This window comes from Rhinolophus sinicus, linkage group LG13, assembly GCF_036562045.2.
Source record: "Rhinolophus sinicus isolate RSC01 linkage group LG13, ASM3656204v1, whole genome shotgun sequence".
In the NCBI taxonomy this organism is placed as follows: Eukaryota; Metazoa; Chordata; class Mammalia; order Chiroptera; family Rhinolophidae; genus Rhinolophus; species Rhinolophus sinicus.
Genome location: NC_133762.1, coordinates 20,014,577 through 20,224,010, shown reverse-complemented (window position 1 = coordinate 20,224,010; position 209,434 = coordinate 20,014,577). Strand labels below are relative to the sequence as shown.

General features: G+C 48.5%; 2 protein-coding genes and 1 long non-coding RNA gene across 4 annotated transcripts; 2 read left to right on the top strand and 1 right to left on the bottom strand.

Annotated features, from left to right (window-relative positions):
- The first annotated feature begins 13,752 nt into the window (after positions 1 to 13,752).
- On the top strand, positions 13,753 to 62,419 carry VAPB (VAMP associated protein B and C). Of its 2 annotated transcripts, none has more exons than XM_074318129.1 (6): positions 13,753 to 14,087; positions 39,644 to 39,796; positions 52,893 to 52,996; positions 56,285 to 56,365; positions 58,237 to 58,413; positions 60,980 to 62,419. In XM_074318129.1, the coding sequence occupies exons 1-6, from the start codon at positions 14,030 to 14,032 to the stop codon at positions 61,136 to 61,138; spliced, it is 732 nt and encodes a 243-aa protein (XP_074174230.1). In that variant the 5' UTR covers positions 13,753 to 14,029; the 3' UTR covers positions 61,139 to 62,419. The 2 variants fall into 2 exon arrangements, 1 of the variants encoding a protein (XP_074174230.1); XR_012491415.1 differs by having other exon boundaries at positions 13,785 to 14,087; positions 58,237 to 60,072.
- Positions 62,420 to 74,164: 11,745 nt separating this feature from the next.
- On the bottom strand, positions 74,165 to 119,193 carry APCDD1L (APC down-regulated 1 like). The gene is given in 6 exon segments (XM_019748558.2): positions 74,165 to 75,365; positions 79,908 to 80,460; positions 83,413 to 83,551; positions 118,845 to 119,046; positions 119,048 to 119,148; positions 119,151 to 119,193. Coding segments are annotated over 6 exon segments (1,809 nt in total). The 3' UTR covers positions 74,165 to 74,594.
- On the top strand, positions 108,813 to 170,123 carry LOC141568216 (uncharacterized). The gene is made up of 3 exons (XR_012491264.1): positions 108,813 to 108,924; positions 167,277 to 167,462; positions 169,721 to 170,123. It is a non-coding gene; the product is annotated as an uncharacterized LOC141568216 (long non-coding RNA).
- Positions 170,124 to 209,434: the final 39,311 nt, after the last annotated feature.

The window sequence follows — 209,434 nt, the reverse complement described above, 5'->3', positions numbered from 1 at the left end:
TATAAATTTATAAAACTTTTCCTTAATATGGCTCCTGTATGTGATGTCAGAGTGAGCGGTTATTCACTGTGGGGAAGAATGATCGGCAGCTAGCTAGTCAGAGTAACTGATTGGTGGCTCTATTTTTAAACCATTTGTTGTGTTGTGTGGACAGAGCTGTAGTGCCCTGGAAGAGATGTCTTCTTTTTTAACTCTCATCCAGCTCAGTCATTTTTTCACTCCTGTCACTTTATGAGTCCCTCACATAATTGTCAGTCATGCCTCTGACCTTCTTAAGCGTCGACGTCTTGCCTTCTCTGTGATCGAAGCAGACTTCTTGCCGTATTTCTCTTATTCTTCTCATTTTGCAGTGGGTTCTCCTTTAACAACGCAGGGCACCAGCCACCTGCTTAGTGCATGGGACATTTCCTCGTGCTGCCTTCGTGGTGACAGAAGTAGGTTTTGCCGACCATGTCCACAAAGGGAGGTGTGAGTGAACACAATGAGCTATGTCAGAAAACGCAAAGGCTGATTTGAGGTAAGGAACTCCAGTATCTCCAGAGAGGGAGCGGGGGCACTAGCTCACCATGGCAACGTGACTGAGTGACAGATGGTTTTTTACCATTGGTGACGAGGTAGTTTAAGTGTCCGAACTTCACTTCCTCCGTCACAGAGCATTTGTTAAAGGATGTAACAATCTGAGTCCACAGTCTTGGAGAGAAACAGCTATGGAGTATGCAGGTGAGCCTAGATATTTAAAAAAAAAAAAAAAAAAAAAAAGCTAAGCCTTTGTACCAGCAATTCTTATTTCTCCTAAGAATGTCCTGCCTTTTCAAGACCTGATGCAAGGAGCAAGATATCTGTGCCTTTTTCTAATAGCGTCTATTATGAAAAAACATACAATTCAGTTGCTTCCAGTTTAGGCCGCTTTGTCGCACTATAAACAGCCCAGATTTATAACCGTGGCTTCGCTGCATGACACGTCTACCTGTGATGAAATATTGTAATGACGGTTTGCCAAGCTTCTGTGGAGGTTTGGAAACTTTATTTTTGCAGTCTTAACCTTGGGCTGGACCTAAGTCTATAGATAAACCATATGATGTCTGTATTGTTTGTAGATGCTGACAGAAGACTAGATCTTTGATTTTTGTTGTAAGATTTTTCTTTCTTTTTTTTTTTAACTTACGCTGATAGTCGTTTGCAAATGGTGGTTGATTTGACATTCTTTTAAACTATATTGTTTCAGCTTGAATATTCTATAATCTTTTATAGAGTATCACATGCTAAATCACTACAAAATTTGTTGTAAGAAGGATGTAAACATTTTGTTAATAAAATGCTATGTTTATAAATACATGTATTGGCCTTTCAAATGGTTTGTCTTTGTGATAGTACATCACATGTTTTTCGTAACCAGATATTATGAAATCATTCTTAAATGACTTTTAAAACCCGAGATACCCAGACTCCAATAGCTCCGGCAAGGCGTAGGTCTGTGTTGATCAGGCCTCCCAGCTTCCTGTACTTTACCTTCTACACCCTTCATCTTTCTGAGTCCTTCCATAGGTGCCATGGGGCATGGTGTTGGAGGCAGGCCTGCCACGCCTCCAGGAGCATCAGAGGGAGTTCTGCTTCCCTCGGGTAAGGAGCAGTGAGCACCTTGGTTTGTGGGAGAAAAGCTTTACACCATCATCCGTTATTGGGGTTTCATCAAAGATGTCAGCATTTCCATCCCGCTGTTGCCTTTACCCCTGAAATCCCTCAGTGCCATTCATTGCCTGCAACAGTCCATCACACCCATTTTCTCTGTGGTATCCCTCGTAGGGAGGAGAACGTCTGTCTCTATCCTGTGGTTGTCCTGAGAGGACCGACATGTTCAAATGAGGGAACCAGAGAGGGCTCGAGACAGACAGACTTGGGTCTGAGTCTCAGCTTTGCCCCTTTCGAGGCTGTGTGGTTCTAGACGAAGTCCTGAGCTCTCTGAGTTTCCTTACTTTCATCTGTAAAGTGGGAAGAAAGTCAGAGGCTACCACACGTGGCTGTGTAGTTTGGCCGGATCCCTGTATAACTGGCGTTCAGCAAGGCATTGATAAAGAGTAAGCGCTCACATGTAATTTGTGTTTTAAAAGCCATGTAATCCTTACCTGATTCAGTTAAAATAACCGTTTGTCATTAATTTGGCATTTCATTTATTTTTGCATTTTTTGGAAGTATAACGTACAGAAAAATGCCATGAATCTTGTGTGCACTTCAATGAATGTTCACAGAGGAGACATACCCATGTAACCTCCCTCAGTTCAAAAAATGTCACACATCCCAGAAGCCCCAGCATGTGCCTCCTCCCTGTCACATGCTTTCTCAGGATGGTGCGAACATCCCAGGTTAGTTTTGCCTGCTCTTGAACTTGACATACACACACCCTGTGGAATTAGGTCATGTCTCTCACTCATCACGGCGTGTAGTATTCGCATTCACTCTCACCGCTATACAGTGTTCCATTGTGGGAACAGACTACCCTTTATCCATTCTGAGTTGCTAGGCATTGGTGGTCTCCCGAGTTTTGCTGTCATGAATGGAACACAACGAAGATGCTTACACACGTCTTTGGCACCCATATAGCGATTTCTATTGGACATACAGCTGAGAGGAACGACTTGGGCTTGGGAGCTCTCTATTTGTGGGTTGGTTGGTTGGTTTTTTGCTTTTACACATAACAGTTTTCTAAAGTGGCGTCTCAAGTTCACTGCCACCTGCAGTGTACGAGACCTCGAATTGTTCAGCATCCTTGCCAACATGTATACTCCTTTTTGGCCACCCTGGCAGGTGTCCAGTGATATCTTCCAGTGGGATTTGCATTTTCCTATTTGATGTATGTTTTGCAGGGCTTTTTAATGGGGCCTGAAAGGGAATATATTTCTTAGCTCATCTCTGGTGTTACAGACATTACGCATACCCACAGCTGGAGCTGTGTGGGTGGGGAGATGGAAGGAGGCGGTGGTGCAGAACCATGGACCCAGGGTCCACTCCCAGCCTTCCATCTGCTCTTGATTGGGTAAACCAGAAAAGTCTATAAACAAAGTTGAAAGGTGAACCAAAAACGGGGGCTCGGGAGAGGGAGGATGTTTGCTACATAGATAACAGAATGAATTCCTATCTATAGTCTACTAAGAATGTCTGCAAAGCGAAAAGAACAACCCTCAAAAGGGGAAATAAAAGTACTCATTACATGAAAAGGCCATTCCCGAAAGAGAAAATAGAGATAGTGCATTAACAAATAAGAGAGGCTACAGTACGCTAACGTGCATCCAAACAACAGTGAACGCATCTTTGGCCCGTTGGTGGGCGTAAAGGGAGAAGAACTCGTATCTAAAAGCTCTTTGCTGAGAGTGGAGCACATCCAGCCTTTTGGAGAGGACCCGTCCCCGTGGTCCACAGGTAACCCCCCCCCGCCCCCCCGCCAGAGCTACTGTAGAACTCCTATCTGGGCAAGGATAGTCATTGCAGCCTCGTTAGAACTTCTGGAAAAGGAACATAAACGGTCACATACATATTACATGGAAAGGTGTGCCCAACATATAGCTGAATGAAAGAAGAAGGGAACTCTTCAGTATCTATACACAGTGTGACTCCATTTATATAAAACAAATGCACAGACACGTATTTATGTGTTCATGCTTTTAAATCTGGAAATCTGTACTCCAAGCTGTTAGCAATAGTTATCTCTGAGGAAAGAGGCTTGGATGACAGAACCATCACCTTTTTTCACTTTCTATTTTGTATGTACTATTTATATTTTTAACCCCATATATGTGTGGATTTTTTCTTATTAAAAAAAGAAAAATCAGAAACTCCTACACCCTAATCCTATCTTCAGATCCTTAATGGAAACTGGCTCAATAAATAATACTGGTTGCATTTGTCTTATTTTTCCTTTTTAACACACACACACACACACACACACACACACACACACACACCTTCAATTTGGTCAGTAAAAAGCTTAGAGCCAGATTTGGAGCAAGTGTATAGAACTTCACAGTACACGTTTATTTTATTTTGACAGTAGATATATATGTTTTCCAGGTGCCCTTTCAAATCCTCTTAGAGGGGTGAGGGAGTATATATAAATATATGTTATGAAAAAGAATATTAGTTTATAGCGTCTCAAAATAGTACTACTTATTGTAGAAGCCAGTCTCATTTATAGATACCACGAAAAAGAGAATGACTCCACAAAAGGGAAGGAACAAATTAGCACAAACAGGGATGTTTTAAATGCATACACAAAACAATGTTGCTTTATTTTTCCACCAGCAACTGGCTGCTTGCCTTAGAGCAGATAAGAACTAAATCATGGACCCAGGTTTCTAAGCAACCTTAATGTTGATGGCAGATTTTTTTTTTTCCATTAGGACTTATGAACGCGATTTCCATTAAGATGGTAAATTATGAAATAAAATGCAAAGCCTTTTAAAATGTTCAGTTGTTTTGCTTACAGTAATACTAGGTAAAAGCATGATTCGCCACTGAAAATGTTGGATGGGAAGTCAAGCCTCATCAGCCGTCTAGAATTTACCTTCCAGGAGCATTAAATCATCCGTGCTCTTGATACCTTTTCTGAGCACCACTGCTGGAGCTCGTGAGACAGAAGACAGTTAAAAAGACTACACCTGATGCCTTGTCAAAATGCATCACTTTGTTCATTATGATTTTAATTCAGATCTCTGGTCATTAGTTTTTTATTTTATTTTCTGCACAACCTTCCAGCATCTTCCAGGAAACAATGGAGGAATGCAGAGACCACCTTTTAGGAAAGTTGCATAAAGTTGATAGAACCTCGGATAACACTGTTCGAGAGGATGTAAACAGGGCAAGAGGCTCAGAATTCTCTCTGTTCATACTCAGTGCGGAGTATGACCTTCAGTAAAAGTACATGGGAAGAGAATGGGAAGGCTGCAAAGGCTCAACTCTAGAGAAAGGGCGTTTTCAGAAGAAAAGTGCGGCTGTGAACGTAAATGTGAGGGTAGCGCTGAGGTGAGGGCCCAGGGCGCACTGACTGGTATACCATCATCAACATTAGAATTTCAAGCAGGTGCTGTGGGGTCAGCTCATGTCTTCTTGATATGTAAATGAGAACACATCACAGTTTTTTGTTGTTGTTTTGTTTTTAATGAAAAAACAAAAAACCAAACAGATACTGCAGCAATGACATGGGGGCTCTTTGACCAATTTAGTGATACACGGTCTGCACTAGTCAGTTATGAATATCCGAGCCCTCCACTCATAAAATATCCCACCAAGAATGCTTGAATTTATTTTTATCTTTCATACTTCCAAGGTGATAACCCCATGTTAGAGAAGCAGGTTCCCTGTGGGGTTTCTTTCCCGCTTCTTAAATTACTTTTCCCCAAACAAATCTCCTGAATGTAATAGGAGATGGGAGCATGGGTGGCGAGTGGCAGTTATTATAAATGGCCTGTTAACGACCTTGTGGGTGCTGAAAGGACAACAAGTTTTGAAGCCTCTTAGAGTGGGTAAATGGAGCTGATTATTATGGATATCAGATTACCCCCCCCCTCCAAAACCAGCTCAGCCACCTTGGGGTGGGGGGTAGATGGGAGAAAGATTTCACCAACCTGGAAAGGCTCATAAATGAAATGCAGGTTTAGGTGACCCAGAAATCTTCAAGAGTACATTTCAAGAAGAGAACTAACGCGTTTACTTGGGGTAGTCTCAGAAATGAACAACCCAGAGCTCATTTTTCAAAAGGGGGCTCCCAGGCCAGCCAGAAGACGTGGAGTATTTGGCAGACTCAGTGACTGTGCTTCAACTTTGGCTCCTCTGTGACGGGGGTGGCAGGTGGGTGCTGTGATTTTATTTGCTACATGATAATGTTGCAGACTCCATGGGCTACTACAAATAGCAAATGATGACACTTAGTCAAGCTGTATTAATCAATATTGTTGATCACGCCAATAATAGACATCAAATTCCATTATTAGCCCTAGCATCTAACTGTCTGTGACAAAACCTCACACACTGAGGGCCTGCTTTTTTTCACCTGCATCCATTAGGGGCTTCTTTATTCTTTCTATATTACAGCATAAAAATATAAAAGTTTGTCTTTATTTTCCAGAATGTTGTCGTTTAAAAAAAAAATGACACCCACATATGCCTGTGCGTACACACACAAACACAAAATGAAGAGAAGACAAATTACTTAAATTGCAAAGTAAAATGAGAAAAAGACAGAAGATTCCTTGTAGCCCCAGCAACCGGAGAATAACACAGGATCAGAGGGGGTTGAACAGGAGAAATTCAAGGCTAAGAGCCGGGACCAAAGCGAAGATGGAGATGGACAGGACAGCTGAAGAGGCAGAGTGCCTGGAAACAGTGCAGATGGGCCCAGCAGCTGACAGCCACCAAGAGACAAATGTCATCCTGTCCCCTCCCAGGTACCAGCTATCGCAGGCTGATCCATCACCATTTATCATTCGCGCCGTCCAATGCTAAAACACTCCTGCCACTGCAAAGCCCTGCGTCTCAGACATGAAGGAAGGAAGGAATGAAACACCCGGACCCCTCTCATACACCATGCATTATCACAACACAGATAAATTAGGACCCCAGTGGGGAATTAACCTGAGAGATAAAGGCAGGGGGGATGGTTTCGTTTGTGATAACCCTCCCCTAGGAGGAAGCAACAGCATTTATTTTCTCCATGTCCCTTTTCCTGATTGCTACACATTAAGAATCACTTGTTTTTATTCAATAACATTTAAAAACCAGGGAAGAAGGCTGATGGACCAGTTTTTCATGCCTCGTTTCCTGGATGTGTTGTATTTGGGGTGAGGGACATTTCACTCTGTAAGGAGCTCGTTTCCTTCTCAGGTACTGAAGGCAAACATAAGGGCTCCCACGCTCACACACCCTTCCCCCTCCCAGATGCAATACAAGGGATCTGGGAAGCTCTGAAGCGCTGCCCTCATACTAGCTAATATTTTACCGAGTGAGGGTTTACCCTGCTAGGCACACAGTGCCAAGAATATAACTTGCAGTCATTCATTGAATCCTCCCCTAACCTAAGAGGTATGAACCTTTCGTTTTCCCCATCTTACAGATGAGAAAACCGAGACACAGGCAGTGAGGAGGAGAAAAGCAGCCCCTGGCAGCCAGGAGCTGAGTTGGCCTGCTCCTCACCACTGGCCTTGTCAGTCTCTCTCGTGTTAAACACACAGGACACCTACGGTACTCGGGGCCACTCTGTGACTGGTGGGTCAAGACAAAAATAAGTCCCCTCTGTCATCATTCTGAGCCCAGACCAAACAAGATCAGGGTCCAAAGCCCCCGGATTGACCAGATGCCCCCTCTCCCAGCTAATCTGAGCGAGGGTTAGCTTTACTGCTTCACCAGGTAAAGCTGCGGGCTGCCTGTAGCCAGCCCTCCCTAGCTACCCACCCAACCTTAGAATTATCCCAGGCCTGGCAGCATCTAACCCAGAGCAAAGCCCCACCTCCTTAAGCCCTCCCCGAATCACTACCCCAGGTGTACTTGTCCCCTCCCCTCTCCCTCCTCACTGCTGCGCTGAGAAATAACCCCAACGCGTTCAACTACAGCTGTGGCCCTGGGGCTTGGGCTGGAGGCCTTTGCCAACAGTTCAGTAATTTGCCAAGGTCACAGGCCGGGTAAATCACAGCTACCAGGGCAGGCAGGGTGTGACCCAGGCTGCACCAGAAAGGATCCGGCTGGGCCTACTGCAACCACGCCTTGGGTGAGAACTCGGCGTTTGCTTTGCACAGTGTAATCGCTTGTTTTTGTTTTCCACCAGTTAGAAAAGCAAAGTCGGGACAGTCATTTGAGACTCTGTGGCCCTAAGTATTCCTGGTTGTGGGGCGCAGGAAAATGGAAACGGAGAAACAAACTAAACTATCACCACCTGGTCACCTCTCTCTCTGTCTCTCTCTCTCTCTCTCTCTCCCTCCCTCCCTCCCTCCCTCCCTCCCTCCCTCTCCCTCCCTCACTCCCTCTCTCTTTCACAGCCTCTGAGCTCCCCAGGTCAGGCGTTCAGGGGTCCTCCTTTTCTTCTGATGTTGACAACCAGCTGCTGGGCACGATTTATCTTCTCCGAGGGACTCTGCGCTGGCCAATGGGTCAGAAAGACAGCAGAGGTGAGAGGACTGCATTCACAGAGCAAGCACAGTTGTTCCTTTCCCTCCCTTCCTTCCTTCCTTCCTTCCTTCCTTCCTTCCTTCCTTCCTTCCTTCCTTCCTTCCCTCCCTCCCTCCCTCCCTCCTTCCTTCCTTCTTTCCATTAGGTCAGTAAAATAGCAAAGTTTCCTGTTCATGCCCTCCCTCCCTGGTTGCATAATCTATTTTGTTCTTTAATTTTACCTACTATGTCATTGAATTGCGGTGGTTTGGGGAGACGCTGACAAAGCTGATGGGGAGGCATCTGACACCCCCAGCCCACAGCCACTCCCTGGTGGGGCCACTGGAGACTGTCTTGCTTTGCTTTGTCTCCTGGCTGGACAGGGACAGAGGGGGCTGTGTGTCTTTTGTATCTTTGTCTCCAGAGCTCAGCCAGTTGGACCCTCATGGAGGCCGCACAGTGGAAAATCCCTAGGGCCTGGGGAAGAGATGTGTGTAGATTTTACATACACAAATGGCTGCCTCCCTTGCCCCCCTTCCCCCAACACACTGCAGATGATCTGTGGGGACCTTCCACACGCCCCACAGTAAGACTTGCCTCATCAAACATTTAGCATGTAGCTCTCTGCCTCACACTGCCGTGGGGGGCTGATAAGGTAAATATGCCGGCCTTACCCCTAAGGAGCATGCAATCTAATTATCTTCCAGAGATCCTTTGGGGATCTGCTTAATAAATCAATACCAATGATTTGTAATTAGAATATCAATTATTTGTATGCAAATGTGGCCTTCTGGGTGCTTGGGGACAAGTCCTAAGGATTGAAAGGCTCTCTCCCCCACGCCCCACCCCTCAAATTCTTAATTACATTATTTCCTTAATTCATCAAACATTTATTGAACACCTTTGACGTGCCAGGCACGGAAATGGGAACCAAGAATCCACATCCAGGCTGATTCTGAGCTGCTAGGTCTGCGTGGTGTTTAATAAATTCTGTACATGAGGTAGTCCTGAAATTTCAATGCCTGGGGACCCTGCATCTTCATTCATTCATTCATCTGCTCATTCATTCGTTCATTCCTTCAGTCACTCCTCTATTGGTTGTTGTGTGTCCAGTCCTTGCTAGGTGCTGGAGGTAGGGTGTTAAATCAGGAATGGACCACTCACGAAGCTTGCTTCCTGTCACGGAGACAGACGACAGATAAGTAAACCAATAAGTAACTCCACTTTGGCGAAAGTGCTGGAAAGGAAATTGTGACTGCCGTGGAAGCTGGGGTTGGAGAGTGGCAGGAGGGAAGCCTTCCGGAACAGTGTCCAGTCCAGCGCACAGCTACCCGCAGTCACCTCTTCACAGAACTCCCTTCCCGAGGTTTGTTTTCACCTGTGTAGATGTACCTCGTGTGCCCCCACCACCGAGAAGCGGGCTCCACACGTCCCCAACACCTAGCACAGTGCCTGACACACAGCAGGCGTTTAAGAAGTTGTCCAGTGATGGTGATAGTGTAGAGATACCCAAGGGGAGGTCACTGCAGGAGAGGGAACAGTGAGTGCAAAGGGCCTGTGGCAGGGCCACTGGGATTCTCCAGGGTGTCCCTCCCTCCCTCACCACTGCCCCCACGTCTGAGGAAATGTGCTCCTCTCCTGGCCCTGTGGTCTATTTCATCCAAGTCCTCATCCTCCATCGCTAGTTTCTCACTTCTCTTGGGCAAGTATCTAGACTTCCTTGTGCCTCATTGCCTCATCTGTTATCAGCTCATTGTGGTGAGAATGTGCGAGCCATGCACATGAGGCTTTCAGAAGATTGCCTGCCCGGCACTGGCACTTGGTCAGTGGTGGCTCAGTTGTTTCCAGCCCAGCCTCTGGTCCGCTTCCCAAGAACCTCTGTGAAAAATACATTGGTAAATGCCATGTGGTGTCCTGGACTGGATCCTGGAACAGGAAAAGGACATTACTGGAAAAACTGGTGACATCCAGAACAGTCTGGAGCTTTTTTAAAAATACTGTTCCAGTGTAGCTACCACAGTTGTGTAAAATAACATTGGGGAAACTGTGTGAGGAGGTAGTGGGAAATTTGTACAACCTTTGCAATGTCTCTGTAAACCTCAAATTGTTGCAAAATGAAGAGGTTATTTAAAAAAATACATTTGAAATTTTAATTTAAAAACAAAACAAGAAACAATAGAAGAATTAGAGAAAAAACCCAATACATTGGGTCATGATATTCCTCAGTATAAAGACATTGGGATAGCCAACAATAGCTAAGGTTAATACCCAGACTCTATTGTGTAACAGAAGATTCTACATCCCTGGCCCTTGCTGGCTGCACGTCTCAGTTCCTAGGTCTCTTGTAAAGTGGGGCTATGTGATCGGTCTTGACGTTGAGAGGGATTGAATAAGTTGACATAAATTTGTATGGTATTTGGCCCACAGGTACACATTCAGTACGATAGAAGTACAGGTCGGAGAGAGAAAACTGAAGATGGCTTTGAAGATGGAGGAAGGGGCCAGGAATCAAGGGATGTGGCCAACCTCCAGAAACTGGAAAGGGCACGGAGCCGCTACATGGAACACAGACGGACGTCTGCCTCATAAGACCCAATTGCGGACTTCTAACCTCCAGAACTATAATAAATTTGTGTTTGAAGCCACAATTTTATGGTAATTTGTTACAGCACCATAGGAAACTGACACATATGCTAATATACTGCCTGATACAGAGCAAGAGTGAAAGAAATTTGAGAAACTATTATCACTCCTTGTCTTTCCCCAAATAGGCCTTGGCAGGGCACGTGCCCCAGGACCTTTGCGTATGCTACTCCTCCACTTGGAGAACCCTTCCTTCTCTTTTCTGTCTGGCAAGATCTTACTATTTTTCCAAGACTACTCTCTAATACCCTCTGAGCTTTTGTGCTTTCTCCCAGCCCCCCAGCGTAAAGTTCGTTGTCTCTTCATAGGTTTCTCCTCATCTATTTTAGTGTTTATCACAGATTGCAATTATCTTGGTGATTTTTTTCAACTCTGCTCACTAGACAGTGAGGTCCTTTGTCCTCAGGCTAAATCCATCTACTGCAGGATGCTCACATAGTAGATTCTGAGGAAATGCTGTTTGGATGAGTGAATGAATGAAAGAGGGAATGAGTGAGTGAGTGAGGCCATGAAGGACAGCCAGGGATGGCGGCATTTCCAAAGGAGGAAATGGGGTGAGACGATGACACCGATTCAACAAAGCCATCTATTTCCTCACTGTGGCTCAGCATTGTGCATTCTGGTTATCACAGAGTTTGAGGGCCAGAGAGCAATGTCATAGTTTGAACTACAGAGAACATCAATGTAGGAGGTTGAAAATCAAATAAAAACATTTTAAAATAAACCTTTAAATTAGAATAGTTTGGGAGTTACAGAAAAGTTGCAAACACAGTAAAGTGAGTATCTGTGTACCCAGCTGCCAGTTTCCCCTACTGTTAATGTCTCATGTTAGTACATTTGTCACAACCAATGAACCACTGTTCATATATTAACATGCTACTTTTAACTAAAGTCCGTATTTTATACAGATTTTCTTGGTTTTCCTCTGATACCCTTTTTTTTTGGTTCCAAGACCCCCCCATGACACCACATGGCATTTAGTCATCATGTCTCTTAGGCTCCTCTGGGCTGTGACAGTTTCTCAGGCTTTCCTCCTTTTTGATGACTTTGGCAGTTGGAGGAGTATTGCTCAGGTGTTTTGTAGGATGTCCTTCAGTTTTTTTTCCCTGATGTTTTTCTTATAATGAGACTGGTACTGTGGGCTTTTATTCGGGGGGGGAACCACAGAGGTGAATTTCCCTTCTTATCATGTCACAGCAAGGTCCGTGCCACAACATGGCTGAGGTACTGTTTGCCAGGTCTCTCCTTCTAAAGTTGCTGTTTTCTTACTTTCCAATGGAAGTAGAGGCCCAAGAGAGAGAGACAACAGTTTAGTAATTGTTTTAGACTGTATTCTTTGGAAGAAAGTAGCTAAGCGTGGCCCTCACTTAAGGGGGAGGGAGTTCTGTACCTCCTCCTTGAGGGAGAATAGCTAACACAAATTATTTGGAATTCTTCTGTCTTTTCTAGTCTTTGTATTTATCCAATCATTTATTTAGATCAGTATGGACTCATGGATATTTATTTTCTATTGTGGGCTATAATCCAATACTATGCTGTTTACTGTTGTTGCTTAAATCGTTCCAACAAACCCTCACTGAAACAGAATTTACAGATGTACTTCAGGCATAAGCAAAGGGATCCTAGCTGTAAGTTCTGAGCTGCAAGAAGGAAAAGAAATTGGTAACTGGGTGTTTGACTCTAAACTAATGTCGACTGTCTAAAACAATTTAGTAATGACTCATGGGGTGAAAAAATGAAAAATTAAACTTAAAATATACTACAATTAAAGTACATAATTGAGAGGATGGGTGATTAAAGTACTCCAAAGTCCTTATATTTCAAGGCAGCAAATGAAAGATTTTAAAAATTAGACGTTATAAATACTCATGTTATAATTTCCAGGGTAATCATTAAAACAACAGAAACAGAATGAAAAGGAAGAGAAATGGAAGAGAAAAAAATAATCAGCCCTAAAGAAGCAAGAAAAGAGTGGAAAAAGAAAAACAAAAATAGGCATGACAAGTAGCACAAAGTGAGATGGTAGAAATAAATCCAGATATATCAGTAAATATAATAAGTGTAAATGGACCAAATGATCTAGTTAAAAGACAAAGATTATCTTAAAACAACCACATTTGTTATTATGAAAAATTTCAAGGAGGATACAGAAAAGTGGGAAGAACAGTACAAAGAACACCCATATGCCTGCCATGTAGAGTCGACATTAACTATTAGGAGATTAAAAACACGTGTTTTATGTAGTAAACATTATATAATGAAATAAAATTTAAATGGCAGTAATGATGCAGTTTTCACTTTTGAGGCTAAGCTGATCTGGGTTCCCAGGAATTTTTCATCATGTAACTTATTTGTGGGTTATTTATTCAAAGCCTGTCTCTCCAATAGGCTCTAGTGAGAGGGTAGGAACCAGGTCCACTTTTCTGATGACTGAATTTCTAAATATTTGTTTTCTCTAGTGGTAAAGGATTCAGCACAGTGCTTGTTACATAGCAAACATGTAATGTAGCTTAGCTTTTGCTTTAGCCCGTTGCTGCTGTTATTGAAAGTGTTCAGCAGAGTGGCACAAAATAAGCAAGCAATAATTGCTAGCTATTTATATTTATTGCTTACCATACGTCACAGTGCCTAGCACACATCATTCACCCATAAACATGTTTATAACGATAATAGTACTTTCATTATTATTCAAAGTCCCTAAGTGCCTGGCACTACAAAAGCAAGGGAAAATGGAAGTTTATTTTCATTAATTATTGAATAAAGTACTTAACACAACTGCTGGTCCCCATTGGCCCTGAAAAAACAATCTGTAGGGACTGTCATTTCTGGGCGTCCCGGACCCGCCCCTCCTCCGGACCTGCGCGACGCCCCGCCCCCTGCGGCCTGGCAGCCCCGCCCCCGAGGCCAGCGCCGCGCCTGCGCGCTGCTCCGGGAGCGGTTCCTGGCGCGTATCTTCCCGCCGCCGGATCGCTCGCAGGGTCGAGCCATCCAGCCTGCTGCGTGCGTGCGTGCGTGCGTGCGTCGCTGCGTGCGTGCGTGCGTGCCGTGCGCTCGCCGGGCACCGCGGCCTCGCCCTCGCCCTCCGCCCCTGCGCCTGCACCGCGTAGGCCAACCCCCCCGCGCGCGCCCGCAACGACCCCCGCCCGCGCCCCGGCCGGCCCCCCCTTTCCAAATTTAAAGGGGGCGCAGCATTAACGCCTCCCGCCTCCGGTGACCTCCCAGGGGTCTCCCCGCCAGAGGTGTCCGGCCGCTGAGGAACATGGCGAAGGTGGAGCAGGTCCTGAGCCTCGAGCCGCAGCACGAGCTCAAATTCCGAGGTAAGCCGGAGGGCCGCCATCTTCGGCCGCGGGCCAGGCCCGGCCGCCCCGCGTCCCCGCCCGCGCTCGGGAGGGCCGGTCCGGCGCGGCGGTGACGTCGGCCCCCGCCAGCCCCGCGGCCCGCACCCCGCCCGACGGCGCTCCCGGCCCGCGCGCCCCCAGAGCCGGGGACGGCTGCCTGCCTCCCAGGGCCCCGGCGTCCGTGTGCGGGAGGCCGTGCCCCCTCCGCCTCCCCAGGGCCTCCCGTACGCGCGTCGCCCTCGTGCCGCTCGGCGCAGTTTCCGTTTTAACTGTCCAGTTACTGTCTGGAGGGTCGGAGGCCGCCCTTGACTGGAGGCATCGGCGGCAGCCTTTGCCAGAAGGTTCTTCTCTCCACAAGGTCGACGTCTTCAGGTCTGAGGGCAGCTGTCGCGTCCTCAGAGGGGCTCCCTGACCAGCCACGTCCCGGGACACTCGCATCAGTCCCCTGACAGCGCGTTCCGTGGTCCGCACGGCGCTGGCCCCTAAGGCCCGTCCCCCTTGTGCTGTTTTCTGCACCAGAAGGGAAGCCCCGTGAGGACAGGCGCGTCCTCTGCTGGATGGGCCGCGCGGAGCGGGGTCTAAGCGACGTCTGCGAACAGAGAGAATGAATGACAGACGCGCCTGGAGGGACGGGATGGAGCGCGGACCACCTTCCTGCCGGCCTCCTCGCGTCTGTGCAGCGCGGGGCTGCCGGGGCGGGGGCTCCCTTTTCTCCCCAGAGCTGCCTGGAGCTGAAGCCGAGGAAGCCCAGTGCGGCGCGTGCGACATACAGGCGGCCACCAGGGCCCTTCGGAATGGGAACCTTCACACTTTGGTTGTGTCTTTGCCCCGCCCCCCAGCCTTTACAGTTTTCAGGGTACTTCCCTCTCCCCTTCACCAACATGTAGGCGCCAGGGGCCTGTAGGGACCTCGTGTGACGGACCCTCTGCTTCTTGTCCCATGTGCTGAGTAACTGCGTAGTCGTGAGCGAGGCCCGGGAGAGGCAGTGAACGCACAAGCCAGACAAGCCCTTGCTCTGCGTAGAGCGTACTTTCCAACGCGGGGAGACAAGACAACAAACAGTGTTTCAGGTGGTGGCAAGTGCTGGGGAGGAAATCAGACAGGCTGACCTGATGAGCGTACACTTGAGGTTGGACGGCCAGGTCACCACCGTGTCGCCAGCACTTGCCCGTAGTAGGTGCTCAGTAAACATCGGTGGAGTGAGTGCTGGCCAGCGGCACCCCAGCCTGCACGTACTGCCAGGCAGGAGAGGAGGGGATCTTGCCCAGAGTTACCTGTTGGCAGTTGGCGCATTTGAACCCAGACTTCAGAGCTCACACTCCGGGGAAACACTCCAGAACTATGGCTGTCACTTTGCCTCCCAGGTTGACAATTTGAAATGACTCCGAATGTATAAAGAACCAAAGGTTTTCCAATGAAAATGATAGTAAAAGAAAAACAGAAAAACACCGCCCAAACCTAACATGGACCGCACTTTAGCTTAAGTGACTCTCACTGCCTCCTAGAGGGGAAAGGTTGGGAAAGGAACCTCGCCGGAGTGAGTGTGGAGGGCGATGGTTTCCACTCGAGCTCTCTGAAGTCTCCTACCACGGAAGCCTGGGGTGCGGGAAGTGGCACATTCGTTCATTTAGTTCACAGACGTTTTCTGAGGCCTGTGTCAGATACCAGGGAAGATGGGTCCCGTTCTCCCTCAGTTCCCTCCAGTCTAGGTAAGGGAGCAGACAGCACAACCAGTCAGGACAGCAATGACAAGGCAATCCAGAGTGTTCCGAGAGCAATAAGGTCAGCTCCCAAAAGAAGTGTCTTTGGACTGAGTTTAAAGGTTGAATGGAAGCAGGCTTAAAGGAATGGGTGGGGAGCGTGTCAGGCAGAGGATTGCATGTAAAGGCTGAGACGACGGGACTCCTTTGGGAAGCCACTCGTACTTGAAATGACGGGTAAAGAGCATTTGTTGGGGTCACAGGGCAAAGTAGAGATAAGGCTGGCTAGTAGACGGGTCAGATCTAAGGCCTTATGTGCACAGATGCCAGTGTCCAAGGTCATACTGTGCTGCTCCTCCTCAGCCAGTCCTTTGATTCCTTCACCCTCAAGGCCCCCACCCCCAGTATTGACCTTGGGACTGGCCACTTCCCTCTCCAAAGCTTAGGACCAGCTCGCTGGTGATGGGGATGGCCCTCATATCTGCCTTGCTCTCTGTAGGAAGTTTTATCTTTTAGAAGGAGTGGTGGCTTTTCAGCTGCTTTGTAAAATGTACAATATTATACTGAGATTGGTGGTTGTATTTAGACAATTGGTTTCATCATTGCAACTTTTTTACTTGGAAATTGTGGCAGAAAAGTGCTTTCTCTGGCTCTGGGTTGGCCAAAGTAATGATGGCCAAAGTCACTGGATATTTTTGCTAGGGCAGTGGTCCAGAAGTCGCGGTGTCAAACTGGTGAAGACGGTTGGCTCCTGACTTCAGAAGAGGCATCTGCAGTCACGTGTAAACCACTTTATGAGATTTGTTTGTTTGTTTTAAACTGAACACCAAGACAATGAAATGAGGATAGAAGCTCCGTACCCTGCTTGCTGGGTAGAGATCGTTCACTTCAGGATGAGACTGAGCACATTCAACGTGTCTCCCAAGTTACTCAGGGTGATGACTGGCTTCCGCTGGTTCACTTAGATGAATCAACACATAAGCCAACTTTGCGTGAGAAAGTAATAATTAAAATGCCTCTCATCCAAAATAAAAAGTTAGTCATCCTCTCAGTGCAGCCTGAGATGATAAGGGATTGTGTGTGTTGGGTTCTTTTTCACCTTGGGCGTTTTGTGTGGTTATGTTGGAGTTAAGGATATTACAGGAGAAAAGAGAACACAGACTTTATGACCTCAGTCAGTCTTCTAGAAAGTGCCATGCTGCGTTGTGTCCTGTATCAGAAGGAGAAAGACTGCTGGCCTCCTGAAAGACGCGTGACACCATGACATTAGCCATGGAGAAATAGTAGAACCTCTTTTGGACTCGGGGGACCTTTCTGAAAGAGTTAAGCGTTTGGTAAACCTGTGTGCTTTGCATTGTCACTCTTTCTGTTAATCTCAGTTCTTCCAAGACCTAATCCTTTTCTTTCCATTTCCTCACTCTGAGGTCCCACTTGTTGCCCAGCCCAAAGAGAACTTTCTGAATAAGTCACTTTCAGGGCATTTTGTAATCTCTTCTTTTTTTCCCTCTCTCCTCTCCCTCCCCTTCCATCAGATTCCATCCACAGTAAATAGTATGTCATCTGTTTTCTTGGTCATTGTCCAAGACTCTTAATCCTTCACATCCTAGCACATCCCTCCCCCCTTCACACCCCAATGATAATGTCACTGTCAGAATGGTCTGTTAGCCATCTTTATGAGCTGATTAGTTAAGGTTTAAACCCACTGTGGACCCATTTGCCTTTGCTTTATTCTGAGACTAAACCAGTGGCCTTCAACACATCTCAGATCGTTGAGCTGTTGGTCACTAGGGCTGTTAGGTGGGATAGCGCCAATGGATTGGTGTGATTACCACTTGGGAGCAAATAGGAATGTCGGCACACTGTAGGTGGTAGATAGGTTTGTATAGGAAAAGCATGCTTGGAATCATTAGTTCACCCCTTAAATTGACGTGTAATTTAATATTGTTTAGGAATCTAGAAAATATAAAATCCTGAAGATACAGTCCATTCAATGCAGTGATTGTCATTCAGAAGCAAGTGCAGCATTTTCATTCTTTAGTGTAGCACCGATTCCTTAACACGCTGCGTACGGCGGGGTTTAAATCACTCGTGAAGATTCTCGTGATCCGTACGCAACGTGTTAACATTTCATGACCACGTTGAGCAGACTATTTTACAGCACAACAAAATGTCAGCAGTATGCTTAAGATTCTTTACGGTAGCGGTTTAAATCCATCCCGAATAGATTATCTTCATTTATTTAATTATCAGCCAGCTTGCTCATCAAAAGCAAGCGGCACTAAACTTACTAAGCTTTAGTCAAACTTAAATCTTCATAGATTGTACTATTTACTTCTGAGTTTCTGTTCCTGGTTGAAAAATGTGAACTAGAAGTTAACATTTTTTTATCCACTTACTTCTTTTCTCCACAGTTAACTCTTTCGGGAAAAAAAGGCTAGTTCTTGGCAGTGTGCTTATGTTTGGAAACTGGTGACAGTTCCTTGATCTGTGTGGTTGTAACATGCGTCACAGTTATCTTCATAATTACCTGGTAACTCTGCATCCAGTGTGGATTTATTAAAATAATTAGTATCAATTGATGCTTATTAAAGAGGTGAACTCTTAAATATTATTAACACTGTCTTTTATTTATTAAAATTATATAGCATCTTTCCCTTCCAATGCTGAAGGCACAATACTGAAAACTTTGACCCTGCAGTGTTACCAGTGAGTAGCTGAAAACTCAGGGAGGAGTCAAGGGAGTAAACTGCATTGATTACCACTCAAATATTACCCGAAGGCTCAAGTTTTAGGCCCTGAAACTTGTATTTTTACATAAGGAATTATCTCCAAGATTGCCTCACCTGTCCCCCATTTGTATTTGAAACATTTGCCATCTGAAGGGTGAGCATGCTTTGGAGCAGATGAGCACAGCTTTCAGCAAGATGGCAAGAACGAGGAACGCAAAAAGTGCTGAGCTCCATTAGTCAAGGCGAGGTTGCCATTGAGTGTCTTTAATAAAATAAAATAAGGGGCTTCTGCATAGTTACTTTGCACTGGGGATTGTGTTAAAAACAAAGTTGCACGATGGTTTCCAGGCTTGCTTCCTCATTTTCTGTCACTTTAGGCCCCTTTCAGGCTGTCATCAGCATAGCATATCCAGAATTGCTTGGTCCTTGCTCAGTCAGTCTGTGAATTCTTTGAAGTTTTCACTTAACAGAACTTAGCTGTTGGCTTAATAAAAACAAGAGTTATTTAAAGAGCTTTGTTGTGGAAACAAAGTTACTGAACTTGATAGTCATTTTAAGATTATTTTAAAAAACTAACAATCTGGCAAAATAGTATCTCTAGAATATCTATTTGTCAAAATATTAAATGTGTTGTTTTAACAGAAGCTGTTGATGTCTAGAAACAATGCCTTAATGTGCTTTAGGGTCCCTCCCCCTTGCATGGAAAAAAAATCATTGAGAAAAGGGCATAGTCCCGTGGGTGAAATCTTGAAGTGCTTTCTTTTAATAACGTTTGAGCATTAATTGCACAAAACCGTGAGGCTACAGGATGCCATCCTAGAGTTTTCCTTCATCCTTTCAGAGGAGTTAGTGTCAGTTTTTGACTAGCAGGTTAGTATTTCTCTTCATCTGTGTCAAGCGATGTGTTCAGTCAGGCTTTTGGTGTGTGTGTGTGTGTGTGCGTGCACGCCCATGGAGGCACCTACAGAATTGCTGGTGGGCGGACATTCTTACTGATGCCAGCAACGTGTCTGAATTAGTACGCAGTGGCATTTCAGTAGGCTCCTCAACTTATGATGGGGTTACATCCCGATGAAACCCAGGGTGAGCTGAAACTACCCTCAGTTGAAAACGACGCATTCACTGTACCGAACCTACTGCACATCGTCGCGCAGCCCCGCCCCGCCCGCCTTACTCGTGCTCCAACCCTGCTGTTGGCCCGCGGGGCAAATCACCTCGCTGCGGCTGCCCAGCCCCAGCATCACAGGGGCATCGTACTGCATATCGCTAGCCTGGCAAACCATCCCCATTCAAAGTACAGTCTCTGCTGAATGTGTATCGCACGCCATCGCAAAGTCCAACCATTGTAAAGCAAAGACTGTCGGTAAAGGTGTTTGGAGAGAGCTAGATTGAGACTGTTGTTTGTGCCTTTTTTTCCCAAGTCAAGTTGTTGTCCTTTCAATCGTAGTTGTGGAGGGTACAGTTCAGCTCCAGGTCCAGTTGCCGTTGCTAGTTGCTAGTTGCAGGGGGCAGAACCCACCATCCCTTGTGGGACTGGAGAAGTTGAACTGGCAACCTTGTGGTTGAGAGCCCACTGGCCCATGTGGGAATCGAACCGGCAGCCTTCGGAGTTAGGAGCATGGAGCTCTAACCGCCTGAGCCACCGGGCCGGCCCTGTTTGTGCCTTTTGATTGCGCTTGAAAACTGCAATGGACCCCATATCGTTTACCTAGATTTGAATTGCTTGTGATGTGGCTTGGAACCTTCATGACTCTTACGTTCCTTGGGTTATCTTTAAAGGATGGCGGGGGCGCAGAGAACGGAGAGGAATAGAAAACTGAACCTAGGGGGCTAGGAGCAGAGGGCATATTTGTAGGGAGCGAATGTGCTCCCCCAGACCTGCAGCCGGTTGGGTCTGGACTTGAAGCAGTGGCCATAGTGGAGCTGACACTTCTTTTGCGTTATAAGGGAAAGAAAAGGTACCAAGAACGAACATTTCAGCGGATAAAAGGCTTAATTTCCAGATGGTAGCCCCTTATCTTATAGGGGCTGTGGTGCATGCTTCGTGTTCTTTATGATTTAATCTGTGTTACAATCCTGGGAGGTGAGTTACTCTGTGGTCAGGTCACTTGCCCCTGGATGAGGCCACAAATGGTAAATGGTGGTGGCAGGACTTTACCCAGGTTTGTCTAGGACGAGTGTAACACTGTCAGCTCTTTAGAATGAGCTCATACAGGGGCTCGTTCTTGGGGGAGGGAGACAGAATTTACAACCATTAAGGAAGTGTTAGTAGCTGTCAGGATAATTTCTTAAGGATATTAATTAATTAAGAATTATACTTTGTGGACTATTTTAGGAGGAATTTCTTACCATACTTTTAAAAGTTCATATTGATGACTCCAAATTCCTTCTTGACTTACCTTGTGAATATTCACTTTTTATATCAGATTTTGTTGGTGTTTATGATTCTGTTTATTTAGAAAACATTAACTTTTCCAGTAATTTGCAGTTCTGCCCTTGAGTCTTTGGAAAGTAGAATGAAACTCACCATGTGTGGTAGAGATTTCACAGGTTTGCAGATTTGTAAGGTGGGAATTAGAGAACTTTGAAAGGGTGCTTATTAAGCTAGGAGTGTCTAGAGTAAATGGCCTGTACAGCTGCCACCTTAAACTTCACAAGTGAGTGGCCTGACGGGCTACTGCCTTAGGCAGAGGAATAAAGGTGAGTTAATATGTAACTAGAGATTTCTCAAGTGCTGAGAAAGAGCAACTCAAGGTGAGTAACAAAGGTGCTGCTTTATTCTTTATGAGCTGTACTTTGGGAAGTCATAGATCGTTCTCCCAAATGGTGACACCCAAGCATATGGATCAGATTGGAGAGGGTTTGCGGACATGCGTGGGTACAATAACTGTGCATAAGTGATTGTCCAGTTGGGAATATTTGGAGTTTCGACCTTTTCCAGAACTCCTTTGAGATTTCCTTTGTGGACAGGTGACCACATCTTGTCTGGGGGAGTGGAACGTGATTGGGGTACAGGGTGGTTTGGTCACCCCGTCCTGAACGCACTGGCTTGGGGACTAGGGAGGAGTCCTGGCCCTTAAAGTTTTCTGCCTCTAGGAGGTGTGGGGAGAGGAGAATACGGAGACGGGACAGTTATGAGCTGTCCCTCATGGGGAGCTTAGAAAAAGCTGTGTTAATGTGCTTCGTGGTTTGGATCTTGCAGGGAAGGTGACATTTGAGATTTGTGACTTGGCAAGCTTCTACTTGCCAAATGCACCAGGCATTTTTCTGTAAGTGCTCATTTAATTCTTGCAACACGCCTAGGAAGTGGATACAGTTATAATCCTCAGGTTCAGAAGCCAAGTTATGAATCTGAATTAGAGGTGGAGCTAGGATTTGAACCCAGACCTGTCTGACTGCAAAGCCCGTGTTCTTTATCAGCACGTTGGCTGTACTTCTTCCCTTAAAAGGTGAGTGGGAGTGTGGCTGACAGGGAAGGCCCTCGAATGTCTTACTTATTGTGTTGTTAGGAAGGTGAAAGGACTGGAAATAGGACCATGGGAATGGAGAAGGAAGATTGAAAGAGAAACAGAAGAGAAAGGAAAGGTGCTTAATTGTAATTGTAATCTGGTAGTGGCTTCCTTGGCACTGCTCACATGAAGTACAGAGTTGTTCTGGAACATTTCAGTGACTGACTGATTCAAACAATTTTTTTCTACCAATTTTGTTTTCCCCCCAAGAACTTGTGTCCTAACTTGATCACTTCTGATAGTGTCATTTCTTTGTGTTGAAAATGATGTGCTGATATTAACCCGACACCTTCTTCCTACCACCCCACTCCCTACTTGAAGTCCCTTATTTCCTTGATGTCTGCCTCCCAAATGATCTGGGACAGTTGAGTACTGTTTTAACCTTAGTGACACTCAACATTTATAGTATAGTAGGTAAAAGGGAAGGGAAGGGCTGGTAATACCTAAGGACTCAGTGTTATCAGTATCTTGTTTTAGAAAGGAGAGAACCTAGGCCTGGGGCTTGGCAAATGTGTCATTTGCACCCAGGTCTTTCAGTCTCTGAGCTCCTGTGCTTTGCACTAGGAAGGGGCTTAGGCTCCTCCCCCTGCTGTTGCTCAGAGGCGCTCAGCTGACCTCCCCAGCTTTGATCTCCTCTTCTGCTGGACGAGGACCCCCGGACTCCACCCCTCTTGGTGTTCCTGCCAGTTCTAGCTTTGAGAAGGCGAGATGAAAGTTTATTCTAGCCAAAGAAGAAAGACGGAAAGCCCCTTGAGGGCAGAAGCTGGGGCTTGCGTTTCCCATAGTACAGTGCTTTGCACTCGTGGGCTCCTGAATATTTTTTTTTTTTAAGATTTTACTGGGGAAGGGAAACAGGACTTTATTGGGGAACAGTGTGTACTTCCAGGCCTTTTTTCCAAGTCAAGTTGTTGTCCTTTCAATCTTAGTTGTGGAGGGCGCAGCTCAGCTCCAGGTCTAGTTGCCGTTGCTAGTTGCAGGGGGTGCTGCCCACCATCCCTTGCGGGAGTCGAGGAGTTGAACTGGCAACCTTGTGGTTGAGAGCCCACTGGTCCACATGGGAATCGAACCGGCAGCCTTCGGAGTTAGGAGCATGGAGCTCTAACTACCTGAGCCTCCGGGCCGGCCCGGCTCCTGAATATTTAATTAACGAAACCTCTTTTTCCTGTTTGGAAGGTCACCATGAACCTTTCCTGAGTATTCTTGGAGACATTCTCATCCAGCATTTTCCTGCACCTCCTCCAATTGTACAGTTTGTATGTCACTTGTGTGCTTAGTGTGTGTCTTACTCTTAGTGCTTCGTTTACTCATTGCTCTGTCTTCCTGCTAGAAGACAAACTGACAGACTGTGTTTCTTTGGTTTTTCCCAGTAGCGACTAATACAATATATTCTTTTCTTATCATTTGCTTCTCATAGTCCCCCAAAGAAAGGGATGTAAGCCTGGACCTGGTTCTCTTGTTAGTGTTTAGTCTGACCATTTGAAATAGAAGCATGCACAGGAATAAAAAGAGGGATTTGCTGAAAAACCGAAGGTTTGTCCTTGTGGAGGCTGATTTGAATTCTCATTCTGTTGGTTGAATTGATTTGTTGGCATATAAATGTATCCTGATGGACTGCTCTGAAAATCTAAATTCGTGCTTTTTGACCTTTTTAAAGTCAGACACTGCTTTACTAATTGGATGAAGGAAAGCCATGAATGACTCCGTGGAGAATGTGCAGACGCCCTCATTCAAAACTTCTCGTGTAATTTAGGAACGGGAGGCGCACGGCTGACTGGGGCGCCTGGTTGGCCTCTCGTTTGCTCCAAGAACGGCAGAGGGGGGAGAGTCACGAGAGGCCGTTTGGAGAAGTCCCCACCCAACTGGGCTAGTTCATTTGGGTCTTTCAATTTTATGTTGTTGTTATTTTCTAAATGAATGCCTCTGTTGCCTTTCCCCTCAAAGCAAGATTATGCCTTTGTTTTTTCTTTGTGTACCTAACATGAGCACAGTGCTTGGGTACTAGTCACTTTCAGTAAACGTTTGAGTGTTGTCTGTTCCACCTTTGAAAAAGATTAACTGCCTTCTCAGTCGTGTTTGCTATCTGCACTCTCCTCCCTGCACCTTCCTTCTTGTCCTGGCAAGTTTCTGGAAGTAGTAGTCTCAATCTCCACGTTCTCACCACCACCCACTCCTCAAGTCACTGCCCAGGAGCCTAATTGTTGCTTCATTGCTACTTCTGTTGCTGCAGTTTTCTTCTCGCCTTCTGTGTGTTCTAGAGCATTGGACACCTGTTGCCGTCCTGCTTTTCACTCCCGTAGTCACTCCCTTTTGGCTTTCTTCCACCCGTTTGCCACTTTTGCCCACTCCTCTGGCGTCCTCTTGGTAACGCTGAGGGTACAGCTTCTCCTTCTCCCCCTCTTCGTGCTCCTTTCCTCTCTCTCTCTTAGTTTCCTTCCCTCCCTCCCTGTTCCTTCTTCCCCTTTGGGGAGCTCTTCTGCCAGTGCCCTTGGCTTCTAACATCACTTATAGGTGGTCGCAGGCCTGCCGCCAGCCCACATACGGGGCCACAGGTCCCTCAAGTGCAGCGTGCCCCACACTGTACTCCTTACCACTCCCTTTGCCTTTTTTCTCCAACCTCCTCTTGCTGACGCATCTCATTGAAGGGTACCCACATCCACACAATTGACCGACTCGGAGAGCCCAGGACACAAATCTGTCCCTTCTTCCTGATCGCCTCTGGCTGCTTCATTCCCCCGCTGGAGGACTGTAATAGCCCCTTAATGGATCTTCCTGTCTGAATCCTCTCTTCTCCATACTCATGGCACGTTCAGATATGCAAATCTGAGCTTATCTCTTGCTTGCTTAAAATCATTAAATGTCTCCCCGATGCCAAAAGAATAGTTTAAACTCTTTACCAAGATCTAGAAAAGCGCTTGTGCCTGTCGCCCTTGCTCTCCAGCATCACCTGTCCTCGCGCTTGTGCTCCGTCATTTCCGTCTGCCTGGTCCTGGGGCTGGTGCATGGTTGTTTCCGCCACGCAGGATGAGTTCATTCCTCCTCCTGTGCAGCTGCCCCCTCCCACTGCCCGGCAAGGCTCAGCACAGCTTCCCTTCTTGAAGGTCACTTCCCGACCCTCCGCTCACACTGCCTCCCCTGTGCCCCCGCACTCAGCACAATGAGTATTTGGTCACTGCACTTCCTGCGCCATTAATCAGCAAGACCTTTGCCTTTTCTGAATTGTGTCTCTTCTCCCCGGGTCTCAGTGCCAAGCACAGTGCATGGCACGTGGCAGGTTCTTCGGGGGGTAAGGTTGTCTGGGTGTGAGCACACGGAGAAAGAAGGGGAGAGCTTTTTTATTGGTAAGGAATGGTGCTGCCTGTCAATGAGGCCTGCATTTCACTCAGGACTGTTTAAAGACTTTTCTGCCGAGCGCTGGGCACTTTTCTCTTCTGCAAACATGTTCCTACCCCTCCTCACTCCTATTTCCGACTCAGAACCACCTTCTCACCCCGTTCTTCACCCGTCCTTTCCATCCTTAAGGAATCTGGCGCCATTAGCCAGCCTCTCTGTTCCTGGTGTCTCACATTTCTCTTCCACTTTAGTCCTTCCCGGTGCCCATAAACATGCTTAAGTTTTCCCTTCCTGAAAAGAAAAGAAATCATTCCCCCAGATTTCCCCCCGCCACTTAAGTGAACGCCCAGTCTCCCATCGCAAGTAAATTTGTAGTCGCAATGAATCTCCATTACTGATTTGCATCTTCACTCCCCTATCAATTCTGAGACTTTGTCCTTCCACTGAAACCCTTCTCAGTTCACCAGATTTCTCTCTGCAACATTTGTCTTGACTTTTCTGGTGAACTGCTCTCTTTATCATCCCTTTTACTGGATGTTGTCATTTCCCAGGCTTCTATCCTCAGTCTGCTCCTTATAACTTTCTCTGGATGTTATCGCACTGATAATGCCTTCTGTTCTCTCTCCTACACAGAAAGCTTCCAAATCTGTGTCCCCACGCGGATCTCTTGATCTCTAGGCTGATGGTTTACTGGACACCCCTGCCTACCTGGTCGTCACCAAACTACCTCAGACTCAGCGTGGGTCATACTGCAGTCAGGATTTAGTTTCTCCTTCCTGTTGAATGGTTTCCGTATCTTGGGACTGGCCCTTGCACCCAGTTAGATAAGCCAGAAATCCTAAAGTCAGCTTTTACTCCCCCTTCTTCCACGCCTCGTATCTAGTCGGTCTGTTTAATCAGCAGCAGCTCCTGGTCCCTCTGGCTTCTTTGCATCCCCACTGTTACACCTGATAATAGGCTCTCTCCTTAAATAATCCTCAGGATTATTACCCTGTGTCCCAACTTTCTGTCTCTTACTTTTCTCCCTACTTCCCTCACCCTTCAAACTATCCTGTATACAATTTTCAGAGGTATTTTTCTAAAATTGAAATTTGATTATGTCATTTACTTTAAAATATTCATTGGCTTCCTAGATCTTACACGTAGGTTATTTGTCAAAATTCTTATGCCAGCATCAAAGCCTTTGAAAATTGAGCCATACTATTTTTTTTAAAACAATCTCAGCTTGTATTTTCTATTTTAAATAACTATAATATTTACAAGCTGTTTAGAATAACAAACAGACACACACACACTTACCCACACACCGTGAGTACACATGGTTTTATCTCGGGTTTATACTGAATGCTGGTGGAGGCAGTGAGTACTTTGTAGCTCCCGTGGTCAGAAAAGGGAAGCCGTTTCCTTCCTCATGCCATCCCTAGGGTCATTTCCAATACTCTTCCTCCCATTTCCTCATGCACAGCTCTTTGCCAGACTTGTATACTAGTCAGTTTTTACAGTTTATTTTACTTAAGCTATCAGCTTTTATGAAGCACAAGCAGACATGATTCCCCGCCCCCCGACCCCCAATACTCAGCTCCATTTGCTCTCCCCGTGTGGCATCACCCGTGAAGGCCCTCAGCGCTTGGCTCACACCACCCTGGGGCTTTCCTGTAGCTCAGAGGGAATGCATGTGCCTGCCCTCAGTGTTCAGCTCTGCACCTTCTGCACCTCCTGCGTCGGCATAAAACCTCAGAGATTAACTTCGTACCGCAGTCGAGGCAGCAGGTAGTATCCGCCTGGCAGTTCAGGGCGTGAACGCGGCCCAGCCTGCTCGGATGTGAATCCCGGGCCTGCCACCTAAAGGTCACCTGACCTGGGGTAAAGTATTGAGCCGCTGTGCCTCACATTCTTCCCCATGGGGTATGTTAGGAGACTCAAATAAGTTAAATGTAAAGTGTTTACAGTAGGACTGGCGCTGTTAAATGTTAACTAAGGTCACTATCGATTGGTAATTTTCTTACAAAATATTCCGGAGTCTCGATCCCAGAGATCCTTATTCCTTAGCTGTGGATGGGTCCCGGAATGGCCCTCCACGGCTATCTACGCTCTCCCTGGGGTTCTGCGCGGGAGCAGCAGTGTCATCTCTTCAGCTTGAGGGCCTAGCACAGTACTGGGAACATTCATTCATCCTTACTTACTGATGCCTACTATGTGCTAAGTATTGTTCTGGATACTTGAGAGACCGGAATGGAAAAGGCTGACAAAACCTTCGCTTTCTGGAGCTCTTTAGTGGGGAAAATGGGCACTAACTAAAAAATACATATAATACGTGCTGGGTAATTGGTAGGTCCTAGTGGGGTGGAGGATGCTGGATAAAGGGGTTTGGGAGTGGCTTGTGTTTTCAAGTGGGTGATTGGGAAAGGCGTGTCCCTGAGAAGGTGCTATGTGAACTGAGACCCCTATAAAATGAGTGTGTGAGCCACGTCCACATTGGGGGAACAGCATTGCAGGCAGAGGGAAAGGCAAGTGCAAGGCCCCATGGGGGACCTGCAGTGGCCTGATGGGGTGGCTCAGGGAGGAAGGAGAACTGTCCCTGCCAGGCAGGCCAGAGGCGAGCGTTGGACTTGGTTGTGACACGGGAGGCCAGGGAGGACTCTGAGCAAGACCGTGGCTGGTGTGGGCAGCCTGTGGGTGCTGGTGTGCGTGGAAGCCGGAAGGCGACTCCGACAGTCCAGGCCGAGAGTAGGAGACTCTGGCATGCACCGGGGTGGTGGCGGTGGAGAGAATGTGGGAAGAAGTGCTCAGATTCCAGATCTGTTTTGACGGTGGAACTGGCAGAACATGCCGAGGGGTTAGTGTGGGGTGGGAGAGGAAACCAAGGTAACTGCTTTTGGCTCAAGCCTCTGATGAATGAAGGGTGATTTCTTTTCCTGAGATGGGAATGGGAAGCAGTGGGCTTGGGGAGGGCGGTGGCGCTCCAGTGCCCTTTGGACAAGATATAAGCTTGAGCCGCTTAGTACACCAGCAAGTGGAGATTGGGACAGGGTCAGGCTGCAGATACAAATTTGGCAATCAGCTTACTGCTAGAACACAGTCGAGGAAGGAATCGTTTGTTCTGATGGAGAGATTAGGTAAGCCTTTTCAAAGAGAAGGTACTTGAGCAAAACTGTAAAGAATGAGTATGATTTCGGAAGGCAGAGAATAGGGAAAATAGAAGATATTTTTCATCCAAGTCTCACAGTCTTTTCCCTTGGCCTTTTGTTTAATTTTTTAAGAAGCTGCTGACCTGGTTAATAATCTCTTTTCAACGGTGTAGCCACTTCGGTCGTCTATTGAGAAGGAAACCAGAACAGATTACATACTAACTGATAAACTACACTCTGCTGTTTCTCATTGTTCACAAATTGAAAATTCAAGTTGGACCATAGAGGTGCAGAATGCAAAATGTGTTTTGCTTCACTCTGTGTGTCTGCTGTGAATTGGGATGTGTTGGTTTTGGTGCGGAGGCTTTTGCATGCTGTCTGTCATCTCCACTGAGGACAGAACATCTTCAGGAAGTTTTTACTGATACAGACTTGATGTGCTTGACGGGACTATTCTTCATAACTCAGTCAAATTAAAACCACAGCTACAACCTTGAGAAATTGGGACCCGTTGCTCTCTTATCACCCATATCCCTCACTTGGGCATAATGTCTGTCTTGACTCCTGCTTTGTGTGAAAAAAATGAGTCATGTTTTGCCACTCTCCTCTTTTGATAGAATTATTTGGAGCAGAATATTGCTTGTCTTTTTTGTTTATCTTCATGATCACTTTTATCGCACATTTTGGTCTTCTAAATAGAGAAAAATGACTAGATATTTGTTAGTGGGATAAAGATTGTGCATTGAAAAAATTCAGTTTATTAAATAGTCTAAGGTCCTTTTAGAATTGATACATAAAATTCATACCAGTCAGGTGTGCTGTTACATTAAAATAATCTTCAACTGTGGACTATAATCTGTCTTGTTACTGGCTACAGCTCTTATATAACATCTTTAACCATTTTTCTATTTAGAAAAAAAATGTGTTGCGTTAAAGAAAAGTAATCATACATAGTATTTGTCTCTAGGTTGGTAAAGGCTTCTAGTCTTCAAAGTTCTTGTAATAGATTTTGTCAAAATTTTAGGTTTAGGTCTTTGTCTTGAATTAATGAGACCATCGCTACTCTGTACTCAAGGTAGGTATATTGGTTTTCAACAACTCCATAATTCAGGATTCCACGATGTTTATATGTACAAGGCATTCTGGGCAGGAAGAAAATTCTCTCAAAAGAACATTGTCTGGATCTTACATAAACTACAGGTAACTTTCCTTATGTGAAACAAAATTTAAATACAGAAAAACAGATAATAAACACGCATATACAGAATAACTAAATGTTAATAATTTGTTATCCTTGTTTTAAATCTTTCTTTAATAAATAAACTTCACTAAAAATTTAAAGGTGTCTGCCCTCCATATCCGCTCATTCATGCTTCTCTCTCTTCTTGACTCTCCAGAGGAATTTAGGCTGAGCTAGTTCCATTTTTTTCTGTATTTCTTGATGCAGTGTCATGGCGTGTGTGTCACTTAACATGTTTTTGAGACCCACCTCTTGGTGAAATACGGCTCTACTTCATTATTTTTAATTGTTGTATATTATTCCTTCATAAGAATTTAGCACATTTATTATGAAGAGCTCTTGATTCATTCCGAATAATAATTGCTTATCTGTTAACATAAGCTACAAGTATCTTTCAGTTTCCTTGGCTGTTCTTGGCTGTTTTGCCGTCTCGTTTTATGTCTTTTTCAGGTAGTTTTCCTGAGTTTGATCTTAGGCCTTCCGTAGTGCTTTTGTCTGTTGGGTTCTTGCACTACAATAGAATGCCTTGCGGTCTAGTTTTCCCACGCATGGAGTTGGTGGCTGACTGAGTTTCATCTCTTTCTGCTCCAGAGGAGCTAGGAAACTAGTGATTTGAATAAGCAGCCTGGAAGGTTGGTATAGTCTGTTTCAATCAAGCTGGCTTCTCGTGTGCCTTTGATGGCATCATTAATGAGTGTTCTTGGCGTTGATTTCTCTTGCTGTAATAATGGGTGTGATGCTTCTCAGCTGCTGGTGTTTCCTGATGATATCAGGGAGGTTACTTTATTAATTTAGAACACGTCGACTTCTAAGATTTCTTCAGGAAAGTTATGTGTCTATGTGTAGGGATCTTTAGGTGTGATTATTTCAAAATAAGAGCCACACAATTAGGCTTTCTGCTGAAATATTGGAATCCAATGTCTGCCATTAAAAACACATTGGTTACAAAGCTTTATTTTGTTTCTCAAGCATCGATTTAATGTGTGAGCTAACAATTCCATCAAGAAAATAGATTTTTTAAAAAACTTCTCCCAGTGTCCTTACCCTGGAATTCATGGTTATTTAAGAGTTCACTGTCTTTGAATATGTTACTATGATATATATTTCTTTTCATTTTTTTAGAGGGAGCAACTTTAAACAAAATTATCAAACGATAATGATGATAAAAGCATTACTGACACAAGTGAACGGTTTTAATACCTTCAACCTGTATATGAGCAGCACAGATTTATCATGACTTTAGATGCAGGTGGCATCTGTCTCTAGGACACGTGCCGAGTCTGGATTGAGTTGCTTCTCGGGAAGTTGGGTGTTCATTCATGCTGCACACACTTGATTGAGTCCTTTTGTTTCATGTGTTGCACCGTTCTAGGCTCAGGGCATCCAGCTATGAACAAATGGGACGGGAACAGTCTCCTCTCCAGTGGAGGTTTACTCTCGATGGGCAACAGTCAGGAAAGGGACAAATGAAATATCAGTTGGTGGTAAATCCTGTGCTGAAGATGAACAGGGTGGTACTGCTGAGGAGGGAGCACAGGAGTCTCATGGTCATTCACCCAGAGCCTGGCTGGTATGACAGTGGCCGTTCATTCATTCAGCCGCCCAGGCATCCATCCCGCAGATTCCTGAGCCCTGCTCGATGTTTGGAAGTGTTCTGGGCGCTGATCAGCAGCAGTGAATCAGAGGGACAGAAAAGCCTCTGTGTTCATGGAGTTTTCATTCTGGAAGGGAAGACTTACATAAACGAGAAGAAATAAGTAATGTGAGGCTTGGTGCATTGCAGATGGAGGGCAGGAAGCAGTAGGATACTTTTAATGAAAACAGCCTACCAAAGGATAAATTTTAAAGACATCTGTAAGATACCCAACAGATTTTACTTTATACTGTCCATTTCCCCCATTTTAATATACTTTTCCCATGCACAGAGTCTATTGTATTGAAACCTGAACATAATTTTATTGTCTTAACAAAATCCATCATCAGTCCTAGGCTTTTGGAGACAGATTATTACCTTCCCAGAAGGTAATCTTTTCAGAGTTGAAGTGAAATATGGTAACTTGTTTTTTGGAAGGGTGGAAGAAAGGAGAGATATTGTACCTAAATTGTGTTTGCAAGAGTATAAAATACAGCTCTTTTTTATGCAGAGTGAAGAAAAAAAAAAACTGTTGTGGAGCTAATAACTTTAAGTTTATATCTGGAAAGCTGAGACCTGATAGATTATATATCAAACTGGTATATAACTTATTCGGTAACACATATAGTTTGAGTTTCAAAGTATTGTAGTTAGATCAGGAGACATATTACAAAGAAAGGATATGTATTTCTAACACCAGAATTTCATGAACTCCAGAAAAGGGAGGAAAAGCAGTCTCTTTGCAAAACAAGGCATCTTTATTCATTTTATATATTTTTTATTTATTCATTTATGTACATATAAAATATATATATATTTAAAAATCTCAATAATAGTTAATATCAGAAATGTTGTGGGGTGCTACCAAAGGTGAGTTAATATAAAGGCCAGCTACTCTTTTTATTCCTTTTAAAAAACAAACAAACAAAAAGCTTCATTTTTAGGGCAGTTTTAGGTTCACAGGGAGATTGAGCAGAAAGGACAAAGAGCTCCCATATACCTCTGGCCCCACATGTGCACCGCCCCCTCCATGGGCCACAGTGGTCCATAGTCAGCACCAGACCGATGCAGTCGTTACAATTGATGACCCTACACCCACACATCATGCTAACCCCAAATTCCTCGTCTACTTGACGGTTTGATCTCCATGCTGTACATTTTATGGGTTTTGACAAATGTATAATGAATGACACGCACCCACCATTAGAGTGTCACGCAGAGTAGTTTCACTGCCCATCTTTGTATCCCTCCCTCGCCCCCCCAGCCCCTGACAACCACTGATCTTTGCCTTTTCCAGAATGTTGCATAATTGGGATAATGCAGGATACAGCCTTTTCAGATTGGCTTCTTTACTTAGTAATATGCATTTAAGATTCCTCCATGTCTGAATTTTGATGGCATGATAACTCATTTCAGTACTGAATGTTACTCCATTGTCTGGATGGATCACAGTTTAACCACTCACCTACTGAAGGACATTTCATTTGCTTCCAAGTTTTGGCAGTATAATTAAAGCTGCTGTAAACATGTATGTGCAGGTTCTGTGTGGACCTGAGTTTTCGGGTCCTCTGGGTAAATACCACGGAGTGCAGTTTCGGGATTGTATGGTAAGAGAATGTTTATTTTTTTAAGAAACAGACAAACTGTTTTCCTAAGTGTCCATACCATTTTGCATTCCTAACAGCAATGAATGAGAGCTCCTGTTGCTCCACGGTCTTGTCAGCATTTAATGTTCAGTGCTTTAGATTTTGGCTGTTTTAAAAAGCATGTATTGGTAACTCATTGTTTCATTGTTCTAATTTGCAATTTCCTAATGACATACAGAGCTGTGACAATTAAGTTCGCGAACTCATCCTAGAAAAAGTGCTACATACCTCACTGCTGAATATCATTATGGTCACCTTCCAAGTACTCCCCTTGGGAAGTTATGCACTGACGCCAGCACCTAGTCCACCCTTCAAAGCCACTTTGGAACTCTTTTTCTAGAATGGCCATCAGAACTGTCATCATATTACTCTTAATGTCCTGAATGTCATCCAAATGTCTTCCTTTCAATATTTCCTTTATCTTCCGGTAAAGACAGAAGTCATTGGGGGCCAGATCAGGTGAGTAGGGAGGGTGTTCCAATACAGTTATTTGTTTACTGGCTAAAAACTCCCTCACAGACAGTGTTGTATGAGCTGGTGCATTGTCATGATGCCAGAGCCATGAATTGTTGGTGAAAAGTTCAGGTTGTCGAACTTTTTCACGCAATCTTTTTAGCACTTCCAAATGTAACCTTGGTTAACAATCCAGTTGGTACAAATTCATAATGAATAATCCCTCTGATATCAAAAAAGGTTAGCAACATTGTTGCAACAAGTTCTTAGTTGTAACTTAGTTGTCAGAACTTGTATTGAACAAACATCTTTCATTTGTCTGTTTTTTCCATCTATATGGTTTATTGTATTTTCCATCTCTGTATCTTTGGTGAGGTGTTCGTTCAGATCTTTTGCCCATTTTTTAATCAGGAGGTTTGTTTTCTTATTGTTGAGTTTTAAGAGTTCTTTGTATATTTTAGATGACAGTCCTTTATCAAACACGTTTTTTTTCCAACTGTGTCTTTGGAAATACTTCTCCCAGTCTGTGGCTTTCTTCTTTCTCTTGACATTATCCATTGCAGAGCAGATGTTTTTAATTTTAATGAAGTCCAGCTTATCAATTATTTCTTTCATGGTGGTGTGTCTGAAAAGTCATCGCCAAACCCAAGGTTATCTAGATTTTCTTCTATGTTATCTGCTAGAAGTTTTATGGTTTTGTGTTATATATATATATATGTCTTTATTTTCTAGTTGAATTGAATTATTGAAAATAAAAGGACATATTTACCCCTTAAAAAATTCTGTCCTGCTATTTACAGGTGGGGTGATAGTGATATGCTTGAGGCCGCACAGGTAAGGAAGGCCGAAACTGGGTTTTGAGTTCACGTGGAGTCTTCGCCGTTGGCATCTTAACTCAAGAACTTTGAACTTCGTTTTTTCCTGCGTAGGTCTCTGAATGATTACAGAGAAGTACTTAAACCATGCATAGATCTGTAAAATGTTTAAAGATTTGATGTAATACTTTTTCCACAAGCTCTCATACATGTTTCCTGATTGATAAGCTTATCCAGCCGTTTTTGATGACATTTTCAATACCTGGAACCTGAACTCTTACTGTTGAGAACTTTCCTAGATTTCGACCTTCTTTCCATGACCTTTAAACCAGCACTTTGTAATTCTAAGGCTCCATTTTTGTATGAAAGACTGAAAAATCAACCATTCCTCCTTTCACTTTTAATGCTAATCATATTTCTGCTGGCATTGTATTATTTGCTTTCTGAGGTCAATTCTAGATCTTCTAATGGTCTTAAAATACACACTTTAAAATAACAATAAGCCAAAGCTGGGTGTAGGAAATACTGTAAGTCGATAGGTCCTGGGACTTGAAGGGAAAAGATGTGTGACGAAACCAGTTTTACCGTAGGCTGATTGATACAAACAAGAGTTAAGTTCTCAGGGCATCTCATCAAAGTTATAAGGAAACAATGTCATTCGAGGACCTGCTGTAGTTTATACTGTGCTTAGGTAGCTTTATCTAAATACCTTTAGAGCATGTCAAGGAATTCATATTCAAGTTAGTTAATGCTCTTCATGAGCATCTGTCAAACTCACAAGAATTTTCCCAGGGGAGTGTACATGATAAAGGGCATAACGAACAGTATTCAAATTGTTAAAAAGGCGGAAAATTACAAATTTAAAGAGTATTCCTAATTTCTTCCAAAATCATGTTGCTTAATTTTTTTGACCTCCCCGTTTACATTTTAGATGCTTTGTTCCTAGTTTTGTATAAACTTTATCTTGAAATAAGGAACAGAAGATGAGAAAGAAAAATGATTAATGAAGAGTGTGTAACCAAATTGTTTTTTCCATCTCTTAAAAGAAAAAAAAGTCTCACTTTTGAAAGAGATTTCACTTGTAAAATGGACTCTGTACTTTATAAGCAATGTTTAAATTCATTGGTGATAAATATGCATGTTGGTATAGTAAAATCCCATTTTTTACATAATGTTTTAATGGAAATGGCAGTTTTATGAAATGAAAGTGACTAGTAAAAATCTGAATGATGCTCATAAGCCCTTACATCATTTTTATTGAGGTTTTTTTGTGTATTCTAATTCATTAATAGAGGGGAAAAGGAGAACACTAACATGGTTTATTTCCTATAATTACTCAAATCGAATAGAATTTATTTTCAATAAAATTCTTAGAGTAAATTGCTGGGGGTAGGGAGAGAAGGCCTGTTTGTACAAAATGTCTTGATTTCTACTTATGAGACTTTGCTATTTTACCACTGACATCATTTATTAGCATATATGTTCAGTATATTTCCCTCCAGATTTTTATAAATTAAAACCTATGTAAGCCCAAGAAATCCTTACTACTCAAAAGTCCAGGATTGAGTGTTGAGAAATGTGGGATATTTATTTTATCCTGCTTATTACTACAAATATTGTCTTTTAGTAATTTAGACTACCTGTTACATGATTCATACAGGTTGAAACAACATTTAGATTGCTGTGTAATAGATTAACTAGGGGAATTTCCAAAAACAACTTAGTGTTTACCGTTAAATTTGGTTTATTTTTTTGTAGAATACCGAGAAGAAAAGGTTAGTGCAAGGGATAAACAAATACAACAGGTCCTCAAATAATGCCTTTTTTGTTCAAGTAGTTTTGCTGTAATGTTGATGAGATGACATAGGAACTGAACTTGTTTGTATCAGTTAGCCTGTGGCAAAATTGGTTTCTTTATATGTCGTTTTGCTTCAAGATGCAGGACCTATTCACATGTTAAATGAGGACTTAGCTGAACTTTAAAAATTTAGGGTCCCCCAACTACATGAGGCAGGGTGGGGGGGACAAGACACTAGAAATTGAGTTGAAAACAAGTAAAGTAAGTACTTTTAATTCCATCACAGTGATCTTGCCAGCATTCCTATTTTCTGCTATTAGTAGTATACTTCAAGCCACCTTAGAAAAATCAATCTCTCTCTCTCTCTCGCTCTCTCTCTCTCTCGCTCTCGCTCTCGCTCTCGCTCTCTCTCGCTCGCTCTCTCGCTCTCTCTCTTGCTCTCTCTCGCTCTGTCTCTGTCTCCCAACTAAAGACACTCACGAAAGAGGACTTCCAGAACTGCTTCAGAAAGTGGCAAGAATGATGGGATAAGTGTGTTCAAAGCAAGGGGGAGCATTCTGAGGGGGGTTAATGGCAATGTTATTTACTGTAATACATTTCTTTATTTAAACATTCACCGTAGTGTTTGCTCACACCGTGTATGCTTCTGTGGAGTTGTGATTGGTGATGTTTCTGTGAGGGCCGGCGAGTGGATGCACGTGGGGCCTGTGCCCGTGACGTGTGCGCCGAATGTGCATGTGCGTGTGTGTGTTTGCCCCAGACTAGAGTTGTGTTTGGTGGTTCTTTGACCATGGCCGGAGTGATCTCCACCCTAAGCAAGCAGAGACTTCATGGGAGATCAGACTTTCCCCATCTTCGTTATGCATCAGACTGCTGCACTGGAGCGTGGAAAGGGAGCGGCGCAGAGAGCTGCTGCCTCCATCCTCCCCCAAACCCGGCCTCAGCTCCAAGTGTCCTGTTTCTCCCTAATGCCACACACTTGATACAGGGATGGAGCCTTGTCAGCATCTGGCTTCCCTTCCCTGGAGCAGAAAATCCTCTTGGGCCACAGCGCCCCTGCCCTCTGGCATAAGTGTGTAGTTCTCAGTGAGGAGATGCTTTAGAGGATAGAGACGGGCCTGTTTGTGCTGGAGTCAGTAGGTGGCATGCACTGCCAAGGACCGCGTGTCCCGCGGCCGGCTGCAGCTGCCAGCCTGACCCCCAGAGCGCCAAAGGCAGCACTTACTGGAAAGGGAGGCAGGTGGAGAATGACCTTTGGCTTTTCATTCCCGAAGGTGTCATGAACAGCTTTCATGTAAGTCACCCCCAAACCCTCGATGATCTGGGAGTATAGTCGGTTTTGTGTTAATGCGACATGTGCATTCCTAAAAAGCACCATCCTACACAAAACAGCACAATAAAAACCACAGGACTTACGAGGGGAAACGAAGTTAGGTGCACAGCACTCAAAAGCTTTGTTGGACACACACACACAAAGATAGGCAACTAATAAAACAGTAGCAGTTTTACACACATTAAATAGGTAGGACAGACATAAATACTGCAGCTAAATGTAGCACTTTAGCTTGGAAAAGACCTGACGTTTGCCTCTAAAGTGGGCGTCCGGGAGAGTTGCAGTTTGTGAGTTACCCTGAAGGGAAGGAAGGAGGGTTACGTGAAATCCACGGGAAAGTTGTAAGAGCAGGCGAGATGAGCATGGCTCCTAACCCGCAAGGCGGACTGAGGTAGCTGTAGGTGGTTGAGGTGTGTTGTAGGTGTGTGTTTTGTGTATTTCTGTGCGGCACGCTTCAGCAGGATGCAGTTTTCTGTGTTCACCTAGCATTTCTTGCAGACAAAATCACGCATAAGCAAATGTGAAATTCGTTTTGTGCTCAGATTGTCCCCCTAATATGCACATCAATCACATGGGAACAAATTTACAGTTTCAAAATAAGCTTTGTAGTAGAACTGGCTGTAGTTTATTTGATTTTGGAGTTGACTTTCTTTTCCTTTTTTCCTTTCCACCATTATTGATTTCTTAATTTATGTTTAAGTTAAACCCATATCAGATGGATTGTTCATACCCAGAGCACCTCTAGAGGACAGAAAGCAGCCTGAGATTTTCCTTTCGCTGGTGGTAATCTATGAGGTAGTTTCCTCCTTAGTGAATGAATCAGTCAGTCTCTCTCCCTCTCCGTCTTTCCCTGCTCCCCTCTGAGACCTTTTCTAGATGCCAGGCATAGTGCTGGAGATACAGAAGCTGGAAGGTGTCCTCCCTGTCCTCAGGAGCTTGGAGTCTCGTGGAAAAGTTTTCAAGTCATAGAGTAGAATGTCTTTGTTGGTTGGGTCTTAGGGAACGGATGAAGCAACATTATGTGTTTCTTAGTATGTGAACATGCGTGCACAGACATGTACACCTCCCCACCCTGTGTCCTGCTTCCTTGTAAAAGTAAAGATAGGAGTCAGGAGCTTGCTTGGAGGAAACACAAAGATAGTGATTTACATGGTGCAAAGATGTAAATTTGAAAAAGATCTAAGAGATCTTGCTAGTTCAACCCTCCCACCTGACTCCTTAATAAACCCAGTAGTCAGGTGTCCTTGGTAGATTGGTAATGGAAAAACAAGTTTCCAGTAATGTGAATAGTATGGTCCCATTTTTGTGACGCCCCCTCCCTGTACATGTTATGTACGAACTGTTTGTATAAGCATAGATGATGTGGAAAGCTGTCCCATATTGTTACCGCAGGGGACAAGGGAAAGCTTATTAACTTCCTCTTTATACATCTTTTATTGTTGGCTTATTTTAAGAGGCATGCTTTACTTTTTTAATTAAAAAATCTAATAAAATAGAAAATGAATAAATAACAATAATAAACTATACCCTCAGGGCACCGAGCTTTGTTTCCGTCTTCCCAGCAGCCTGGGTAGTTAAAGCTGAGTGTGACGTTTCAGGTGTGGGCTACCCAGCAGGGCTATGAACTTGCGGGAACCTAGGATGAGACCGACTTCTCTGGCAGCAGCACTTTTCTGTGTTTCTGGGCCACGAAGACCTCAGTCTTTCTTATTTCTTACATGTGCCACTGTCGGCACACTCTGCCGTTGATAATCGTGTTGGGCCCATGTCTCGTCCTTCACGTCCCCCCGTTAGATTGAGTCTTGTTACTGTGAAATCAGCATTTAGCGGGGGTTAAGAACTGGCCTTCGATTCAGGCTGTCGGTTACAGAGCCTAACTACCACTAACTAGTATGAAAACTCAGACAAGTAACGTGTCTGCCTGAGCTCAGTTTTCTCACCTGTGAAACAGCGCTAATCACAAAATTGTGAGGTTTCCATGAGATACTGGTGTTAGAACACTTCCTAGGTGCCTGGTGGCATGGTGAGAACATGGGGAATTTTACTGTTGCTGTTAGTGCATTAACCTCAGCTCTTCTCTCTTTTATTCATGATAGTGAGATAGTGGTGGATCTTGAATCTTCCTTGAAGCATATTCCATCTCCCTCCCGACCCCCAGACCACAAGTCAGCCTTCTCTACTTGCCTCACGAGATCCCCAATCAGTCTCCGTCCTCCCACAGGTCCCTTCACGGACGTTGTCACCACCAACCTGAAGCTTGGCAACCCGACAGACCGCAACGTGTGCTTTAAAGTGAAGACCACGGCACCGCGTAGGTACTGCGTGAGGCCCAACAGCGGGGTCATCGATGCAGGGGCTGCCATCAATGTCTCCGGTAAGTGCTGAGAAGAGGGGCTGAGAGCTGGGGCTCGGGGGCTGAGAGCTGGGGCTCGGGGGCTGAGAGCTGGGGCTCGGGGGCTGGGAGCAGGGCAGGAAGGCCCCGAGCCGGGGGGGCGGGGGGGGTTTGTCCTAAAGCCTGTGCTTGCAGGGTAGCCAGAGAAGCTGTAGACCTCCCCCCAGCCCTCCACGCTCAGTGGGCCCACGCACCTGCTGGTTTTCTAGAAGTAATACCTCTTTGCTTTCACGCTTACAGCCTTTGTGCATCAGTGTTTAGAGCAAAATGAAAGTGGTAACTTCAGACTGTACTTGAGAATGAGTCTGGTTTTCACTCCCTTGAAGTTAAATCTGCCCTTTGGCAATAAATAAAAAAGGGCTAAACAAACTTAATTTTACTTTGTGGGAGAAAGCTAAATGGAGTTATTTTCTTATTTAAGCTAATGATTTCTGACATTAAGCTCATGTCATTTCCAGTGATTGGTAACTGACTTTACTGATTGTGAAAAGCTAAGGGAGATGAGGGCTGAGGAAATTGGAATATATTCAAGGGTGTAAGTTTTTGCCTGTCTGATGGGTTTTCCCCCTTCTGTCTGAGAGTGCATATATTTTCCAGAGTCCAACTTTTGCAAAGATGCTGGTAAAGTACCCAAATTGAGAATGGGATTTCAGAATTAAGGTGGTGTAAGTGGTGGGTGTGAGTTTAAAAGTATTTTAGAAATGGAACAAACTTGTAGCTCATTACAACTTCTGGATTCAAGAATGCCTTTGTGTTTGTGGAGGAGCTCTGGGGGCGTGGGTGTTTATCCTGTAAGTATCAGGAGAGTGTCACAGAGGGTTCTGCATCATTAGAAGCTACTACTCATTTGAAATGAGTACCTGGCTGGCTTTTTCCATCACAGATTTTGATTGCTATACATTTGGCTATTCACTTGATACCTAAAAGAAAATGATTCACTTCTTTGGAAAGATATAAGGTGTTTCATTATCTGATCATTTCTGCAAACTCTTATTCCCTACATCCACTGGTCTCTCTCATTATGGCGCGCCTACACCTGCTAGCCCTCTGTGCACTTGTCTCTGAGGCTGTAAGACCCAGTCTGGATTCTTGAATTGGCTTATTATCCAGGAGAAGTCAGGAGGGTAGAAACCAACGTTTACTGGGGGTCTCCTGGGTGCTGGGCCTGCACACGTGTTAGCTTATGTAATTTCTGTGGTGTGCCCGGTGAGGAGTGTATCGTTAGGAGGAGACCAGTGGCCGTAGGCTCCCAAAGCTAGCAAGTGACAGAGCCAAGCTGTGGCTTCTTCTTCCTGGCTCTGCAGCCAGACTCTGAACTGCAGCAGCCTGGAGAACGGAAGGGACCCGGTGTTTCTGTATCCCTTGGGTGCACAGGGTTTAAAAACACATGGGTTTCCCTTTTTCCATTGAAATCAAGGGCAGCTGAAACCTTTTATTCTCTTTGATTGATTTTTTCCCTCTCGATTTCCTTGTCCATATCAAATTTGAGCAAGGTTGTCAGTAAATGAGAATTACCAATTTTCACAGTAAATGTGGGAGCAGCCGCATGGTTTTCTGACTAAAATAGATTCAACAGGCAGTTGTACAGTGTAGATGTGCTTTCTGTTCTGATATTAGATGTGTGTGTGTGTCTGTCTGTCTGTCTGTCTGTGTCTACCTCTTTTAGAAAGATTCATCCCTGTCTATCATAGAAATATTTTCTAAAGTAAAAACTATCCCTGGGCATTTGTTTTGATTGATGATTACCACTTAAGGGAGACCACGTGTTGTGGCTGTGGCCTCCTTTCCCAGGTAAGAAGGTAAGGCACGGAGTGTGGGCGTGGTCTTCCGTGTCCCCTGGTGATCAGGGCGGCGCTGGCCTTGGAGCCAGGTGTCTTCCCTCCAGCCTGCGTTGGCAGTGTTGGGCTGGCCCACGTACAGACAGAGGCAGAGCATGAAGTACCAGGGCTCTCAACGGGGCGTGTACTTGGGGGGAGAGCAATCAGAGAGTGAAATGTCCCTGTGTCTTCAGACCGTCCTCCTAGATGAGAGATCATGTTTGCACATCAAAAAGGGCTGCTTTGTTTTCCGTTGGCGTGTGTTTATCTCAGTGCTTGAGGTGTACCCCGGTGAAGCCACATATCATTGCCTTTCCAGCACTGCCTCCCCGGTTGGCAAAGGAGGCTGGCACCCGTTTGTTGCAGTTTTATGTGCTGAGGGGCCGTGGTAACATTTATAGACATTCGTATCAGCTCAGAAGCACTGCGCTTGTCCAAGGGTGCTCTTAAAATGCAGCTGCATCATGACATCTCGGTGAGTCCATAGCATTCTCAGGGTCCTTTGGGCGAGAATATGCTCAGGAAGAGGAGGACACCAGCAGATTGGCATTGCGGGTTGTCCGCAGGCCAGCCTGCCTTCTCCCCAGGTGTGCGCGTGGCCAGCGGGTCTCATCCGCTGTCTTCAAAGACCGCTAGGTTTGGGGTCTGGAAACCTGAACAGGAAGAAAGCTCAGCCCTGCCATTTCACTTGTTGGCTGGTCTGTGGCCAACCCAGTAACCTCTCTAGGTTCTGGTTTTCTCATTTGTAAAATGGAGAGAATTGTCTCTACATCACAAAGTGTTTACTGATGCTGGTGCAACGGAAAACATGTTACAAGACAGGGATTGCATTCTTCGTCCACTAGCTTTGACGTAAACTGGCTGGTTTTTGTTGAAGGTGGACTATACGTATTTGAATTGCCTTTTTAGAAAGAAACTGCTTTCATATAGTTCATTAATTTATCGACTTTTTCTAATTTTAAGAAGAAATTTGTGCTTTTTCTTCTTTCTATAACATGCATTTGTTTTATAGTGAAAAGCAGCTGGTAAATTGTGAGATATAATCTATAAAAATGTGGCCGTTGAATCTAAAAATACTGCTAACGTTGCCCTGCCTACCACACAGAATGTCACCTGAAAAGGACATGACGAGTACATGATTTCTCTCCCATTTCGGAAACCCCTTGGGATGTGCCAGCTATTAGGGAAGGTTATAAATCATTCTCTGACCGGGGGTGGGGGGTGGGAGGGTGGGCAGGGAGAGAAGGGGTGCGGAGGATGGTGCCCACCCATGGAGCCGGCCAGAGGGACTGAGGTTTTGAAGGCTCACAACATGTGGGAGCAAGACTTTCCAGCTGTCACGTGTCTTTCAGACACACCCTGTGAAGCTCTTCTCAGCTTTTAGATTAACCTTATATTCGAGGGACCTGACGTGATTTGTCGAAAGTCCAGACTCTGACCTTTCATGTTATTTTCTTCAGAAGATGGCAAACCACATATCGGGTCCCTAAAAAAACCCAACAACTCCATTTTATAAACTTAGGTGGTAAAAGTAACAGTTGGAAACTGGCATAACTAAACTTCTTGTGTCAGTAAGTGAAAATGTGGGGACTTACCAAAAGGATGTTTTGGGATCTGGTCACTCGGTCAGTGATTTGAGTTCTTTCTCGTCCTTGTCCTTTCCGTAGGTGCTCATCTTACCTGCTGCTCACGGGCGTCCCCTCTGGGTCCTGGCTGTGAGTCAGGCAGTGCAGTAGGTGAGGGACACCGGGCGCATTGCGTTCTGTGTGCGTTAAAGGGCCCACAGTGCCATGCTTCTGGCCCCTTGCTCCCTGATCCACAACATCTGCTAGAAATGGTTTTGAATCATTCAAGTCTGGACCTCAGCAAAATAGGCACACTTAAATGGAGACTGGAGAAGAGGAGATTGGATTTTTTCCCCCCTGAGATTTTAAATGCAAGGAAAATAGAACTTTTTGAATTAATGAATTGTTTGAAGCAGTGGGGGGTCTCCCCATTTGTTCTAGCTTTACAAAATTAAATCTGTTTTCTGAACTGTCTGGTGGGAAAATATTTTTAAGGTAGATAATTTCTGAAAATGTCTTTGTGGTTAGCTGTTAGTGGTTGTGGATTTTTTTCAATACTGCAGTTTAGTAATGAGGGAGTTTTCCATTAATATTCCAAACCATGTTTGCCAGCGGATACAGCAGGTGAAGTGGTAAAATTATGGGCCCATCAAAAATACTTACGCTTCCTGTAATATGATATTAAGTTTAATATTTTTATAACCTTCACTGAATTCTAATTTCACTAAAGTAGCAAGCACGCTTCCATTTGCAGTTCAATTATGCACATTGGTTGCCTGTGTACCAAGCAAATTAGAAATGCAAAACATCTGTGTGTTGGGGGCATTGGAAAGCGTTATTAAAGATACCAATATATAGGTACAGATAACTTTACTAAGTACCCGGGGAACTGGAAAAGGATTAGAGACACACACACACCAGTCTTCTAGTGTCTGAGTCTGTATTTTAAATTAAAATTCAAAGAATTAAGGAGCAGTATTTATTCCTGACATACAGCCCTTTTCAGCACTTATTTCAATCACATTTAAAGCATAAATTTCTTCCAGTAAAATCCTGAGGAGAGACAATGAATATAGGCAACTCTTGGTGGATGGAAACATTGGTCAATTAATGTAATTGGTCAATTAATGTAGTATTGCAATTGATAATTAATCGTTTTAAGATTTTGCTGACTCAGTTGAATGGAGCTGCTTGCTTGCCCTGGGCCAGCCCACCTTGGGCTGCAGCTTTTAGGAGACTTGCACCAGAGTGTAAGTGCACTGCCCTTGGAGGAGGAAGCTGGGCGTTCGTGTGCCTGGCAGGTGCTGGTGTGTAGAGCTCGATGTGGGGCGTTCGGGCATCTTCACAGCAACGAGCTTCGTTTGATCATTTGCTTAGGAACTGAAGTCTCTGATAAGTGAAACCTTTTCATAAATGTTTTCCACGAACCAGGTTTATTACTCTCAGGTAAGAACAACTCACATTCATACTTAAAAGATGTCTTTAATCTTTTTCACCACATGAGATGCTGTTTTTGTGTTTTTTTTTTTAAAAAGGAAATTACCAGCAAAAATTCAGCTTAAGGGTGCTTTTAAAGATTTCTTAAAAGTTTTCTGTAATATTTAAATTTAAGAAGAATTGTGTGTTTCACTTTTTATGAGTATGACACCATTTATTTATTCTTTACGTTTTCAAAGCTCAACAGGACTAATCAAGTCATTCAGTGCCCTCCACGCAGCTAAAGGTAACTTCCAGTCCACAGTGTGACTCAGGAGGGAAAGCTGAGCAGGACTGTGAGGCGTCCCACGTAATGTTCTTTTCACACTTACACGCTTGAGCCCCCGTCTTGGTTCTCCTGTTTACTCTTACTTTAGAGTCACTGTTAATCAGTCACAGACCAGAAGAAGGGAAAGGGCTGTGAGAGGCGGCCACAGTGCGGGACTGGGCAGAACACCGCAGAGAACAAGCAGGGAGAATTGGAAATCACACGAGGACCTAGAGTTACTTAAGCCTCAGGGCAGACCTTTCTCCAGATCCCGGAGACCTGGCGTGGAGGTCTTACTAAGATGGCGTAGAATGAGTGTTCATGCAGCACGAGTGATCAGGAAAGACTGCGTTGTATCTCAGGAGGAAGTGTGAGGGGAGGCAGGACATATGTTGGAGTTCCGGGAAAAGATGTCGATTTTAAGAGATATTTATGAAAAAGAGTGAGTGAGCTTTGTCCTTTGGCCGGTGCCTGTACATGGCGCACTTCATCTTCCAGCGACAATGGGGTGTGTTTGTACCAGTCTCTGTACAAACAAATTAACTAGACTATGAGGAGTTTATTATCTAAGAGGGGCTGTACGGAACTGGAAAACCCTGTAGAGAACACAAAGACAACTCAGTGTGAACTCATTTGTAACTAGATAGAATTACCTACCTACCTACCAGGCTCACACACAGTCCCACTTGTGGGTCGCTGAGTAGGCAGAGGTCCAGGGAAGCGGTGCAGCCAACAGTTTGGAATCCTGAAGGAGAGCATACATTTACTCATGATGAGGGCGCACAGTCTAATCAAAATGTGGAGCTGCTTTGCTGTAGGTGAGAATTACGTTACCTCGTTCTGGTAACACGAGTTATCTTAAGCTGATCATGAGCTCTGGGTTGTCTTTGATGAGTGTAAAACAGTGGAGCATGGTTTCATTATTACACCGTAAGTGCAGTTCTGTAGAGGAGAGTGTTTTGACATACAGGCTGTATGAAGGGAAAGAGAGAATGAGGCCAGCGGTGACGAGAGGGTAGGTTAGAAACCCTGTCTGAAGCCATGGGGAGGACAGTGAGTGGCTCTGGGAAGTAGGAGAGGAGAGGGCCTTGGCGGTTTAGGATTCAAGAGGGTTTCCTCTCTCTCTGCTCCCCCGAACCCCGAGGAGCTTTCTAGAGGGAGCGTAATGCAGGAGCGCTTTTGGCTGTTGGAAGAGAAAGAAGAAGGTGCACATCCATCAATCAATGAAAACCTGCAGATTAGTGCCCAGAATGAGAGCTAGTAGAACCTGAAGGCCTGGCCTCGGTCTGTTGGGTAGAGGACGCACCATGTAGGAAGGCGCTTAGGCGTCTTAGTATCAAGCAACAGCCCCTGGTAGAATAGGTCCCGCAATAAGAATGAGGGTGTGAAACAGCGTCCCAGTGGGAGCTGCAGTCTCCAGGTGCGGTCTCTGCATCAGCTTCTGCTGGGGACGTGTTAGAAATCCATGTTCTTAACCCCAGCCCAGACTCTGTGGGTGTCGTCCTGCCACCTGATTCTGATGCACGCTGACGCTTGAAGCCCCCTCCTTACAGAGTCAGAGTACTGGGTTAAAGCTTGAGAGGTGTGGTGTATTGAGATGAGAGTAGGGCAGGGGGACCCAAAGGGACATGCCAGGGGGGGTCACCTTGGTAAGAGGAGACTTCGGTAATGACAAGAGAACACCCCCTGGGTGTGGCGGTGTAGCCGGCAAGTGTCACACTGTAGGACAAGCCAGGGGGCCTGCTGTGGGGTCACACCAGGACGTCTGAGGAGAGCCAGGCTGTGAAGAGTGGAACTGGGAAGCGCATCGTTTGGGAGGAGGTTTTTGATCTGAAGAACCTCATGCTGGTGAGTAGGTGTTTAGGGGGATATTAAATGTGTAGGGGTCCTAGGGCCTATGCAGGGTAACTGGGTTGGGGAAGAAAGTGGAAAGATCTCGTTTGAGAATCTAGATGTCAGTAGAGGCCTGAGCTGAGGTCGTGGTCATGGAAAATGAGGAGAGAGACGTTGGAAAGATAAGATTCTGAGATTAAAAAAAGTAATAAAGCGTGTGCTGTGGTGCTTGTTAGACTTTTATTCATTAGCTCTGTTACCATTATGATGCAGATGAAAATGATCTGTGACTTGCTTGGGTTCTCATCGGAAGCTTTTATGCTGCATTTAATCAAGTCGTCATTTTGCGTGTGTGTGTGTGTGTGTGTGTGTGTGTGTGTGTGTGTATGTGAGAGAGAGAGAGAGAGAGAGGAGAGAGAGGTAGCATATATTCTGCATTTCTTCTCTTTTGAAGAAAGTCTGGTCTTACTGATCCAGTGTTTTATGACCCCAAAGGCCATTTCTTAACAGGATCCCACTTTGCGATCCAATACAGCGGCCTTTGTATCACTAAGCGTTAAGTTGGTGAGTGGTGACCGGGGCTCCAGGCCGTCTCCTGGTTACAGGCTTCTTTTTAATGTAGTATCAGCAGATACATTTTAAAAGTAGGATGGATGGTTCATTTAAGAGAGTTTTATCATCAGTGTCTCTGGTATTCAAGTGAAATAAATTAAGTTAATGGGGAAGCTCTTTTATAGCCTGTCATGGAAAAAGTACATAATTTTTGTCACAATTTGCATGTGTGGAGCTGAAAGAACAAACGATTAACAACATTTATTCTGTCATGTTCTCATAAAGTTCCAGCTAATAGGGTATAGCAAATTGAATTTGACATGAAATGATCGTAGCTGAGAAATACAAACTTTTTTTTTTTTTTTAAGATTTTTATTGGGGAAGGGGAACAGGACTTTATTGGGGAACAGTGTGTACTTCCAGGCCTTTTTCCCAAGTCAAGTTGTTGTCCTTTCAGGATTAGTTGTGGAGGGCGCAGCTCAGCTCCAGGTCCAGTTGCTGTTTTCTAGTTGTAGGGGGTGCAGCCCACCATCCCTTGTGGGAGTCGAACCGGCAAACTTGTGGTTGAGAGGACGCGCTCCAACCAACCGAGCCATCGGGAGCTCAGCGGCAGCTCAGCTCAAGGTGCCGTGTTCAATCTTAGTTACAGGGGGCGGAGCCCACCGTCCCTTGCGGGACTCGAGGAATTGAACTGGCAACCTTGTGGTTGAGAGCCCACTGGCCCATGTGGGAATCGAACCAGCAGCCTTTGGAATTAGGAGACCAGAGCTCCAACCGCCTGAGCCACCGGGCCGGCCGAAATACAAAATGTTGACGTGAGCCGGGGGCCCTGTGGAACAGGAGGCACGAGAGGGTTTGGGAGCTTCGCAGGGTCCCAGTGGCCGCTTGACGTCCTCACTCTCGCTCGCTGATTTGGGAGCCCAGAAGGAAAGGAGCCCAGCTGGGAGGTGGCAGCACCTTCTTTCCCAATTGCTGCTCAATGCGGAAGGAGAGTTGTTGGGGGGTTGGCGAGTGTCCCCCTAGCCCCCTGAGCTTCTGGAAGTCCCCGCAGGCCATGACTGACACTCACAGTTCTGTGTTCAGCTCTCGCCAGCCTCACCTGTGCATTGGGCGCCTTGCTTAGGTTTCACGAGTGCGTCCCTTTGCAGTAGAATATTTGACCTGCCCCTGGCTGTCTCTAGTGCTCCCTGAAGGTGACTGGTTTCCACCGTCGCCCACTTCTTTGTGCGCTGACGTGCCTGTCTTCCTCGAAGGTCTAAATGTAAGGTCACCTTTTCTCAGTTCTTCCACGTCCACGCTGTGGTGACTTGGCAGGCAGGGTGGTCTGGGCCGGAGTTGTGCTGAGCACGTCTGTAAGGTCCAGGGCTGTCGTCGACCTCCGACAGTTCCCCCACAGAGGCGAAGCAAGCAGTTACAAGGTAGGCTGGTTAGAAGGGCGCAGGGAGCCCCAGTCCTCTTCCTGGAAGGGACATACGTGCTTCCGATTCCACGGGAGGCCCCGATGCACACCAGAACCCGAGGCGTGGTTTGTGTGAAACTGCTTTTTCTCTTAAACTGCAGTTTCTCATAAGCAGGGCACTGCACAAAGCTGCCAGTGCCTTCGCTTGAATTACGTATCCGGATCGTCTTCCTCCCGCACGGGCGTGCCAGGCAGCTTGGTGGAGCATCACACACCCCGACCTGTGGTCTCAGGAGCCTTACACTCTTACGATTGAAGACCCAAAGAACACTTTTGTTTGTGGGTTGTATCAATATTTTATCATATTGCAAATTAAACTGAGCAATTCAGAAAGTATTCATTTTATAATCACATTAATAAGTCAATTACATGCTAGCAGGAACATTTTTTAATGAAAAATAACTTTTCAAAAAAATGTAGTGAGATGTGTTGTTTGACATGTTTTGCAAATCTCTCTGATGTGTGGCTAGCTGGAAGATGGGCTGGATTCTCCTGTCTGCCTTTGCACTTAGTCTGCTATCAGGCGTTGTTTTGGTGAATCTGTGTAAAGGAAAACCACCTTTACCACAGGCCACGTATTTGGAGAAGGAGAGAGTGTTTTTCGTAGCCTTTTCAGATAGTTATGGACAGTATTCTTTGATACTACACCAAAACTCGACAGGTGGCACTGCCTGAAAGTTTAGTGTGATGCGGACTCTGGAACCATGTCAATGAACTGCTTGAACTTTGTTTCACTAAAATGCGTTGGTGTCTCTTGCACTTTGAATGGATTTTGTAATATTTTGTTAGCTGCGTTATACAGGTCTCCCAAATGTTGACATACTTCATTACACAATATCAAAAATTCACATTTGTTACAATTTCCATTGCTCTCATTGGAAAAGTCTTTAAGTGTTTGGGAAACTGTGAAGCTCTTGGTGGCAGATATGTGTTTTCCAAGAGTCTAATTTTTGCTTGAAAGCCCGGATTTAATCATCGGCCAAGGAACAAGCTGTGGTCCTTGAATTGATAGACATTTCGTTCATTTTTTAAGAAAACAGCTGCCACATACCTGGGTCTGAACAACCACAGTTTTTCTGTTGGTGGCTCTTGCAAGTCAGTGGTGTTCCGTGACGAAGTGTCAAGTGCAGCTTGTAAGACAAACAATTGCACAGGTGCTTTTCCTAAGACAGTAGAAGTGCTTTATGTGTACTTCCCGTTTCACTCTGTGGAGTGTTGTCACATGTTGAAATTCAGTAAAATAATTGATTTTATTGCTTCATCTAGGATATTCCTAAGTGAAACCAACCTTTTTTAAAAAACTGAGTGTGTGGCAAAGACACGAGCACTGCAGTGCCCCTGCCCGGGCCGTGCTCGCCGGGAGCAGTTTGACCCACAGCCCGACGCCAGCGTCACTGAGTGCCAACACAGCAGAAGAGGCGTGGAGAGTCTTGGCGTTGTCGGGACCGCAGTTTTGACTTAATGGACCACCTGATGGGGGTCCCTCGGGGTTTGCGGATGACGCTTTGAGAACCTGCGGTGTGGACTTCTGAGTCTGGAAGCAAAACCAGTATGGAGTGCAGACTGGCTCCATTTGAATGTGCCGGCCATGGGGCCTTAGGGGGACCAGTAGCCTTTCGAAGCCTGGTCTTCTCATCTGGAGAAGGAAGACGTGGGCTTCTTTGATGGATTGGTGTGGGGACTAACTGGGAGAACTAATGACGTGTGCCTTCTGTGGTGCCTAGCGCATAGTAGGTGCTGGGGAGGGCCATTTTCCTTTCCTCCTGGAGATGCAGGCTCTAGCCAGGCAGACGTGTCTTGCTGCCCTTTCTCACTTGCACTGCCTTGCGGAGGGGAGAAGAGTGGGAAGGGGGCAGCAGAGCTTCCTGGGCTGTTTGTGTGGGGAGATCTTAGGTTCTCTACACCCATCAACTCTCTGTCTGACCCAGTGTGGTTTGAGCTAAAGAGCCAACTTCGCTGGCAATGAGTAGTACCTTCTTGTTGCTCTCGTTTCCTGCACATCAGGGCCCTTCACAGATAATCCTGGTTCTGCCTCAGCTCTCAGGGCCTTTCACAGCTTGGAAGAGTCTCAAGGATGAGGTCATTTTTGCTACTCGAGCTGTGCCCTCCGTGAAGACTTATTGGCTCCTTAGTTCATGGCGTGTTACCTTCCTCACTGCAACACTGTGGGAGTTAGCTTTCAGAAGAAGAGTTCATGGTTTTGATCTGCTGCTGAGGCCATGTGTCCAGTCCAGGTGTGTCATGTTCCAGGTCTGTCTGTGGGAGTGCCCTTGCCAACTCTGGTGCCAGAGGAAGAGTTATCTGCATTCCGGGTCCAGAGCTGCCAGCAAGGCCTTTGCACCTGCAAAAATAAATTCCAAGTGGAGTGGCCCTGTGTTTTCAATGGACCTTGTCTTCTCTCTGCGGACGTTCACAGTGGATTTTGGGTACTTAGCCCAAACATCCCAATTTTAGTAATCTTTATTGGTAGCTAGACTCGGTGTCGTGTGTATACAAGCCCCGAGTCTTAAAAAGGTTTCATTAATTAATTTATGTCCTGAAGAAGCCTCCCAGCAGGGACCCCTGTAGCTCAGAGCATTCAGATGGGTGATGTGGGCAGCTGAGCTGCCTGGTGATGGCAGACACTGGAGCATTGAAATCTGAGGTGCTGTTAGATTTTAATAGACTTCCTCTGTCCCCAAGATTGAAAGGAGCCCTGCACCCCTAGATGGATGGGGGATATTTGTATTTTTACTCTCCATCATGTGTGGTTCTAGAAGAGATGTGACGGTGGGCCTGGGACGTGAGATGTGAACCCATTTCCTGTGGGAGTGACTGGTGGGGCAGGAGGGCCGCTGGGCCGCGCGTGGCTCTTTCTCTCTCTTTCTCTTCCTAACATTGTGACCCTGAGCAAGTCACTTCACTTTGTTGAGCTCCGGAGTCTTCCTTTGTAAACTACGGCTTAGGATACCTGCCCGTCCGCCTGCTGTGGGGGAATGGGTTGTGCGGCTGCAGGGGAGGGCCTGGGAAGCCCGGATGGGGGTCAGAGGCAGGTGTGGGAGCCTGGCAGGTGCAGGAGGGCAGCCTGACACTGTCAGGGCCCCGTGTGAGCCCTCGGGGCTGTGAGCAGGGCTCCTCGGCAGACCGCGCGTTGGAGCGCTGCTCCTGCTCCGGGCTGTGACCGCGAGCACGGCAGTTAACCTTTCTGTGCTTCCGTTTTTTCATCTGGAAATGGCATCCAAAGTGCACCTGCAACAGTTCCTACCCCTTAAATGGGATTAAATGGGATCATGACAGGCCTCTGGTTTCTGGTACATGGGAAACGCTCAGTCCACGTTAGCTCTTTTCACAGTCAGGACCACAGGAGGCTTTTCCCACACGCAAAAATGTTAGGTCTCAGGGAACTTAACTAGGTAGATGGCTGGTGTAGCCAAAGCCTGTAGCAAATACTGGATTTTAAAGCAGCCGTCGTTTAACGGGTGGGTCCCTAAGAAGCCCGTTAGAACAGGAAGGCACCTCACTCAGTGCGGTGGGTGTGACTCATCCAAGGGGGGCCTTTATGTGAGGTTTCTCTGGGTTCTTCAGGAGAAAAGGGGGGTGTAAGCTGGTGGCGTTTTCTCCATGCTGTGAGTGTGCTGATTGTGAAAACTTGATAACATTTCATGGGCAAAATTGTATTTTAAGCCTTACCTTGATTTGGGAAATGGGACAGAGAAACAAAAACAGTTCCTTACATGCCTCAGATTATTCTCCTTTAGTCCCTGAAGAGATCGTTGGGATGTTTTCTTGAGTAAAACAGGCATATGGTGTTTGCCTGGTTTACCTGTTCTATAAGGTCCGTGAGAGACATCTGTGATCCGAGGACTGGGGCTCAGAAGACCTGGGTCCCCGCTCTGCCACTCCCTGCTGTGTGACCTTGGGCAAGTCCCCTCGCTTTTCTGGCCCTCAGGTTTGAGACCTGAAAAGTGGAGAAGTTGCTGGTATCTTGCCCTGCTCACTTCCCCCAGGGCGTCATGAGTCTTAGATGAGAGAACCCTGGTAAACTGCTTTACAACCAAACTACAAGTGTTAATATATGGCTGCTGGTAACCAAGCTCTGACCCTCCTAATGAAATATTTTCTTTCTCAGTGATGTTACAGCCTTTCGATTATGATCCCAATGAGAAAAGTAAACACAAGTTTATGGTTCAGTCTATGTTTGCTCCAAGTGACACTTCTGATATGGAAGCAGTAGTAAGTACTGAATGCTTCTTATTTTTTTTTGCGTAATTAAGAAAAATGTTAGGTACAGAATTGTGGGTGCATGCATTTCAAAATGTTTCAGAATTGTTTTCAAAGGGGAATGGTGTTTTCAAGGAGATTTGTGCTTTGACTGCTTTTATGGTTTTCTAAAACTTTGATTTTAACATTTTATGTAACTTTCCAGAATACTGTTCTTTTCTGACTTTCATATCTTAATTTGCTTCAGCCGTTGCTTGTTCTAATGGGTTGTGTCTTGAATGGTTTGAGGATTGTCTCCCTGTATCGCCCATCATGTGCTCCTGTTCATTATGGGGAATGTTTCTTACCATGTTTCCCACCCCCCAGAATCCGAGGCATGTGAGAGTGGAATACTAAATGGCCTTCACCCTTAAGAGTTTTTTGGGGTTTTTTGGCTTGGTTCTGATAAGCATGGTTCTTTTTCTTTCTTTTTTTCCTTTAGATTTCTTCATTTTTTCCCCTGCTTAAATACATGTTTAACTCTGTCTCCAATTTTGGCAAAAATAAGATGACTTTATTTTCATAAAATAAATAAGTGATATTATATTATTGATTTTTCTGGCAAAAGATGATGATGGAAATTCCAAAGTTAACTTGTTAACACATCTGAATATATTAGGGGACATTCTGGGGCTGAGTGAGAATCACAGTATATAGATCAACAGTCCAGGCCGCAGTGCCAGCGGGGCGATCGCCTGCTCCTCCCAGTTTGGGAAAGAAGGGCAGGAACGCCTCTGCCTGTTCATTGCTTGCCAGCCGCCAGCCCAGACTAGGAGACCGAAGTCGTCCAAGGAAAGCCTGCGAGTCTGAGTTGGCCTGACTCACACCGCACTGCAGTTTTTCTCTTTCAGAGTTTATATGAAGGGCTGTTCCCCGCACAGCCCACCTTTGTGTCCCTGTGTCACCACACAGCCTTTTCTTTTAGTCTTGGAAAAGTATAACTGACCATTTTCATGGGTGTTGAACTTCTGGGCAGGAAATGAAGGGTAAGCCAGATATTTTTGGGGTTTGAGAGAGATCAGTGATAATAGGCCACCTTCTTTTTCCTAAGAACAATTATTGAGGCATCCACTGCTTTCGCTTTTATTTCCTAGAACATGATGTGTCATTTCATGTTGATTTGTATGAAAACAAAACGTATGGCAAATACAGAATGTGAACCCCCGAGAAAGTGCCCTGTCTGGCTTTGCTGCATGGCTCGCTGAAGAGAGCAGGGGCTTGGGTGTCTGGGGTGCAGCTGAGGCCTCCGCCTCCTCGTAACTGGCCTTGCGCAGTTTTCCTTAACTCTGCAGGGTTTGGTCACCGGTACAACGGGGGTGAAAACCTGGTGCACACGGCTGTGGAGGGATTCGGGGTGTAGCACACCTGGCCCAGGGTCGGGCCCGGCTTCACCTGCGCTGGTGATAGGCCAGGTGCTCTGCACAGTGACGCCGGCTCCTGCCGCCTGGTGTGATCGTTTTTATAACAGTTGAAGAATCTTTTTATATGAATTGTACATTGTAGGATTTTTGGAAATGTAAAAATGAGCAAGAATTAAAAAGTTACCTGTAATATCTTTATACTTGACCTAACCACTGTCAATGAATGAGAGCCTTGTGCTTTTTATTTTAAAATATTTTTTTATTTTGATATACAGAAAGTTGAAAAAATGGTAGTACAGAGACTACGCACATTACCTTTACCTAGATTTACCGTTTACCATTTAGCCACATTTGCTCTAGCTCTGTCACAGACTTTGTTTTTTCTGAATTACTTGACTTGAGACGCAGACTTCATGACACTCCACCCCTAAATGCTTCCAAACAAGGACAGTCTTTTACACAGCTGAGTAAATTACCATTAATTTAATAATACTAGCTAATAGAGAAAACCATTGACAGCATTGTTTCAGAAATGACCTTTAGTTCTTATTTATTCTGGTAGAATATCCTCGACCTTTCTTGTTTTTCTTGACTGAATTTTTTAGAGTCTAGGTCAGTTGACTTGTAGAATGCCCCCCATTCTGGATTTGTCCAATTATTTCCTCATGATTAATTAAATTCAGGTTAAATGTTTTTTGGCAAGAATATTGCATAGGTGGTGTCACGTATGCATCATGTCGGAAGACATTTAATGCTGGCTGGTCCTCTGTTGGTGACACTAAGTTTGATTACTTGGTTAAGATGGTGACCGCCAACTCTCCAGTGTCAAAGCACATTTGCCCTTTGTGGTTAAGAGGTAATCTGTGACACTGAAGAAATCGGTGCTTGGCGACCATGGGCATATCCTGTCCACCAGCCGTCTGTCACCAGTGGTTTTACTCAGCGCTGAGCCTTGCCTGATGCTGTGCTGACACATGCACGCAGGTGTGCACGTGGGTACACACACGCGTGCGCGCGAGAGTGCGTGCAGAGGGACAGACTTAACATAGTATTTGCAGCTTCTTCACTGAATATTCTGTGGATTCTCCCTGTGTAATTCAACGCTCCTCAGGATGATTTGAATGGCGTGCTATTCCATTGGCGGGGTCTGCCAGCGTTTCTCTGGCGGTCAGTCCCCTGCTGTTCGACGTATTTGTTGTTTCCCAATTTTGGCTCTTGGTACGCGTGTTGCTCTAGCTGCCTCCTGCATGGTCCTGGGGCAAGGGTGGGGGAGTTGGTTCCTTTTCTGTGTTGTAACCTTCCTCCTGTGCCGGCCTGCAGTTCTCAGAACACCCTGAACGCCCGTCCTCCACTGCCAAAAGGAGGAGTAAACCAGGAGCGCATCCTCCCAGGACATGGATTTAGACAGGAAGATGTCCGCATCAGCTGGCCGGAGGGCTGGGTCGGCCGCAGGGAGGGGCGCCCCACTGCTGTGCTGCGTTGTCTTGGCAGCATGTCTCCCAGCCGCTCCCAGAGCGTGTGCGCTCGCTCCCGGAGGGGTGTGAAGGGGAGCCAGTTACCGCTGGCCGTCCGGACATAGTGTGGAAAGTTCCCCTTTGTTCAGTGGTGCTCCTCTCTGTTCCGGGTGCTCCCGCAGACCAACGACAGCAGGAGCTTTGGGTCTTGACAGAGTCAGGTGCAAGACCCGGATTTGCTAAGTGTGCGAAATAGTCAGCAGAGCGAGTGTGTTTAATCTTGTCATGTTGAAAATATGGAAATCTCAGCAGACATCAGTTCTTTATTTGATATACATCAGGGCTTTCTCATTAAGAGTGTTTTTCTGAAATTGTCAGTTTTAGGAAGAAAATGATTCTTCCAGCAGCTTTATAATATCCTGATTATTAAATTTAAATTGTTTTAGTGGAAGGAGGCAAAACCGGAAGACCTTATGGATTCAAAACTTAGATGTGTGTTTGAATTGCCTGCAGAAAATGATAAACCAGTAAGTATGTTTCTAGTTACCAATAATTGAATGTTACAAGCTGATACTTATTTGCATACCATCTCTTATAAAACCAAGACTGAAGTTGGCAAATTATTTTCCTTCTTCTGACGTATGAAGAAAAAAATAAGCGGAAGTCAACAAATAAGTGTGCCCTCCTGAGTCAGCCTTTGAAAGACATGGAAGGACAACTAACTACACAGGTTCTCCCCCTGCAAAGTATACCCTGTGGGCTGTGGAAATATCGTAAATCCCGAAGAGCGTCTTTGACTTGGCAAACTTATAGGTCACTGTTAAATGGGGTTAAGACTAAATGAGGGAACAATTTGCCGTTTATCATGGTGCTTGATACACAGGTGGTAAGCTCTTAGGTTTTGTTTCATAAAGTGCGTTCTGGAGGTTTTCCAGTCCTCTCTTTCTCGCAGCACCACCTTCCCCCAAATCCCACCTCCTCCTGTCAAACCTGCTTTTAGAGGAGGATTTCTCCCCCTCAGCACCTTAACGTTTAGGGTTTGGGCCGGATACTGTGCCCTGGGGGCTGTCCTGGGCCTTGTAGGATGCCTGGCCTCCACACCCCCCTGGTGTGACACGCAGAAGTGTCTCCACACACAGCCAGATGTGCCGGGGGGGGGGGGGGTGGCCCCATTGGGAATCGCCTCCTGTGCTGAGGGGCTGAGGGCAAGGAGCGACTCTCTCCAAGCTGCCTGCTCACTTTTCTCGGTGTGTAAAACCAGGGCTAAGCTTGTCATGGCCTCACTTGTGACCAGTTGAAGACAGAAGACTGTATCTGGAATGCTAATATAGACCTCCCTTCAACCTAGTCGGAAAAACTTAAATGGTATTAAAAGCGCAGTTTGAAATACAGGCAGAATAGTAACTGCCCTGGCTGTTACTAGCTGGGTTAGGACGTAGGGATGCTCTGAGCGAGTGTCAGCACCGTCCATATGACCTGTAGGAACGCCGCTGATCTGCGGCACAACTGCTGCTTAGTGTCCTTTCTGCTCGGGAATTGAGCGCTGTCGTCATTCTGTTCCTTTGCGTTGTACACTGTGTCCTGGGAAGGTCAGTTTTGAAGGTTGTGAGACCTGTATTCTGGTCCTAGCTCTGATACATTAGCTCTGTAGATTGGATCCTTGCCTCTCAGGTCTCACTTGTCTTATCTGGAAAACAAGGGGTAGAGCTACGTAGGTGGATAGAGGTAGACGGGTAGTTCTGTGTGCTGCATGGAACTCCCAGGGCAGTGGTCCCCAGTTAGTTTACTCCCCCAGCACACCTGAGCACCTCCACGTCCTATGCCTCACCCCCCACTGGCTCACCTCCAGTCAGTCTCAAGAGGGTATCACAGCACAGTCTTGGCAGGGAAAATGGGGTGCAGCTTCCTTAGACTGAAACGTTGCAGACACTGAGCTTGTCTCACCTTCATCCCAGCTTCCAGATTCTAAGTTGGTGAAATAAATCGCTCTCTGTGTCCTCCCTGGCTTCCTACCCCCGCCCAGCCAGTCCTGGGGATGTTCAGGTCTTTGTGGTGACAGTAATTTGTGGCTAATAATTCCTGAGCTTGCACAATTACAGTATGCTAATTTTTGCATGGCAGGAATTGGATAGTACAATATGCACAGGCCTCTTTCTTTGAAGTATTAGTCTCAGCCAAACTTCATTATTTGCCCTTATCCATAATTTCTGGGGCCCAATTGCTTTAGATTATTAAGATACTAGATAAAGTGATCCATTTTTAAAATAAATGTGACATATTACAGTGTGGATGAAGCACTACCACGTGTGGTGTTTGCTGAGAACTACTTTACTTTGCATAAAAAAAGTCCTTTATTACATACTTGGTGACACTTGGGCTTTCATTTATTTCTGAACAGCATGATGTAGAAATAAATAAAATTATATCCACAACTGCATCAAAGACAGAAACACCTACGGTGTCTAAATCTCTGAGTTCTTCTTTGGATGACACTGAAGTGAAGAAGGTGATGGAAGAATGTAGGAGGCTGCAAGGTGAGCTGCAGAGGCTCCGGGAGGAGAACAAGCACTTCAAGGTAATGACATTCCATTTCCTGATCATCTACAGAAAACAGCGCCTTTTCCCTGGGCTCTTGGGTGGGGGAATTGACAAACCCCTGAATTTGTAGAGTTGTTTTGTATTTGCACATTTTTCTTCCGGGGAGAAATTCCAGTTTTCATCAGGTTCTCAAAAGGGTCCTTGCACCGCCCCCCCACCCCCCACTCGAGAATCTGTGTCCCTTGAGCAGAAGTGTCATAGCTATTTAAACTCTTGTCCCCTCCAGGGAAAAACAACCACCACCCATTCTCCATTAGTGTAAATGGAAAATAAATTTTGAGACTAAAAGTAAAGCAGCAGTGGTTATCTGGAATTCACATTTTCCAACCCCACGTTATCCCCACTGGATGAGAATCTTTTTTTTTAAGAGGGTAAATACTGACCTATACTCTATTTTAACACAGGTATAATTCTGAGTTTTGAAGATTCTAAATAAGTCTGGGCAAAAGGCTCTCATCAGACTGTGAACATGGTAATGAGATTGGAGATGGGAAGTTGTCAGAGTAGATAGGTGCAGATCACAGGAGCAGCCCGTGTCCAGCTCTGTGGATGAGGCAGCGATTGGTGTTGGAGGGTCAATTTGCACTGGGTGATGAAGGGAGGCAGGGTGCACTTCTTTGGGCCCTGGAGGCCTGTGGTGGTATGGAAGTGACTGGTCCAACTTGAAGTAGCTCTGACTCTGTCAGTTAACTGCATCTCCCGGACCTCCGTGGCAGAGACCTGCCTCCGAGCCGCCTCCCAGCTTTCACAGTATGTCTGTTTCAGGCACGGCACTGAAGAGAACGTTTCTGATCGTCTGATCTTAGGAACTTTGGTAGCAGCTTAAACTCTGAGGCTGATCTGTTCTCTTCATCTTGATGGTGCCACCCAACCATGTAATAGGTTTTCGCTCTTTAACTACCGTAGCGCCAGGTACATGTAACAAATTCATTTCCGTTGACTTGCCCTTCTCTTTGTTCTGACAGTGTGGTCGGTACAGGAGAATGACAGTGTCCGGGCACCGTCTGCTTTACAGGAGTTCTGATTTGCCTCATTCAGTACCTTGTTTTAGTATAGAGTAAATTAAGAGGCTGACACTTCACTTTTGGGCTAAAAATCAGAGGTACGCCGAAAGCTTCTTCTTGAGAGTATTTCTCTTCAGAAATAGAGTTCTGTGCCGTTTAAAGTGATAAATAGGTAGAAATAGCTTTTATATAAGCCCAATAAAATAAATGCTGTATTTTGCTGTGCCCATTTTTTTTTAAGTTAATCGAATAACACTAGTCATTTATCACTGTGCAGCGATATTGGCCATGCCCCATGAGCAGAATATCTTTAAAATGTTATCAGACCAATCTTGACACTAGAAGATTCTTTATCCTGCCAAACACTGATTTCTTGTTTTGTGTTGTTTCATTCTTTTATCTGGCCAACAAATTTCTGGTGGCCCTACCATGTCCGCAGCACTGTGGGCACAGACACGAGCAGTCCTGCCCTCGAGAGCTCCCATTCCAGGGGTACCAGGGAGACAGACACAAACACTGACGTGACCTGACAGCCGGTGTGATGAGCGGTCCCACAGAGGGGGCCACAAGTGCGTGGAGACTCAGCTTGGTGGGCTGCCTGCCTGTGGTCTCCAGGACCTATTAGGCACTTGGTGGGTGTGAAGCAATTGAAGGGAAAGAAAGGAAAGTGCAGCTGGTGTGTGGGGTCTAGGGCTGAGCACACAGGTAATTAGCCAGTGCCCAGCTGCTCCAGGCGTCAGGGCCAGAATAGAAAGGCCTTGCCGCCTGCCCTGTTTGGGAATGTAGACTTGGCCTTGCGGGCGGTGACGGAAGAAAAACTTCCTGTTCCTTACACACCTGTGTGGTGGGGGGAAATGTGGCCAAGTATCTTTACATATATGAAAACGAATGTTGCTTTGTTGGGAAATCCATGCAATAAGTAGAAAATATTTGAGATGCATATATCAAGTCAAGTCACATTGCAGTATTCCAAATATCATGCTATTTGAACATTATCCAGTGGTCTACATGTGACTCAACAAATACCGACTATGTACAGAGTTCTACATTTGAAAGCTTCCAGGTCCCCCACTTTGTCGTTTCTTTTGATTTTTATATTCCTGCCTTGGGATGCCTGTCATTTCAGAAATGCATGACTTGATTCCGGAAGCCTGTTGAGCAGAGGGAGGAAGGACAGGGGGTCAGGGTGGATGGAAGAGAAGAGGAGCAGCTGGGAGGCTGGGCCAGGAAGGTGGGTGGGCCAGGCTCCACCCTCTAGGGCACTTTGCATAAATCGTGGGGAACTGAGGAATGCCTGCTTAGGATTGTGGTGTAAAAGGTAACTAGCAGCTTCGTGGAGAACGGATGGAAGACAAGAGGAGCTTCTGGCAGCATTTCTTAGTGGCCCCAAGCCAGTCCCCTTGTCAATGGGCTTCAAAATGGGGAGGTTGGACCATATCGTGGGATCCGAGTTCAGGGGTGCAGGCCACCTTGCTGAGCTGTAAGTGACGCCGCTCCTGGTGCCTTGGATTGGCTCTGAAACATGTGTTTCCCCCGCAGGAAGAAGACGGACTCCGGATGAGGAAGGCGGCACAGAGCAACAGCCCTGGCCCTGCGCTGGCCGTGGCTGGCAAGGAGGAGGGCCTGAGCAGCCGGCTCCTGGCGCTGGTGGTCCTGTTCTTCATCGTCGGGGTGGTCATAGGGAAGATCGCTTTGTAGAGGCCGCGAAGATGTGGGCCAACCGGTCGGGGGACGGCCCGTCGTGGCGTGGGATTTAAGTTTATCATAACCGTGTACACAAAGAAATTAATGTATGATGACATCTCACAGGTCTTGCCTTTAAATTACCCTCCCTGCGCGCGCGAGTGGTACGCGCACACGAATAGAACATAATATAACGATCTCTTAGAGAGTTACAAATGAGTAGTCAGTGATTGGGGGAGAAGAATGATCTTTGCTAATGAAAGGGGAACCATGATTAAGTGACAATGGCATGTTGTAAATGTCATTTTAAACATTTGTAGCCTCGGTACATGTTGCTGGATTACCTCTCTTAAAACACGACACTCTTCCTTGCCTGTTGGTGCTGGCCCTCGGCGCTGGGGAGTGCCATCACCTCCACGTAGTGACCCCCAAGCTGCTCACTCACTCCCCAGGCTGCTTTCCACGTTCTGCCCAGGCCATCAGTTCCTTGGTACTGATGAGCGGAGTCAGAAGCAGAAGAGAATGCTGTGGCAGCGTCAGATGTGCTGGTCAAGAGGGGGAGGCATATGTTGACTGATTGACCCGACACTTTGGAAATAAAAGTCAATGCTTTGTTCTCTTAAAGGGACCAAGCTAAATTACTATTGGTTCATGTAGTGAGGCTGAACTGTTATTCAGAGATGTTTAATGCATATTTAACTTATTTAATGTATTTCATCTCATGTTTTCTTACTGTCACGAGATTATAATTAATGCTGTGGCCTAAAAATCACCTGTGCTACCTGAGGCCGGTGGGCGAGGCTGACATGGCTGCTGGAGGGCCGCAGGCTCCTCTGTCCAGAGGTTCTGGGCTCTGCATACACGTGGAGGTTTATTGGAATGTTGGAGAACAGCTGCCAGGAAGCATTTTTCTGTGTAAATAAATAACAGCTACCATAGGGAGGGACATTTTTAGTAGCAACAGTCAACTCTGTATTACCCTTTGTATTTCTTTACTGCCCGCCCCCAGCCACCACTCACACTTCCAGCGTATTTGCCCTGAGTCTGGTCCTGACCTTTCCCGTGTGGCCCTAGCTTGGGGTCGGGGCGAGTGAGTTAGGTGGCAGAGTGGTCAGAGAGGGAACCAGCCGGGTGGGGGTGGGGAGGGGATGCAAGAGACTCCTCACATAATCTATCCAGTCGTAATTGAGAGTTTGACTGTGAATTAATTTTATGATGTAAAAGGCCAATCCAATTATGTTTGACTATGTAGCATCTTAAAAAGAAAAAGATTAAAATAAAGCCCCCTAATTAAGAGGTTTTTTTTGTCATTTTCTCACATTTGCTAAATGGGGGAATTGTTATTTTTATCATTGTCATTATTATTTTGTCATTGGAAGGTTGATTTTAAAATGCGCCCTACAAATGAGAAAATATGTATGTTTAATTATTTAAATAATATGAATATTTTTTGAGGAGGAGGGGGTCGGCTTCCACTGAGAGTAAATAAAACTGCTGAAAATCTTAAGCAGCTGGTCACCCACCCCTGCCCTTCCCTGAAAGGAAAGCTTCCCTCTGGGCCCAGGTGCCGCGCAGAAAGGACGAGAGACAGGCGTGCGGAGCACGCCGCAGTGTGCGTGGGGTAAGGAAATGCCCCACAAAGATGACCGTTCTTAGAGGTCGTACACCCGAGTCACGTTGGCCTGAGCTGCTGGCTCTGGTGATGGGGCAGGACTTAGAGCTCCAGCTGGTGTCAGGAGTAACTTCCCGTCTTTGGGAAAAGATGTCTGCGTCTGGGTACTTGGCAGTAAATATCGAGCAGACTGAGTTCTCACCACATACCTACTGCTCACATTTCTCAGAGCATGCAGACATGGGAGGCTGCCCGGTTGTAAATTCGTCTCTAGTATTTTTTCCAGGTGGATCCAGGTCCTTATGGAAGGGAGTGAAAACACTGAGCTGTGAGGCACGTGTCTTCTGTCGTTCGATTTCTGTCAGTGGACCACCGTTCTCCCAGTGTAGGAACTGCAGTAAATGAATGTTTATGGAGCTTCCACTACCTTGGCCTTGAGAGGACCGCGGTTAGGAGGGCCGGACACTTAGAGGCCGTGGCTGTGTGTTCCCATAAAGCCTCCTACCAGCCAGTGGTTTGGGCCTGTGCGTCTGGAGTGTGCTGGTTCCTGCCCTGGGGGTGACTGAGGGCTTAACAAGCGCGCCTGGGAAACCTCTGCTTTGCGTCTTGGAGCGTAATTTACTGTTTGTGTACATTCTCAGAGGATGTGGGCATTTTGTTTGTAGCTCAAAATCAAAAGTCTGAATCCTAAGCTGTCTCTTTCTACCCAAACATCCTGTAAAATCTCTGTCCCTTTTGGAGGTTAGGACTTGGCGATCACGTTAGTTTGTGGGGCTTTTTGACTGAGTGGAAGAAGGGAACTCCCCAGGGAAAGAAGGAGGGTGATGGCGGGAAGATGGGCTACTCTGGAAGCCATCCTGGTCCATAGAGAATGTGTCAGAAGAGACAGTGTGTGGCGCCAGGGCTGAGGTTCAGGGGCCACTTTAAGAGCCAAGATCTGGAACATGGAGAAGCATGCACGTTTTGGAGGGTCTTTTCTGGAAGGACTGAAAAGGAAAAAATGAGTAAGACAGAGGAGATTGTGCGATCCTGTCACATGGCTGTTCTGTCCTGAGAGGGAGCGTGAGATAACTGGAATAACCTGGCACAGAATGGGTGAGGCAGAAGCTGGTTAGGGTGCCAGCCAGGAAGTGAGCCTGGGCGGCCGCAGTCGGGCTGCCCTCGTGCCCTCACCTCTGGGAGCAGTGCCCTTGTTTTAGAAATAACCGCCACTGACCTCGCAAATACTAGGAAATGTAAGCAATAAGAGTCCTGTAAATGTTTATTGATTGAATATTTAAATTGATAATTGCAGCTTTCTCGGCATGATACAAAGTATGTCTTAATGACAGCAGGCTATCTTCTTTGTAGGTGTGAGGACCCAGCGGTAATGTTTTTTCCTCCTCCTGGTTTGCATGTTTTTCCTCTCTTAGTTTCCTAAACTGCTGGCACCAGCAGTAATAAATACTGATAAAATCAAAATTGATTTTTACCAGTAGACAGTTTATGCCGAGAGAGATGGCTCATATGTACGTAACAGAAGGGGGAAAAAAATAAAGAACCTCCAGTGATTCGTGGAAACCTAAACGCTTTCAAACAAATCCCAGGAAGAGAACTGCTATTGAAAGATAGCAGTGCTGGACTCGGAGCTGTGTTGAGTCAGATATAACTGAATGCCGTCATCATGCCGAGCTTACATAGCCTTTCAAATTAATTTGAAAACAAGCCGTGTGTGTGTGTGTGTGTGTGTGTGTGTGAGATATGTACCAGTGTGTGTCATATGTACCATATATAAGTAGCTTCACATTCTTCAAATGGTGCCTGTATTTTTTGCACACAAATCTTTATATTTGCAAACTTAGAATTCATGCCAAGATACAATGCCATTTGTCGTTTTCAGTTCCTTCTCTAAAGAATTGGCCCATTTGCAAGTTTTTGGTTCTGGTTTGTTTGTGAAATTCTTGGTTTAGAAAAAAAGGAGAGATGGGACTCAGGCTGCATTGTCACCTTGAACACTCAAATAACTAATAAAGTTGGAGACCTCTCAGGTTAAGAGGCCACTGCTTCCCCTGCTGGTGAAGGCAGTTGAAGTTGACGGAAGGGCCTGTGTTGGGGTGTTGGGTCCCAGAGCAGCCTCCCCGCCCCTTCCTGTTGAGCCCACCTGGCTAGAGGGGGAGGAGAAAGAACCAAGTAAAACTGGGTAATGAATCTAAAGTTATCTCTGAAGGGTCCCATCTCAAGTAAGCCTGGGCCATGTTTGCTGTGGCTGGAAGTGGGCGCTTTCAAAGCTCAGTAGAAAATGGAGTTGGACTTAGAAAGCCCCCTGATGAGTAGATGGGTCACTCTGGTTCATGGTAGGCCCATCTGATCAGGCCCTCGGGGACCCCATGTGAAGTGGGGTCACGCAGGTTTGCGGGCCAGGTTGCATTTGGCGGTGCCTTTTTTAAAAAAACCTTCCTCAGACCGAGCTGCTCTGATAGGAGCCTTTTAGAGAAAGTGGCAGTTGCCGCTGTCCCCTGTGCATTTCCAGTGCATTCGCTCATGAACTTAATCTTCACGAATGCGGCTGAGGACTGGGGGCTGTCTTGTGCACATGAAGCAATGAAGCCTCCAGGAGGTTAAATTGGGCAACTTTTTAGAACCTCTCATTTGGAATGAAACCTGTCCCTGCGAAGGCTGCCGCCCGGGCCAGAGTCATGAACTGTGCCCCTGTTTCAGCTGCAAAAACCGCCCAAAGGTGACAGTGAACTACTAATCTCCGTCGCTCTGATCAGTGCACCTTTGTTTGCTGCCTGCGTACCTTATGCTGGTATTTTAAAGATGACGTGGCTAGACTCAGGATGCTCGTTCAGATGCTTTTTCCTTTCGAAACAATACACTTCATACAGGGAAGAAACATGCGTGTGCGTTTTTCCCGTTGCCGGCAGAGCTCTGCCTGCTGCACCTGGGGAGTGAATTCAGGGGCTTTAGGTAGCAGATTACCGGTCTGTCTCAGCAAGGTGGGGGTGAGAAAGCTCGCTATGGAGGCCTCACGGAACTTGTAAATGAAATGTGAGCCAAGGGCGCTTCATTAGAACGGATTTCACAGCAGTGGCCTGCTGAGGTTTAAAAACAGGCTGACTGGCCTCAGACCTCTCCCCCAATTAGGTTGCATTTCTCCGGGAAATGATTGAAGGGAGGAAGTAATCGCAGACCCTGGAGCATCCACCGGGCAGACTTGGGAGGCTGTGAAAATGGATCTCCAGTGCGATTCACAAACCCTCTCACTCCATCCAAATCCCATCAGCCACTCACAGCACACGAGGCTCGGCGCCAAGAATGTCACTGGGGTGCACGAGGCCGCCCACCCCCATCCGTGTCCAGGAACCCGGACCTGCGTCCGAGGCGTGTGCTTAGCTCGACACCACTAGCAAATAAGGCTTCGTTTTCATTTGTTTTCATTACAGAGGGATTGTGAAAAACTTAGAAGACAGGAATGCACAGGAACAGTTGTGTATCATAATTAAAAGTGAAACTGGGAGGTGGGTGAGAGGTTGTCCCGATTAATATAATTACTTCAGATTTTGTTCTTAACAGAGTTAATTCATTAGGAAACGTCGGCATCAGATCTGTAGAAGAGGAAGAAAAAGCGAGCAACAAAAACACAGCTATTATCTAACTTGCCATAAATATTTGCAATTATGATACCTTGGAACGCTGCCACGATATGGATTGCTTTGATTAAAAGATGTCAGTTGAATAAAACAGTGCCGTGGGATAATAGTTTTCTGCTGCTAGATAAATGCTAATGTTTGTTTTTAAACCGGGAAACATTGATCCTCTGACAATGCCCTATTACAATTACTTTATTATACCACAGGCTTGATGTATATTTAATCATTTGGCTAATGGATGTGGGTGCAGGCGTCGTGCTTGCTCACTGTCCGCTGCACCCCCACTAGCATTCTGATCAGGGCCAGAGCACGCCCCGGCTCAGAGCTTGGTTTTGCTGGAACGCAAGACCGGGTCTGGCTGAAACAAAACAGGTCACTTTTTTTTGCTTTTCCCTTCAGTACATACCAACTAGGGGAGACAAATCAGATACCATAACACCATTTCATTAAGGCTTTGTGCTAACAAGTCCGCACCGCTTTCTGTGATTGAAGCAGATGATAAATCATGCTTGTTTCTCACGTTGGCTTGAGGGTTTTCCATGTAATACCAAGAGGTCTGGTCCTTTTCGTGAACTGTTTGCCTACGTTCCCGTCTTTTGGATGTTAGAAGTAAACTAAACTGTTATCCTCCTCGGGCAGCATTTATTTAAAAATGTTTTTCTTCCACTGACTTACTTGGATTCAAAGGTCGGAATTTATTGCCTGTGATTTTGAGACCACGTGTACAGCACGGATTCTTGCTTTTCATTCACTCATTTAGCCAACATTTATCAGTTCACTCTTTCTGTGTTAGATTCTGTATGAGATGCTGAGAAATGAATCCACGGGAGTGATTGTGTTTCTGTGGTTTTCATTCGTAAGCAGTAAGGTGATTCAAGCTTATGCGTAGAGAGGAAAATGCAAAATACATTTGGCTCTCATATCTGTCGCTAGCGTTTCCTTGTTAAAGACAATTTATAAACTGCTGCCATTTGGTACTTCCTGTAAGAAACTCAAAATGATCTATTTAAATGTTCCCTTTACCGCCTCCTCTCTCCTCTTGGAGTAAAGAAGTGGTTTCAGTAACGAATGCTGTTCCTGCTTTACACCTATCTGTCTTTCTGTCTTGGAGAAGATCGCTGCAGCGTGTTTTTATTCTGACTTCGATGTGCCTTAACATTTGGGGAATTGAGTATTTGAAGAGAGATCTTAGAGCGCTTCAGTTGGCATCATTTTTCTTTGATGTATTTTAAGTTGCATTTCCTGCTTTGACATGGAGTTCATTTAAAAGTTGGTGGAGGAAAGGACTCCTTGCCATCCTGCATTCTGGTTATCGGATATGTAATCAGTTCGTGGTTTTATGGCTGACTACATTTCCCAGAGGGAAGGAGATGTTATTTCTGCAGTGTCCAGATCGAAAGCGCCATTCACAGCTTGTTCTCACACATTCCGTGTGGGCTGATGAAACCTGCCCTCCCGAGGCATCAGCTTTGGTTCTGGCAGTCTCCATATTTTGTTCAATCAAGTCTGTGCTCTGAATGTATTTAAAGGACGCTTCGGTGTAAAATTATTTTGAATGGATGGCTTAAGAGCATTTAGATACGCTTCTTAGGAACATAAAATTGCTTTAAATGAAAAATCATAGACATTTTGTGCCAGAAAACAGACTTAAGGGATGACGAGGTCAACTTCCTCATTTGACTGATGGGAAACTTTTGCCCAGGGAGCTTCAGCATGGGGGCCAGGCCTGCATTCCTTGTTTTCCTGTTGAGGGAGGAATACGTCATTGTTTTACAGATTACTCACTGGTGTCAGTTGCTTCTAAGTCTGCAAGGCGGGATGGCTCCTGTCTCCAGCAGTGCTTGACTGTTCTCCATCTTACCACGTTGTCTTGTTAAAACATTAATGAAAAAAACGTTAGTTTCGTTTGGCAAAGTACCACATGCAAGCGGTAAGGCTTCATACAAAACCAAAGGGTAGACGGCACAAAGTCAGCTTTCTACCAAACCCCTTCCCTTCTCCAGACAGGCCTGATTTCCCCATTTCTTGTCTGACTCTTTCTACAGATCCTGTATGCACGTGTTCTGTGTGTGTTCAGCCCTTGTGTTTTCTTACACACAAGCTGCAATACACACTTATCCTCCCTGTTGTGTTTGTTGCATTTTGACTTGGTGATGTATCTTGGAGATCATTTCGTGTCCACATATCTTCTTAATGGCTCTGTAGTTTTCCTCTGTGTGATGTGCCCGTAATTTCCTGAACCAGCCCTCTACTGAGCTGCATTTAAGTAGTTTCTAGTCTTGTTGCTACAAACACAGCTGCAGCAAACAGCCCTGTCAGTGAGCGCAGGACAGCTCATAGGAGAGGAATGGGTGAGTCAAAGGGTGCCTGCATCTAATGTGTCAGAGGACTTCCACGTCACCTCAGGAGGACGCTCCAGCTCGCGGTCCCAGCACTGCCTCCTTCTAGCCCGCCACCTGGCCTACCTTTCGAATCTTTGCTCACCTGAAAAGCGCTCATGCTTTCTTAGTTTTCATCCGTCTTTCTTTGCACAAGGTCGAGCAGCTTTTCATATGTGTAAAGCCAACTGAACACTTGTGAAGATGGGGAGCGAAGTGAGAACGGAAGTCAAGGCTCCCCACGCCAAAGGCTGATAACAGCAAAAACCGAGATTCTAAGGCCATACACAACGAACGTGAATGTGGGGATCTGTGTTATTTTACTAATAGGAAAATTGCAGCAAAGGGTACAGGAATGGACTGGCTGGGGGAAATAACCCTTTGTGACCAAATTATAGTTCTTTTGTTGTTCTGTAAGTTTTTTTTTGTTGTCGTTCCATGAGAGGGACTGAAAGTGGTCGTGGTCTTTAAAAGGTGGTCATTGTTTTCACTGTGGATAGTATATAGTTGTTCTGTCACCTGCATTATCTCCTACCTACTAGACACTGGACTAGGCTGGTGTCTAGCACATTGGAGGCTTTCGTCCAGTGCCTGGTGACCCTTGAATGTCCTTGTGTGTTTATGAGTGAAGCACTAAAAAGCTGATGGGCAGCTGCATCTGTGTAGAGGGTTCATTGAAGGGTGGGTTTCTATGAAAGCTAACTGGGTCTGGCCCTAACGGGCACCTACTTAGGAATGTTCTAGCTGTCAGTATCTGTAGTTGGTTTAGCTTAGGCTCATTTCTCTGGAGAGGAATCTTGACCACCATCTCTCGAGGACAAAGACGCGGTGCAACCTCACTGTGGAATGTGTAGTTTTATTTACTCCCTCTGTTTTTAGCTTGCTACCTTGCCCTGACAGTTCCCAAGTCCAGAGATTCCCCTGGTTAAATGTCCAGTTTCTTATAGGGATTAGGGACAGGGTCTGGGGGTAAAAGTCCTATAGACTTTCAACTAGTTCCCCTGTTTTCAGCGCCTCTGCTGTCTTGCCTTTCAAGGGCCTTGGGCCACCAATACGTAAGCCTTGTGGCACGAATGGACTTGCTTCTGATCTCTGCCTCTGGACAAGCGCTTTTTTCCTGCTTTCTGTGATCTGCCAATGATACGTTGCTCATCAGTTTTCCAGATTCCAGAGTTTTGCTGACATCTCTGGTTGGCTATGCTCTCTTCTCCTTTTGTGTTCATCCATGTGTTTTTGTGCCTTTTTATTTTTTGCCCATGATTTATTGGGGCTTCAGAGGTAGTGAAGTAGAGGTAAAAGTGTACATTCCACTGGCCACTTTAGCCAGAAGTGTAGAAGCCTTCCTTCCAAGGCACCCAGTTTAAAACGTGGCACATGTTGGGTGCTCAATAAATACATGTAGGTCTTATTAAACTGACATGGTTGATTTTTAACAGAAGTAATGACCACCTAAATCTTTTGTAATTGCTTTCTCTGGAGGGATTTAAAAAATACCAAATGTAGGAATAAGACTAGTAGGTTATTAATTAATGGCCCCTAGGAAATAAATATAACATCACTAGAAAAAAGACCCATCCTCACTGAGAGTTTCCTTGTGTAAAGTCATTCCTCTTAGAACACATCACGGATCCTCCTTGAACCGCTGTCCCGTTATGCTCTTTCCAGGTGTTGGGGCTGGATGGCTCCAGGAAGCACCAGGTTTCAGCTCATATTACTGGTGAGGAATGTGAAGCCAGGGGCTCCACAGCCAAGGGGGAGTCTTAGGTGCCTGGATGGGATGGAGGGCCTCCCAGTCTCCCTGACCTCATAGGTTTGAGAAATCTGTTGTGGACTCCTGGGGATCCCCGAGTCAGGCCCCGTGGCCCTCTGTTCTAGGACAGCGATTGTCCCCAGTCCCTTTCCTAGAGAGAGCCTGGCTAGCGGAACACAGGTATCCTCAGGTTCACAGTGCCAGGTTCTGTTCTGCCCATCTTATTAAAAAAATAGCAGTAACGTCAACATTCTAAGCCAGTACTTAGAGTATGTGGTTGCCATCTTGATGCTCGAGTTCAGGGCCTCCAACCAGTGCTCAGAGTGTTTATTCATTTGACCGGTCTTTACTGAGCTCCTACTGTGTTCCTTGCACACACTGGGGGGCACAGTGGGGAGCAAGACAGACATGGGCAGCTGTCGAGGAACTCCTATTCCTGGAGGAGAGAGGCGATGAGAAGTAAGGAAATGAACAGATAGGGGCATTGCGATGCTGACAAATGCTGTGGCAGAAATAAAAAGGGTGCCTCGGTGGGAAGTGGCCCAGTGGGAGTGAAGTGGGCAGCACCTTCCAGGCAGAGGGCACACCCCATGCAAAGACTCAGAAGGGCCAGGTTCAAGGCGATTTCAGAACAGCTGGGAGGCCCTCTGGCTGGGGTGGAGGATGGAGGTAGGGAGGGGGTAGGAGGAGGGTTAGTCCTCCAGAATAGCAGCAGGTAATTTACTCCCATCCTCACGTCCACCTTATGGGGGTTGTGTGTGTGTGAGAGGGAACCAGCTTTCAGTCCCTGAAGGCCATCGAGCGGATTGGAGGGTGCACGCTGCTGCCCAAGTCCCCCCTGGAAGTGGGAACGGCCAGAAGAGAGCCCGTGCCACAGCCCTAATTTGATCCCCCCTCTGTCCGGAAGCTGCAGCCCCCCTTCCCCTGCAGCCTCCCTCCATCCTGAGTCACGGGCCCCAGGAGGCCAGGATGAGTGCATCACTGTCGTCACTGTCGCTGTGGCTGTGAGCGGCTCCTCAGGCCAGCAGCACCACCGGGAGATTAAACACATTCGCTTAGAAAAAGCAAAGAAATAACTTCTTTTGATAACCAGCATCTGTTAGTTAATGGGCCTCTGAGAGCTGTATACAATTTAAACTTTTTATTAAAAAAAAAAAAAAAAAGCTCATTCACTCTCCTGGGAGCTTGCGCTGTGAAATTATAAACTGCATGGCTTTTTTCCCTTTTAAACGTGACTGAACATACAATGGAGAACATTAATTTTGTTTTGTTTTGTTTTGAGCGAGAACTGTGGGTTTTACTTTCCCCTCTTTTGATTAAAGCTATCTCGGCTTTTATGTGGAGGGGCCAGCCTAACAGCAGGGAGCAAAGAAAGGGGCCAGAAGGCGGGTCTGCCAGCCTCTCACCTGTCTCCTCGGCCCCCAAACTGACTCCTTCTTGTTTCAGCCCAGCGTTTGGGAAATGGGGCCCATTGTCCTTTCTCCAGCAGTGATATTTTCTAGGGGCACCAAATGCTTCAGAGCCAAGAGGCCGGAGGGGAGGGACCTCAGTTTAGTCAGTGAGCCAGGGGCCTTCTCTCCCTCAACATAGTCTCCTAATTAGAGGTGGCTCCTGCCACGGCCCACAGAGCAGCCCTGAACTGCTTTCCCCAAGTCCAGCCAAGGAATCCACCCCTGCCAGGCACCTCAGCCCCCTAACAGCCACCCCGAGACGAAGCTCGCTCTCAGACTCAGCTGGTGACCCTGGACGAGCCCCCTCGCTGCTCTGAGCCTTACTCTCGTGCACAAAGGAGTCACCGCCCCATCCACACTGCTGCCCCCACTGTGAGGGACGCTGTACCTGACATGGCAGGGACCTCTTTACAGGTTGTGGGCGAGGATTAAGGGGGACCTCTCAACCATCATTCCTGAGGTTGTGCCGTGTGCCTGCTGGAAAAGACCACTGTGACTGAGTCAGTCCTTCCCTTTTACATGCGTAGCAGAGAATAAATGTGAAGGAATCATTTCAGACAGTGACCAGGAAGCATTATAAAACACACAAAACGGAGTGGTGGGATGGATAGAAGGATAAGGGGAAAAGAAACTGCTTTTTTGGTATGCTTGATGGATGGTGGGTGTCACCTGAGGCGGTGATATGTGGTCTGAGACTTGAATAAAAAGCCACGTTTCTCCGGATCTGGGGGAAGAGATGTGAGGCAGAGGGGATGGCAGTGCAAAGGCCCTGAGGCCGGAAACAGCTTTTGCTGTGATTGAGAACAGAAGGCGGGACATGGGGAGGTCTGGCCGGACCTTACAGACAAAGGTGGACAAGGTGCTGGGATTTTATTCTGAGGCCCCTGGAGAGTTCTGAGCAGAGCAGGACCGTAGTGTGAACTGAAGTGCAGAACAGAGAGACGTTTGTTTACCTCCACGGGCTTGTTTACCTCCACAGGTTTTATTCTTTCACACATTCTCTGGAAGACACTTCCTTTCTTTAGACTTTAATAACCAGCAAGAACATTTTCAGGCTGTTTAATTTTATTCAAAGATTCAAATTTGATGGTAAATGATGGCATGGTTGCCTCAAGCCTCCGATATGAGACTTGCTCAGTCCTGGACACATTATGGCCACCCCCCGTGATCCCCACCAGGAGCCCCACCCCTACCCCCACCCCCACCCCGATGCAGTCTGAGACCGTAAATAATTATTTCTTGTACTTTGGTAAATATGCCAGGAACACTCGTAGCTTCTCTGAGACCTATAGACAATATTAACTTGGTGGATTGTGGGCTTTTTTTCTTTTCTTTTTTTGAGAAGAATGGGTAGATAAGTTAGAGCAATTTCAGCGGGCTGATTGAACCCCACACGAGCTGACGGAGAACAAGGGCTTCCTTCTAAAAGCGTCATTAGCCTCACAGACAATTGTTGTTCAAGATCTGTGATGAAAGCCAGAGATAGGACGCAGGCAGGGACGGAGGGGCTCTGTCCACACACAGTCCCGGACACCCGGAGCCCACCAGGATGCTGGCTCGTTTTGCAATGTGCAGATGAGGCCCTGGGAACACGGGCAGGGACCCTGGAGAGGCACAGCCTGTCCCCACCTTGGTGACAGCATCCTCTGAGCCCAAGCAGACATCAGCACATCAGCATCATGGCGAGAAGGCTGCCTCCCCCTCCAGATGTCGCCATGTAGCCCAGTGACCCCGACCTCTCCCTCGGGTGGTCCCAAAGACGCTTTCGGAGGTTTTTCTCCCTCCTTGTCAGTCAAACACAGGGAATCTTGAAAACAGAGGACACCTGTGCAGGGCTAATTACAGAGCACATTGGTGTTACAGCTATCATTAGTATTAATTACTTTCCAAAGGCTGGAAATACCGCTTTCCCCTGAAGACCTGCCCCCAGCAGCCAGCCCAGCGCGTAGTGTTTGCTGGGGGCCAGGGAAGCCACGCTTCTCGGCTCAGATGGAGCCGCTACGTGAGCGCGGGCCAGGAGGGCTGGATTCATGCACGCAGTGAGGACAGCTTGAGGCCTGACTCCCAGAAGCACAGGCGGATGCCAGCAGTCAGAGCTCAGGAAAGCCGACTCGCCCCTGAGGAGACAAGCCCTCTGCCAGAGAGCTGAGAACTGAAAGCCCCGAGCGATGTCTTTAATTCATGGCTCCGGTTTGAGTGCACAAGTTCCCCAGTTCGAGTTAATGATCTTTGAACACAACCCGCAGACGGGCAGACCGCTGGCAGCGTTTCCATGCAGAACCTCATCCCCATCGCACAAAACCCCAAAGGTACAGAGAGGGAAGGGGTGCCGGTGAGCAGGGCGACCAGGTGTTGTCTACACCCCAGTGCCGGTCCCCAAACTGCCCATGAAAATTGGGAGCGAGCGTGTGAAAGTGGACATTGCCGCGGCGCCCAGGCTCATGCTCAGGACGCGGTTGCCAGCCGTGGTTTAGACCGTTGAAGCACCAGGACGCAGGCTGAGCTGACAGTGACAGGGCAGCCGTCTGTGACAGAGGAGAGGGAAAGGGCTGGCCTTCCTCACGGACAAGTGGGAAAGTATGTGCTGGGAGGGAGTCCCTGGGGTCAGACGGTGTCCCAAGGAACTGTCTGGAAGTGGAAGGCCAACTTCATAGCCACTCAAGGAAGGCCAGCCCGAGAACTATGATCAGAAAGGGGAGAGGGGCCCCTCGAGGACACCGTGCCCCACCACCGAGGGGCTGCTGCAGCAGAGGCCGGTGCTGTGGCGGCCTGGAGAAGTCCTGGGCCACCCTGTCACAAAGCACCAGGGGCGCTTGGTAGGACGTAGGACGCTTCTCCGGGGTGTCCGGACTTGACCCGTCGGTGGGCCTTTGTCCGATGAAGAGCAGGCTTTGCCCAAGGGGGTCTTGCTCCATCTTGAAAAGCTCGTACTCTACGTGGGGGAGCCTGATACCCAGGGGCAGGCACCCATTGGTGGCTGTGACATCCCGCTCGGTTCCCAGGGACCAGGGCCCCGGGCCCCCGCAGCTGTTCGGCTCGGAGAAGTTGAGCATGGCCGTGGTGACCTGGTCCATGGGAGTCACGCGGGCCCTCGTGACCTGGAACACCAGCTCGGTGCCGCCAAGGACCTTGGTGGACGGCGTGCCCCTGGTGTAGCGGCCGGCTGCATAGACAGTGAAGGTGGGCTGCCGGCAGGCAGGGTCGGAGAAGTGGTGGTAGTACCCTTCCCAGGAGCGGTTGTGCCCGTGGAAAGTGAAGAGCCTGGTGAGGAAAAGCACGGCCGGGCGCAGCTCGCACCCGGGGCTGACCCACCGGCCGCCCAGGCGCAGGGGCAGGGCTGCCTGACCGGGCAGCACAGGTGGGTGATGCTCGTCCGAGCGGGCAATGAGGCCGCAGGCTGGGCAGGGGTGCGCGTGGTGCTGGCAAGACACAAACAGAAGAGTGGTAACTGTCCCAGGTGGAGAAGTCGGGGTGCAGCCTGCAGTGGGGTGTCGTGTGGCTCTGCCCATCTGGCACTCCCTTCACTCCCCGCCTCCGGCCCCCATGGCTGCTCTGCTCTTCCTGGACCTCAGCAATCTCCTCCCTCCTCTGGGCCTTTGCACCTGCTGTCCCTTCTCCTTGGAACGTCGCCCGATTGGTGACGTCTCCTGACCACCCCACACACAGCAGTCCTCAGGCTCTAGTGCTCAGAGACATGTCATTTCCTTCTTCCCACCCGGGCCCTCTCCACGGGGGGGGAACAAATCAGCTGAATGATGAAGGAATGAATGGACGAATCAGAAATGAGTGGAGGTGCCTTATGTTCTGGGCTTTGAGAGAGTCGTCCTTTCCCACACCCAGCCTGCTTGGTCCTGAAAGTCGGCCACTACGTTTTATGACGTTTCCTTGCCTGTTGTTACGCCCTCTGCCCCCTCGCTCTCTTGGGTGGGTGCTCCCTCGCTCTTTAAGCTCTTCTCATGCAGCTGTTACACGTTAGAGCTGCAGGAGCTGAAATTCAGTGGGCCCGGCGGCCTGCCAGGGTTCTCCAGCCTGGGAGTGGTAGAGCCCAGCGGGACCCCTGCCTGTGTGACCCCTCCCCCATTCTGTGAAGAAAGCCTCGCTCCGCTCAGAGCGGTCTGCGGTCTCCACTGTGGGGCAGAGGGAGGCCTTTTATCTTCAGAAATTTCACCGTGGAAGGTGAGCATTGTTCGTTCCACTCCCTTTGGTGAGTGAATGTGACAACAAGGGAGAAGAGACACGAGAGTATCTCGCCCTCGGACCCTCACCGCTTAGTCTGTGCTTCGGAGATGGCTGACGTGTCGCTAAGAGACACGGCACAAAGATGTCCCTTCCGGTGGGATTTATAAGAGGGAGAACTGGCCACCCCCAGGTTGTCACGTGCAGCCACAGCCCTCAACGGCCCAGGCTGTGAATTTGTTTCCTCTCTCTTTGGTCTTATTTGTGGTTGTCCCTGCCTTATAAAAGTCACATGAGCTGGGTTTACAGTAAAACATGTCAAAAGGAAACAGATGCTAAACCAAATTGTGTGGGAGTAGTCAGTCTGCATTTTGGAGTGAACAAGCTCAGTAGAGGCCAAAAAGGAACCAGATACAGACATCTTCCTGGGTTTTTTTTTTTTTTTAAGTGAGCTGCTCCCAGAATTTAGTCCACAGTGTCATTCTGAAAGGTGAATGTCCTTGGAGCAGACACTTGTCAGAGCAAGGCTGATGTGGGAACTAGCAACTGACCCCTGCTTTTGCCATTCCAGAAGGAAGCTTAGGGCCGGGGCGCATGCAGAACAAGACAGGCCAGGAGAAGGGGCATCTTGAGGACCCACCTGGGAAATCAGCTCCTATACTTTTTCTTACAAACAGCAAAAGATTTCCAGATTGTTCCTGGATGACTCCCATGCCAAAAAGTGGCGTTTGGGCGTCCTACTTTAGCCACATTGGATGATTGAGAAAAAAAAAATTTTTTTTCTTTTTCAGATTGCCACATTATAAGCATTTATTATTTATTTCTATGATGAACCTGAACTTACCTTGATTTCCATAATAGAGAAAAGTATATTATTTTTGGTTTGGGGGAGTTTGACCCAGAGGACTCGAAGGCACTTTGAAATACTAGTTCATGGCGGCAGAAATGTTTGTGGTGGGAAGACGCGAGCAGGCTGGGTAGTTAGCTGGCTCACCCGTAATTGGGATACCGGCTGGTAAGAGACTACTCTAACTTAGCCATTTTAACCCACATTCCGACTGCTGTCACAGTAACGTGTATGGAAGGACATAATGCATGACATCAAAATAATCCCAGAGCTGCCCTTCCCCCCAAAACAGAGATATCTTCTGCAGACAGGGCACGGGGAATGTTAGTTGGTGATTGGGGGCAAGTGGTTTTCTGCATCGCAGAAACAAATGGAGAACTAGCAAGCTTTTAAGCTGAGAGAAAGGGGAAGAAAACGCGTTTCCTTCTCTGATGTTTTTTGAAAGGGGGTGAAAGAAGGGACCTGTCTCTTATCAAAAATCTTCCAGGCGTCATTCTGCTCAGGTCCAGAGTTGCATGTGTTAATAAACAAGGCCTCCAGCTAGCAGAACTCACGCTTGTGTGGCAGCCAAACTCTTACTGGTTTAAGCCTGTTGTATAAAGTTATTTCTCAAACATCACAACACAGTTTCTAATTAACCCCCAGAGGTGACACCAGGCTTAGATGAATTTGGTCCAGTGCTGGCTCTGATTGATTAGGATTCTCTATCCAGGCTGAATTTGGGGATCAAATTGGTTTTAAATTAACTTCCAAAAATGTTCATGTTTACCATCTGGTTTGGGTCGTGGGCAAGGCTTGGGCCCCGAGAGCATAAGGTAATGACTAATTCGTTACTTGGGGGTTTAGCTGCAGCGTTTCCTTCTTTGAAATTCTCTTCCTTTTTTGTCCGGGGAGGGAACTTCTAATGTAATGTCGGTACATCTGGCACCGCTCATCTGTGCACACGCTCGTGTGTTCTGCTTCTCAATCACACTGCACGTGACATTGGCCCCACTGGCTGGTCAGGCGGCAGGAGTCCAAGGCTCAGAGCCTGGGGGGGACAGGAACACGTCCTTGGTGCCATGGGGTCCGTCCTCTCTGCGTTCAGAATCATGTTCCCTTCTAATGAGGTGGTGGGCGCTGGTAATCACCCCACCGCCAGCACCGTCTCCTCTCGAAGGAGGAGCAGCGTCAGCCCAATCCAGAACATTGACTGCCCAAAAGAGAATACTTTTGAGGTCACGGAAAGAGCTCAGGTTGGTTTGCTGATCAGGAGAGCTCCTCGTTATGTGGCGTCTCTGCTCCCCAGATCCCGTGGTGCGAGGAGGGTGGGCGCCTCCCCAGCCCCCCACCTTGGGGTGATTTGACGAGCGGCTGCTCCCACGGGTGACAAGTTGCCCCCTCTGGTTTAGTTCCTTGAGTGTCTAGTACACAGTAGGCACTTCATACATGCTGATGCTCAAAGAGCACTTGACAGGGACTCGTGAACTCATCGTCCTTCCGTCCGTCCAATCATCTCACTTTCGAAGAATAGTCCTTGGGTGCCAAGTACAGACATTCTTTACCTGAAGTGCCAACCTTGACTCCTTTTTACCAGCCCCCTAACGTTTCTGCTCATTGTGAATGTAGACAGTGAACCCCTGTAGCTCTCGGAACTCTGACTTGGTTGCCTCTCTCGTATGGACAGGGTGGCAGATACTGGAAACTTTCTTTATGCTCATTACTACTTCGAAATTAAGGGAGATTAACGAAGTCATATGCATAGTAGTCCTTTGTCACAAATTCATGCTTTCAGAGTTAAGTAACTACTTTAATCGCATTGGTTTCTGTTGAAATCCGATGTATTTTATTTTACGCTTTTACAAACATGTGTCTGAAGCGGGGGGTCCTTAGCCATCCCCAGCCACACAGGAGAGGTCACAAGGCTCCGTCCGTGCTGCTCAGGCTCTGTGCTGGGTGCCCAGAGCACGTCCTGGTTCAAAGGATGTTCAGTTTCTTTCTGCCTGTGTGCTCGTCGGGCAAGGAGGGGCTACTGGATCTGCCCCACAGAGAGACAGACAGTTGTGATGGCTTCATTTAAAACCTACGTTAATTGGGTTAAGTGCAATTCCCTTTGGAGTCCAGGGGGCACATCGCAAAGAAAGGACGCTCCCTTTAGACTGCAGTTTCCTCCATGGAACACCTGGGAGCCTATCAGAGACACACAACCCCAGGCCCCACCACAGACCCATGGAACCCGACTCTACATTCTAACCAGGTGCCCAGGTGATGGCATCTTGAGAACAGTCAGAATCTGAGCAGCCCTGCTCTGCCTGCCATGACTACGAAGGGGCACGCCCAGTCCTTCTGGCTCCAGAAGACAATGAGGACTGGGCCCCACGAGGAACTTTGCAGGGCAGCCTTCCGAGGGCTGTGTGGCCGCCCAGCAGGGCCCTGCAGGAAGGCTGCCCTCTCCCTGGTTCACTCACCAACATTTATCGGCCCCAACCAAGTGCCAGCCCCTGGGTTAGGTGTGGGCACACAGAGGGGCAGGGCACCGTTCTGGTGGAGGGCCTAGTTCTAGAGGCAGAAGAAGGCAATAAACAAGGAAACAAACAATATAACTCAGGGTGTGCTGAGTGTGGATCGGGGAGGACATTGGAGCTGAGGACTGAGGGAGGGGCAAACTGCCCAGGTCCACATGCCCAGCAGGGACAGAAAGGGACCGCGAAGAGGATGTCAGGAAGATCAGACCTGGGAAGGCTGAACAGTGGCTCCTTCTGGAAAAAGCCAGCCCTGTAAAGACCCGAGAAAAGATGGCTCACGCAGAAGGAACAACATGTGCAAATGTCCTGTGGCCAGCAGACCAGAGTGGGGGAGCAGAGAGGGCCCTAGGCGGGGAGCAGATCATGTAGGGCCTGCTGGGCCAGGGCTCAGAGTTCATCCCCCTCCCACCCCTCCCCCACGGCCCCACACTCACCAGGGCGCTCTGCAGCGGGCGCTGGTAGCCAGTGGGCCGGTAGTGGCGCCTCTCCGCCCGGTCGGTGTGGATGTCTCCCAGGTACAGCTCCTCCACCAGCCGGGGCCCGGTGGGCGGCTGCGGCTGCAGGTGGCTCTGCACACGGACCAGGCTGAGCTCGTGCATGGTGAAGCCCAGGGCCGCCGTGCAGTCCCGCTCGGCCCGGGCGCTCAGCAGCTCATATAGCGCCCCGGGCAGCCAGGCCCGGGCTGGGGGCAGTTGCTGGGCGCAGTCCCGGCCGGCCTGGGTCCGACTGAGGCGCCCGGCCACATCTAGCAGGGCTCGGCGACTGTGGAAGACGATGCCAACCTTGTGCAGGTGGTAGTCGGCCTCGGTGGCGCCCCGGGTGACCCAGGAGGCCCGGCGCAGGCGGACCTTGCCCTTGATGAGCAGGGAGTGGGCGGGCTCCCGGCAGAGGGCGTCCCTGTAGTAGAACTGATAGGCTCGGAACAGGCGGTTGGGGAAGAAGGTGTAGGAGCGGACGAGGAACTCGGGGCCCGGGCGCACCTCGCAGCTGTCGGCGGGAGACACGGTGCACAGAGCGGTGACAACCTGCACGTGCGCCCCTCTCCTGTGGGCTGGGCTCCCGCTCCCACAGCCCCCATGGCAGGCCTCAGCTACGGGCGGGGCCCCTACGGCCTGTTTCCCCAACTGATTGCAGTTAGCTCCACTTTGGGGGCTGGGGGCCTTCCACGCAGTGCCGTGGGGCCTCCACAAAAGCCTTCTCGTTCCCTTCCTTTCAATCCTAGTTGCCTTCTTCAGCCGACACCCTCCCTTGTGGTCCCTGTGGAACTTTTGGGTCCCTGTGGGTCGATGGAATTGCACAGGCTTTGCAGCCAGAGGACCTGGGTTCCATCCCATTTGTGTCCCTCACTAGGAATCTGAGCCTGGATTGAGTGCCCAGCTCTTTCCTCTGTGACATGGAGATGGCAGACCCGCAGTTGGGTTTCCAGGACGCGTCCAGCACAGAGGTGGTGCCTAGAAGGTGCTTAGGAAACAGGCTCCCCTCCACCACTCGGGGACCCCTGTGCCGTGAGCTCCAGAGGCAGCGTCCTGCCCATTCTCTCCCTGTTGGATTGTTGGCACCTGGCCCAGAGCCCAGGACACTGGACCCTCCCTGGGTCCTGGCTGAGTGAACCGTGGGTGACCATAGATGATGGACGCTCACATTCTGTGTCCCCTGTGCTCGCTGACTTCCCTGACCAAGGTCACCCACATCTGTGATAAGCTTGCAGCTCTAAACCAGGGGTCAGCAGACTCTGTCTGGAAAGCGTCAGATCATAAATATTTTTGCTTTTGTGGGCCGGGTGGTCTCTTGCAACGACTCAAGGGTGGTTGTAGAGCTAAAGCACCCAAGAGGCCATATGCAAATGGGGGACATAGTTGTGTGCCAATAAAACTTTATTTACAAAAACAGGCATGCACTGGCCCTGGCCCCCAGGCCCTATTCTGCTGGTGATGAAAACGAGCACAGAGTGGGCTTGGATGACTCCCAGAGAAGCTGAATGACTCCTAGAGCCACCGTCACACCTGGGCTGAGGCAGGTGAGCTTCCAGAACTCTCCCACAGAGGGCTCAGATGGGGTGCACGGTGGGTGAATTCCGGGGGAAAGACCAGGCAGATACCGCCTATGCAGTGTCGCTGGCCAGATGCCACCTGTACTGTTACTTTCTCCAGATTTTTCATACCAGGGCTGCTGGAGCAGAGGAAGCCCAGTCTTACCCAGCACGAAAACAGCCTCCTTTCTTTTCTTGCAATCTTTCCGATTATGTTAAGGAGAAAGTGTCCATTGGAGCAGACGCATCTTTAACACCAACTTCCCTTTTTTCCCAGACAGAACAGACTCCGAGCCTTAGGCAGGCAACGAATCTAGTGAGAATTTAATTATGTTTTGTTTTCATTGACTTTCTTTTTATGGTTACCTCCCATTTATGGCAAGTGGCTCTGCTTTCCATATCCAGGGAGACATTACGCTTCTTTTAAAAATAATTATAGTATACTGTAAATGTGAGCAGTTTACTGTATAGCAAGTAGACCTCAACAAAGCTGTAATAAATGAGTATGTTCAAGTCAACAAAAGCAAGTTGGTTTAAAGAAAAATCATAAGGAAATACCAGTACAGGGAGTGGTTAAAAACGGAGAGGGGAGACACACGCCGAGCAGGGCCTCAGCCCTCTCTCTCATCACGCCAGTCTCTGACAAGGCTGGGGAGGGGGACCTTTACCTAAGGGGCCACAGGAGGTTGCACTGGACATTCCTAGACTCTGGATCCTTCTCTGCACTCCTCTCGGGAAGCAGAAAAGCCTGTCTGGAAAGTACAGAGGGGAACTTTCTAGGAAGAAGGTTCTAGAAGCATCTAGAAGCAACTATTCCAGATGCGGTTGTCTTGGAGCAGGAGTAACCTGCAGCCAGTTCCCACCCTTCCTGAGCCCCAGTTCTGTCTCAGAGTGACCCTGGCCAGTGGTGCCTGGATCCCACCTGGACCATGGGGTCGGGTCGGGGGAGAGCCTGGGGATGCATCCAAAGGGTTTGCAGAGCTCAAGTCCCCTCCCTCCACCCAGAGCGCTAGCAGATGTTTGGCATCTGGTTTCTCCCTGACCTCAGAAGGTGCATGGAGGACATGGAGAGTCCAGCCAGTCCCTGACCCCAGATGGGACTGGCCTGAAGGGGGTGGCGGGGGAGCAAGCTATGTGCCCGCTGTGGAGGAGCCACTGCCGCCCTCCTCCCACGCCTGCCCCCAGAGGGAGGACGCAGCTGGCTGCTGTAGAGTTTGTGCCCCACGAATGAGGGCAGAGCACAAAGCAACAGGGCCTGAAGTGTCCGATGAGACTGTGAGGTTAGAAAAAGATTTAGATGGGCAAGCAGGACATCTGGGCCCTCTCTGGCCCCCCACTTCCTATGTTAGGACCTTTGCCCCAGCTGCTCCTTCTGTCTGACCCTTCCCCTGGCTCTCTGGATAGCTCACTCCTCTTCTTTCAGCTCTCAACTAAATGTTACCACCTCCGAGAAGCCTTCCCTGACCACTCTCAAAAAAACCTCCCGGGCCACTCACTGTCACATCTTCGGTCTTATTTCCTTCATTGCAAAGCTTAGCAGCATCTCAAGTTTGTGTTACTTATTTCTGTGTTCACATGTTTAGAGCTTGTCCCCACTGCAACACCCTGTACTAGTTCGTAGTAGGTACTCAGTAAGTATTTGAAGAGAAGGTGATCAATGTGTTGAACAAATGAGTTTCATCCAGTTGCTGCTTGTGGCTGGGGCATGATGTCCAATATAGGGCTGGCCTCCCAGGCTGGCTCTGTGGTGGGAGGGGGAGAGGCAAGCAAAGCCACGTGTGTGGCAGGTTGCAGGCCTCTGGGACAATTGGATGAATTGTGCCCATTTCACAGATATGGACACTGAGGCTCAGAGAGGGTGAAGTCTCCCAGCTCAGAGACCTGAGGTCAAGGTCACCCTGGGGTCTTACCCAGTGGAGATCCAGGGTCCCTCGAGGCGTGGAGGCAGCAGTGCAGTGACAGGCACTCTGTTGGGCAGGGGCTGCTGGCAGTGAGGTTCCCAGCGCAGGCGGCCACCCCCTGCTGTCCCAACCACCTCTGCAGTGCGGGCTGCAAAGCAGACAGACCCAGATTAGCGATCCCAGCACAGCCCAGGGACTCCACCTGCCCCTCCAGCCTCCCACCGCAACCTCCACCTTGGCCCCTCCCCCTCAGGTCCCTGAGACAGTGATGGGGCACCAAATTGGGGTGCCTAGACTCAGCCTCTTGATTCATCTGTATGTGCCCATGTAACGGCCATGGAATCCAAGCCTCCCATAGGGAGACCGTCCCAATTCTGAAAGTTATGGGGCCAAGCCAGACTCCAGCACCCAGACGCTCCTCAGACTTGCCTGTGGTAGCTGAGGGGCCTGCACGCCTGGCAAGGGGCACTCTAGACTCAGAGTGAGGAGCTAGGGGTAGTGGGACTGCCACCCCCTCCACCGAGGAACCCAGGTTCCGCTTGACCTCTGCCAAATAGAGCAGACCTGCCCCTGCCCCTCAGGGCCACTTGCTTCATGGTCCCTCTTTGGTGCCAGGCCCGTGTGTTGTCCATCTCCACTTTCGTGGGACCCAGGCCAGTGCCGTGCACATAGTGGGTGCTCAGTAAGTGTGTGGTGGGTCCCAGGGCTGAGGCACGAGGCCCACAGTAGGGCCGCAGAGGAATCCCAGCTCTCAGGAAGGACGGCCGCGAGCAGCAGGGGCGGGGCCCCAAGTGACCCCCACATGTGCTCATCTCGTGGAGACAAGCCAGGCCCGGCCATGGGACTGTTCACAGTCTCTTCTAGGAGCTGCTCAGAGGTGAGAGCACCAGGGCCTTGAGCCGCTAAAGAGCAGCAGTTCCGCCAGAAACCGTCATCTCCACTCGGAGGCCAGGACCTGACACAACACAGATGGCGGGGTGTTGTGGAAAGCTTGGTGGTGAGCAGCGTCCAAATATTACAGCACCGGGCTGTGCTCACGGGCGGCCGGCCCCAACGGCTGGCCCAGCTCCTGCCACGAGGCTTTCCAACAGCACTTCATCCCACTGAGCCTGTGGCCAAAGTGGGTCAGGGGCGCCGGCCTGGCTGGGGTGTCGGCCAGCCCGGGGGGGTGGGGTGGGGGGGGGTGTAGGGAGGCGGGGCAGGCCCTGCTGGTCCAGGAGGCCCCGGAGGCTGCTGGGCTGAGTGGAGAAGGGAATGTATGACCTGTCCTGCACGGTCACGTCTCCCCGTGGGGTTCTGGAAAGGCAGCGTGGCCAAGGTCCGGGGAGACCTGGGCTCCCCACACTGCCCCTTTGCAGGGCACGTGGCCCTCCTGGCGGGCTCTCAGGAAAATGAGGCAGAGTGCATTCCTCACTTCCCTGGAGGTCTGGGGGTCCCTGCTGTTTTCCTGGTTTACCCTATCCTGATTTATTGGTTTTAATCAGCCAAATAGGAGAAATGAAAACAAAGAGCCAATGAGCCAGGGCTGTGGTGTCCCCACACGGCTCCCCGAGGGCTCAGGGCCACTGTGCATGGGGAAGACATACCAAGGGGAGTCTTGAAAGACAGAAGTCTGTGGTGATTCCATATTAGCTTGGGCACCTCGAATTTCATGGGGACCAGAGCCAGGACGTGGTGGGTGGGCGGGCATCAAAGTTGGGCCAAACGCCCAGCATAGCCCCGTCAGGAGTCCTGAGCCAGACGCACACACATCAGCGTCCCCAGCTCACACCTTCCTGTGCTCCTGCAATCAATTCCCGCTGGAGCACTGGGGCCCCTGGATTCAACTCTGCACCTAATGTGACCAGTGTCAGCGAAGCCTGTCTGAGAGTCTTGATTTGGAGAATGATGGAAGCAAGGGGACAAAAGGATCCGGAAGGGTCAGCATTGTTTGCCTGGGAGGAAAATGAGGCTTGTGTCTCAGAGCGGAATAGTGAACGGGCCCTGAAAATTACATTGGCATTGTTTCCACAAAGCTGGGTTTCTTGAGGAAATGTTTTTTGTTCAGAAGAAAACAAGCCTTTTCCCCCTTGTAATCTCTCTGACAGCACCGGGAAGAGATGGCCGCGACGTTATATTTTGTCATGAATCCTCAGACAGTATGTTTCCCCTGAGTGTGTTTTAGTTTGTCTTGTTTTTCTGTGAGAGATTAGGATTTAATTAAGTCAGGAGACTACGAGATATGGTGAAATCTCACTGTATTCAGAACATGCACACACAGAATAAAAAATGCAACTGGAGACCTTCTTTGTGAAAATGCTGGAGCGAGCCTCACGTCGCCTCTCAACCGTTCATGAATCGTCTGCCTCAAGGTTGCAGAAATTAAATCACCCAACTATAAAGGAATACATGAAATTTCCTCAGCTGCAGCTTTTTGCAGGGAGTCTAGATTTTCTTGTCTTCTCTTTTTCTCCTTTTTATTTTCGCTCCCCTAGAAAAGTCTTAACTAAAGAAACAGCAGCTGGAAGCAGATGGTGCTGGGGCCAGTTGCACAACTTTTCACGGGGATCTGATAGACTTAGTTAAACGCATGGGCCAAATTGATTTTTATCAACCATGGATTTTTAATTAACAGTGGTGTCCACTTACCGCCATCCATTATTTACTGTTTACCTACTAATTAAAAATTATGCTGCTTTTGCACTCATAAGAGCAGGGACATTTGAAATTAGATAGCATCGTTCAAATTACCTGCAGAATTAAATCCCGAGTGCCCAATTGCTCAGACTAGGCGACTGGGGTTTAAAATGTGATACTCTCCAGCCTGATATGTTACTGTGTCAGGATGCCAGGAACGGGCTACGTGGTATGGAACCTGCGTGGGGCTGTAAGGGGAAGGGGCACTTGCTAAGCCTCTACTGAGTGAAGGCACTTGGCTGAGATTGTCTCTGATTACCTGCTCTGTCTGCATCATCGTGGCGAGGGAGGGGGTCCTCCCAGCAGCCCAGGGGAGGTGGCTGGTCAGCACAGCCATGTGTGCTTCCACATACCTGCCATGCCCACAGACCGACAGGTGTAATCTGCACAACCACCTCTGACGGAGGTTCTGCCAATGCCCCCATTTTGCAGATGAGGAAACTGAGGTTCAGAGAGGGTAGAGGGCCTTGGCCGGTGCTGCTCATCCAATTAAAAAATAAATTTTGGTGAAATACACCTAACATAAAATTCACCCATGTTACCATTTTAAAGTATACAAGTAACACTCAGTGGCATTTAGGACACTTACCAGGTGGTGTATCCACCACCAGCGTCTTGTTCCAGAATATTTCCATCACCCCAAAAAGAAACCCCATAGTCATTAGCAGTTGCTCACCTTCTCTCTCTCTCTCAGACCCTAGCAACAACTAATCTGCTTTCTGTCTGTATGGATTTGCCTCTTCTGGACACTTCCTAGAAATGGAAGCATAAGCTGCGTGCCCTTTTCTGATCTGCTCTTCACAGCACTTCTATCAGATGGATGTGGTTATTCTCATTTCACAGATGAAAGATGGAGGCTCAGAGAGGTTTCACACCCAGGTCCACAGTCCGTGTTTTCTTCAAAGATCATGAGAAGAAGGGCAGGTAGGTGTGACTCTGATGGAGGAAGACACAGAAGGCGTGGGTTGCAGAGCAGAGCAGAGAAATGGCAGGTCTTCGGATACTTTTCTTTTGGGGGCAAAAAGCAAAAGGAAAGCACTTTTTCTCCCTCTCCTAATTGGCTTATTCCGAGGTTCCGGGAGGCGTGCCAGGTGATTTTAGGTGCAGCGGTAAGTGTTTCTGATTCCAATGGTGACTCACTGATTTTAGCGGGTGTTAAAACGCAGCCACAGCTACAGAAGTAGCAAACTTGTACTCTCGCAGCCCATTTGTTGAGGACAGACTGAGTTTTCAGAGGGGGTCGGTCTGAACTTGATTTTGAAATATGAAGTTACACTTTAAGTAAATAATATTTAGCAAGTAACCGTGTGAGTGGCTCGTGGGTGTGGTCAGTGGCCGGAGGGCACACTCAAAGTGAAGAGAGACTGGCAGGATGGGCATTCATCACCCACCTCAAGGCTGCATGGCCGGGGCTGTGACGTCACCACACGCCGGGGGACTGAAAACAACAGAAGTTTCTTCTCTCACAGTCTGGAGAGACCAGAAGTCTGAAATCACGGGTTGGGCCAGGCCGGGCTCTGTCCGGAGGCTCTGGGGGAGGCTCCTTCCTGCTTCTGGGGGCCACGGTCGTCCCTTGGCTTGTAGCTGCGTCACCCCAATCTCTGCCTGTTCCTGTTCTCTTGGAGAGGCTGGCATTAATCAAATAGTTCCGCCACAGATTATAATTTCAAAGCATCCTAAATGTCTCAGAGGAAACACACATGATGGTCAAAAACTTCCTGTGGTTTCCCAAGGTGCTGGGAGTAGCAGCCATGCTTTTCCTTGTGGTCTACGAGGCCCTTCCAGATCGGTGGTCTGCCTGTCTTTCCAGCATCATCCATCAGATCCCGCCATCCTTCTTTCTCTACACTGTGTTCCCAGAGATGGACAGGCCAGCTCTTTCCTGCCTCGAGGCTGGTGTACAGGCTGTTCTTCCCTCCGCTTTGTGCTCGGCTGTCCCTCTGTGTCCTGGTCTTAGCAGACGTGGCATTTCCTGAAAGGCTGGTATCGAATGCTGCCCTCTGCTCAACTCCATCCCTTCTCTCCTGTGTGGCACACATCACACCTGGCAGTCACTCACCTGCTTTCTGTTTTTTATTTACTTTCACTTTTTGACTTTTCAATGTGAAATACTTTCAGAGTTACAAACGTGTTGCAGAAGCAGTGGGATGGGTTCTCCTATAGCTTTCCTCCAGTTTCCCCAAAGGCTACCATCTTGCATAGACGTGGTTCAATGATCAAAACCAGGAAATGAACACGGACACGGTGCTATTAACCAATCCACACACTTCGGGCAAGTTTCACCAATTACCCCAGTGGTGTCTCCTTTCTGGTCTAGGGTCCAACCCAGGATTGGCCATCGCCCATTGGTCTCCTTTACTCCGAGCCACTCCTTTGGGCTTTGTCTTTCATGACCTTGACACTTTGAAGAGTACTGCCCCGTTGTTTTGGAGTGTGTGCCTGAATTTGGCATTGCGATTAAAGTCACTTTGTGAAGTTTGGGAAGAAGGCCGTAGACGCGATGTGCCCCTCTCAGCGTGTCATCTCAGGAGGCACGTGATTTCAATGTGTCCCAATACTGGTGACGTTCACTTTGATCACTTGCTCAAGGGAGGTTCTGTTCCGCGTCTCCACTGTTAAGTGAACACTTTTCTCTTTATAACTAATAGTTATCTTATGGGGATATGCTTAGAGATAATGCAGGCATCTTGTTTTTCGTTATACGCCCCGCCCCCAACACTAATTTTAGCATCTGTTGATGACCATTGATGATTCTTGCCTACAAAAATTGTTACTGTCATGTTTTCCAAATGTCCATTCTTTAGCTCCATCGTTCCTTCTGAATTTATCAGTTGCAATTGTGCTGTAAGGAAACTCTGTCCCTTCTTCCCATTCATCTGTTTATTCAACCATTATTTGCATTAGTATAAACTTGTGTTTATTTTACTTTATAGGTTACAGTCCATTGATGCCACTATTTATTTTGTTGCTCAAATTGTCCCCAAATTGGACCTTGGGGGCTCCTTCAGCTTGTGTCCTTCTCTGTACATGCGCTTGTCTGTTTCTTTTCTTTTGTTGTTTTTTTTTGAGCACTTTCTCATGTTCTGGTGCCAGAAGATCTTCCAGGCTCATTTTGTACTTTCTCTGCCCCAGCCCTGGAATCAGCCATTTCTCCTCGGAGTCCTGGTTCCTTTCATTGGGGAATGGTGGTTAGAAGCCAAGATCTGAATGCCAGGTGTGCTCATTGCTGCTGAGGTGTCACTCTGGGATCTTCAACTTTCTCCTCTCCTTTCTTTCTTTTTTTCCCTTCCTTCCTTCCTTCCTTCCTTCCTTCCTTCCTTCCTTCCTTCCTTCCTTCCTTCCTTCCTTCCCTCCCTTCTCCTTCTCCTTCCTCCCTTCCTGTCCCCCACTCTCCCCGTTAGTCTGAGAGCGCCACGAGGACAGGCTCTGCTCTGTCTTGTTCACCGCCAGTTCCACAGCAGCTAGCACAGTGCCTGATGGAAGCTCAATAAATGTGTTGTGCTAAGACACGGACAACTTAGAACAAGGCCTTCACGTAGTGAGTGCTCCTAAATGCTTGTTATAATTCCCTCTTGCAGTTGAATGAATGAGTGAATGAATGACTTGTGCTTTACAAGACCAAGCACGGGAATTCCTTGTGGACATTCCTCCCACGTCTTGGGATTTCCCCTCCTAAAAATCAGCTGGTGGTTTCCACTGTGTGTGTGGTTTGAAATGGAAGGGGAGAAAGAGAAGGTTTGCAGCTGTTGGGATCACCAAGAATCTGGCTGACGGTGAAAGGGTGGTCAGTAAGGGAGTTCCTAGCAGGCTGAGGCCCAAGCTGATCCAAGCAGGTAGAGAGGAAAGAGACGTTGCTGAAGGGAGATTGAAGTGTGAGCCTCAAATCCTGCTGAGAGTTTCGAGCATGAAAGAGTTTAGGTCCAGAATAAGAGACTGATGCCGGTGCTTTGATTTAAAGCCTCTGCTCCCTGGGAACCTGCCCTAGCCAAACCAGAATGCTGGTGTGGTCTTATGCCCCCGGGAAGGCTCCACACAGCTCCACGGCACTGTTCAGTAGAGGCAACATGTGTCACAAACATAAGCCATGTATGTGAGTTTGCACTTTCTAGTAGCCACATTCGAAAAGCTAAAAAGTAACAGGTGAAATGAATTTTAATGATATTTTATCCAGACCCCAATATTATATTTCAACATATAATAAATAAGAAAACCATGAATGAGCTACTTTATATATTTTTTTCCATACAAGTCTTTGAAACCGGTGTGTATTTATACCTACAGCCCAAGTCAATTTAGGCCGGCCACATGTCAGGGGCCCAGGGACCACAAGGGGCTGGTGGCCGCCATCCTGGGCAGCACAGCTGTGGCTCAAGGATGGAGTGTGTGTGTCACATTTTGCAGTATCAGAGCTTTTCAAGCTGGTTTCTGAAGACCACCGGCAGGTTTTTTTCTGGGAGAGAAGGGGCGACCCAGGGAGCAGCGTTCTAGTCTCCGACTCCCAGCTTCAGCCTAGGCAGCCCCCACCCTTTACTCTGGTTTCTTTACTGGGAATCTAATTAAGATCAGCTTTGGAAAAAGTGTTCTCTTGCTTAAAAAACAAAAAAGTCTGAAACCCTCTGGTTTATTTCAAAATCCTACGTTGAGGTAATTCACCTAGAATGTTTGGACTTGGATCCCTACACACATTTTAAATAAAATCCCCACCCCCAAAATAACCTCTGGTGATTAGAGGCGGCCGCCTTTTACAAACTGAGCTGTGTGGACACACTGGCTCCTTCGCCGACAAGCTTCAGAAACTGGCTGTAGCAATGGCAGCCATCACCACGCGACTCCCACTGAAGGAGGGCTTTTCAGTAAGTCACTGCACACGAGGCACTGAGGGTTCCCATCTCCACTCCCCTGAGAAGGTTACAGCGTGGTGTGCTCTGACGTTACTCAAATCACGGAACGACGAGGACCGACTTTGAATGTCAGGGAGCCTGACCTTCCCCTCCGGTGTGGATGGCGACTCTTCACATTCCACGTACCCTTCATTTGGCCCCCACTGCATCTCATCGTCCAGCTGATCCCAGGGTCTTCTTCGCATGCAAGGCCCGGGGTGGGGTTGGGGTGGGGGAATGGGTCTTGCATTCTTGGGAAATTCGGAAATGGTGTGCTCCAGATAAAGGACACTCCAATCCCGGTCCCCAAAGTATCTCAGGACTTTGAAACGTGCCCTCCGTTGCCTGGTGAACTCGTAGAGTTGAAAGCTGCGCTCTAGAGAGACTGGCTGCCTGGAAAGGCCGTGATTCTGAGCCGTGAGAAGAAGGAGCACATCAGATACAGACGTCGGCAGCGCGGAAGGCGAGGGAAGCGACACGGTGTGGTGTGTCACTGCTCCCCCAGTTCTCCAGGACAAGTCCCAGGCCGGGCTGGACTAAGGGGTTGCTTGTTGCCACTTGAAGAAGGCGATTGTTTTACATTTGCATTTCCAAAATGGGAACCATGCCGACGTCTCCCCATGGGGAGCCGTGCTGAGCATTTCCTGCTGAAGGAAGAGAAAGCATCCTGCTCACGGAATGGGGGGCTTGGGGACACAGTCTGGCCCACCAGGCCTGGCTCATCAGCCAGTTCTTTTTGTTTGTTTGTTTAGGAATGTTCCAGCACAAGAACTGTTCAATCACAACTCTCCCTTGGCCCCATGGTGATGCTAATAATGCCTCGCTCTGGCTGGGGCTTCCACCCAGATGAGAGCTGGGACATTGCAGCCAAAGCCCAGCTGTGTTCCCATAGCCAAGGCATCAGGGTGATCGATGGGAGATTTTCCCTTTTCACCCAGATGTTCTGAAGGCTTGGCGACAAGGCCTCATTCGCTCGACTTCAGTGCCTGTGTTCCCACCTCTGCACATTGGCTCTTCGATAGTCCAAATTCCTACCAAATTTGGTCAGTGCTCTCCCCTGATACCTGTCCTGTGCTTTGCGGAGCGGGGCGCGGGGAGTCAGGGCCTGGATGCACAGAGCGTGGGCGCCCCCGCGGCTTCTTAACACGCCTGCGTCTCCCGGAGGTGCAGTTACAAGGCAGTGTTTGCTGAGCAGGACATGTGTCTTGAAGTCTCCCATTGGATTGAATCCTATCCGCTCTCTTGGCAGCAGACTGAAGCTTTCATTGTTCTATAGAACAGGAATTTGGCAAGATAATCATACGGTTTTGACACACTCAATAAGAAAGAAGACGTTTGTGTAATCGCGGAGATGACTCCCGGAAAAGGTTTCAGGAGAAGGGATCCTCAGGAGCTTAACTCCTCACGGGCCCTTGGGAGCTGGCTCTTCACCAGGTCTTGCCCGGAAGGGCCAAGAACCTTCTCGTCTCAAAGAAATATTTAGGTTCCGAGGAGAGAAGGATGGAGGCTGGTGGTCGCCGTTGAGTGTCTTTGGATCCGAGAATTGCCCAGAGATGTGGGGCCTCACGGAGAACAGCGTTGGGGGACGTGACCACTTACGGGGCTGTTCTTGGGAGTTTCCACAAGGGGGCCCTCTTGAGCTTTGGTTGGGGCGGTTGGGCACCCGGGTGAAACCCGGCACCGCCTCCTTCAGCCCCAGCCTCTAGCCCAGGGCCTCCAGGCTCCCTCGGTCCACCCTGACTTTGGTGAATAGAGAGCGCATGGAAGACCGGTTCTGGAGCCCACGATCTCCTCCACGTGGGAGAGTTTCCTTTCCACTCGCACAGAGAATGTGTTTGGGGACTGACGGGCGAGGGTAATGGGGTCACCTAGCCCTGGCTTCTTTTAAAGAAGTTTGCAACACACAACAAAAACTCCAATTGGAACCACAAGAAAGGGCATCTGGGAAGCTTCAGAAACAACGAGACAAAACGTCTTGGCTCCTCGGACCTGTCCCCAAAGACGCATATAGGGGGGCCTTTGGGTCAGCCACTACAGGAAACATGGAGATTTTAAATGCAAGAAAATTATTGTCATTTAACAAATCAATTTTTCTTACATTGTGTTGAGATTAAGTTCGTGGTCTCTCTCATACATTCAAAATAAGGAATTTCCCTAGAGTGCAATTTTGCGGGGGAAACCTACATCATGTTTCGAAAAAAACCCATTTTGTTAGGAGTTACCAGATTTTATTTTAAGAGAAATGGTAATATTTAATTATAGCATTATTCTGCCGTCTAGAAAATTAATGTGCTTTCAGAGTTTCAGGAGAGAGGCCGCCGTAAGTCCGAACCCTATTTTTGAATTACCATACAAATAGAATCCCAAAGACGCAAATATTGGCTTAAGTGTTGCAGGCAAGGTACAGGAAAATGCGTTGGCTTCCTAAATGTGAAACCAACAGGCCTGTGATTCTAGGCGTCTCTGACCACCCTGGGCCCTGCAGTCTGGTCCCAAGGACACGGTCTGGGGGGCAGCCGCAAGGCAGACTGGACAAGCACTGGTTAGCATCCCAATAATAAGCCGCCAAGTGTGAAAGCTGTAGAGACTGCAAAGCCCCCGTTGCCTTGCCTGCTGGGTCCTCCTAACAAGCCTGTGGAGAAGGTGTTGGTATCGTCCCCGTGTTACAGACAAGGAAACAGCCTCAGCGAAGGGGAATCTGAGCGTGTCCAGCTCCAGTCACACACAGCAGTAGGTGGAAAGGCCCCAACCCCAAACCCGATCTGTGACCTGTAAACTTGACTCCTTCCACCTGCGCACACAACCCTGGGCTTTGCTGCACATTCACAGAGCACCTACTGTGTGCCTGGCCTCGGGGTGGTGGCGTCTCCTCTACCAGGGTTCGGGGGCTGACGTTCCAAGCCAGGGCAATAGAACCTTGCAGAAGTTCTGCCTGGTGCCGGTCCAGTTTGCTGAAGGGACAGGCAAGGTGGGGCCTCGCCGCCTGTGTGTTTCTTGAGTGTCTTGCAGGACGAGGAGCTGCTTGACAGGTGAGAGTGTGATGGGTGCTCAGCAGCGAAGGTAGAGGGAGGTGTGAAGCAGCAGACTCGGCTAAGGGAGGCATAATTAGGCCCTGGCTGAGGGGTTGTCATGGAAGAGCTGGAGAGGCAGGGAACAGCGGGGGCCACACAGGTCTGGAGTGTTCTTCAAGCACAGGGAGCCATGCGGGGACGGGGTGAGAGCAGGTGGGCATGTTGGGAGGCAGTGCTTTCCAAAGGGCACTGCAATGGGTGGCACTGCCGTGATCCCAGGGCCACATGAAGACAGTTGAGTTTACATTTGGTTAGTTACGTATCTATTCTGACTCCATTCAATAACGGACGCGTCAAGCCTGGGATTCTGTTAGCTAGCACGAGGCGAGTGCATACAGGGATCGCTTAGTTTTACATAAGTGAAAATGAGTTAGTGGATTTGGAGAGAAACATTGACCCAAGGACAGTGGCAATCAGATGTAGCCAAATGGTCGTGGTGGCATGTGGTGACAGGTAGTTGGGGACCCCAAGGCTCTAAGGCTCTGTTGGCTTGTGCTTAGGATGATCTAGTGGCGGGGGGGAGGTGGCTGGGGGAAAAGGGGGCTCGGGGCCACCTGTGGGAGACCACCTCAAAGCCCATGCTGAGGTGAGCCCGGGGCAGTGGGTTGTTGAGGGGCCGTGGCAGGAGATGGGAAAGCCAGCCTGTCACTGCTGAGATGGGGGTGAAGGCAGAGAGGAGGGTGGTGTGGATGTGCGTGTTCTCAGCCCGGACACGGAGGGGATGGTGGGACGGCTCCTGAGATGAAGAACTGGGAAGAGTTCCATTTTTGGGGTGCGCTGTTTGAGGAGCTAAGGGGGCAACCAGGAGGAGCCAGCGTGAGGACCTGGCTGGGACCACACATCTGTTTAGGATGCACAGCTGGGGCGAGGACAGAGGGTGGAAGTCAGCTAGGGAGAACCCTCCGGAAACCAGCCTCGGGGAAAGGCCAGCGCAGAGGCCGGGGTGCGGGTGGGGGGGCACTCAGAGGGGAGCAGAGTGCTGAGAGCAGGTCGCTTAGAAGTAAGTTTGCAGATAAAATATAGATGCCCACTTAAGTTTGATGTCCCGATACACAGTGAAAAACGTTTTAGCATCAGTGTGTCACAATATTGCACGGGTAAATATAGGGGTTTGGAGAAGGGAGACAAAACCAAAGGAATAGAGAGATTGTGTTTTATGGCTTAATTATTATTTTTTTGTGTAAGTTCTTTTATGCCATAGACAGGGGGGAAAGAAAATGAATCAGTAGATACAGAAAAGCATGAAGGTAGATATAAAAGCGTACCCACAATTGCGTCCCCCAGAGTGAATTGCCACCAACATGCAGGTACACGTTACACTTTAGATCCTAGAGTCTGGGATGCCGAGGGGAATGAGCATCCATCCCCTTTGAATGTCCATCCACAACACCGCCTGGCCCAGGGCGGGCACACACTACATTTTTTTTGAATTAATGTATAAATTCTTCTGGACTTTTTTTTCTTTTTATATACACATACATGCATTTACCACCACCACCACCACCCCCTTTTTTTTTTTTTTACAAACCTGGGGTCATCCTACATATATTATTTGAAATCTATGTTTTTAACGTAACAATAGCTTTTGGAAATCTTTGAGGAAGGTTGGCTTTCGGGAACTGGAGGGACTAATGTATATTCCCAGTTTCCAGGGGAGGGACAGAGGAAATAATCAAGTGGCACATGCAGGAGATGCAGTAACCAGGGGGGCAGGTGCCCGAATCAAGAAGAGACCAATAAAAACAGGCTACACTCTTCAAACAAAAGCAATACGTGGCTTGCAGTAGAATTTTCAAGATGTATTAAAAAGGTATAAAATGAAAAGCGAAAGTTGCTTCCTACCCTGAAACCCTGGTTGCTCCCCCCAAAGTGAATCATTTTACCAGTTTCTTGTGCACCCTCCCAGAAAATAGTTTCATGCAGATCTCTGCATATAAATGCATATGGTTTTTATTTGGCTATTAAAATTTTTTTATGAATGCAATCTTTCTCTACACATCGTTCTGCATTTTGCTTTTTACACGTAAATTATCAGAGATAGCTTTCCATCTTAGACTTATCTCTCCGTGGAAAAGACAAAATAGTATTCCATATAGATGAATATAGATGAAGCTTCTGGTTTCATCTATAGATGAATCTTGATTTAGTTAAAATCCTCTGTAGATGGACATTTTTTCCCCCTGTTATTTCAAACAACAATATGTTGGGCATCCTTTTAATGTATCTTGGTGTAAATTTTGTGTGTGTCCTTTGAAGAAATTCCTAACAAAGACATTATATGTACATTTGACATGTTGACAGATTTGACCACATTGTCCTCCAAACTGCTGTTTCAATTTACCCTCCATCAGTGGTGTATGAGAGTACCAGTGTCCTTACACCTTTGGCCACACTGGATATTATCAAATTTTTCACTTTTTGCAAATCTCACATATGAACAATGGAAGAGAAATAACAAGTTAATGAAAGTTAGTGGCTAGTCACATATTTCTGTGCCTATAAATAAACAAGGGGCACAGTTAATAAGCAGATTCTCCACTGATTTGGATTCATACTCTTCTGATTATTTTCACTGCCACCACTGTGGGTCATTTCTCACCTGAAAGAATGACAGTGGCCCCTCACTGCCTCCCAAGCATCCACTCTGCTCCTATATTAATTCTCTATGGAACAGCAAGTGTGACCTTTGAAAAATGTAAATCAACATCCTGGTTCTGCAGTATGGTTCTCTGAATATTCTGAGGGACACCCTCACTGCACACAATTAGATTTGATGTAAAGTATACTTTTTCAGAAAGTAGGGAAGCTTCTGAGTTCCCTGGCCCAAAAAGTGAGAGGAAGTGGGACCTGTAGACACCCTCCTGAGGGCAAATGTCAATGTCAGCATTGCCTGTGGTAAGAAGCTGGTGGAGAACCAAGGGATAGGATGGTCCCAGGTTGCTGGCCAACCTTGAATCCTGGTAGAAGCAAATATGAATGCTCTCTTTACAAAAGCACGATCATTTTATGGTTCCAAGATTTTCCAAACCTGAGTTCCCAATTAAAGATCACCAAATACACAAGTAAACAACCCACTATAGAGTAAGAGTTAGCAGAAAGAAAAAATTTATATTCCAAGAGCATCAGATATTGGAATTACTATCACAGAATAAATAAAAGTATGTATGAAATGTTTAATGAAATAAAATATGGAATTTAAAAACATGACCAACAAACATGAGCCTATAAAAATGACTAAGCATATTTGAAAAAGAATCAGATAGAACTTAAAAATATATATAATTGTTGATATAAAAACTTACTGGCTGGATCACAGGGCAGATTAGATACAGTTGAAAAGGGGATTGGTGAACTGGAAAATAGGTGTAAAGAAATCACCCAGAATTCAGGACAGAAAGAGAGGGGGCTGAAAACTAAGAACAGGGGGTTAAGAGACATAGGAACCATAATGATAAAGTCTCCCAGAAGGAGAGAAAAGAAAGAGTTGAGGAGAAGCAATAGGTGAAGAAAAAATGTCTGATAATTTTCTAGAAGTGATAAAAGACCAAATCACTGGTACCAGGAAGGGCAGTGAGTACCAAGCAGGGTTGATAAAAATAAATCAACACTTGAACTTGCATAACACCAAAGATAAAAATAAGAGAAAAGAACTGTCACCTAGATTTTTGTGCCGAGTCAAATAACCTTCAAGAACAAAGATAAAACAAAGACATTTTCAGATAGACAACACTGAGAGTGTTTAACACTAGATTAAGTGACTTTCTACACAAAGGACTTTTTGAAGAAGGAAGGTCTGATTTTTAGGAAGCTATAATGAGCAAAGATTTTGAAAATGGTGTAAATCAAAGAATAAAATGATAATCTCTAACTTTGTGGGGTAAAAAAAAAGAAATAATTAAAGTACTGGAAAACAGTAGCATGTAATTTGGCAGAGGAATAATTAGATTAGTATTCTAAACTCTTCATTATCAGGAAAAGCGTTGAGATATGAAGATGTGATAATTTCAGAGCTAGCTACTAAAATAATAGAGGTATTGTATAACTTCTAAACCAGAAGAGAGGGGATAGAAGTAATAGGAATAAACACAACCCAACTAATCCCTTAAATATATAGATAGATAGATAGATAGATAGATAGATAGATAGATAGATACATATAAAAAAAGAAAAGGAGGAAAAAGCATAAAAAGCACAATTGTAGAAAATGAAGGATGATTAAAACAAATGTGATTTACTTGCCAGTTATAACACACATTGTCAAATTGAATTTTTTAAACTGCTGCTATATGTTATTTACATATTTGAAGCATAAGGACACAGAAAGTTTGAAAGTAAAGGGATTGAAAAACATTTAACAAATAATAAAGAAAAGGAAACTAATATCAGATAAAACAGGATATACTGTTTAAAGCATTATTAAGGATAGAGGTCACTCTATAAAAGATCCAATCTGTCAGGAATAAGTGACCATAAAATAGCATCAAAATATACAAAGCAAAAATTGTTATAGATATAGGGAGATATTTGACAAATCCATTATCATAATGAGAGATTTTAGCACAACTCTTTCAATTACTTATATAGGTCAAGCAGACAAAATATCAGCAATGATGCAGAAGATTTTAAAACACGGTAAGCCAATGTAATTCATTTCATATATGTGTGTGCACATGTGCATACGCGGTCGGACAATTAAGTGCGCGAACTTGTTGCAACGGTGTTGCTAACCTTTTTTTGATATCAGAGGGATTATCCATTATGAATTTGTGCCAACTGGATAAACAGTTAACCAAATTTACTATTTGGAAGTGCTGAAAAGGCTGCGTGAAAAAGTTAGACAACCTGAACTTATCGCCAACAATTCATGGCTCTGGCATCACGACAATGCACCAGCTGACACAGCACTGTCTGTGACGGAGTGTTTAGCCAGTAAACAAATAACTGGATTGGAACACCCTCCCTACTCAGCTGATCTGGCCCCCAATGACTTCTTTCTTTACCCAAAGATAAAGGAAATATTGAAAGGAAGACATTCGGATGACATTCAGGACATCAGGGGTAGTAAGACCACAGCTCTGATGGCCATTCCAGAAAAGAGTTCCAAAATGGCTTTGAAGGGTGGACTAGGCGCTGGCGCCGGTGCATAGCTTCCCAAGGGGAGGACTTCGAAGGTGACCGTACTGATATTCAGCAATGAGGTGTGTAGCACTTTTTCTAGGATGAGTTCGGGAATTTAATTGTCTGGCCTCAGAAGTATGTGTGTTATGTAAATATATCTACAAAGACAAATATACACATTACATGTATTATATATTGCATATATTATATATTACATATATATTGCATATATTATGTGTGTGTGTATATATATGTGTATATATGTGTGTGTGTATATATATGTATGTATTATATATATGTATGTAATATATATATATATATATATATATATATATATAAAATACTGTGCCCAGTAATTAGAGAATTCACATTCTTTCCAAGCACACACACAGCATATACAAAAGCCAACCCTATACTAGGCCAACATATAAGTATCAACAAATTCAAAGAATTGGTATCATCCAGGCCACATTTTTTACCACAATGCAACTGAATTACAAGTCATAAATAAAAACAAACAAAAAAAAATTCTATGCATTTGGAAATTGAAAAAACTTCTAAAATACTCAGGCATCAATGAAGAAATCAAAATAAAAGTTTAAAAACTATAGAACTTAGCGCTAAGCAAAAAGTGAAAATGCATTTATTAATCGACGTGCTTGAATCTTCTACAACAGATTCCTCTTGCATGTTTTGTGTTGTGTAGTTTCTTTGCCTCTTCACAGGACACACTTTGTATTTTCCTTTTCTAAGGCAGAAGTAGAAAGCCCATTTATTCTTTCTCTTGCCTTTGTTGACTGAAGATCATTTTGGTTACTGACAATTAGAGGAGGTTTTTTTTCCAGCTCCACAACTTATTGTTATACTGTCATCCATTCTGGAGGTTGTTGTCACATTTTGGAAAACCTCTGTCAACTGTCTCTCACATATGAGTGGTGAGACGTCAGGTAGCGTCCCAGGGACTAGCTCTGCCTCTGTACATTTGATGCCCTGTCTCTCCTCTACCCACATGGTTTTGGTGACTGGTGCCAGAGGACAAATTCAAATGCACTTTCATGTCATGACAGTGGGGAGGTAGGTAGTTCCGTGAGAGGCAAGAGCGTTCCTGGGAGCCAGTCCCACAACAGCTCAGGGAGCAATAACATAAGTACACATGGAAGTGGCTGCAAAACACACAAACAGATCTTCCTACTTAAGCTGGATACCTCAAATGCCTGTGGTCACTTCAACACTTGACAGCAAGAAGCAATGTGATGGACGGAAGTCAGAGTGGAAAGAGCCAGAGAAAGTGTGGAGGAGACTGGCCCCTGACTGACTAATGGTAGAATATGTTACCATTACGAATATTTTTGATGTCTACAAAAATTGATGTCCATATGAGCACATTGTTAGGGACCCTGCCCCCCTCCAGCTTTTGAGAGAAACTTCATGAGAGATAGACCCAAAAGCTTTTCTTTTTTTTTTTCTTAAAGTTTATTGGGGTGACAATTGTTAGTAAAATTACACAGATTTCAGGTGTACAATTCTGTATTACATCATCTATAAATCCCATTGTGTGTTCACCACCCGGAGTCAGTTCTCCTTCCATCACCATATAGTTGATCCCCTTTATCCTCATCCCAAAAGCTTTTCGAGGACAGTGTAAGGGAGGAAAATTAAAGACGGCAGGAGAAAGGAAAAGTTACAGGACAGTCTCACATATGTACATGGTTGCAAAGGCCCTAAATAAAATATTAGCGAGTAGAGTACAGTAGTTTATAAAAAAGATCATGCAGTGTGTCCATTTTGGGTCTATCCCAATAATGCAAGAGTGTTTAATATTAGAAAAATCTATAAACGTCATCCATTCACAGATTAAAACAGAAAAACATACAATCAACTCATAGATGCAGGAAAAGCAGTTGATAAAATTCCATACCCATTCACCATTTTAAATAAATTGTGTCAAAAGACAAATAGTTTGAAATATCGTTATGCTAAATAAGGGCGTTACCAAAACCCCTACATTCAATAATGATGCTTCCTGGTGAAAAACTGAACCTTTGAGATGAAGAATAAGGTGGCATCCACCATCGCAAAATGAAGGCCGATTATTTCCAACATTTACTGAAGGTCCGAACAGTAAGATACGAAAAAGAAATAAAAGGAATAAGAATTAGAAAAGACATAAAGTTGTAACTATTTGTAGATGATATGATTATCGATGTGCCAAACTCCAAATCTACAGAAAATTTATTAGAAACAATGAGTGTTTAGCAAGATGGCTGGATAAAAGAAACCAATGTACAAAAATCAATTACATTCTGTAACAGCAACAGATGGAGGGGGAGATACCATTTACAATAGTAGTAAAAAGTATAAGGTACGTAGGAATAAACCTAATAAAAGTAAGCAAGACATAGTTGGAGAAAATTATCAAAATGTATTGAATGACATTAAAGAAGGTATAAATAAATGAAGTGATATATCCATGGACAGGAAGTATCAAGAGATGGCAGTTCTCTAAAAACATCCACAGGCAATGTATTCCAGTCAAAATCCCAGCAGGTTATTTCATTTGACTTTTCTTAGGATCTTGACAAGATGGTTATAAAATTTATATGTAAGAGCAAAGGTGTCAGAATTGAAGGAAAAATAAGGTGTGGAGGGTGGGCTGTATCAGAGATCAAGATTCATTGAGAACGAGAGTAGTTGTAAGACTGCGTATTCATTCTGTGAAGAGATAACTAATTGACCAAAGGAATGGATAGCAGCTCAGGTACTGACTCATCGAGTGCATAAGCTTGATTGCGTCAGGCCTGATGATTGGTTGGGAAGAGATGGCTGTTCAATAAACAGCCAGGACCGTTGGCTGTCCACCTAGAACAGGAAAAGAAACCGGACCCCTTCCTCACACCGCACCCCCAAATCAATTTTCAATTGATAAAAGACTTCAACGTAAACGGCAAAATGCTAAAGCGTTTAGAAGAAAATGTAGACTATCTTTATGATCTCAAGAGAGCGAGAGAAAAAAAGGGAAACAAAATGCAAAAAGTGTTAGCATGGGAGGACAGGCTGATAAATATGGATACAGGAAAACGAGGAACTTCCGTGACTCAAAAGACGCCATAAAGAGAATGAAAAGGACAGCCACAGACCAGAAGATACCCACCGCCCGTGTAACCAGTAAGGGATTAATACACAGAGTGTGTAAAGTCCTACAAATCTTAAGGAAAAGACCAACAAAGCAGTAGAGAAATGAGCACAGGACGCAAGCCAGAATTTCCCAGAAGAGTGACAGAACGGTAAATGATGCTATGTAGAGATACTCAAACCCATGAGTAGTCACGGCCATGCAAATTAAAGCCCAATGAGGTAACATTTTTATACTCATTTGATTATCAAAAACTATGAATTCCCAAAATAGCAAATATAGGGGAAGGTTAGTGGGAACCCTGTTGGTGGGAGCATAAACTGGGATAACCACTTGTTAGAACAGTTCTTGTAAATTAACTTTATGAAAGTTTACAACATGAGACCAGTGGCTGACGAACATTTTCTGTGACTCACAGAAATGCACCTTGACATCAACATCTGATATGCAAACCTGCACGTGAATGCACACACCCCTGCATACACATGCGTATAATGGAAACAGAAGCTTCCGGAAGTAATCCTGGCTCTCACTAGGAGATACACACCCTGCAGCAGTCTCTTCTTGTTCACTGTTTGGGCTCCGCAAACATGATCTCCTGACCCATGAATAGATCACGGCTCAGATTTTCTACCTCTCGCACACGAGTACCCGGTGACAGTTAACAAGGATGTTGGTAACAGCCTTGCTTGTAATAGCAGAGCTGGAAACAGATGGAATGATCACAGACTGAAGAACAGAAAAAGAACCTGCCGCAGCTTCATGTGTTGGAATATCACACAGCAGTGAAAATTGACGAACTGCAGCCACAGCCAACAACCTGCACACACCTTAGAGACACAGCACGGAGCGACCAGAGTCAGTGCAGGAGAAAAGCTAAGAGTATGCAACACCTTGTATCTAGTTCAAGAACAAGCACAGCTAAAACATACACCCCGGGCACACATACTCTGGAACAAAGCAAGGAAAGGATCAACACAGCAATATGGGGGGTGGATGAAGATGCTGGCAGTGTTCTTGTCCTTGTGTGTGAGGGATGGGTTCACAGGTGTCCATTTTACGTTACGTTTCAAAGTACACATAGTTTTGTAGTTATCAAATGCGATGTAACAAAAGTGTACGTTTGACCAAGTCACTCCTGTTTAGAACCCTTCCTGCTTCAAAGTCCGACAAAATCCAGTCTTGGCCTGTGAGTCCTCTCACCATTTTCTTCAGCACTCTGCATACCACACACACTGACGTGCTGTCAGTTCTTGTATCGTACCCAGTACTGTGGACTGAATGGATGGGTGTATCCCCCAAATCCACAGGTCCAAGCCCTACTCCCCAGTGTGATGGCATTTGGAGGGGGTGTCTTTAGGCCATATTAAGGTTAGATGAGGTCATGCGGGTGGGGCCCCCTGATGGGATTAGTGCCCTTATAAGAAGAGGAAGAGACTTGAGCCCTCTCTCTCGGCAATGTGAGGACCCAGCAGGAGGGAAAACCAAGAAGCAGGCCCTCACCAGACCTAGAATTTGGTGGCATCTTGATCTCGGGCCTCCCCAGCTCCACAACTGTTTCTTGTTGAAGCCGCCCAGTCTGTGATATTTTGTTATGGCTGAAATGACTGACACCCAGGTTGTACTCACCCCAGGGCCTTTGCCCTTGCAGTTCCCTGTTCTAGGACCTTCTGGCTCATTCTCATTCTTCTGCTCAAGTGTCACCTCTTCAGTGAGAACTTCCCCATGACCCTGTCTCAAGCTGGGCCCTCCAGTGCCCCCTAGAGCCTGCTGTCCCCCTCCACTGCCTCCATAGGGAGCAATGGGGCTTCTGGTCCTGCTCCTTCCCCCGCCCCCACCCCCAGCACTGACGACAGTTAGTACAGGTCAGCTCATTCATCACAGGCTTCTTCCCCTGACTGAGCGAGGGGAGGGCTGGGACAGCTCTGTCTCACTCAGCTTGTCTCTGCCAAGCCTGATGCGTACCTGCCAGGATCACACAAGAATCCTTGGCCACCAGGACCAGCTACATGATTTGCAGCGCCCAGTACACATTGAAAAAGCAGAGCCCTTGTTTGGAGAGTATTTAGAATTTCAAGATGGTGGCAGCAGAGCACTAAACCCAGGGCAGGGTTCTCCTGAGGGTGGCCCCGTGTGACTGCCTAGGCCACGCACCCACAAAGCCTGCCCCCCTGTAGCTACATCTGTGAAAGAACTGAAATCTTATCAGGACATCACAGGGCCTAGGAGGGACAGTGTGTCACCTAACCATGAACATGCGTTGACTTCCTTGCTGGGGGCTTGCTTCTCCCCTGCACACACTTGGTCTCACTCTCCCTTGCACCCGAGGCCCCTAGAAGGCAGGGGCCACGACCATGGTGCCCTGTGGCTGGAGCCCAGGCTGGACCAGACGAACCTGGGTTGGATTCCAGGTGTGCGGCGTGGAGTGAGATGCTGGTGCTGTACTCCATGAGCCTCAGTTTCCTCATCTGTACAATGGGGGAAGGGGTAGCACAAGTGAAGTGCTTCTTCGCGTGGCGCCTGCCATGTAGGAGAAGCCCAGTCTGCGTGTGTGTGTGATTTCTGTCGCAACACGGAACAAGGACTGTGTGGGCTCCTAGCCAGAGGTCCCAACCCACTCCTACGTCCTCAGCTGCTGACAGGGCCATCAGCTGAGCAGGAGTGTCACCTCCCTGCCCCGGGCCAGGACCCCCAGCAATGAGGTTACTCACTGCCTGTGTGACCAGGGGTCCCTGGCGCCCCGCCCCAAACCTCTGTTTCCTCACCCTCAGCCTGGAGCTGACACGGCCACATCACGTTTCCAGTGCTGGCAGTGAGGACAAGTGACAGAGGGTGGCACGAGGCCTGGCACACTGTGGACGGCAGCCATGCCTGCTCTTGATGACTGCCTGTATGAGCAGAAATGCCAGGGGCGTTTCTGTTCAGTCCCGCTTCCCCCAAGGTTAACGAGTTCAGGTTGGTTTTCTGAATCCTGAAAAGAAATGGTAGTGTTTGCAGTCATCGCTTTATTGAGCGCTGCACTGTGCCAAGCCCTGGGTCAGACATGGGGAGACGTGGAGTGGAACAGGACACGTCATGGCGCCAGAGGGGGTCCCAGCCCTGCCCGGGAGCCGAACCCCAGAACCCCAGATAAATCGTCACTGTGTGGTGTCTAGAGAGGCGTGTGCCCCAGGGGTGGGGCATGCCCCAGTTTACCACCCACAGAGCAGCCCCCCTCAGAGCCAGGCAGGAACAGGACAAAGAAACATTTCCGCTGAGACAGGCTGGCCATAGGAGGAGGGGGGGCGTCAGCAGGGCTGTCCAGCTGGGCACAGAGGGAGCCCTTTGAAAGGGTTGCAGGCTCTTAGGGGGGTACAGGAGGCCTGCCATGCGGTGGAGGACTCAGCAGTGCCTTTTCGAGGGCTGGATGTGGGAAATGTGCCAGGCAGTCTGGAAGGGGCCAGTGGCAGTGAGATGGCATGCTAATAATCCCTCTGAAATCGCTTTGTCCCTCCCCTGCCACCCGTGCAACTGGCTGATCCCGGGCTGGGGGGGGGGGGAAGCTGGGCTTGAGTGGAGGCTGCAGGGGGCAGGGGAGGAGCGAGCGGGCCGCACACATGGGTGGGCATGTCCACCACTCGGTGCCACACTCGGGTCCACCTTGACAGCCCACATCACAGAGGAGGAAACTGAGCCACTTGTGTCTTACTCTGGGAGATTCCTGGGGTGGCCATAACAAGGCCCCACAGGCTGGGGAGACTTAAGCAACAGAAACGGATTGTCTCACACGGCGGCTGGGAGCCCCAGATCCAGGGGCTGGCGGGGCTGCTTCCTTCGGAGGCTTCTCTCCTTGGCTTGTGCACATGGCCGTCTCCTTCCTGTCATCACATCAGCTCCCCTCTGAGGGGTCTGAGTCCATGTTTCCCCTTTGGATGAGGACACCAGTCCTATTGGATGAGGACCCACCTAAATGACCTCATTTTAACTCGATCCCTTAAGTAAGGACGCAAGCTGCAAATAAGGTAACCTTTCGAGGTGCTGGGGGTTACGACTTCAACCTACAGACTTTTGGGGGGACGGCACAATTCAACACCTAACACCCCAGCTGACCCTGCTGGAGGGACGCAGGGTCCTCTGCAGCCTCTAATAATATATTCTATTATGAAAGGACGCAGTGCAGAGAAGCAAATCCCCTGTAGTGCCCTCCCCAACCTCCCTCTCCCCTTCCCAGCAGCAACCGTTATTATTAGTTTGTGTATCTTTCCAGACCTCTTTCTACGAAGGAATATACATAAATATGTGTTGTGGGTGGAGGGAGGCTGTTTTTAAAATAAAATTTAAAATCCTGTTACGGTGAAAAACCTGGCTAATGAAAATTATGTTTCAAAATAGACTGAGGCGTTCTTTGTGCTAAATATGGTGTTCTTTGTCTCATTTGCAGTGGAAAAGTCCCTTGTTTCAAAAAAAAAAAAAAACATTATTAAGAGGCCTTACAATACAAACCACATTTTCCAATTCAATAGCGTACAAGGTCAGCCAAGCAAAGACAACGTCGACTAGCTTCAGAAGTGTCTTGCTCAATAATGAAATGTGTTCAGAGGGGCGGCATTGTAATCAGAGCCTGGTACAAGCCCGTTGTGGTGATGCTGAAATTTCAGCTCCGAAATGAACCCCTTCAGTAATTGGGAACCTATTAAAGGAGGCTTAAGTGCAATTTCAGATGTCACATTTCCTGATTAACAAGGATATCATTTCTCGCAGGGGAAAAATAAAAAAAAAATAAAAAGAGGATTCTGTGTATATCCTTGGATTTCCTGCATTGGCCCTCGTGCTGAAGGAAAAGGCCACATACCACTGGTCTAGGTGAAAGCTGCTAAGGACTCACTGGACCAGGAAGAGGGTCTTCCGGGGCCAACAGGGCTGGAGACGGAGTTTTAGGGGAATCGACCTTTGCTGGCCACCCACATTCCAGCCGGACCCAGAGACCAGCCGGACCCATGCATCCTGTCCCTCACACTCTGGTCTCCACCTGAATGTCAGCCTTCCTGATGGCAGGTCCTAAGCTAGAGCTGTTTGTAGAACATGCCTCGTCCTCCTTTGGGCCAAAGCCCCTGTGTGGGGACAGAGTCCCAGAGAGCAGTTCCCAGGCTCTCGGCCTCACGTGGAAAGGTGCTGGCTCGGGTAGTAGATGGCCATCAGCTGTGACTAGTTGGCCATCAGCTGTTACCGGTTAACCATTAGCCACTAACATAACTGTTGTAGCTACGCGGGGGTTGGTTGGTTGGCAGAGAAGTGGACAGCGGGTTGTGGATCGTGTGGCTCCTGCTTCCTGTGTCTCCAACCCAGCCGCCAGTGAGAATATAGCGGTATGACTCCCTTATCTATGGCTCCGTGGGTGTTCCTTTTTGGCCTCAGCATATCCTGAGTTCGTGTGCGGGGAGTGGGACCAGAGTCCCTGCATGACACCCTGCCTTTGGAGGCTGCCCCCGGAGGCTGCTGTCACCTCCTGCTGGATGCCACCCGCAGCCACCGGCTGCTGCTCTTGCCCATGGGCACCACTCTCATGTCCCTAACCCCTCCCTGGGAGTCTCATCTCCAACACGTGTCCATCTGGGTGGCTGGTCCCCCACCTGGGCTTTAGAGCCCTCAAGCTCCTCATTTCCTTTACCTGCTCGACTACTTAGGACACAGTGTGGGGGGTGGCCCACCTTTCTGGAGTGTCCACCATCTGCATTAGGATTTTGTGGCTGCTGGTCACACATCTGTGCAGCCACCTCTGAGGTCTGTGCCGGAGGGGCCGTGGCTGTAGTTGCAGACAGTAGCCTCTGTGAGTAACAACATAACTACAAACATCTCTGCTCTCAGGTATCTTAAGCCCAACCCAGCCAAGCACAACTCTTGATTTCCTCTACCTCCAACCCAGTCCCTTCATATGGGTTACAGCTGGCCCGTAAGGCCAGGTAGAAAGTTAGAAAGCAAGTTAGAAAAAGGCAACTCTGTGGGTGGGCACAGCCCCCACTGGGGCCCTTGGCTGAGTTGTGGAGCAGACAGCACCTCTCGTCACGGCGGTTCAACCACCACAGTCCCATCATCCCCCTAATACCAGATATCTGGGAGTCGTCTCTTTACCCCCTGTTGTGGGCTGAATTGTGTCCCCCAAAAGATACATTCAAGTCCTAAAATTCCTGGTACCTGTGAAGCTGATCTTGGAAATAGGACAAATTGGCTTGCTCACCATTCTGACCTGTGCCAGCCATTCTGATGCACCTTCAGTTTCTTCAACGGGCCCAAGTGACTTCTGTGTTAGGGCCACACTTCCATGTCACCTCCTTGGAGAGGAGCACCTTCCAAGGGCACCTCATCTGGCAGCCCCCTATCCCCCCCGCTAGCACACTACTCCCTTTCTTCATTTCATAGCTATTGTCATCGGTCATTTCCTCATTTATTTGTTTTCTTATTTATTGTCAGTGCTCCCCCCTCCCCTCACCCCACTAGAGTGCAAGCCCCACCAGGCCCACTACGTTCACTGTTGTGTCCTCAGGGTATAGAAGAGTGCCTGGCACATAGTAGGCGCCCGCTGAATGCCCACTGAAGAACTGAATACTTGAGTGAAGAAACATTCCTGCCATTGAGTTGAAGTTACATGAAGTTACCTGAAAACATAGTAAGTACACGCTTATTCATTTAAGCTTTTCCTAAACTAGAATTGGGAGTAGAGAGAGAATGAAGTATGTCTTTGTACTTAAATTAAGCAGGATAAAAAAAGAAAAGAACTTCCTGAGCAAATTATGTAAACAGGGACTATGTTTCACCCTCTTAATAATGAACTCCAGAGGCTCTGGCCTCAGACACCCTGAGAAGCTCTCTGGCAATGAATATGCAAATTCCAAGTGATTCTCTGTCCTCATTGAAGCGCTTATAGGATTCTGGAGAACCGGGGTCCTAACCTCTCTTCCCCAGCACCCGTCAGCAGCAATAATGAATGCCCTGGCTGGAAATGGACTTAGCTCTTTACATGTAACCTGGAACTCTAACTTCCCGGAAGTCGGGCTGCCCCTAGCCACCGTCACTGACAGAAATGCATGTGTCTCTGAATTGCCCCATGCAGGCATGTATAGTCCCTGAAAGCTTGGGGTGGGGTTTACCAGGAAAAGGCCTAGTCACTCAATCACGAGGCTATTACCTTCTCTAAGATTTCAATGGTAGCTTTAAATGGAATCTCTGCAAAAGGCCAGTGAAAATGCAAAAGCATTGTAAGGCCATAGAAGAAAAAGAAGTCCAAACATCGATCGTTATGAAAGCCCAGGCACTCTCACTCACCGGCAAGTTGGTTTTCATTTCAGTAACTGTGGGTTGCTGTTAGGAAATTGTAGCCCATCAGAATTTGGTTAAAGCTTATGGGCCAAACGGTAGACTTAAGTTTCAAACTATCTAGAAACCACACCCAACCACCAAAAACACATGTTAAAACAACTCTAATTGTATATTTCAAAGAACAAGTAATTTTGTTTTGCTGCGGTCAGTGGTAATTCCAAGCTAAATACATTCATGTCTTGCTCTCTGTTTTTACGCATATTTTTGGGAAAGAGTGGGGTTGGGTGTGAGCTATTGCTTTTCTTCCTCTTTTCTGCATAATTTAATATTGAGGCATGTGGAGGGCAGCTCAGATTTTGTAATGCACATTGAACTCTGGGGTTAGCTAACAGTGGGGACTAAAGCATGTACACTATTCAGCTAACTACTCAGAAAGCAGGGTCTCAAAAACGGACGTTGTAGGCATGTTGGTTAGGTGCTTTGGTTGCAAGCAACAGAAACCACGTCGGACTCATGGAAGCTAAAAAGGGATTCCGTGAAAGGGCAAGGGTGCTCACTGAACTAAGGGGCGCTCTGGGAATCCAGTTTGTGGGAACTACTCTGCAATTTTTCCAGCCCTCCCCACCCCCCATCCGTGGTCATGATGCATTTTAGCTTTTGGTGATTGCACGAGATTCCAGATCCAGATCCTATTTGCTCAGCTTGATAAGCCCCAAGGTGGAGGAGAGGACCCTTGATTGACGAGTCCTCCAGGATTAGAGTCAGTGAGGGAAATTTTGCTGCTAGCAGGAGAAGGAGACATGGAACCTAGGCAGGCAAACCAGCACTTGTCTACTGCAGCTTTGCTTCAAGCAGAAGAGGGGGCCAGAGAATCCTCAGGGCACAGGCTCCACTGCTCATGGGACCGACAAGTAGCACAATAGATGTCGCTGGCATTGGTAAAGGACCCCACCTTCCCTGGATCCTCTCTGTGGTGAGCAGTGTGTCCCCCGGCCCTTGGGCTGACCATGCAGAGAGACGGTTAGTGCCTCAGGGCCACCAGGGACGCATGAGTTCTGGGCTTACTGAGTTCAGTATCTCGCATGTTCTGGATGACTCCTGAGCAACCAGGAGCCCATCGGGCTGTGGTCTTGTCAGACCTCTGCCCCTTTCCCAGCATCCTAGCCCAGTGGCCTCCATTTCCTCAGGTGTCAAATGGCAATAGCAGCAGTACCCCAATCACAAGGCAGGTGTGAAGAAATAATGTAATGCCCCGATGTGCTTAACAAGAGCAGGTTCTCAGTGGACATGAGCTATTGACGATACGGATCCATCCGTAGCTGTGGTCTGGCCTCAGTCACCCTATTAGGACTCCAGTTCCCCATTCTGAAGCCCCGTCCACTTGACTGGAGACAGGGCACCTTTGGCATCTCCTCCTTGCAGCAGGGAGGGCACAGGATGCTGTCTAAATGTCTGGATGGTATGGTGGGGACCCTGCTGTGCCCCAGATCAACACCCAGGAACACTACCCTGCCTAAGAGCATCTCTGCTGCCCAGGACCTCTGGTGCCATTTGGGGTGATCCCTCTTCTGACACCAGGACCCAAACCCATAGCCAGGTCAGGTTTCACAAGCCCCAGCCTCCATTCACTTCTATAACCAGCCTCTCCTGCTGAGGCTCTAGTAAACCTTGGGGGTTGCAAGTCTGGGAGATTGCAAACCCAATCCCTCCCCTTGGGACCCCCAGCCCCAGATGGAACTGATTCTATAGGAAATACAGAAGAAAACATATAAAGATAAAGAGAGAAATCACCGATAATCCCACCTCCCAGAGACAACCACTCATTTCTTATGTTTTCTTCTAGTTTTCTCATTTTAAATAAGAATGCCCCCCAATGAAAACATAATTAAGATCAAACATATATATATACTGTGTTTCTAACATTATGTCAAAAATATCATCTCATATCATTCAACATTTTTTTGATACATAATTTTTTGTGGGTGCATAATTCCTTCAAAATTTATTTAAATCATTGCCTAATGTTGGGTATTTAGATTTTGGCCTCCTTGCCTCCCTCCCTCCACGGGTCCCTGGATACGGCTTGGCCCTGTCCCATCACCTCCCAACTGTAGGCTGATCACATAACTTCTTGAATCTCCACTTCCCAGAAACACCCACCAAAGCGGGCCCTTCGATACACCACCAGGCGGAGGCAACCCAAACCCCCTCATGCCTTTGGAAGCAGAAACTTGGGCTTCCAACTCCTTTCTCTTCCTCTGTGCCCCCGTTCTCCTCTGACCCTGTCTAGCTGCCATTTCTGACCCTTCCTCCCCAGCTGTGCTCCCAATGTCCCAGAATGCTTTGCAGCCTCCCTTAAGAAGCAGCATAGCTTGGTCCTGAGTTGAAACCTGCAGGGAGTGTCCTGTCACCTTAATAACGATGTGACATCTACAAAGCCCCTGCTCTGTTCCTGGCACTGCGCTAAGCTTTTCACACGGGCAGTCTCACCTAGTCCTCACAGCAAGCCCGTGGAATAGACATTATTTGGCAAAGGAGGAAACTGAGGCACAGAGGAATTCAGTCATTAGAAGTCAGTGGAGCAGCTGGAATTCGAATGTGGGAAATTGAATTCCAGAGCCCAGCCCACGCTGCAGTCTTTGCAGATGGACACTTCGCTCTTCAGCAGCTCTCAGATTCGCATTTAATTGGGGATTTAAAATGCTGTTCTCATTAGCATGCCTGTGGTCTCTGCTCTGTGATCTTCTGCTCTGGGTCTCCTTACGTAAACTGTCAGCCCACATGCCTCAGCGTGTGCGTATCTCCCGGTGCCCAGACTTTGCTCTAAACCCTGGTCCTTTCAAACAGGCCGCAGGCCAAAGAGGCCCTTGCCTGAACTTTGAGCTGAAGTTTCGCACGGCCAGTTGAGGCATGAAGCTCCGTGGCCCACAAATCGCAGCCCCTGGGCTACATGGGCTTGAGTGCACGCTGTTGCTTCTGTCCTCTGTGAAATGAGGCCGTGCTTAGGGAGGTGACAAGAACCTAGTGAGGTCATGTGTGTAACACGCTTAGCAAGGGCTTGAGCTGTGTCTCTGTCTCCAAGGAAAGTCAGTCTCTCTCTCTCTCTCTCTCACCCCCTCCTACACGGGGTCACTTATGGTGAGACAACCTAGCCATCTAGTCTCTCCTCTGGGGAAAAAGGCCCCTCGCTTGTGTCTCACTGCACATGCTTCAATGGAGGAAACGTGAGAGGCAAGGAACAGTACATTATCTTTCAGGAAGGCTGGGTGAACAAGCAGCAAACTAGGAAAAACTGCCACATAGACGGGAGACAGCTACTTTTCTCTATATGAAGAGCACTAACAAATCAATAGGAGAAAAGATTTTTTGAAAACAAGTCCAATAGAACAATGTGCAAAGGGAAAGACCAGACAGCTCATAGGAAAACCAATACGAGGGGTCCCCCAAAATGCCAATAGCCATTCCTCTTTGCTCACAATTAAAGGAATGTTAGTCTCAACAACCAAGCATCACGACTGGCAAGATTTGTAAGGAATGATAATGATAAGTAAGGATTGGACGAGGATGAGGGAAGCCAGCGCTCGCACAGGCTAACTGTGGGGAGTCGGCTGGTGAACCCCCCTGGAAGGAAGGCTAGTGAAAGAACTTAACACTCACATTTTGCCACAGCAATTCCGCTATTAGGAATTTACACCCTAATTTACAGGTGAAGGGGAGCCTGGGGGCAGGGAACAGTGTTCTAAGCCAAAGGAACAGCATGTGTGTGTCAGGAGGCTGTGGTGGAAAGGAGGGTGGCTTGATGAGCAGGCCCATAGACTTCAGTGTGACTGGGACATGGTGGCTGGTGGCCACTGTCTTCTCTGAGGAGGAAGAGCGTGTGTCTGTGGGGATGAGGGTCTGGCTGGGACAAGTCCCATAGGTCGTGAGTGACTCTAGATGGTGGATTTTCTTCCAGTCTACATCTTGACAGATGCATTTTAAATCTCAAAAATGCCCCCTGAAAGTGGTGGATAGCCTCACTTTGATTTGGGTGTTGATGGTGGGGAGACGAAATGAGGACAAAGGAGCCGGCGCTGTGGTGACCTAGCGGAGGGGGCTGGGGAGGGGCCGTGCGTCCGCCCTGCTCCTCCGCCCAGGGTGCGGGAAGATGGGGATCGTAGCAGGACCTGCTCAAGTGCTGAGCTGGTGCCATGCTGAGCCCGGCCTGTCGGACATCATGGATGCCACTAGGCACTGAATTTGGGGGGGACTAAAATGATAGTTGAAAGGATGTATCTTGGCACTCGGAGTTGGTGGAGCTCCTACTAAGAATCAGAGACTTGCAGGGCTAGAAGCAAATCCAGGCAACTCCCAGCTACCCACCACATCATCCAGTCGATTCTTGGATGCCTCCAGTGATGGGGGATTCACTACTTGTCCCCTGCTGAATACCCTTCAGGGGGCCCTCCATTGCCCTTGACACAAAGTCACACTCCTTCCTGAGGCCACTGTGGCCTTCCTGATTGAGCTCCTGCCACCCTCTGACCTCTTCCCGCTTTGTCCTCCCCTTTTTCTCGCCGCCCCACTGGCTTTCTCTCTGGCCTCTGAACTCATCACTGTTTTCTGTCGCATCCAGGCATTGGCACATGCTACTCCCTCTCCGTGGATAGTCCTCTTCTTTTTCCTTTTCCAAGTATCAGCTTGCATGGCACCTTTTTAGGGAGGCCTCCCTTAACCTCCCAACCCATGCTAATGCCCCTGGACCTACTGCATATCGCACCCGTTACACTTGTCCTTCATCGCTCGTTTAATTGTCCTATTTGACCTTGACTTCCAGGAGGGCAGGGAGCTGCCTTATCCATTCCTCTGTCATCAATATCTTGTTCCGGTAAGTGGCACATACATAGCAAGGCACCCAGTACACGTTCGGTGAGTTGAAACTCAGTTGAGGCCCCCTCTCTGCCAGACAATTCTTCCTCTTCCCAACCTCCTTCGGCCCCTGTCGTGAGTGCTGTCCTCATTCTCATTTCATAGACAAGGACACCGATGATGACAGCAGCCACAGCGGGGCCCAGGGAGGATGACAGGAGACTGTGTATGAGACGTAGCCTGGCTCACTGCACAGGAACAACGATTAATTTAGTCACTGCTGTTGTATCATGACAATAGTCATAGTACTCTTGAGGACACAGAACACCGGGGGGGAAGGAAACGCAGCAGCCACCCGCAGGAGACACACACCCATGGCTTGCCCAAACTCAAGCGGAGTGGGTGGCTGGCTGAGAGCAGGGCACTGCCTCTTTCTTCTCCAGGCCTGGAGAGTTTAAGTCAAGGTCTGGGACTTTGCGGTAACAGCGCGGAGGGTTCACTGGGCTCTTGATGTCACATACTGACTACGCGGGATCTCACTTAACCCGTTAGCACCCCTTGAGGCCACAGCTATTACCATTCCCAGCTCACTGATGGGGACATAGGCTGAACGGGTCCAGGTGACAGAACGGGAAGGTGACAAAGCTAGGGTGGGACCCAGGTCTGTCCAGTTCCTAAGATGTTGCTCTCCAGCTCTCTGCAGTCCAGAAAACATGTGTTAGATCCAGCCAAGCCCAGCCGACCTCGGGGCGCACAGAGGGCGCCCCCGGCTGTCTCAGCGCGCACTGGACCACTGGGTGCCCCTTCAGCTGGAAGGTCTGACATTCCCCGGGACATAGTGTTTCCTCCCACTTCTGTTGAGCATTTCGCTTCCGAGGTCTCAGACAGTTTCCGGCATCAAAGTCTTTTGAAAACTCTCTGAATATCCAAGGAAGACTGGAAGCTGGCTTTGCACAAAGCTTCCTGAAACCCATCTGGTTTAAGGAGCGACCACACCAACCTCCTGGCCACAACTCATGGCCTCCCCCTGCACCGACCTCAGAATTTAGTTTCTTCCCGAGAGTCCCCCTAGCTAAGCTTAGTTGCCCTCAAGTTCAAATTGATTTCAGTGGCCTCCCTTCCTCTGCAGTAGGCCATCGATCTTCATTTTCCAGACTGATTTTGGTGGTGAAGCATCATATCTTGGAAGTTTTATCAGAGGCTCATTCTGGCTTAAAAGCTTTCGTTAACATAGTTAACTTCCCATACGTCGCACAAATATTTCTTCATGAGTAGCTTCTAACTGGTTCGCCATCCAGATGGTTTTGAAATCAAGAAAGCTGCTGTATTTGCCTTGAGCTGGTAATTTCAAATTTGGAGATTACAGCCTCAGTCGGAAGATAAGTGAAACAGCTGGCCACGATGAGCCGTCTGCGAGGACAGACGCGGTTTCTGTTGGTAATTTCCTTTGTTTTAAATAACTAATGCAATTACCCATCTCTATTCACATTTGATTTTCGGACCAGTGTACTTAATTTTCTCCCCAGTTTTTATTCTCAGTTTCGAAGCAGAGCCCCACATCAACAACTCATTTATTATGGAGTAGCCTGTGATTTCGTTCTGGTTAATCTCAATGATAACTTGCCATCGCAAAGTATATGGTTAGAGATAAAAGCAGGACTGAAATAAGACCCCCAAAAATGAGGGGAAAAAAGGAGCTGTGGTTTCTCATTTTCCCCCTCAAGCATAACTTGTTGAGTAAGGAGATTTTTAAAAGCCAGAAATTGCTGTGGAGCGAACCAGAGCTGGGAGCTGGAGAACCGGCCCAGGACACATCTGGCATTCCAGGGATCTGAGGAAGGTTGGCTGCTGTGGTGACTAACCACGCTCAGCCACAGCCCAGTTCTGTCATCCAACAAGAGGACGTTCGCAGAGACAAGAGGGAGGGAGAGCAAATAGGGAAAATCAACGTCCAAATTAGAAACTACCTAAGCTGCTTTGTTTTTCTTGAGACCCCACTGTGCCTTTGCTTTCCTGATTGCTCAGAGCAAGAATAATAAAATCCATCCGACCCTGTGACTTGGACAGATTCATCAGAAAAGCTACCACTTGAGTTTGATGTATCCACACCAGTGGTTCTGAACGAGGGGCCGTGTTGCCCCCAGGGCACATTTGGCACATTTGTCCAGAGACCTTTCTGGTTGTCATAACTGAGGAGGTGTTGACCTTGACATGGAGTAGATAGAAGGCCAGGGATGCTGTAAACATCCTACAGTGCACGGGACGCCCGCACAACAGAAAGATCTGGAAACAAAGTCAATGGTGCTGAGGTTGAGAAAGCCTGGTGTGTGTGTGTGTGTATGTACTCAGTGTGAATTCACGTGGTGGGGACATTGGTGTGCCCTTCACAAAGTTTCTGGAAACTAGAGACATGAAGTTCAGGCATGCCTCGGCTCAGGTACCCAAATTATGTAAGTTTCTGAGGATTAACTGGGATGCTTCCTTTCACTAAAAGCAAAAGGATCTTGTTGCCTAGTGGTGCAGCCAGTGGTGAAAAGGACTTTCGAAAAAAGTGTCCAGTGGAAAAGGGTCCCTGGCCTAGGACAGCAAATGGCAAAGGCAGCGGGAACAGGTCACCATCCTCTCTAGCATCTGTGTCTGCCTCGGGGGCCAGCTGGTGGGCTCCCCCACGTGCCTCAGGCCCATGCCATGCTCCTGGCTTCTCTCCTGTGAAATCGGTCGGACTTGCCGTGGCGAAAGGTCGCCAAGGAGCGAAGCAGCCGGAGTCCCCCAGAGCAATCTGCGATGTAAACGTCCAATGATTTTATTGGCATGACGAGAAGCCCAGGGTCTGCCAAGGACAATAGTCCTGCGCTGCGACCAAGACTGCAGGTCTCTGGGGTAATCTGTCCTACTGCTCTGGACTGCTCCATTGCCATGGGATGGAACAGCTTGGGGAGGAGGTGGAGGAGAGCGGAAAGGTGCACCGTTCCTGCCTCGCCCCTTCCCACCTCAGGTCCTAAAGGGCGGCTGTACATTCTCCTCTCCGCCATCCCCTTAGCGCCCCCTTCCACTCCTACTTTCCCTGCCCTCCCCACCCAACCAACAGGGCTGTGTTGGCCCATGTTTGCATTGATGGAGGACTCCTCTGCCATGGGTAGCCATGTGACCTCTCACCGCCAGTCCTGTGGTGAATGTACCCTTTTGATGGATGATCTGCAACTCTTCAAACTGTTAACCCCCCCCTTGACCTTCCTTCAGACCCCTTTCATCTGTTCTCCAAATACCATGTTTACAAATTTGGGGTTCGGAAGAAGACTGTGATTGAGGAGCTCCTGGAGGCAGCCCTGACTCTGCTCTTTGCCTGTAAATGGGGTAGAGAATGCCCGGTGAGAGCTGCACAGCACGTCTTACTGTAGACTGATGGCCCTGGCACTTGGCTGCCATTGGCCGTATACTTCTTTGGTGCCAGGCAGCATGCTAAGCGCTCCCTCTGAACACCTTCTTGTGCTCCTCACACTAATTCTAGACAGACGTGAGGGGTTTGTGAGCCCATTTGACAGATGAGAAAGTAGAGGCTAAGAGCTGATGGCTGTGCCTGCCCCAGGCCACACAGGTTGATACGAAGCTAACCTGGGCTTCTGAGCCAGGTGGTCTGACGCTAGGTCAAGAACTCTTAACCTTCCACAACGTGAGGGTGCTTGGGGTGAGTCTGGGGCTGGGCACACCTCCACGATGGTGGTGGTTATTGTCATTTTTGCCAGTGGTGGCACACTGTGATCAGTTGGCATTTGTAGAGTTTTGCGCATTCCCACCCTCTAAGAAGAGCCAATGGGACAGCAGTTAGTCCTGGAAAAGGCACTGTCTCCTCTACCTGGGGTCCTGGGGTCCCTGGGCCAGCCCCCAACCCCTCCAACCCTCATCCCCCACCCTCCTGTCAGGCTTGCTGGGCAGCTGCCTGGGCTCAGCATCACTGCAGCCTCCCCTAAATTCTGCCTCAGCTCTGCTGCAGGACACACGGCCGGAGCACCCACAGGTACAGGATTCGGTGGGTAAGGCCAGACCCTGCAGCCCTGGTCTGAGTGGCTATGGAGGTCTCAATGGGCCTGGGATCCTCCTCAGGTTGGAGGTCCCTGTGCCCCTGGAGCCCGTCTCCAGGCGCTACTTTCAGCGCCTGGAGGTCAGGCCCCAGGCACACGCAGAGCGGAGGGGTGCGCACTTGGCACCGTGACGCGGGTCCCTCGCGCAGGGCCCAGGAGGAGCCTGGCGGTGCGGCAGGTGCCGGCCAGGTGAGGCTGGAGAAGGGCGCTCAGGACGCAGCATCACCAACCCGGTGCACAGGGCCCGTGCAGCAGTGCCCAAGGACCCTCGGGGGACGTCAGATGGCGAGCTCCCTCCTTCCGACCTCAGGCATCAAGCCGGTGGGGGAACGGTGTCACCTACCTCCCAAAAGTACCAGGACGCAAGCGTAGGGGAGCATGGCTGCGGGCATCCCGTCGGGGCTGGCAGGACGGCCCCGGGAAGCCTCCACGGTGCGTGGAGGGGAGGAGCAGGCGCCGGGCTCTCGGGCAGCAGCGGACGCTGGCGGCCCGGCTGGGGTCCTGCGTAGAAGTTGCAAGGGTCCTGCGCCCCCCTTGGTGGTCACACGCGCTCACCCTCCCGGCTGTTGATAGTTGTAAGTTGAGCTGCGCACTCATAGGTCCAACTTGCCAGAAGAGGTGGAGACAGCCCCCGGCGTTGCGCGCACGCTAGCGCGGTGCGCCCAGCCCTCTGGCGCAGCTCCTTCTGCCATTCAGACCCCCTAGGCGACCCCCCTCCGTACCCTGCCCCTCGCCTCCCCCAAAGTCTTCGCAGTGAGCAAGGAGGCCTCGCTCAGTTCTTGTCCTGGTCAAGCCAGAGCGGTGCGCTCCTCTCGCCAAAGTCCACCCCTGACCAGGCTGGTACCTGGAACGACAAGGGGGGCGGTTGGGAGTGGGGAAGCTCTTCTATGCCTCGCTGGGTCCCCGCACCCCGGAAGTTTCTATTCGGGCCTTCCAGATACTCTTGGGGGGAAAAAAGTGGAGAAACTTGGAGCCCTGGGAACGCTGTGAAAGTGGCCAACTTGGGGCGCCCAGCAGCCAGCAGCTGCTCTCTGTAATTAGCTCCTCTGGGCTCCAAAGAGCATCTAGGCAAATAGTGTGGAGCCGACCAGAGCGGGCTCCCCTCACCCTCCCTCCCCAACTCCTCCTCCTGCCCCCCCCCCCAATTTCCATCTGAATGAGTCAGTTTAGGGTGGCAGTTCAGAGGCGAGGCAGCTGGGAGGAGGAGGCGGGGAGGGGACAGACTGGATGCCCCCAAACTGGTCACCCCCTGCCCCCAGCCCAGGCCCTGGGCCTCCCCAGGCAGCACCCCAGTGTCAGGAGAGGCTTGCAGAAAGGTGGTGCACATCTGAAAGGAGGGCCTTCACAAGTTACTGGATTTATGAGTGAAGGAGGGAAAGAAAGAATCACTGGGATTGTTCCTACCTGCCTGGATCTTCTGGATAACTGAAGTAAAGCTGTGGGGGCGGGGGTGGGGGCTGAAGATGTGTAGATCTCCATGTCTGTTTTCATTGTGTTGCCATTAACAGAGAGAGAGAGAGAGAGAGAGAGAGAGAATAGAACACAGAGAGAAGAGATGGAAAGAAAAAGAAAAAAGGAAAGAGAAAGTAAAAAGCGGGAGGGGGAGAGAAAGAGGGGAAAGGAAAGAGAAAGGGGGAGAGGAGACAGAGGTGAAGATTGTCCTTTTGGGAAGGGCTTGGGGACTTGGGGACAGATCTGTGCCCAGAACACAAAAGAGGAAGGGAACGGGAAAGAAAAAAGGGAATGAGAAAGAGGGAGGAAGAGAGACAGTAAGAGGAGAGAGAGACGGAGATTGTCCCCTTGGGGAAGGCTTGGGGACTTGGGGACAGGTCTGTGCCTAGGGTGCAGATCCAAGCCACCGGCCTGTCCTCTGATGTGATTATAGACCCATCTGTCCATGTCTGTGAACTGCTCGCCTCTGGGGTTCAGGAGACAGAACCCCACCTTTTGATTCCTTACCAGGAGCTGGGTGAGGCTCCCAGGGGCTACAAGAGACCTTCCAATAACTCCCACCCCCAGCCGGGGCTCCCGGGGCTGTCCGTGCTGCTCCTCTGCTCCAGAGGAGACAGAGAAGAGCAGAAATTGCAGGATGAGGCCACAGCGTGATCTTACACAAATGGCGATGTGAGAGAAGCAATCAATTCCCTTCCTGAAAATGACATTTTTTCTGGTCTCTGTGGATTGCTGAGAACAGCATGAGATGTGAGGTGGCCTTGCTGAAACTGAGATGGGGACTAGCTCCTCCGGCAGACGGTGGCCCCATGCCACCTATTATGTTCTTTGGAAAGGGGTAACTTTTATGGGCAGGAGGAGAGTTGTGTGGGTGATTGTTTATAATTGCATCACTGTGATTATTCGTGGCAATTATACCAAATTCACAATTACAGATAGTTTTAAACACTGCATGCTGTTCTGTCCATGACTGAGGCTATATGGTCGGGACTTCTGTGCTGAATGTGGACGTCTTGAAGTCCCAGGCCACTGGCGAGGGTTTGGGTATTAATGCTTTGGTGTGTGTGTGGGTGCTGCATTGCTGCCCCAAGTACGGTCATAATTCGGTGCTTTTGGAACTTGTGCTGCTCTTGGAAGTAGGAAAATCCCCACAAAGTCCGGTGCTCATGGATTGATTGCTATATTGAGTTACTAAGAAGAGAAATGGATGATAATTATTGAGGATGTGTTGTGGACCAGATAATGGACATGCATATACTTTATAGGCGAACAACCTAATGAGACGTAGTTCCATCTTACAGAACTGGGAAACTGAGCTCAGAGAGGTTTGGCCACTGGCCCAAGGCCACACAGCGGGAAGGTGGCAGAACTCCCAAGTCCTTACTTCTAACTACAATGTTCTGCGTCTCCATGGGGTACCAGGTCTCACAGTGCTGTCCGCTCCATTCTGAATCTGAAGATCTGAATGAGAAAGTCTATTCTATAATAACAGTCTTTCTTTGGAGAGGTTTAGGAGTGACAGGGGAACACGCTTGCAAAGTGCTACCTAAGCCTCAGCTAAAACCTGCAGTTGAGACTGAGAGGGTACAGGTGGGACCCACCCCACCGGTCCTCACACTAGCGGAAAGTGGGAGAAGCTGGTGAGGGTATTCAGGCCGCCTGGGGCAGCTCTTCCTCCTATAGGTGAGAGAATGGAAACGTGGGGCAGATACGCTACCTGTTCCGAGGCAATGCAGATTTTACTTCAAAAGAATACAAAAAAGCAAAGAAAATGAACAAGTCATGTGTGAACAAGACTCTCCTCTAGTCACTTTTGTTTAAAATCAAACAAAAGAGAAAGAAGGAACCCAAGCTAAAACTTATTTATTGGCTTCAAATGTGTATTTGTTTTTAAAGAAAAACGTTACGTTATCCAGACCTTGCATTTTGCTAGAGACAGGGCGGTATGCGCTCTGTTCCTGACCCCCTTCTTACGTACCGAACATTTGAAATGGTAGTGATTATAGGTTGTTTGGAGGAGAAGCATTCTTTCTGGAGTCCTGACTCTGCTGGCCGTGACTCATGTTCATGGGCCCTGTTGCATCTTGGCCTCCAGAGCTGGGCTTTTCTGGGTTGTTAACCACAGGGCCCTCCCCAGGTGGTCAGAGCAGCAGGGGAGCGGGCACAGGGTCTGCTTTCCTAGGGCCATGCACAGCCAGGGTGAGGGAGGTGGCCAGGAGCCAGACGATGTCTGTGGTGGGAGAGGGCCAGCCTTCCACGCTCTGCATTTATCTCCCACCCCACCTCTCCTCCCTCCCCGATCAAAGTCCAGGGGTGGGTGATGCAGAGAAGAGCCTCTCCCTCCCCTCCCCATCAGACACCCCCCTCCTCGTTCTCCTCCCTGTTAAAAACACCATGGGAGGATAAGATCGCCCCACCAACTCATGCTATAAAATGCTCTGTTTCCTTTGCTAGTTATCAGGGGTGTCTGATCAAAGAAATGGTTCCCCCGCCTGGTTACCTAATAACCAAATAAACATCCAGGCTGGCTTCCCTGTTGGGAATGGTGGGTGAGGTCGCTCTGGATGAAGTCAGGGACAGGCCAGAGTGTGTTGGGCCCTTGGGACCATTCCTGCCTGCACCGCGTCCTGCTGGCCAGGCCCGGAGTTGACCACATCCTCCCTATCACCCCATGGTACAGATGGAGAAACTGAGGCAGGGGATCCGTGTTCCTGCCTTCCTGACACTCATCTGTCCCCTCTGGTAATTGCCCCCCTTTGTACCAGTGAATCCCTGTACCTAGCACGTTCCTTGTGTGTCCTGGGGCTCACTGCATATTTGCTGAATGAACGAGTGAATGAACAAACTATACAGCATGAGAGCACTGGCGCCGCATCAAAAGACTTGACCTCGAGTCTTAACGCTAACACTTAGCAACTCACCAGGGCCGGGGCTAAGGCAAGGCGCCCAGGGCTGCTCACGCTCAGGCTCAGGCAGGTGCAGGGTGGGTACCTGAAAGTGAGCACCCCTTCCCTTTTGATCTCTGGATGCCCCATTTGTCCACCCTAGTCCTGGCCCTGCAACGCACTCTGGGTCTCAGTTTCTCTCTCTGTAAAATGGGGATGATGCCTGTGGCACGATGTAGGGTTAAGAAGACAGAAGTGGGCATCGGGTGCAGAATCCGGCCTTCTCAGGCCCTGAGACTGGCTGGAGAGAAGTGAAAGGTCACACAGCTGATGTATGATGGCGTCTGGATGAGAACCTGGGGCTTGAAAGTCTGGATCCTCAGCCTGACTCTAAACTGCCTGCATCCTGAATGGCTTCTCATCTACCTGCCCCTGGGGGAGGCAGGGTGTGAAAATGCCCTGGGCTGCCAAGAACTGCCCCCACCAGTCCTCACAACTGTCGCAGTCTTCTTGCTCCAACAGGCTGTGATGGGGTGGGGTGCAGGGAATTGGAGGACTTAAGCCAGCACCTGGCACATAGGTGTTTGAAGAACATGTTTTGGGTGGATGATGGGTGAATGAGTGGGTCGATGGGTGGGTGGGTGGATGGATGGATGGATGATGGATGGATGGATGGATGGATAAATGGATAGATAAATGGATGGATGCTGGCTGGATGGATGGATGCTGGATGGATGGATGGATGATGGATGGATGGATGGGTGATGGATGGATGGATGATGGATGGATGGATGGATGGATGGATGGATGGATGGATGGATGGATGGATGGGTGATGGATGGATGGATGATGGATGGATGGATGATGGATGGATGGTGGATGGATGATGGATGGATAGATGGGTAGATGAGTGAATAGGTGGAATGACTAGCATTGCAGTTGTCACAATTGTTCCGGGTAGTGCCCAAGCTAAGTGGCTTGTTGTTTTTATCCTCACATTAAATTATTAGTAATAATTGATTAATGTATTAACTCACCCTTGGATTGCCAGTCCCCAATTGTGTAGATACCTCATTGTCCCTGCACTCAAGGACACTCGACAAAGGTGGGGGTCATGGATCCCCTGTGAGAAGCCACAGAGCCCAGCCCAGTGGTAGTTGGGTGCTTAAACTATCCGCTGAGTGAAGAACAAACACTTGTTATGTCTCCAGGCTCACTTGCCTGGGTTGGTTTTCTTTTTAAATCTCTGGGTCACCAGCCCAGCCCAGCCTCTCTAACCGATGCCAGGGTTGCTCATGGTTGGCTGTGGAAGGACCGGAAGCAATGCTGTCTTGGTACCAGTAGCTCCGTCTATACACCACCCAGACAGTCAGTTACCTCTGTTCACAAGTTGATGGGCAGTTTGGAGCTATTTAGACACACAAGGGTTCACAGGCAGACTGCAGAAAGCATGGGTGGGTTCAGTCCGTGGCACTTGAAAAGCAAGACAATTCACTGTGTTGACGCAGGGGTCGTGGAGAGGCTGCCCGACCCAGGGGAGAAGAAAGGCTTTGGGCATCGGACGTGGTCATGTCTTGGTGGCGTCACTCCTGAGGTATGTCACTTCGGGCCACTTCTCTGAGCCTTTTTGCTCATCTGAAAAGCAAGACTCCTGAGAGGCTTGAGGGAGGATCCTGGGAGGTGACGCAAATAAAGCTGGCAGCGTGGGGCCTGGGGTGGTGTGTCCTTGCTGAGAGGGCGGCCATTGCCGTTTTCGTGGATGAGTCCTCAGAACACAGAGACGCATGGCTCCTGTGTGCCCAAGACCCCGTATTGGGCTCAGTACTGCAGGGTGTTGGAACTGGGAGGATTTTAGGAAGTCATCTAGTTCACTCACTTTCAAATGGGTCTTTGGGGGCCTCCTCAGGGGAAGGAGACAGGGAAGAACATTTGTGGTCCAGAGTAAGATGAGCAACAGGGACAGGTGACCCCTGACTCCCCTTCCTGAATACGGGGAAACCGAAGCCCAGGGAGGGGAGGTTGGGGGTCACTAGAGTTGGAATTCCTGACTCCTTTGTTCCCCTCCATGTCTCTCTGCCTGGGCCAAAGGGCTGGCTGCTGCAGCTCCTGTCCTCTCAGACCCGGGAGTGTTTGCAAAAGATCTGCTCAGAGCAGCATGTCACCTTTCCATAGCCATCGGCCCCTCTCCCAACCGCCAGCTGGGTGGCAGGAAAGGGCAAGGCTATCGTGATGATTCCTTTGCCTTGCGGGGCTTTCATTGGAGGAGGAAAAGAAAAAAAGAAAAGTTGGGGGACATGGCGTGGCTTCAGACTATTGTTTGTTTTTTTTAAAACAATAAGGGTTATGGTTATCCCCCCATTATAAAAATCAGTATATGCTCGTAACATAGCATTTAAAAAGCACACGGTTTATGATTTCCCTCCCGTTATAAAATGAACAGTACTCCTGATATACTATTTGGAAAACACAAAGGAGGAAGAATAAAAATGAAAGTCACGCCAAGTGCTACCTCCCGAGGACAAGCCCCGCTGACATTGGGATGTACTTTTTCTCCACTTGTATGTATTGTTTCCAATCTGGGGCCAAATTTAATAATGTGAATGTAAATAATTTAATAATGTAAATCATTTACAAATTTAATAACGTAAATAAATCAGTAATCCCCCAAGTTTGTCTTTTTGGGCTAATTAACCAGCCTTTTGGAAATTGTCAGGTGCAAGGCCATCGGGGGAGGGGAGACAGGAAGACAGAAAGCAAAGTCATAGTCTTTCTTTGGCCCAAATATCCTGCAAGTTGGATTTGCCTTCTGTGTTATTTGGTTTGAGCCTTTTGCCATGTTAGGCAGCTGATTATAAACTTTCCTCTGCTTCCAATTTCAGTCTGGAAGCAGCAAATTGATTTTAAATAGAAATATTTTAACGGTGGTGTTGTTTGGGGGTTTAAAAATCCATTCAAAGGTGCCCCCTCCATCAGCTGCCAAGTGGGGTTATATGGCTGGTTCATTCCGTCCATAGAAGAGGTTTGGTCCATTGTCCAGGGAACAGACGAGCTACATTCAAGATGAACAAACAGAAATCTGGGGGCAGGGAGAGCTCATAAGTGCTTACGGCACAACCCAAGCTGAAGACTTGACTTGTTTTTTCTTTCCCTTTTCTTCTTCTTTTTTCAGTTTACAATTAACATTCAGGGTTTAGTCTGCACCCTCCCTCTTGAAATGGAATTTTTATCTCTTGATTCATGCTACAAGATAAAATCCCTGTTTATCCACTTGCATGAATAATTGATAAGCTCCTTCCAACTTGCCAGAAGCAACTTAGCAGTCTCGCCTTGCGGCCTGGAACCCCTGGCAATTTCCGGAGCGTCCGCAGGAGACCTTGACACAGTTTCTGCTTGGAGTCCACCGACTTTCTGTCTCACGGGTGGGGGTTTATCTCTTGATCCATATTCGGGAGTTACAGATTAGGCACCCAGGCTTTCAGCATTGGGATGTGTGTGTGGGGGGCACACGTCAGGGTCCACTTAGGGTTTCTGAAATCTCATCCATGACAGGTGTGGATTCTGTTGGGAGCCTCCCAGCTGGTGGTTTCAGAGTTCATGCCGTTAATTAACTCTAATCTGTTCCCTGATAGTCTGTTCCCTTTAAATCAGACCCAAGATGGGCAGCCTTTTTCTTTCCTACATATTTAAAGGGCTTAATGAGATAACAATGGGAACCTGTGTTTAGGCTCTTACTGCATTTGGCTCTCTGGCCATGTTTATATGATAAAAGCAGTGGGGTGTTATTTATGTGCTTAGCTGGGGTTTATCCTTTTTAAACAGGTCTGGACAGCTAGCTGTTATACTTGGCTCATGCTAGCTTAAAAATGGAATTTATAGACTGTACTGCAGAATGTCCCAATTCTTCCAGGCCGAGGCAAATGTGACTGGGGGCCGTGGTGATGGTGCAAAGTGCCCCTCAGAAGAAGGGTTAACAGATATTGCAAACACTTGGGTTTGATGAGGCTGAGGTTTGCTTGTGCGTTTGTGGCTGGCAGGGTACATGTACTGAAACCTGTTGAGAGGAGCAGGCTTCCAAGTCTCCTGGGAACCGTGCAGCCATCTCTTGGAACTGGGGGGGGGGGGGGGGCAGAGGAGGCGGGGAAGGGAGCTTTGATTTCAGCCACTCACATTTATCAACCGCAGGCAGCCGTGCCGGTTCCTCTTTCATGTGTGAATTGGAGAGAAAATGAATTGGAGGCCCTTTTTTTTCCTTTTTTTTTTTCCCCCTGGCCTGTTTCTCCAAAGCTCCAGGAAATTAAGAAACATGCCATTACTTTCAGCAAACAAGTTAAACTACAACCAGATAGCCCACCAAAGGCCTGGGATGTGAGCGAGACTGTTCCCAGTGACCGGTCCTCCTTACAGACGCAGCTGGAGGTGGAGGACCACGAGCCAGTGAATGACAAGGCGCCTCTGGTGACAGAGATGGGGTGAGCCACCTGTTCTTCCTGTGCCTTTTCTCCCATTTGTGGCCTGCTGTCTACAGCGAGAGGGGGCCAGCAAGGGTTTCTGGGGCGACATGGCCCAGACCGCAGGCCTGGTCATGGAGGGGAAGCTGGTGGGCAACGAGGTGCTAAGATTGGCCCGCTGCAGGCGCCTAGGGCCAGCGGGCCCTTTCTTAGAAGCTGGTCCCCAAGGTGGCACTGGGTGACCCGCTCCAGCATCCCACCTAAATCCACAGGTTCCTGCTTTGTGCAGGGCTTCGAGGTTTATTGAGAAGTAGAGTGTGTGGTGGGGGCTCAGCTCTCTGAACGCTACAAACAATTTCGTGGTGCTGGGGAGGGGAACATAGGGAACAGCGACCCCTGGAGGGAGCTCTCCTTAGTGCGGGCAAGTTGGGGACGGCAGGGCCATGGGCCTCTGCTGGTGGAGGCAGCACCCCATCCCAAGGGTGAGATGCTGGCTTGTTGGACCTCACTCATTGGTCTCCGATGGCTTTTCTGAGTAAATGGGAAGATGGGTGTAGGGCCACAGGCCTGGAGCTTGGCCCAAAGTACCGCTGGAAAATGCTGGCTTTCGATGACAATGGCAACGGCAACGATGACAATGAGGGGGAGGCAGGATATTACCGTGTTTCCCCCAAAATAAGACCCAGCCGGACCATCAGCTGTAATGCATCTTTTGGAGGAACAATTAATATAAGACCTGGTCTTACATTATGTTATATAACACCCGGTCTTATTTTAAAATATTTTAAAATAAGACCAGGTCTTATGTTAATTTTTGCTCCAAAAGATGCATTAGAGCTGATGGTCTGGCTAGATCTTATTTTCGGGGAAACACGGTAGGAGTCTGGAGTCCCAGCCAAACCACCGACTACTGGTATGACCTCTGCAAGACCTTGTCTCCCCCTCTGGACTCAGGTTGTTCATCCAAAAACCATCCCCTGTGTATCAGAGGGAGGTGACAAGTGCAAAGCATGGTCTTTTATCTTAAAAGACTGATACCCTACCAACCTCCTGTTTCCTGGGGTGCAGGCTTCTTCCCTCTCTTTTTTCTAATTCCAACATAAAATACATTCCTATTATGGAAAACTGCAAGAAGCAGAACAGCAGACCCAGGAAGACCAGCGGCGTAGACTCATTCAGCAGCACTTGTCGGGAGGGGTGGGAAGGGCCCGTGGTGGGAATGGAGTGAAGGTTTGGGCTTTTCTCAGAGCCAGATGAGAGCTCCAGGTGGCAGTTGTGCCGGGAGAGGCTGGTCCTCTGAGTCTCTGAAGGTTTCTGACTCCAAAAGCCCGCAGAGAAAGTGCAGATTTCCTGACGAAGAGCGAAGGCCAGGACGCTGCCAGGCAGTGCTGTGTTCTCGCCTTGTGGGTAGCAGGATGTCCAGGCCTAGAGGAAGGGGCTACGAAGTGTCCACGCTCCAGGCGGGGGGCAGGGCAGCTCAGTGAGGAGACCATCTGACACTTTCTCCATTTAATTCTCTTGGTAACTTTGTTGGAAGTGATTGACCCTACAGTGTCGGTTTATTTCTGGACCTTCTATGCTGTTCCATGGATCCGTACGTGTACCCGTGGTCCCAGAGCACACTGGCTTGCCTATGTCAGCTCCATAGTAAGTCTGGAAATCAGGGAGCGTGATTCTATTCTTTAAAATGTATTATTTTATTCTAACTATTCTTTTTGTTTTGGTTATTTGTCTTTTGCATTTTTATATACATATTAGAATCGAGTTGTTGACTTCTACCCAAAATCCTGCTCAGGTTTTGATTGGAATGGGGTTGACTGTATAGACAGGTTTTAGAAGAGTTGACATCTTAATGTTGTCTTCCTGTCCAGCGTGGGGTCTCTCTCCATTGATTTAGGTCTTTGATTTCCTTCATCACTGTTTTTGGTTTTCAGCATGTAGAGTTTATGTCTTTTGTAAGATTCATACCTAAGTACATATGCGTTTGGGGCTATTGTAAATGGGACCTTAGAATATTTCCATTTCCAGCTGCTCATTGCTAGTATATAGAAATACAATTAATTTTTATGTACAGACTTTGTGTCCTGTGATTTTATTAGATGTACTTGTAGTTCTAGTAGCTTTTTTAAAAGATTTTTTGGAATGTTTTTATGTAGATAATCATGTAATGTATGAATAGACAGTTTTGTTTCTTCCTTTCCCATGTGATGCCCTCCCCATCCCCTGCCCTTGACTTACTGCACCAGTACAAAATTGAGTAAGAGTGACGAGGGCCAATATCCTTGCCTTGTTCTTGATCTCAGGGGTAAAATATTCAGTTTTTCACCATTATGTATGAGGTGTTTTGTAGATGCCCTTTATCAGGTTAGGTGCCCATTAGTCCCTGTTTTCTGAGAGTTTTTATCATGGATGTGTGTTACTCAAATGCTTTTCCTGCATCTTGTGATTTTTCTGTAGTCTGCTGATATGGTGGATTACATTGGTTGATTTTTGGATGTTGAACTAGCCTTGCATTCCTGGGATAAACCCCACTTGTCTGTGATGAATTTTATCCTTTTCATATATATTGTTGGGTTTGATTTGCTTGTACTGTGTTAAGGGTTTGATCTATATTCATGAAGGTTATTGGTCTGTAATTTTCTTTTGTTGCAATGTCTTTGTCTAATTTTGGTATCAGGGTAACGCTGGTCTCATAAAGTGGGTTGGGAAGTGTTCCTTCCTCTTTTGTATTCCAGAAGAATATGTATAAAGTTGGTATTATTTCTTAAGTATTTGTTAGAATTCACCATTAAAACCATCTGGGCCTGGAGTTTTTTTTGAAGGTTTTAACTATACATTTAATTTCTTTAATAGATAAAGGATTATTCGGGTTATTTTTTTATTGAGTGACTTTTGGCAGTTTGTGTCTTTTAAGGAATTTCTATTTCATCTAAGGTGTCAAATTTGGGGGCATAGAGTTGATTGTAATATTCCCTTATCTTTTTATCTTTGCAATGTAATGTCCAATCTTTCATTCCTGATATTGATAATTTGTGTTATTCTCTTTTTCTGTTGGTTAACTTAGTTACAGGGTATTGGCTTTATTTTTTTTTCAGAGAAGCAGCTTTGAGTTTCATTTATGTTCTCTTTTATTTTTCTGTTCTCAATTCCAGTACTTTCTACTCTTATCTTTATTATTTCCACCCTTCTATTTATGATTCTATTTTATCTTCATTATTGGCTTACTATTTATACATATCTTTTAAAAATTTTAGTGGTTACCCTAGGTTTTACAATATGAATTTTTAATTTAAAATTCTAACTTCAAATAATATGACATTGCTTTATGTCTAGTCTAGGAAACTTACAAGAGTATGCTAATGATTCTTCCCTCCAATGCTTTGTGCCATTGGTGTCTATATTTTATTTTTTGCATATATGCTATAAGCATGCAATTGCTTGCTACTACTTTTTTGAAAGTCAGTTATCCTTTAAGCAGAAATTGGGAAACATTTTTTGGTAAAGAGTCAGATAAAAAATACTTTAGGTTTTGCAGGCCATATGGTTTTTGTCACAATGTCTTGACTCTACCATTCTAGTGTGAGAGCAGCCATAAACAATAAATAAATGAGTTTTATACATTTAATACAACTTTATTTATAAAAATAGGCAGCAGGCTGTATGTGGCCCACAGGTGGGATAAATTTGGGTTGATAGTTTGTTTTCTTTTATCACTCTAAAGCTGTCATTCCCATTGCTTTTGGCTTGCGTAGGTAGGGTCTGATGAGAAGTCTGATGTAATTCTTATTTTTGTTCCTCTGTATGTGAAGCGTTTTTTTCCCCTTCTGCCTACCTTTGCTTTTCTGCTTGCCATTAGTTTTCAGCAGTTTGGATATGATACGTTTGTTTCTGTTTCATTTACCCTGGTTGGCGTTCTATGAGTTTCTCGGATCTGTGGTTTGATCTCTGGTGTTAGTTTTGGGAAATATTTTTTGTATAATTTCAGTTATTTTAATTCTTTATTTTAAGTATTGCCATTGGTTTCAGGGCCCTGCATATGGCTTGTCTTGGTGAATATTCCTTGGGTACTTGGGTGGAGATTATTATAAATTTCAGTTAGGTCATTATTTCTTTAAATATTTTTCTGCCTCATTCATTCTTCTCCTTCTGGGATTCCAGTTACATTTATGTTAGAACGTTTGTTATTGTCCCACCATTCTTGGATGCTCTGCTTTTTTTTAAACTCCTCCTCTGTGAGTTTCAGTTTGAGTAATTTCTATTGACCCGTCTTCAAGCTTGTAATTACCTGTGTTAAGTTGACTAGTGAGTCTGTCAAAATCATTCTTTATCTTTGTTTCTGTGGTTTTTATTTCCAGCATTTTAATTTGATTTTTTCTTACAGTTTCAACTCCTTATTTCCACTAGAGTCTTCAACGTACTTACCACAGTTATTTTAAATTCTTGTCTGACAATTCCAACATCTGTATCATATCTGAGTCTGATTTTGTTGATTCTTTTGTCTCTTGACAGTGTGTTGCTTTTTTCTCACTTCTTTGAATGCTTCACGTTTTTTATTGAAAGTCAGACATCTTGTGTAGGACAATAGAGACTGAGGTAAATTGTTTTTATGTCTGGAAATGGAGCATGCCTTGATTTCTGCCTGGCCTTTAGTATGGGGAGTTGAGTCAATCTACTTAGGCGTTCATCGGGGTTTAGTTTTTGTTGTTGCTATAGTCACCCTTAGTACACCACTAGTTTCAAAACCCTTTTGTGTTAGGTTGCGTTTTGGTGGGGAGCTGGTTTGCTAGAGGATTTTCTCAATGTCTACTCCACCTCAGCTTCACGTCTTCCTTTGCACTTTGCCAGAGAGAGGGTCTCTCTCCACACTCTTGCCCCTCACCCAACAGTAGATGCTGTTACCTATTGCTCCATGCTGGCTTGCCTGGTGGGGGTGGGGGTGGGGAATGTTCTCTGTTGTTCTGTATATGCCTCAATCTCAGCCGGGTTCTGTGTGACCCTCTCCAACCTCCAGATACAGGTCTGGGCTCACGATGTCTTCCTGCCCATGTCACCCTACCCCAGGAATAGAGGTGGGTTTTGTTGTTGTTGCTTCATTGTTTTTCACCAGTGTCCTAAGGGTACTAGGCTTTATTGCCCTTCCTCTAGAAGTTTTAGGGAGATAGAAGAGAAAGACCCTGGTGGCTGCTGTTCCCTCCTCCAGGCCTACCCTGGGAGGGGGCTTTCTCAGAATCTCACCCCACCTTTTCTTATCTTGCTGTGAGCACCAGTTCAGCCTTGGAAACAGACCTGTGTATAAAATGAATTCCTCTTGTGTCTGTGGCTCCCAGAAGTCCTATATTATCTCACTAGCCCACATTCAACCTTTAGCAATTTGTTAAGCATTTTAGCTTATTTTTTATTCTACCACTGTCCAGTGGCTCCTTCCCCAGGTAAGCAAGTGCTCCAGTCCTGTCTCTCCTTGGAGGCGCCTATCTTTCCTTAGATTTCAGATTAGTTGGTTGCCCAGCAACCTCAGTGCTCTGCTGGAGTAATGAAAAGTTGCAAAATTTCAAATGTCTGGCTTGGTTTTTGGTTTTAGTAGTAAGGATGGGAGTGATGCTCTTTCCAGCTTTCTACCTCTGAAGCTGTCTGATTTCTTTTAAAAGCATTTTTTTTTTTCAGTAAAAATGTTTCCTTTAAATAATAAGTCAATAATGTGACACAAAGAATAGACAGGTGGTAGGTGAAATGGCAAAAATGGGGAAGTGATAGGTGAAGGTGTGATCTAGGGAAACACTGGGTTAGGGACAAAAGCTTTAGAAGCAGCGTTCCATCTCATGCCCTCCACCTGACCTTGGGAAGGGGACGGGACCGCGTTGAGTCTCAGTTTTCATTTTCTCTGTTGTATAATGGGGATCAAAGGTGATCTACTGCAGAGGATTGAAAGAGCTAGTATATAGAAAGCAGTTGGCATGGGGCTTGGCTCATTTTATGTGCTCAATAAATGGTGGTTATTAATTTTCATCAATCTGAAGGCCATCTTCATAGTATGGTTGCATGCAGTTGCAGATGTACACAGATGAGAAATAAGTTGGTATTTTTCTGTGTGATTCTCAACCCTCCTGGACTCTAGCTGATGTGTGTGTGTGTGTGTGTGTGTGTGTGTGTGTGTGTATGTAGGAAGCTCTGATGCAATTCTCTGAAGTAGCTTCTGCCAAAACTCCCACCATGGAAGCATGTCTTAGGGCAAAAGAAAATGTGTAGGTCAGGAAATATTTAAAGAGAGCAAGAGAGAGTGGAAGTATGCAGCCCTGTACTGGGCATAGAGAAAGCACTCAGTAAACACTGGCAAAAAAAATGGGAAGGGAATCTGCAGACAGAGAGAGGCTGAGGCTGGGGATAAACCCCCGCTTAGTCTCATTTTGTCTGCCGTGTGTCTGGTTGACCTTGGACGAGACCCTTGACTTTTTTGAGCCTCCATTTCATATCAGCAGGATGGCTGAGATCTTTGCTGCCCTCAGTCACCTCCTAATGTTGTTATGAAGTTGAAACAAGAAAATGTTTGTGACCATCTGAAAACTCTACAAACATATAAGGTATTTGTGTTAAAAATGATCACTCAAACCCATTCTGAAAGGTTGAGAATATGTGAAAAGTGCACCTTCGGGCCTTCTCAATTATGGCTTCAGAAATAGTTAGGGTCAAGTCAGGCAGCCAGTGATCAATTCTTCTGGAAGTTTTTTTCCCAAGGAGGCACTCGGGTTTTTGCGGTGCCTGACATGTTTTCTTAACAAGTTACCTCCAACTGCAGAAACATCCATAGTTGTCGAGACCATGGTTTGTCTGGCTGATTTATACAAATCGGAGGAATAGTATCTCCATCCCGTTCTTTGATCTTGGTTTGAGGCAAGTCAACTTAAACACTCATGGGAGCTGGAAGGAGATCCTTCATCTAAATGTGTCCACAAATCTCTCCCGGATGCTGAGGGTGAGGCCTCTGCATGTCTCTTCAAAGGCCTCCTCCATCATGACAGGGGGAATAAAAACTCAAGTTATGCTTTATTAATCTTATGGATTGCCACCCTTGACCCAACTCAGCCCAAATCCAACTGCGGCAGGAAATATCTAACTCAACTTTTGCTCTGGTAGAACTTCCACCCTCCACAACAACCCCTCCTTGCCCCCAGCTGGCCAGGGCCGTACTTCTCTTTACTCAAGAAGAATGGGTGGGAAGGAAGGTTTTGCTGCTAGAGACTGAGCTCTGTGGTGATTATGATTCGAATGCCGGCCCTGGAAGCCCCTCTGCCTGAGTTTGAATCCCAGCTCCAGTGTATACTAGCTGTGTGACCTTGGGCAAGCTATAGAATCCTGTCCCTGCCTCAGTTTCCCTGTTTATATATTTAGATGGTTTATCAGCCAGGGTTATGCCAGAGAAACAGAACCAGTAGTATGTGTGTATATACGTGAGGAGATGCATTTTAAGGAATGGGCTTATAAGAGCGAGGTGTCTGGCTAGGTAAGTTGAAATCTGCAGAGCAGGCCAGTAGGCTAGAGACCTTCAGACAGGAGCTGAGATCGCTATCCACAGGCAGAATTTCTTCTTTGAGGAAAATTCAGTTTTGCATTTCAACTGGATTGGCTGAGGGAGCCCCCAAAAAGTTATTGGGGATCATTTCCTTTATTTAAAATCACCTGTCGAAGCTATCCCTTCCACAAAATACCTTCACAGCAACACCTGGGTTAGTGTTTGATGCTATCACTAGGTATAATAGCCCAGCCAGGGGACACTAAACAGAGACCATCACCGCTGGTCTAGAACAGGCATGAAGCGTAGATGAGGTATTAGATATAAAGTGTTTAGGATGGGGCCTGGCACAGAGTACACATTCCATACGTGTTCGCTGTTGTTGCCGAGATGATTAAATGAGACCGTACGCCGGCTTGACATAGTAAGAGCTCATGAACGGTTAGCTGTTACGATGTCTTAAAAAACACCACTCAGTATATATGCATTGAGCTTCTGCCATGTGCCAGGCATTGTTAGGTTGGGATAGGATGCTGTGTGACTGGCACTTATGGTGAGACGTAATCACACACACATATACACTTAGCTGATGACCAACGGTGAGTTGGGAAGGTGACACGAGATCTTATAATGGAGGACCTACCGAATCTGGGGGCTTGGGGAGGCTGCCTTGAAATTGTGAGTTTGGTGCTGAAGTTTGAGGGATGAGTGGGGGTCCTAGGCCATGGAAGGTGGGACGCAGGGGCGGGGTCCTGGAAGCGCATGTCGGGAGAAGGGCTGGTACAAGCACAGGCCCCATGTGCTGCCGGCGGCTTCCCAGCCGCCACGTGTGTGTCAGGCCCCCACTACAGGTGCTTGATAGCTTTGATTTTGTATTTATAGTTCTTTTCTCTCTTAGGCTGAAAATTATTAAAATAATTGCTTACCGGCTTGAGCTATTTCAAAATATTGACAACAATGTTTGTATTCCTAAAAACAGTTTAAGATTTCTTTGAAGTTCTTTTTATTCCACCGGAGATGTCCAGCCGTACCAGTGTATTTTAAAACCACTGGAAATGATTCGTCTCTGATTGGTTAAACCAGGAGCAGACAGAGCTGTTCTTAAAGGCTAGAGAGCCCGGCTACAAACGAGCCCCCTCCTGACTGAATGAGAAGGACGAGGTTGTTTGGCACGTGGACACGGGGGCTGTGTGTGTGCTTGGTCCCTCCCCCGGCGCCCCCACTGCAGGTCCCAACCTCCCACAGCAGCCGAAGGGGTATGTCCCTCTAAATTGAAATGTAATATCACCCAGAAAGGGGCTTCAAAGAATAATCAGTGTTCCTCTGTGGGACCTCAGCCGGGTCACGCCATCACCTCCTTCCTCCCTCTCAGACCGAACCCTCCTCACTCCCCAGAGAAAGTCACCATCTTGACATCCAACACGATTGTTTCATTTTCCCCGCTTTCGGATTTCCCTTAAATGGAGTAATTCAGTTTGTGCTTTTTTGCATCTGGTGCCTTTGGCATAAATTTTAAGAAATGAGAGCCAAGCAAGCTGTTGTATGTGGATGTAGCTCTTTCACTGCTTTGTCTATAGTATTGTTTACGAACATGCCACAGTTTTTCTGTTTTGCTTGATGGATGTTTGCGTTGTTTCCATTTGGGAGCTGCTACAAAGAACACACATACATATTCTTGTACAGATTCGTTTCTGTTGGGCGGAAGTGCATTTTCTGTGTTACAGGGTAGGTTTAGTTCTCACACATATCGCTAAACAGCTTTCCAAGGCAGCAGTCCTATTCTCTCTCCATCCAACAGCAGTGGGCGGGAGTTCCCACCCTTCTCTACCCTCCAAACACTTGCTGTTGTCTGATGGTTTTGTGTTCATTTTGCTTGTGTTTTAGTTTGCCATTCTCTGGGTGAGTAGAATGTCTCACTGGTTTTTTCATTTGCATTTCCCTGAGGGCTAATTCGGTTGAGTCTCTTTTTCCTGTGCTTTTAGCGTGTCCCTCAGTCCCCTGTGCTTCCGACAAACTGGTAGTTTGCTCTCAGTTCTAGAAGTTTGATGAGATTCAATTAGATTTCTTAACAAGGATGCTTCAGAGAGGGTACTATGTACTTTCCATTGCATCATAGCAGGAGGCAGTGATGTCTGCCTGTCTGTCTTTCAAGTGATGTTAAGATTGATCAGGGGATGGGCTGGCCCAGTGGCTCAGGTGGTTAGAGCTCCATGCTCCTAACTCTGAAGGCTGCCTGTTCGATTCCCACATGGGCCAGTGGGCTCTCAACCACAAGGTTGCCAGTTCAATTCCTCGAGTCCTGCAAGGGATGGTGGGCAGTGCCCCCTGCAACTAAGATTGAACACGGCACCTTGAGCTGAGCTGCCGCTGAGCTCCCGGATGGCTCAGTTGGTTGGAGCGCATCCTCTCAACCACAAGGTTGCCGGTTTGACTCCCGCAAGGGATGGTGGGCTGCACCCCCTGCAACTAGCAACGGCAACGACCTGGAGCTGAGCTGTGCCCTCCACAACTAAGATTGAAAGGACAGCAACTTGACTTGGAAAAAAGGCCTGGAAGTACACACTGTTCCCCCAATAAAGTCCTGTACCCCTTCCCCAATAAAAAAAAAAATCTTTAAAAAAAAAGATTGATCAGGGGCTTCAGGTGTTGTCACCTGGACACCATCTATTAACAAGTGCCCATTAGTCTCTCACATAATGGTTTTATCAGCCAATGATGATCATTACCTAGATCCATTACATCACTCAGGGATGCCATGGTGATATTCAAATTGTGTTATTCTTTGTGTGTTTATTAGCTGGAATTCTTCTATAAGGAGAGCATTTCCTCATTAATTATGTGGTTACCCTGAACAATCTACGAAAACAGGCAGCCTGCTGGGTGTGGTCTGCTTGCAGGCAGCCATAGTTTGCTCACCCCTCGCTTAAACCACCAAATTGATGAACAGACTCATATATTCCCGCTTCGTCGGGAACTATCTTCATTTAAGTTGTTTGCTTTTCCTTTAAATTTTTCTTCGTTTTATATTCATGTCAATAATTTTCGTAGTTTTAAAACCCAAACTATGAAACACGGTACATCTGGAAAAGTGGAGCTTCTCTCGGTATCTTTCGACAGCCTCCCTGGGCTCTGCTGAGAGACCCCTTTGGCCTGGTCAGTCTCCTCAGCGGTGGCTCCCCTCCAGAGAAGACCTCCTGTCCGCTCCCTTTTAGTTTTGAAGGTGGTCCTGATGCTTCTTCCCGATTCCTGTCTCCCCTCTTCTGGAGCATGTGATAAACAACCAGCTCCACTTGGCTTAAACAGTCAACCAACAATCAATTGCCTTATTTAACTGGGGAGCTTAGGGTGAGAAAGATCTCAAACCCTGCTGTATTCAGGTCGACACCAACCTATACGGTGTTTTTGTATGAATTTGAAGAAAGTGCCCCCTCTGAGCAGACATAGCCCTCCAGGTACCCCCCTCAACGACTAGCTCATACCTTTGAGCAAATGGGAAAGAGGTGACCTCCAGGTGTGTGGCTTGGTGAGCAGAGTGGGGACTAGCATTCAGTCCCCACGTGTCCCCTCAGCTGGAAGACCTTGTGCAGTGCACAACCTGCCCAGCTGTATGTGGTGGCCTTGGCTTGTTCTCAGGTCTTGGGTTCCTCCAGAGTGACTTGATTCTCAGAACGCTCTCCCTTTTGGTGTCAACAGTGATTTTCAGCGGCATCAGGCTGGTATCCTGCCAGTTTTCCAACCCCCTCAACAAGAGAGCACCTCGTTCCTAATAATGCAACAGGAAATTATTTGAGAGTGAATGACCAGGCTGGGTCATGGGCCCTTCCCTGGAGGCAGGGAGGGTGGGTGCCTTGCTGCAGAGCACCTGATATGAACCCGTTGGACTGAGAGTCTTCAAAGTGAAATTGAGGGGCAATTACCAGAAAAAGGGTGAATTAGTTCTGGGCAAGAAAACGCACCAGTGGTCCCGTACCTCGTCCTTGCCGCCCCCATCCCCCCATCCGTGGTGTCCACCCACTTCCACTTGTCCCGCTTGTGTTTGCTGCGTTCCTTTCTTGCCAGAAAACTTACTCCCCACAGTGTTGCTCCCATGCCTGGCAAACCCGTCAGTCATAAGTGAGCATCAGACACAGGTCTTCCTCCCTGTGAACTTACTGAGCATCCGAGTTATCAACAGCTCCCATCTTTAATCAAGAAGGAATTACCCGGTGGCAAGGCATTATGGTTTTCTTTTATAACTGGCTCGTTTAAAAAAAATTAATTTCAGTTCAACTTCTAAGTGAGGGGAGAGAAAGGATAATTGTGCAGCGTTTCCTGAAAAGTTATGAAAGCGAGCAAGGGGTCATTTTTCAGAGCTCAGCTCCTCACAGTGAATACTCATTAGTCTCTGAGTCTCGTGCGTCTCACAGCTGAGCCAGGAGGCCTCAATGAGCTGACCAGGCTTCGCTCCCAAGAAGCTTTTCAGATTCTCCTATTTACAAGGAAGGGGCTTGGAATCAAGGAGATGCTGGAGTGTAGGGTTGGGGAATTGTCACTGATATTTTGCACTGATGTCGTAGGGGAAGGGGGCCTCTTCCCGCACCGGCCCTGCCCCCCCCACCCCCTGCTCCAGCCTTATTTTCATTCCAATCAGTGGCTGTGTTGGGTCTCATGCCTGAACACTGATGCAAGGAGTTTTCAAACTGTAATTTTTCACGGATGAAGGTTTGATCTCTGGCTTGGTGCTCACAACATTGGGGGCCTAATTTCCACCCCAGACCAGTTCTCTGTGGAGCAGGGCCAGCCTCACCTAACCTTTCTCTGGGAGTTTCATCTCCTGGAAAATAGATTTCATATCTACCCTGCTCACAGTGACGCAGGAATTAGTCACTGTTTTTCTGAGTGCTAATGTCACACCTTGGCCAGCAGAAGGCAGTTCCACCAACAGCCCCCAAATTATAGCTGATAGTTCCTGATGAGCAGTATTTATTATCACTGCTTCCATTGTGAGGCTCCCAACTAATACTTATGAGGTCGCCCTTAATTCGTAAATCTAAGAAGCTGTCATAGTCACTGCGGTGAGCGGGGTTCACAGCGGAGGGCCACTTTGAAAAAATCCCCACCCACCCCCGAGCCAGCCTTCCTCTGAGGCTGGGCAGGCAGTCGCAATGGAAATTAGAAGGTCACAATGGGATGTGGCTTTATCCCTTTCAATTTCAGGCTGTGATTAATCTCTTCTGATGTTGTTTTATTTGAAAGAAGAATCTAAAACCAGCCCCAGACAGAATCAACTCTCTTGAAAGGGGAAATCTATGCTCACGGGGAAGAAATGGCGTCAACACTTTGGGGGAGGTTTGAGGCTGCCGAGGACACAGAGAGGCCTGGTCCTTAATTTATGGCTTAGAAACAGAGGGCTCTTTCCTTCTGAGAGTTGGTGATTCACGATCTCATTTGGATTCTGACTCCATCAAAAATACGTCCAGGGGCAAGAGCTGCCAAAAAAGCGGGTTTTCTGCAGCCCACGAGACCCCACACAGTTTCTCCTCCGGCTGGAAACCTGGGTGCACTGTCTGCAGTGAATTTGTCAGGGTTCTCAACTTGAGTTTTTCTGCCCTTCTGAGTTGTAAATAGTCCACAGGAAATGCCCTTCAAAAGGCAGGCTGCTCTGGTCTAGATGGTTCTCTCAGGCAGGGCCGCTCAGCCACATCGCTGCTGATACTTGGGGCCCAGTCATCTAGTGCTGTGGGATTGTCCTCGACGTCACGTTGTGGGAGGCTTAGCAGCCCCACTAGGTGCTGTTAGCAGTGCCTTCTGCCCTAGTTACGATCACCCAAACTCTCTCCAGACAGTGCCAGATGGCTGCTGGCAGGGAGGGTGGGGAGTCGGGGGGCAGAATCTCCCTGGTAGCAACTCATGGTGCTGTGCAGCCCCCTGAGCTCTTTCAAGGCTGCCCCTTGGTGTCCCTTCATGTGACCAGGGAGGTTAAAAGCCTCAGGACCTCTGGCTGAACAAGCGAGACTGCGTGACGGGGGAGAGGGAGGGCAGTGGAGCTGTTCTCCCTCGGGGTGTATCCTGCCTGGGCAACCATGCTACCTGTCATTGCGACCTGCCTCCCAGGTGCCCCTCTGAATTGTGCCTGCAAACCAGGTGGTTAAGCAGCTAGTGCTGCTGGGAAGTGTCACTGCCTAAGTGAGCATGTAATTTACCAGCTCGCACCCTCAGCCGTGGGCACACAGGAGAACACTGGCTGAAAAGGGTACTCCAGGAGGAGGGGCTGAGTGGGGGAAACTGGCCTTCGAAGCAGGACCCGAATATCAAAAAGGATGGAGCCTGGATGCCTTTGTTGAGAAAGAGCATCTGGGTCCTCGGAGGTGGCTGGTGTTACCTGAGCTTTTCAGGTCTGAGGGAGCAAGGCCCCCACACCCCGGGAACACTTGAAAGAAGTGAACTTAAACTCCCCTAAGCCTTTTGTAAGCTGCAGGCAGTCTTTCATGTGGAGGCCTCACTCCCCATCATCATCTCAAACAAATTAAAACACACCCACACTTTACTTTAACTATAATTTATTTGCAGTAAAAATATTTGAAAGGAGTTTAATGATTTGGCTTCTTAAATTATCTGGCGGGGGTTAATCCATCAACGTCTCAATTACCTGTGATTTGCCCCACAACCAGTCGCCTCCTTTGGAATCCTCGCAGCAGTTTCCTCAGATGTAATGAAGTTTTTATGACGACTGCATCATCAATACCACCCAACAAGCAGTGAGGAGGCCTCAGCGCTGCATTTAGCAGGTGCTTTAATGAAGCATTTATTAATTTTGATTTTGCTGCTTCCCTGTTGAATTTCAAAACCAATCATATTCCTGCATAGCACACTCTTGCATAGACCCTGGGAGGGGCTGTGCCCAAGGCTTCAGGGGGCATCCTGGCTCTTGCCAGAAGGTGAGGAGGGTGCCACAGGCTCCTGAGTATTCACTTTGCTGTGGGGCTTCTCCCGGCCGTTGGGGTCACTGCCAATCATCTCGTTCTTCATTTTCATGGCGGTAAAAATTAACTTGAAACATCTGGAGATCCACATGTGCGATTCACAGACATCAAACACGGGTGTTCATTCCTTATTTCTCGATTAATTGATTGGACGTCAGCTTTCTGATCAGCCGATGCTTTAATCACGGGGAAATTGCCGACCAGCTGGGCATTTTACTTTTCTCTGTTACAGCAAATGAGGCGTAATTGCAGGGATGCGAACCAGTCGGAAAAACAATGAGAAATTAGGCGTAATTGGGCGGCATCTCCTGACGAGCGGTAACACCGAGCCCCAAATGGGATTAACCCGTGTTTTCTTTTCTTTTTTTTTACATAAAAGGGACCTCACAATTATTAATAGTGTGCGAGTTATGCTCCCCGCTCCTCTCAGATACGTGGCACTGAGCAAGGGGGACCATTTCTTCCCTCCCATTGAGAGGGAGCGTGTCTCCTCGAAGCTTATGGTAATATTTGAAGATATCAAAATGTGCAGGAGTAGCTTCAGGGCTGATGTTATTGATGCCTTGTGATCAATAGTGCTGTTTGTACTTGGATTGCTGGGTAAGGAGAAGCCTCAGGAAGCTCTGGCCACACAATGGAGAGAGCCTTAGCGAGGGTGGATGAAGCCGGTGGCAAGTCCGGCAGGCCGCCTCAGGCCTGATTTAGAGCTTTGGGTGACGGAGCGAGGCCGGGGTTTTCATCAGTGCCTGCCCAGGGCAGGGGATTACACCTGCCCACCTCCAGACCCCAGGTGGAGGGAAGCCATTTATCACAGAATTTGGCTGCCGTTGCATTTTAATCTTGGGATCCACTGATTGCTTTAAGGGCAAGCTCCAGAAGCCTCCATTTGTTGTCCATGGCTTTGACCCAGGGACTAAGAAATCCCCCCAGTGGCTCTGCCTAGGGTTGATTTTGTGGAAGGGATTTGAAAGAGAAAAAATTCATAAATCAAAGCCACGGAGCGTAGCTCTTCTTCCTGGATGGGCTGCGTGGATGTTGATTTTTTGATCATTGTCACAGCTCACGTTTCCAGGTGCTAATGACATATAGGGACACCGCTAAGGGCCGCTCCTGCCTTGTTTGTGTTGAAACTCAAAACAAGGGGTTACAGTTCCTGTCTCCTGGGCCTGTGGTCGCCCCACCTATGGCTCTTGAGCGCTTCGGGCGTGTCCGGTCCACACTGAGAGGAGCTGTGAGTGCAACGCATGCACCAGATTTCAGACTTAGGGCCAAAAAAACCCCAAAACAAAACACAAAACAGAAAGGAATGTGAATTATTTAATTAATACTTTTCTATGTTGATTACATGCTAGACGATACTATTTTCGACATCTTGGGCTCCAATAATACACATTATTAAGTTGTATCTTTTTACCTTGTGCTTTTGTTTTTACTGTTTAAAACTTTGCCTGCTAGAAAACGAAAAATGGCGGATGTGGCTCGTACTATGTTTCTATGGCGCGGTACGGGTCTTGAGAAAGACTAGAGTCACAGAGAGATTCAGTAACTTGCCCAAAGTCACACAGCATGCTAATGGCAAGGCCTTTTAGATGCTATTAGCATGACCCTACAATGGACACTCGAACGTGGGTCTGTCTGCTTTTTTCAGTCAACTTTTGGTCATCGGCCCTACCTCCCTACAGAGTCTGGTTGAATTCACAACCCTTCTGTTCTCAGTTTCCTCAGCTGAGTCACCAAAGGGCTCAGGCTGTATGATCTTTGTGGTTTTATCCAGAGAATGATGTTCTCAGTTTTGTACTGCGGCACGTGGTGGTGTAATGTGAGGAGGGGAGCATCAGTCTCTCTTAATGCTTATTTAATTATATTTAATTAGGAATCCTGTCATATTTTAGCTGGCAATTGGTCTCCTGGCGCTGTGTGCTGCAAAGATTTTTTTTTTTAAAAATCCAAACTTTATTCTTTGCCATCGATCCACGTGGTTAATGGGCCTGAGGAGGAATGATTTCATCTGTCCTTCTAACTCAGAACAAGCGGCACACACGAGACCGAGCAAAGACGGGTCGGGCATCTGAGAGTCAGAGCGGCCAGACCCCTTCGTTCAGGCGCTCGTCCTAAAGTCCCTGCGGAGTCCCCCTTGCTGTGCCCCATGACGGGATCCGGGGGACACCTGGCTACTCGTGTCATCTGTGCCCTTGTTGACATGGTACCCTAAAATTGATGCTTGCCCCTGATGATAAAGTGGGGGTCTTCAAGTGCTCAGCAGCAATTTTCAATGTCCAGTACTCTCAGACCCGATACCTGTTCCCTGGGCCACCTTCAAGAAGGCCTGTGCTTTCTTGCTGCCTGGTCTCCTGTGCTGGGTGGAGTGGGGCGCTCGTGAGAAGGGGGCCCTCTTTCAATGGTACTGTCAGGGTCCTTTGGGGGAAATTGGGGCAGGATTCAAAAGCAAGATGGGCATCTCCCAGCCCTCCCAGAACTGAGCTGAGAACTCACCTCCCAAATGAGACCAGCTTCCCCCCAAGGCAGTGGAGGGGTGCCTCACTCCCCCAGCTTGCCTTCCAGGCACCCCCTCTTTGGGCATTTAATCAGTGCAGTTGATTAGCTGAAACACACTACAGAATGGTCGAGGACACTGGCTGGCCACCCGCCGCTGTCATTTCCGGTGGGGTGACTTGAGGCCAGCCTCCCCACCTTGCTGACCCTCTGATCCCTCATTTGCAAAATGAGACTCATCCTATCTGCTCTGCTTCCCCTCCCCGAGTTGTCGAGAGGTTCCAACAATGTATGAGATGATATGAAATGTGGGTAAACAGAACGGTGGTGTTTAAATGCATGCTATTATCGTAATTGCCTTGTACTGTGTGTGTATATCTCATCTCCCCAATTAGAGGCGAGGTCCTCAGTGACATCCGTCATGTCACACCCCTTTTGATAGTCCCCACACAGCCGGAATGGTGTTGGACATATGGCTGCTGCTCAATAAATATTTACTGAATGGAATTGAATTTCAGATCGGTTCCAAATCACCCCAAAAACTTGGCTGGGTGCAGCCCAAAGGTTTTTTTTGCAAGGAGAGGGCAAATTGAGGGAGGTCCCATGTCCCACTGCACATGGCAGGGAGCACCTTTGGAATGAATGAATCTGTGAATGAATGAATGAATGAATGAATGAATGAATGCCTGGGGCGTTGGCTGTACTCTTCCAGCCACCTGCTTTTTTTTTTTTTAAGTTATTTTATTTTTTGTATATTTTAAGTGTGTTTTTCCAGGACCCATCAGCTCCAAGTCAAGTAGTTGTTTCAATCTAGTTGTGGAGGGCGCAGCTCACAGTGGCCCACGTGGGGATCAAACCAGCAACCTTGTTGTTAAGAGCACCGCGCTCTATCCAACTGAGCCAACCGGCTGCCCTACCAGCCACCTGCTTTTGACAGGAGCTGTGAAGTTAGCCGCCTCTGTTCCAAAGTGACTTCCTCTCTCTCTGCCTCACCATAGCTCAGATTTCTATTAAGTAGTCAACCATAATATAAAATTGCCAACAAAAAAGATCGTTCCTGGATTAATTAATCTCCCCTTTACACAGGGAAAGACATAAAAGAGAGCATAAGATAAGAAAAGAAAATGAAATTAATCTTATACTTTCTATGGCTGCCTGTTAATTTCAAGGTTTTCTGCATCCGGGCGTCTGTGCTGCGGCTCAGTGTCTAGATTGCTCGGTACTTAAATGAAACGTCTTATTAATCATTTCCCGGGAATGCTGTACAGCCAAAAGCGGAAAAAAAGGCATTCAGAAGCCACAATGAATTTGTTTTTATAGTAATGCATACCTTATCATCAGGTGTGGCCAATACATCAAAACGAGAAGCCAAATTTGTATACTGTCTCCCCCCCCCCCGCTGTCGATAAATCATGGGAACACTAAGCTGCCAGATCGATTCTGCCGTGACACCAGCCTCTCCTCGGAGGAGAGATTGGAGAATAAATGTGGAGGTAACCGGGGAATAAAACTGTCTGAGAAGTTTCACAAAAGAAGCTGAACTCTGCTAACCAAAAAGTGGATGCTTTTTTATTGGATTCCAAAATGAGTGGGGAGCAACTCAGCGATCCTGACCACAGGCTCAGCCCGGGGGTTGAAATAGACGGCTAACGTATCTCTGCCCTGCCAAGGCGGCGTTCTTCTGTTTTCCAGAATGTCCATTAACCCCGCAGGACTTTCCAGCTGGCCCCTTACCCCACCGAGACGGCGTAAATATAATGATTAACCCATCCACACCCGCATCAAGATTTCTTGACACTGCTCTTCACTGCAAAATACATTAGCTCCTGGCAGTACTGTCCAGAAATTAATTCACAGACAACCGAGCGTCATTACCCGTGATGTACGCTGGCTAACTGCTCTCTGTTAGTGAGTTTGGGGATGGAAATAAGCTATTTCCATCCACTTTATCATCCAGAGACCTTAGTACATAGTGTGTCTCTGGTGAGTGCTGTTATTATAACCTGTTTCTAGAACTGCTGTTGCTATTAATTCTGCAGAAACAGGCTCCTACCCAAAGCCATCAGCTGGGTGCCTCAAGTCTTAAGATCAGCCTTTAATCTCCACTTTGAAGTTCTTGGCGGAGGCGAAGAGTTTTATTTCAGCCCGAAAACTGGGTGTTTTCATTTTTTTAAGTGGTGAGCTATTTCCTCCCAAACGCTGAGGTCCGGAGGCTGTTCTCCGAATGAAGGCGCCCTGGGAGAAGGCCATCCTGAGGGGCCCAGCTACTGCTGCAGGCTGGGTACAATGTAGGTACAGAGAACCATGGGGACTCCCTAAAGGAAACGGTCAGGGCCCACACAGGTCACCTTTCAAAGTGCAAAGTGAGTGAGTAATGAATCGGTGAATGGTAGAAAACCTACAGGGAGTGTCCCCTTGTCATCTGAAAGGAGTCCGCCTTACTTTCCTACCCTGAAGCTCCCCCCCACCTCCCTGGCACCCCTCTGAATTCTCTTAACACTTCTTCCTGCCTGGCTTTTCCCAGCACACCCCCTCCCATGATTTGGGGGACCACGGAGGCCCTCATACCTTTCACTCCAACACTCATCTCTCTTCTGAGCTCCAGACTCACTCACTGAACTGCCTATTGGACATTCTCTCCTGCCCTGATCCCCATGACAGGTCCTCTTTGTATTTTCAAAGCTTGTTGCGGGGGTCACTTCTGTGGACCCCTGGCTTCCTCCCTCTCCCAAGTGAAGAGACAGCCCACCTTCCTGTGGACCTGTTGCCTATCTGATTACTTATTCCCCAGGTTTGGTTCCGAGTCTTCAAGGAGCTACATGTGGCCCGCGGCCTGGCCTGCTCCTGCTCTCTTGAATTTCCCCTCAAGGGCTTGACACACAGTAGGTCTCTGCAAATATTTGTTAAATGAATGTACTCGTATTCAAATACAGGAGATGGGGAGGGAGAGCAGAAGGAAGGTTTGATCAACAGAAGGCTAAGAAATAACACCCAACGCAACTCAGCCCTGATCTATTGCATTGCAAATGCTTAAAGCAAAGGCTGCCCGAAAACAAGGATCAAGAAGACACTCAGCATATAGAGGTCGCCGTGGGCCATCATCGTCGTGGCTCCCATGGGCTGAGCATCTCAGTCTCTGCCGAGCTCCGCGGCCAGGGCTTTTCACATATTGGCTTGTTTTGACCTCCTGCGACCCTCTGAAGCAGGTTGTGCCCTGACTCTCGTTGGAAGTGAAGCAGTGGGTGGTGAGAAAGCCCTTATCTGCCATCACACAGCCAAGACGCCTGAGCTGGGCAGTTGAGTTCATGCTGGTGGGCTCGGAACCCCCCTTCCCCCACCATACGTCTTGTCTCCGGGCTTCTAAAGAGCTTGTGTGGTGCACAGGGCCTGCTGAGCCCCCAGTATGAGAAGGTCACAGCCTTTGTTTTCGCCCTGACAGAGGATATTTCCCACCCGCCAATGTCTTCCATTCAGGCTCCGGGATGGTCAGCCATACACGTTAGTCAGAGGTCAGTGTGGGGGCTGACGCGGAAACTTTACCTCTAAGAGAAGCTAATGGGCTCGCTTTGGGGGGGCACAGCCCCTGACCTTGGTTGGCTCAGCCCCAAGCACTAATCAACATTACCGAGCATGTCTGTGTGGGCTCGCAAAGCATAAATATTTGTTCTCTATTGAAGGCCTCGGGGCCACGGCAAATAGCAGCCAGAAACACGCACAGTCCACCTGCCTGGGAAGACAGAGAAAACACACAGAAAAACAGCCCTTTGAATCCATTCTTCCCCATAGAAACAGAAACGATGCCCTGATCATTATGTCTAAAAAAGCAGTAGATACGAAAATTGGATTTGGTTGGAACTGGATTTTAGCTGCAAATGGGTGGTTTTTAATAAAGTGCCTCATAGCAACCGATCTGTGAAAAGCTGCTACTTAAAAGGAAGTTCATATGATCTCGGAAAATGGCTCATCCAGACAAGGCGGTCTGTAACTGTTTATTTATAGTCGTCTGCGCCAGATCAGATAAGCTCGGGCTCGTGGAGGTGGGGGGCTTCCAGAAAGTACTATCCTCAGACTGTTTATGTGATCAGGAAATGGATCATCGGCTCTCACTTTTAAAATGGGGGCTGGGGTGTGGTGGGACGTATGGGGAGGTGGGCTCTGCCCTCGGATGGATGGATGTGCTCCAATGGCTGGGACCTGGGAGTTGTTTGTTTAGACGGGGGCTGCGGAAACAGCACTGGGGGCTTGAATGATGGTCTTCTTCGTGGCAGACCTGGCTTGAGTTGTGGCTCCACGACTTTCTGTCTGTGTGGCCTTCAGCTAATGCCTCTTCTTTCTTTCTTTTTAACCAGCTTTATTGAGATATAAGTCACATGCCCATACAATCCACCCATTTAAAGTGTAGGATTCCGTGGTTTCCGATGCCTTCAGAGATGTGTGCAACTGTCACCACAGTCCACTTGGGAACATTTTAATAACCTCAAAAAAGAAACCGTGTACCTTTTAGCTATCACCTGCTTCTCTCCTCATCCCCTCTAGAACCCGCAGCAATGTCTAATCTGCTTGTTTGTCTCCATAGACTTTCTGGACATTTCATATAAATGGAATCCTATTATATTGGTCCTGCAGTGCCTGGCTTCTTTCACTCGCATCAGGTCCTCAGGGCTCACCTCTGTTGTGTATCAGTTCTGCGTTCCCTTTTATGCCTTTTCTGACCTTCAGATTCCTCATTGGTCAAATGGGCTGAATGCTGCGCCCCAGGGGGAAGCCAGGGGTGCTGTTCGTGCGCCCTGCTTACACTTTCCTGGAGCAACATACATCAGAAGCTGTCGGTGGGAGGCTGAGCAACTGCTTCTTTCGCTCTTTTCTCACGACCCCACCTCACACTTAAAATCACGGCGATGGCCAAAGTCTCGTGCATTTCATCCATCAGAATAAAGTGATTCCTTTCTTTCCCCTCCAGACTCCTGTTGCTCCATGAGATACATCAGTTTGCATTCATCTTGATCAGAGCAGCAACACAATCCGCTCATGTTTATTGAGCCTTTAGCGGGGCCAGACCTCATGTTTGCATTTTACTTACAACACTCAGCTCAGCCCCGAGAGGCAAGAGAATCATGACTCCCATATAATACATGAGGGAACGGAGGCTCAGGGAGGGTAAAAGAAGTGTTTCAGGTCTTCCGCAGAAACCTTAATTCTTATGGAAATACTTTGGGGTTCAAGAAATGGGGTTTGCCTGCACTTGAATTTTGCAATGCACACATTGTCCCTCATTTTATTGGCAAGTTCTAGAGTGAGACTAAGGGGACCTGAGGAAAACTTGAGGCTGGTCTCCAAGCCCCACACCCCACCGCCTGGGTACTCGGAACCCCAGGGATGCAGAGATGTCAACAGAGACGGCCAGCAAGCTGGTATGACAACGGGAGTGTGTGCAGGGGGTGCGTGGGGTCTCAGCAGGGGGTCGATGGGAAGGGGCTCCGAAAAGGTTCCCTGAGATAGTGCCTGAGTGGTATCTTAAAGCACAGGGTGAAGTCACCAGGGCAGGTGGAGGGAGGCCCTCTGTACCTCCTTTGATTAACTACTTAGAGGAGGTAGGTACAAAATGTCATGGGGGCGGGGTGATTAATCCTCCTATAATCTGTTGGCCAGAGTTTTGCTGTGGCAGGAGGTTTTGCTGGAGAGATCGATCCAGTCTGAACAGACTGGTGAAATGGCGCAGCACCTCTGCGGCCAACCCAGCAGGGCTTCACCCAGAGGGACAGGTCACCTCTCAGAGCCATGCAGCTTTGGGTATTTCAAGTTGGTGTTTTGCTCCGTGGGCTGCAGGAAACTTTCTCAAAGACACCATTTGTCTGATGCAGGAAGCAGGCAGGACCAGGGGAGAAGAGAGGAGAAAGGGGAAAAAGGAGACATGGCAGTAACAACAATCCCTTTATTTGATCAATTACTGCAAAGGTGAAGGGCTCCTTTGTCCTAGTTCCCTGGTCATCTTTTCTCTCAACCCTCACCACAATCCTGTGAGGCAGGTGATTGTCCCTCATTTTATTGGCAAGAAATGTGGGGGTCCAAGAAGTGAAGGGACTTTTCTGAAGTCATGTGGGTAATCAGTGCCAAATCCAGGACTTAAACCTAGAACTTGGATCTCCAAGTGCAATACTCAGTCAGGAGTGAAGTGGGAGCTAGAGGTGCCCGTTATGTACCCGGTATCCCGGAAGACCTAAGGTGTGGGATGGTGCAGGAATTGTACGAAGACAGTCTCGCCATACTGCTGGGCTAGAGGACAACTTGGGCTATGTATGCCAAGGTATGGAAGCACAGAGAAAGCCACCCATATCTGCTGGGGCATCAGGGAAGGCTTTTTGGAAGGGGGGTTATTGAGGCTGGGTTTTGATGGATGCGTAGGAGTTGTTGAGTTCAGTAAGGGGGGAAGGTCATTCTGGGAATGGAGGAGTGTATGCAGAGGCTCAGAGCTGAGAATGGGGATCATGCATCAAGGGACAATAGGACTTTACAGAGTAGCAGATGTGTAGGATGTGGGCTAGTGGAGGAAGAAGAGAGCCGAAAAGAGCATCTTGCTACCCAGCTGCTTGTTCAGCCCTGCCTTGTCAGGGAGGGCACAAGTAGCCTTTTCCTGGGGTAGGATTTTACTAGGATTCAGGGAACTGGAAATTGCTTTGAAGACTTTTGTGCTTAGTGCCCGCACCCCCTTTTGGAAGCTAAAAATGGATTCTCCAAGGAGGGAGAGCAAAGCCACAGCAGCAAAGGATTCTGCTGGTGAAACTGTGTAACTGCCTCCCTCTATCATTATCTAATTAAGGAAGGGATGGGGGAACCCCAAGGCTTTGAAGTAGCAAGAGAGAATTCTGAAACAGCTCCAGCTGGGTCCTGCTAGAGGGGTCTAATTACAGAGCAGTGTTCTCCAAGTATGAGGTTACTCAGTGGGCAGGGGGTGGGATGGGCGCGTGGAGTGGCTGCAATGTCTAAACCACCAGGACTGAAATATCTGCAACCACACACCCAAGGCCATGGCTTGGTGTGCACTTTCTCTTTCTGGGGAAACGACAGCGGCTTCCGGACAATGTCACTGCCCATCCGTGCGCGTGCGCAGGCGCTTCAGAAGGAACCTCAGTGTGGAGTACTCGGCTCCAGCCTGTCAATCTGGGTCTTGACAAGGGACAGTTCCCGTTTCGGGATTAAAGTGAAATTCTTTCTGGAATAAATATTCAGATCCACTAGCTGTGGTTGGTCAAAAGGAAGGAAAGAGGAAAGGTAGATTATCACACCAGCAACTTCATCTGCTGCCGTGAGTAACCTTGATGGTGCAGGTGGTACAACGTGCAGGTAGATTTTTGAGAGGTGGTGGGTGGCGCCATCTCGAAGATATCACCCCCATACTATGCCTGGAAATGCCACTTTGGGGGAGTCACTACTGAAGGAAATCTTTATTGAGCACCTATTATGTGCCAAGCAGTGTGTGAAGGACAGGTGATATATGAAGTTATATATAGATCCAGGTCTGGTCATTGTGAGAGTGTAGTCTGCAAGGGCAAAGCTGTACACAAGTAAATGAAATAACTCCAGTTGGAACAAATTTTGTGAAAGAAAGAAGGAAGCAGATGAGGGTGGTCAGAGTGACCATGCTTTGAAGGGGACAGCTGAGCTGACCAAAGGGTGCTCAGTGGCCTCTCTACCGAGTGGAGGTAAGGTGATCCAGACAGAAAGAGTGGCATGTGCAAAGACTGCTGGGGCATTTAAGAAATTGGCATAGGTCTGTGTGGCTCAGTTAGGACCCTCCCTCCCAGCCCCTGCAGGCAGGGTTTATACAGACTGCCTCCTTCCCTTTATGGGATGTGGGGGAGGGGGAGACAGGCAGATTTCTCCTGCAGTGTCTAAGCCTTTGCATCTTAAGTTTTTGTATGCTTTAGTCACTGAACAGCCTGGAGAGTCTTTACTTTGAAATGTAAGATGATTTCTTCAGGAAAAATGATCAGATTCTTCACGACCTCTTGTTCCAAGGAGAATAGGCAGTATTTTATCATTGCGGCATTGTATCATAGCTACAGCTAAAACCATCTGAATGCTTGCCAATGTAACAAAGGGAAGATAAAGTGTGATGACTCAGTTTTGGGTCGTGAAAGCTCAGGAAAGTGAGACAACACCTCCCCGCTGCGCCCCCCCCAACCCCAAAAAAAAGCCTGGGTGCAGGAGGAAGGAAGACTGGCAGGTCCCAGTGTCTCCCTAGTTCCCAGCCACGTTCTCCAGGTGGCCAACATCCAGCTGCCCAGCCCCAGCCCTTGAGCCTGGGGTCTTTACCGTCTCATTCACCTGCTTGGGACATTCACCAATTTAAAAGGTGAGGACCACTCCGTGAGTGAGTTCATGACGAAGGCTTTAAGCTAACATTTCACCAAGTGTGCTGTGCTAGCCGTGTTCCGCTGCAGGAATGCTCAGCACTGTTACCTGCCAATGGGCATCTCAGCCATGCCTTAGACGGTCACAGTATGTAGTGTTTCTCAAACTTATTAAGCAGGAGTACTCATTTTGAAGTGCATCTTAGGGGCTGGGGATTTCATGGAAATCAGTTTGAGATCCACTGCTTTAATCTGACATGATTATCCTGTTATCACTGTTGTCATCAAGAATAACTTTTGAGACATACTACAGGGTCAATTCAGATTGGTCAGGGAAGGTGACCGAGGAGGTGACACTTGAGCCCAGACATGAATGGCCAGCCAAAGGAGGAGCCATGGAACAGCTAATGCAAAGCCCTGAGGTAGATAGGAACTGAGGCTTTTTGAAGAACAGAAATGTCAGTGTGGCTAGAGGCTCGTGAGCGAGGTAAGGAGTGATACAGAGTCGCCCTTCAGGCGGCTGTGGCCAAATCGCATACGGCCTGTGGACAGTGGGAAGGAGTTTCAATTTTATTTCAAGCGTAGTGAAAAGCTCTAGGCGGGTTGAGGTGAGAATTCTGTGTTTCATTTTGAAATCTTTGCTCTGGCTGCTGAGTTGAGAGTGGGTATTGGGAATAAGAGTGGAAACCCAGGGACCAGAGAGGGGCTGGTACAATCTTGTGGGGACCAGATGCCTCAGACCAGAGTGGGGTGTAGGTGAGGCGAGTCAGGGAAGCTGGGGGGCGAGGAGGATTTGGGATCTGCAGTGGAGGTGGGGCCAGCAGGGTCTGCAGGTGTGGGGACAGCAGAAGGAAAGACCAGTCCAAATGGGGCGGAGTAGCTGGGTAGAGGTGGCCCCATCTCCTGGTCTGGGGGAAGATGGGGAGGCACAGCTGGGGGAACAGGTGAGTCAGAGGCTTCTGTTGTGGCCATGTGATGAGAGATGCATTTTAGATGTCAGGGGGGCAGTGGCATATATAAGTCTGGATTTAGGGGGGATGTTTGGGGCAGGAGAAAATGGAGACCAGGGGCAAAGAGAAGCTGAACCTATTAGAATCAGGAGACAATAGGGTGGCAGGGGAGAGCACGCAACTTTGTTTGCTGTCCTGGATCTAGCCATGCCTGAAGCTTGACCACCTTGGACTCTAGTTATGTGAGCCAACTGGTCCCCAACCCCCTGTGTTTTTTCTGCATCAGTTTGAGCAGGCTTCTGTTGCCTGCAGTGGAAAGAGTCTTAACGCCACACAGGAGACACGTTCAGTATTTCAAGCTGGCTACAATGCCTTTCCTCTGCCTTGGGCTGGGTTTACATCACCCCAGGGGGGTGGGCTCAGAGGTAATAACAGGTGGTGGAAAGAATGGACCTGTTGACATCAGGCAGACCCAAGAAGCAGTCCCTGTGCCTCTGACTGCCCGTGTGACCTTGGACAAGGGGACTGGCTTCTCTGCCCCTCCATGTCCTCGCATGGAAGGGTTGTGTGTGGATGAGATGAAAGACAACAGGGAGAGTGTCTGTCAGCGACTGGTGCATGGCCGGTGCTTAATAAGTGTCAGCATTGTGGCCCTCCCCACCCCTCAGCCCACACACTGATTAAAAGCTCAGGTTGGCAGTTATTTATGTCTTTGATTAATTAAACAATTGGGAAACAAATTAATTATTACTTAACAAAGGCAGTTTGGGCAACACAATCTTTGAAAACGTGAGGCCTGGTGGGAAAAGAACAAAAGTGACGCAGGACAGCAAGGAGGGCAGAAACCACTGAAGTAGAAAATCTTCAAGGTCCTTCTCATCTGGAAAATTCACCTTTTCTACACATGCAGAATGTGGCTCCCTACAGATAAATGTTGACTTACGGGTCGAGTGGCTTATGATATGTCACAGTGCCTTCAAATGGCAGCCAGGCAGTCACTCTGGTGTCACCTACATGGAGTTTATCCAAGACAAGAGGCAGACAGGGAGAAATTGGACCTGAGTCACGGCCACGTGGCTGGTCACTGCCATCATTCCGGTTAAATCCACCTCTGTCACTGTTCTCCATGGTCCCACCCCTCCCCAGTGACCAGCCCCCAAGCTGTCAGATCTGGACCGCGGGCTGAATTCAGCATCAGTAACTGCGACCACTGCCGATGCCCTTGGCTCAATCAGGGGCAGCAGGGCAAGGGGAGTTGTTCTGCTTGAATTTTAAAACCACCCAAGTTTTTCACCCCATTAAGTTATCATTTGCTTCAAGGAAAAGTTCCCGGAGTCCAAGTGGCTGTGATTTCAGCCCCCTGCCCCCACTCCTATAACTTCCTTGCTTTCTGCACCACCTTTGGCCACAGGATTTGCAGCATGTTGGTCCTTCCGGGGATATAGTATTTCAACCATCCCCCGTCCGCTTGTGCCAGCATCGCTTGAGTGCATCATCTCATTTTTTGAAGGCACCACAGTGGTTTATGGCTTTCTCACCTCCAAACCTACCTGCACTTAGCGTGCAGGAGAAATTCTGATTTGTCAGGAACTTGTCTGGTCATCTGGAACCTTCCCCGGGGCTGGGAAGTTCAACTCCCGCCATGGGTCATATTGATTTTATTGGATGGCTTTTTTCAAAGCAGTCGAACAGTAGGAGGGCCAGTGGGTTGGGGGCTTCCAGTTTTGCCTTTGATTACCCTGTCTTGTTGCTGTGTTTTAAAATGCCCTCCTCCTCCCCTTTCTAGTATTGAATTCCCCCTAGATCAGGCCTCCTGCATTGTCAGAGGGGGAGCTGAGTCAACCCAGTGTCCTTAAGTTGCTGTGAGAGCCCAGTCGTGTCATTACAAAGCAAGACAGCTCCATCTACCCCACAGAATGCATCAAGGGTGTGTGTGGTGATGGCTACCAACGGTCCCTTAGCAACCTGACAAGGAGGCCCCGGCTAGCCCCCCACAAAGAAAGAGATGGCATTGGATGCTCAAACTGCATGTGCACTAGAAAGAGTCAGCACTGAGGAGAGGATAGAGAGGTGGGCATGGATGAGAAGGCGGCTTGATGTGGGCTCCACTCTCACCACCTTCTAAGGGAGGTTTTTCCAGATGAAGTAAAGGTGAGACACACAAGAAATGGGGTGACCTGAGAGCCGGGACCAGGAGCTGGGACCAGAAGCAGGTCCTTGCTCAGAACAGAGACAGTGGTCATTCTCTCACTTCGGTACACATCAGAACCACAGGATACTTGCTAAGGTGCTGTTTCCCAGGCCCCCACGTCAGATCCAGGGGGTCAGGATTTTCTAGGTAGCCAAGTCATGGATACGTGCCATTGCGGCCGTGTGAGTATCCATGGGGATACTGTTGGCGGAAGTCATGTCCAGTGATGGGCAAACAGCTCAGGGATTGTGAGAGCCAGGGCGTGGCTCAGGGGTAGCAGACATGTCCTGGCCTCCCAGGCTGTAACTTCTAACCCCCATCATTTATCTGATCCCTTCTGACTCAAACTGGCAATGGCTCTGGAAAGGCTGGCACCGCGACACATCAGTGTATTGTTGTGCAGCACGGACAACCTGGGCACTGGCGTGGAGGCCTGCAATTACACTGGTCTCTGGGGGCTGCTAATGGTTGCTGTTGCCAGAGGGCCTCATATGAGATGGGATGTGAAAGGGTGAATTTGAGCGTTTGTGAAGGGCGAATATTTTATCTCATTTTTTTCTTTCTAGAGGTGATATTTAAGGAAAACATGAATATAGCGAAGAAAAAATTTAAGAGGTAAAATGAATGAACTAGAAATGAAAACTACAATATCAGAAATGTAAAATTTACTGTACGGCATTGATAGCAGATTGGAAAAATGCAGTAAAAAAGAGTAGTGAACTTGGAGACAGAAACAATCCAAAATGAAACAAAACAAAGGAAAAAAAATTGGAAAAAGTGGAACAGACTTTCAGTGACCTATGGGACAATCCCAAGAGTGTGGACTTGGGGGAACAAGAGAAGTAGGGGGGAGCAGAAAAATAACTGGAAGAAATAATGACTGAATATTTTACAAAGTTGATGAATGCTATAAATCTTCAGATCCAAGAAACTCAGCTAGCCACAAACAGGGTAAACAGGGTAAACACACACACACACACAAAAACTCCACACTGACATATGCCAAATCAAATTGCTAAAAAACAGTAATGAAGAGAAAAAAATGTAAATATACAGGGAAATATCATACATTATGTACAGAGGAACAAGAAAACCCACAAAAATATGTTTTTAAGCCAGAGAATGATGATGGAATGACATCTTTAAAGTTCTGGAAAAAAAAATCAGTCAAATATTGGACAATGTTGTCCAACGGAATTCTGTACCCAACAAAAACATCTGGGTGAAATGGTGGCGAAAATGAAGACTTTTGGGAGCAGTAAGAAGCTGGTAGTATCCCTCAGTAGCAGATCTACACTAAAGAAGTATTAAAGAAAGTTCTTAGAGCCAGCTCTAAACTTAGATCTACAAACAGGAATGAATGGCCAATATGTGAGTAAATATAAAGACATTTATTTCTCATATAAAAATTATTTTAAAAGGTAGTTGACTGTTTAAAACATGAACAGTAACAATGTGTAGTGGGTTTTAGAATATGTAACAGTAAAATATATGACCACAGAGGCACAAATGGTGAGAAGAGGGCAATGGAAGTCCATTATTATAAGGTTATTACATTATATGTGAGTGGCATAATACTATCTGAAGGAAGATTTGGGTAAGTTAAAGATTCAAATTTATAAAAGTGAAAAGAAGAGGCCTAGCTTATGATCCAATAATGGAAATAAAATGGAATCATTAAAATACATAAGCAAGATAGTAGGCATAAACCCAACCATATCGATAACATTAAATGCAAATGGTCAAAATATAACAATTAAAAGACAGAGATGATGAGATTGGGTAAAAAAGCATGACTCAACTACATGCTGTCTACAAGAAAGCCACTTTAATTATGAAGACAGACAAGTTAAGGAAGATATACGAGAAATAGAAGAAAGAAGTAAGTAAGCTGAAGTGGCTATAAGAAGTAGAAAACGGAATGAGGAATATTACCAGAGCTAAAAGGAGACATTCTATGATAAAGGAGTCAATTCACAAGAAGGCATGACAGTCCTAAATACAGACACATAAATTATAGAGATTCAAAATACCTGGGGGAAAAAAAAAAAGCTTCAATTGGAAGGAGAAATAGACAAATCCAAAATTATAGGTGGAAATGTCAACATCCCTAAATTAATAGAGGTAGAAAGAAAATTGGTAAGGATATAGGAGACCCGAGCAACATTACCAACCAACTTGGTCTAATTGACATTTTTAGATGCGCACTGTTGGGAACGCCCCACCCAACAGCAGGATATACTTTCTTTTAAATCCCTGTGGAATATTCACCAAGATAGAGCATAGCTTAAAAACGAAAACTGAAAATGCTGACATTATCAAGCCCCGGTGAGTACGAGGAACACCCAGAACGCTCATCCAGCCACTTTGGAAAACAGGTCGGCAGTTTGTTCCAAAGTCAAATACACCTTTCCCCTAAGACCCTGCAGTCCCAGCTGTACAGTGAATTTAGTGCCAGGTTGTGCTGGGCCTGGGATGCCAGGTCAAGGCATTGCTTTTGACCCCACTGAAAGGCGTGACGCCCCACTGTGTGTCCCCTACTCACATCGGAGCTGTCGGGAAGCAAACACACTGCAAATCAAGGACACGCTAAGTAAGGGCTGCTGGCTGGAGGCCGAACCCCCTCCCCTTGCAGGAGGCGTGGGCGGCCTCAGGCACTGGACAGATGAGGGCCCCTTCCAGCTTCCCTGCTGCTGTTTGCGGGGGATTTTTTTTCCAAGGAGATGAGGGCTTCTCGAAGCCTGCTGCTCTCTTTCCCTCCTCTGCTCCCCTCTGGGAGGGCAGAGCCTTTCTCAGTGGGAGTAAATGGCCACAATTAGTATTAACTTGAGCTAAGTGACAAAAGCCAGGGTAAATATGCTCCACCACTTTCCAAGCACGTCCCATAGCCGTGTGGGGTCAAATACACCTGAGGAGCCCACGCTTCCCACAGCCACACCAGGAAGGTGCCAAGCAGATGGCAGGACCCAAGGTGTCTGAACACACTACTGGCGCCCACACCTGCCGCTGTCCTTTGTCTGCTGCCTCCTGAGCAGGACCGGCTACAGAATTTGCAAGGCCTAGTGTGAACTGAAAGTGTGGGCTTGTTTGTTTTAAAAAATATGAAGAATTTCAAGGCGGGGATAGCAGAATGTTAAACCGAGGGTGGACCTGTCTGAGTGTGGGGCTCCCCGTGGCTGCCCAGGTCATACCCCCTGTCCCTGAGCTCCACCTCACTGTCCCCCATGATGGACGCTGCTGGTCTTCAGGCGGCACTCGGTGTTTCCAGTGACACCCCTCCATTTCTGGTGGCTGCTTGCATCCTGGTATCATTGACACGAAGGGGCCCCTGTCAGGCCCTGCTCATTTGGTCAAACCCAGCCAGGTCTGGCTCACCTGGCTCTCGAGGGGGGAGGATGTATGTTCTGGGTTCTCCTCTGACTTCTCTTTCTATTTGTCTGTTCCCCACCTCCCTCACCCCCCAAATTTACAGTCTTGACATATCGTCTTCCCTCTAAGCCCTCCTTCTGATCGAAACCCTCCCGTGTGGGAGGGTTACAGCATGTCCTTTAATGTCCCCAAGAGCTGGTCCACATGCCCTTAAAGTGCCCATCCCACCTCTGGGCACACGGTGGCCGCATGACTTCTCAGCTGGGCAGGCAATTAGTTGAGACAGACCTTTCTTCTCCGGCCTCGGAAGGCTTTGAGCTTCCCTGCCTTGACCGGTGCATCTCTCAGGCTGGGACAGCACAGCCCCTGAACTAAGGCCCAGCCATCCCCCAGGCCGTGAGCCCCAGCGTGGCCATGGTTGTGCATTCATTAGCCCTCATTCTGTCTAGCGCTTATTGTGAGCTCGTTTGGTGCGCCAGGTGCAGGGGGCAGAAGCAGGAGGGGCAAGCATGGACAGCCGCCGCTGTAGTCCCAAAGTCTCGGGTTCAAATCCCAGCTCTGCCACTTACTAGATTGTGACTGGGCAAGTTTCTGCACATCTCCTGTCCTCACATGTCCAGACCAAGACCCCTGACATCCTCATGGTCACCCTTTAGTCCCCAAAGTTCCCTTTCTCAGGGAAGTCTCCCCCACCCCCTCTAATGCAGGGCTTCTTCAATGCCCTCCAGTCCCCTGTACTTTGCTGGCACTTTAAGATATGTAGACGTATATAGTTTTACAGTTAAAGTATTTGTGGACTATTTGGTTAACTTCTGTCACCCCCACCTCACTGGAAGCTCTGGGAGGACAGGCAGACCGTGGTATCCCTGGTGCTTAGCCTGGGGCTAGGTATAAAATTGATGCTTGGAAATCTTTGTTGCACGAAGAAATTAATTTCTAGATGAGAGAGAAACAGAGCAGACAGGCAGAGACAGGGGGAGAGAGAGAGAGAAAGAACTCCAAGAAGGCCTGTGTGCCCGGGGTGTCAACAGCAGGGGTGGGGGCCGGGGCTGGCATGGGGTCCAGATGTCATTGGGCTGCAGACCATCTGGCCCCGTGGCTGGGCTGAGGCCTCGGGTCTTTGTCCCCAGGGTGCTGGGATACCCCTGAAGGGTATCACATTGCCGCTTGGCAGCACCCATTTGCATTTCAGGAAGAGCGACTGGCAGCTGTGTGGAGTGTGGATTTATAGCCTGGCTTCGTTGCTCAAATCCCCAGAGTCATTTTCTTCTTTTTTATAGAATTCTGCTTATTAGGGACAGAGCCAGGAGCTTACTGTTTGTTCCTGATTCACTTTGTGACCTTGGGCGAGTCCTGGCTGCTCTGCAGGGAGCAGGGGACAGACCCCTGGCTACTCCTCTGGCCACAGCGCTATGGCCTCCCAAGACTTCTGCTCCTCCCCCAGAAAGTCCCGCCTGCCACTGAGATGTCCCCTTGGCATGGTCCTCATTCCATTGAACGTGGGACATTCCATAGGTTTTCATGCTTGTTACTTCTTCTCCAGGAAGGTGGTACAGGTTAAGACACGTACATGTCTCAACTAAGTTTTTCACTTGGTTAATCGCTCCTTCCCAGCTGGTGAAAAATACAACTGGGTCTACCTTCTTTGGGTCCCAGAGTTGAGGACAAGCATGACCACCAATTCTTGGTTTCTATCTAACTCCCTTCCCCCATCGCACCCCAACTCTCCCCCACTCTTTGCCCTGCTTGGTGGGCGCCCTGGAGGAGGGGGTAGTCACCCAGGAACTAGGCAAGCCAGTCTGTCTACTTTTGTGGCAGAGGGGCACCCACTCACCCCTCTGCACACTGGGGGAGCTCCTTGTGGTGCTGGTGAAGTAACACCAACAGAAAAACCCCACTCAGCCCCTTAGCGTTGCCAAAACAGCACTCCCTCTAGATTTATAAAGTTTGCCCAACTTTCCTTCTGCCACCCAGGAGAGACCTTTACTGCACTTGAAGAAAACACCTAGAGGATTTTTGTTGTTGTTATTTCTCTGAAAAATAGATGAAGGTTTTGGCTAGAAGTCTTGGAAGGTTGGGGGGGGTGGTATGCAGGGAAGGGGGAGAGTAAATTTAGTCGTGGTTTATTGCCCTAAGGAAAACATACTTGGGTTATGAAGTATGCCCCCTTGAAATCTCACTTGATGTTCTGTAGAGAAAGAGGAACGTTTTTAAGGAGTTGGCCGAGCCATCTAATACCTTGCCTCCAGAGCGAAGCCGTTTTGAAAGATTAATACAGAGCTGGAGACAGTCAGTCACTGTAATTGAACTTATCCCGGCCCGTTCCTCTGCCCACGTTGTCTAGGTGCAGCAGCCTCCTGAAAGCTGCACCCGGTGTGTGCCCGGGGCTGGTGGGACCAGCATAGGTACAGGAGCGGCTGCCAGCCCCGGGGTTCGGGGAGCCCTCGTGCAGACCCGCAGGCCGGCAGGGCTCAGTCTGTGCCCTTCCTTACTTCTCTTTCCTAAATGGGTAGGAAGGGTCAGACTCTGTGTTTGGTGTTTCTGGGCATTTTCTTTAATGGGACTGAGGACGGTTTCCCAAAACCATGTACCTCTCACACCACTTCCCTTTGCTGTCTGCTTAGGAACCACAACCCCAAGCTGGCTGCTCATGGTCACCTCGACCTGCCAGGTTTCATCCCTTTAACCAGAGAGAAGTTACATGGAAGAGAAGTTTGGGGGGCCTGGGGGCCCCTGACCTTCTCAGACACAAAATGCTCCTGCTGTTTGCTCTGTTGTCTGCCGTTAAAAGCGTCTAAATTGTGGGTCTTGGGGCCAGTCAGTGTAGACAAGAATCCCTGCTCCAAGGTCACAAAGAAGCCTCTCTGATAGGACAGGGGTGGCAACAGGTTCAACCCTGGGTCACCTCGTGGGTTTCTTAGTGGCATTAGGACACTCCGCCTCTAAGTGGCACTGTAGGGACCACTTGGAGTTACCCGTTGGATTTTCATTTACCTGTTATGTCCACCTGGCTGGTCATACGAAACAGGTTCCGAACTCCAACTCAGGCACCTTGGGGACCTCAGCTTGTGTGTTGGGATGGCCATCGAGATGCTTGACATCTCTCCCATCCCCACCCTCTATGGGAATAAAACAAAGGCCCAAGCTACATGACTTTTATAAAAGGCGTCACTCCATGGAGAATGAATCTCCAGGATTTCATCTAGGAGAGGGGGGTGGGATCAGAACTGTAAACGTTATGAAAACACCCATGTCCTCTTCTGGAGTGGGGGCAGAAAATCTGCTGGTGGAAAACTCGGGTCACTGCAAGGCCAATTTCCTCCCAGGTTCCAGCGGCGGCTCCCAGACCCACCCGGTGCTGGGTGTCCATTAACTTCACCGGCAGTTTCCCCTTGGTGGCCGAGGGCAACTTGTGAACCAGATAAAGTCTGCACTAACCGTGTGACCTTTACAGAGAGCCAGTGCTGTGTCCCCTCTGAGGTCCCCGAAATAATAAATCACTGAGGGCCCCTCAAGGCGGCAGACAAAGGACAAAGAAGGGAAAACAGCTCTAACTTCCTGGTAGCACTTTTTTTTTTTTTTTTTTTTTGCGGTGATTTCTTTGAACTGTAATTATGATCCAATAATACAAATACCAACACCTGGAATCCTGCCATCTAAGTTCTTATTTTGTTTAGCAATGGGATGCTATTCAGGCAGAATTTCTTTCCCGTTCAAGGGCATTTGAGGAAGGGCTGGTGCAGGGAGAGAGTGGATCTGTTACTTGAATTGTCACTTGAGAAGCCCCCAGGGTACAGGCCACCTGTCCCTCTGTCCTTCAGGCTCCTGCCCTAGCCCGCGTTCGAAACCCAAACCAACAGAGGCCTGGAGAAACTCTCAGAACCAACTTGGTTTTAAAAGTACCAAGAAAGAAGCCCAATTTGATCAAATATTTGTATTTGTCCTTTGCATTTCTGTCCTGGGCTAAAAATGTGAATTCTAAACCAGGAGTTTGCAGATTCTGTTTCTTTCCTTCTGAAATTAAGGTCCAGGGAAGAAGATGCTCCGCCCACCAAGAGGCTGACAGGGCTGTGATGTGCCCACTGTTATATTAGTTCCCGCTCCCTCTGAAAATTCTCTTTTCTATGTATTTGGGACCTTTTTTGGTCTAAACTTTCGCCAGGCCATCAAAGAGGTGGTGGGGGGGATGCATTTCCTCCTTTCCTACTCCCAAATCTGAGCTCTGGAAAATCCAAAGTCTGTCCATTTTCCTGATGTGATGAGCAAAGAAAAACTAAACTCCAAAGGAGTGTCTAGAAATACCTTTCACTAGTCTCTCGAATATTTTATGGGTACCGTCTTGGCCACTTGCTCTCAGCGCTGTCAGAAAGCGCACACCCTCTCCTGGGAGAAAGAAAAAGCTGCTTCCATGTCCCCCCAGATGTGATTATCGCTGGTGTTATTAATTTTTAACTTTTGATAGTTTTTATTACCCAAGCTTGTACATTCTACCTCAAAGGCCCTAAGACGGGGAAGTTGGCTCAAAAGGGTTTTGCAAATACTTACAAAAAAAAAAAAATACAGTTTTAGGACTCATAGCTCTGACTGAGCTGGAGGGGGGTGGGGGGAGGCGGGGGTCAAGAAATGTCCCAGGTGTGTCTCAAACGTGCTGACGAATCCAGGAGAGCGACAGAGCTACTGAGTTCACACCAAGGGCCAGCGTGGTTTTAATGACCAGATGTTTATCTAGTCAGAATTCATTTTGCTGTGTATTTTACAAACTGCTGGGCAAGATGTAAAAATACTTTAAACCCTAAAACAATCACTAAGGTCAGAAATCAAGCCATTTGTAAATCCACAGAATTGTATGCCTTGGGGGTAGCACATCTTTATAATGTAAATGGGACAGAAGTCATCAATAGGAAAATAACACAACTGTTGTGATGGCCCAGCCCCTCCCCAAAGCAGGCAGTCACAGACTGTAGGTCTAGAATCAGTTTGCCCCCACACGGGAGTACCAGTGACAGTGCCGAGAAGCCAGGCGGCAGCGCCGGGGCTGCTCTCCTGGGTCAGCCATTGTGTTCTTATTGCCTTAATAACTTTTTCTCTCTCTTGACATCTTTATTGAAAGCTAGCAAGGAGGCCCCCGCCGCCTGGGCTCCCAGCAAACTCATTTTTGGGCGCTTGCATGCATGCAGGAGCCGTTACATTTTCCGTTTTCTAGCCGGGAATGGAATGTTGATTCTGTGTGATTGTTTTATTTATTTTATACGTTTTCCTTGGAATGTCTACGTGTGGCCGCTGCCCTGGCTTGGCGGCCTCTTGATTTACGGTAGTTATAAACATTCCAAAGTAGACATGTCAGTTAAATGATACAATAACATTATACAGTTACAATTCTGTTATAAATGCACTGACAGTTCCAAAAAATCCATTTTCAGTGCTCCCTCCCCCACCCCATTGCTTCATGCTACCTACGCGGCAATGAGTGTGGAGGCCACTGGCTCAGTGGAAAGAGGGCAGAAGGTGTAAGGTTTAGGCAGAGTAGCCTCGCCACCCCTGCCCTCTGGAAAAGGTTTCTAAGATGCTTAACTACTGGTGTCCAGAAGCAACAGGCTCATCTGAGGAACACATCTGAACTTTCTTTCTGCTGAAAATCACATTTATTCACATGACCAATGTAATTCCAGGACAAATGCAGGTCCAAAGTGGCAGCCGGTTGGAGTAATTGAGGAGATGACCTGTCTCTCTCTGCCCATGGCTGCCCTTCCTGCTCACCCAGCAGAAAGAATGGTTTGTTTTTCCTAAAAGATGCTGAAAGAGGGGAGGAAGTCATGCTCTCCATGGACGCAACAATTTGGAGCCTTCACATTCGATCAGAAACCCACCTCAGTATCTCATAAAGAGAAACACCACGGAGAGAATTCCTTGCACATCGGTTCACAGAAAACACCAGAGCCACCACACAGACTGCTAGAATGGCCTCATTTCTAACTCTTTGATGTGTACAAATCTGACAACTGATATTTGAGGTAAAATATACACCTAAGAAATTTCTGTTCTCTGTCCTAGAGCAGGGTCGGCAGACTACAGCCCAGAATAACTCTCTAAATCATCCACTTTTCTCTCTCCTCATCTCCATCCAGGTCACCACCCTCTCTCACTCGGATGATTGCAATGGGTTCCTAATTTGTTTCCCTAACACCCATCCATTCATCTATCCCTCCCACCATTCTTTCCACAATCTCACCATGTATCCCACCATCCCATCATCCATCCATCCATCCATCCATCCATCCATCCATCCATTCATCCATCCATCTATCCATCCATCCATTCATCCATCCATCATCCATTCATCCATCCATCCATCCATCCATCATCCACCCATCCATCCATCTATCCATCATCCATCCATCCTACCATCTATCCCTCCTTTCTTCCATTCATCACTTAAGTCCTTAGTTACTATGCCCCAAGCACTGTGTGTCCTAGTGTAGGAGGGAAATCTTGAAAGCAAGATTCCTTGCTCTCAAACAAAATAGTAAATTTCAAAGTAAGATACCCCATGAGGGAAAAAAGCAGGCTATCTAAAAAGAGAACATCAGGGGGCTACTTAGAGAGGGTCTTGGGGGTGACAGGCCTCACCAAGGAGGTGATAGATTGACAGAAAGACCATGTGGTTTGTTGCTCAAACTGGAACACTTTTGGGGGGGGCTATTAAAAGTTATTCTAGGGTAACAGGCAAACTGGAACTTGGCCCAGTCAACTGAGAGGTACGGTTGTCTTCCTATATGCCAGGATTCAGAGGGGGAGCTGAGAAAGTTAGGGGCAGGGAGGAGAAAAGGGACTCCTTCCTTTCCTTGGGGAGAGAGGCTGCACACCTCTATGAAAAAGAACTAGAAGAGAAGGGAAAGCGGAAGAAGAAAAGCCTCTGTGGGGTTGGGGAAAGAGTGAATGTTGTAGTGATCAAGCAAATGAGTCTCTGAAGGAAATGCAGGCTGGGAGAGGAAACAGCACATAAGAAATGTTTCTCCGATTTTCTGGGGTCAGCAAGAGCTCCCTGGATGCCACAGCTTTTATTTCAGAGTAAACACTTAGGAGATTTAGATACAAGTTCGACCGAATTGCTCTGCAGAAGTCAGCCATGACACCAAAGGCCTTCTCACTTCCCGACGCTCACCGGTTGCAGCCGGAAGCTGGGGTCTGACATTTCACTCATCTGCCTCCTTCTTAGCGGCAATGCAGGCTACAATTTCTTGTGGACACGTTAACTCTTTAGTATCCATATTAGGAATTTCGACCCCAAACTAACGCTCCATGATAGTCTCCACTTGGTACAAACTGTCTAAATACAGGTCTCAGACCAAAAAAAAAAAAAAAGTCGCTCTGTGAATTGAGGCTTCCTTCAGTGCCATTTTTATTGTTCTATCAAAAGATGCAAGTTAAAGAGTGGGGTTCTTTTTTTGTTTCTTTAATAAGTTTGGCTGTTTGGAATGCACATCTTTGAGTAGGTGTCCCCACGGGGCCTGGATCATGAGGGAGGCACTGGGACACTGAGGTTGTTTGGTGGTCACACCCTCTTTGGGTTGCCATGGCATGAATGGTACTTTAGCCTCTTGTCGGTGTTCCCACACATGACCGTGAGCTTTCGGAGGGCAGGGACTGTGTCTGCGTATCTCTAGCCCCAGCACATAGCACAAGCTGGGACTTAGTATGTGCTCAATAAATGTGTAGTGTGAGGCTGTTCTGGGCTCCCAGAACAGTGCACGTCCTCTGTGAGACGCCTTGCAGGACCTGTGCTCCGAGCTCGTGCTTCCTTTCACGTGCTGCTCCCACAAAAATGGAGCAGCTGCTCCACTCAGGTTATTTCATGTCAGAATTTCATGTTCCCCACACCAGGCTGGCCTCATATTTATGTCCATCAATTCTCCAAGGTCATCCAAGGAGCCTCAGCAAAGTAGGTGATACAGATGGCTCATGTGACCCACAGGCGCCTCTCTGCCTTGCAGTCTGCTGTCTTCTGTCAGCATGGGCAGGCCAGGCGGGGTCTCTAAGCAGACCCCCAACATCCCTGAGGCCATGCCTGGCACTTCCTGGGCTGGCACCCTCCGATATCAGGGTTATCATGGCCAGCGGTGATGGTGGTTACAGGCTGGGGGTGCGGTCTCACCCTTCACTCTTCTTCCAGCTAGCTCTGCAATTCCAGGAGAGAGCCTGTCGTCTCTGAGCCTCGGTTCACTCTTCCGTCAATTGGACATAACACAGTGCCCATGCAGGAGGCGCTCGACACACCACAGCAAGGTGAATTGCCAGCGTGTGTGGACTGAAGGCGGTGGGCTCTGACGAGGACCCAGTCCCTCTCTGCATGCCCAAGGTGGGTGCAGGTCAGGAGTGCTCATCTCTCTGTTTCTTTGAAGGTGTAGGCAGTCACCCAGCCAGGCCAGATGCCTGGACCTCTCTGCCAGTGTGATACCCTTCACTTGTCACCCAACAAAAGCCACTGCTTTGATGACAACTGCCCATGGCTTTTTGTGGCCATGGTAAAATACCTGATGGCAGATGTTACGTCCTCCCAGAGACCCAGTAATGAGCTCTGGCCCAGAATCCCAACATGGTTGAAAACACGCTATGTTTATGCTCTTACAGAGATGATGAGACTTGCATTTGAAGTGGCCCGATGATTTCTGGGAAACGAAGGTGGTGTAATTTCTGGGATGATAATGTTTATGGGGGGCCCAGCCCTCAGTGCATAAGGTGGGAGGGGGGTCCTTGGGGTGAGGGAGGATCTACAGGTGACCAGCTCCTTTGCTGAGGACTCCGAGCCTTCGGGAGCAGCCCGGAGAGCACTGCGGCAATCCATGCCTTCATTTTGCATCTCTGCGCTCAGTATGCAGCATGTGCCAAACCCCAGGGATCAGAGGCAGGCAGGAAGAGCAGTGTTTGAGAGGATCTGATAAAGCGACTCTTTCAAGGGTGTGTGGTATGGGCAGGCTTTAGGAAAAGCAATGAGGCAGGGTGTTTAGGAAAGAGACCCAGAGCCTGTGCTAGCTGGTGGCAACAGACCAAGCAGAGTAAACCCCCCAGGTCTCCTGCAGGTGCTCTTCTGGCCTAATGACCCAGAAGCCGAGGGCACAGGGCCTGTTGACTGTCCCTGTAAAGCAGCCTCCTGGGGTCCAGAGCAAGGTGGGGAAGGACGGACATGCTCCATGGGGCCATCGGAACAGATCCAGCACACGCCTGCTCCCACAGAATTCCCAACCCCTGGTGTAGGTGCCTAAAGGGGCCAATCAGGTAACAAGTGAGAGCTCAATGGGGGTGTGACATAAGGGACAGGTGGAGAGTGTGGCAAGTCAGCTTGTTCATTCCACAAGGGAAAGTGGCCCAGGGTTGTTGGATCTTGCAGTTTTTTTGGTAGACACTGGGAATGGGGGTTTTTATGAGTTATCTCTTAATTTCAAATTTCTATCAGCAAAGTCAAATTTTGGGGGACAAAAAAGCATTTTGCAGGCAGGACAAACAAACTTTGTCTGTGGGCTGGATGTCACTCCTGAGTCACTGGTTAGGGACCTCCAGTCAGTGGGGGCAGTGAGATGAATGAGAGTGAAGCACCGAGCTAGGCTCGCTGTCCTGACCACCAAGGGCTCGGGGCAGGGGGTGCCGTGGTCAGGGGTGCTGCCCGGCCTGGGGGCTGAGCTAAACCTGCCGCTGTGAACTCTGAACCCAGCACTGTTCTCAGGGTTCTCACCCCCAGGTCTGTTGTCCCCGACCTCACCTCACCCGTGACTCCCCACCCTATCTCTGTACTTTGTCTGTTTTATAGAGCGTTTATCCCAATTTATGGTTGTATATTTCTTTACTCATTTGTTTGCACTTTCCCTCCCTTCCCGAGGACGAGGCAAATGTCTGTTTTCTACTTTATTCCCAGAGCCAGGCAAACAGAAAACGACTGACAGGCGTTTGTTAAGGAACTGCTGTCCTGCCTCCTGAGGGGGAGGTGTTGTTATTGCCAGCAGTAGTGGTCGTCGTCATTGTCGTGTCATCACCCGTATTTTACAACTGAGGAAACAGAAGCACAGAGTGGTTAAGAGACTTAATTAAGACTGTACAGCCAGGAAGTATTGGAGTGGGGAATCAACCCAGGACTGACAGATTCTCGAGACCCCTGCTCTTAGCTTGAGCACTGCTTCATTCCTAGGCATCGCTTATTAGGTTGGTGCAAAAGGAATTGTGGTTTAAAAGGTTAAAAATAATTGCAAAAACTGCAATTCCTTTTGCACCAACCTAATAGATTGGAGCGTACACCTCACCTCCTCCAGGAAGCCCTCCCTGACTTACCCACCAGCTGGATTAGGTGCTGCCTCTGTGTTCCCCAGACCCTCAGATCCTCTACTTAGGATTTATCCATCCGTACTACATTTTCCTATTCCCCCTCTCTTGCAACCAGGTTGTAAAGTTCATCTTAAAGGCAGAGAGCTTGTTTTGTCCATGATTCAACTCCCAGACCTTTACAGCCCCATGCCTGGCTAGCAATCCTAATAATACTAGAAAAAGAGAGAACTACCATTAATGAGTGACTACCATGTGGCAGGCACCCAAATGTTATTTATTCTTCACTGTGTCCTCATTTTACAGACCAGGAATCTACAGCTGAGAGAGCAACTTGCCAGAGGATACACCGCTGGCCAGAGGTGGACGTGGGATTCCAGCCCAGTTCTGCATGTCCCTGAAGCCACCATACTGGCGTCTAACCACTACACGGACACATACCCCTGCAGGTACTTCACAATGACCAGATGAAAGGGGTCGGCAGCCTTGTTCTGTCAAGGGCGGGCTGGTGAACACTTTTGGCTTTGGGGACCACACAGATTCTGTTGCGACTGTCATCTCTGCTGTTGGAAGTGCATAAGCAGCTGTGGGCTCATGTGTACAAGTGGGCATGGCTGTGTTCCAATAAGACTTTATTTATAAACACAAGTGATGGGCCGGATTTGGGCTGTGGGCCTTAGTTTATGGACCTCTGCTGTATGTTGTTGAATCAAAGATGTCAGTAGGATTCTGACCAAAGCATCCTGGTTTCAGACAAAGTGTGATGTGGAAAAACTGCATCTTAGCGTCAAGGAGATTTGATATTTGTTGACTGAATGAATGAATGAGTGAATGACTGATTCAGGTGTGTGCCCGTGAGTGTCTGGCAGGGAAGACGCGCGCCAAGGAGTGAGTTCCACGAACGTCCTGCGAATGTCCTCCCAGCGTCCTTTGCTCATCCTTAGGGGACCACCACTGTCCCACAGTACCTCCATGGAAACTGAGGCCCCAGGAAATGAAGGTTTTGTTCTGGCCCACCAGCCCTGTGGTGGCCGGCTAGTGTGCCATATTGGTTAGTGGGTCTGTAGAGGCTGGATGGGCTCAGGTCCTCCTCAGGTGAGGACGCCATCCAGAAAATCATAGCAGGTACACAAAGAATAACACTTCGCTTCAACTCCACCCAGATTAATTCAGTGAGAGTTGATTGTGCACCTCATCACAGCTAGGAGGGACAGGGGTCTATAAAACACAGCTCCTGCCCTCAGGGAGCTTAGGCACATCTAATCTAATAAACCAGCCAGATGTAAAACCGGCATGTGCCGGCCCGTTCCTGTCCCCACAGAGCCCGCGAGGTCTGTAACATGGCTATTGCCCAGGCAGGAATTAATTGCGGCTGCGTCGGCACTCCAAGCCAGACCCGACTTAATGCCTTCTATAAAGAGCCTTATTACACAGGAGCGTTCTGTATTATACTCTTCACTGCACACCGGCTATGTGTGGAGACTGCTCCCTCTGTCCCTGGGCCAATAAATTAGATTTAGATTACAAGGGGAGGAAAGGCAGCCCTGTGTGTGAATCCCTAACGGTCACTGCGGACTGAGATGTCTTGATTTAGACAGCTAAATGGCCCAGCAAAGAGGCCGGGAGGGCGCAGGTGGGCACATAAAAAGCTCGTAACGTCCGTAAGCAGACCATCACCTTGAGCAAACAGGCTGGCCGGCAGGGGCCAGGGCTGTGGCTAATTGACAGCTCCGATCCAATGTCACGCTCATTTCCCAAACCCAGAGCACTTCAGCTACAGGTTATCGATCCCGCTGACGAGCCCGGTCTGCCTTTGACGCAGACATCCTCTCATCAGCCTCCAAACTTTTCCACCTTGAGGCATTAAGATCTTTCAAGTGTCTCTGTGGGACCAGAGGTCAGGAAAGCTGAGGTGAGGCATGACGGCGCTGGCTGGATGCTCGGAGGGCTGTGGGCAGACATGGGGCCCAGGGTCTTGCCTGGAGCAGAGAAGAGCGAGGAGGGGAGACAGCTGCTGTGGTGGCTGATGGCTGTGCTCCCCAAACTTGCCTGCGTAGAGGAACCCCTGGGCTGGACATTCTGACTCAGTGGGTCTGGGAACTTTAACAAGCCTCCCAGATAAATGCGGGTACCCAAGCTTTAGGCCTCCCCAGGCCCTTCTAGAATCTTCCAGAATCTTCAGAATCTCTGAATTTGGTGCTCCAGAGAGCGGAACGATGGATGTTTCCACTGTGGTTCATTGTCCTCTGCTGGGAGTGGCCTGTGGGGGCTGGTCTCCCTACTGGACGGGGAGATTTGGGAGGTATTGGGGCTGGGCACTTGCCCCAGTTTCCCAGAGCAAGCTTCAGCAAGGTGGGTTAAGTGCATGAAGGGAGAACTCTTAAAGAAAGAGAAAATGGGAAAGGTTAAAGGGTCCCTAGAAAGGGTCCTGAATGAGCCCAGAAAAGGCCAGGAAATCCATCGGAGGGAGGAAAAGGGGAGGGGAGCCACAGCGGAGAGAGTGGAACAATTCATATATATAGGCGATGCAAGCGTGCACTCCTGCCACAGAACGTCCCCCGAAACTTCGAAGAGGAATTCCCTTTCACCCCACTCCCCTCCCCAAAGGTAGTCCTGCTTATCCCATGTGAACTCTTCTTTCAAATACCCCTGAATCATTTTCTCCCAGTAACAGGACTACATTGTACACGTTATTCAACTTCTTTTCCACTCAACGACGTCTTGGAGGTCGCCTCGAGTCCGTCCCAAGAGACCTCCCACACTCTATTTTTTTATAAAGCACTCTGATTTTTTTCTAGTCTGTTTTTTAAAATCATTTTATAATTGTGGTAAAATGCACACAACAGAAACTTGGCCACTGGAATCATTTAAAGTATATAATTCAATGGCAGTAAGTACCTCCACAAGGCCTTGCAATGATCACCACAAGCTATTTCCAGAGTTTCTCATCTCACCATGAAGGGAAACCCCGTACCTGTTCAGCAAGCACAGCAACCCCCCCGCCCCCCGCCCTCACCAGCCCCTGGCTACCACCAGTCCACTTTCTGTCTCCGCGGATTTGCCTATTCTGGGCACGTCGCATGAATGCACTCACACAAGGTGTGGTCTTTTCTGTCTGGCCTCTTTCCCTGAGTATATATTTTCGAGGTTCCTCTGCGTTGTAGCACAAATCAGTACTTCCTTCCTCTTTATGGCTGAACAGTATTCCAGTGCGTAGATGGATCACAGTTTGTCCATTCCTCTGTTGATCGCCATTTGGGTTGTTTCCACCTTTTGGTGATTGTCAGTCGTGCTGCTGTAAACATTTGTGGACAGGTTTTTGCGTGGACATCTGTTTTCATTTCTTTTGGGTATAATCCTAGGCGGGACTGCTGGTCACATGATAACTCCATGTGTAACTGACTTCTCACCTGCCACATTGTATTCAATGCCGTGGGATCATGAGGGCTTATTTCACGACTCCTCTGTTGATAGGAATTGAGGTTGTTTGCCCCTTTTGCCATTTCCAGTTGTGCCGCAGCGAGCAGGCTCAACCCTGCACTTTCCGTTCATTTTATTTTTCCAGTTTTATTGACATATAACATTGTCTAGGTTTCAGGTGTACTGAACTGATGTGTGCATATCGTCCCCACTCTGTGTGTGCCTGTGTGAAAACTCCTCTGGGACCCATCAACTGCTGGGTTGACCCAACTGCCCGTGTAAAGTCTCACTGGGTATCCGCACAGTGTCCCCACGGAGGCCGATGGAATACGTGGTCCCAGCAACGTGCAATGCTATGTCTTTCCCCCTCATCCTGTCTTCACCAGATGTCATCGGTTTCTGCCAATGTCATGGGTGCAAAGTGCTACCGCCTTGTTTTCATTTGTGTTTCCATATGTCTAAAGGAATAGGGGTTACGCAGGGTAAGACGGGAACAAAGAACCTTCTAAGAAGAGGAGCTGCAGGCACATAGGGATGGGGAGGGAATAGCAGAGTCTCGATACCACACAGGTTGTAGGTCTAAAGAGGCTGGAGGAGTGGAGAACTCAGGTGTCAATCTCCCCGTCAGAACCAGGGCCAGGCTGTGCAATGCTCAGTTTCCAGACGTGCCCACTCCCCCACCCCAGGGGAGCGGGGAAGGCTCACAGGAGAGATGAAGAGGATGAGGGTACAAGGTACGAGTTATTAGCTTAGGAGATGGACCGAGTAGGTTCAAGCCCCGTCTCTGCCACGTGCTCTGCTCTGTGGCCTTGGGCAGTTTGTCTTAACTTCTCTGTGCCTCACTTTCCTCACCTTTCAAATGAGGAAAGGGAGAATTCTTACTCGTAGGCTTGTTGTGAGGACCACATGAAATGATGTGTGTCAGATGCTTGGAATAAGGCGGGGCACGAGATGGGAGCTGTCAGTTGTCACTGGGTTTCCATGGGATCCAGTTGTCCTGGGAGAAGCTGGTGGACTGGGAGAAATTGGGGCTTCAGGAGTCAGGGGCCCCCTGAGGTGAAAGAGCATCTTACTGGAAGTGAGGGAAGGCGATGGAGCAAGTAGTGAAGGAGGCCAGAGTAGGAGGGAGAGACAGGAGCTGGGGGCACCAGTGTGGAGCAGGTCAGGGCTCACTGAGTAGAAATGGGAGTGAGCGGCGATGGGGGAAAAGGAGGGCCATTGGCCAAAAGGCCAAGGAGCCAGCCGGCCTGGATGTGGGATGGGTGACCCACAGGAACAATTAGGTAAAACTGGGTGGAGAGTGGGACCTGGGATGGAGAGGCTTCAAACTGTGGCTGTGAAAGGTCTGAGCTAGCTAGCCAGGTGCTTTTGGTTACAGGGAAACAGAACGCAACTCAAATGGGTATAAGCTAGGAAAAGGGACAGTATAGCTCCTGAACTGGAAAAGACCTGGAGTGCATCGGCTTCAGGAAAGGCTGGATCCAGGTGCTTGAATAATGTCATCAGGACTTGGAGCCCCTGTCTGTCCCTCTGCTCCACTTTCTTTTACGTTGGCTGATTCTTGGGCAAGCTCTCCCTAAGTGGTGACAGAGGAGCAGTTCCTTGCTTATATTCCCCCCGACCCACCCAGCTTAGCAACCCCAGTGGAAGAGAGGATCGCTTTCCTAATAGTTCCAATGAAAGTCCCAGGGTCGGCTCTGATTGGACCATCCTGGGTCACATGTCCAGCCCGAGAGTCAGAGGTCAGGAGGTGAGTATGACCTCAACTCTGGAAGCAGGTGAGGATGTTCAAATTACAGGGTTTACTACAGAAGAAGGAAGACTTCTTCCTAAATGATGTAGGCTTCTTGGGTGAGTGCGGCCAGGGACCAGGCATGATGTCCTCTACACGAGGTGACCCAGGGGCCGGTAGGTGGTACCACAGGAAGGAGGAGATGCCTGTGTGTCCTGGAGGGTGGAGTCAGTCTGCTGGAGACAACTGAGGAGCAGAGTAGAAAGTTTTTAGAAGAAAAAGTTGGAGAAGACAAAGAAGGAAGGGCAAGCAGTCAGACCCCAGAGCCAGGCGTCCAGCTTCCTGCGACACCAGCCAGGTAACTGTTTGTCTCTGCTGAAGCATCAGTGAGTTTCCCTGAGTCCCCCAGAGAGAGTTATGTGGCCCATTGCAATGATTTCCCTTTTTGCCTTGGCTGCCAGGATGCAGGGAGCCCAACTAGAATATCTAATCTGTCACCATTTCCCTAAGCCTGGGTATTTGGGAGATTTTCTGACCCCTCCTCCTGCGTGGTGTTCTTGAGTTTTCTCTTTCTAGTTGACAGCCTTCCCATTTTATGTGTCGTTTATTGTAAACCACCTCAAATCCTTTTTGGAAGCAGGCCGGGTATAAATTATAAATAGATTTAATTTTAAAAACTCAATAGGGCAGTTTCTCTGTGGGGCTCCTGACAATTGCTTCTGCTGATTCTAATGATTTCCCTCATTACCCCACTGGAGGAGAGGGGGCAGGTGAGAGCAGGTAAAGGGCTCAACCCTTGGGATGCTGCATCTAGGGGGGCTTGGCTCCAGGTGTGGGGACCAGAATGAGCCCAGCACAGGTGGACAATCACAGTTCGGAGGTTGAGATGCACAGAAAGTGGAGTGACTTGTGTTGGACACCCCTCTCCCCTCCCGGGAATCCACTCTTTGTGATATTGCCCCAATGTCGCAGTTCAACATGCACGTTCCAGCTGGCTGTGGCTTGTTTTTGCCGGGTTATAAAATCCTGGGGAAAGAATGCTGGAGCTGTGGTCGGTGTGTCGGGAGCTCTTGGAGGCTGCTTGCCTTCCACTGGTCTGCAGTGTGAAATATTTCACTCCTGGTCACTGAGCTATAAATGTAGGCTTGCACTGGCTAGCCCGGGGTTGCACCAGGAAATGGGGCAGGGCATCCTTCCAGAGGGGCTGCATTGGGTCATCTCGGTGGGAAGCAGCCTAAGGGGTCAGTGTGCCCTGGGCTTTGTGACTTTGGGTAAGATACACGACCTCGCTGAGCCTCAGCTTCCTCCTCTGTAAAGTGGGTCTAATAATAGAGGGCTGTTGGGATGATGAATTGCGTTATTAAAATACATGGAAAGTGCTCAGAGTGGTGCCAGCACATTGTAAAAGCTTAATGTAGTCTTTGCTGTGGTTCTGTACTTGTGCTTTTGTGGAAAACATGCAAACACACACACACACACACACACACACACACCCTGATGTAGACCATTTTTACAATTTTTCCTCTCCTGTCCCTGGCCTCACTCAAGAAGCCCATATTATTGAATGGAGGCCAAGTCATCTGAGCCGTCTACCCACCTGCCCTTCCCTTTGGCCTTCCTGTTCTCCTTCCTTCTTCCATCCCTCCCTCTTTCCCCTCCTTTCTTCCATCAAGTGTTTGTTGAATATTTCCTTTGTTCTTGGCATGGAGGGGCACAGTGGTGAGCAAAGGCAGGTGTGGTCCCTGCCCTCCTGGAGGCCACATTCCAGGCAACACTTAAGAAAACAAACAAACAAAAAGAATTTCAGAAAATGAAAGTGCTGTGAAGAAAATGAAAGAGTTTGGAGGCTTATTGTGAGGGGTAGTGGTTGCTGGCTGGAACCCCTGATGAGGGGACATTGGAGACGGGGCCTCAATGCTGAGAGGACGCCTGCAAGGCACGCACTGGGGTAGAACTTTGCAGGTAGCGGGACTGGCAAGTGCAAAGGCCCTGAGGCAGGAATGAGCTTGGTGGTTTCAAGGCACAGAGAGAAGGCTGGTGGGGCTGGAGGGGATTGAACGTGTGGTGGAGTGGAGGGTGGGGAGGTGAGAGATGCCAGCAGGGCCTAAATCCTGCAGGGCCTGGGCCCCTAGTGAGGAGTGTAGATTTTATTCCAAGTGGTTAGAGCAGAGAAAGAGGATCACAGGGGCTTCTCCTCTGGTCACACCCGTCCCCTGGACTAAGGCTCCCTGGCTGGTTGACCATCATGATGGATGTATAGAGGTCAGACTGGGGAGGAACGGCAGTGGTCAGAGCCCCTTGGTGGCCTCACCTCCATGACCTGTCCCTGACGGTGGTCGTGTTGGAGCTGCGGGCCCAAGCCTCCCAGAGCTCTGGTGCTTTGGCCACCAGGCTCTGCACAGCTTTAAGGAGAGGCCGATGGATCTGTTGACGTCATTGGTTTATGTTTCATCTGTAGAGAAAATTTGTACTTTATTAAATATACATGTGCCTCACATTTTCCAAGGGGAGAGCCGTTTTCTCTCCCCCACCCCCAACTCCCTCCTGCCCCGAGCCAGCTAGAGAACTCTGCAGCTTAAAGAAACAGTGAATTGATTCATTCACTGCTCGGAGATTTGTTTTGCTTCTCCTCTGTGGGGATGCCAGGCCTGGAGGACACAGAAAGAAGGACGAGGTCATCGTCTCTGCCCTAAAGAAACTGGCAGGGGAACAGCTGTATTAGCATAAACTGAAAAGTTAAAAAATGGCAGAGCAAAGGTTGACTTGCTGGCAGAACCGGTGTGTCTGTAGACTGCATAATATTCCTTCGAGGAGCGGCTGGTGGAGGCTGAGTGGGAAAGAGGGCTCGTGGCCAGACACGACTGGATTAAGCGAAGTTAGAAAGATGGCTGCCTGTCCCACAGGTCTTGTCTGAGCCTTCAGACCATCAGTTATCTCTTCATAGCCCTGGTCCCTTTACCACTTTCTTGTTGGTTCCTGGGAGCTTTCACTCCCAGGCTCCAGGACCTGCATCTTTCTGTTGAAGGCTGCCCTCAGGCTTCCAGAACCTACTTTGTCTGCCACCATGTTGAGCAGTAATTCACAGACCCCACCCTGGGGGCAGCCCTTAACCAGTGAGTGTGTAAATGCCCCCGCTGCCTCCCTGTGATGGGGACAACTCTGAGGTGGGCCCACACTGTTTCCAGAGGCTGCTGCAGGGGGGAGTCAGTCACCCTCCATGGGACAGCTAGACCTCCCCACCTCCTACCCCTGAGGCTTGCTTCTCCTGTCCCCTTCTGGTCCCTCCTGTAAGTACTTCCTAACAAATCACTCTCCCATGGTCTGCATCTCTGGGCATGTTTCTGGGGCCACAATCCCAGACAGTGATGCCTCAGGTGGGGGATTAACCCGGCACGAAGCAAAGTTAGGTAGCTTTCCACACTGCAGAACTTGTCAGAGCCTTGACTCTACGGGTGCATGGGGGTGCTCCAGGAGGGGAAGCAGGAGGCAACTGGCGCTCACACTTATTTGTCCGGAGACAGACAGTTGCAAGGACAGAACACTCACCCCCTCACAAAGTGGGCCACGGGCTTTGACTCTGGAGCTGTCTCCCCCACTTGCCCCTGATGTGTATTTCAGAAAATTTCAAACATACACGAAAGAGAGGGAATAGTCTATTGAGCCTCTCCATGCCCATCATCCATCACCGCCCACCATGCCTCCCCATCCGTGTTATCGGGGGCCCACCCTGGACCGCATAGCATTTCTCTGTAAGGTAGTGCAGCGTGTGTCAGACCTTGGGCTCCTAACATTCCACTATCCTGCTTGGGATGAATAAAATCTCTTTATATAAAATTTCCCCACTAGCGTGTTAGCTCAAGTGGGTACTTATTTTGTCCATTACTGTGGTATCCCCGGTTCATAGCATATTGCCTGGTGCATAGTAGATGCTCAATAAACATTTGTTGGATCTCTCTCTCTCTCTCTCTCTCTCTCTCTCTCTCTCTCTCTCTCTCCATCTCTCTCTCTCTCTCTATCTGGCATCTCTGTAGCATCTATCTATCATATCTGTCTATACACATATCTTAAATGAAAACAAGGTCCTTTTAAGCATACTGTTTTATGACTTTCTGCTTTCCCCTAACAATTTATCACAATCACCCCTCCATGTCAATAAAGTCCCCTGTACCACCATTTTTACTGCCTCACAGGATGGCATTATGTTTATGTGTCGTCATTTGTTTAAGCGCTCTTCTTTGGGGCAGTTTTTCGTTATTGTAAACGATGCTGCAGTGAATACCCCTGTTTGTGGGCCCTTGGGAACATCCACAACGATTTCTTTAGAACCAATTCTTGGAAGTGGAAGGGCTAGGTCAAAGAGCATGCACCTTCAAAAGCTGGTTTTAGTATTTTTAAAAACATTTTTTGATTGGTCTTAATGATGGATGATAACCTTCATCAGTAAAAAGTGACCCCACTGGATTATTTTTACCTGGAATTTTGTTTGAGAAAATGGATGTGGGGCAGCTGGATGGCTCAGTTGTTTAGAGAGTGAGCTCTGAACAACAGGGTTGCTGGTTTGATTCCCACATGGGCCAGTGAGCTGCGCCCTCCACAACTAGATTGAAGACAACGAGCTGCTGCTGAGCTTCTGGAGGGGCGGCCGGATGGCTCAGTTGGTTAGAGCACGAGCTCTCAACCACAAGGTTGCCGGTTCAATTCCCACATGGGATGGTGGGCTGTGCCCCTGCAACTAAAGACTGAAAACGGTGACTGGACTTGGAGCTGAGCTGTGCCCTCGGCAACTAGATTGAAGGACAATGACTTGGAGCTGATGGGCCCTGGAGAAACACACTGTTCCCCAACATTCCCCAATGAAAAACAAAAAAGTTTAAAAAAAAAAAGAAGAAAGAAAATGGATGTGAAAATAGGAGCTGCCAGGGCGGTGGGGGTGGGGGGTAGTGAGGGTCTGATTCGCTGGCGTCATTGCCTGGGCAGCCCGGCGCGCTCAGCAGATGCCGGCCAGTCTCCGAGCACCAGCCCTGTAGCACCGCTGTCCGCTACTTTGCCTGCTACTCATGCTGCAGCCCCAGATGGTTCCCATTGGACTCACCTGGAGGGTCTTCACCACATTTTCCTTTGAGCCTTTCGGAGTTTCTCTGCGACACATGGTCCCTCTGTTCTGGGTGTCTTGGCTTGTTTAGCCTCGGTCTGTGGGAGGATCTGAATCTGTCTTCTCGGGTCTGCTGTCGTTTGGAGGCCATGGTTAGTGGTTAAGACCACGAGCTTCTGGAATCAGGCAAGCTGGGTTGGGGTCCTGACTGGACTATGTACTAGCTGTGGGGCCTCGGGCAAGTTACTTAACCTCTCTGAGCTGCAGGTCTAATCCCCATGTGCCCCAAGACGACTGGGGCATGCGTAGGGCTGAGGTCTGAGAGTGCTGGCACGTAGGAGGTTCTCGCTGCCTCGCACAACTGAACCATGTGCCAGGCATTCCCCTGAGCCAAGGGCTCCATGTCTTAAGGCCACGGGAAGGAACCGGGGTACTGGGGTGTGTCTTTCCCCACTGGCACTGTAAACTCTAGGGAGCAGGGAGTCTATCTGCCTGGTTAGCACTGAACCCCCAGTGCCTGGCAGGTGCTGACACAAAGCCGCTATGCATGAAGTGTCCACTGGACAAATGGGCAGATGGCAAGTGGCCAGAGACCCTGGGGACAAACACCTCACATGACAGTATCTCCTTGGAGAGAGAGGTGAGGAGGCTTGGATTCATCTCACGGTAATACTAGGACAGAAAGAAAGGGTAAAGGGCCTGAGCCCAGGGCAGGAAAGGTGATTCCTTTTTTGCAAACGGATGCCAGTTGAGACTACTGGGAAGCAGAGGGCAGGTTTGTGGGGCAGCCAGTGAGTCATCGCAGCGGCAAGAGAGAACCATCCTGCCTGGGTTGCTAGGCAAAGGGCTGTGGACAGAATCGATTGGTCTTTGGAGGCTGCAGTGTTGATGCAGCTTGAGGCTGGAGAGCAGCAGAAATGACCTGCAGAGCTGCCCGCGGCAGCCGTGGGACGTCCACACCGAGTGGAGGATGGAGACAAAGGAGCCCAGCAGAGCTGGGTTGACATTCCAGCTCTCCCCACTCACAACGTGTGCCACTGGGCAAGGCACATCCCCTGTCTGAGCCCCAGTGCCCTCAGCTGCTGTGGTTACTGTTATTGAAAAGAATCCAGACTCATCGTCATCTGGGAGCTGGAACATAACCCCAACAATCCAAGTGCAAAGCGTACAGCACATGGGGTCTCGATGCCTGGCGCTGGGTGACCCTTCTTAGATTTTGATGGTCCCACCCTCTTTCCCCAGCCCCTCCAATAGCTGTTGCCTAATGTGGAAACCCAGCTCCTAGCCCAGTGCTGGCACACAGTAGGCATTCAATGAGTATGTGTGGAATGGATGAGTGAATGAATGGGTTGTAACCTCCTTATGCTTCAGCTTCCAGTAAAACGAACATGTGTAATTCACCATTTGGGTCATGCATGCCTGTACCTGTGCTAGACAGCTGCTGGTCGCCATGCTTGGCGGGAGTGCTAGGTATGCACGAAAAAGAAAGATTCATAAGTCAAAGCATCTTGGACTTGAGTCCCAGCTGGGGCACTTGGCCACTGTCACTCCCCTTCCCGGACCCTCCTGTGTGAAATGGGAATGTGTCCCCGGGAGGGGTGGAGAACCGAAGGGGGTCCTTTGTCACGCCCTTAGCAGGGTGCCCAGCAGAGCAAGTGTTCAGGTGCTCGCTGACCACTCACTGTGCTGGGCCCAGGAGCATATGCCCCCGGGCTGGCCCAGAGACAGCAAGGGCTGTGCCTCTCAAGCTGCACTAACAAGCAGTGTCTCAGCAGCTTGCTCAGCAAGGTGCTGTTCTAAGCTCGTCCTCACGTCTGTGATGTCGGTGGGTTTTCAGCAGCCCTCTGAAGGAAAAGCTGGGATGAATGCCCCCATTTCACAGATGAGGACAGTGAGGCTCACAGGGGAAGAGCTTTGCCCCAGAGTCCAACAATCACTTAGCACGTAACAATTTGTTCATTCGACTAATGTCTGTTGTGCCCCATCTTCTGGAGTCGGTGCTGATGCGATCCCCATTTGTCAATGAGAAACCAGGTCCAAGGTGAGAGGACCCAGGTCGCCTGACTCAGCACTGTGTGGCCAGGACATGCTCCCCCTGCACTGTGGAGGGACCAGGAGGGCAAGGAACAAATTTCTCTCTCACTCTCTGAAGCATCCAGCCACCTGTCTACAGCCCACCAGACCCCCAGGCCCTGGCTGGTGTCCACAACAGCAGGACGGAGCCACCACACAAGGCCAGAGGTCTGAGGTGGAGTCTCTGTGGTCAGCTGAGTAATGGCCCCACAAAGATGTATACATCCTAAAACCCAGAACCTGTGAACATATTACCTACATGGCAAAGAGACTTTCAGATATGATTAAGGACCTTGAGATGGGTACACGATTCTGGGTTATCTGACTGGCCCCAGGGTACTCACAGGATCCTTAGAAGAGGGAGACAGGAGGGTCAGAGACAGAGAGAGATTGGAAGATGCTGCACTGCTGGCGTTGAAGATGGAGGAAGGGACCATGAGCCAATGAATGTGGGTGGCCCCTTGAAGTGGGAAAAGACAGGAAGTGGATTGGAAAAGTCCAGGAAAAGTCCCAGAGCCTCCAGAAGGAACCAGCCCTGCTGAAACCTTGATGTTAGGATTTCTGACTACTAGAACTGTAGCATAAAGAATCTGTATTGTTTTAAGTCACTAAGTTTCTGGGAATTTGTTACAGCAGTAAGAGGAAACTAATACAGACTGTATCTGGAAAAATGATGTCCAAAGCATGGCACCAGAGGTTGGGTTTCCAGCAGGGTTCTGGGGGTGCTGGAAGAGCCAGGAGTCATGGAGACACACACTGCAGCCAACGGGGCTGGGCTGAGCTTTCACCTCTGTGACCACTCTTGAGTGGCCATCTGCACTGTTCTTGGCGGCACCGTCTACTGGTTTCATGGCACCATCAGCTGCTAACAGCAGCAGGAACTCTGCTCCCAGCACCCCAGAAGACTTCCAACTCCCTGTGCTCCTCCAGTGACAAGGCATAGCGGCTGTCTGAAAAAGGTGGTGAGAAACCAATGAGGGACAGGATTTTGCCTAAAGCTGCTCAAAGCCTCCCTTTGCAAAGGGGCGAGGGCAGAGGGTGCCCAGAAAGGGCTGTGCTCATTGGTGGCCAGCTTGCTGGGAAGGGGGTGGATTGTGATGGAATTAGCTGGTCCTGAGGAGAGGGGTGGGGAGTAGATACTGCTGTCACAGGAAGAGCCCATGTCACTGGAGTCTGCTCTGTTCCCCTAGCTGCACCTTTCTCCACCTTTGCATCCATCATGAGCATTTAGCTTACCCTCTGCCAACATTGTTCTCTCTCGGGCATGTCACTGATTTTCTAATGGGATTGGTTGTGTTTTAAACTTGTTGTCCCTTTGCCCACTGGTTTAGTGGAGAGACCTTGGGTTTGGGCGTCAGGGAGTCATGCACTGGACTGTTGACTTTGGCTTTTCCCAGCTTCGTGGCTTTGAGCAAGCCTCAGAGCCTTGCCTTGCTCAGCCATACACCCTCCTTGTGGGCTATTGGGGAGATTCTGTGTCCCTAGCTCATCTGGATGTAAGCGAGGTCATGTTCACTGTGGTATTCCCAGCACATGGCTCATGAGAAGCACCTTTTAGACGTTCGATGAGTGAATGAGGCTTATAGGTATATACAGCTCTTAGCACAGTGCCAAGCACACTGCAGACTCTTGACCAAAGCTTGGCTGTGACAACAGAGCTGATAGCAACCCCCGTCCCTCTTTCTGCTCCGTCTTCCATCTCCCCTCCTCCCAGCCATCGTCTTTGAGCAGCTTCTTGACTGTCTCAATTTGAACACTTTTTGGTAGACTTTTAAAATTGTCTTTCAAATTGTCTTTGGAAGTTGGGCTTTGATGGCTGGGAACACTACATAGGTGCTTTTCTTTTATGTTCTGTGACCCAGGGGCATTCCTCATCTTCCCTGCCATCCGGGAAGCTTGGCAAAGCAGGGAGGCACTCAGGTTTGCCTCTGCTCCTCAGAGGAACCTGGTCTCAGAAACCTGTGTTGATGAATGAATGAACACGTGTGTATGTGTGATAAATGAATTGGAGATTGAAGAGTGAATTCTGGTCTTTTCTGTAGCTCAGATGCTCTTGGAGAAGGTATGTTCTATGGTCAGTCTTTGTTTTCTAAAGCGTGGGCCATGGGTAAGATGTTCTGCCACACGTACATAGGCGTTATCCAAAAAACATGAAAAGGTCTGTGTGTGTGGGAGCAGGGGCTTCCCATGGCTGGAATGGATTGGAAAATACTGGTGCTGGACAAAATTAAACAGGTTTCTTTCTGGCAGGACTTCTCAGAGCCTTTACTATGCTAATATGCTTTGCAAATTCCCCAAAGGAGTGTAGATTATGTAGTTTTCTCCATCATGTCGACCATGGAGTCCATGTTTCCAGGATGGGGTTCAACAGAAAGGCCAGAGGAAAAACTCTTCCAGGGGGAGGCTGTTTCGAGGAGAGAGGACCGCCCCCTGGTCTGGTAGAAGGAGATCCACTTGAATGGGCGAGCGTGAGAGCGTAGGGTCTCACGTGGCCCCAGGTCAAGAGGAGATCCAGGGACTGTAGCCTTGCTCTTGTCCAGAAGCAGGTAAACTCCTGTAGACAGACTTGGTATCTCATAGGAGCGAGGGCTGTTACTGTTGTCATTCGACAATTATCTGCCTCTGTCCAGGGCTTTATGTTTTCTTCCTCTTTTGTACCCACTGGGTCCCAGCCACGGGCCATGGTTCTCCCCAGGAAGTGTTCCTTGAGGGTTAATCCATAAGGTCACTTGAAAACGAAGCCATTATTCCCTTCTTAAAGGTTAATGTGTTTTTTCCAGGAGTGTGTGAGTGGAAATTTCAAGTATTCTACATTCTTCATTTAACTTGGTAATGTCCTGAGCTACTCCAGAAAAATGAGCGCTTGAGCAGCAAGGGAGGAGATCCTACAGGAGAAAGGAGGGCAGCAGGGCCCGCCGGCTCTCCCAGGAGGTGTCACCGTCGGTGAAGGGAGGTGAGGGGAGCCTTCTCACCTAGGCCTGTACTGGGAAATGCTGAGAGCCCATGGGACACACCTTGGGGGAAAAGGGCCAATCAAGAAAGGATACAGGGGGTGTCATGGGACCCAGGGACAGGAGCACCCAGGAATACGATTGCCAGCAGGTCCCGGGGAGTCTTGGAGTCTCTCTACTCTGTTTCTTTCCACTCACTTGCCCTTTGGCTCTCTCTGCAGCCGACCTCCTCTGCTTCCCCAGTGCCCAAGTCTGTGTGTCCTCAGTTTGAGATGGACCCAAGGGGCTGTGTCCCAACTCCCAATGCCCCCTCAGGTTGGTCATCCACCCCTGGTCCAATCAACCAAGGTCAGAGGGTGGCATTGCAAGGTACAACCACAGCTCTGCTGGGCCCCTCCCCCAAGCATGGAAGACGAAGTCATTCTCAGGACTGGAGGACTGAGCCAGACCAGTACCCCAAAATGGGTCTGCTGCAGACCTGACATCAGGTCTTCCAGCACTTTCTGCCCTCCCACTCTACCACATGCCCCTATTCTAGCTCTGCAGGATGCCCGCAGATCTCTACCCATAACCCAGGACATTCCTTTTAGTTTTCAATAGGGGACTAGCAAATGATAGCCCACTGGCCAAGTCTGGCCTGCGTTTACTTTTATAAATAAAGTTTTATTGACACACAGTCACACTCATTCAGTTACATATTGTCCATGGCTGCTGTCGAGATACAATGACAGGGTTGAGTAGTTGCAACAGAGACCTTCTGGCCCTCAAAGCCAGAAATATTTACCACCTGGCTCTTTGCAGAACACGTGTGCCAACTCGTCTTTTAGATGGCTACTGCATAATGCCTGCTGAGCTCACAGCAGTCCTCAGGAAACATCATGTGCAGTGATGATGATTATTACTGTGATTATCCAAGAAGATCTTCGTTCATTTAGCAAATACTCACTGTGTGCCTCTGCCCATCGGGCACACTGAGCTCTGGGGGTAAAACAGTGAACAAGAAAAGGTCCCTGCTATCACAGAGCTCTCTACATTGAGATGGTAGATGTGTTTTCCTCTAAAAAATGACCAGAGCATTCAGCCCCAAGTGTTTACTGCCTAGAGCTACAGATCTGGGGCTGGGGGGTTGGGAACACACTAAAGAAGGAATGGGATCTCTGGCTCAGGAAACAGAATATGCTAAGGATGCTAGGACAGACCCAACAGGACCACCCAGGTTCCAAAATACCCCGAGATGCCCGGCAGAGGGAAGGGTGAGTCAGAGATGAAGTTGACCAGTTGGCTAGCAGCTGGAGTAATTAATCCCAGAAGTCTGCCTGGAGGAGGTGGATTTGCATACTGCCTTGAATGCAGGGAGAAGGGAAGGGAGTCATCCCTATAGCCCAAGGGAGGCTGGGGCTGGAGGCTTTGATTCTCACCCTACCTCCATCACACTCCTCTATGGAATAACTTCTACATTAACAGAATGTAGCTGGGCCTGTGATCACCCAGAATAAAGACCACATTTCCCAACCTCCTATATAGCTAGATGTCACCCTGTGATAGATTTAGCCAGTGTAATGTGAGTGGAAGTGGTATAGGCCATTCCCAAATTGCACTCTTAAAGGGAAATGGCAGGCACACTCCTTGCCCCTTTATTCCTTCCCCCTTCCTGGAATGCAGAAGTAATGGCAGGAACTGGAGCAGCCATTTTGTATTTTGAAATGGAAGGTATGTGTAGGCAATACAGAGAAACGAGGTATAATGGACCTGGGTCTCTGATGATCGTAGAGCTGCTCCACCAGCTTTGGACTGTGACCCTAGACCTTTACAAGAGAGAAATGAATTTCTGTGTTGTGAAAGCCACTCTTATTCTGGGTCTCTGTTATAGCAGCCAAACCTATAATATAAGACACCCCCAAGGCACTCCAAATAAACATACAATCTAAATAAAAACCATAGGTTTGCTATGCAAAGGAAGCTCTGAACCTTCTTCCATTTGGAAATTCTGGGGCCCCATTGTTACTGCTCTGTTCTCCCCGCCATGTCTCCAGACAGCTTCTCCCCTCTGACTGCGAGCCCTTCTCCATCACACCAGCTGCCAGCTCCCTTCCCATTGCCAGGTCTCAGCCTGCCTTTCAGGATGGAGGAAGGATTGAAGGGTGAAGGGGGAAGGTGCTCAGCCAGCTAAGGCCACTGGAGACGCCTAGTCCTCAGCAGCACCCCGACCTTCACCTGGACCTCCCCGCAACCCCCGCCGTGCGGATGGGGGCGGCTGCAAAGAATCCAGGGTCAGCTGTGCCGAGGGGCCGCTGGGAACAGAAGACTGTCAGGGATTACAGATGGGCCTACCACGATGTCAGAATGAAAATTCACGTCCCCAGTTCATCTGGCCTCCGCCGGGTGGGGCTGCTTTTCGCGGTGATCTCAGCCTTCCCCATCCCAGCCCCGTTCCCATAAAATCACAGGAGTGCTGCCAATTAGAAGCCTGCCAGCCGAGGCCCCTTGGAATGTAATCAGCCATAATTACTTAATAGTCTTAAGTTGGGGAGGCTTCTTTTGAAGCCCAGCATCTTCACCCCCAGTAGCCCAGTTAATCTGGTAAAGCCTCTGTGTTGCCCTGACCACACCAATTATCTTCAGCATTCCTGCTCTTTGGGACTCATCTCTGGAGGCCTGCCTCGCTGTTCCTCTGACAGGCATCGTCCCTGCTGCAGGCTCCCTGGCTCCCATTCCAGCCAGCGTCCCAGTGCAGAGTTCTGAAAGAAAACAAAGTGCAAAACACAAAAGTCTTGGCTTCCACCACGCACATCCACACACACCAAGAGAAATCAAAGAGAGTGCCCGCTGGGTGCCAAAGATCATTCGAGAACGAGAAGGGCTATAATCAGGGAGAAAATTTAATATGCAATACTTCATGTTGGATTAAGTGTACCATGCAGCTGGAAAGCGAGGCTGGAGATAGAAAACAAATGTTCCAGCATCTTCATGGGTGACCTCCAAGTTTCCACCAGCTCCTAATCCCTCTGTCATAATTCAAACTTGTTGGCCGGGAGATGATGGCTTGGCTGGTGGAATTCCATGATCTATCAGCAGTTCTTCCAAGGCAGCCAGTGGTTCCCTCTATGGACCCCAGCACGCTGGCTGACATGTTTCTCCAGCAGGATGGAAGCCCATGTTTCCATTTGGCCCAGCAGAAAACCACCTCTGAGTTCATCTTCCCAAGAGCTTGTCCCGTGCAGGCAGGGGGAGAGAGAGGACGGTATTCTGAAGGCCGCTGCTTCTGAAAGAGCTTGCCCTTGGAGAGAGGGGTCCTTTAAGTGATTTTGACATCCATCCTTCTGTCCGTCAGTCTACCTCCTCTTCTTCCCTCCTTCCTTCCCTCCCTCCCTCCTTCCTTCCATCTTTCAACTACCAATCTACCACCAGCCATTCTACAATCTTAATTGATCACTTAGAAGCATCTACAAATTATCCTACCCAAGTAAAACTTCTGGTCCCCACCCCCATGTAGTAGGCAACTCCCACCAATCCTGGGGTTCACACCCTCATGTAGCCCCTCCCGTGGGGTGTGAGCAGGACCCAGTGACTCCCTGCCAACAAATAGACTGTGGCGGAAGCGATGGGAGGTCATGTCCGAGATGAAGTTATAAAAATTGTGACTTCCGTCTTGCCCCTTCTCACTCTGATGCAGCAGCGGCTGTGTTGTGAGCCGCTCTGGGGAGAGGCCCATGGGGCAGGGAGCTGGTGTCTCTGGCCAATAGCTGGAGAGGTCCTGAGCGCCTTTGTCCATCAGTCGTGTGACGGTCTTGGAAGCAGATCCTTTCCCAGGGGAGCCTTGAGTTGATAGCAGCTCCTGCTGACTGCAGCTCAGAGAGACCCTGAGCCAGCAGGGCCCAACTAAGTCCCGGTCACTGGGAGGTAACACACAGGTGTTTTCATCACCAAGTTTTGGGGTACTTTGTTACACAGCAATACATAACAAATACACCCAGTTTTCCTGTGTCAGTAAATGGTAGCACTGTCTACCCCAAACCTTTCCATGATCCAGCAGCAGGATGACTGATTCTCACTCTCAGACCGATTGAGCCCTGGTCCACGGCCGCAGCTGCCATTCTGGTCCAAGTCAGCCCCACCTCTAACCGTGGCCTCTTGCCTGGCACCCTTCTGCTCTGCCCTGTCCAATCCATTCCCTACCAACTTTTCTGCTTCTGATGCTGCAAGGGATCCCCATTGCCCAGGGAAAACCCAAACTCTCCCCATGGCCTTGTCTCTCCCCAACCTCATCCCCTTCCCCGCTCCCCAGACTCCCCGACTCTAGACAACCAGGCCTTCCTGTGCCCAAATGTGCCCAGCTTGTCCCTGCCTTAGACACCTTATGTTTGCAAGCCCTTTGGCCTGGAACAGCTTCCCTCAAATGTGCAAGTGACAAGCTCCTTCTCACTCCCTAGGTCTCAACTCAGTGTCCCTTTGTCACTTTCTCTTCAGCACATCGTTCTGTTTTATTGTCATGACAGTACTTTCACTGTGTGAGATTTTTGGTCGCATATTTATATTGCTCTATCTATCATCTATCTATCTATCTATCTATCTATCTATCTATCTATCTATCTATCTATCTATCTATCTATCTGTCTGTCTATCTATCTATCTCCCTCACTGGAATATAAGCTCTCTAAGGTCATGACCCTTATTTGTCTTGTATATTCATTCTGGGGGCTGCTATAACAAATAACCACAAACTGGGTGGCTTAAAATAACAGTTTTTTCTCTGGAGGACAGACGTTCGGAATCAAGGGTCAGCAGGTCCGAGTTCCCTCCAACGGCTCTAGGGAAGGATCTTTACTTCTCTCTTCCGGCTTCTGCTGGTTCCAGGCATCCCTGGGCGTAGGGAGCATCGCCCACTCTCTGCCCCCATCTTCTCGTGGCCTTCTCTGTGTCTTCTCTTCTGTCTCTTTGCAAGGACACTTGTCCTTGGGTTTAGGGCTCACCTGGGTAATCTGGACTGATCTCATGTCAACATCCTTAATTGTGTTTGTAAAGGCCCTTTTTTCAAATGAGGTCACAGTCACAGGTCTGGGGGGGACATGTCTTTGGGGAGCCACCATTCAACCCACTACATCTCGTTCTCCAATGTATTTAACCCTTGGGCTTCCAGCAATTCCAGGGATATGTGGGAGCACTCAGGAAGTATGTCTTGAAAGAATGAACAAATGAAAAAATAAATGAACGCATGAATGGACGAATGAGCTAATTCATTAGTTTAGTGGGTCTCAGACCTGAGCTCACACCGGAGGGCTTCTTAAAACACAGACTGCTGGGCCCCATGTTCAGAGCTTGGTCTGGGGTAAGGCCTGAGAATTTGCGTTGCTTGTCTGTTTCCTGGGGTACTGCTGCTGCAGCCTGGGGACCACACTTTGAGCACCCCTGCTTTAGGGAATCTGTCCTTCCCTTCAACTGTTAGCAGGACCTGAATTAGAATTAAGATTTCATTTTCTCCTCAAAGAGCTTATAGGCCTCCAGCATCTCCCAGCTGTCCCTGTGTCTTCCTTGTCAAGGAGAAAAAGCGATCTGATTACCTAATTCTTCCCCAAAGAGCTTGGTACCGTATGGTCTCCCAGGGGATGGATAATTGTAGTTAAAACAGCTCTCTGGCAGAACCAAAGGAAGAGCCTCGCCCAGCAGATGGGGCGCTGCTGGGTGTGGAAGGCTGGGGTTCCCTGGATTCTCTCAAATCACAGTCCTGGGGACCACACAGACCTGGGGGAGGTTACAGAGCCCAAGGGCTGGTCTAAGACTCACCCAAAATAGAATTTATGGGTTCTGAGGCACGTGTTCCACAGAGAAAAAAATACAGGAAGGGACTATCTTGAAAATGTCACCGTTAAGATGGATTTTTAACCAGGAAGACAGGAGGTGCATTGGAGATCTCCCCTGAGCTCAGGAGCCTCTCCTGGGGTGTTGGCCCAAGGACTCCCACCATCTGCCCAGCTGGGCTGAAGGGTGTCTTTTTTCTTTCCCGTTTTCTTTTTCTTTGCTTTTTTAAGCATTACTGAGATCTAATTCATATGCCATGCAGTTCACCCACTGTAACTATATGACCCAGTGGGGTTTAGTACATTCACAGATATGTGCAACCGTGATTGCAGTCCATTTTAAGAACATTTTTATCACCTCAGAAAGAAATCCCGTGACCTTTAACTGTCAAACCCTTATCCTCTGACCTCCACCCCCAGCCCTAAACCACCACTAATCTATTCTTTGTCTATAGATTTCCCTGTCCTGGACTTTCACATGTATGAAATCATATACTATTTGTGTTTTGTGATTGGCTTTTCACTTACAGAATATTTTCGAGGTTCATTTGTGCTGTAGCAGGTATCAATACTTTATTCCTTTTTATGGCTGAATAATTCATATTGCATTTCCTGGATACACTACATTTTGTTTCTCCATTCATCAGTTGGTGGAAATTTAGGTTGTTTTGACTATTATGAAGAGTGCTGCTACAGACATTTGTGTATAACTTTTTCTGTGGACATATGCTTTCAATTCTCTTGGGGAGAAACTTAGGCCTGGAATTGCTAGGTCATATGGAACTCTACGTGCAGTCATTTGAGAAGCTGCTATATTGTTTTCCAAAGCAGCTGAACCATTTTAAATTCCCACCAGCAATGTATTAAGGTTCCAATTTCTCCACATCGTTGCCAACACTAATTATTGGACTTTTTAATTCTAGCTGTCCTGGTGGGTGCCGTGGTATCTCTTTGTGGTTTTGATTTGCATTTCCCTCATGCCTATTGACGCTGAGCATGTTTTCATGGGCTTCTTGGCTATTTGTACATTTTCATTCATGAAATGTCTATTCAGATCCTTTACTCAATTTTTAAATTATTGATTTGTAAGTATTCTTTATATATTCTGGATACTAGACTCTTATCAAATGTATGATTGTAAATATTTTCTCCCATTGTATGTTTTGTCTTTTCACTTTCTTGACGGTGTCCTTTGAGGCACAGTTTTTAATTGTGAAGAAGTCCAATTTACCTACATTTTTTGCTGTGGCTCATATTTTGGTGTCATATCTAAGAATCATTTGCCAAGCCAAGGTCACGAAAATTTGTCTGTATGTTTTCTTCTACGAGCGCTATAGTTTTAGCACTTACATTTAGATCTGATCCATTTTGAGTTAATTTCTGTATATGATGTGAAGTGGGGATCCACCTTCATTCTTTTGCATGTGGTATCCAGGTGTCCTGGCACCATTGGTTGAAAAGACTATTCCTTTCCTATTGGATGATTTTGGCACTCTTGCCAAATGGGGGGATCTTTCTTAAGGTCAAGTTTACGAAGGCATAATTTACTTAGACTAAAATTAACCTTTTTCAGATGCTCAGTTCCATGAATTTTGACAAACACCTACAATCTTGTAACCACTGCCACAGTCCAGGAATAGGACCATTTTGTGACCCCACAAAGTTTCCTCCTGCCTCTTTGTGTAGTCACAGTCTCTCTCATCATACTTCATCTGAGGGCCACATGTGCCCCCTCTGACCCCCTCCAGTTTGTTCTCTATGATGACCTGGTCCCCTTTCTTCCCTTATCACTTTCCCTCCTCCCTCAGGGCCTTTGTACATGCTGTTCCCTCTGCTTAGAATACCCTTCCCTCCACTCAGCTCACTGACTACCTCTGTCTTCTCTATCTCATTCGCCAGCAGGAGCCTACACCTCGCTTTCACTGAACTTGTCAGAATGTGGCTCACGCTGGAACAGTTGCTAAACTCTCTCCCCCTTAGCCTGTAAGCTGCGAGAGGGCAGGGGCCATGTTTGCTTTTGCTCATGGTCTCAGCACACCCGACGTGGCCCACAGTAGGACCATGGCTGGAAGGAGGGTGGGATGGAAGGAGGCAGAAGGATGGAGGCGCCAGAATCCCGTGCTGAGCCCTGCATTTCTCCTCTGCTCCCTTTGTGCAGCCCACAGATGGCCAAGAGATTCCAGGTCAGAGGGAGGACGCAAAGGAGGCCGCTGGCTGCCATGGGGCTTGCATGTTTGTGGTAAAATGTTCTCTGTGGCTTTTCTGAGGCTGGCTCGTGCCAATATAGACATGGATGTCTCCTGCCTTTCCCTTCCCTGGCTGCAGTGGAGCCCTCGGTCCTGCAGACACGCTTGGCCCCTGGCGTGGGATGTTCAGGCCACACAGCACTCAGCTTGTTCCCGCCAGCTCCGCCAGCTTGCTAGGACAGGCTGCCCATATACGCCAATGGGGACCTGGGGCAGGCATTTGCAGCAGGAAAAAGGGGACTCGCCTTTCTGCCACCTGCCTCCCTGCCACATCCTGCTCCAGACTCCCGGCTCACGTCACTGGAGGCAGGAGAGAAAGCCACAGGGAGAAAGCCCTCCCAAGCATATAGTAAGTGCCCAGATGCCCCCTCCATCTCCTATGTTTCCTCCTTCCAACGAGGTTCTCTGGGCAACAAAAGCAAGTTTAAAGGAAAACCCAAACTTGATGCTCGTGGGTTTGCTGTGCAGATTCCTAGGTTCATCCGAAAACAGCTAACATTTCCGGAGCTCTGACCTCCCAGTGACCTCCCCACTGTAATTATCATCATCCTTGTGAGTTTAAGAGAGCTTAAGTGTCTCCCTTGACGTCACACAGAAGCAGCTCCGAGACCTGGCACTTGAGCCCGGGGGCTCTGAGGATGCCTGGGTAGCTCTGGGTACCCCTGTCATCTGTCCACTTCTGTCTGTGGCCTGCTGCTGCCCTGGCCAGGCCACCTTCACCTCTTGCCTGTTGTATCTTAGTAGCTTCTCAGCTGGTCTTGGTCCCTCCGGTTGCATTTCCAGTCTGCAGGCTTACGAGGTCCCACCTCCTCGCCTGACGCTTCCTACACGCGAGCTGCACTGGTTTTCCCTGTGAGGACATGAGCTTTCTCATCTTTAAAATGGGGTGGAGGTGACCACCATACAGACTGTCCCAATATGCTAATCCATTCACCCAACAGGTGCCACGGAGCACCGCCTTTGTGCAGACACTAGGACTGTGTGCGAGTAAGCAAGGCCCCGTCCTCCGGGAGCGGGTGTCTGAGTGCTGGAGGCAAAAATCAGATGCCGCAAGATACGTCAGTGCATGATACGTCAGTGTTGGCGTGATGTAGAGAGAGAAAAGTGAGGCGAGAGAGCAGAGAGAGCGAAGCTGACCAGGGAAGCCTCTGTAGGGAGGTAACATTGGAGCAGAGCATCGATGTAGCTGGGAAAAGAGCCTTCCGAGGGATGGAACAGCAAGTGCAAAGGCTGTGGAGTACAGGTGTGCACTGTGCTCGAGGAATGGCGAGGGCAGGGGGGGCTGGAGCAAGGAGGGGGAGTGAAAGGGACGGGGATGTGGCCTGAGAAGTGACACGTGCATGGCCCACACGAGAGAATCTTTGGCACAGAGGAAACACTGGTGACCTGTTGGACTTTAGGACGGGGCATTGCCCCTGTCATAAGGCGGTTTCGGGGCGGGTGAGGGAGGAATGTCCCAGCCAGGGTGCACCGAGGGTTTGGCATGATTCCCTGTCTGTGTGACTGTTTGTTCATTCCTTCACTCACTCAGTCACCCTCCAAGCATCTGCCCCGGGCCCTGTACTGCAGGGGTTAGATGGCCATCTGGTGCTACGTGCCGTCCCTCTTGTCACCCTGCTCAGCTGAAGGAAGCCAGACCACACCTGGCATTTGGGTCATACGTGTCTGCCCAGGGCAGCAGGGTCACGTCGGATGGCTCTGTAGGACCTGGCTTCCTGTCTGGGAGGCCCCGGGCCACACAATGCCCCATTGTTCCCCAGCCACTTGAGGAGCTTCCTCAGGACGTGCAGGCCCAGGCCGGAGGTGCCAGCTATTTTGGGTGCCGGGTGAAGACCTCGATTTGCTTGCTGCTAGCATTTTTCTCAGGGGAAAGGTCAGTGGGCCCAGCCTGGGAGGTGAATCAGTCCCATCAGCTCGAATTCCCAAGGCCTCCCGACTTCCTGAAGAAGGGAGGGGCAGGTGTGCAGCTTCAGGCAGGGGCCCACTGGGCCCCTGCGTGTTCTGCCCTCAGCCACCGCCCCTCCACTGTTCTCAGGGGCCCCAACCACAGACTCCCAAGAATCCAGAATTCCCAGATTGAGAGCTCCTGGGCTAGGTGCAGTGCCCCAGCACAGAGAGCCTGGTAATGGGGCTCATGGCACCCTGAATTCAGCCCTCTGTCCTGGAGCCGAGCGACCTTTCCAAGCCTGTGCCTTGCCCCTGAGGTGGACCCCTCCAGGAAAGGCGCGTGCAAACACACACGGGCATCTGATTCCAGGGCACCCCGGGGCCCAGTCACATAGTGCCGGCGTCTGTCTGAGACCTTGCGAACAGCGTTGTGGGACTGACATTAGCATCGTCCATAGGACAGGACACCTTGGTTACACCCTGGCTCCACCTGTGCGACCCCCGACCAGGCCCTGAACCTCTCCTAGGCCACAGGGTCCTCACCAAATGGGGCCTGACAGTCACACCCAGCACTGAGCTGTCGTGAGGGCTGCGTGAGGGCCTCCAAGTGGCACACACACCCTCAGTGGGACAGCATCTCCCCCAGTGGGGTGGGATTTGGTTTGTGGGGCCGGGGGTGGGGTGGGCAAAACTGTACTCTTTTTACGTACAAAGCACAGACGAATAGAGAGATACACAGTTTATCTCTGGTATTAACAATTCATGGGAGCAGGTGACTAGGAAAAACCGTCTAAAAGATGCTCCTTCGGGGAACAGTAATGACAAAAGCTTACAATACGCTGATGTGGGTAAAGGATGGTGCCTAGAACGCACTCTGGAAACTTGAGCTGCTTTCCAAGTACCGTGTTTCCTGGAAAATAAGACCTAGCCGGACAATCAACTCTAATGTGTCTTTTGGGGCAAAAATTAATATAAGACCTGGTCATATATTATAGTATAGTATAGTATAGTATAGTATAGTATAGTATAGTATATAAAACCTGGTATTATATTATATTATTATATTATATTTATTATATTATATTAATTATATAAAACCTAGTATTATGTTATATTATTATATTATATTATATTATATTATATTATATTATATTATATTATATTATATTATATTATATTATATTATATTATATTATAAGACCCAGTCTTATATTATAGTAAAATAAGACCGGGTCGTATATTAATTTTTGCTCCAAAAGACACATTAGAGCGGATTGTCCAGCTTGGTCTTATTTTTGGGGAAACACGGTACCATCACTGACAGCAGGTGTAGAGAAACCATTAAGAGCCTGGGCGCAGGAGCCACACTACTGGGGGTCAGTCCTGGCTCTGTTACTTTCCATCTGTGTGACTTTGGGCAAGTTGCTTGGCTTCTCTGTGCCTCGGTTTTCAGCTCTCTCTCATGCAGTTTTAGTGTAGATTTGATTGAGTTGATTTCTGTAGTGTAAATAGTTCGGGGCCTGGTGCAATGTAAACACTGAATAAATGTGAGCTATTCCAACTTATTAGTTTTTTTTTTTTAAATTAAAGTTTATTGGGTGACAATGGTTAGTAAAGTTACACAGATTTCAGGTGTACAACTCTGTAATACACCAGCTATATCTCACATTGTGTGTTCACCACCCATTTCTACTTATTATTGAAATTATCGTTATTGTTACCTGCACGGGGACTTGGGGCCAATGGACCTAAGTGGCGAGGGGAATACCATAAGGACAGGGGTGGTTCAAAGTTACCCCTGAAAGGCTTGTTGCTGCTCTTGGGCTTCGGGTCTTGTTCCAGCCTCAACCACCAGGAACTGCCTGGCCTTGGTACGGGGAGAGGGGCTGGCAGGCAGCTCAAGGAGGCAGAGCAATAGCCCAGTGCCCAGGGGAAGCCCTTTGCACACTCATGCACACTCCTCATGCCCACAAGTACCCAGAGAACAGCTTGGTTAGAATGCTGGCTTCCGCTCAGAGTGTCCTCGGTACATAACCAGCTGTCACATGCAGGAGCCAGGAATCACTATCCCCAGCCTTCTGGCCACTGCATTTACCTGTCCCCCTCCTGCTCTCCACTCTTTTCTGGCAGGGAGGGAAGGGTGTGTACCCTTCACAGGACTTCCCAGGCAGATGGTGAGCCCCTCGCTGTCCTCATCTGGACCCCGAAGGCTTGGTGAAGACTCACTGTCTTAGGACACCAGGGAGGTCACACAAGGCTCCGCATGGCCCAGCCCTGCCATCCTCTCCCACCTCTCTTACCCTCCCCTTCCTGGAGTGGGCTCCCCTACTGGCCCCCCGCTGCTCCTGAACACGCCAAGCCTGTTCTACCTCAGGGCCTTTGCACATGCTATTCCGCTACCTGGAACCTCTGTCCAGGTCTGTGTCCTTCTCAGCTTCCAAGTCACGTCTCCACTGTCCCTTCCCCAGAGGGGCCTTTCCAGGTCATCGAGTCTGAAGTGGACTCCCCATGCCCCCCCTCCCAGTCCTTCTTGACTTCATTTTTTATTGCTTTCATCATGAACAACAATTCTGTGTGTTTATTTGTGTACCTGTTTCTTGCCCTTCTTCCTGTGTGAGATGACAAGCTCCACAGGGGCAGGGGCTTTATTGTCCCCCCAGCTTCAAGACCAGGGCTCGGCCCGGCGACCCTCAGGACCTGCTTGTCATGGGCAGGAGGCCAGCCAAAGTCTTCCACTGCCATGGTCATTGACTGAGGTTTTCATCCCCATTTTACAGATGTGAACACTGACAGTAGGGACTCCTTGTGTGTGATGTCTCAGCGAAGCTTCTAGGATCCCCACCCAGGACCCAGGGGAAGGGTGGGCTGGATGGGAGGCCTTAGATACCCCAGCTTTTCCATTTTTCTTAAAGGAACATTGTCCGAAATTTTCCTGTTGCTTCCGGACACATGAGCAGGGTTATGGAGGGACCCAGAATTTGATTAAGCAGAAAGATCCGGACAAACAGGACAGGTGGCAGTAATCAAAGCTGACACTCAGACAAGACCTGTGAGGGCCCCGGCCTTTGTGAGCTCAGAACACCTCTGTGGAAACTTCCTTCTTCCTGGGCCCCAGACAGATGGGCCCCTTGGAAGGATGGCTGCCAGCCAGCACCCTCCCATGCTCAGGAGCCATGGGGGGTACACCTGGGCCACAGAGACCATCTGTGGCTCCTCTTGCCAATGGGCCTCTAGGTGGGGGAGCCGTGATGAGCTTGAACCAGGCAGGTGACTTAAACTGCTCTGGGCCTCAGTTTCCCGGTTTCTAAAGGTCACGGGCCCAGAGGCCACACACCGGTGCTGCCTGAGCAGCAGGGTGGAGCAGGAAGGGAGCCTGGCCGGTGTGCTCTCCCAGGGTGTGGAGGAGAACAAACATCTGTAGCCTGCGGCGGCCTCCTGCCAGCTGCCCAAAGCCTGGGTCCTCCCTCGGACCCCACCTGGAGCCACCTGCCTGCTGTGCCCCCCTGAGAACCTTCTCACTGGCCTTTCCCAGCCAACCATTCTGGACACCCTCTGGCCTCCTTCCCCCATGTTAACACAGCCACGAGTGGACTCGAGCCTGGCGCTGAGCAGCGTACACGCTTATACGCAGTGGTTCCACTCAGCAGTGGTTCCACTCAGCAGTGGTTCCACTCAGCAGTGGTTCCACTCAGCAGTGGTTCCACTCAGCAGTGGTTCCACTCAGCAGTGGTTCCACTCAGCAGTGGTTCCACTCAGCCTTCCGGCAGCCCTGTACACTAGGCCCTGGCATTGGCTCTCATCTTACAGATGTGGAAACTGAGGCCCAGCCAGATGAGGAGATGCCCACAAGCTTTTGTGGTTAGAAATAGCAGGGCGGAGATTGGACTCCAGAGTATTTGATCTTTTCACCCAGACATCATACTTCTTTGCTTGAAACATCCAGACAGCTGTAGAGGAAACCTCTCTCCCTCCCTCCCTCCCTCCCTCCCTCCCTCCCTCCCTCCCTCCCTCCCTTCTTGCTGTCTTCATTCATCCTTTCCCACTCCTGCCATCCATTCATGCATGCTTCCAGGAGTCCTCTCTCTCTCTCTCTCTCTCTCTCTCTCTCTCCTCTAGTAACTAGATGACTTAGTCAACCAACATTTTCAGATAGCTGTCCCTCCAAGCTGTGAGCTCCCTGGGGGCAGGGGACCCCAGTGCAGCTCCCCTGGATATCTGGCAGGATCCGTGCCCTGCACAGTTCTTACACCTGCAAACTAGACAATGGCCCAGTGACAGCTCCTGCCGCCAGGCACAGGGAGGGGGCAGGGGCGGAGGTGCTGAGCCCACCTGATGGAGCCCCGTGGGCCGGGCTTATTTGCCCTGGCACCCAGTGAATAGACTTGCGAAGATGCCACGTTCCCCACTTCCTTGGGGGGGCATCTTGTCTTTTTTAGGTCATTCCGTTGTGTGGATAATGCCTATTCTTTCCATGGGGCCATCTGCCAAGGTAAATGTTTGTGTTGTTTGAAAAACTTACATTCTATCACTGTGGGAACCTGAGTGGACAGATACCTTCCCCCCCACCCTTTTAAGGAGGGGACTGGGTAGGAGGTGGGGTTGGAAAGGGTTGCGTTTTTGTTTTTTTGTGTGTTTTTTTCACTTTTCCTCTACTGCTTTAACACAAGACGCCATGTGGATGGCGCTAGCTTCCCACAGCTCCAAATATATGAATTTGTAATAATTATGTTCAGGGCTCCCCCCCGCCCCCCGGCTTCCTACCCTCGGAAAAGCCATTGGTCACTTCCTAGGAAAAAAAAAAAGTAAGAAAGAAAAAGGAAGAAGAACAAAGGGAAGGGTAGGTGGGAGCTTCTAGGAGACCCTCATGTTCTCGAGAGGAAAGGGAGATACACAGTCAGGAAGGAAGGCAACAAAGCATCTCAGAATGATACCTGCTCTGTGTTTGTCTGAGCCGTCTGCCTGGCAGAAGGTGACGGGCGTCATTGCAGTTGAAGAGGACACAATTAAATAAGGTTTGGGCTTCGGGTATGCGGGACTCTGGTGGACCTGTCCCCAGGCAGGTTGACCACCGATGCCATCTCATACCAATCACGCAGCCTTCCACCAACATCAGGGTGCCCAAATGAGATGCCATGCGCCTGGGCCCATTTCAGTCTTGGGCAAACCAGGATGCACGGCTGCCACAGGCTGCAGCCCAGAACATGGGGAATTTGTTCTTCTACAAATGCCCCATGAGATGAGTGAAGTAGGGTGCCACGGCTGGCCTGGTTCTCCTGGGACCTGGTAGCCAGAGGCTGCATCACCCCAACTACTAGGTTTGTTTGGGTTTGTTGGGCAATAAAAGCCAAAAATCGGCTCTGGGGCTCAGCTCTGGAGCAGAGCACCCAGTCAGCCCCTCCTCCAGGGAGGACTCTGAGATTGACGCTCACTGGGCCCCCTCACCACTTGCCTTGGCTGGCATGAGCGGAAACTTTCCTCTCTGCCTCCTGTCCTTCCACGATTACTCCCTGAGTGTTGGATGTTGGGGGTCAAGCGAAGACAGGGACACAGAGCCCTTTGTTCTCCAGCTGCCAGTCTGGTGGGGCGAGAGATGAAACTAGGCGCTCCCAGGTGCTCTGAGCTACAAAAGGAAGTAGAGTGTGCCTTGGAGGGGCAAAGAACAGGGGCACCTAAGGTCATCTAGGGCGTCAGGGAAGGCCTCTATGTGCGCTAGAAGAAGGGTAGGCAGGGGTGACGTCCGCACAGAGCAGGAGAGGTGCTTTGGCAGAGAGGATGGTTCGGGAACAGAGCGTGAAGGAGGATGGGGACTGGCTGGGGGTAGGAGCGGCCCCTCAGAATGAGCGGCTCTGGTGGCTGAGCTACCCTGGGAGGGGCGTTGGGAGATCTGGTTAGAGGGCCCCAAACACACACATGCACTGCAGCGTCTGAGAACTCACCAGAAAAGGGGCTTGACCCCACGCCGCGTGTCCTGGCAGCCTGCACAGCGAGGCCTTTCTAGGGCCCCAGGGTCACCCGGCAAGGCTGCCCTTTCTTCAAAGGCTGTCCTGCCTGGCCTCTCCATGATGCACCAGGTCAGCCTGAGTCATCCATCCATACGCCTGGGCCCCTGAGGGAGTCCCATTCTCTTCGAGCGCTTGCCCACTCTTCCACAAGCTCTCAGCACATACATATGCCCTCCTGCCCTCTCTTGCGCACATCAGATGAGGACTCACAGGCTGCTCACCCCTCCCACCTGTGCATCCTGGTACCTGAGAGCAGCAAGGACGCTGCCCACACTTCGGGCTGGGTTTGAGGGAGGTGTTTGCCCTGAGAACAGCGAGGCAAGGTGGGCAGAAGGCTCAGGTGGGTGCCAGGGCCCAACCGACACCATTCTTGGAGGAACCAGTCATGGAACTTAAGGAAGAATGGAATGAGGAAAGCAGAGAGAAAGAACAAAACACCTTTGCAAAGCTGGGGGCAGCTGGTGCTGCTGGGACCTGGGGGCCAGTCAGGTCGACCTGGGCCTGGGTGAGGCGACGGTGTGCTGAGCTTGGGGCCCTGCACCCACCCATCATCGCAGGTCACTGCTTCCTCAGGGCGCTGGGGGAGATGGGCCAGAGACACAGCACAGGTGACTGAGTGGGCCGAGCCTGGTGCACAGCGGGGACACCATAGCCACGGACAAGGAAACGCCTGACCCTCAAGCTGGATGCCATCGACTGTTGGGGCTCAAGGACTCTCAGATGAGGGGTGACTGCGAACTACATCGCCCCTGTCTTTCTTTCCTGATGTCTCTCAGCCAGCAATGACTGAGCACCACGCCGTCTCTGCTGGAGTTCTTTAGAAGTCCTGGGGGTGCTCAGAGGGGTGGGGCAGCCGTGTAGCCAAGAGCGTCAGCACCCCTGTCGATTGGAGAAGGAGACTCTGTCTGGTCCCTCATCGGTCCCAGGGTGTGTTAGGAAGTGCCTCTTCATCGTCCCCGAGCGCCGACTCCGTGCCTGGCTGGAGCTCAGCCCTGCAGGTGTCATCTCTCATCTCCTAACAATCCCACAAGAGAGGCGTCATGGTTGTGCCATGAACTCAAGGCTCGGAGAGGAGCATCGAGGTCACGCAACGAGGAAGTGGCCCAGTCTAGACGTGGAGCCACAATGCATTGTTTTTTAACAGCTTCATCAGACATAATTCACAAACCACACAATTCACCTGCTCGACGTGTACAATTAATTCCGTGGCTTTTGGTATAGTTACAGAGTTGTGCAACCATCACCACAATCTAAATTTTAGAACATTTCATCAACCCCCGAAAGCCCATATCCATTAGCAGTCACCCCCCACACTCACCCTCCTCCAGCTCTAAACAAACACGAATCTACTTTCCATCTCTATAGATTTGCCTGTTCTGGACGTTTCCTATAAATGGAATCGTACAATATGTGGCCTTTTGTGTCTGGCTTCTTCCACTGAGGATAATGTTTGCGTAGTTCATCCCCGTTGTAACTGTCAGACCGTCATTTCTTGTAGTGGCTGAATAATATTCCATGGTACGGAAAGACCGTATTTTATTTATCAGTTCATCAGTTGGTGGCCATGTCAGTTGTTCCCACATTTTGGCCATTGTCAATAGTGCTGCCGTGAATATTCGTGTACAAGTTTTTGGGTGGACAGGTCTCATTTCTCATGGGTAGATACCTAGGACTGGGGTTACTGGGTCATATGGCAGCTCCGTGTTTAACTTTTGGAGGAAGCACCAAACTCTTTTCCAAAGCAGCTGCACCGTTTTGCATGCCCACCCATGACATATGGGGGTTCCAACTGCTCCGAGTCTTCGCCAGTACTAGTTATTGTCTGTCTTTTTGATCCTAGAGGCTGTGACGTGGCGTCTCGTTGTGGTTTCAATTTGTATTTAACTGTCACTTTTAGCATACTGATTTTCCCTCCGCCAAAAATAACTAAGCGATCTTCCTCCCCACTTATCCAAGTCCCCTTTCCCTGAGGCAGCCCACAGGACCCCCCTACTGAGGAGTGGGACCTGTGGTATTTGAATGGACCGTCCACGTGTGTCAGACCATATGTGTCTTTCCTTATTCATAGCCATTCGACAGGCCTTGGTTAGGCCCTGATAGTGTATCTGGCCCTGCCTGGGGGGAGTGGGGGCTGAGAGCCTGTGCTGTTATGTGATGAGGAGGGCACGTGCTGGCAGAGACACAGACGCCCATGGAGTTGTGACTTGAGCAGGGCTCTGAAGGACAAGAACAATTTTGTAGGAAGAGAGGGAGGGATAAGAGGCTCTGCATTTTTTCCTTCCTTCACGTAGTAACTATGCCTTGATCACCGATTGTGTGCTGGATGGTGTGGATAGAGGCCAAAGGCACCGGGATGGGGCCATGCATTCTCTGCCCCACCAGCTCGGCGGGGGACCTGGTGAAGGCAAACTTACGTTCAGGTTTGCTGGGATCCCTCCAGCTGTGTGAGCAGTCCCGAAATTGCTGGCCAGCCTGTGCCGACGATTTCATGCAAATCACGGAGATGAGAAGAGGTGACATGTGTGACCACCTGGACACACATAAGCAGCCACCAGCACCTCTGTAACCATTAAACACAATGGCCCATGCCGTGGGCTTGTAACTGCTCCTGCACAAGTATGGAAGGTCCCCTTTTGGACCCAGCCAGTGTTCTCCAAGCAGCACCGAGCTCTGTAATATGTTAAGATCTTGATGGTTTCCATCTTGGTAATATAAGCTTCTTGGCTGTTGAGAGAGTAGTTCCATGTGGAGAAGCCCCTCCCTAACGTTTACATTTTTATTTGATGGGGTGTCCAGATCTCGTACGACAAACACACTGGTATGTGGCAGTTATTTTGTTCAAGATCTCAAGCCCTGTCTGCAATTTAGGGCCAGAGCGTAGAGCTTTGGGGACAATTTCCGCCTCTGGGAGACTCAGGGGTTTGGGCAAAGCACATCCCCCACCCGAGGTCACCCTTGGATGCCTGCCAAGTGCCCAAACTTTACATAAAGTCTCACTGTAATAACTGCAGAAATATCTCCAGTCATCTGCTTACTGTCTTTCAGGCTTTTGCTCATGATTTATATGTTTTCTGGATATTCAGCATACCCCGTTTCTGTGAGGACTTTTCAGTAAAAAGTGAGGTTGTTTGTTTTGTGTTGGGAATGTGAGGAGCCCTTTCTTGTTCTTTTTCTTTCCCTTTTTTTTTTTTTCCTTTTTCCCTGCTTAGACTACAACTGTTATATTTTAGAAAATGGTGCCTTGAACAGATCCACCCAGAAAGCAGCCCTGGCTGTTGGGACATGTGAAAAGGAGCCACCACCGGAGCTCAGGAGGTCTCAGCAGGAGGGAAGGGGCGCAGCTGGCTCACTAACTATACTTCTAGGTCTTTCCCAGCCTCGAAACATGACGTGGCGTGCCGAGGCCACTACCAGTGGTGTGCCGAGCCCCTCACGTGGACTTCAGTGGGGGCCCAAGCCCCCCACTGTGGAACCACGTCACGGACAATGCACGTTGTTCCACAGTGAGGCCCGAGGCTCCCTACCTTTGGTTGCTGAGGTATTGACTGAGCAGTTTGTTTTCCATGGGCCTTACCTGGGCCATCTAATCTGGACAAGCTTCCCCAGGTTTAGGCCCCTATAAGGGCTGGAGGTAATGGCCAGAGCCACCACAGGGCCCATCTGCCTGGGCTCCAGGGTATATCAGCAGGGGAGAAGCAGAAGCAGAGGAAACCAGGGAGAGATGCCCTGAAAGTCCCAGGGCAAAAACTGGGGTGCATCCCAGAGGTCAGCAGACCCCGAGGGCAGAAGCAGCTTTGCAAATCACAGGACGCGACCCCTGGCTCCCAGATGAGCTCACACAACCCTGATTCCTCTTGGAGGTCAGAAAAAGGAGGGTGAGGCTGAGCAGCTTCCTTCTGAACCCAGAGCCCCTCCTGTCTGGGACTCAGGAAGAGTGTGGTCACTCCTTGCCAGAGACTCTGAGCCTCTCAGCCTCTCAGTGAGGGACCTTCCTGCAGTTCCTGGGGGCCACGGCGCCCTCACCCTTCAGCCTGGGGGCTGGCTGGGTAATAGGTGCTCACTGCACCCTGCCTGGGTCTCCTTGTGGGGTGAGTCACAGCAGGTGGCCAGGGGCTGTTACCATGCAGAAAGACAGAGCTGCCTGGCATCCTGCCCCCTCACTCACTAAATTGCACCAGCCGTCCGATCATGCAATGGCTATTTTCGTTCAATATTTATTGACTCCCACCACTTGCTGGGGCTGCAGCAGACCCCACGACGTGCAGTGAGGAGCAAAACCCGGACCCCCATCCCCGAGGCTCCCAGCCCGGTGGAGGAAATACACGAAATAAAAGCACCACACACATAAACATATCATTATAAATGTCGAAGTAAAGGAACCATGCATGTAAACATATCATTATGAATGAGCAATGTGCCATGAAGGAGAAGGAAAGAACATGGTGAGCGATTACAGCAAAGCCTACGCATTTCGGACAAGGTGGTCGGAGACGGCCAAGTTTGTGCCGAGCCCTAAAGATTAATAATAATAATAATAATAATAATAATAATAATAATAATAATCAGTGATGTTTTGAGTGTTGAATAGGTAGCGTGGTCAATGCTTTATATGTATTGACTTTGTAGTGACTTATTTGATGTTTATCTGAGTACATACTATCATTATGTCCATTCTGCAGATGAGAGAACTGAGGTGTGGAGAGGCCCAGGGACTTGCAAAGAGCCAGGATGGCATTAGGATTAGAGAACAGTATTATCATTTTCTTAAACAGGAGCCGTGTCCTGAGTTGGTGATGCTTTCCCGCTGGGGAAATGAAGGCACAGAGATGCTAACTGTTCCCCGAGGGCAGAGACATCGGCCTCTGAGAGCCTGTGCGACCCTCCAAAGGAGCCACTGCCCGATTCTGCTCACACCCACATTGCTAGCTGGGATGCGGTTGGGGCGGGAGAAGCCTTGCTTTCCAGGCCAGTCCCTGCGGAGATCTAGAGCTCTCCTGGTGGTAGAGATGCGGTCCTCAGAGCTGGCCTCTCTGCCCGGCTTCCCCGTGCCCGGCCAGCCAGAGGCACAGGACCTGGTCCAGCCGGCAGCAGGCAGGGGAGCCCGCCACCCCCAGCATCCCTCAGGCTCCATATTGAAGCTGAGACATTTGCAGGGGACATTAGGACAATTGTGCTCCCAAATGGCCTGGGCTGGCAGGGACAACTGTATGGCCTCTGTGCCCACTTCCCCTTCAGTTGGGGCAACAAAATATGTCAAGGCTTCTGCCCACAAGCAGTTGTGGACGCCTCACACCCTGGAGCCCAAGCCCCCCACCTCTGCCCAGGAAGAAGTCCCGAGTGGGTGCCGAGGCTCCCTGCCCGGCCATGCCAGCGCTCCCCGAGCAGGCCAGAAGGCGGCCTGCGGCACGGAGAGCTGAGCGGGCAGGTACCAGTGTGCGCTTGGCAGCGAGGTCAGATAAGAGCTGTGGGCCTGGGAGGCAGCTAGGACGGGCAGCTGCTGTTACATCTGGAGCCCGCCGTCTGCTTCTGTCAGCGGGGAAGAATGCTGGGTTCGGGTGTCTGCTTTTGGACCTGTTCCTATCCCCCCAGCTCCCACTCAGAGGATTACACAGATTGGAGGAAGCAGGGTAATAGCATCTTGGTGACAGCCCAATTTTCTTTCCTTTTGGAAGGGCTCTCACGTCCATTCTCACGTCTAGCTCCTCTTTCCCACAGCCCCTCCTCTGTGCCCCTCTGCACCCCACCCCGTTTCCAGCTTCTTTGTGTTTGTCTGAAACACGAAAGCAGGTCCAAGGTCATCCCACTTCCCCCGCCCCGGCCAGAAACGAAGCCCGTGTGGAGGAAGGCAGGGCTCAGAGTGAAGCAAGACTGACAGCAGCTGCAATGCCCGGATCTCACCATGCTGACTCCACCCTGTCGCTGGGGACGTGCACATTCATGAGCCAATGAAGTCCCACCGTTTTCCTTGAGCCACACTGATCTGGGTTTCTGCTCTTGTCAACTGAAAAAGCATTGTTAACACAAGAAGACATCCAACAAAAACTAGGGCACAGAGAGTTCTTCCCACCCAGCCAGGTCATCTTAGGGTTCCTCTGGCCACAGGCCACTCCCCTGGCCTTGAGGCTCCCAACACCTCTCCCCCACTGTCTGAAGGAGTAACTAGAATCCAGCCACAAAGATCTGGGAGTCATCTCCCTGTCTTCAGTTCTCCCTCCCAATCGCTGTTAGGGGTTTCTTTCTAAAACCCCAACTTGCCATGGCTGGGCCCACCACTGGATTCCCTGCTGTGTAACTCACTTACGGCCTTGTGTGTAATTCAGGGGTTTCCCCGCCATCTCTGCTCCCAGAGCTTGGGCCTGTGGAGACAAGCATTGTGTGGCACAGACTGGGCACCCAGTCTTGCTGGTTGAATGCTTGTTGGACACAAGAGTCAGTGAGTGATCCTCGCGATAGGAGCCCACACTCACCGAGCACACCAGGGGTGTGCCGAGCCCCGCGCGCAGCGCCTCACGTGGGCTTCAGTCCTGGAAGTGGCCCTAACAGTCTCCATGTCTTGTAGATGAGGACACGAGGGGCAGCTATGGATACCTTGTCCATGGTTTCGGACGGCTGCTACGCTGTGGGCTGGGGTATGATGTCTTCCCATCCAAAGCCGAAGTTCTTAACAGGAATGGAGGAGGAGGGGGCGAGAAAAGGAGGAAGGAAGGAGGGATGGAGAGAGGGAGGAAAGGAAGGGGCTGTATGTTTGTGTGCATCGTGTGTGAGAGTGTTGGATACATGAGTGTGCAGGAGTGCGTATGTGAAGATGAGTGTGTATAAGTGTGTGTGAGTTTGTGAGTATATACAGGAGGGTGTGAGTGTGTGCATTTAGCGGTGTGTGTATGAATGTGTGTGAGTGTGCATCCGCACACGCGTGAGTGGCGTCCTCCTGTGTTGCCTGCTGGCTCGCCCATTATCCATGTGCATTTTTCATGCCGGGCTCTCATCGATGTGCGGAGGGCATCCGCACCGAGCTGACTCACACCACTTACCGGGTGAGTCACTCACCGGCTGAGCCCCAGAAGTGGGGGCCGAGCGCTCGAGCTAAATCCCTACCGGCCTCCCGTTCTCTGCCTGAGCCCCTGTCAATTCGCCCACACCCACTCCTGTGCCCATTGTTGGGTTGAAAATGCCACTTCTTGAGATGGGAAGGGAGAGTGACAGCCTCAAAGACAGTGGATGTTCTCCCTAGCCAGACACGAGAGGGCAGAGGGCAAGCAGACGTGCTCTCCAGACCACCCTGCTCAGAAGCCTCGTGAGTGCCTCCCATGTGCGGGCAGCGGGGACACGGCCCTGGTCCACTGGGATGGACAGACAGACAGACAGATAACGACAAGAAACAGACCAGATGGTGAGAGGCGTGCTCGATGTTCCTTCGTAGCTGTGAGGACCACTTGGAATACCGTCCACAATTATTTGCTCCCCGAATGCCAACCCCTCCAGTCAGGGGCAGACCCTGCGTTTGCCTGGGTCTTACATTTCATGCCTGGCCCGCCTCACTCTAGTCCTGCCCTGATGGGGAGGAGGCAGAGGATAGAGGGAGAGTGGGGTGGAGGGCCAGCCCAGGCAGCCCCCAAGGAAGCAGCCCCCACCCGGCTTTCATCTCACCCCACTCCTGGGGGTGCCACCCCGCCCCAGCCCTGGATGCCACTAAGGGGAGCTCGGTCTATGAGCCATGTCCAAATGCCCAAATTTGCAGGGAGCCATACAATCAGCCGTTTCCCCAGTGAACTTGACTTTGGGGGACCAGACGGGCTATTTGTAGCACTTTTAAAGCCTTTTATAGATCAGTTTGTTACCACTGATGACAGAGAAGGCATGCTGTTAGCGGCAGAAGCTGTCAATGTTTCGGGTAGTGGATATTTCTGATTGGACGCCGTACTGGGAAGAAATGCCTGTGCGGTTGTCGCGGGTCGCGTGCTAAGGCCACACGCTGCCTTGGGCCTTCCCGCCCCTTGCTTTCCCCTTTGTCTGGGCTGCACTCGATTGAGAACCTGGGCGATTTTCTCCTCTGTAGCCAGCGGATGGCCCCCCAAGTGCCCAGCTCAGGGATGGCTCACACTTGGAGTTAGATGCGCGTTTCTTGGGTGAACCCTCAAGACGATGGAGCTCAAACTGTTGAAGGTTGTTCTGTCCTTCTTGGTTGGCTCAGACTTTTCCTTTCCACTATCTTGTTCTCACTCCCTCTGTGTCTCTGCCTTTGCTTTGTCCTGTCCCCCACCTTCTTTCCCTTCCTCTTCTTTCTCTCTTCCCCTTCCTCTTCCTCCTGGCCTCTTCTCTGCTCCTCCCTTCCTTCCTCTCTGCATAGAATCCAAGGAATGCTCAGGGCAGGACAAGAGAGGGCTCGTGTGGGCTCCTCGCCTTGACGCCACATCTCCTCAGTCTAAGAACTAGGCTCCTGCCCAAAGCCTGTTGGTCTGTGGGGCACACATGGGTGAATGCTTGGTGGTGCCCACCCAAGGTCCCAAGACTATTAGGATCCCCAGTTCTATTTACCACACATGGGTTGGGTGCCAACTACCTGCCAGGGGCTCACTTTCTTGGGAGGAAGCTGGGCACAGTCCCAGCTGGCCTGGGTGTGAGTCAGAGGGTGGCAAGGCCAGTGGAAGAGCTGAGGAGAAGAGCCCAGATCCAGGTTGGGGAACCAAGATGGCGCTGGGTGGAAGTGGCATTGGAGCAGGCCAAGACTATGACTGGCGAGGTGCCAATGGGTGTGGCAGGGGAATGGGGTTGGGGGCAGAGAAAGGCATTTTAGGAGGAGACAAAAAAGTGAGATGGGTAAG

Bases quoted from the DNA above. Each gene is read 5' to 3' on its own strand.
- VAPB (XM_074318129.1), top strand. From the start codon at position 14,030: ATGGCGAAGGTGGAGCAGGTCCTGAGCCTCGAGCCGCAGCACGAGCTC. The intron at 39,797-52,892 runs GTAAGTGCTGAG...TTTCTTTCTCAG, and splicing joins GGCTGCCATCAATGTCTCCG to TGATGTTACAGCCTTTCGAT. The intron at 52,997-56,284 runs GTAAGTACTGAA...AAATTGTTTTAG, and splicing joins CTTCTGATATGGAAGCAGTA to TGGAAGGAGGCAAAACCGGA.